This window comes from Castor canadensis, chromosome 13 (genome assembly GCF_047511655.1).
Source record: "Castor canadensis chromosome 13, mCasCan1.hap1v2, whole genome shotgun sequence".
In the NCBI taxonomy this organism is placed as follows: domain Eukaryota; kingdom Metazoa; phylum Chordata; class Mammalia; order Rodentia; family Castoridae; genus Castor; species Castor canadensis.
The window spans coordinates 7,661,105-7,898,369 of NC_133398.1; the positions used below are offsets into that span (position 1 = coordinate 7,661,105).

Here is a 237,265-nt window from a genome sequence, read left to right on the forward strand (position 1 = left end):
CCAGCTACTTATACCCACCCAGTCCATGGGATTTCTCTTCCCATCCTCAGTCTACAAAGAGTACATAAAGGCCCAAAAGGGGAAGCACCAGCAGGAAGTGATGGTGGGTGCCTGACTCCTCCACCTGCTGTCCCTCCAGCTGCTCATCCCTAGATCAGGAAGGCGTCCCACCAAGGCCAAGTGACACGCAAATAGGTTCAGGCATGAGTGAAAAGCATACAGTGCAAATGTAGAGGGCTTTTATTGAAGGCCTACTGTGTGCTGGGCACCAGGTCTGCAGGGGGCACTTCCATGCCCCTGGACTTCCCACTGCCCAGAGAAGAGGGAGGGACAGATGTCCAGCCAAGGAGAGGCCTGAGGTGGAGGTAGACGGGGGCAGAGGGACCCAGTGCTGAGTCCTCAAAGAGGGTGGGCAGGCTCCAGGGATCTGTCCAGCTTGAAACTGGAGGGTGAGAGTCACCCCTTCACTCCACTCAGGCTTTTTTTTTTTTTTTGGCAGTGTTAGGGTTTGAACTTACGGCCTTGGGTGCTCCACCACTCGAGCTTGTCCCCCAGCCCCTACCTGGGCTCTTAATAAGGCTCAAAGTGTCAGAAGCCTTTGAGTCCTGCTTTTTCCATGTGACCTTTCATGGGCTCCATCTCAAATGGTTTTCCCAAAGTGGGACGATTCCAGAGGACAGAGTGGCAAACAGGTGTCTGCTAGCTCCGTGGCTTCTAGTGGTTCCTGCTAGCAGTCTCCAGCTCTGCTCTTGGCTCTCCCACTTGGACCTGGTAGACAAGGCCAGGGAGAGGGCAGGGAGAGAGAAACAGAAAAAATTATAGTCACAACACCAACAGATATGGAGAGACAAAGCCAGACACAGGCAGAGAAAAGATAGAAAGACACAAAGCCAAAGCCAGAGTCAGAGAGAAGCCGGCTGAGAAGGTGGGAACATAGCCAGACACAGTCTCACCCTAGTAGGGGAGAGGAAGCCTAGACCACAGGGCTATGGCCTCTTCCTGGCCCTGGCCTTACCTACAGCTCATCCCGGTGGTGGGGATGGAGGCCGTGCCCACTGCTGCCAGCCAGATCCAGGCTGGGGCCACGCAGGGTCTTTTGAGAGCCAGTCCAGCTGATGAGGCGGCCACTGTCATCGTCCCAGGAGGACGATGTCTCTGTGTCACTAAGCCACTCAGCATCCCCTGCATAGTGGGTGGGAGCAGCAAGCAAGGGCCGGACAGAAAAGGCCTGAAGGTCCCTTGGCCAGAAATGAGCCTTGTACTGCTCGCTGTGAAACAGGGTAACAGCTCAGGTGGGTGGCTGTGGCCCCTCTTCCCAGAACCCACATCAGTCTTTCTCTGTCCTCCTCACGAGTCCTCACAGTGACCTGAGAAGTGGGACTTCTAGTATCCCCATTTTCCAGATGAGGAAACCGAGGCTCGGAATAGGGAGGTCACTTGGTTAAAACCTACATGGGCAGCACAGCTTTCACACCTAGCTGGATCTGACCCCTGGGCTGCTCTTGAGTGATCTAGAACAAGTGACTGGGCCTCGCTAGTCTCCATCTCCCTAACTCCCCAGAAAGGGGACTTACTGAGGGTACCCCTGTCTGGCTGACCCTACCCCGCCCCTCCCAAGTCTCACTTGGGGTGCTGGTCAAACATGATAGGCAGGAACTCGTCCACAGGCAGCATGCGATGAAGAGGCTGGGAGGCCAGTAGCTTTTGGGCACCTGCCAGGCTCAAGGCATATGCCAGCGTCCAGTAGGAGTATCCAGCCACCACAAGGCCTGGTAGCCCCTCCACGGTCACCTCTTCCTCAGGGTTCACCTGCTTCCGGCCAAGGTAGCTACAAGTGACGCCAAGGGCCCCAGGACTCACTGTAAGTCCTGGGGTGACCCAGCCCCCTCTAACAGAACCAGGTTCTTCAGGGAGGACGGGCCAGGACCCAAGCAGGAGAAAGCAGACTCCAGCAGCCCACCCTCTCCCTTATCCCGGGGCACAGGCTGCATACATCAGGTCCCACGGAAGGTTTTGTGCTACCACATCCTTCATCATCCTCTCCAGACGCCCCCGGAAGTTGCTTTCAAAGCGCACATCGTCCTCAAACACCAAGACCTGGGACAGGCCCTTGGCGACAACCTGGGAGACATGGGGGTAGAAGAGGGCTCTGCAATTTGAGCTATCTCTTCCTATCTGCCTAAAGCTGACAGACTGTGCCTGGCCTCAGCTATATTACACATGGTCAGCCCTGGCTACGTCACGCAGCTACTCTGGAGTGCTGTTTGCTGGAGCTCCCACTGCCTGGGAACTGATCTCTCTCACTCTGGAATTCACCAACCACTACCATATCCCAGGGGCCAATGCACCTTATCTCCAGGAAGGCCCAGGAAGGAAGGAGATGGATACTTGAGAGGGGTAAACGCTTATGGGGACACCAACAGGAAGTGGCAGACCCAGGATTTCAACCTGCAACTTTTGGGCTATAGGGGCCAGCTTGTCACTTCAGCCTCCTGAGTTTCCTGAAGGAAGCTGATCTGAGTGGGGTAGGAGAGACCACAGCCCCCAACATCACAAAGAAAACCTTTTTCTAACTTTGAAAAATGTGAAAAGCCCATGAAATTAGCTCAGAAGGTGTCAAACTTAAGCATGATCACTGAATTTGTTCAGGGATGGTTAAAAAAAAAAGCCAATCTAGGCCAGGCGCCAGTGGCTCACACCTGTAATCCTAGCTACTCAGGAGGCAGAGATCAGGAGGATCAAAGTTGAAAGCCAGCCCAGGCAAATAGTTCAAGAGACCCTATCTTGAAAAACCCTTCATACACAAAAAAACAGGGCTAGTGGAGTGGCTCAAGGTGTAGGCCCTTAGTTCAAGCCCAGAACCGCAAAAAAAAAAAAAAAAAAAAACCAAGAAACTAAACATAAGCTCACATTTACATATATACACTTTGGCCATGGTTGAAAATAAAAAAACAAAACAAGGAGAGCTGGGTGTGGTGACCACACCTGTAATCAGGAGGCAGAGGCAAAAGGACCATGAGTTCAAGGTCAACATAGACTACAAAGTGAGACCCTGTTGAAAAAAAAAAGGAAAAGTAAAAAAGGAAAGGGACAGTTTCAGTGCAGTCTCCTGGAGGGAGTGCCCTTTAGGGAATTTCCCAGCACTAGTGCTCAGCCCCTGGCTGAGGCTCCCCTGGCAAGTGCTGAGTATGTGCCAAAGCCAAGGCCTCCCAGCTCTCTCCTCCTGCACACACCTTCCTGCTTTGTCCAGTTTTCCTCTGCTTGGAAGGCTCTTCTCCTGGCCCTGACCCCTGGGCAGCATTGTCAGAACTGCCTGCACCTCTCCCTTCCATTGCAGGCTTGGTTCTCTCTTGATTTCTGTGTCCCCTCTTGGTCCCTGAGACCCCAGGAGGATTCCCCCTTGCAGGAGAGACACAATTTTCTTGTCCCCATGTCCTCAGAGCAGAACATGTTCTAACTCACAGCTGGTGCTCAGTACAGACTGCAGAATGGATAAGGGCACTGCTCAATGGTGCCCAGGACAGTGTTGGACCCAGAGAAGGTGCAAAGCTGCTGACCGGGTCTCTGGGAAAGTATTCATTCACTCACTTGTTCACCTGCGTGTATCTGAGCGCTGGGCACACAGCCAACCCCTGCTGTCCCTGGAGGGTATGGCCCAGCCGGCAGGCATCCTCACCTCTTTCCAGATGGAGTAGTGGCTGAGGAAACAGCCCACCTCGCCCTTGGTCAGTGTGCGGCCTGAGTAGGGGTCCTGGTAACCAGGAAGCAGGTCTACACCGAGGTTCCTGAGAACACTGCTGTTCAGCAGCCTGCAGGATACAGGCACAAGTGGGCGACAGGTGCTGGTACAGGCCACTTCAGAGGGGTCTCACCTGTTCATGTTTGAAATGGTCACCCTGGAGTCTGGTTTGAAGAAGGTTTCAGCCTTGTAAATCCATGTGGCACCACCTTGGGGAAGCCTTGCCTTACAGGAGTGGGGGCTTCCTGAGGAGGAAGCACCTGGGATGAACAAGCACCTTGGGCTGAAGCCCAAGCCCAGGATGGACATCCTGCAGTCAAAGAGCCAGGGGCTTGAAGCAAAGGGCAGGAGGCATATGAGCTAAGTGTCCCTGGTGGCTGCTGGAGCCTAGCCCCTGGATCCTCGGGGGAACACTGATGGACTGTGCCCACCCCACCCATGAAGGACCTAAGTCCAGCAGGCAGAAGAATCCTGAGGATGCCTAACCCTTTGGAGTGCTTGCCTGGCTAATCCTCACTGAGCTCTTAGGGAAGCCCAAGATGGCACAATTATTTGCCACTTATCCAATAAGGCTGACAAATGGAGGTGACATGCGAGAGGTCACACAGCTTAGGTAAGTGAAGTGCTGGAATTCAGTCCTGGAATTAGGCCCTGCACTGCCCTGACTCATCAGGCTGAGGGATGGCACCTTATCCTAGAACTCCCTGAGATAGTAGGATTCTGGTCCCATTGGATATCTCCTGGAACAAGAAACTCTTTCGAGCCAGGCACCGGAGGCTCACCCCTGTAATCCTAGCTAGTCAGGAGGCAGAGATCAGGAGGATTGTGGTTCGAAGCCAGCCCAGGCAAATTGTTCTCAAGGTCCTATCTCAAAAATACTCAACACAAAAAGGGCTGCAGAGTGGAGGAATGCCTGCCTAGCAAGCATGAAGCCTTGGGTTCAAACCTCAGTTCTACTGAAAAAAAAAAAAAAGCAGCTCATTGAACTCATCAGCTGTGCACACTCAGAGCTCAGAGAGGGACTCCATTATTCCCCCAGGCACCATTCCCAGAAGCCTCACCGGCCGTCCACAGCGTCTACCACCCGCCCAGAGATCTCCATCTCCCAGAGCGAGCTCAGCATGCGAGCTCGACGGTGGGGCCTGCGGGCCAGGCTGATGACAAAGACCTGCAGGAGGCAGACGGGTGATTGCAGGGGAGGCAGAGGAGTGGCCGTCCACCCCTCCACCCCATCCCACCCCATCCCACAGGCTAGAGTACTGACCTCATCAAACCCCATCTTGCTGGGCCTCTTTGGGGGCCGAGATACATGATCTGAGGCCTGCATGGGGGGCCCGTCCACTGCAAAGGGAAGCAGTTCCTGTTGACCACCCTGGACTCCTAGCCCCCCTCCTATTCCCAGCCCCTCAGCTAAACACCTGACAGGAAGGGCCAGCTAGGATCCCAGAATCTACCTGTCCCCATTGTACAGGTGGGGAGACTGAGGCTCTGCACGGAAAGGGGACTGCTCAGATCAAGGCACAAATTAGAGGAACAGCCAGCACCCCAAGCACACTTAAGTCTGGCCTAGGAAAGGAGCATGGAGGGGAGGCTGGGAACCATCCAGCAAGGGGCAGGACAGGCTCCCAGCCCTTACCTAGTGCTTCCAAGATCAGGTGAATGAAATTGACCTTCTCATCCTCCAGCCCCTGGTGGGACTTTACTGCCACGTTCATATACCCATAACGGTGTTCATTGCACACATAGACTGAGACCCCTGCAGAGAGAGACTGAGTGGATGCTGGAGTTGGGACAGGGCTCTCAAACCTGCCACAAAAGCCCAGGCCCAGCACCGCCAGTGATCTAAAGTGTGAGTCCTTTTGGACTCTGTTTTCCCTACATGTGGGAGTGGTTGCCCCAGAATCAAGGGAGTCTGTCTTCTGAGATGGTTCGTTTACTCAACAGACCTATCTAGGGGACTGCTGGATGCAGGGCTGTGTACCAAAACAGACTGGAGTCCCTGCCCTCGGGGGATCAAGGTGAAGAAGGAGCAGGCAAACTTCCGGCTGCCAGGAGCCCTGTGGCCCCGTCCCCGAGACCGCACCTGTCTGCCCATGCCTGCTGCACCACTCAGATGCCATCCTCATCACCACCACCTTTTGCTCAGACTCCTACTTTCCTCCCACACCCTCTAAGGCTCCCTCCACACCGTCTTCACCTGACAACCAGAGTGGCTTGTTCCCTCTCAGATACAATTATCCTCAGGAGCAGGCACGGAGTCTATTTAACAGCTAACCCCATGCCTAGCACAGAATGCATAGCCTTGCCCAGAGCAGGGGAGCAAAAGCTGGGTGCTAGAGCCTGAATGATGGAGATAAAACCACCCTTCCCTGAATTTCTTCCAAGTGCCTTCAAACCACCCCCCAAGGAACAATGGCTGCTACTGGAAGCCATGGTAGCAATGACCCCTGAGCTACATCTCTAGTCCTTGATAAGACTATTTTTTCAGGTCGGGTGCCAGTGGCTCACCCCTATAATCCTAACTACTCAGTAGACTGAGATCAGGAGGACTGTGGTTGGAAGCTAGCCCAGGCAAATAGTTTGTGAGACCCTATCTCAAAAAAAATCCATCACAAAAAAAGGGCTGGTGGAGTGGCTCAAGGTGTATGCCCTGAGTTTAAGCCCCAGTACCACAAAAAAAAAGACTATTTTTTTTTTTATCCTGGGCACAAAACAAAGGATTCTCCTCTCTGGCCTGGATGAACAAACTGCTTGCTCAGGTGCAAAACTTCTGGATTCAACTAACACCTTGAACTTACCCTAAACACCCGATAGTCTTCATGTCCTTGTCCTGCCCATGTCCTGTTTATATCCTCTGCAGACTTCCCCAACCCTGTAGTCTCTGATCTTGGGCTCTTCCTCAGAACTGGAATTTTCTCACCAACATCTACTTTGTAATAACTTTCATCTTCGTTTTTTTGAAACAGGACTGCAGATCAGGCTGGCCTCCAACTCATGATTCTGCCTCAATCTCCCAAGTGCTGAGATTACAGACATGCACCACGATGCCAAAATAACTTTCATCTTAAAATAAGCACCAGGCATCAGTGGCTCATGCCTGTAATCCTAGCTACTTGGGAGGCTAAAATCAGGAGGATCGAAGTTTGAGGCCAGCCTGGGCAAATGGTTTGCCCCATCTCCAAAATGACCAGAGTAAAATGGACTGGAGGTGTGGCTCAAGTGGTAGAGCACCTGCTTCACAAACATGAAGCCCTGAGTTCAAACCCCAGTCACACCAGAAGAAAAAGTAGTTCTCCTTTCTGTCACAGTTGTGATTGGTCATTGATTTGTGATGTACTTTGGTTGATGGGATTGGAGGCTCTAGTTGGGCAGAGATTGCCTGTTTTAATCACCAGTCTCCCCAGTGCTTATCACATGACAGGTGCTCCATAAATATTTGCATAATGAAGCAATAAGTGAATGTGTCACAATGGGGACAGCCAGAAGCACATCTAACCCACTAGGGCAGTGGATTTAAGAAAAGCATGACCCAATGGACAAACAGGAGTTGACAACAGGAAATGCAGAGCAGGGACGGACATGCTGAGCAAAGGGATCAGCAGGTGCAAAGGCTCAGTGGTCTCCAAAAATTCTCAAGAAGGGCTGGTCCTCACCAGCAGCCTCACAGGCATAGGCGAAGACAATGATGTCATCAAAGGGCCAGGTGTAGTTGGGATGAGGTGGGTAGAAGGCAAGCTGGGCTGTCCCCTCAGCCCATAGGGACACCAAGAAGGTGGAATGGACCATGGGGACACGGAAGCAGCCCCGGCGCTGGCGGTTCTTGGTGGGGAAGTACTCGGCTGTGCGGCGGTAGTAGCCCTGGGGAGGAGGATGCTCTGGACCAAGAGGTCACCACTGCTCTGGCCCACAGGCCCCAGAGCCTCAGGCTCTCTGCCTGCCAGCCCCTCCTCCCAGGACCTCAAGCCTTGCGAGGCTCCCCAACCCCAGCCTCACCTGGGGGGTGATCCCACACCAGAAGTTGGAGTAGTAGGTCTGGGAATCCAGCATTGGAGCCACCACGGGCAGCCCCTGCTCAATCAGAAGCCGCAGCGTCTGGTTGTTGGTCAGAATGTTGTCTGTGTCTGCAAACTTTGGTGAAGGGGGCGTGTCACAGGCTCCAGCCCTGTCTGGGCTGCAGCCCTCCAGAGTTCACTGTGTGGGAATTCCTACAAAATAGCTTCAGGCATCCAACAAGGGGTCCCTTGGAAAACCAGGTGCCGATGGCTCATGCCTGTAATCCTAGCTACTTCAGGAGGCAGAGATCAGGAGGATTGTGGTTTGTAGCCAGCCTGGGCAAATAGTTCACAAGACCCTATCTTGAAAAAAACCCACCACAAAAAAAGGGCTGGTGGAGCAGCTCGAGGGGTAGTTCAAACCGCAGTACCACAAAAGAAAAGGAAAGAAAGAAAAAGAAAAAGAAGAGTTCTCTTGGAGAAATCTATCTGATACACCTAGTAAATCTGTGTCTTCTAAGGACTCAGTCTGGGACACTGGCTCAGGTATTAGATCCAGAGGTTAGACCTGAATCTAAGAGATTAGGCTTAGAGCGTGGATGCAAAGATGTACTCTGAGCTCTGGTCTGGGGATCTAAGCTCAGTTTATACTCTAGGTACTAGCCTAGGAACTTAGGCTCAGTATATACCTTAAGATCTGTCTCAGGTATCCAGGATTAGTACCTAGTCTGAGCCCAAACATAGGGATCCAAGTTCAACAACTGATCTGAGCTCTGAAAGATCCAGCTTTCATGTGGTTCAGTCACACCAACACTGTCACAGGCAGTGACATCACCTCTCAGAAGCTCAATACTAAACTAGGTTTCCTTACCAGGATATAGTCAGCCCCCCAGTCCCTGGCAAAGGTCAGGGCTTCCTGCTTCAACTCCATTATAAACTGGTGCCTTTCTTTGGTCCAGTGCTTGGGACCCTCTTCATCTGGGTAGGACCTGAAGGGGTAAAGAGATGAGATGATCCCATGAGGTGGGTGCCTCTCCCTCTCTGCAGCCCTGGAGGCTGTGGCTCTGAGTTGCTCTTCAACTTCTAGCACTCATGTCTTCATATTACTACCTGGCTTCCCCCTCGGGCCTCCAGACCACAGCTGCATAGTCATCGCCTACAGCTGCCAGCCACTCCTGCAGCATCTCCGTGGTGTTGTCCACATTGTGGTCTGTGGCACACCTGGGGGCACAAGAGGAAAAAGGGTGAGGGGCTCAGTCAAATAAGGACTAAACTCCAAGATGGCCTTGACCCCAAAGCACCAACATTCTCAAAGCTGGCCTCTCCTGGGAGCAGTGGAGGGGAGGCAGGCTACAGTAGAGGGGCTGGAGGCAAGACAGCAAGGTCTCCATCATCATCCTGTCACTTGTATGTGATCTCAGACATGTCCCATCCTTTTCTGGGCTTCACTTTCTCCCTCTGTAACTTTAAGCTGCCCTGCCTACATCAGGCCAAGATGAAAGATGAGTGCATTGTGAAAGATGAACAGTGTCTTGCCTTCACGGGCCACACCACACCTGCCACATTCCCTGATTAACTTCCTTCCTTGCTGTGGGACCACAAGCCAGGCCCTGCCCTCTCTGAATCAGAACTAGACAAAAGAGTTGCTGCTTTTCTCTGTCCCAAGTCATAATTAGGATTGTGCCATGTTCTAAGCATCCTTGGAAATGCTGACCGGTCCTAGCTTTGTTACCATGGAACATAGTCTCCTCTTTCCTGGGGAAGGGGCTCCCTAATGGAGGTGAGGGGCTTAGCCCAGAGCATAGGTTTAGGTGATGCTGCCCCTTTAAGTCAATTCCCCAGAAATGAAGACTAACTACGTGTCAAGTCTTACAGGGGTGGGAACTAACTCCCAAACTGTGGTGATTGTGGGCGGCCTCCCCAGGCCACAGCCCCACCCCAACCCAGCTTTGGTGTTGTGAGGGGTAGTGTGTCCCCAGCCTCAGCCTGGGACTCCTCCCTGTTCTGTTTTTTATAGACAGGGGGTTGTGGCCTTGGTTCAGTGCCCTATAGGGATACCAAAGGGAAGATCCATGGAAGGGGCACTGCCCTTGGCTGACAGGACCAGCCAGCCCCTCTATCCAGAGTCATTGGCACCAGCCCAGTGAGAGGAGAATCAGTCAGACTCCCTGCACAGCATGGAGCAGGGCTGAGGACACCCCCACCTGCTCCCTAGGAACCTTCAGTCTGGCGGATCCCTGCCACGTTGGCCCCCAGGGGACTGCAGACATTCCTATCTGCTCCACTCCAAGTATAGCGGAGGACCAGAGGTTCCACTGGGGTGCAACTTGAGCTTTGAGGGTTGGGGAAAAAACAGCTGGGCCTTCTCACACCCAGAGGAGGCCCCAAGAAGAGGAATAGGGAAGGAGGGGTGGGGGAGGTCCCCGGTGGACCAATGGCCTCAGAGGTCTGTCCTTGCCCCGCTAAGAGTAGGTGCCCTGCCTGGGCTTGGTTGAGGAAGGCCTTCTGTGAGGGAGAAGCCAGTCCGGGTGGTGTCTGGGCGGGAGAGATGGGGCCGCCTGGGCGAGGGCCATCCTCGGGCTGGGGACTTGATGCCCAGAGGGTGTCCACGTCCGGCTATCTCACCAGAGGGCCAGCCTAGCCCGGGGGTAGTCCAGCCGCTCCAGCGCGCCCAGGTAGTGAGGCAAAGAGTGCTCGGCATTGCGGGCCAGGATTGCAAGGACCACGGCGGGCAGCGGCGTCTCCGCGAGGTCCACAGCCTGGAGCCCCGGCCCCAGCAGGAGCAGCAGCTGGAGCAGCGGGGCGGCGGGGATGGCGCGCATGGCAGGCGCTCAGCGGTGGCGGCCCCCCGGGTTCCCGGCGGCGGCGGGGAGGGGCGGGGCTGCCGGGGCTGGGCAGGGCCTGGAGCCGGGCGGGGCGGTGACGGGCCCGAGAGGAGGGGGCGTGCCTCTGCAGAGTGGGCCCCCTCACCCAACTAGGATGCCTGAATGCTCACGTGTCCTTTCCTCTGTCCCGACCCTGGAGGGCCGCTCCAGACACCACTCCGGAACAGTCTCTCTGGGCTGGAACCCGGAGGGACAATGGGAGGTGGGGGGAAGAGGGAGGGTCGGGGTGACGGCATCGGAGCCATCCAGGGGTGGGGGATCACTCGATCCCTCGCACCCTGAGCGTCCAGGTTCTGGAATCGCATCCCCTGATTCCTGACTTCCTGACCATAGCAGACGCGCGGACCTCAGTGGTACACCCGGATTGGCCTGCAGCCGCCTTCCCGGGGAACCCCGGCTCCCGCCCGCTCCTCCGCCCCGGGCGCCCTCTAGGGGACCCAGACCGGAACTTCGCAGACCAGCCAGGCGACGCGTGGGCCGGGGAGAAAGTCCCGGGTTGGGGGGCGGAGACCAGGTCTCCCTGACCTGGACGCACCATCCCGCGGCGGTCCGCGCCTAGTGTCTCCGCGCGTCACAGCCCTCGCCTCTGGCGCTGGCACCAGCACTGATTCAGTCCTTTAAGAGAGCAAAAAAAAAAAAAGAAAGTAAACCTCACTCAGAATCAGTGTAGGACTTGGGGAGCACCACGGGGCTGAGTTGGTGACCCAGCACCCCCTTAAAAAGCAGGAGACACAGTCTCCCCGAGAGCAGACCCGGGTCTTAGGACCCTGCTGGGATGCAAGGGAACCTCCAGCCTCTTTTAGGAAACGGACAGAAAAGGGAGGGCCCTGGAGGCGCCAGAAGTGGTTCTAGCTGGGTATCTGTCACTGGACCTCAGTTCATGTTCCCTGAGTCTCAGCATCCTCAAGGGGAAAATTTGGGCTGATGACACTGCCTACAAGGGAGAGTTTGCAAAGATTCCTGGAGAATGAACACATGGACACTAGTCCAGTTTCAAAGAAAGGCCCTGTTGGTTTGCCATCCCTCTACCTAGAAGGCCTACTTTTCTCCAGCACCTTAGCTTCTCCCTTAGCCTCTTCCTTAGGGTCAGAGAGGGGAACCATAATGATGTATACTGTCTCCACTGGGACAGTGGAGCCCAACAAAGAAGGGGGCTTACCTGGCAATGAGGCAGCACATGGGTTACTGAACCCTGGACCTAATCTCCAGTCTAGGTCCAAAGCCTCCACCAGGCTCCATCAGGTCACAGCTTCCAGTTGGGTTAGTTCCAAGCCAGTGGCCCTGAAATGAAAAAGTTCCATGGGGGGTTTGGAGGGATACAGTAGTCCCCTCCCTTGCTTGGTAGCCTCTGGCAAGAAGGTACTTCCAGTCCCAGAATGGGGATTCCTTTCTAAAGCCAAGCAATGTTCCCTACCTGCCCCTTCAAAGAGCCTCTACCTATCCTATTGGTGATGGGGTGCTGTGGTCTGAATGTTTGTGACTCTCAACTTCATATGTTGAAACCTAGTCACCAATGTTATGATAAGAGATGGGGCCTGCCGGGTTGGTGGTTCACGCCTGTAATTCCTAGCTACTCAGGAGGCAGAGATCAGGAGGATCCCAGTTTGAAGCCATCCTGGGCAAATAGTTTGAGAGACCCTACCTTGAAAATATCCAACACTTTATAAACGGGCTGATGGAGTGGTTCAAGTGGTAGAGCGCCTGCCTAGCAAGTGTGAGGCCCTGAGTTCAAACTTCAGTACCGAAAAAAAAAAAAAAAAAAAGAAGGAAAGAAAAAAAAAAAAAAGAAAGCCTGAGGGAGGTTTGTCCTTCCTTCCACCACATGAGGACATGGCTAAAAGGCACCATCTATGAGGAACAGTCCTTCGTCAGACACCAAATATGCTGGCAGCTTGATCTTGGATTTACTGGACTCCAGAACTGTAAGCAATAAGTTCCTGTTGTTTATAAATTACCCTATCTAAGGAAATTTGTTAGAGCAGCACAAACAGACTAAGACAGGGAGCTCCAGAGTCTTCTGCCTAGGGTTCTCATCTCTCCCAGTGCACTGACCCTTCTACTCCCTCCCTTCCTTTTCTCCTTCCCCAGTGGCCCAGTCATCCAGTCCATCACTGATTCCCATGTCCCAGGGTTTTTCCATCATCCCTCCCTGGAAAAACCCTATAGCCATCTTGCCTTGGGGCAGGTTGGAGCCTAGGCAAACTCCTGATTGTCACCCTCAGTTGGACTCTAACCTAGCCTAGCAATCTTGTTTCCTGAACTACTGTCCCCTCTCTCCAGTGTCATTTCAGATCCCCCCAGGCTTCCCAAGCCTCTACTCCACCATTCCACCTCCCTCCCACCCCAAGGATCTCCCTGCTACTTTTTAAAGAAAAGACAAGCCATCACTAGTAATTCTCAATTCTAGCCCAAAAAATTTTCACACATATACTTCTGCCCCCAACACAAGCCAGCTTCTGCTCTTCTAGCCTGCTACAAGAAACATCCTCTCCTCACAAAAGAACTGCTCCAGCCTCCATACCGTGGTCTCTTTCCTGTGTCCTCAACCATCTTCTCTTCTGGATCCCTCCTTCTAAGGTCCAAAGGACTTGAATCTTCCCAATTTAAAATAGGAAAACAGCAACGTAAGATTTCTGCAAGGCCCCGGCTGCAGCCGTCTCTCTCCCTTCGAACTTCTTAAATGGAAAATCAATACCCTGCTCCTTGTGTCACTTCCCTTCACTGCTTGACCCCACGCTAAGTCTGCCCCCCGTCCAGTGTCCTCTAGCCACTCCCCCCCAGTGGATACTTACTTCCTCCTCACATGTCATCCAAGAGGGCTCAGCCTCTTTTAGCAGCTGACTGCATGCACCACTCCCTCTTTCCAGAAACCTGACCTGTCCAACTGCCTACTTGGATCCAAACTCCACCTGCCCAAAATAAAACCCCAGTCTTTCCTCCAGTCACTCTAGAGATCAGCATCTCTGCTCACCCAGTCCCTGTGGTGAAGGCCTGGCTGTCTCTTTCCCTCACCAAGTCTCACCTGGGCCTGGCTGGACAGCCCCTCCACAACTCCTGCATATTTCCTTCTGCGCTGTCTCTTGCCTAGCCCAGGGCTTCAGCGTCACACATCTGGACACTACCCTTCCTTGCACCACCGCCACCAGGCTTTCCCCAGGAAACCACTCTGCAAAAATGCCTGACATGGTACTGCCCACCACCCTCAGCTCAGTGCTCCAATCCCTCTGCGGATTCCCCAACCCTTCTGCTCTCCACTCACCCCTCATTTTCTTCCCCAGCCGAATTGGACAATTTATAATTACCAGAACACTCCAACATGCTTTTGAACTTTTTTTTTTTTTCAGAAGTGGGGCGTGAACTCAGGGCCTATACCTTGAGCCACTCCACCAGCCCTTTTTGTGAAGGGTTTTTTCAGGATAGGGTCTTGTGAACTATTTGCCTGGGCTGGCTTTGAACCGCAGTCCTTCTGATCTCTGCCTCCTGAGTAGCTAGGATTACAGGCATGAGCCACCAGTGCCTGACCCATTTTTTTTTTAAACACAGGGAGACAGGGTCTCTCTGTGTAGCCCAGGGTGGCCTGGAACTCACTACATCCTTTTGGTAGTGGTGTTGTTTTGGTACCCCTGCATTGGTCTTCCCCTTCCTAGACAACTTGTACATTACATAGGCCTTGAAGTCTCAGCTTGACTTCCTTCCTCTGGAAAGCCATCCCTGATGTCACATCTGGCACTCATTCCATTATATGGCATCCTACATGACCCATTCACTCAGCAGATACTGAGCACATGCAATGTGCAGGTGGAACTCTAGGTCCTGAGGATACAAATGTGCACAAGCACCTTAGGATGCTGAAGAAGACAGGTAGACAGGAAACTAGTTCACCCAAAAATCGCAGATAATTTCAAGGAATGGTAAATGCTATGAACAAGTTAAACAAGTGAACAAGAATTGAGAGCAGCTGGGTGCCAGTGGCTCACACCTGTAATTCTAGCTACTTGGGAAGCTGAGATTGGGAAGATCAGGGTTCAAAGCTAGCCCAGGGAAATAGATCTTGAGACTACATCTCCAAAATAATCAGGGCAAAATGGACTGGAGTTCTTGCTCAAGCGGTAGCATGAAGTCCTGATTTCAAACTCCAGTCTCATGAAAAAAAAAAAAGTGGACTGGACTGAAGGTGTGGCTCAAACAATAGGGTGCCTACTTTGTAAACATAAAGTCCTGAGTTCAAATCCCAGTGCTACCAAAAAGAAAAGGTTAAAAAAAAAAAAAGAAGAACAAAGTAGCTGGGAGTGAGACAATGCTTAGATAGAGAGGTCAACAAAGACATTTTGGAACATAAGGAGGTGTGATTCAAGGGAAGAGCTGAAGAAAAAGTGTTCCAGATGGAGGAACAGGAAGTGCAAAGGGCTTGAGGTAGAACAGGCAAAGGAGCCAAGTGTGACTGGAGCAAAGGGAGCAGAGCAATGTGGGAAAAGAGGAAGTCAGATAGGTGAGCATGGCCAGTCACCCAGGGCCTGGAAACCAGGGCAAGATTTGAGATTTTGGTTCTTTTTGGTGCTGGTGATCAAACCCAAGGTCTCACACAGGCAGAGCACATGTTCTACCACTGAGTTACACCCCTAACACCGCTGTGCTTTTTTTGTTTTTGTGATACTAGGGTTAAACTCAGGGCCTCCCAGTTGCTAAGTAGGTACTCTACCACTTGAGCCATGCCCCCAGCTCTTTTTGCTCTAGTTATTTTTTGGATAGGTTCTTGTGTTTTTGCCCAGGTTGGCCTCCAAATGTGATCCTCCTATCTATTCCTCCCACATAGCTGGAATTATGAAAATGTACCATAATACCAAGCTTACTTTGTTGAGATGGGGTCTTGCTAATTTTTTGCTTGGGCTGGCCTTGAACGTTGATCCTTTCAATCTCTGCCTATCTGAGTGCACCAACAAGCCCCATCTCTCCTTGGTTTTTTTCTTTTTTTTTAAAGTGTAATGGATAGGAAAACATTGAGGGAGTCTGCAGAGGAATTATATGACTTGTGTTAAAAATTGCTCTGGTTGCAGTTCAGAGACAGATGTGGGGCCAAGGATGGAAGCCAGAAGACCCCAGCACAGGGAGAGATGATTCTGGTTGGCTGAGCTGAGATGGAGGCAGAGGCCACAGGCCTTGTGGGACTGGATGTGGGAGAAAAGAATGAAGAATTGGGATGGCTTTCTCAACTGGCTTGGGTGGGATTAACTAGTTATTGAACGAGGAAGACTTGAGACAAAGCAGGTGGAATGTGAAAACCAGGCCCTGTTTTGGACTTATTTTGAGTTGCCTTTTGGACCTCCAGGTGAAAAACCACATGTTAGACAAGACCCATCTGCTCTGAGTTCTGAGGCCAGGACCTTCATCCTTCCATCCTCAGCCCTAGGATGGGCTCTCCATAGAAAAAAAATGCGGTCATTGATGGAGTGGTGTACTCTCACACTTTTTCATTTTTCACCCCCTAAAATAATCATGAGACAGACATATTTTGCAAAGATAACATTGGCCAAAATCACAGAAATGCAAAGTCTTAGCCCCACCTCCACCCTATGCCTAGGGAATCAGAAACTCTCGGGGAGTGGAGATCAAGCAATCTGTTTGCTTTTATTTTATTTTGTTTTATTTATTTTGGGGCTGGGGTTCAAGCTTAGGGCTTCGCACTTGCAAAGCAGGCACTCTACCACTTGAGCCATGCCTCCAGTCCATTTTGCTCTGGTTATTTTGGAGATGGGGGTCTTGCAAACTATTTGTCTGGCCTGGCCTTGAACCACAATTTTCCCAATCTCAGTCTCTCAAGTAGCTAATTATTTTTACCATTTTTTTTTGAGATGGATATTTGTCATGTAGCCCAGGCTGGCCTTGAACTTGTGATTCTCCTGCCTTGGCCTCTTGAGTGCTGGGATTACAGGTGTGTATCGCCATGCCAAGCTCTTTAAAAACAAAACAAAACAAAAAAACAGCTAGGCGCCCATGGCTTACACCTGTAATCTTAGCTACTCAGGAGGCGGAGATCAGGAAGATTGTGGTTTGAAGCCAGCCTGGGCAAATAGTTTGTGAGACCCTATCTTGAAAAAAATCCATCACAAAAAAGGACTGGTGGAGTGGCTCAAGGGGTAGGCCCTGAGTTCAAGCTCCTATACCACAAAAGCAAGAAAACAAAAACAAAAAAAAAACAACAGTGTTGAGGATAAAACCCAGGGCCCCCACATGCTAACCAAGTGCTCTACCACTGAGGTACCTCTAGCCTTAAGCCATCTGTTTTAACAAACCTTACAGGTAGTTCAGATGCAGGCTAAAGTTTGAGACTGCTGTTCTTAAGGCCTCATTCTCCGGTTCATATAGGGTACACATCTGGAAAAACAATTATTGCTGGGGGCCTATCTGGCTGAGTAGGGTCCGGGTCGGATTCCACCAAGATTTACTTGCTTCCAGGGTTTCTGCACCTCAACATCCTCCAACCCACTCAACCACTGCAGTTCTGGACAAAGCCAGGTGGTGGCGCCAGCCCCCCAGGCTTCACTGCACAAGAACCCCTGCAAGAACTGCCCCCTTTCCAAGGCCCTCATCCACTGAAGCCTGAGTTCCAGCCACAGGCGGTACAGTATGTCCTTCACCGGGGAGAGGGATGCTGAAACTGGCACAAATAGGTCCTTTGGTCAGAGAGAAATTAAGGATGTCAGGCTTCTGGGATCTGGAGGTCAATAGCCTAGGTAGGCAACTCTGGCCCAGTGCAGTCTGGCCACAGCCCCATTAACCCTCTGCCTACCCTTCCCAGCCTCATTTGAGGTCCTAGGTGCCACTTCCCTGGCAAGGGGTAAGGGCAGCCTGCAGGTAGGTGCCCCAGAGCCCAGATTGGGCTCCAGTAGGGAGTCCTCATGGCCTGGCAGCCACATAGGCTGGAAACTGGGAACCAAGGCAGGAAGGATTATGGTATGGAGCTCTTACCAGCTGCCAGCTTCCAGACTCCTGGGTTGGGGGCTCTCGGGCCCCTTTCCTGCTTTGTGGCCAAAGAAGCCCAAGATCCTGGCCAGAGGATGAGATGTTGCCTTGCTCAGGCTCAGGGTGCAGCTCAGAGGATGGGAATTCAGGAGACCAGTCTGGTCACCCTCTCCACCCCTGGCTCCAGGGGACGCAGGGCTGAAGTGAGGTTCCCCCCTCCCCTATATGATCCCCTGTCCCTCATCTTTCCTACTGGAGGGAAGCCTGGAAGCCCTAGATCTCATCTTGATGCACCCCTGCATAGTCTGCTTAGACTTAGCATATCCTGGCCTCTGTGCTAGGAAAAGGCCCACGCCCCTCTCATCTCCAGGGGTCCACCCAACACCCACATGCTCTGAAGGACCACCCTTCCCTTCTTGGCCATGTCATCCTCTTCCAGGACCCCAGATGTGGAGCTGTCTCCCTCTGAGACTTTGCCTCTGCCCTCAGGAGACTGGGACCAGGCCAGCTGTTTTCCCTGGGTAGCCAGCTGTTTAGCCCATCAGGAAGCAGCCCTGGCTGCTCTGTTAAAATCGTTGCTCTGCTGCAGCGTGGCAGCCCTGCTGGGCCAGGGCCCGGAAGCTGTTAACTCCTCATGTCCTGGCGGTCCTTCTGCCTCCCTGCCCTCTCCTTCTGCCTTCCCCAGACCCCCTGGAGTAGCCTGTCTCAAGACTTCTAGAGACCCCAAGAAGACCAAGTATTACTGTCTCCACCCCCTCAATGACCTCTTACCACTCCCTCCAGAGCCTGGTCCTCAGGTGAACACAGGTGAAGTCCAGGTTCAAAGGGATGTCACCCCCATTCAGAACAATTATAATAATAATAGCTGTCCTTAACTGTTTGTTGTGTGCTATGCATTGTGCTCTTTTAAATATGTCATCTAACTTCATTTTCACAACCCATGACCTAGGAAATACTTTTATTGTACAAAAGAGGAAAGCAGGCAACCAAGACAGGGAGAGTCTAAGTCACATGCCTGAGCTCACTTGGTTGGGTTTGTAATCTGGTCAGCCCACCTTTCTGGTCAGCGCTGGTGGCTCTGGAATTACCCTCAGTGTTACTGTTTTAATTTCTTGGAGTCCCGTGACCCAGGCCCTCTTTCCTGAGTCTGGGCCTCAGGAGCCCTGTCTATGAAACAGGGCAACCGATGGATGGAGTTAATGCTACCAGCCCTGGGTGTTGAGTTGGGTGCTAGGCCAGGCTAAGAGCACAACAATTTCCAGGCAATTTCCAGGCTGGTGGCTGTGGTTGGCCTGGGCTAGGATCCCAACTTTGCCGTCCTGCCTTGCTGCCTGGCTTGGGGTAAGTGACTACCTATCACCCTTTCAGCTCCAGAGGTAGAAGGTGCAAATGAGAAGGATGGCTCCTAAGTCCTTGTTTTTGTATGGAAAGGATGGGACAACACAGGTATAGTGGTAGCCCAGGGCCTAACACCAAGGATGAGGTGGAAATGCCACCTCTTACTAGTAAGACTGTTAACCACAATGTGGAAGTAGCTGAATGGTCCATGTCCACCAAGAGCTGTTGCTCATGTGTTACTTGTGAACGAATGGGCCCCAGGCCAGGGGTCCCCACATGGGGAAAGCAAACTGGGAGAGTGCCACGGTGTGCCCAAGATCATGGTTAGTAATTGTCTAGGTGGAGCTGAGGGGCACCTGTCCATGAATCTCCTGAGGCTCCCTGCTCTAACTATGCACCCCTGTGCCTTCTCCTGAGGCCAGAACCTGGTTTAGGGAAAAGACAGGGGAACAGAGACAATCCCAGGGCTAAGGCAGCCCAGAAGGTGACTTGACTGTGGCTGGGTGGGATCTCAGGGTCTGGGAACGACCCCTCAGGATGCAGTGACCCGTGCGTTCCCCCTTTGTCCCCTCCCCCCTGCCCACCATGGGTCAGTTCCCTGGTCCCAGCCTAGACATCTGGAACTGGGGCAGACAAAGGACTGCGGAAAGGGACAATAACCTTCTGTCCATTTTCAGATGCCGGGCCGGGCTTGGCCAGGGCTGGGGGCCGGAGCCCCGGCGAGGCGGTGCCAGGCCCCCCGCGGGCAGCGGACAATGTTGGCAGTGATGGAGAGGAGGCATTTCAAAGCGTTTTGTTCCCGTTGACCCCCTCCCCCCAACATCTCGCCCCAGCTCGGGGTGAGGCCCCAGCCCCACCCCCAGCCACCCAGACCCTGCTCTGGGCGGCTTGGGGACCGGCCACATTCTTGACCTCAGGGGAAAAGTTTAGACTCTTTGCGCCCTGGGCAACAATAACAGTGTCACAGACCTGATTTAGGAGCAGCACTTACCATTACAAAGCAGCAGACAAAAGAGCCGGGGCTGAGAACACGCCAGCCTCTGCTTCTATTCCACCAACATTGCTCACTTCTCTCCTGGGTTCCAACCCAATAGATTGGGTGCCAGGCCCGGACTCTGGGCACACTGGAGGAGGAGTTGAGGTGGGCAAGGGGCAAAAAAGACAGGGGTCCACTTGAGAGTCAGGGGTCTGAGAGATACTTCCTACCCTACCACCAATTTGCTATGTGATCCTGAGCAAGTCCTTTCCCACTCTGGGCCTCAGTTTCCCTATCTTAAGAAGGAGGCTAAACTACAAGGCTAAAAGAAGGAGGCTCTCATTTTGTGGATGGGTTGGGGATGCACCCCTAGAGTCCCAATGACTAAGGAGGCTGAGAGAGAAGGATCCCTTGAGCCTGTAAGTTTGAGACCAGCCTGAGCAACATAGTGAGACCCCAAACTTAAAAAAAAAATAAAGGGCTGGGTGCAGGTGGCTAGCCTACAATCCTGGCTACTCCAGAAGCGATGATCAGAAGGATTGTAATTAGACGCCAGACTGGGCAAATAGTCCGAGAGCCCCTAACTTGAAAATACCCAACACCAAAAAGGGCTGGCAGAGTAGCTCAAATGGTACAGCACCTGCCTAGCAAGCATGGGGCCCTGAGTTCAAACCCCAGTACCAACAACAGCAAAAAAGTGATGATGGGGAGAGGAAGTATTTATCATAGAGTTCTGGATGCTTCATAGGTGCTTACTTAGCCCTTTCTGGCCTTCACCCTTATCAATCTCACAAAGCAGGTGTCTAACTGACCCCACTTTACAGCTGATAAACTCAGGCTCAAAGTAGTTGAGTTACTTGTGCAGGGCCACACAGTCCTCCTGAGGTTGGAGAATCAAGACTCTGAGGCTAGGCACTTCACATTTGACTGTACTCCAGTAGGAAAAAGAGTGAAGCCAGGAGGCAGCTGCCCAGTGGTAGACTCTGGGTGGGAGGGCCTCCCCTCCCAGCCAGAAGGCTATGAATAAATAAATGTCTGATTATCCCCAGGGGGAATTCCACCCTTGGAGCAGGTGCTTTAAAAAACTAGATTGATTCTTGTCTGTGAGCAGAGGTTGGCCTGCGTGGATACCCAGATGCAGGAGACTGGACACAATGACCTCTAGTGGAGAGGCTGCTTCAGAATTAGAAGTAATACAGAACAGTTTAAAGGACTGAGGCTCTGGAGCCAGGCTGTGGGTTTGAATCCCAGCCCTGACTGTTCCTGGCTGTGCATCCACTGGCAAGTTACTTTAACTCTCTGTATCTCCATTTGCCCATCTGTAAAACTGAAGCCACCCTGTAGGAGCATGGTGACCAGTCAGTGAGGTACAAGGAAGGCCTCGGAACAGAGCTTAATGCAGTAAGGACAGCCTGTTTCTACTTGGCACAGTGCTCCTAGCCAGGACACCTAACAGTAGAGACCACTTTGGGATGCTGTGGCATGCCTTTGACTGCCCAGCATGAGAGACTATGATTAGACACCAAGAGGAAGGGGGTTCCTACTCTCCAGAATTTGTAAGGCAAAAGCCTTTTCAAGGAAAAGCCTTTTCAAGGAAAGTCAGAGGATACGTGGCGACATGGCTACCGGCAGGGGTTGCTCCTGCTTCTAGGCTGGGGCCTGGGTGTGGTGCCTGCAGCAGGGACAGAAAGGGAGAGGTCTGAAGTACTGTCCAGACTTCGCTCTCCCTGTCTATCCACCGGCTTCTTCTTTTTTTGGCGGGACTGAGGTTTTAACTCGGGGCTTCACGCTGATAAAGCAGACACTTTACAGCTTGAGCCACTCCTCCAGTCCATTTTGCTCTGGTTATTTCGGAGATGGGGATCTGGCAAACTATTTGCCCAGGCTGGCCTTAAACCATGATCCTCCAGATCTCAGTCTCCCAAAATGCTAGAATTACAGGTGTGAGCCTCTAGCACCCAGATCCAATGGCTTCTTAAATCCAAAGGGACTGAGCTATATGTGGAGAAAGAAGGAAAGAGGTGACTGAGCTGGTAACCTCAGCACAAATGGAACCGTCCTTAGCATGCTAACCCCAGCTCCACTTATTTGCTGTTCATTCAGGATGAGTTGCTGCTTCTCTCTGAGCTCATTCCACAAGTCTTTAGAACCCAATGTGTTAAAGAAGTCTCTGTGATTCCACCAGTCTCATCCAAAAGCAGCTTTGGTGGGGCACAGTACTGCGCTCCTGCACTCCCAGCTTCTCGGGAAGCTGAGGAGGGAGGATCGCTTGAGCTCACAAATTTGAGGCTAGACCCTTCTCAAAAAAAAAATAAAGTTGGCTTGGCATCCAGAGGTCCTACACCCCAGACTCCAGCCCTTCTTGTCTTTTCTCATTCCCAGACCTCACCTGCAGCTCCAGTATGTCCCTTCATACTCACCAGGGCAGAACATCTTTGGGTCCCCCTCAGCCCAGGAGATAGATGGCACTGGTGTGGTGTCTCAGGCACCAAGTGACTGCCCACCCAGCACCTGCTGCCAAGAAGGACTGGCCAGGGAACCCTCAGGTGCCAGACCGCCCATCCAAGGCCCAGATTTTCCTGGCATCTCTGGGCAGCAAGGGCATTGGCTGGGGGGTGGTTAGAGGGGCAGGGAAGAGAGGAGCAAAAGAATCTCCCAGAGGGCTTATACCCACCCAACAATATTGACCCACTCCCTCTGGACACGGCAGGCCAAAGGTCCAAGAAGCAGGGGCTTCGGAGCTGGGAGAAGCTGATGGGTGGCTGAACCCACCCAGTTCCCCCAGTCCCAAGGCCAGCAGGGCCCACACCAAGGTGTTTGCTTTTCCTGTCTCCACACTGGCTCCATTCAGAGTGGCCCATCCCACCCTAGGCCAGCAGCCAAGGAGCCAAGGCACCAGGGGGAGAGATCACCGCCCAGACTCCCTCCTTCACTCTCTTCCTGTCATCCTCACTACTAGAACAGGCAGCCACAAGGGCCTCCTAGTTTCATGGGGACTGGAGTGGGGGGCCCACTCCAGAGAAGACGAGAAAAAGGGAAGCTGAAAGGAAAGGCTGGAGTAAAGAGAGAAATGAGGTTGGGAGACAGAAGAGGGATGTGGAAGGAATGGTGGGAGAGCTGGGCCCCCAGTGGAGGAGGTCCCTGGCTTACAGGACTGGAGGGACAGAATGTGGAGCTAGTGGGGCAGAAGACTGGGTCAGGAGGCAAGGAGGGCCTCTACAGCTGGCCCAGGGCCTCACTCCCTAGCCAGGACAAGGATGCTGGGAGTTCCTGATGCCCACCTGAAAACCAGCCTCCTCCTCATCCCTGGGACAGGGGCCCAGCTGGGGGGTTGCGACCTGGTCTGGGGCCAGGGGAAGGAGGAGGGTGAAAAGTTTCCCCAAGTCAGAAGGCCATGGGGGAGGCATCTCAGGGAGTCCCGCTCTTTGCTCTCTCTGACTGTCATGTTGGTACATAAAGAGGGTAGAAAGGTCAGATGTGGCCTTTCAGGCCCGTGGGAAAAACTCTGCCCATTTCCCTAATCCATATTTATTGGTGTGAGACACTGGGGTGGGAGGAAGCCCCTGCCCCCACTTGGCGCCCCAGCCAGGCCAGGTTAGCACTAAGAACAGGCTCCATGTCACCCAAATCCTACTCTTTTGTCTCCAGATTGGCTCCAGAGTCCTCCCCCTCCCTCCTCCTCTTTGCTGCCCCACACCCAGATCCCCTTGGGGTTGCCAAGCAACCGTGGAAGGGTAGCTGAGATATTTTCTTTATTACAACCAAAAGCAAGACAGCATCATGGCCCCAGGAGCGGAGCAGTGGGATTGGGGGAGAGGGAGCTGGTGCTCTGGGAGGATTATGCTACCCCCATCTCCTATGGGCATTAGCAGTGGGGATACAGAGCCCAACTGAAGGTGGAAGACAGAACAGAATGGTGGTGGTGAAGGTGTGGGAGGAGTGCACAGACATTGATCCAGTCTAGGCAATGCCAGAAGTCAAAGTACTGCTGAGACCCAGGTCCAAGTCCCTCACCTGTCACCACCCGCTGTGCCATCTGCACCAAGTCACTTCTCTTCTTTGGGCCTGTATTCTCCTTGATCAAATGGGAATACTAACATGTACTATCTCATTTAATCACCACAAAAACTCATGAAACACTGCTTTTTCCCATTTTACTGATGAGGAAACTGGCTCAGAGATGTGGCCTCATGTGCCTTAGAAGATAAGTGGCAGAGGTAAGATTACTAAGCCCCGACCTTTTTTTTTTTTTAATAACAGCTTTATTGAGATATAATTTACAATTTGCTCATTGAAAGTCTACAATTCCATGGTTTGTAATGGTTTCAGAATTGTGCCACCTAAAACCACAATTTTACATTTGCATCACTCTGAAAATGGTATCCATTAGACACTCCCCATGACTTCCCAACTTCCCTTCCTCCCAATCCTATATGACCACTAATCTGCTTTTTGTCTCTACAGATTTGTCTATTCTGGATGCCATACAATAAGTCATATAATATGTCTGAATCTCAATCTATAACTTCTGGCTCCTACTTCATTGGGTGCCACGGTAATGAGTATGAAGTGGGGGGTGTACTAGTTAAGAACTTGAACTTTGCAGTTAGACTTGGGTCTACAACCTAGCTCTGCTCCTCAGTCCTCTACCTGGGAGTGGTTGCTTCTTCTCTCTGGGTCTCAGCTTCCTTGTCTGTTAAATGGAGAGAGTGACAGCATTTCTCTCACAGTGCTGTAGTAGCAATGACTGATGAGTGTCTAGCCCAATGCCCAGCGCTCAGTAATTCATAGTAGTTAACTGGATTACAATGATCCATGAGGCCTATTTACCCCTTGATCTAGGCATTTAATGAAACTTGGTATCTTCTAAGGGTAGGCCTTGTTCTAGGTGCTGGGGATAGAGTAAAGAACAGGACATGACCCCTGTACACACAGGGCTTCGTACTCTAGCGAGACGCCTGGTAACTATGCTTCCAGACAACGACATGTGAAGACAGCACTATAGCATGAAGCATGCCAGCTGTGGCAGTGGTTTCTTTATTTTTATTTTGCAGGGCTGGGAATTAAACCCAGGGCCTTGCACATGCTAGGCAAGCGCTCTACCTCTGAGCTACATAACCAGCCCTTGAGACAGGGTCTTGCTAAGTTGAGTCAAACTCATGATCCTCCTCCCTCTGCTTCCTGAATAGCTGGGATTACAGATGTGTACTGCCATGTTGACTATCACAACAGCTACATTAGACTGGAAGGCTTCCCTGCCCTACTAACACTCACCTTATGGAGAGGAACATCTTTTGTAAACAAGCAATGCTGGGGTGGTGGTAGGGGATTCCCTGAGCAGGAACAGGTGGCTTGGCTTTGATATCTTCTGAGACTGGACATATCAGTTTGTCAATTCATTTTCACCTGGCCACTCACTCTGAGAGAGCTCTCTACATACAAATGAGGCAACTTGAGCCAGGAGTGGGCAAGGGACGGCTTGAGGAGGCACAATGGGTAGCTTTGAGGCTCTTTCCTCTACTCCAAACTACCAGGCCAGGTCACAGTGAAATCTGCATTGACAACACAGTGTCACAGCTGCTCCCTGGGCACCTGTGCCTTGCTCAAGGTCCTGGATCTGCATTTGAAGCTCAGAATGGAGGTTCCTGCATGATGGAAGTCCTCTTCAGCCCCGTTCTGTGTGCCCCACCCACAGCAATGCCTCCAGTTCCATACCTAGAATCTCAGCTGATTGGTACCCACTGCCCACTTTTTTTTTTTTTGGTGGGGGTTTGAACTCAGGGCTTTGCACTTGCTAAATAAGTACTCTACCACTTGAACCATGTCCCCAGTCTCACTGTCCACATTTTTTGTCTTTTTTTTTATGGTGCTGGGGTTTGAACCCAGGGCCTTATGAATACTAGGCAAGTGCTTTATTACTGAGCTACATCCCCTGTCCTTGGTTTTTTGAGAAGGGTCCCTCTATGTGGTCCAGGCTAACCTTGCCATCCTCCTGCTTCTGCTTCCTGAGTGCTGGGATGACGGGTATGCCACACCATGCCAAGCTTTTGTTGCATTCTTTATTCATTTTTCATTCATTTGTTCCAAAGTCTGTTTTTTCATCTTATCTACCTGTCTGCCCATTCATCCACTCATTTAATTATTATATCAACAAAGCATTCATTCATCATTCATTCATAGATGTTTATCGAGCACGTCCTTTGTGCTGGGCACAGTGTTTGGTTAAAACCTTGGTAAAATGCCAGTTCTGGTGGGAAGGGCATGTTGACAGGGAGTGTGAGCAACTCTGCCATCATCTGAGAGCAGGTTTTCATAAGGAGGAAAGGAGGGTTGGTTTCATAAAGGCTAAATGAGTTCAGTGCACACAGAAGCCCAACTATCGTGTACCCATGTGTGTGGGATGTGTGTGTGTGTGTGTGGTGTGTGGTGTGTATGTATGGAATGTGTGTGGTGTATGTGTGTTGTGTGTATGTATGGAATGTGTGTGTGTGGTGTGGTGTGTGGTGTGGTACGTGGGGTGTGTGTGTGTCACATATGTGTAGTGTGTGTGTGTGTGTTGTGTGCTGTGTGTGTAGTGTATGCGTGGTATGTGATGTGTGGTGTGGTGTGTATGTATGGAATGTGTGTGTGTGGTGTGGTGTGTGGTGTGGTACGTGGGGTGTGTGTGTGTCACGTATGTGTAATGTGTGTGTGTGGTGTGTGCTGTGTGTGTAGTGTATGCGTGGTTTGTGATGTGTGGTGTGGTGTGGTGTGTGGTGTCTGGTGTGTGTGTGGGGTGTTTATGTGTGTAGGAGGATAATGATAAATGCCTTTCTTATTCCAAGCAAATGCTAAGTGTGTTTGGATCCTCCCAACATCACCACCATCTCTAGGGAGGTAGGACAGGCACAGGGGATAGATATAAAGAGCTCACTTCACAGAGGCCACAACTAAGTTTCAGCCTATTTGGAGTTCTCTTGCCCAGGAAGCCCAATGCAATGCTGTCTCTTCCAGAAGTTTCCTTACATCCTATCTGCTGGAATGAATCTCTACCTTCTATTACCCCTGAGACCTTTGCCAATACTTTAGTAAAAGTGTTTCCCCATGGCTCTGCTCCTTTCCTTGGGGTTGCCAAGTATATGTGTCTGTCTGTCCATCAATCCACTGGTTGGGTATTTCTGGAGGGACACTATCACTCTGTTCATCTTTCTCCTCCCCCAGCAACCAGCGTGCATATCAGTTGCTAAATTTGCTCCACACAGGTCACCCAGATGGTTAAGAACCCAGAGCCTTTTCTGCTTTGGGCAAACTCTCACCTGTGAGCCAGCAGTAGCTTAACTGGTCTCAGTTCATCCAAATTCCCCCTTCTCCACCTCCCCCCCACAACCTCCACACTTCAGCCCCAGAAAACCTTTAAAGATGTAAATCTGCACTTGTCCGACCTTTCAGGAACCCCATGGTGTTTAGGATAAAATCACAAATCCTCCCAATATCCTACAGGGCCTGGCTGGGTCAACCTCAGCTTTATCTAAACTTCCTCTTCCTCTCAGCGATTCAGCCACACCAAATTCTGTCTTTAGAATTTGCCATGATCTTTTTTTGCTTGCTGGCTTTGGAGCAGGCTGTTCCTTCAGCCTGGGACAGTGGCCACCTTTGCCTAACTCTCCACTTCCCCCTCCTGGGAGCATCCCATTCCCTGTGGTCTGCCTCAATGGTATACTGTGTATCTCCTTTAGGGACACCTATCCTTGGCTGAGCCAGACTAGCACAGTAGGCATTCCATAAATGCTCAATGACAGACGTGGGATCCTTCTTGGCTCATTTCCTGATGGTGAGGGCAATCAACTGTTCTCTGACAGAACTGATGGACTTTAGCACTGACACTGGGGCTTGGGGTATAGCGCAGTGGTACAGTGATTGCCCAGCATGTACAAAGCCCTGGGTTTGATCCCCGCACCACAAACAGAACAATGACACAACAAACAAACAAAAAATAGTGCTGACATCCTGGTGGCAGGCAGAAAAGTTCTCCTCCTAGATCACAGCTAGGATGGGGCCTAGGAGTTCTCCACTCCAGCAGAGAGGCACTTGCATGGGAGCTCTCCACTCCTGGAGAGAGGCTCTTGCCTGCTCCATCTGGGGTAGGATTGGGGATGGATTATAATTTATACAGACATACAGACTCTCCTGAGAACTGTGGTTTTGAATTTTGAGTGCATTTACATCTGTTCCCCCTGTGACTGCCTGGAAACTCAGTGTGCAGTGAGCTAGACAGCCCTGGGTTCCAACTCTGCCTCATCATCTGCCAGCAACCTCAGTTTCTCCAACTGTAAAATGGAACTGATAATAGTATCTACTTCCCAGAGTTGTGAAGTGTCAACAATCTTTATTTTTTAAGATGGGGTCTTGCTCATGTGGTCTGGCCTCAAACTCTTAGGCTCAAGAGATACTACTGCCTCAACTGTCCAAGTAGTAGCTGGGATTACAGAACTGCACCACTGCATCCAGCAAGTTACAACCTTTAAAGCATTGGGTGTTTGGGCACATGAGATCCTTATTGTTGTCATCATGGAGTGGAGCATTCCCAGGAGTTGAGATCTGGCTAGCAGGGCTCCTGCTCTATAAAGCCATTAAGCCATATTTTTTTCAACTTTGTAAGGAAACATCAAGAACTCTATGTAGTTCACTTTAGAATCTGTCCTGTGTCTGTCTGGGATATGCATGCAAACACCCATAGTCATTTAATGATTGGTTGGGGGAGGGCATTGTATTAGGCCCCTGGAGGCATAAAGATCAGTAGAACTCACTTCCTATCCTAGGGGGAGAATTGGACAAACCAATACCGATTCACATTTCAGCTGGGTACGTGGCAGGGCTGCCCAGAGGTTGTGCAGAAAGGACAGAATTGCAGGGCAGGGTGACAGGCTGTACAAGGCAGAGGAAGGGGTGCTGGGAACCCCAGGAGTAAATTAAGAGTGGCCACACACTGCTCCCCTTGGTGTATCACTCATTGGGAAGACTGGCTGAACTCTGGGGCTGAGAATTATGGCACACTGTCACCCAGTACACTGAGAACTCTGTGCCAGACTTGGTTAGGGTTTAGGGCTGCATCAGACCTTCCATAGAAGCCCTGTTCATTTGGTAGGATGGAACAGACCATGAGGAGACAAGCATTAATAGACTGCATGCTCCTCTAACATCCACCTGCTCTTCCCACCTCTGCTGCTAGGGCTGAAGTATCCAGGAGCCTGGAGGAACCTGGGAATCAAGCCCTTGTCCTTGGTGGGGGAAGGGACAGCCCTTGGATCTCTCTTAGGGGTGTGGTCTGGAGATGGCATTCTCAGTCTGGGGGTTGGGACTGCACCCCTCCTCCCTTATTCCTCAGCTTAGTGGTCTAAGGCATGACCCTCTGACCTCCAGACTGTTCCCCTTCATGGTCCCAAGAAGCCTCTGGGCAGGAGTTAAAGGAAGGAAGGCTCCTGAGGCCACAAGATTTAGATGGGGTAGGAAGCAAGGATTGGGTCTTAAAAGGGGTCTCCCGGGTACTCTTGGGGAGCTCAGGCAAGGCCAGGAGCCTGAATCAGGTCCATAGAGTACAGGGCCGAGATGTGGGTGCCTGGCCCAGGGGGGAGGGGGGTGATGGGCAAAGGGGTCAGCCGAGGGAGCAGGCGGGGCATCAGAATGGAGGGCGCCGAGTGGGGGTGGGAGGGCGAGGGGTCCGGACAGTGCAGGGGGGGTGGCCCCCAGGGAGGGGCACGCTATGTCTTTAAGAGCTGCCTGAGCGCAGGTTGCAGCTGCCTGGCCAGCCCGAGAGACAGCGGAGATTCATTACCCGCCGACACAATGACCATTGATGGCCCCGTGGCGTTATTCAAATCCAGTACCAATTGCAGCCGAGCCCCTTTCTCCGCGCCAGGCCCGTATTGTTGGAGCGGCCCACTAAAAGCCCGCCCCGGCCCCGAGCCGCCAGAGGCGTCCGCTCGGGTTCAGCCCTGCGCCTCGCCAGCACGCCGGCTCCCAGTCCGGCTCCCAGGGCGCTGCAGGTGACCCGGCGGCACATTCCAGCGCTCCCAGCCGCCGGGGCCACCGCCGCCGCCACCGCCGGGGCACCGGTCACCACTCAGACACAGAGAAGTGGAGAGCGCCCTAGCCGGTGCGTGCGCGGGGCTGGGCGGGGACGGGAGACCCGCGAGTTCGGCAGCCCAGACCCTGGGCTCGGAAGCGCGACCCGGCCTCGGGCCCCAGCTTTCTGGATTCCCTGCTAGCCCTGGCTAGGGGCGGGGAGAGGGGAGTTGGGGTTCTCCAGGTATGACCAAGGAGATTCCCCCAACCTGAGGCGGCACAGAGACCCAAAGTGGGCTACTTTAGGGACCCCGGGCCGCGATCGAAGGAAACACGCCAAAGGCGATGGGGATCCCCGGGCAGGGCCGGGATCCGCGTGCCTGCTGTTCACCTTACCAAGGGATGGGCCGTGACTGCTGAGCGTCTGCGAGATATTCCGACGCGCAGCTCCGGAGATCTCCTGGTCCGGTGCTTTGAATGAGCGAAGCTGTACGCCGCAGGACACCGGCATCCTGAACTCAGGGGCTTCGCCACTGATTGTCCAAACGCAATTCTTGTACGAGTCTGCGGCCAACCGAGAATTGTGGCTGGACATCTGTGGCTGAGCTCCGGACGCAACAGGGGTGGAGGGCTGCAGGGACGGAGCTCAGCGCCGGTGAGAACCCTGGGGCGGTGGCTGGTTAGTCCCACCGCGAGGATCGCGGCATCAAGCCGGTGTGCAAAGGAGGGACGCAGGTCCCTGCCACCAGCGCCGCCATCCTCATCTTAATTCCTTCTTCCCCTCCTGGGTGGCTGAACGGTCCCGACTGATGGGGGTCCTCCAGTCGACTGCGTTATTTTCCCCCTTTTCAAATTTCGGCCGGAATGAAGCTGGCACGCAACGGCCGGACCCGAATGTGGTCCTTGGAGCCCGCCCTCGGCCAGAGCCACAGGAAGTCCGGGGTGAAAGCAGATGCCGGTGGAATGCGCTAACCCGATTCGAATTTGCTTTAACCTATTCCCCAATCAGTAACACCCCCCCCACCAAAAAAAATTCCTAAATCACCTCCTAAATCCCAAACCAACCAACCCCTCCCACAAGCTCCTCTGGACAGACCGATGGGCTGAGCCTCCTCCATCCGCTTCCAAAAACAGAGAAGCTTGGGAATGATGCGCTCCAGCAGGGCAAGTGCCTTGGCTTTGGAAATACAACTTGGGCAAATAAATCCTTTTCATTAAAGAAAAATCTTCGGAGATAGCAGGGTTTACTTATTCGTTTATTTTGTTAAAAGCAGGGGTCAGGAGTTGCGCGGGAGGTGGGTTGTTGGGTGTTGCTGGGACTGAGTTGGGTCACCTGTCCCTGAGGGCTTTCAGCTAGGGGCTAAAAATGACCTGGAGCGCCTTGGCTCTGGCCAATTTCACTGGCATCCTGCTGTGGGGAGACCCGATTGTCCCAGCCCATTCTCTACTGCTCAGCATTCTCACTATACTGGAGTGCTGCGGTGGCAGGGATGACCTGCAGCTACACTCCCCCAATCCCTTGTAGGTGCAGAAGGAATCCCACCTACCATTTTCAGAATCTGGAACCCCAGGGTGGGACAATGGACCATTCCTGAAGCTCAGGAGCCAGAGGGAGGGAGGGAGGGACCTCCAGGTTACAAGAACTGGGACAGGCTGACCCTCTAAAACTAAGGCTGTTGGGGCTATTACAATTCCTTCGCTGGCCTCAGCACCTAGTGAAGGCAGTCATACAGCTGATCTAGACAATACTCAGACCCAACACTGGCCTTAACTTGCACCCAGACAGGTCCCTACCAGTAACCCTAACATGGCTGCTCCCACCCACACATGCCCAAAGGGCCTTCACTGCAGCAGTACTTGAGAGAAACTCATGGCCAAGGGGTCATTTGTCCTCTTAAATAATGAATGCACACTTGTCCCCAACACTGCCTGGACAACATTTGGCACTTTCATCTCCACAGGGTGAGAAATGCCACCTTAAATTATTGACATTTAATGAAAAGCAGTATTTAGGGCAGGGTGATGATAGTGCCCTAAATATTATTATTTTTTTTTGAGGTCTCTCCAGTAGACAAAGCTCTTTTCTCTAGGTCATGAAAGAAAAGGGAGGCTCAACAGGTTTATCTATGCCACTCCCCATTCTGGGTTCTGAGGCAGGCTGCTGCAGCTTGTTTGATAAGGTCTGGCCATAGATAGACGGTATGTGTTTTGGGATCCAGACTGGTTAGCACGGGTCTGCATCCCTTTCTCCAGATGGCCTCACTGGATCACCCTGTCTAGTAGAGGTAATCTATGTTTCAGCCTTTCAGGTAAGGGCAGCTCTGAGAACCCCAGGGTCTGAGGGACAGAAAGGTACCAGAGCCCATGGCTGGGGGTTATGGGGTTCTACCCGCCTGTAAGAAAGAAGCTCCAAGCAAGGAGTAAACGCCTAATCTTTTATTTGCCCAAGGCCAGCTGTTACCAGGCACTGAGATCCCCAGATTTCCAGAAGGGACAGAGTGCTGCCTGCTCCCACTATTTCCTGCAGGAAATGGGGCAATAAAGTCTACATTTAATGCTGTTGAGTGTCTTCCCCCAGGTTTCATGTACTATATGCAGTTGTTGTAGAAGAGGAAACTGAGGCATACTGGCCTCCCCAGGCCTCTCTGTTGGTCAGTCCAAGGTTGGGCTACTTTTCCCCCCACCTCTGCTTTCCCAGCAGAATGAGTCGTACACAGCATGGAGAGGGTCTCAAGAGCCCATATGGTGGCTTGTGTATGGGGGGAGGCCAGCCAGGGTCAAGGGCTTGGGTGGGGGGAGCAGGAGGAGGGGTGTGGCTGGGAGAGCAGCTGCTAGGTGGGAGGGAGGGGTGTCAGCATGAATAGGGGACCCCAGCTGGGGTTCCATAATGATATCAGTAGGGGACAGGAAGAGCCCTCTGCTATCCAGATGAGGAAACTGAGATGGAGAGTCCTCCAATCTTTGGGAAGGGGCCTCCCATCAGTTATTTCAGTCCATCTTCCCCATGAAGATGCCCCAGGAGCAGGAGCGCCTTGTTGGCGGTCACTCAGTGCTTAGATTAAGACATAAGACTAGAAGGCAGCTGGGTTACCTGGGCACAGAGCCCCCCTCCACTCCAACACACTAGAGGACACCCTCCCCCATCTCAGCTGCTGGGAGAAGGAGTACTCAGCTCAGGCGCCTGCCTGCCCTCCCCTGCTCACGTGCCCTGCTGAGAAAGGATCATTTTTTAGCACCTGGCCTCTTTTTCCTGCCTGGAGGGCGCTCAGAGGGAAAGAGCAAGGAAGGAGGCTGCCAGGGGGGGATGGGAAACCTGGAAGCAGGGCCCAAGGGGATGTCTGGCTGTTCCTTTCTCCTCTCACAAGGGTATGTGGGCTCAGAGAGGGACCCTCAGCCTCCATGCAGCGTGGAAATGAAGAGTACGCTGTCCTGGTCCTGCAGCTGGTAGTCCAGCTCACCCTGGGGCAGGAGAGAAGAGCAGGGACCATCAGGGCACAGACCCAGTTTCTCCCCAGGTGTTGGAATGGGGGAAGGGGAGAGCTGGCTGCTCTGGGAGATAAAGATAGACTTCACCAGGAAAACAGGGATCCTACACCACTTTCAAATCTCCATGAGGAGAATGTCCTGCAGACAATCCCTCCTCACTTGGGGTGAGAGACTTGAGTAGCCTGATTGGGGACTGAAGTGGGACAGAGATTATCCAGCACCATATCTGAGCCTGACGAGAGGGCCCAGGCTTTCCCCACTCAGGCAGGGAGGGTAGGGGCTGGGAGGGTGTCCCCCGAGGTACTAACCAGCAGTTCCCAGTCGGCATCATTAATCAGCACCAGAATTCCTGGCCGCCTGTGGGAAAGATGGTGGTGAGAACAGGGTGGGGAAGGCAGGAGGCTTCCAGTTTGGGTGCTGCTGGAATGTTGAAGGAGTCCTGCCTCCTGAGATTCTGGTCAAAGATCTCTGAGGAAGTGGAAGCCACAGGCAGCAGGTACAGGAAACCAGGTCAGTCATAAGCTTTGGGGCCAGAAAAATGGGTGCAAAGGCCAGCCCTATCACCCAGATACCAGGCAAGTCATTTTACTTCTCTGAGCATCAGTTTCTTTATATGAAAGTGAGGCCAACTGCTTTGCAAGTGTGAAGTCCTGAGTTCAAACCTTAGTCCTACCAAAACCAAAATCGAACAAAAAAGTTTGAAAATGAGGCCAATTATAGTGTGTCTTCACAAGCTCTGCTTGAGGATGTAATGAGATCCAGTGAATGCAGGCTTGAGACCACCCTGTCTGTCTGCAGCCAGCAGGAGAAGCCCTACTTCCCCAGGGTCTTACCTTACTCTCCTAGTCCCTGAAAATGAAGAACTTTGGCTTTTGGGCTGCCCACATGCCCATCTCAGGGAGGAGGCTATCTTGGCTTTTCTGGACCAGGGATGGCTGCCAGTGGCACAGAGCACCTGAATGTTCAAGAGCCGTCTTGTCTGCAGAAGGCAGCTTAGCCTGGCTCCTGCTGGCAGTGGCCCAGGGAGCACTGCTATCCTTCCAGGTACCTCCAGGATTGCTGTACCATGGTCTGAGGCAGAGGCTGCATGGCAGCCCTTGTTTCTGGGGCCTCAGGCGATTTAGGCTTTGAGACAGATGAAGGGACCTCAGTGAGCTGTCCTCTTTTACACAGGAGACTGGCCCTGTGTAGAAGGACAGTGACTTCTTGGCACATGGAACCTAGTCCTATGCTAGGAGACTGAGCTACGGCAGGCAAGGAAGTTTTGTGCTTCTATAGGGTAAGTGAGTGTAAGTGAGCCTAAGCGCATACGTATGTACATGCAGTCAACAACCCCTGGAACTCTAGGTCTAGGCTGTTCCACGCAGTATCTACTTTCTATTTGTCTCAATGTGGCTATTTAAAATTATGGTGAAATATAATGGAGTGTTGAGCTCCTAAGTCACACTGCAAGGACTCAACAGCTTCATATGGCAGTAGCACTATACTGGACAGCACAGATACCTGTCCTACATAGTCATGGGATCAGGAAGACCTTGGAGTTGAGCAGCACCTCTTTTTTTTTGTTTTTTTGCAGTACTGGGGTTTGAACTCAGGGCCTATACTTTGAGCCACTCCACCAGCCCTTTTTGGTGAAGGGTTTTTTGAGATAAGGTCACTTGAACTATTTGTCCAGCTGGCTTCAAGCTGCAATCCTCTCGATCTCTGCCTCCTGAATAGCTAGGATTACATGTGTCAGCCACTGGCACTCGACAATTTTTAGTTTTGATTTTATTGGGGTTTGAACTCTTGCTAGGCAGATGCTCTTACTGCTTGAGTCACTCTGCCAGCCAGTACCTCTTTATAGTATTTTCTGTATAGACAGAAAAACTGAGGCCCAGAGAAGCAGATAAGTTGCCTAAGCATCCACAGCAAGTCTGTGGAGAAACTCACCAGACTCTTTTCATCTGGGCTTTTAATAAACCCCAATAGGGCAGTGTAGCAACAAGAAAACAAAAGACAGATCTCAGACAGAGCTGGCCAGATGCTCTCCTCAGAGGGGTCAGAGGGAACGGGAGAAGAGGACATCCAGGAGGCAGAACCCAAGGCCGGGGCTCAGACATCCTGTGCTCCCTCTGCCTTCCTCAGGGAAGGGGGAACAGGGACTCACACGCTGTCTCCCTGGAGGAATAGCTCTGGCCGCTCTTTCAACAAATTCTTCTTGATCCAGACAAGGAGGTTCCGGATATCCCCTAGAGAGGAAGGCACAGAACAAACTAATGTCAAACCAACATAATTTCTGGCCTCCAAAACCTTGCCCGATCCAGAAGTAAGTGAACATAGGGCTCACTCACATAATCTCTTTTAGACCAGGCTGTGATGCCCTATGAACCTATAGGTTCTCAAGATGATGAAATGAGTTAGGAGAGGCCAGTGACTTGCTAGAAAGATCTTCAGAGAAAGTGGTCCCTGGCACTTTTGAAGACCAAGAAACACTGGCCAGAAATTATAAACAAAAGGGCCAGGGGCATGACTCAAGTGATAGAGCACATGCCTACTATGTGTGAGTCCCTGGGTTCAATCTCCAGTACTATAAATAAATAAATAAATAATAAATAAGCAAGCAAACCGGGTGCAGGGGCTCACACCTATAATCCTAGCTACTTTGGAGGCAGAGATCAGAAGGATCTCAGTGTAGTTCATGAGACCCTATCTTGAAAAAAACCCAACACAAAAAAGGGCTGGTGGAGTGGCTCAAGGTATAGTTCTGAGTTCAAACTCTAGTACCTCAAAAAAAAAAATTAAAAAATAAGTAACTAAATAAATACTAAAGGGCTGGGGGATTGAGCTGGTCTGAGGCTGCTGAAGCTGCTTCTATCTTTCTCTCTCTTGCCGGTCCTGCTGGGGAGGCCTCAGCTACTCTAGGAGGGGTCTGCATATATATTTCCCTTTGTGAAGGGAGAAAAACAATTGCCAGGCTGATAACCTGATAACATCAGTTAATTTCCTGCAGCAGAGGGAGAGAAGGACCCTTCACTAGCCAGGGATGCTAACAAATCATTGCTCCAATACCTCCCCCGGCCCCCTTCCAGAGCCCTGAGGACTGGGGATGATCACCTTTAAGAAAGGACCTATCTTGCTTAGCTGAACACTGAGAGCTGCTCCTTGTGGAGTTGGGACCCTGGGACAGCCAATAGTCTCTCTGTATACCATGTGGAGGCTCAGAGGCATCTGTTCCCAGGGTCACCTCCCCTTTCCCAGGAGTAGGGGTGCCAGGCTACTACACACTAGCACTCAGCTCTATATACTCCTTGATACCCAGGGGTCCTCATAATCTACTCTCCAAAAGGACTGTTCTTCTGAGGCTGCAGGGCGTCCTGCTCTCGGAGACAACTTGAGGATGAGGGCCCTAGAGAATCAGTAAGAAGCTTGTCCCAAGTCTCAAAGGGGTCTGGGATAAAACAGGGACTAAGCTGGAGCAGGCCCAGGTGGGACCTGGATTGTCCTGCCTAGAGTCCAGAGTCCTGCAATAAAGGTAAGGGATGGGCTGCTTGGGCATTGGAAGGTTGCATTCTGCTTCAAGTGTGGGCTCTATCAAGCACACACATAGGCCCAGCCTTAAGCAGGGCTTGAAGGCACTCTCCCTGGCCTGCATGCCTGGATGGACTAGTCTAATCCTTTTTGCTTGGCGCCAATATCTCTGGACCCTACACCAACAGAGCACAGGATTGCCTTCCAATTTTAATTCCTCCCTTTAAACAAAGCAGACTGGAGTCCTCACTTGTTACCCCTTGGAGCAGGCAGGGGAGAGTGCTGCCTCCATTAGTTGCTGTCCACTGGACTTTGGAAGGTTCCTCCCTGATGCCCAGGTTCCAGAGGCTTTCCCTAGGTCCTGAATCCCCTTAGCCTCCATCTTGGCACTGTCTGGTGGGCCGCCAGCCCATACATCTTGTGGCCGCTCGATAGAGCTGCTGGGGTCTGACACATCCATTAGCCAGCTTTGGCAGGCAGAGATGTGCCTGTTTGTGTGGAGGCAGTGGAGGGACTGGGCAGAGACTAGCCCAGGGACCAAGACTGCACCTCCACAGCCTTGGTTGGTCAGTCAGTATAGAATGAGAATCCAGCTGGGGAAGTCCTGGCTCCCCACCAAAAAGAAGGTGCTTCTATTCCACTAAGGATAGGCTTGGGGGTGGGGGAAGGGCTAGTGGTCACGTTGGGGTCATCCACATGATGGTACTGTCACGGAGTCCCAGAGGAGTGGGCTGGGGGATGAGTTTGCTGCCCGGTGCTGGCTCATTTATCATGATGCTCCTATTTGCTGAGGTCACTCCCTCCCTTCTCTGCCTACCCCCTACTTGAGGCCTGCTCACATTTTTGATAGCTTGTTACCATGGTGAGGCTACTGCATCACCACCCGCATTGTTCCCCCATGCTTGGATTTGGGGGTGGGGAGAGGTGGAACTCATGGCTCCCTTGTAGGCTGAAGGGCCACTCGGCCTGGCCTGAAACACACCCCCAGGGACATCTTGCTCAGCTCGTTGAGGCCCAGACAATATGCAAATAGGCTCTAAGCCAGATGGTCGGCTTCCAAAGGCGCCCAGGGGAGGAGGAAGGGTTAAGCAGTCAGGGACTGGTGGATTGGGGATGACTCTGGGATAGATGGGGGCTGGGAAATCTCACTTTCACCTTCCCTCTCTGTGTCCTCCTTATCTTCCCACTCCTACTGAGGGTGGTCTTCCTCCTGGGATTCCATGCACCCATTCACAAGACATATTTATTGAACATCTACTCTGTGCCAGGTGCTAGGGAAATGGTGGTGAGCAAGATGGACAAAGCCTACCCTCATAGAACTGAGAGGGTAGCAGGGGAGACAGACATCACTTACTTAACTAGTTGTGATAAATGCTAAACTTTGGGATTCAGGAAAGGCCTTTCTGAGGGTGTTAAAGTCTAAGCTCAGGCCTGAAGGATGAGTTGAATATGAGTGGAGAAGCATTCTGGACAAAGAGCAAAATGGGAAGTCCTGAGGCAGGATGGAATTGGCAGGCTCAAGGGAGCAGAACAGAGAAGGCAAGAAGCTCATTGTGAGAGGGGTCCTCATCCCTACTCTCGACATGGCCTAGTGAACTTCAGTAGTACTGAAAGAGTATGTGGTCTCTGGGTCACAGGATCCAGGTTCCCCTATTTTCCTGCCTTGAATTGTGAAACAACACCCAGTTCAAATGTATGGCATTCCCATCCTCATTCCCAGAGTGGGATCTGAGGGCTCAGGGCTGCTGCCCTCACAACCCCAAGATGCCTGCTGAACACATGGACAACTGCAGAATGGAGAAGGAGAGGAATCAGGTTAAGGAACTCCGTCACTTCTAGGTTATATGACCTTGGGAAAGGAAATCTCAGATCCTCAGCTTTATTTATTTATTTTTAAAAATGTGGTGCTTAAGACTACATCACTGTAAAATAGGCACAGTGTGTGCGAGGGAGGAGGGTGAAGGAGATTAAGGTGATAGCATATGGTTGATGGACTTCATATACCTATATGAAACAGAACTAAAAAACCTCTTGGAATTAATTGGGGTGTGGAGGGGGCTGAGGAGGAAGAGACGATGGGAGTAATGTAAATAATGTACAATCTAATTGGAAATGTCACTACGAATCCCCCCACCACATAATGAATCTATCCTAACAAAAATTTATAATAATAATAATAGTAAAAGGAAAAAAGAATACGTCATAGAGCCAGGTGTTGGTGGCACCTTAGTTACTCAGGAGGCAGAGAGCAGAAGGATCACGGTTCACAAGAACCTGTGGGTTCTCAAGATGATGAGTGAGGAGAGGCCAGTGACTTGCTAGAGAAAGTGGTCCCTAGCACTGCTGAAGACCAAGAAGCATTGGCCAGAAATTATAAACAAAAGGGCCAGGGGCATGGCTCAAGTGACAGAGCACTTGCCTACCTTATTGTGTGAGTACTAACATGTACTGAGTTCAATCTCCAGTATTACAAATAGATAATAGGTAGACAGATAAATAAGCAAGCAAGCAAGCTGGGCACAGTGGCTCACACCTGTATCCTAGCTACTTAGGAGGCAGAGATCAGAAGGATCTCAGTGTAGTTCACAAGACCCTATCTCAAAAAACCCAACACAAAAAGGCCTGGTGGAGGTACTGAGTTCAAACCCCTGTATCACAAAACAAACAAACAAACAAACATGCCATAGAAGGGTTTGGGGCATGTCTCAGGTGGTAAATTGTCTGCCAAGCACAGAGTTCAAATTCCAATTCCGCCCCTCCCCCCGCCAATAATAATTCATAAAAGAGTATTTCATAAGAGTTGTAGGGCTAGAATAAGATGATCCACACACAGCTCTTGGCACTATGCCTGGTGTATCGATGTTGTAATTATTCCAGGATCTGAGGAGAGAACGTGTCTTCTCTGTACTCACCAATGTCCTGGGCTTCCACACACTCTGCCCACTGGCCTGGCACCCTAGCTTTGGACAGTGGGATATATCACTAATCAGGGAGTCCTGGGGATGGCTGGGGTTTTCTGCAGGATCTAGTACCTCCCCATCAGAAGCCAGAAGGAAATGGCAGGAATAAGAGCAATGAGGGAGCTGGGAGCCGGTGGCTCATGCCTGTAATCCTAGCTATTCAGGAAGCAGAGAACAGGAGGATCGAGGTTTGAGGCCAACCCAGGCAAAAAGTCCCTTGAGACCCTATCTCAAAAACTCCTTCACAAAAATAGGGCTGGTGGAGTGGCTCAAGGTGAAGGCCCTGAGTTCAAGCACCAGTACTGGAAAAAAAAAAAAAAAAAAGTAATGAGGGCCACATGCTGGTGGCTCACATCTGTAATCCTGGCTACTCAGGAGTCAGAGATCAGGAGGATCACGGTTTGAAGCCAACCCAGGCAAATAGTTCAAGAGACCCTATCTTGAAAAAACCCTTCACAGAAAGAGGCTGGTGGAGTGACTCAAGGTATAGGCCTTGAGTTTAAACCCCAGTACCACCAAAAAAAAAAAAAGGCTGGTAGAATGGCTCAAGTGGCAGCATGCCTGCCTAGCAAACATGAGGCTCTCAGTTCAAACCCCAATACCATACATACACACACACACACACACACACACACACGAACTATTTGCCTGGACTGGTCTCTAATTGTGATCCTCCTAATCTCAGTCTCCCAAGTAGCTAGGATTATAGGTGTAAGCCACTGGCACCCTGCTTGCTCTGGTGATTTTGGAGATGGGATCTATTTGCCCTGGATGGCCTGGAATTACGATCCTCCCAATTTCAGTCTCCAAAGGACTATAGATATGAGCCATGGGCACCCAGCCTTTCCTCTCATTTCAGATGTTCAGACCCAGTGGTTGGTCAACCCAGGGGCAATCCAGGTGGGAGAACCACATTAGTGCTGGTGGCTATGTCCACAGTACCAAGGGTTAGGAGATGGGCACTCTGCAAAGTTTCCAGAGCAGGAGGTCTTCAGATTTGGCCTGCCAGTCTGAGAACAAGTGATGGGAGCTGCTGCTCTGTGGTGGAGGGTTTAGTTCTGACTTAGGAGCCAGAAGAACCTGTGCTATGGGCCTTGGGCAGGAAGTTACCTGCAGTGTCAAACACACAGGACAGGCTCAACTGATGGGTGCTCTGAGCTGGGTGTTCAAATGATTTCATTCCTTGTTCTTTGGGCTGTCAGAGCCCTGTCCTAAAGGTAGCTGCCTAACAGGGCCCCGGTGGCTTATGCCTGTAATCTTAGCTACTCAGGAGCCAGAGATCTGGAGGATCTCAGTTAAAGCCAGCTTGGGGCAAATAGTTTGTGAGACCTTATCTCAAAAACATCCAGTACAAAAAAGGGCTGGTGGAGTAGCTCAAGTGGTAGGGTGCCTACCCAGCTAGCAACATTGGGACCATGAATTCAGTACCGGGAAAAAAAAAAAAAAAAAAACAGATAAAAAATAAAGGCAGCTGCCACAGGGGCACCACTGGCATACCCATCTTAAGAGTGCCTCTATGAAAACTCTCACCAGAACCCCTTGCCCCAGTGGACTTGTCTGGGAGACATAGATAGCCCTCTGTGGCAGGGCCATCATGGATGTTAATCCCAGCTTCTCAGAGATGAGGGTACAACCTCAAGGTTCCATCTGACACTAAATCCTAGTTGCAACAGATCCTCATGTAGCCTCTTTGAATGCCTCCAGAACAGAAGGTTCTGCCTCCAGAACAGAAGGTTCTCCACTACGCTGTGGAGCAGCTGTGCCCAGAGCTCTGTCCACCCAGGAAGAAGTCTGTCTCCTTGTCACTCTCACCTACTAGGGTTGCTGGTCCACAGAGCCCATGCCAATGAATGTGAACTCTTGTCTCCACAATGACCCAAATGCTCCCCTAAATCTTTTTTCTCTTCTGTAGGATAACTGTCCTGCCCCTACCAAGTCTACCAGGCTCTAAGACAGGGCTCTTCTGGGATTCCTCTCTAGGTCTGAGTTGAAAAAGAGAAGAAAGAGCTGGCATGGGGGAGTGAAAAAGAGGGGTGGAGGGAACCTCAGAGGCTCCATTTACAAATGAATGGGGGTTAGAATGGAGCAGTTTGTGTGCTAAACTGGCCTCAGAAGGAGGTTTACAGATGTGAGAGGGGACGCTCCTCATTGTTTAATTAAGCAGAAAGTGGATCTTTTCAAAAGCAATTTTGCACAGGGACTGGGAGGGGTGGGAGGAGAGAAGGGAGGTGGGGAGGAGATCAACAAACAGGCCCTGAAAGCAGAGAAAGGAACAGCTGGCCCCAGAGAGGCTGTGAAATGCATGCTAAGCAGTTTAAAGTGCCCAGGAACTCTGCTCAGCTCCTGCCCTCCCTCACCAGATTCCCTTTAATGTCACTAAGCAAGAGGCAGAGGGCAGAACAAGGTGAGGCAGGCAGTCTCCTCCAGAGGCCAAAATGGCCATAAGTGATTGATGCCTACTCTACAAATCTCTGTCAATCAAAGCATTCCTCCCCCAAACACAAACATGCAACCTCTCTCTAGATCACCACACTCTATTTCACAGAAATGTATATTCCTAGGTCTAGAAGCAAATTTTTTTTTTCTGTCCCGAACTAGAGGTGTCAAATAGATGACACCCACCCCACATTCTACAGATGGGGAAAAGGAGACCTGCGGAAATCACTGATCTCAACTGCCTACTGCTGGTACTCCCCTTTTGCAGTCTCTCCCCCTTTGGCTTTACCTTTTCTCTTCTCTCACCTTGGCTGGGTTGGAAACTCTTGTTTGTGAGCCTTACCATTATAATCCATAATTTTTTGTTTGTTTGTTTGTGACAGGGTTTCACAATGTAGCAAGGCTGGCCTTGAACTTAGGATCCTTCAGCTCTAGCTAGCCTCCAGGTGTTGGGATTACTGACTTGTGCCACCACACGCAGCTACAATCCATAATCTATGGCTGCTGCTATTTCAGCTGGACCCTCCAAGTGGCAACTCCTGGACTGGGATGGCTGCCAAATGAAAGATCTGGGCATGTGTTTGAGGAGACTGTAAGACTTTCCCCAGCAGGGCCAGTTCCTGTTCTCCTGTTGGGCTTATATATGACAGGGTAAAGCCTGACAGGTGCCAACTAACTCTGAGGCTCCAACTCAGAGGCAGAACCTATGCCTCTGAGCACAGCAGGGCATAAATGGGAACCAGGAGTAGACAGACCCACAGCCAAGGGTCAAAAGACTAAGCAACAGGGACACTGCTTTCTCTCCCAGGGGGACAGGTCAATTCTTCCTCTCTATGAAGTGGTTACAGGATGAAGGATCACAAACTCAAGTCCTAGTCCAGTTTCCCTACTTGGGTAACTCTGGGCAGGTCTCAGCCCCTCCCAGGTTTGGGAGCCTTGGTGAGCGCATCTATTGGGGTCATAATGAAAATGAAACTAGCTGTGGAATGAGTGAACACAAGTGCAAAAACTGGAAAATGGTCAATAGGTATACAATATCAGGGTGATTAACAGAGCCTCTGGACTCTGGAGACCCTGAAATCTGGGTATGATTCCCAGTGCTACATGACTTAAGGTGAGACTTCTGACATCTCTGCATTTTGGATGGGTTTATTTCATGGTGCTGGGGATGGAACCCAGCCTTGTACATGCTGGGCAAGCCTGACTTCCACCTTTTAAAATGGAAGTAATGGTAGCTTCCTCCTAGGAATTTGTGACAAGATTTGCATAATCAACTAGAGCTTTGCCTTCCACTTCAAATCCAGCCTTTCTCCCTTATGATCCTGGTTTTCCTTTACTTCTTTGTCCACCTCAAGGCCTTTTATCCCTTGGGGCCATCTCAGTGCTATCCTCTTTGCTCTCCCTCTGTAGTTTATTAGGCTGGCTTCCTCATCAGGCCCTCTCTTCAATGTCTTCTCCTTAAAGAGGTCTTTCCTGGCCACTGTTAGTCCCATTCAAAACATCCCTTTATTCTCCTCATACTAACTCCTTGTTTGTAATTATACAGTTATACATTTATTTGTTTCCTTGTTTATTACCTGGATCCACTTCTGTCACACAGTTAACACCAAGAGACCAAGAACCACACATCTGTTTTGTTCACTGAGCACCCAGCAATGAGTATAGTGACTGATACAAAGGAGGCACACAAAAAATATTGCCAACTTCATGAATAAAAAAGTACTTACTACAGTATCTGGCTCTAGCTGACTACTCAACAAATGAATGACATGGGGCTGGATTTATGAAAATTTGTGGAGTTTTGTGTCAAGCAAACTAAAGGTGAAATAAATCACAATTGGTGGTATTTTAATAAACTTCTACGCAAGGTCTTTGAGAGGCTTCATCTGAGAATCCCTTGTTCCTTCCCAAGGCTGCCAAGGTTGCAATGGCTTTCTGCCAAACTATAGTCACCTTTGTTATCTTGATGTTTAACCTCAACCACCTATCCATTCCCAGTTCAAGGTGAGCAGTGCTCTGTTCCTCAGAAAGTATCCCCCAAGTCTCTAAGAATGTCAGACAGACTTCTACACCATCACACCCTGATCCAAGGGATAGCCAGTATGGTTGTGGCAGCCAGCGAATTTGGATAATTGTTCGATTCCTGACAGAAATGATAGGATTCCAGAAGAATCCTATCAATTCACTTGACCATTTCCTCCTATGCACCTTTAGGAATCTCATTCCCCTGTCTCTTCACATGATTGATGCCCTCTTCTCCCCAGAAGTATCTCAGCCATACATGGAGACTGGGCTTCTATCCTGAACATTCTGCTCTTACTAGGACCCGCTGCCAGTGCTGCAAAAGACCTAGGCTATGCTGATAGTCATTCAACCAGACCTGAGAGTTAACTCTGTTTTTTTGAGTGGTCCTGGGGTTTGAACTCAAGACCTCATGTTTTCTAGGCAGGCGCTTTACCACTTGAACACTCTGCCAGCCCTGTTTTGTGTGTGTGTGTGTGTATGTTAGATATGTTCAAGATAGGGTCTTTGAGCTGCAATCCCACTCATCTCTGCCTCCTGAGTAGCTAGGATTATAGATGGCAGCCACTGGCGCCCAGCTGAGAGTTAACTCTTTAAAATTAGAGAAATCCTACCCACTCCCACTTCAGCAAGGCTAAGTAATCCCACAGACCCACACATGTCCATTGACCCCACAGAGAGCTTAAAAAGCCAATACTCACAGGGTTCTTCCTGCCCAGGCAAGGTGACTTGATGCTTTTTTACTCCGTCAAACAGTAGCTCCGCACCGCCTCTGCAAAGGAAAGCCAAAGAAAGTAAGACAGGTGAGCTCCTGCAAATAGGAGGTAGCTGAACCTGAGAACTGAGAACAGGATTGGTGGTAAAAGCCCAAGAGAGCCGGGCACTGGTGGCTCATGCTTGTAATCCTAGCTACTTAGAAGGCAGAGATCAGGAGGATCATGGTTCAAAGCCAGCCAGGGCAAAGAGTTCTCAAGATCCTATCTTGAAAAAACATCACAAAAAAGGGCTGGCAGAGTAGTTCAAGGTGTAGGCCCTGAGTTCAAAAACGCCTCCAGAAAAAAAGAAAAAGGAAAAAAAAAAAAAGCCCAAGAGATGCCAAGAGCCAGGTGGCTCAAGCCTGTAATCCTAGCTACTGAGGAGTCAGAAATCAGGAGAATCGAGATTTGAAGCCAGCCTGGGCAAATAGTTCAAGAGACCCTATCTCGGAAAAAAAAAAAAAAAAAAAAAACCACATCAAAAAAAAGCCAGCAAGGGCAAATAGTTCAAGAAAACCCTATCTCAGAAAAAACCATCACAAAAAAAGGGCTGGTGGAGTGGCTCAAGGGTGGGCCCTGAGTTCAAGCCCCAGTACCCCAAAAAATAAAAAAATAAATAAGATGCCAAGAGATACTAAGTTTCAGGATCACCTTGGGTACAAGTGACTGTTTCTCAATGTGACTTCCAATGTTGTAAAGTAGTATGTAAATAAGTTTTACTAATAAGCAAGCATGCAAATTTGTAGCCTCTCATTTTAACTCCTCTGCTTTCTTGAAAGGCAGCTTAACATACAGCCGCAGAACACGGACTTTGGAGTTGCCAGTCCCAAGGTGGGGACCAGGTTCCACCTCTGTCTACCAGCCAGACCCTGGCCATGTGAATTGATATTTCTTGAGCTTTACTCCTTCCCTCTAGAAAAATGCTGAGAAGCCTTAATAAGGCCCTCTGGAGACCCTATGCACTTTGAGGTTTCCTTCAGCCAGATGAGGACTGGAAACACCCTTGTCCCTACTGCCTGGTGGGCATACTACAGCACTATAGGCCAAGAGAGTCTACTGGGCTAGTGTTAACTAAGAACAACTGTTCGTAATACCTTGCCATTTCTAACATGCTCTTCATCTCACCCTTAGGCCATTCCAGCAGGAAGGGAGTGAAGTAGACATTATTAACTCCATTTGATGGAGAAGCAGACTGCAGCCTAGAGAGGTTAAGTGACTTGTCCAAGGTAGGACAAGTCAATCTAACTAGTTCATGATTAGTCTTGTCCCCCCACCAAAAAAAAAAAAAAAGGTTCCTCAAAGGTCAGAAAGCCCCTTGAAGGCAAAGAGGTTCATTTCTGTGTCTTAGCACCTGGTCAACTGAAGGCACAGCAGAGCTCTTTCAGTGCCCCACACTGCCTTCCATTGGGTCTCCTAATTCCCATCTCAGATGTCATGTGGATTGAACGAAGAAGGCCTTAACAGACTTTTGATGGATGTGATACCTCCCACCCAACCACCCTCTCCCAATTTTAGGGAACAGAGATGTCCTGAGGCAGCCCACTGGGAGGCAAAGGCAAGACAAACATTGTCATGGGGGAAACATGGGGCGACTGTCATCCAAACAAGGTCACACTTTGTTGATGCAGAAATGTGGAGGGGGAGCAGAGGCCCATCTGTGGCTGTGCACAGGGCCATTTCAGCTGCAAGCCTGGACAGAGCCTCCATTTATCCCCTTCCAAGAGTCTCATTTTCTTCTGGGTAGGGGTTGGCACATGCAGCAGCTGGGATGGGGGAGGGTGATAGGCAAGGGGCTCAGGACTTGGGGGTCAGAGACAAGGGATGAGAACTGAAGGCACTGGGACCTAGGCAAACAACCAAGCGTGGCCAAACCTGGTGGTGCCAGGCTCTGAAACCAAGCCTATTTTTCCCTTTACCAGAGAACGAAAGGAGAACCAGTCTGGCTCAGAGAGTGGTCTGTCACTGCTGAGTTCACTGGGCCCTAAGGGAGGGGCTGGCATTTCTACCAGCACATCTGGAGTGGGGGAAGGTGCATGCCCTGCCTATGGAATGATTTGGGGAAGCAAACAAGGGGCCTGTTCTGGTTCCAGAGGTCCAAGACCATTACCCTCTTTTGTCTCACAGGATTTGGCATTCAAACCCAACTAAGATACCTTCATCTTCTCCTTACCCCTCAATTCCTGGTGAGTATGTTTGCTGATACCAGGGACAGGTATAGACATTCCCCAAACTGTCCTCACATTTCCTAATTTATTTGTACCTTTAAAAAGTTATCCATCCATGCATTTGTATTTGTCTATTTTTCTTCCACATACTGGAATACAAACTAAAACAGGGCCTGGCACACAGAAGGTACTTAACAAACATTTGTCGAATGAAAGTGCCCATTTCTCCCACTTCTCTTACCTTAATGGTTTGCCCACTCTTTGCCAATTATGTCCCCCAACCCCACCAACTTGGGAAGGAGGAAAAGGGAGGGGACGAAGGAAATCTTCTATATAGGTCTTTTCAGCCTGGACAGAAGGAACCCAAAGCATAGCTATATTACACATTTAGAATTCTGTGTCCTGAGAAAATACTCTGCCAAGATCAGGGAGCAAGCCAAAAGATGGCAAAACTGGTTCTTGATAAGACAGAAAGATGGGAGAGGTTGGTCTTCTAGAGGACTCATGACAGAGCTGGTAGGGCCAAGAGGACTACATCTGCTCAGAGATTAGAGATAAATCTCCAGACTCTTCCAGGATCAGTAGGGGTGGAGCTACTCAGGGAAACAAGGGAGAGAATGAAGAGCAGGCAAATCTGCTCAGGTTCAGAGTGAAGAGTTCAGCATGTATGCTAACAGATGTAGGAAATGAAAGGTAAAAACAAGCAACAACAGAGAAGGGACCTAGATTTGACATGCATCTTACTTCCTAAGCTGCAATTCTGATGGTACACTGTGATGTGGACAGAAGAGAAAGGAGGATTCCTTGCTTGCTTGGGCTCACTAATGCTCTTGGAAGTAATGGAGTTTCAAGCTAGAAAAGAGGCAATTATGTTGGCCACTGAACTATGTAAGGCAAGGGTCTTATTTACCTCATAACTCCCCCACTGCTGCCAGCACAGTATCTGGCAAACAGAAGACATCTCTGGTGAATAAATAGCATGTCCGACTCAGTGAGAAAATGAAAGGCAAGTTGGCTGTGGATAAACCTTAACACTGGCAGTCTGTAGCTTTTCCCTTTTCACTTCTGCCCGTCAAGGCAGCAGGAATCCTCCTATTATCCCCAGGCTGGGTGAGAGGTACAGCTGGGCCAAGGGTCAGAGAGACAAAATAGTCAGGAGGCTGGACCAATGCAGTTCTAATTGGATCCAAGTGACCAGACAATATCATCAATTAAAATGCACTTAACATTCATGAGACTACCCGCTTCAAAGGGACAGAAATGCTGGACACTGTAGAGAACGGACAGAATGCTATTTATCTTTGTAACCTCAATGTCTGGCTCACTGCCTGGCACATGGTAGACACTCAGTAAATGACTGGAGAACAAACTACCCAAATGAAGGGAAAACATTAAAAAAACTGGGCAATCCAAAGGGAGGAAAGGTATTTGGACAGAGGTTTAAGACTTTTCCTTTCACACAGACCTGGCTTATCTACAGACACATGCAAACACGTGCATGCACGCGCACGCGCGCACGCGCACACACACACACGAGTGCACACTTACTCCTAGCTTTTCCATTGACTCTGGAAATAACCACCCATCTTTTAGAGCCCCAGTTTCTTTGCCTTCTCTCTAAACTCTGAAGTTTTTCTATTGCGGTTTTTGAAATCATGACAAACATGTTTGTTGGAGAGACAAGATTTCCAATTTACTCTGTTTCTTCAGCTATTGGTGTGTGTCCCGATTCCTGTACTTTTCATCTTCTGTAAGCCATATGCCAATGTTAGTCTCCCCTAGTGTGGTATCTTATTTATTCCCATATCTTTACCTCACTCCTATCTGCGGAAAACATTCAGCAAGTTTAATATTCTGAAAGAGGCTCAAGTCTTTTTAAAACCCCCAAGTCTTGGTTAGGAGAAAGAAATAAGTCCCGTCTCGGCCACACATCCCAGGAGAAACAAGGCCTTAAGAATAGTCTAAGCGGGAACTGCTGCCTGAAGAATCAAGGGTTGAAGAATGTTCCTTCTGACTCAGAAGATGCCAGCCAGATAGGGCCGATCCAGAAAGAGACTAATAAAAACCCCAGGGTAGGCGCCTGTTAACTGTTAGGCCTCTTGAGCCCTACACGATACAGGACATGGCAAAGTACCCAATGCGCACCTTCCCGCGCGTCTGTGCGCCTCTATTCCCAGACATACGGCGTCGTCGCCTAGGAACTCCGAGCCTCTTAAACTTGAGGCAGGCGGCAGGGCTCATGGCGGGCGCCAGAAACCTCGGCAACTCGGCCATGTCAGGCTCCAAGGCAGGAGGGGAGTTTCGGACTCGACGACTTCAAACTATCCCCACGACGCCCCAGCTCTGTGACTCACCCGAACTCCACCTCCACTGACAAGGGCGCTGCCATGTTGAGGAAGCCGGACTAGCAGGAAACGCCCCTCAACTTCCGGTGCGCCCGCCCACTTCCGGTTTCCGGCCAGCGACCGGACGGAAGAGGTAGTGCCTAAGGATCCATTCTCCTCTGTTATTGGAAGAAGGCACGGAGGGTGGAAGGGAGGGAAGGAGTCCGGCGTTGTTGGACGTTGAGAGTTGAGAGTTGATTTCCCTTCGGCTTTTGGAGACGGGGCTCAGAGCTCTGTGGAGGGGAGCTGTGTTTGTATCAGACCACGACTAGGCTGACGAGAGCTCTCCATGTATCTTTGCGACATGACTGTGAGCCACATTACAGTTTATTTTGCATTAATTATAAATCTGCCTTCCGCCAGTACACTGCTTGGGCAAGCACATTCTCTGACTTGAATTATTAACGACTCCAAATCTTTACTTGCGACCCACAAATCTCTCTCCTAAGACAGCAACTGAGCCCCTTTCGATGTTGACTTGGATGTCATCCACTCAGAAGCTACTTATTGCGCGTTTATTTACCAAGCATCTCGTTTGGTAGTAAAAGGCATAGGAAAGGTTCCTTCCTTTAGATCACGCGCAGTGTAGCGGGGAGACATGCTGTGACCAAGTAAACATACTAATAATATTAATAAGTATACGGTCTCAAGAACTATTTGTCTGGGCTGGCCTTGAACCGCGATAATCCCGATCGCAAACCTTCCAAGTACCTAGGATTACAGGTGTGAGCCACCAGTGCCCAGCTTTATCTCCTTTGAAACCTGATTTTGCAACCCCAAATTCCTCCATACCCCTCAGTTCAGAACCCTACCCTCTCACCTGCTTCCTCTGGCCTGCCTGCCTCCCTACTCCCTCTCTTTGCCTTAGCTTCTTTGTACAACTCAAAGGACACCTCTAAGTCCCTTCATTATGCCAGGCACTGTTCTAGGACACTGATAAAACAAGAGCAAATAAGACTGAACCCTGGTTCTCTAAAAGCTCAAATGAATCATATGGTCCATGAGAAGACTCCCCCCCCCCATATTCACTATGCTATGTGGGTAGATCCTTCCCCTCTCTGAAACTTAGGTCCCTCAATCTTTAAAGAGTTTGGGACCAAATGATCTCTTAGGGTCCTGTCATCAAAAATATTCTAAAGTTCTTCCACTGGACTTTTAGTTTCTTCAGAGCAGAAACCTTTTCTGATTCATCTTAGATGCTTACATAAGGAGGAACTCTGTACTCTGGTAGGGGTTTGCTGAACCAGAGAATAAAGGAATGAATGATACTTGCCAATAAGGGCCCACTTAGAAGGTATTCAGGGTTACTTAGAGTCTGATCCCAGCCAACCTCAATTGGACATCCTAAAAACCTGAGAATTGCTGTCTCCCATAGCTGAAACACAGTGCTTGAGAACACTTGAAATGCTTCAATCATTACACAAACCTTCATTGAGCACCCTTTAGGTGTGCCAGGCTTAGTGCTGGTGCTGGGAACACAATGGTGAACAGCCCCTCCTGGGGCTGATGTTTAGAAGACATTTACTGCAAAATAGGCCACTTGGTAAGATCTGTGTCATGGAGGAGGACCCAGGGGATGTTGAAGGCCTCTAACCCTGGGATCTGGGAAGGCTTCTCAGAAATCATAGCAAAGCCAAGTTCACAGAGACTTGGAGGTGGAAGTGAGGAGGGAGAGAGCACAGGCTGGCTAGAGACATTTCCTCCCTCTGGGAATCAACAAACAAGTAGTCCTCCAGCTTGTCCTGGGAGCTCATCTCTGGGTTAAGTCAGACCATTATGTGGGTGATAGCTGTCACTCATAAAGTCCTTCTTCCTACTCCACACCTGCTCTACTCAACCCCCCCAGTTAGCAACAATACTAGTTTAACATTTTATTCGTCCAAAGAGTATTTATTGAACACTCTGCACCTGCCAGATGCTTTACATGCATTACCTAATTTATTCCTAACAGGGACTCCCATTTTTCAGATGAGAAAACTGGGACTCAGAACATTTGGCTTGCACAAGGACCTTTAAGTGTCAGTCCTCAAACCAGGTTTTCAAGCCTTCAGGATTCCATTCCCTCCTGCTTGGCCCTCATTCACTGCTTCCCCAGGCACTTGTCTCAACTAACCGCCTTTCCCTTGGATCCCTGCGAATAGGCAGGGGCTTGGGCCCCATTCCTTCCTCTCTAGCAGGCCAGCCAGCCAGGGCGTAGACCTCCATCCTCTCTGAAGCTCCTTGGGAGACAATGGCGGGGTCGGTAAGGGAGGCGAGGGAGGGCGCGAGTACCCCCCCTGCCCACTGCCCTTTGTCTTCCCGCCTGCTCCCCTCGTGCGCCCCGGGAGGCTGGGAGGCGCCTCTCGCAGGCTTCCTCCTCCCATTCTTGTGCTAATTGGGTGTCAAGCTGAGATCAGTGAGAAAGAAATCCGCCCTGGCTCGGGTTAAACTGCCGCCAAAGATGAGGGCTAAGCCCAGAATATCATTAGGCAGGGAGGAAGCTGGGGCCCCTTCTCCGGGTAGGGGTTGGCCGTGCATTCAGGCCCCTTTCAGAGTCACTCCGTCGCCCACTTGCTTGCCCCTGCCGCCTCAATGGGCCCCTCGGAGGTATTTAACCTTCTTCCCAGGAATTGAAAGTGATAGCCACGCACTGGCCTGGGCAGCCACTTGCCTGTTCTGAGGGCGGCTGGACCTCCGGGGATGCTGGAGGCTGGCCCTTAACAGCCTCTCTGCGTGCAGCAGGAAGGCAAACAGGAACACTGAGGCTCAGGGAAGGGGAATTTTTTTCCCAGCTCTGCCATTCCCAGGCTCTGTGGACTTTGGGGAGCCTCTACATCTCTGAGCCTAAGGTCCCTCATTAGAGGAATGGAGATTAAAATACTTTTGAATTTAATGAGAACATGCACAGAAAGCCCTTTGCACAGGGCCTGGCACGTACTTGGTGGCCATTAGTAAGGAAGTATACAGAACAGCCAAAAGGAGCTCCCAGTTTCTGGAGGCAACAAAGAAGTGCCGGTAATTCACTTTTCACATCATGTGCCAACTCTAACCCCCTCTTCACTGTCCAAAGTTACTTGTTTTTAAGCCACTCCGAGAGCATCCTTCCCTTTAGTCTCCACAAGGAAGAGAATGATCATGGATAACAAATGGCAGTTGCAGAGAAGCAACATCCATTCACCTTTAGGGAGCAACATCCATTCACCTTTAGGGAGAACCCTGCCTTGTGGTTTCTGGTGCTCTGCACGTTCAGGGAAAACAAAAGCAAAACAAAAAAAAACTTTCCAGTGACAAAGTAGAAATGATCACTGAAGCCAGAGGTGGTGCTACAAGCCTGTAATTCCAGCACTTCAGAAGCTGATGCAGGCCAGCCTGGGCTGTGTAGCCCAGACCATCTCAAAGAAAAAGGAGGGGGAGGGAGGCTGGCAGAATGGCTCAAGGGGCAGAACACCTGTCTAGCAAGTGTGAGGCCAATTTCACACCCTGAGAAAATAGATAAGGAACCTGAAGGCCTTGACCTTTGCCTTGACCACTTCCATAGAAGCCCTCTCCATACCCCCAGGGTACTGGGTTAGTGCCACTGAGCACACAGCTTTGGCTTCACTGGTAAGCCCTCACCCCCAGGCTGCAGACACTGAGCTCCCTGAGCAGATCCCAGGGGCTCAACAGAACTGACACTGCCCTGGTAAACTGTGAAGCACTAGATAAATGTCAAGAGCTGCCCAATCAGCAATAGCTATTGTTAATAACTTCACAAGCATGTATTGCGCAACTACTGCATACATGGAAATGACTCACATGGCCATGGTTTGGGGATGACCAGATGCTGATCTGAGAGCTGCAAGGTCCACATGCCCACCAGTGTCTCCATAATGGAGGGATTGAGGGGTGGTTCTGGTGTGGAAGTAGAAAACAGCCTAGTCTGGTGTTTTAATATCTGAACATGTGTCCTTTTTTCTCCAAACTACTGTGCATTGAAAACTGGGCGTGGAAGGAAACACCTATAATCCCAGCACTAGGAAGCCTAAAGCAGGAGTCTGAGGATAACCTGGGAATATATAGTAAGACACTGTCTCAAAAAAAAAAAAAATACATGAATGACTGTGCACTGAGCAGATACCAACCTCAGGCTCCATGCTAACAGATTTGCATGCACAATCTCAGTATATAGTATATATATATATTTAATTTTTTTTTGTGGTACTGGGGCTTGAACTCAGGGCCTTCACCTTGGGCCACTCCACCATCCCTATTTTTTGAAGGGTTTTTCATTATAGGGTATCCCAGAACTATCGGCCTGGGTTGACTTTGAACCGTGATCCTACTGATCTCTGCCTCCTGCTTAGCTAGGATTACAGGCATGAGCCACCGGCACCTGGCACAATCTCAGTAATACTTTTGATAACTATCCCCTAAAGGTAGGGATTCCTTGACCTCCATTTACATGAAAGTGAACAGAGGCTTAGCTTGGCAAATGGTGGGGATGGGATTTGACAGCAGAAGCCCCAGCTCTGAACTACCATACTACCTTTTGGTGACTGTATTCAACCTAGAAGAAGGAATGGCCCCCTCTAGGGCTCCTCCCCATTGTGGAAGTCACTACTGAGCATTAAAAACACAAAGCTGGGCTGGCAGAGTAGCTCATGTGATAAGAGTGCCTGCCTAGCAAGTGTGAGGCCCTGAGTTCAAACCCCAGTGCTACCAAAACCAAACCAAACCCCACAAAGCTGCTCTGCCAGTCTTGGAAATTTGAAGGTCCTGAAAGCCTGGCCACAGGATCCTGAGTCTGGTACCTGCTTAGGGGTAAGGTCTAAGGAGGCATTCCTCTCCTTCCAGCTTTCCTTGGCTGAGGGCTAAGGGCCAGGAGTGTTATCCAGGCTCCATACACCCTCTGCCGGTCACATTTGCCACGGCAGCTAAGCCTTTTACTCTCAAACCCCCTCTGCATCTGAGTAAAGGCCCCCATTCAAGCTCTGCTCCTGTCTTTCTCCCAGAGGTACCAAATTCATCTATCTTTCAAAGGCCCCTCCCCTAGGATGCACCTTAAGATTTCTTAGTCTGGCCACTTACTGCCTGAACTGTCAGCTGCTGGCTTAGGGCGTGGCCTCACAGGCATGCAAGGAATAACAGATTCTGGCTTCCTGCTGCTTTCTGCACCATGTGGCAGGGTGGTGCAGCAGTATGGGCATGAGGCTCAGTCCGCATTCCAGCCCCCACTACTTGTGTGACCTTGGCCAAGTGACTCAATATCCAAACTCTGGGTCTTTTCTTGGATAGTCCATTTATAAAAATGGCCTCACAGATTCAGAGTGAGGGTTGGAAGGTGGAGGTAAAGCCCCAGGGCACTTGCTACCCACTGCCCTGGGCTGTGCTGGGACACTGCACTGATTCCAACCAGGACATACCACTGGGTCCAGGAGACAGGAGCTGACTACTCCAGAGCTGGGGCAGCCTCACTCTGGCTTTCTGGCAGTCACCCTGGTAAATCTTTCCAACCCTAAACTATTGGGAAAATGCCCTGTAGATGGGGAGCAGCAGAGCAAGAGCCTGGAGATAACCCTGATGCTGGCCACCCCACCAGGGTTTCCCCTCAGACTGAGCATACCCCTTCTTCATATGGTTCCCTGTAGCTCTTGATTCTTCATAACTGATCATTCCCATTAAACATAGACTAGGTCACTTGCCCAAAGCCACTTGCTTCTGGGTAAGTTGGTTTGGACTCTGATGCTACAGGTAAACAGTTAACTCAGTGGGAACTGCCCCCATCCTAGCTAGTACATGGAGGGGTAGGGGGGAAGGGGGTGTTTACCTGCCCTATTTCAAGTCCAAGTTAGTGAGCCAATGGGCCAGAGAGGCAGGAGACAGGGGCCTAAGCAGGCTGGGGGTGGACTGGGGGCTCTAGGTGGAATGGATCTTAGGCCGAATGAACACGGGCTAAGAGGAGTCAAGGCAGAATTTATTGGCCCCTAAGTCCACCCCCCATCTTTCCTCTCACAACCTGGCCAGGACTGAGATGGAGAAGGTGACACAGAAAGGCCCCCTCTGAGAAACAGCCAGGCAGCTACCAGGGAGACGAGTATGTGGGAGTCTGGAGAGACAGGGGGCACTGTCCTGATTTCCTGGGGCATGGATGGCCAAGCAGGGTCCTCTTCCTTTCCTCTCAGCAGATGCCACTTGGGGAGCTCTGGGGCCAGGATCCTCCCTGGCCACCTGACCGATGGCCACTACTGTCTCTGTCCATTCTGTTAGCTTCCTGAGTTTGGGGGCTTCTGCCTTGGTCCTGTTTGCAAGGTCCTGCTCTTTGGAGGGAGCTTGGTGACCCCTTTGCCTCTCCCTGCTCTACATGACCAAAGACATCATCCAAAAGTATCCATTAGTCCCAGCCTGGGCCCAAGTCTCTGCTGGGCCCAGAAGGCAAAACATGGACACGAGGCTTTCACAGAAAGCCTGTGGAGGAATGAGGAGGCGGCAGTGAGTCATTTGGCAGTTTTGGAGGAAGGGGGTCAACACCTTGGGGCAAAGGTGCGGGCCCTGCTTGCTTTGGTCTGGCATTGCCCAGGACCCCTCGGGGGTGGAAGCTGGAGCTCTGGATCCAGCTTCCGCTGGCCCTCACAGGGACATGGGGAGCAAATCACAGCTTTTCCTCGCCTGCCTGGATGCGAGTATAGGCTTCTTGGTCCAGTGGGACATAGCGACCTTTCCGGGTATCCAGGTAAAACAGATGGTCTTTCACCACTGCTGGATTAAAGCCCTCCTTCCGCAGCTCTGTCTTCTGGAACTTGTAGGTCCCTGGGGAGTGGAGAAGAAGATTCAGAAAGTGTAGAGCAGGGGCCTGAGCTCTCAGGGTCCTGACCCCTGGTGTTGAAGAAGGGTAGAGGAGGGCTGGACAGAAAAAGAGAAGGGTGGGAGGGTGGCCAGTCCTTCAGAGTTTGCAAAGCATGGTCCATCCATTACATTATGAACTCCTTCTCAAGAGCAGCATTGACAAAGCACAGCTAGGGGCAGACACAGGGACAGCTATGCTACTCTCCCAATTTCCAGATGGGAAAACTGAGACCTAAAGAAGGGAAGCTATTTGCCCAGAGTTACCACTGAGTAACAGCACAGTAGAAACTAGAACCCATGTCTTTTGTGATGGTTCCCTTTACTTGAGTACCTACTAGAAGTAGGTATGCCTCAATCTCTTGAGGCAGGTACTCAACCGTAGTCCATGGATTCTAAAGTACATGTGTTTTTCAGATTTTAACATCTTTAAAATAATTTGATCAGCTGCTGTTTTTTTTTTTTGGGTGGGACTGGTGTTTGAACTCAGGGCTTAGTGCTTGTAAAGCAGGCATTCTACTGCTTAAGCCATGACTCCAGGCATTTTTGCTCTGGTTATTTTGGAGATGGGGTCTTACAAACTATTTTCCCAGGCTGGCCTCGAGCTATGATCCTCCGATCTCAGCCTACCAAACAGCTAGGATTACAGGCCTGAGCCACTGGTGCCTGGCTAGCCACTTTCTTTTCTTTTCCTTCTTTCTTTTTTTTTTTTGGCGGTGCTAGGGTTTGAACTGAGAGCCTTCACCTTGGGCCGCCCACCAGCCCTTTTTTGTGAAGGGTTTTTGAGACGGGATCTCATGAACTCTATGCTCAGGTTGGCTTCGAACCACGATCCCCTTGATCTTTGCTTCCTGAGTAGCTATGATTACAGATGTGAGCCACAATACCAGGCTGACTAGCCGCTTTCTTATAAAGACAAATACCATGTTTCAATTAATGAATAAAGAAGACTGATACTCAAAGAGGCACAGCTAGTGTCACACAGCTAGTAAGTGATAGAGCAGAGATTTAAACCTGGATTTGAAAGATTGCCAGAAATGGCTATAGAATCCTCCTTGTACCCACTTGCCTCTTCTTCCAGCAGGAACACTCTTGAATCTAGACTGGCCTTATGACTTGCTTTGACCAACAGAATGTGGCAGAGCCCATGTTCTGGGAATTCTGAATGAGTCTTGGCCTCAAGGGGCCTTGTTACTTCCACCTACCCTCTGAGACCAATGCAGCCTTGGGAAGAACAGAGATAAACCAAGCCACATGAGGCCCCTAGAATGGTGCTGTCCATATATGTGGCTATTTAAATTTAAAGTTAAACAAAATTTAGATTTCAGTTCCTCAATCACACTAACCACATCCCAAGTTCTCCAAACTATGCAGGATTAGGAGCTACCCCACTGGCTAGGAGAGAGATGGAACATTTCCATCATCACAGAAAGTTCTTTTGGACGGGGCTACAGCCAAGAGCTGCATAGGACTAAGGCCACTGCAGACCCTCCTTCCCAACAAGTTCACTAAATGATGGCAGCTCTTTGAGCTGAACTTAACCCCCAAATTGCTGACCCACAGAATTGTGAGCAATAAAGTGATGTTTTAACCCCTTTGCAGATCATATGTTCTGCAATAAGGTCATCTGGAATCCCAGGCCTGAGCCTAACCTGCCTCTTCTGGACAGAAGTCATAGATGTCAAACCCTTAAGGAGTTCACAGTACCCCTAAGCCACTTGCAGTCCTTTCCCACTTTACTCAGCAATTGGAGATCTCTGTCGGAAATGAACCTGACTAGGTTACTACACTGCTCAAATACTTTTGTCACTCTCTACTGTCCTGGGTTAGTCTAAACCCATCCTGGTGTATAAGGTCCTGGACTTCTGCCCTGCTGGCCTTTCTCCCACCTCACCCCACTGCTTGACCCACCTGAAGCCTCTCGCTTTGGGGGCCTCTTTTCTTTTTTGTTTTCAATTTGATAGCATAGTATTTGTATATAACCTTCACCCACTTCCATACTTACTTACTTACTTATTTCTTGTTTGTGGTGCTGAGGATGGAACCCATGCTAGTCATGCTAGGCAAAGGCTCTACCATTGATCCAACACCTAGTGGAGGCCTCTTTCATTCTTCCAGTGCTGACACTCCTTTCTATCTCAGGGGTTTCACACTTGCTGTTCTCACAGCCTGGAATGTTTCCCCTGACTCCATGAATTCCTCATTAGGTCTGAATTCAGCTAAACTGTCACCTCCTCAAGGGATCCTTCCAGTCATCCCAAATGCCCCTTCATTTGCTTTCTTGCAGCTTGACCTGCAGTGCATTCCATAGCTTGTGAATTCCTTGTCCCATAGCTCCCTCCCTCTGACTCTAATTCTAAAAGCTCTAAGAAGGCAAGGTCAGATCAGGCCTGTGTCTTCAAGGCCTAAGGCAGTAGCAGTCACCAGACAATGATTCCGGTAGTGGACAGTGACCCTCCTCCTCTAAAGATGTACTTCCACACAGGGGGCAGTTCCCCCGACTACCTGGCAAGCCCTAGTCTCTCCAAGAGGAATGGGGAAGACTCAGGACTAGAACCTAGGAGCCAGAGCAGGGGAGGGACAGACCTGTTTTGTGTAGCTCAGGCAGAACGCGCAGGAAGATGGGGCGGGCATACAGGGGCAGCTCCTTCTCCAAGGCCTGTACAAATTGTTCCAGGTCACAGTTGCCGGTGGGGCTGGCCACAGCTGCCATTCCTGCCCGGCCCTCAGCTCCTGAGGAAAGGGTGGACAGTGAGGGGCGTGTGGTACCCCCATGGCGCCTCCTGAAATGCACTTCCCTTCCCCATACATACCTGGCACCTCAACACCATACACTGCAACATCAGCCATGTCCAGCAAGCGGCTGAGCGTGCCCTCTACCTCAGTGGTAGACACGTTCTCGCCTTTCCACCGGAACGTATCCCCTGTGCGGTCTCGAAAGTATAGGTAACCCAGCTCATCCATCACCAGCACGTCACCTAGGAAGTGGTTGGTAAGGCTGGACCTGAGCTGGCCTGACTCTTGGTCCAAGGACTTGAGCTGGGGAAGTCCTGGGCATGTGTTTGCTAAAGGTGGCAGAAGTTCCCCTTATCTCCCCCACCCCCTCTGGTGGTAAAGGTATGGGGACCCACCAGTGAGGTAGGCTTGGTCTCCCTTCTTAAAGACATCCTTAGCGATCTTCTTGTTATTGGCACCCGAGTTGAGGTAGCCGTCAAAGCGGCGCAAAGGATCTTGCTGAATGATGCGGCCCACCAGCTGGCCTGGCTGGCCTGGGGGCAGAGAGGCCAGAGTCAAAATTGTCCTGAGTGGTCTCTTCAACCTGTCTTCCCCAGCAACGCACCCTGTATCCTAATCTGACTTGATTCATACTGCCTGCTACGGAAACATCCCATTTCTAGGGCTGGGGGTGTAGCTTGGTGATAAGCGTGTGCTTAGCATTCACTAGATCCTGGGTTCAATCCCCAGAACCACAAAAAAGGGGGAAAAAAATGTCCCACTTCACCTCCAACCTGGGAGCTCACTGAGGGCAGGGAGCTTATCTTGGTAGGTCTGACACATTGGCCCCTCAGTGATGTGTGCCCACTGAACTAATGGGAGAAGAACAGGGTGCCAGCTCTACTGATAGTGAACAGGCCAGCACCGCTGAGCCCCTGTTCCAGTCCTGGTTCCACACAGAGAATTCTGTGTTCTTCACCGCATGTGATCTTTAGGTCAATCTAATGATGTGGTATGTGCCTACAAGTGAAGGATGTCGTCACCAAGAGGACGACTCGGCCACAGTGCACGCTTAAGAGGCAGAGCCAGAACCAACCACAGGTGGCCAGGACTCAGGCCCTTCTTGGGCCAATATGAAAAGGAATAGATGGACAAAGAAATGAGCAACTTGTGGTCCTAGGAGCAGAGCTGACTGATGGCCACTGATCAGAACAGACTCCCCATGAGCCCACACTGGCTGACCTCTCTACCAGGCCAATACCTACCCCTCCGACCCCAAATTCCCATGGGGGCAGACCTGGCTGGCAGGGAATGCAGACTCCATTAGGTCCCCGGATAAGCTCCATGGTGTCCTCGTTGACACGTACGAGCCGGATAGGGTACACAAAGGACAGGATGCGGCTGTTGAAGCCACAGGCCCCCACCTGTAAAGGCCAAGACTTGGGCCAGAGCTCCATGGGCTCCAAACTGGACAATGGGGTGAGGGAGGACCCTGGGACCCACAACTCTCATGCTGCCCATCCCTCTGGTGTCCCGAGCTTTCCATGGTTTTTCCTGTGGCAGCCTCATTATCCCCAATCTAGGCTGTACCTGGCTGTCAAAGTTGCCCAGGCTGCAGTTGCACTCGGTAGCCCCATAGAACTCGGCCACCTGGGGAATGTGGAAGCGGCTGGAGAAGTCGGTCCAGATGGACTGCCGAAGACCGTTGCCCAGTGCCATGCGTACTTGGTGCCGGGACTCTGCCTCCCGGGGAGGCTGGTTCAGGAGGTACCGGCACAGCTCACCAATGTACTGCACAATCTGAGATGGGCATGGTGTGGGTCCAGGTTCCTGGGGTGCACCACTTCACTGCTTTCTCATCCCTATAGTCCCTCCCCACTGCACGGGCTGGCTGTGCAGTCAGTCTCTTCCCTCTCTGGGCCTCAGTCTCCCCATATGAACAATGGGAATGTTGCCCAAGGAACCCTTCCAAATCATCTCAGCTGTACGACAGATACGCCAAAGTGTATGGGTATGTGTGTAGGGGCTGGCCAGGGGACAGGGACTGCTCATCCTCTCCCCTTCTCACTCACAGTGCAGTTATACTTGATACAGTCGTCCCAGAACCGGGAGGCTGAGAACTTCTTCCGGATCACCACGGTCATGCCATGGATCAGGCACTGGCCAACCCCCACAATATTTCCTGAGGGCAGAGGGGCCTGGAGGTCAAGGACACATGGACCAGACCCCCAGGGCCTTCTCCTGCCCAGGGCTACCTCTTTACAGGCCCTTACCACGGTCTTCTTCTCCTCTCAGTCCCACCTATACTAACTGATCACATCTCTCCACTACAGACACCATCCAGTGCTCAATCATTTTTTTTTTGGTGGTAGTGGGGTTTGAACTCAGGGCTCATGCTCGCTAGGCAGGTATTCTACCACTTAAACCACTCCACCAGCCCTTTTTTGTGTTGCATATTTTCATTATAGGGTCTCTTGAACTATTTGCCCAGGCTGGCCTTAAACTGAAATCCTCCTGACCTCTGCCTCCTGATAGGTAGGATTACAGGCCTAAGCCACTGGTGCCTCACCAGTGTATACTCTTTAGATTGCCCCCAGGGGACTCTGAAACTGATATTCAGCTGGCAGAACTGAGCTATCCTGCCTGGCTTTGACACCTCCACCTGCACTCTTCAGGATGTTTTCCCAGGCTTCCGCCACTGGCTCTTCCTGTACGCCACACTCATGCTGCCTGCCCCTCCTTCACGCTCATCACACCATCTGTCAGGTAGAAGAGGTGTGTTGTCCACCCCACCTCAAACACACACACCATCTTCAAGCACCTCAAGGGTAGGAACTATACTTACTCAAGCTCAGTCTTCCCTTTAGCCCCTATAACCAAGCAGCAATGCTGCACACACCTATAGAAACCAACCACAAGACAGACCAGTCCAGAGGCTTCTTGACACATTGCCTCACACCTTGAGACTGGTGTGGTCACCCGCAACGGACAAGAAAACAGAAATGGAGTCAATGGCCTTGCCTGGATTTGACTCCAGATTTGAGCTCTTGTGTTTTTACTGCAACATGCTGCCCTGCAAGAAGGGTGGGGTTCCTAAGGACCTGGGGGTCTGGAAGCTGAGAAGCAGATTCAGTTACCTGCTGAGTGGTAGAGGGGAAGGCAGTCATAGACAATGTCATCCGGCCGCATCCGGAATCCATAGTACACCAGGGCAGCCATGCGGTAATACCTGGGAAGGCACAGAGTAAAAGGTTTCGTGAGCCCCTGGAATGGCAGGAGGAGGCTGCTAGGCTGGATGCAGGCCCACCTCCACCCTGGGGCACCTGCCCCTTACCTGCTGTTTACCACAATGGCAGCTTTGGGTAGCCCTGTGGTGCCTGACGTGTAGATGTAGAAGAGCTTATCTAAAGAAAACAGACACATGGGCAACTGTGACAGGGCACAGCACAGAGCCAACAAGAATGAGATGGATGGTGCCTGTACATGGGCATCCAATATCCACCACCACCACCTCTTCCAGGAAGCCTACTCTGATGGCCTCTGACCCCACTCTGCTCTCATACCTTCTTCTACAAATACTTCCTGGGCCTCATTCTGTGCCAGACCCAGTGAGGGAGAGATATCAGTGGCTGAGATGGCATGCACCTAGCCTTCTTGGAGGTCCCAGCTGAGTGAGACAGTCAGATGATGACATGGGCACTTCTGACACTGAGCACCAAAGGTGGGAGCACAGGACCTAATGAAGCCCAGCAGCACCACTTCTTCCAGGCCTTAAGAGGGGAGGAGGTGCCAAGTGGTTTTCAGAAAAGAAGGGATGCCTGTCCCAGGTTTTAGTTGTAAGAAGTTGGGTGCTGAGGTAGCTTCTGCACGCTGACCATCTACTTACAACAGCCTGCAGCTGTGAATAGAGACTATCACATTAGAGCTCCTATCCGAGGTTCAGCCCTACCAGGGAAGGAGGCTGGCTAGTCAGGATGACTCTGCCCACTTAGAACAACCACCTCAAGTGCTCCGGTGCCTGCTGTGTGCCAACCCTGGGCATTAAGAGGGCATCAGGATGAGCCAGCCACAGGCCCTATCCTCAAGTAGCTTATAAAAGTACCCAGGAGACAAGATGGCAGAGATTAAACAATGATGATGACAAGGACAATAAGCACTTACTGAGCCCTTCCTGCCATGCCCTAGCCTCAGGACTTGACACACTGTATTTTTCAACACTTAAAGGCCACTCATAAAGTAGATTCTGTTACTATCCCCAAGTTTATGATCATGGGACCCCAGGCTCAGTAGGCAGGTCGGGTATCTGTGATCACAGGGAAGTAGCAGAGCCAGGCTTGATGGCCCAAACACTGAGCCACCAGGCAATGCAGCAGGCCAGGTGGCTTCACAAGGAAGGGGAAAAGAAGACCCAAACAGCTGAAGGATTGGACAGGCTGGAGTACAGGAGGAGAAAGGCCAGAGGTCTAGGAGGCTGCCTGGAGGACGATTTATAGGTAGCCCAGGGCAGGGTGGGTTACAACTGGGGACCTGGTAGATCCTGCACTGGAGAGGGGTTTAATGAACATGTGAAGGGTCTTTCCCCACACCCACCTTCTCACCTCAATCTGGACCAAGATTCAGTCAAAGCAGGTTCTTGGGGTACATGTGATACTGCAGGTTAGGCTCTAATAAGGACTACCTCAAATTAGACCTGGATTTTATATGCTTAGTTTGCACCTTGAACTTTTAAATAATTAACGTTCATTTCACCTTACCCCAGAGTGTCCCAGGGTTTCTGTCCCCCATTTTCCAGATGGAAAAAGGGAGGTGACATGACCTGTTCAAGGCACACAGCAAATTTGTAGAGGATCCCAGGCCTTCTGGCCCTGAGGCCAGTGCTCTGTCTATGGCCCATCTTTGAGCCTTCCACAGGGAAAGGGGCATACCTGTGAAGCCTTTGTCAGGGAGACTGGGTAGGTGTTTGGGGGCATCTTCCAGCAGAGGGTCCAGGTGCTCTGTGTTGGCCGGCACTGCACTGGGCTCCCAGGAACCAGAGCAGAAGAGGCTGAGTGAGGGGTCCAGGCTGGCACGAATCTCACAGACAGCTGCAACGGAGACAAAGCAAGTCAGCAGGCAGGCCAGAAATCCCTGCATTCCCAGGACCTTTGCTCATACCAGGTTAGCCATGTTGTCAGGGGAGACCAGTTGGTGTAGGGAGGAGATGGGTGAAGCACCTTCACTGTTGCTAGGAGCAACAGCTCACATGAGCTCCTAGTTAACTACCCAGTGGGCTTCTCCTGCTCTCACAGCCCTAGGAAGTAAGGTACCCAACAACAGCCCATTTTGCAGATGAGGAAACAGGTGCTGAAGATGGGAGGGATTGCTTTATCTCACATTGAGGTCTGAGCTCTTACCTCTGCACTACACCACTCTGTGAGGGACCAGTTAGAGCCCTTCAAAGTGGGAACCTTCTCTCAGGCTGCCAGGGCAGGCAGATGTCCAGAGATTCACCTACCCTGGGCATGGGGGGTAGTCCTACCCCACCAATCCCACTTCTTCTGTCCCCGCTTCCTCCACGGTGCTGGAGATTGAACCCAGAGCCTCCTACATGCTAGGCAAGTGCTCTACCACTGAGTCACACTCCTAGCCTCTCTGGTTTCCTTTTTCTGGTAGGACTGGGACTGGGGTTTTGGGGTTTTTCTTTTAGCGGTACTGGGGTTTGAACTCAGGGTTTCATGCTTGCTAGGCAGGCGCTCTACCTCCTGAGTCATTCCACCAGCCCTGGGACTGGGGTTTGAACTCAGGGCTTTGCATTTGCAAAGCAGGTGCTCAACCACTTGAGCCCCACCTCCTCTGGTTTCCTCTTGGTTCATCTAGCCCTCCCCTCTCTCCCTGCTGTATCCTTTTTTCTCCCTTTGCAGCATCTTAATAACTTCCCTACCTAATATCTTATGGCCACAGAAGTGTGAAAGAACAGGGACACTGTAGTCAAGCCCAAGATCAAATCCTAGTCCTGCCACTTGTGTGACCCTGGGTGAACTCCTCACACCCCTCTAAACTTGTCTCATCATCCATAAAACCAAGATGACAATCTCTCCATCCTAGTCTTTGTGAAGATCAGAGCTGCTCTTATAAAGCACCACATGAGCACTTTTAGCACCTGATGCAGCAGCAAATAAAACACAAGCTCTGTGAGGAGAACAAGTGCAAATTGTTGTTCTGCTTGTACAGATGAGGCCAATAAGGCCTAACTAGTCAGAGGGATGGCTGCCATTATGTCTGAGGGCCAGCCAGAATTGGCCTCTTTGCTGGTGATTTGGGGCAAGCACCTTCTTGACATCAGTGAGGAAACTAAAGCTGAGAGAATCTGTCCCTCACTCAGAATCTCCAGTTTCCCTAGCAGGGCTCAAAACTTCTGATGCCAGGGCCTGGGCTCTTAGCTATGGATTCACACAGCCACCCACAAGGCTGGAAGGGAGATGTCAACTGTGCAAGGTCTCAGGAGCCCCCCACCTGTTCCTGCTCCCTGTGAGCTCACCTGGGGCCATCTCACTGCCAAAGATAAGGGCCCGTGCCTGCGAGGTGTCCAAACAGTGGCGCAGGGCATCACGTCGGAGGTTGGTGTTGATGAGGGCTGCCTCCACGCCAAGCTTGGCCATGCCCAGCCACAGGCCCACGAACTCATTGCGGTTCTCCATGAAGAGAGCAGCCACATCACCTGAGACCAGGCCCCGGGCCTGCAGGAAGTTGGCCACGCTGCTCGAGTAGTCGTCCAGTTGGCGGTAGGTCCAGTGGGTATCTGTGCCCTCGAAAATCAGAGCTGTCTTGTCAGGGTGGCGGCGTACCGTGGAAGCAAACAGCACAGGCACTGTCTTTCGCTCCTTCAGGTACCGTCGGACCTTTGCCTTCACCTTCAGGAGCACAAAGCCACCGCTGCATGGGATCAAGCAAGGGAGCCATGACGACTAGGGCTGGCTCATGAACTAGCTCTCTTAGGATGATACTATATCCTATTTGACTGCTGCTCCTGGGTGCTTGGCACTGTCACCAGCACCCTCTCATGGAGGCCTCCTGATGAAGCTAAAAGATTGTCTGATTACTCTCCCCTGACTGAGGAGGAAACCAAGGCTCTTGTGGTGCCATGGCTTGCCCAAGGGCTTACAGGTGGAATGTGGCTCAACTGAGATTTGAACCTCAGGCCTTTCTGGCTCCAGAGTTCAACTCCTATTTCCGCTTAAGCCTGCTGCAATGCCAGAAGACTTCCAGGGTCCAGGGCCCCAGCCCATAGTTCAGATTCCTCATTCAGAGACTTCCACAGCCCATCAGCACTCCCTGGTGCCTACTGCCCCAGGGTATCAGGAATCAGTCTTTCTCCCATGAGTCCAGGTATAGCAGGCCTCTGTCTCACTCACCACCTTACTCCCCAGGTCTGTTCCATGCCAGACACCAGGGACATGTTTGCTGTTGTGGAACCATCTGGCAATTCCCCCTTCCTGTCCCAACCCTGCCACTTTCTAACCCTTTGAATTCTGCAAGCCCTTCAGCCTCTGTGCCTTTGCCAGTACTGTAACCTCTGCTATACTCTCCTCCTTCCACCACATTCATACCCCTTCCTTCCAGGAGAATTCTCAGATTCCTAGCCTGAGCCCCTGGCCTGAGGTCATCTCTCCCTGCTCCCATATGCAACCATCCTTCCTCTGGGGCCTCTTGATATCTCCTTTTATAATCAGCCCAGATTGACAAATGCTGAACCAGCTGTTCTGGGTGTGGCTCACTGTGTTGGAAACTGGAACACAGGAATGAGCAAGCCTGCTGAGGCCTCTGCCCGCATGGCACTGCCAGTTTAAGGAGTTACCTTGACCGCCCCCCTTTTGCCAGGGGTGGGGGGCAATACTGGGGTTTGAACTCAGGGCCTCATGCTTGCTAGGCAGGTGCTCTACCACTTGAGCCACTCCACCAGCCCTTTTTTTATGTTGAATATTTTTGAGATAGCATCTTGCCAACTATTTTCCCAGGCTGACTTTGAACCTCGATCCTCCTGAGTAGCTAGGATAACAGGTGTAAGCCACTGGAGCCTGGCTACCTTTGTCCCCTTTTTATTACTCAGCTAGTCTGAGTTTGGCAGACTGGGTCTGCATTGCTCCTCTCTAGGTATCAGAACCAATTTGGTGTAGAACAGCTAGGCACAGATTCTCCTAGACATCTAACTCATGGGTCTAATCTAGAAGTCAGTTCCCCTTCTACCCTCTCAGGCTGCTGCCAACCTGAGGACAGGTCTTCTCACTGGGCTACTCTTCACCTTGTCATAAGCTACAGTGTCCTCAGGATTCCTTGTGGAAGTCCCCCCAACACACCTGGTATTTGGTGTGTATCCCAGGCCAAAGAGCCTCAAGTTAGGGAGATCCCTAAGAGAAGACTTTATGGAGATGAAGGTACTAGGTACTGCTGCCAGGAGAAAAGTATGGGGAAGAAGCTACTCCTTTGGGACCCAGGTGTCCCATGTTGGTGAAGACAATGGGGTCTGATCTGGGGATCAGAAGCCCAGTATAGTTGAGAGACCCAAGGAAGGACTGGGTCAGGTACTCACAAGATATCACGCCTGATGGTCTTGACAAAGATTCGGATGAAACGCCAGCCGCCAGACCCCAAGTAGAGGAGCAGCAGGGAGAACCCTACCTGGGTCCAGGGCAGCTTCAGCACCAGCTTGGAGAACAGCAGCGCTCCCACCAGAGATGCCCCGAGCAGCATTGTGGCCTATGGGCACAAGATAGTCAGGGGACTCAAACGTCTGTGTCCGTGCACATCTCTACCCCCCAGCTCTGGCAGCCACTCTAATGTGATCCCAAAGGGTCAACTTGTTGTTAGACTTAGCCACCTGAGTGGGATGGCTAAGAACAGGGTTCCCTTTCCAGGCATACGTCCCACTGTCAGCTAGAAGTGGCTTAAGTAAAGGGTTCCAAGAGTGAGAAGTAGGAGGCAAATCTAGTCTTTAGGCCTCTCTCTCTTGACTACCACTCTCCAAGTGACTTTGGGCAAGTCCCTTTCCCACTCCAGGCCTCACTCTTTGCAATGGATTAATGAGACTTGTTCCCAAGAGCCTTTCCAGACCAAAAGGGCAGTCCACTTCCCAACATCCAAGGTCTCTATCGAAGTCCAAGATGGTTTGGGGTGGGTACTGACTTAAGTGCCTCTGGTTTGACTCCCCATCCAGAGACCCAGGGAGGTTGTGGGGATGGCTACGCCAGTCCACAACATTCAGTGGGGCAGGTTCCTGGGAAAGGAGCCCTGCTCAGTCCCTAATCAAGGGTTCAGACAGCTTTGTGCCTCTAGAGGGCGACCCAACAAAAGGGAGGTGCCTGAAAGGTGACAGCCTAGAGGAGGAGGGTGAAGATGACTGAGGGAGAAGAGGGTCTTTTTCCTTTTTTTTTTTTTTTGAGATGGGGTTGCACTGTGTATCCCAGGCTATCCTTGAACTCATGATCCTCCTGCTTTTCTGCCTGCGGAGTGCTGGAGGAAGAGGGTTTTGAAAGCAACCCCCTCACACACACACATTCAGCAAACTACTCAAATGAATCTTGGGGTCTAGGGCTTTTGGAGCCGGCACTGTGCCCAAGGGCTGGGCTGAATTAGGACTCAGGCTCTCTATTCCTGTCTGCAGCTAATGGAACTCGGTTTTTCTTAGGATTTTCCTATTTGGGGGAGAAACGGAAGGTCAGGGCTGTAAAGTATCCTGAGCGCCTACAAGCTAGGATGAGAAAACGGCTTGGACCACAGGGAGCCCTTAGAGATCTCCTCCTCCTGGAGAAAAGCACAAACCCGGAGGAACGGGGGTCGCTAAACCAGAGCCCCCAAACCCAATGCCAATATCTCCAAGGTCCTCAGACCTCTGGCCTCCCAGAATCCGCTAAAACGTAGGGTAGGAACCCATCCAAGAAGACTGGGAGAGAGCGTGAGGAGAGGAAGGAGTGCTCAGTTCCTTCAGGGCCCGGTCGGGATACTGCAGACCGACCTTGCCCGTAAGTAACCAGGATAGAAGAGCGCACGGCAAGGTGACAGGGTGGCAGGGCGCGCCCCTCACCCCAAGCTGGCACCGCTGTCTCTCCCTACTTGGCCTGGCACGTTTCCCCGCCCGGGATCCCACCGGTCTCGCCTTTCCTTACCGGGTGTCGGCCCCGCAGCGCGGCGCCCGGTCCAGATGCGGCCCGGTTGTGGCAGCGGAGTGGGGAGCGCGGGGGGCATCAGTCGCCCCTGGGCGCACAGAGCCGAGACTCAGCAGTGCTTTGCCGACTCTGCGCCCTGCAGAGCCCACCCCCTCCCGCACCCAAAAGGGCTGCGCTGGCCTGTGGCACAGCCTCCCGCGCCGTCACGGCGGCAGGCGAGCCTCTGAGCTTGTGAGCCCGCCGCGACAGCGCAGCCCAGCCCCAGCACGCCAGACGCCGCCGGGCCCAGCCAGCCCTGCGCCCGCCACGCCTCGGGCCGCACCACCTTGCAATACGCTGGGAGTTGTAGTCCGCAGTGCGCCGAACAGCACGCTGGGAATTGTGGTCCGCGCCGCGCAGACCCGCCTCTCCTCGTACAGGCTGTCCCCTTGCCCTTTCTTCCCAGGCTTCCAGACCTGAGGAAAGCGCCCGCTTCCTCAACGTCATCCGAGAATTTGAAGCTAGTGCCCAGGCCCCAGCAGAATTTAAAAAGACCTAGCGACACACACAGAGCAATGACCACTGGGCGGTTTCAGACAGAGGTGAACTTTAGACAGGCCTTAGTAATCGGCTCTGTGGCGCAATGGATAGCGCATTGGACTTCTAGCTGAGCCTTGGAGTGGTCATTCAAAGGTTGTGGGTTCGAGTCCCACCAGAGTCGAATTTTGGTGGCTCTTTCCTCCCTTCTACTCCAAGTTAGAGCCTTTGTAAGGTTCAAGAAGAGCAGCAGGGATGGATTTGGAAGGCCCTTAGTTAGCGTTAGCCTCTGATTGCACTGGACCCAGAAGAAAATCAGTTCTCCTATAAACCTAGGATCTTATTTGTCATGCTTTCTGCCTAGCCCTAAGTGATAGTCCAGATTCCCAACCTGTGGGGCTCAGGTCCTCTAAAAACCAAGTTAGTGAATGTACAAACATGTTGGTCATCCACAGCTGCCACTGCTCCTTAAACAGATCCCTTAATCCCTTAGTCCAATGAAAGTCTTTAAGAGAGGGGAGAGAGGGGTGGTTTTCAGGGCCTACTTAAAGGGATTGAAGATGAGATTTTGGTCTGCTAAGGATTTAGACCTATTTCTTCTGGACTATAGGGTGTATCCTTTTGGAGGACCTAGGTAAATTCAAACATCACCTCCTCCAGGGCTATTACATTCAGGATGCAGTGTAATCCAGTGGCTATGGACATTACTCCAACGGACTGGCTTCAAATTCTCAGTACAAAGTTCAAAATTTGGGGCTGGGTACATAAAGTATCACCATATCTCAAAATTAACAAATTCAGAAAGGGCTGGTGGAGTGGCTTAAATGGTAGAGTGCCTGACTAGCAAGTAGAAGACCCTGAGTTCAAACCCCAGTAATGAAATTTTTAAAAAGGTACAAAATTCCAGTTTCTCCTTATATATTAAACTAAACATAGAGGAAGCTGGGTATGGTGGTATATATCTATAATCCCAGCATTCAGGAAACTGAGGCAGGAAGATGGAGAGTTCAAAAGCAGCCTGGCTACATAGTAAGATCCTGTGTTAAAAGGAGGGTGGGGGCTGTGCTGGCAGAGCACCTGCCTAGCCAGCATGAGGCCCTGAGTTCAAACCCGAGTACCACCAAACAACAAGGGGGGAAGGGTGGTTTGGTGGCGGGGGAAGGGTGGTTTGAGTGTGTGCCTAGCACAACGGGAATTTTTGGGTTCCATTCCCAGTATCAAGAAAAATTAAAAATAAGGAAATAATAAAAATGGGAGCATGCTAATAATGATTACCCCAAAGGTTTGGTGTGGAGATTCATAAGGAGCATTTGAAGTAGTGTTTTTGTGTGTGTGTGTGTGTGTTTTTTCTGGGGGATAGTTACTGGGGTTTGAACTCAAGGCCTCATATTTGCTAGGCAGGCGCTCTATCACTTGAGCCACTCCGCCAATCCTGTTTTTGTGTTGGGTATTTTTGAGATAGGGTCTCTCAAGAGGTTTGTCCAGGCTAGCTTTGAAACTTGATCCTCCTCATCTCTGCCTCCCAAGTAGCTAGGATTACAGGCATGAGCCACTTGTCACCTGGCTTGAAGTAGTGTTTGATGTATTTATTGTAGCTTATAGGTTCATTGACTACAAAGAACACACAAATCAAAATTCAGATGCAAATTATATCTGTTTATATTTACAAGGCTTAGGAAGTACCAAGATGCTCAGAAAATGTTTTCTGAATGACTTAAAGGGAGAATGAATAAGAGACTATGACTTATCCACACCAGGATCCATGGGTAAAAATGTGATTATTTCTAAATCAAATGTTGAGGTCATTTGCAAAGGGGACAAGTGAGAGTTTGGAGGAGGGCAAGTGATGACCAGTCACTTGCTGTCTTCCAATCACTTGTGACACATTTAAAACTAAGGTGATAACCCACTAGACATGGCCAGGCCTTAGTTGGGGAAGCAGAAGACATGGAGTTGCTTAGTCTGGTTGGACACAACCAGTCTCAAATAGGTGATCCCTCGTTCCAGTGCTTGCTGTACTTGTGGCGTAACACTCCACATTACTGTGATTATCTGCTTTGCATTCCAGTGATACATAGCTGGGGTACACTCCCAACCTCAGCAGTGAGACTTTGGGCAAACCACTCTCCCCACAGTGCCCCTGTTGAATGGCAATACTGTCCTTACAGCCCTGACTCCTGTGGCATGACACATATATGCACATCAGTCTCTTAGCTTGAGGCCGGCACATGGAAGGCCCTTAGGTGGCCTCACTACCTAGCTCCAAGGCCAGGAGCACTGCTGGCCCCATTACTGCAGAACTCCAGCATCCGCATTCAGCACATGGCCTGAAGATGTCTATGAAGTGACTGGAGACTGGAGGGCTTACACATCAGGACACACTGTGTGTGGGGGGATGACAACTGCGGTGAGAAGAGTAACTGGCTAGGCCTGTGTGTACCAGCCCAGGACCTAATCCCAGGGGCAATAAAGAGCCCAAGAACTCAAGATCTGTGCAATCAGGACAAGTTAGGTTCCCTTAGCCCCCAGCCCACGTGTGATCCCAGTAAGTCTCCAGGGTCTTCACCTTGAGATAAGACTACCATCAGCCACTACTTGTAGGTTTATTGTGAGGACTGAATGAGGTAGCACCCAAACATCAATTTGTTTAACAATGAGGTACCAAGCCCCTTCTCTGTGCTGCCTCAGATGGAGTGGTCAGGAAAAGCCTCTCTGAGGTGACATTTGAGCAGACATGTGAATGACAAGGCACTCACCATGTAATAACCTGGGGACAAAGTGCTATTCCCAAGGGCAGGAAGTAGCTGGGCTTGATCGTGTGCACCCATAGTTTCAGCTACTCCCAAGGCTGAGTCAGGAAAATCTAGACTTTGAGGCCAGCCTGGGCTACACAGGGAGACTGTCTCAAAAATCCAAAAACCAAAACATACAAACACACAAAAGGACCCTTGGTCCTTTCTCTGCAGCTCTTTTGTACTTTACTTCAGGAAACCCCCAAACCCTAGGAGGCAGGCCTTGTCACTATTACTGACATGATAAAAGCGGGGCTCAAATGCAGAGGGAGGGGAATTGCCCTGGGTCCTCAGTTAGTTAGGGATTTCAATCTGAAAATGCCTTACTTCAGACCTGAGGAGAGGGACAAGCAGCTGAAGTTCAGGTTGGGAGGGAGCTTCACCCTCAGCGCTGGGAAGGCCCAAGGCAACACTGGGGCAAGGAGGACAAGCAGACACTAGTCTGATGGGAGCCTTTATTCAAATAGCCGACTCTCCTCCCTCCTGGCCCCCTCTTGCCAGCTTTTGGCACTTGATGTAGCTCTCACTCCTGTGAAGACACCTCACCTGACCCAGAGAAAACCCTGGCTGGCAGGGAGGAGTCCTAAATAGGGGCTTTGGATGTAAGCATTCTAGCATAATCCTAAGACAGCTGATTCTTGTGCACAGATACCTCTCCTAGCTCCCCTGGGAGCCCCACTGACCTGCCTGCTCCCTCCTATGCAGGCCCTTAAAACCACACAACAGTGGTTATGACAATTATGATAAATGACATCCAGAAGTCAATGTTCAGAGAAGGAACAGAGGCAGTGGCAATAGCCCCTGTGCCCTGAGGAAGGCAGGTCAAGCCCTCCTAGTACAAGTGGCTCAGGCTAGGCTAGGCCAGGCCAGGCCCTGCATCTGCAGAGGTGGCGCCGTGATGCCCAGCTCCTCCCGCAGGGCCTTCAGGGGCTGCTCCCAGCGCCGCTCATAGTACAGGTTGAGGACACATGGGGCCCTGCGTCCATTCTGAACTGCCCATGGGATCAGCTCCGAGACCAGCACTTGCAGGCTCCTGTGGGGTAGTGGAAGGAAAAGAAGACATAAAGTCACAGGGCTCAGCATTTAGTGTGCATCTGTGCAGTTAATCCTCCTTCAGACCTAAGCAGGAAGGAGGCGCGGTGAAATCTTGTGCCCTAAACCACACATCTTGAACACACCAAAGCTTGGATTTAAATATAGGGCTATTGAAATGGAGGTGTGGTTCACATGGTAGAGTGCTTGCCTTGTAAGTGCAAAGCCCTGAATCCAAACTTCAGTACTGCCATAAACAAACAAAGAGGCGTATTCAATTTCAAAAACCAGTGCTACCTGCCTTCCACAGGCTCATGTCATTCTGACCCTGGGGTCTAGGTTTTGTTCACTGTCCCAGGCCAGTTCCCTTTTCTACGTCATTCTTCCACCTTTGTTTCCTGGACAGCCTTTCTGGGTATTTGTGTGTGTGTGTGGGGGGGTGTTGCTCAGGGCCTGCACACCCTTCCCTGTTTCTTGGAGCCCTGGCCATTCTGAGTTCTTACCCCCCACACACACACTTTAAAACTTACTGAGCACTGAGACGGATTGGTCCAAAGAGTGCACCCAGGATGCACATGGGCAGGCCAGTCTGCACAGCCTCAAACCACTTCACCACGATCTCTCCTGGGGGTCAGGGATGAGAAGTGAGCAGGTGCCTAGAAGGGGGCCTTGCCCTTCCTCCATATCCACCGGGCCATCTGATAGGTGAGTGGTAGAGACAGATAAGCCCAGGTCCCATCCCACAAACAGCTGGCTGCAGTGTCCTGCCATCAGCTACTCTCAGGCAGAAGACTTGGTATACTTACCCAAGATGTTGGTGGGCATCCCCAGCAGGGTGTGGAGCATGTCGTGCACCTCCCGGTACCTCTGGATCACATATGCTAGCTCCTCATCGTCCACGAAGCGGGTGGGTGCTCGGGTGTCTGGAGAGACCCTCTGACAAACATGATCCTCCCCTAGACCCATTCCTGACAGTTCCCAGGGCCTGACTGGCCAGCCCCTCCTTGACTCTCAACCACTTCCACCAAACTCCTACCCCATCTGAAAACCCTGCTGACTATTTCTGCCCAAATCTGCCCACAAGGGAGGCCTCAGGCAGGGAATGAGATGATTAGCAGCACCCGGGGGGCTACAAATGTGTAGCTTGTTAAGACTCTAAAGCCCCTAGTGGGAAGGGAAATAGGGAGTTATTTTTTGAGACAGGGTCTCACTATGTAGCTTAGGCTGGCCTAGAACTCAGAATCCTTCTGCCTCTGCCTCTCAAATTCTGGGATTACAGTTGTGAACCACCATGCTCAACTTGGGGAGTTGTTTAGTGGTTACAGAGCTTCTGTTTTGCAAGAGGAAAAAGTTCTGAAAATCAGAAGGGAAGTAAAGAAGGGAATATACTTAATATTACTTCACGCATACCTTTTTTTTTTTTTGCTAAACTGGGGTTTGAACTCAGGTCTTCATGTTTGCTAGGCGGGCACTCCACCACTTGAGCCACACCTCCAGTGCATTTTGCACTTATACTTAATATTACTAAACTACATATTTAAAATGTTAAGATGGTAAATATTATGTCATATGCCTTTTTATTAAAACCACAATAAAAAATAAAAAACAGGGACCAGGCAAGGTGGCTTACACCTTTAATCCCAGGTACTTTGAAGGTGGAGATTGGGAGGAGAATGGAGGTTCAAGGCAAGGGGGTGAAGGGTGGGGATGGAAGGTGAGTTATCAAGATACAACTACAACCAATAGCTGGGCATAGTATCCCATGCCTGTAAATGATTACAAGAGAGGATGAAGGAGGCATAAATAAAAGGATTAAAGCCAGACGCAGGTGGCTCACACCTGTGATCCTAGCTACTCAGGAGGCAGAGCTGGCCATTTTCCTCACTGTTGTAACTCTGGTGCCTTGTCCAGGGCTGGATGAATAAGTATCTCTTGAATGCTTGAGGAAAGGGCCAGCTCTGAACACTTCCCTGACCCCAGGTAGGGATAGACTATGCTCCCTTACCTGACCGTGTCTTTCTGAGTTCGTAGCAGAACCCACATACAGTGGGAGCAGGCTGGTCTGAGGCATGGCCTTAGACTATCTGAGAAACCAAGGAATTTGAGGTCTTCATTGCTTTGGGGCTTGCTGGCTCAGTGTCATGTTTGGTCTGATTCCTTGTTGGGCCCCAGAACCTAATTTCCTCTGTAGTTTACTTGCTGTGTAAAGTGGGATTGATTATAGTAATAGCAACTACTTTGATTAAGTACCTACTAGGTGCCAGTCCTGTACAATGTCCTTTACGTGTACTGTCAATTTCATAATAATCTAGGAAGTAGATACTATTATTAGGCTCAGACATAGGTAAGATAAACAAGGTGCTGGGCTGGCAGAGTGGCTCAAGTGGAAGAACGCCTGCCTAGCAAGTGTGAGGCCTTGAGCTAAAACCCCAGTACTGCCAAAAAAAAAAAAAAAAGAAAAAGTAAAATAAGGCTTAGAAAGATAAAATAACTTGCCCAAGATCACATAGCTAATAAAGTCACTGAGTCAGAATTTGAAACAAAGACTGTTGGATTCTACAGTCAGTAACTTTGACATCCTTGTAAGTCAGCCATGTAACCTTTGATGGCAAAGGTTAGGGGTTAGGTCTCCTAACTTCAAATGGGGGTTGCCTAGGGCTATAAAGCTGGGAAGAGACAGGGTTTTAACTCAGGCTCTGCTTAACTCCATCTTGATACTATGAGATCATCACACTCTTACCAATGTCAAGACTCAGGTAAGATGGCCTCGCCTTGAACCTTTAGCTAAATCTCATTTGGGATAAAGGTGTCCCTTCCCATTCTGTGGGCTGCTGGTTTCCTTGCTGAAGTGTCACAATGACATCATGTTACCATACTAGTGCAGTTGCTGGGTAAGGTGCCCTGGGTGGCTCTGGTAAGACTCCTGCCTCCTCTCCATTCCATAGCAACAAGACTAAGGCTGCCCCTCCCTGGGCGGTACTTGGGGCAGGTCACCCTGGCAGGTTTTGCGTGGTGAAACAGCTTGCATTCTAGTGAAAGATGCCGCAGATGGTAGAAAATAGGGTGGGTGATTGCTCTGCCAAGCTATTGTATTAGGAGAGGGTGAGGGTCAGATCACTATCTTGGGAACAATGCCCCTCTAGAGCAGTGGTTCTCAGTTGCTCAGCAGGGGACATCTGCAATATCTAGAAACATTTCGGGTTGTTACCACTTGGGGGATTCTACTGGCATCTTGCAGGTCAAGGCCAGGGATGCTGCTAGACATCCTGTAAGACGCAGGACAGTCCCACAACAAAGTCATCTAGCCCAAAGCACTGGTAGCACAAAGGTGAGGAACCCTGTTTTAGGGTAACCTTTGGTCCCCCTTCTCCAGCCTGGTCCTGAGCCAGGTTGTAGAGCTACTGGAGAGGCACCCAGAGCATGTGCAAGTGATGTGAGGGTGAGGTAAGATGGCCCAGATGTATCCTAAGATCTTTTATAAAATCAGGTCATCTTACTATCCTGCTCAAAGTTGACAGCTCCTATTACAAAATACTGATTCCTTCCCAAAGCCTTCAGGGCCTGGGAGGCCCAGCTGACCTTCCAGCCTACTCTTTGCCTTTCCCCACTCGCTCCTCTGGTACTGTGTGTGTGTGTGTGTGTGTGTGTACGGGGTATGGAATCCAGGGCATCGTGTGTGTGGGGGAGCAGGAGTTATGGGGTATGGAATCCAGGGCCTTGTGTGTGGGGGGGGTATGGAACTCAGGGCCTCGTGTGTGTGTATGTGTGTCACTGGGATGGAACCCAGGGTCTCATGCATGCTACATATTCATCCCACGCTGAACTTACTAATTTTCTTTGAAATACACAGAGTCTTTGTACCTGCTGTTCTGTCTGCTCAGAGTGTTCTTTCCAGTTTCCAGAGACCAACTCCTAATTTTCCAAGTCCCTTCCCCTGGCCACCTATCAGAAGTGGCCACATTCTCCCTTAGTCCAAAGTTGTCCTGTATCACATTTACTTGTTTTCTTCGGAGCACCTATCTGCTAGCATGTGAGCTCCACAAAAGCAGGTTTTTTGCTGCTTTTGTTCACTGCACCCCAACAGATGACAGCAGTACCTCATACATACTAAGTATTCAATGAATATTTTCTTTTCATTTTTTTTCTTTTATTCATATGTGCATACAATGTTTGGGTCATTTCTCCCCCCTTCCCCCCACTCAATAAATATTTTCACCTGAATTTTTTTTTTTTAGAGGTATTAGGGTTTGAACTCATAACCTCATGCTTGCTAGGCAGGTGCTCCACTATTTGAGCCAGTGTGCCAGTCCTTTTTTGTGTTGGGTTTTTTCAAGATAGGGTCTTACCAACTATTTGCCCAGGCTAGCTTTAAACCTCGAGCCTCCTGAACTCTGCCTTCTGAGTAGCTAGAATTACAGGCGTGAGCTACCAGTGCCCAGCTTTATCTGAATTTTTACCTTATTATTATTATTATTTGTGGTACTGGGGTTTGAACTCAGGGCCTCACACTTGCTAGGCAAGTGCTCTATCACCTGAGCCACTCTACCAGCCCTTACATGATTTTTTAAAGCCATTTTATTATCTACCTCTCCAACTAGACTACAAGACCCACAGGACAGGGACAGCAGATGCTTCGGAATGCATGAGTGAGTTCTTCAGTATTTGGGGACTTCCTACTTCCACCTACCATCCTCCCTATCTGGGGCTGAAGCATGCCACACTTGTCACACTCTAGGGAAAGTAATGTCCCTGGACCAGGGGGATACAGTACAGCAGTTCAGAGCATGACCTGGGGTTAAACACTGCCTCCAGTAAAACTGGCTATGTGAAATTAGCAAGTTGCTTAACTACTGAGCCTATTTCCCCATCTACCGAAAGAGGTAATCACAGAACATACTTTGAAGGGTTGTTGGGAGGACCCACCAAGTTTGTGAATGACCCTGGCATTTGACACACAGTGTGAGGTTAATAAACACTAGCCAGTACTGTCATTTGGAATGATGTTCCCAGCACATTTGCCCATCCAATAAAAATGACAAATAGGCATGAGACTGAAAAGCACTCTTGCCCATGGTGGCAGATCAGGGATCCTCATGCCTCAGATCACTTCCATGCCATTCCTCTGCCCTTGGTGACTACCAGATTCCCAGAAGCTGGAAACTTACATTCACATCCAGGAACCGGAGATACTCGCAGCCAAGGGAGCCTTCAGGCAGGCTCTGGAGCTTGCCCAGATCAAGGGTGGACAGTGAGATCCGGGGACGTTCCCTGAAAGGTGGAAGGCAGGACGTGGATATAGAAGGGTATCAGCAAAGGCAGTGAAAGGTCCAGCTGGAGAAAGTGAGGGATGGGGGTGGGGACACAAGGCAGCAATTCGGCCATGGCCCTGATGGAGCACCTGCTACTGTGCCAACGACTGAGGAAACTCCCACAAAACAAGGACGTGGTTGCTGCTTGCATGATGTGGGCAGGAAAGGAGCCCTTGAATATGACCATGGTATTCACAAAAGGTACTGTAGGAGAGGGGTACAGCCAGCATGTTATGGGAGTTTAACAAAGGCACAGACCCCCATGGCTGGCACTAAGTTGAGTCACCACATTGCATAATCCAGAGATTATCTTGCATACACATGTATGTGCTTCTGGAGTTGAACAGTGCCCAGCCTGTGCAACCATCCATGGTCAGCCTATTAAGAAAAACTCTCTAGAGAAAGAGGACTGACACAATGTGACTCTATAAAGGTCAGGATCCCTAGAGAATGCCCCCAAGCCGCTAGGCAGAACTGGGACCTACTGTAGGATCTGAGCTCCCTCTGGATCCCTCCTCATCTGGTCCCTGAGGACCTTCAGGGTGCGGCATCCTGTGGTCTCGCCCAGAACGGCTACCATGTCTGAAACAACAGAAATGGGCACAGATGGGAGATGTGATCTAAGCAACCTGACCTGGTCTGAGCCTTAGTTTTCTACATAATAAAACAGGGATGATACCTACATCTTAGTGATAAGTATCATGTTAAATGCTTAGCAAATCACCTCGCACAGCGGCAAAGCCTCGATATATTTATAGCTATTAATCTTTGTGTGTGTCTGTGACTGGGTTTTGAAGTCAGGGCTTGCAAAGCAGGCACTCTACCGCTTGAGCCACACCTCCAGTCCATTTGCTCTGGTTATTCTGGAGATGGGAGGTCTCGCGAACTACTGGCCTCGAACCGCAATCCTCCCGATTTCAGCCTCCCAAGTAGCTAGGATGCCACTGGCACCCGGCTGGAGGCTCAACTTTGACAGAGGTTGTGACATATTCAGGCTTCCAAGGCAAGGACTCCTCGATCTCTTGAAGCCTCCGCCTGAGCACGGAGCACTTCCTTACCGTGGCGGTATGGGTTGTAGAGCGCCATTCCCGCGGAGCCTGCGGCCAGCAGCGCCTTCTGCAGCGGAGTGGTGGGTATGTGGTCCGGGTATAGCAGGCCGGCGCCATGGCTCCCGGCCCGGAAGGGCACATCTGCAGGGAAGGAAAAAAGCTGAGGTTAGAGGAATCCGGCTCACACAGGCTCTTCCCGCCTCCGCCTGGGTCCCGTCTCCACTTACCTGTAGCAGGCCGGGGACCGCCGAGGAGCAGGCGGAGGGGGCGCAGGGCCTGGCGTAGCAGCGTCGCCATGGCAGCGGACTTCCGCTAGCGGATGGGCGGGGCAAAGCGGACTTGCGACATTCCTCTGGCGACGCAGCGCCCAAGCACTCAAGAGACCTTCCGACGACGCTGTCTGTGGCTTTTTGAGGGGAAACGCAGTATGGACAAGAAGGAGAACTATGCCTAAGTATGAGAAGGAACATACTCAACCTGTCTACTGCCTCTACCGACTTAAGAGTCTCCCCATTTCCCTCAGCGCTGAAAGGGTCTCCAAACGCGTCGTAACTATTCTAGCTTGGCGGCTCGACTCTAGGCCCTATTTTCTCCTCCACGTCACGTTTTCCCCGAGGACAATAAGATGAGAACCTCTTCCGGCCGCGGAACATGGCGGCGCCTACCGTAAGGACCACATTTGGGGTAGGACCGCACGGCACTTCCGCTCAGAGCCCAGCTTTTCGGCGGGCGGGGACCGTGGACCTAAGGTATGGGGTCTGCTGGCCTGGCGCGCCTCCACGGGCTCTTCGCGGTCTATAAGCCCCCGGGATTAAAATGGCTGCACCTGCGGGATACTGTGGAGCTGCAGCTTCTGAAGGGTGAGTGTTTCGAACCAGACCCACGATCCTGCTCCGGTTCTTCTGAGAGTCCATCTCTGCTTCTGATCCTTCCTATTCGCATGTGCGGAGCGCTTTCCTAACCATCTGTTCAATACACTTCATTACTCCTCACTTTCCGTTATTTTCAGCTAGGGAAACTGAGTTAGTATCGCCCATTGTCACACGGTATTTGAACCCAAGACTTAACTACTGGTATTCTGTGCTCTACATGGTTCGCTTCTGTCTTCTACATCTTCACTCTTCCCGGTCCCTTTTTCCCCAGGTGTTCAGACAGAATTGACAATATATTCTTACCTGTTTGCATTCAGGTCTGAACGCTGGGAAGCCTCCCGCTCCTGAACATCGCGTTCGCTTCTTGCTGGCCCCTATGGAAGGCAGCGAAGAGAAGGAACTGACTCTCACAGCCGCTAGTGTGCCCACTCTCACCAACCACAGGCTGGGTAAAGCAGATTCAAGCAGGATCCTGGGTGTCACTTCCCAGGAAATCCTTGGCCAGATCAGTACTGAGATTCCTGTCCCAGACTCTTGAAGGGCCATGGTGGGGATGATGTGAAGTTTGACCAGGGATTGTCAATCTTTCTTGGAAAGGCACTGACTCTAAATATTTTAGACCTTGCATGCAGGCCACGTGGTTTCTGTTAACAATTGCTCAGTTGTGCCATTGTAGTGCAAAACAGCTGTAGACAGTGTGGAAAGGAATGAACCTGTGTTCTAATAAAACTTTTATGATTGTAATGTAAAACACTACAGACAGCAGGGTATGTGCCTGTGGTCCCAGTTAACTAGGGGAACTGAGGCAGAAGGATCTCTTGATCCTGGGAGTTCTGAGCCATCCTGAGCAACACAGAGATCCTGTCTTTTAAAACCAAACAAAACATAGTTTTGTAGTTTGCTGACTCCTCCTATTCTAGGGCTTCAGATAGGAATTGAGACCTTAGGTAAAATTCTTTTTTTTTTTTTCCTTTTTTTTTTTTTTTTTTGATGGGACTGTGGCTTTGCACTTGCAAAGCTAGAACAAAATGAACTGGAGGTGTGGCTCAAGGGGTAGAGCACCTGTTTTGTAAGCATGAAGCCCTGAGTTAAAACCCCAGTCCCACCAAAAAAAAACAAAAGAGCAAGAGAGAGAGGCATATCTTGGGGTGACATAATCTGTTTTCTTTTTTGTTTAATTGTCGTGCTGGGTGGTGGGAGTATTCTCTTTTCTCTTAGCACTTACATAAAAAGCTGAGAGACTGACTAGGACATCCATCAGCAGGAGCTAAGCAGGGAACCCCACAAACTTGATCTGTAGTGTTATGACCAGTCCTCTTGAAGCTCTCACAGGAGAGTGATGATAGGCAGAGTAAGAGGCCTCTTGGGTTGCCTTTTCCTGGGTCCCAGGAACTGAAGAAACCACTCTGGGCCCCATATTCCAGCCTGAGAGACTAGCCTGATCCTAATTTGGGCTCCATGTAGCTCCATTCCTAAGAGTGAGGTCATCACACAACCCATCCTTGAGGCTTGATTAGGTGAGGAAATGGACCTTGTTGTTTCTTTCCAGTACACGGACCAGCATTCACCAGCCTGAAGATTGGTGTGGGACACCGGCTGGATGCCCAAGCTTCTGGGGTGCTTGGTAGGTGATGTGGACAGCCTGGGGGTGCAGTGCTAACAGCTTGGGGAAGGATCAGGGGGCTACCAAGAGCCCAGCCTACTTCTCACCTGACAACCACTTTTTTTTTTTTTTTTTTGGCAGTACTGTAGCTTGAACTCAGGGCCCTACACCTTTAGCCGCTCCACCAGCCCTTTTTTTGTGAAGGGTTTTTTGGTTTTTTTTTTAACATAGAGTCTCTTGAACTATTTGTCCGGGCTGGTTTTGAACCACAATCCTCCTTATCTCTGCCTCCTGAGTACTAGGATTATAGGCATGAGCCATCAGTGCCTGGCTGTTTTTTTTTTGTTTGTTTGTTTGTTTGGGTTTTTTTTGGCAGTTACTGGGGTTTGAACTCAGGGCTTTGTGCTTGCTAGGCAGGCACTCTTCCACCCGTGTTTTGTTTTGGGTATTTTTGAGATAGGGTCTCTCAAACTATTTGCCCAGGCTGGCTTTGGACTGAGATCCTCCTGATGTCAGCCTTCCAAGTAGCTAGAATTATAGGCATGAGCTGCTAGTGCCCTGCAAGTCTCAGTATCTTTTACCAGGGCTAGAACTTGAAGTCTTTCTGCTCTGCCTTCTAAATAGCTGAGATTATAGGCATGCACCACCATGCCTGGCTTTCAACACAGCAACCTTCTCAGGTACATACTGTGTGATTTTTCTGGATGAAGAAAGTCAGGCCTCAGCTTAGGTGATTTGGCCTGCCCTGTAGGGCTAGGGAATGCCCCTGGTCCCAGGGGGACACCATCATTACATTATAGGCCAGCCATGTATGTGACTATCTCTTCTGGCTAGGGTCTGGATGTTGCCGGAGCTAGGTACACAAAGCCCTGAGTCATGAGCTAGGGTCAGGTGGTAGCCACATTTTCCATCCTCAGCAGTCTTGGTCCCCTTGTCTTGCTTTCTGGGACACAGGCAGGCAGATGTGATATACTCCCTCCATGTTCACCCTCTCCAAGAGTGAATGAAGGATTGTTCCTTTAGCCAGAGAGACAAACAGATCAGGAGAGAGGCAGGAAGTGGCCACAGTGGCCATTGCTTGTTTGTTGGGCCTTGCTTTGTGTATTGCTTCCTTCTGTTTGCACAACACTGACAGGCATTAGACAGTGTTCGTTGTTTTTGTTTTTATGGTACTTGGGTTTGAGCTCAGGGCCTTATACTTGCCAGGCAGGTGGTCTGTCACTTGAGCCACTCCATCATCCAGCCAGTGTTTTTACCCGTTTTACTAATGTAGAGCTCAAGGCCCAAAGAAGTTAAAGGTTACACATAGAGATACCCCAGAATTTTTTTTTGGTAGTGCTGGGGTTTGAACTCAGGGTGTCATGCGTGCAAGGCAGGTGCTCTACCACTTGAGCCATTCCACCAGCCCTATTTTTTGTGTGGGGTATATTCAAGATAGGGTCTCTCGAACTATTTGCACAGGCTGGGTTTGAACCTCAATCCTCCTAATCTCTGCCCCCTAAGTAGCTGGTATTATAGACATGAGCCAGCAGTGCCTGGCTGACACCCACATTTTGTTGGTGGTGGTTATTTTTGGTTTTTGGTTTTGTTTTGCTTTGTTTTTGGTGGTATTGAGTTTTTGTTTTGTTTTTTTCTCTTTTTGGCAGTTCTGTGGTTTGAACTCAGGATCTCACACTTGCTAGGCAGGCACTCTACCATTTGAGCAACTCTACCAGCCTTTCTTTTGTGTTGAGTATTTTCAAGATACTGTCTTGAGAACTGTTTGCCTGGGCTAGGTTCAAACTGTGATCCTCCTGATCTCTTTCTGCCTCCCAAGTAGCTAGGATTACACATATGAGCTACCAGTGCTCATTTATTTTTGGTTTTTTGAGAAAGGGTTTCTCTGTGTAGCCCAGGTTGGCCTAGAACGTGTGATCTTCCTGCGTGCTGAGTAGCCAGTATTACAGGCAAGTGCCACCATGCCTGTCTCTTTTGAGTGTATCAGAATCCTGTGGGCAGCTTGCTAAGGATCCCAGGCCCTTCCCCACAGGAGTCAGATACAGTATGTATGGCTGAGGCCTAGAAAGCTGCATTTTGACATATTCTCAGAGAAACACTCTCAGTCCCTGCACAAATTCTCCTTGTCCCCTTGCTGGCTTTGGCAGCATCAGATGAGGGAGTATTCTGATTGTGGGGAGTGCAGATTCCCAAGGGAATGGGAAAGGGATACAAGATGAGGTTGGTTGCCTGCCTTTCAGTGCTCGGCGTGGGACATGGATGCAGACTCCTTACCAACATGTATCACGCTCACCTCACAAAGGTACGTGGTTCTGAGGACGGTCGTTTCTCTCTTGGTCCTGTCCTGGGGGAATCACTAGCAGGATTCTGGTGCTTGGGATTCCATAGGAATGCCCAGGCCATCAGCGACGTCTTTTTTTATAGTCACGTCCTAGGGAGACTAATAATATGAGACTAACTGCCCGCATTATCATATGCTGATGACTCTGCTGAACACTGTATGTAGATTCCCTTGTGCAAACCTCACTACTTCCCCTATTGTTAATCTCATTATACAGATGAGCTTACTGAGGCTCAGAGCGGGAATGAAATCTTTAAGACTTTAACAGCTGAAATTTGGGCTGGCAGAGTGACTTAAGCAGTAGAGTCTAGTAAGCATGGGACCCTGAGTTCAAACCCTAGTACTGCCAGGAGAAAAAAAAACAAAAACAAAATAGAGCTGAAATTTGTGCCAGCAGAGTGATTCAAGCATTAGAGCATCTGCCTAGCAAGTGCGAAGCCCTGATTTCAAACCCCAATCCTACCAAAAAAAAAAAAAAAAAAAAAAAAGCTGGGCCTGGTGGAGTACACCTGTCATCCCAGCTACATAGGAAGCATAAACAGGAGATAAAGGTCCAGGCCCATCTGGACATAAATGAGATCCTATTTGAAAAATAAATAAAGCAAAAAGAGCTAGGGGTTTGGTTCATGTGGGACAGTGACTGCCTAGCAAGTGCAAGGCCCTGAGTTTAAACCCCAGTACTGCCTAAAACAATTAATTACTTAATTAAAATAAAATCGGACTAAGGATAGTTTCTTCCCTTTACAATTACTTTGAAGATTAAATTGATAGTTATATGTAAAGTCTTAGCACAATCCTGGGCACATAGTACATTTATTGTCACTGTTGTTGCCATCTCTGTCCTCACCACTGTTAACACTCTCACTTATGGAAGAAGCAGTCGTCAGCTGTGCAGTTAGAAGAAGGAGAATTCCTAGGAGCAGGCATCAAGGCTTGAAACCTAGCCCTATTCAGAGAGAGAAGAGAGGCTCACAGGGCATTCTCGGCATACTCTAGTCACATTAGGCTGGGGTGGCTGCAGCACTGGAAGGTGAAATAGCACTTTCAGATTGGCCCTGGCACTGTCCCTAAGTCAGGGGGAGAACTGGGTACAAAGAGAGCAAGTGAGCTGCCCAAGACCCCACAACAGAGCCCCAACTTCCCAGGACAAGGGAGCAGCTGGACAGGAGCTTCCTGAGGGGAGACTGGAGGCCTCCACCCCCAACCTCAACCTTGCACCTCCTCAGCAGCAGGCTTGTGGGGACACTGACTGGATCTTCCTGTCCCTGCCCTTGCAGGATTACACAGTGCGAGGCCTCCTGGGCAAAGCCACTGATGACTTCTGTGAGGATGGGCGGCTGGTGGAAAAGACGACATATGGTAAGAGTCCGGGACTGCCACTGCCTTCCTCTGCATTTGTTTCCCCTTGATTCTTCTCCCTACCCAGGCCACAATAGTGCCTGCTCAGTTATTTTTAGCACACCAAGCTCAGGCTGGGAGGTGCTTACTAAATTTGCATGGATAGATGATGGATGACGGGGGTGGATAGAGGGTGGATGCATAAATGGATGGATAGGTGATGAACATTAGATAGATGAGAGTGGATGAATGGATGATGGATGATGGGTAGATTGATGGATGGAGGGTAGGTATGGGTGGATGGATGACTGGTGGCTCACTTTTCATTTCTCACTGTGCCTGTGTTCTGAGTCATTCCATGGGATCTGTTGAATGTGTTCATTTGACAGATGGTTTTGAACACCAACCAGTATCAGACACTGGGGGGACATACGATCAATCAGATGGGGTCCCCAATTTTGGTAAACTTGGCCTCCCACATACTCCTACACTTAGAAGGTAGAAAATGTGTTAAAGTGATCGTGGTGCCGGTGGCTCACGCCTGTAAGCCAAGCTTCTCAGGAGGCAGAGATCAGGAGGATCATGATTTGAAGCCAGTCTGGGCAAATAGTTCATGAGCCCCTATCTCAAAAAAATCCACCACAAAAAGGGGCTGGTGGAGTGGCTCAAGGTGTAGGCCCTGAGTTAAAGCCCCAGTATTGCACACTACCTCTGGCCTGACTCTATATATTTGCACACTTAGATATATGTCAACATTCAAAAACACCTAGAAAAAATTGTCAAGTTTATACTTCTGGTAAGGAAGAAGCCCAAATTTGGGAGATGGGTAGAGGTGTTTATTGTTATTAATCTAATTTATTGATTGTTGTTTTGGTATGATGGGGTTTGAAGTCAGGGCTTTGAACTTGAGCCATGCCTCTGGTCTACTTTGCTCTGGTTATTTTGGAGGTGAGGTCTCATGAAGTAATTGCCTGGCATTGGACTGTGATCCTCCCAATCTTAACCTCCCAAGTAGCTAGGATTATAGGTGAGAGCCTCTAGCACCCAGTGTTATTTGTGGGGTTTTTTTTTTTTTCCATTTATTCATATGTGCATACAATGTTTGGGTCATTTCTCCCTCCTCCCTTTCCCCCCTTATGTGTGGTTTTTATTTGCTTTGTGGTTCTGGGGTTTGAACTCAGGGCTTGCACTTGGTAGGCAGGTGCTTTATCATTTGAGCCACAACCCCAGAGCTAATCTAAATTTTTTTTAAAGAAGATTCATTTATCAGTTATATAACTATCAAATACAGTAAACGTCAAAAAACACCGGGTGCTAGGAAAGACAAAGGTATAGTCCCCATGCTGCTTGCAGAGCTTGTGGGCCCCAAGATCCTGCCTCCTGCAGTTTGGAAGTCCCCAGGTTTGGCTCTTAAAGTCCCTGAAGGACCAGGGCCAGAGCGCTCCTATTTCTTGTTGCCTGGTTCTGCATTTGGGAGGATGGCACCTTTCCTCCCAGGGCCCCTGACATGGGCCAGGGCTTAAGAGACCTGGCTTAGAATATTGGGCAAGTCACATTAGATCTTTGGTCATCATTTCCAGATGTTCTTTTTTTTTTTTTGTGAGATTGGTTGGGTTTGAACTTTGAATTCAGAGCCTCATGCTTTCTAGGTAGGCACTCTACCACTTGAGCCATTCCACCAGCCCCTTCCAGATGTTCTTAACCTGGAATCTGATAGCTTCAAAGGATCTGTGATCGCTCGAAAATGTCCTCACAATGCTAAGTTTCCATGTTTCTTGCTGAGAAGAGGGTCCAGAGTTTTCATCAAGACTTTTCTCAAAGACCATGGCACCCCCCCCAAAACACGCCCAACCCCCAAGGAACCCCTCCAAGGATGGGGCTGGTTTAGACAGAGTTTTCCAGTTTGCTATGGCCCAGCCTCAGGGGGCACCTGTATACAGACGCCCCTACCATCCCCTACCCTTCCACCCCATGCCTTTTCCAGACCATGTGACCAGAGAGAAGCTGGACAGGATCCTAGCGGTGATCCAAGGCTCCCATCAGAAGGCCCTGGTGACGTAAGTGGGATCTTGGCAAAGATGCTAGGACAACAAGAAATGCCTTAGGAGCTCCCTAGTCTCCACCCACCCTGGGGCAGATTTCTAGGATCTTGTTTACAGAATTCAAAACCAGGTGGAGCTACCCATTCCTCCCAGGGCATGCAGAAGTGTCTCTGGGTGCCAGGCCTCGGGATGGCTTCTGTGGAAACCCAGGAGGACCAGAGACTCCAGGGCCCTCTTAGGGAGCATGAGAACTCATGAGAGGAAACCAAGGATTCACATCATCCAGGCACAGGGCTAGGAGCTTAGGCCCTGGCAGCAGCCCACTTGGGACTCCTGACTCCCAGATATCACTGCCCTTGTCTGTAGATGGGACAGAAATTTCCCCTGCCTTATGAACACATGCTGAGGACTTGAGAGCATCAGGCAGATAGCTGAGACCAGTGCCTTTAAGGTATAGAGGGCACAGCAGAACAGCCACCTGAGGTGGGAAAGCTGCTGTTATCTGAGAAACAGTCCAGGGAGCGTTGTTTAAAAGATGAGCAGGAGCCAGGCCCAGTGGCAAGTGCCTGTGGTGGGAGTGCTTGGACATGAAACAGCCAGATGTGTTCAGAAGCTGGCAAGGAGCCAAGCACAAAGGACAGGAAGTGCTGGGGAAAGGGGCCAAGGGAAGTGGAGACCATGGATGGGTCTGAAGCATCTAGTGATCTATGGTCCTGTTCCTGGGGACTCTGTGGAGGAACAGCCAGGGAAGTAAAGTTGGAGGCAGGGAGTAGACTACAAGGATGGTGCCCGATGACTACCTGGCAGGCCTGAATGCAGCAGGGACAGCAGTGCAGCAGGTTGATGTAGGCACGAGGAGAGAGGAGACTGGAAGGATAACTGGACCACGTGGGTGTTGGGACCTGTGGGGGGCATGATGTTGAGGTCACTTGGGTTGGTTTGTGAATGAGGTGCCTGCAGGATGCCTGGCTGAGATGCTGGAGAATGGACTACAAGGAGAGCTTAGGAGCCATCAGCTGGATTATAGGTGAAGCCAGAGGGTATGGGTAGAGGCTGCCTTCAGTGTCTGGAGGGGCTGAGAGGCTGCTCCGAAGGTGGCTGGAGGAGCAGGGGACAGCAGGGAATGTGGTGAGTGAGTGAGAACAAGCACCTTTTGTGGTGGGGTGGGAGACCCCACAGCATCCACCCATTCTTGCCCCTCCTGCTCTCCAGGTACTCCAACCTGGACCTGCAGTCCCAGGAGGCCTATGAGATGGCAGTGAGAGGTGTGATCCGGCCCATGAACAAGTCCCCGATGCTCATCACTGGCATCCGGTGCCTGCGCTTCACACCTCCAGAATTCTTGTTAGGTGGGTTGCCCAGGAAACTGGAGTGGTGAGAGTCGCCCTGGAATGCTGTTCTCTGGCTTGGCCAAGGCCGGCATATACCAACCCTGATCTTCACTGGTCAAGGCTTTGGGGGCCAACTTCCTTCCTGTGCTGACCTGAGCTTGACCAAACCCAAAGCATACAGCAAATGCTGTTCTGTCTCCTGCCAAATCACCCTTTGAAGCCAAACTTTAATAAGCAAAGGTTATGTCTAGCAGTTCATATCCAGAGCTGTTTAACATTGTTATGGGCCCCTCAGACACCACCATCACCTCTCCAGTCTCTTCCAATCAGTCCCTCAGGATCTTTGTTCCTTCTTTGTCTCCATTGGTTCTATTAATAAGGACTCATTTTCTTGAGCACTGATGGGTACTCCCGATGCTAAGCACCGTGTATAAATGATCCCTTCATTCCTCATAGCAGCCATTTTATAGATAAGCAGTGTTCATCTAAGACCAGGGCTTCTCAAACTCAAACTTGTGCATATATCACCTGTGGGTCTTCTTAAAAGGCAGGTCCAACTCAGCAAGTGCTAGTTAGGCCTGAGCTCTGCATGTCTGACACACACCTAGGTCCCACAGGGCTGGCCCTTAGGCTGTACTCTGCATGGCAAAGCCTAGAGTGCTTAGCTGACTTGTCAAGTTGTTATGCAGTCAGAAGGTGTCCAAGAGGTTGTGGGTCCAGATCAGCCAGTCCCCCGGTGCTGTTTTGACTTCCGTGTCCATGATTGTGTGTCTCTGGCAGAGGTGCAGTGTATGCATGAGACACAGCAGCAGCTGCGAAAGCTGGTACATGAAATTGGCCTGGAGCTAAAGACCACTGCTGTTTGCACCCAAGTACGGCGCACACGTGATGGTTTCTTCACGCTGGATGATGCCCTCCTGAGGACCCAGTGGAACTTAAACAGCATCCAGGATGCCATTGGTGCTGCAGCCCCTCGGGTGGCTGCAGAGCTGGAGAACTTGAGGCCAAGGTTAGATACGCAAGAGCACCCCAGTCCTGGCCAGCCCTGGGACTCTAAGGGCCCAAGATCCACCTTGGGGCTTGAGAGCTGTGCAGGGCATTGAAAGGTCAGGCAGCTGGTAGAACAGTGGGCAGATAAGAAAGGCTCCGTGTTCATGAGCCAGAACTGATGTCTGTGCAGAAAATGAGAGTAAGGGGAGTTTTTCTGTGTAAGACATAAAACTCTGAAGCTGATAGTACACGCCTGTGATCCCAGCTACTTGGGAGAGAGGCTGAGGCAGGAGGATCATGAATTCAAGGCCTCCTGGGCTACATAGCAACTTCCACACCAGACTGAGCTACGTGGTGGGACCTTGTCTCAAAAATAAATGAAAACAAACAAAAGAAATGACAGAATATTTTTAAAAGTGAAAATTAAAAGAAAAAAGAAAATCCGTAATACACAAAGAGCTCTCTGAATTACGAATAAGAAGACAAGAAAACTGGGCAGATGATGTGTATCAAAAGAAATCCAGCTGGACACATGGCTCAAGTGCTAGAGCACCTGCTAGCAAGCACAAGGCCTTGAGTTCAAATCCTAGCACTACAATAGCAATAACAAAATGAGACTGCACTTTGAACTCAGGGCTTGCAAGTGCTGTACCGTGTAAGGCACACCTCCAGTCCATTTTGCTCTGGTTACTTTCGAGATGGAGTCTCATGAACTCTATTCCAGCTGGCCTTGAACTGCAATCCTGATCTCAGCCTCCCAAGTAGCTAGGATTACAGGCGTGAGCCACTGTGCCCAGCCTCCACTTACCTGTTAATGAAAGACCACAGATGAAAATGAGATGCCTTGCCTTTCTGGCATGAGAAAATTAATTAATTTAAAAAATATTATGTAGTATTGGTGATGAAGCAAGAACATGGGCAGTCTATAGAGTTGGTAGGAATATGAAACTGCGCCCTTTAGGAGTATTTCATTAGTGTATCAGAATTTAATACTCCTGCCCTGTGACCCAGCAGTTTCACTTTTCCAGCCTGGTTTGACAGTTACTGCCCTATAGCTCTTTATGGCTGCCTTGTAGCAGCAGAAAGTGCAGGAAATGTGATTGCTGTTCCTCAAGAAGGGACTGGTTGATAAATACAACACGTGTGGCACTTTATTCTTAGCCATTTTTCCTGCCAATAATTTTATTTCTCCAGGCTTGACCCACCTTGGCCTCATGTGTTTTGTATTAGTTTATTTATTCCTCCCACTGCCCGCCCCCCCTTGAGGTAGAAGGAGATAATTGGTCTCCATTTTCTTTTCTCTCTCTAAGAGAGGAAAGCACTGAAATACTTTTTTTTTTTTTTTTTTCCCCTTTCAGTACTGGGGATTGAACCCAGGGTCTGTGCCCTAGCAATTTAGCTAGGCCCACAGCCCTGGAAGATCTCTTGTCCATGTTGTTACCCTTGGAAACAGGCCCAGGCCACCCTCTCAGGGTGGCCTCCACAACAGCCTGCAGCTTGGAGGCATGCTGAGGAGCTCTGGCTCAGCACAGTTCTGGTTGTGAGGTCTTGGACACTCCGCCTCCTCCTCCATGAAATGGAGATGCCAATTTTGTCTATCGTTGGCGTGGTTGTGGCAACAAATGAAAACAGGTGACAGGTGCGTTTCCTACATCTGCACATCTAAGGTTCTGTCTGCCTGTGAGCTGTTGGCCTGAGGCACTTTCCCTCTTCCAAGCACTGAGTTCACAGCTAAGATTGTTCAAGGTAGAGTCAGGCCTTCCCCCTCCTGTTCCTGTGGCAGAGAGGTTTCCCAGCTAGGTACCTGACAAATAGGAGCTCAGCCAGTGGAGCCAGTGAATAACAGTAGTTGTAAGTTATGCTGATAGTGACGAAACTGGCCATTCGTGTCTGCAATCTTTCTTCTGATGCCTCATAACTCATTCTTCTCATGAGCAAAACAAAAACAGATGTCAGTATGGAAGCGCCTAACAAAGTACCTGAACAAGGTCAAAAGCAAGGGAAGGCTGACAGATAGCCACCAAGAGGAGCCTAGGGTGACTGAATGTCGTGTCTTCTGGGTGAGGTCCAGGAATGGAAAAGGACAGTAGGGCAAAACACATCTAATAATAAATGTAAATAAACTGTGCACTTTGGTTAGTAACAGGATGTACAGATACTGGCTCTTTAACATATATTACACTGCTGTGAGACATTAATACCATAATACAGGAAACTGGGTGCTGAGTCTGTGGGAATTCTTTGTACTGTCCTCAGTTTTTTCTGGAAATTACTGTTCTTAAAAAAAAAAGTTGCTGGAGTGGCTCCCTTGGTGGCGTACTCTCCTAGCATGTGTGAAGCCAGCAATTTGGTGTCCAGCCCTGAAAACAACAAAAATAGTTGCCTGCCTGGTGGGGTATACCTGTAATCCCAGCATTCTGGAGGCTGAAGAGGACAAGTTGTTGGACAGCAAGGGCTACATAGCAGGACCTTATCTCCAACCCACGCACTGGAGGCTCATGCCACCAGCTGCTTAGGAGGCAGAGATCAGAAGATCATGGTCTAAAGCCAGCCAGGGAAAATAGTTCATGAGACCCTGTCTTGAAAACCATCACAAAAAAGGGCTGGTGGAGTGGCTCAAGGTCTAGACCCCAAGTTCAAACCCCAGTACCACAAAAAAACAAAACAAAACAATGGGCACTGGTGGCTCACTCCTGTAATCCTAGCTACTCAAGAGGCAGAGATCAGGAGGATCGAGTTTGAAGCCAGCCCAGACAAAGCAGGCCTGCCTGGCAGAGTGGCTCAAGTAGCTAGAGAACCTGCCTAAGAAGGATGAGGACCTGAGGTCAAACCCCAGTACGGCAAAAAAAAGAAAAAAGAAACACTCAGTAGAGACCAACTAGGGACTGTCTTTTCCCCCTTGTGTTCAGAATAACAAAGTACCACAAACCAAGTGGCTTAAACAATAGTTTATTGTCTCCATCTTGGAGGCTGGGAGTCCAAGGTCAAGAAGCAGTAGAACTGGTTCCTGAAACTGGGGGGTCATCGGTTTCCCCAGCTTCTGGTAGTTTCCTGTTGACCTTTGGCGTACCATGGCTTATAGGAACACCCCCATCTCTTCCTTCAGATTTAAGTGGCGGTGGCCATGTCTATCTGTCTCCCCATTTCCCTCTTTTATAAGGGCACCAGTCAAATTAGAGGCTCATCCTGCTCTAGTAGGCCTTTGGCCTAATTACATCCACAGCCACCTAGATTCCAAATATGGTCACTTCTGAGGTACTGGGAGTTGGTACTTCATTCAAATTTGGGGAGACACAACAGGTGGTTTAGACATTTACCTGTGCTGGCCTGGTGCTTCTCAGAGCACTGTTGCCTTTTGACCAGGAAATTCCCCAGAGGTCAGGGCAGGCTCCTTTCTCCCCTCCACTACCACCCTGCTCCACAGCAGCAGCACTTCTACCCCTACTGCAGTTGCCCTGCAAGTGATACTGTGGTTATTAGACACTCCTCTTTAAGAATTGGGAGGATACAGATGGGTGCTGGTGGCTCACACCTGCAATCCTAGCTGCTTGGGAGACTAAGATCAGGAGGATCTCTGAGGTCAGCCTGGGCAAATAATTGTGATTCCCGTCTCTAAAATAACCAGAGCAAAATGGGCTGGAGGTGTGGCTGAAGCTGTAGAGCACCTGCTTTGCAAGTGTGAAACCTTTAGTTCAAACCCCAGTCCCACCAAAAAAAAAAAAGGGGGTAGGGTGGGGGAAGACTGGCTTAAGTGGTAGAGTGCCTGCTTTGCAAGCACAGAGTCTTGATTTTAAAATCTCAGTCCCACAAAAAAAAGAAAAAGAATTTGCAGGATACCTAGGGGCTACTGCTGCTACCAGTACTCCATGGTGCCAGCTGGAATGGCACCCAGCAGTGCCCAGGGAACCTAGCTATCCCTCTCCACAGCCTTCTTCAAGCAGCTCTTTTTCACCTGGGTTTCCTCGCCTTTCAGATGGGACAATAATGCCAGTCCCATACAGGTGACAAGATGAGCCTAATGCTACAAGGCCAATACAGAAGAACTTGCCTTGTATCAGGAAACAGCATTTAACATACCTGATCTCATTTAATCTTCAAACAGACCCAGGGATTAGTCTCTATGGGTATCTTTGTTTTATAAATGAGAAATGAGCAAGAAGAGTGCAAAGGACACCCAATACTGTGGTAGGAATTATCTCCCAAAAATTCCTCTGCAGAAATCCTTACCCTCGGTGTGGCTCAAGAGGTCAAGCACTTGCTTTGCAAGGGTGAAGTCCTGAGTTCAAATCCCAGCCCCACCAAAAAACAAAGAAAAACAAAAACCGGAAAATCCTTACCCTCAAAGACATGGCATGAAAGTGACTAAGTCACAAGGATGGAGCCTTCGTGAACGGCATTAGTGCCCTTATAGAAGAGACTCGAGGGCTGGGGCTGGGGCTTAGGAGTAGAGTGTTTGCCCAGTATGACCAAGGCCATGGGTCCCATCCCCAGCACCAGGGGACCGTGGGGTGTGAGATGCCCAAGAGAGCTCACCTGTCCCTTCCCCCATGTGAGGACCCAGTGAGAAATGGGTCCTCACCAGACACAATCTGCCAGCCTTGATCTGGGACTATTACCTCCAGAAGCATGAGAAGTAAATCACATGTTTATAAGCCACCAACCTCATGGTATCTTGTTACAAACAGCCCCAAAAAACTGTAAGACACCCAGCCAGTAGCACAGAGCCAGGGACCCAGTTGGCGCTGTCTGGCCCCAGAGTGTGGTGGTTTAAACCACCCTTTGTCCTGCTTCTTTTGAACTCAGTCCTCCTCCTGAGGTGGTTGTCACAATAGTCTCCATATGCATGAGCTCTGCATCCTTGAATTCAGCCAATCATAGATCAAAACTACTCAGGAAAAAAAATTGTGTCTATACTAAACAATAAAGTGTAACAGCTGTCTACAAACATTTTGTTCCATAGAAGTCATCAAGAGGGGACTTCAAGTATGCAGAGTATGTGAAGGTTATGTACAAATACTAGGGTGCTTTATGCAAGGGACTTGAGCCCCTCTCGGTTTTGGTTTCTGCAGAGGGTCCTATGACCTGTCCCCGTGGATACTGATCAACTTTAATAATAATATTATGCTCCCTCCAAAACAATCTTCTTTTGTGGCCTTCTGCTTGCCAGGCAAGCACTATACCAATTAAACCATGCCCACGGTCACTCATCTTTTAATGAGTGCATATGTAACCTCCCAGAGATTTCTGTATGCGTGTTTATAGATGGGAAGTTCCACAAGGGTGACACATAGTCTTGTTCACCACTAAATCCTAGCCTCAAGAACATAGTAAACTTAGTAAAAATATTTTAAGAAGTGAATATCTGAGCCTGAGCTGGTGCCGGTGTCTCACGCCTGTAATCCTAGCTACTCAGGAGGCTACTCAGGTCCAGTAGACCCTATTTTGAGAGCGTTTGGAGGTTTTAATGGGAGCACAGCTACTCGTATACCCTTGACCAAAGAACAGTCCTCCTCTATTGGGAATGGTTGTCCTCTTGGACCGGGCACACAGCTTTGGGAGGGACACACATGGAGCCGTGAAGGAGGGAGGGGACACCCACCTAGCCATCCAGATCAGCTGAGTCAACCCTGGTGATCAATAGGGTGACATATGTCGCAGCCAGATGGCTGTCACATCCCAGGAAGCACTATCTTGAAAATACCCAACACACACCCAAAAAAGGGCTGGTGCAGTGGCTCAGGTGGTAGAGTGCCTGCCTACCAAGTGTGAGGTCCTACGTTCAAGTCCCAGTACCGCCAAAAAAAAAAAAAAAGGAAATGAATATATGATCTGGAGGTGAAGCTCAAGCCACAGAGTGCATGTCTAGCAAGCACAAGGACCTAAGTTCAAACCCAAGACCTGCCAAAATTAATTAATTAATTAATATCTGGGGCTGGGCATAGCTCAGTGTTAGAGTGCTACCTTAGCAAGTCCAGGATCCTGGCTTCAATTCTCAGCACCACAAGAAAACAAAACAACAGCAAAAGAAATGAATGCTGGGCACTGGGCTCAGGTCTGTGATAAGGGGGATCACAGTTCGCAGCCAGCCCAGGCAAATAGTTCCTATCTTGGGGAAAAAAAAAATACGTCACAAAAAAGAGCTGGTGGAATGGCTCAAGGTGTAGGCACTGAGTTCAAACCCCAGTACTGGAAAACAAAAAGAACACCTGGCCCTGTATAATAGTACATAGCTATAATCCCAGCCTCTAGAAGGCAGAGGCAGGAAGGTGGCCAATTTAAGGCCAGCCTGGGCAAGATCCTATCCCAAAAATCAAAACAACAAAGAAATTCCTATATATCAGTGTTTGGTAGATGTTTATTGAATGAATAACACTTTTTTGGCAGTATGGGGTTTTGAACTCAAGACCTCATGCTTAGTGCTCTACCACTTGAGCCACTCCTTCAACCCTTGGGTATTTTCAAGATAGGATCTTGTGAACTATTTGCTCCAACTGGCCTTGAACTGTCCTCTCCTTCTGATCTCTCCCTCCTGTGTAGTATGAGCCACCAGCCCCCAGCTTTTGTGTGTGTGTGCTGGGATCAAACCCAGGGTCATGCTTAGCCACTGAGCTGTCTGCCAGTCCCAGTGGTTAACTTTTTAACAAAGTGAAAATATAAACAATATGTTGCCACTTGCTTCTTCCACTTAACAATAAGGCATGGTCTTTTTCTCATGTTGCCCACTGGGCCTCGGAACCCTTTCCTCCAGACTTCATGGAGGTAAGCCTAGAGACACAGGGGCTGTACATGAGAGAGGGCCTGGCTCTACATAGGCCCTGACCTCTCCCTCCCCATTGAGGAGGAAGTGACTTTCCCAAAGGCCTGGGTTCCAGCCAGTTGACTCAACATTACTGAACAAATATTTGTCTGGTACTTGCTATTGTCATAGGCACCAGGAGGACATCATCAAATAAAACCACTCAAACCCAAAGTCGGGGAGAGGGAGTGCAGAAAAAGGGTTCCTTGAGTGAGGCCTGAGCCAGGATACGCAGGACAAAGGGCAACTGATTGTGAGAGGAGAGTCCTTTCCCAGGCGGAGCCTCCTTGTCGGCTGATGGGCTTGATTACCTGGGAATGACCATCACCTCGAGGATCTTTAGACCCAATGGGCAAGTGTTGAGTGTTCTCAGAGTGGGGCCCAGGACCCCTTGATCAGGCCTAGGGCAACTGCTCTCAGCTTGACTCAAGCCACTAACCCTGCCAACCTGGTTTGTCATCTACACACCTGACTGAACGTCAACCCAGGGCTCAGAGCCAGCTTGACCAGTCCTTCAGAGGACCTGTCCCTTTGGACTTCTGTGCCACGGACCCAGGTGCTCTACCACTTGAACCACTCCACCAGCCCTTCTACAGAAGGTAGAAATCAGCGGCCCACCCTGTTTTCCTGAAAGGCTGGGCTGATGCTGACTTTGTCCCTTGTCCCCAAGCAGGCAGGGCCTAGGTTGATTTGGAAGTCAGCAGACCAACTCACCTGAAGAGAGGGTGAGGACGCTATTATTAATAGCAGAGCCATCATTAACCCAGGGCTTCTAATGTGTGCTTAAGAGCTTTTCATTCATCCATCCGGCTACTCTCACCAGCACTGGGAGCTGGAGGTGTGGTTAACCTCTGTGTAGCCAGCTGTATCTGTTCCTCAGAGAAGAGCACAGCCCAACACCAGGGCCCACCTGAGCAAGGAGCAAATGTGCCCCTTCCTTGCACTCCATCTCTCCTTCATTGTGGCCTCCTTATCTTGACCCTTATCCAGCCCAGCACCACCCTGGGTGTGTCCTCAGCCAGACTTTGCTGCAGAGGCCTTGGAGCCAGGGGAGATGTGCACTGTCCAATCCAACTACATAGTGATGCTGAGAGACTGGAAGTATACAGAATATATGTTGTTGAACATAGAAAACCAAAGTAAAATCAAGCAAAGCCTAGCATGGTGGTATACGGCTGTATTCCCTGAAACCAGGGAGGCAAAGATAGGAGGATCTCCTTTTGAGATCAGCCCCTGCAAAACCCTATCTGACAAAAGCAAAAAGAACTCAGGGGTGAGGCTGAGTTGTACCACCCCCTTTGGAATCCTTATTGACACTAAGATGATGAGAGAGGCCTCAGGAGGGGGCTTCCCTCAGTCATGGCCAAAATATTTGGTCCATATGCAGCCTATCTTCTGGGAAAGCCTCCCAAATCATGTGGAATGGTACATGTTTTCCTTATAAGGTGTCTTTCAACCTGAAAGGCTAGAATTTAGCAATGATTCTCAAAAAAAGTAGCAAATGTATAAATAACATGAGATTTGAAAACTGAGCTTTCAAAAGTTACTGAGTTCAGTATTTCAATTATCTGTCTCACATTAGCCTCCAGTGGCTCTCACCTGTAATCCTGGCTACTCAGGAGGTAGAGATCAGGAGGACTGCAGTTTGAAGCCAGCCCAGGCAAATAGTTTGCAAGACCCTATCTTGAAAAAAAAACTGTCACAGAAAAGAGCTGGTGGAGTGGCTCAAGGTGTAGGCCCTGAGTTCAAACCCTAGTATCACAAAAAGAAAAATCTCTGTTCTTTTCTTTAATACCGTTTTTGGTGAACAGTTCTAGACAAGCATGTGCAGTTAGCACAATCCAGGTCTCTCATGCTGCTCCTTTGCTGTCAACTCTACCCACACCCCTAGTCCCTGGTAACTGTTCTTTCTGTTCCTCCAATTGTGCCTTTTCCAGAATGTATATGTGGAAACATACAGTAGGTAAATTTTTAAAACTGGCCTCTTTCAGTATCCATATGTCTGAGATTCTCCACATTCCTTTTCATTTCTGTGTAGTATTCCACTGCCTGTATGTACTATTTGTTGACTCATTCATTACTTGAAGGGTTTCTCAGCACTTCTGTTGGTGGTGGGTTTTTTTTTTTTTTTTTTTTGCAGTATTGTGGCTTGAACTCAGGGCCTACACCTGAGCCATTCCACCAGCCCTTTTTTGTGATGGGTTTTTTTCAAGGTAAGAGTCTCAAGAACTATTTGGCTGGGCTGGCTTCGAACCATGATCCTCCTGATCACTGCCTCCTGAGTAGCTAGGATTACAGGCATGAGCCACTGGCACCCTGCACAATCAATGGTTGTGAAGAAAGCTGGAGAGATCTTTTTTTATTAGCTATTTATTATTATTTCTTAGAGAAAACAGAGAGAGAGGACTTGGACAAGCCTCTCTCTCACCCTCCCACATCCCTCATCTCATCCTCTCATTTCTCCCTACCTCCTACATCCAAGTTCGTAAAACCTGCTTTTCTTGATGAGCTCAGGACATGTTCTGTGGGTGCTCCCAAGGCCCACCTTCTTGTGTGCCACACCCCATATCCTCTTTCATTCACAGTCAATTCTCCCCTTCTTGCCTCAATTTTTCCCTTTCCCTTGGTCATTTTTTTTTTTTTTGGCAGCACTGGGGTTTGAACTCAGGGCCTCACACTTGCTAGATAGGCACTCATAACTGCTTGAGCCACTCCACCAGCCCTTTCTTTGTAGTGAGTATTTTTTTTAAGATAGGCTGTCAGGAACTATTTGCCTGGGCTGGCTTCAAACTGCAATCCTCCTGATCTCTACCTCCTGAGTAGCTAGGGTTACAGGTGTGAGCCACTGGCGCCTGGCTAAGATTTATTTTTTAATTTGCTTTATTGTTTGTCTTGGTTCCTTAGAATGTTAATTTCACAAGGGCAGGGATGTTGGTCTGTTTGGGGATTTTTTTGGTGTGGGGGGGTGGAGCGTTACTTGGGTTTAAACTCGGCTTCACACTTGCTAGACAGGCACTCTACTGCTTGAGTCACACCTCCAGCCACATTGGTCTATTTTGCTCAGTATTTCATCCCTTATTGAGGCTAGGGGTGTGGCTCAAGTGGTAGAGACTTGCCTAGCAAATGCCAGGTTCTGAGTTCAAACTCCAGTACCAAAATCAAATCACTTGAATGAATGAATGAATGAACGAACGAATGAATGAGTCTGAGTGCCCACATGACTGTGGCTTCATATTCTCCCTATCCCACTGTCCACATCCTCTTTCTTTCTCATTCCTTCCCAGCCAGCTCCTCTCCCACTAAGGCACTGCCAGCCCCCATCCCTCCCCGGGTGCTGGCTCATTGAGGTTCCGCTTTAATTACCCTGCGGGCCGGAATATGCTTAGAACACATGAAGTGTCGCCACCCTGCCACGGAGTTGACAGTTTAGCAGCATGTGTGTAATCGTGAAGTCAGCTTGCATGAAGATGACCCCTTGTGAAGTGAGCACTTCAGGCACTCTGTCCTCCTTTATAGATGAAGCAACTGAAGTTTGGTGAGGTGAAGCCACCAGCCCAGCCTTCTGTGTCTAATTATGTCATGGCCCACTGAACCTTCTCTGTTTGGTATCAGATTTAAAAACAAACAAAAAAGGGCTGGCGGAATGGGTCAAGTGGAAGAGTGCCCACCCAGCAGTTGTGAGGTCCTGAGTTCAAACCCCAGTACTGCCAAAAACAAAACAAAAAAGCCAGATGTGGCAAATACCTGATATTTCAGCACTAGGAAGGCTGAGGCAGGAAGATTGTGAGTTTGAGATCAGCCTGGGTGACACAGTGAGACCCTGACTCAAAAACAAAAAGCAGCCAGGCTTGTGGTTCGTGCCTATAATCCTAGCTAATCAAGAAGCAGAGTGGTTCAAAGCCAGCCTGGGCAAATAGTTCATGAGACCCTATCTTGAAAAAAAAAAAAATCACAAAAAAGGGCTGGTGGAGTGGCTTAAGGTATAGGCCCTGAGCTCAACCCGTGTCCTCCCTGCCAAAAAAACAGCCAGGCACCCTGCCTCACACATGTAATCCTAGCTATTCAGAAGGCAGAGATCAGGAGTATTGAAGTTCAAGGCCAACCCCTGGCAAAAAGTGAGAAGCTACCCAACACTAAAAAGTACTGGTGGAGTGGCTCAAGTGGTCATAGAGCACCCCAGGTTGGAGGTATGGCTCAAGTGGGAGGCCCTGAATTCAAACCTCAGTAACACACACACACACACACACACCATACCCACCATCATGTTATCAGCTCATGGATTTCTTCTGCAGTCTCTGCTCAGTCCCTGACTCACCCCATCCTTTGAGCCTTCTCCCAGAGATGAGCAGGAGGGGTCAATATTAGTCACACCAAAGGAGTTCCTACCTGGCTGAGACTGCAGACAAGGATGTGGGGGTGGTGGGTGCTGACTAAGAGAGACAAGCATCTTGGGTGGGTGGCCAGGGTGTCATTAGTGGGGTGGGACTGTCCTGGGCCCTCCAGCCACCATGGAGTCCACAAAGCAGACTGAGGTCAAAGTGACCTCCTGTCTCCTCCCACTCCCACTCCTCATCAATGCTTCTCCACTCAGTCCCCACCTCCACCTCCTACATGTATCTTTTGAGCTGATAAATCAGAATGGAGAAGAGGCCAAAGATGGCAAAACAGGCCCAGCTCCTCTCTGGCAAACCAGCTGGGCAGGTTTATTGGTGCCAGGGAGGAGGTTGGAGGAACAAGTTCAACTCCAGGGAACAAGTGGAGCCAATACACTCAGGGCCTCGATTTGATCTAGAGTTGGCCACACTGGCATTTAGGGTCAGAGAACTTCCTGGGTGAACATGTTTGAGGGCAGGCTGGTTTGAGGCAGGATTTGACAGAACTTTTTCTTTTTTTTGGTGGAACTGAAATTTGGACTCAGGGCTCTGCAAAGCAGGTGCTCTACTGCTTGAACCACACTTCCAGTCCATTTTGCTCTGGTTATTTTGGAGAGTGGATCCCATGAATTATTTGCCTGGGCTGTCCTCAAACAGATCTTCCCAACTCCTCCTGATCTCAGCCTCCCAAGAAACTAGGGTTATAGATAGGTTTGAGCCACTGGAACCTGGTTTTAACAGGACATTCTTTTTTTTTTTTTTGGCACTAGTGTTTGATCTCAGGTCCTACACTTTGAGCCACTCCCTCTGTCCTTTTTGTGATGGGTATTTTCAAGGTAGGGTCTCTCAAACTTTTTGCCAGGGCTGACTTCAAACCTCAATCCTACTGATTTCTACCTCCTGAGTAGGTAGGATTACAGGCATGAGCCACTGGCACCCAGATTGACAGGACATTCTTATTACAGGTACTTAGAAACTGCTTTCCCTAAAAAGCACTGACTCCTTACTTGGGCCCAAAAGTTAACAAGAAGGAGGATAAAAGCTTGGCACCCCCACTTCCAATTTGCATCTGTCTCTTTTGCTCTGAGTCTCCCCTGCAGTCACCTTGTAACCACCTTGGATTCCAGGAAGGACAGGATTGATATGACGAGAGTAAAACATCCCAGGGTCAAGGACTTTCTTATCCTGACAAGGCCCCACCTGAGATAATCAGCAATCCTGAGATGATCAGCAATCAGAGATCACAAAGATCAAAGATCACACCTTTGACTACTGGACCACACTTTGCCCAGGACTGTTTAATAATTATTCATACCTCTTGTTCCTCTGCCCCAGTTCTGCCTTTATTTAAACCTAAAGCTCAGCCGGGCATCCATCACAAAAAAGGACTGGTGGAGTGGCTCAAGGTGTAGACCCTTAGTTCAAACCTCAGTACTGCAAAACGAAACAAAACAACAACAAAACCCTAAAGCTTAATGTCTGTCTCCTAAAGATGGGCTGAAAAGCCTCTTCCCATGTTGCCCCTAGGATGTGTAATAAATCCCCTTTCTGTCCTTCACTGAGACCTGGCTCTCTATTTGGTGAATTGGGGTAGGTGACTGGCCCTGACATGTAGAATTCCTGGAGTTGGGCCTCTGGCCTAGAACTCTGGTGACATTATTACTGGTGTTAGAAGCAATTTCATCAGCCATCAAGAAACATGCACCAGCTGGGCACCAGGGGCTCATACCTGTAATTGTAGCTACTCTGGATGCAGAGATCAGGAGGATTGAGGTTCGAGGCCAGCCCAGGCAAGCAGTTCATGAGACCCTATCTCGAAAATACCCAACATAAAAAAGGCCTGGTGGAGTGCCTCAAGTGGTAGAGGACCACCTGCCTAGCAAGCGTGAGGCCCTGAGTTGAAATCCCGGTAACACCAAAAAAAAAAAAAAAAAGATATCAAGAACAGGCGTGGTGACTCACGCTTGTAAACCCAACCACTCAGGAGGCAGAGACTGGGAAGATCAAGGTTCAAAGCCAGTCTAAGCAAAAAGTTAGACCTCAGTCATCCCATCATGGTGGCATAGGCCTGAGGCTGTAGATGAGAGGATCAAGGTCTGATGCCAGCTTTGAGCAAAAACTTGAGAACCTACCTGAAAAGTAACTGAAGTGAAGTGGCTCAAGTGGTAGAGTGCCTGCCTAGCAAGTACTGCCAAAAAAAAAAAAAAGAAAAAGAAAACTGGGGGAAGGTGTTAAAAAAAAAAGTTCACTTCTGGAGCTGGGAATATAGCTCAGTGCTCAGTGTAATGTCCTCGGTTTTACCCCCCAGTACTGCAAAAAGATTAAAAAAAATGGGGCTTGCAAAGTTAGAATCTCTAAAGGCTAGGGACCTTAACCTTTGTTGTTATATAATTATATTTATTTATTATTATTACTATTTTGTAGTGCTGATGATAGAAACTAGAACCTTGCACTTGCTAGGCAAGTGCTCTACCAATGGGTTAATCCCCTTTTTTTTTTTTTTTTTTTTTGGTGGGACTATGGTTTGAACTCAAGGCATATCACTTGCAAAGCAGGTGCTCTATTGTTTGAGTCATATCTCTAGTCCATTTTGCTCTGGTTATTTTGGAGATGGGGTTTTGAGAACTAGGTTTCAAACCTGGATCCTCCCGATCTCAGCCTCTGAGAAGCTAAGATTACAAATGTGAGCCAGTGCCTATTTTTAGTTTTTTGAGGAACCTCTATACTGATTTGTGTATGGCCACAATAATTTACATTTCCACCAACACTGCAAAAGGGTCCCCTTCCCTCCTCCCAACCTGCATTTGTTCTCCCCCCATGCCTCCTTGATGGTACTGGGGTTTGAACTGAGGGCTTTGCACTTGCTGGCAGGTGCTCTATCATTTGAGCCACTCCACCAGCCAACAGATACAGCTTTTAAGAAGCATAGTAGTGAGTTGTGGCTAATACCTTGGGTTTAATGGCTTAGAGAGTTTTGAGTTCAAGTAGTAGCCCAGGCTGCCTCAGTCTCCTAAGTGCTGGGACTATATAGGTGTGTACCACCATACCCATTCTTCTCCCTTTCTTTTCTTTTTATTCTCCTCCCTTTCTTAACACATGTCCTTGAGTGAGAGAGGCTGACTTCATCTGGGAACACAGGACTGTACACCTGGTTACCTAGCCAGCTCTGAAGTCAGACAGCTTGACTACTCTTTGGACCTGTGCCCTGAGCAAGTGCTGCACCCTCTGAGCCGGTTTGCTCAGTTTGGAAATGGGGTGCTCCACCTAACCACTCTGTTGTAGGGGGGTCAGTGGGATGTTGCAGGTGAGGTGCTCAGAGCCGGCTGACCCACAGGATTTCGAAAGGGCTGATTACTGCAGTCATCACTTCCTTGTCTGGTGATGCCTTTGGCTATATGGTTGTCACCTCTCACCTCATTCTTAGTCCCTGTCCACCTGATACGGAACCTGGAGATTTCCTCACAATTCCTCCAGGGATCAGCATTGGGGGTCTCACCAGCCCCTTCCCATCACAGGGGCACTGGGCTCCTGGGCTTAGTCTCCTCCCTCTCACTAAAGTGTACCCCTCTTCTAGAAAAAGCTGAATAGGGTGAGATTTGGTGGCACTGTCTCTGTGTCACCCAGAAATGAGCCCTTTTGCCAGGTGAAGTGGCTTACCTCTGTAATCCCAGCACTCAGGAGGCTGAGGCAGGAAGATCAAGAGTTAGAGGTCAACCTGAGCTATACAGTACTGAGCCAAACAAAATCACACACATACAAACAAAAAAATAGAAGCAAAAGAAATGACTTCTTTAGGTCCCCTGGGATAAAATTACAGGTTTTATTGTGATTGTGCTGTATGATAAAAATTTTTAAATTTTGTTTTTTATTACTACTATTGGTGGGACTGGGGTTTGAACTCAGGACTTGGCACTTGGAAAGCTGGCACTTTACTGTTTGAGCCACAATTCCAGTCTTCTTTTGCTCTGGTTTCTTTGGAGATAAGGTCTCAAGAACTATTGCCCAGGCTGGCCCTGAACCACAGTCCTCCTGATCTCAGCCTCCTAAGTAGCTAGAATTACAGGCATGAGCCACCCAACATTTTTTTTTTTTTAATTTCTAAATTCTGGGTTTTTCTCTTGGTCCTTCCTATTATTGCTTATACTCTCTCTTCAACAAAATTACAGGTAAGGGCAAAATAGTTTCTGCCTGGAAGCGAGGGGGTGGGGGGGTGAGGGAAGGGATGGGGTGGTTGAGGGGGTGGGGGAAGGGGGGAGAAATGACCCAAACATTGTATGTACATATAAATAAAATAAAAACATAAATTCTGGGTTTTTTGTTTGTTTGTTTTTGATGGGACTGGGGTTTGAACTCAGGGTTTCATGTTTGCAAAGCAGGCACTATCCTAATTTTTAAATTTTGAAATGGGGTTTCATTAAGTTGTTCTTGAATGCCTGGGTTCTAGCGATTCTCCCACCTTAGCCTCCTAAGTGCTGGGACTATAGGTGTGTTCCACCACACCCAGTTTGGATAAATATTTTTGAGTAGGATTTACACTGGACATCTGAAACAAACTCCATATGTATCAGCTAGTCTCTGAAGCCTTCTTTCCATCCAGCACCACTGGGGCACACCCTGAGAAATTCACATCACAAGGTGGCTCCTTACAGCCCCTCATTGCTGGCTTCAGACTCATGGGAGCAAAGCTGCTAGAACGAACTCCCTGTTCTATGTGGGGTACTCTGAGGACCCTGCATCAGACACCAGTGGCCTGGCAGCACCCTCCCAACAAGACCCTCCTAAAGGGTTGCTGCCTGGGCCCTTGGGAACATCTCTGAGCAGACACTGCCCTCCCGAGGCCTATGACTGCCATGACACCAGGGAGAGCCCTTCTAGTGCTGGAGAAATGGACCCCAGCCATGCTTTCTTTCCCAGCACCCTTCTTGGGTACTTAAAACTGTCCCAAAATATAGTTGGTTTATGATTGTGCTTTGGTGAGGGTCTGGTCTCACAGGAAGGATCCAAGTGGATAGGGCCTGTCAATGACCATCTCTAGCCACTCTTCAACCAGACTACATTCCTCTGTGTCCTGGGCCCCTAAAGTTCTCTGTCTGGGCCTTCGCACATGCTGTTTATCCATCTGAGCTGCCCTCCCACATTCTCAGACTCCTACCACACAAGCAGCCATGTTTCTCACCCTGCCCCTCTCAGAGGTCTCTCGAGTCTCAAATTGGTTAGGTACTGCTCAAACATGCCCCAATAACCCTGACAGTCTTTCATCAACCTGTATTACATTGTTTCTTATGTTCCTGACTTCCTGTGGGCAGACATGCACTGTGTGGTAGAGACCAAGAGATCATGGCTCCCCAACACCTGTCCCTCCGAGATTTTCATGCAGGCAGAAGCTGGCAAGCCTGCTGGTCACATGGAAGAAAGGGGGGCGAGGTGGGGGAGCCTGAAGGAAGGAATCGTTTTTCCTGGGACTCCCCCCACCTGAGTCCTGCATACCACCCCTCCTCCGTGGTAAAAGGATATGGTCCAGGAAGTTGAGAGGGATGTGGATCAAGGCACCGATGCTTCAGGTGAGGTGAGAGTTGTGTGGTGTCCAAAAAGCCTGAGTCTAAGAAGCCCATCCCAGTCCTTATTCCATCTCCAGTTAGGTCAGCAGCAATCACCCCAAACTGAAGAGGGCAGGGCAGGGCCACATGGAATCAGGCAAACACTGAGCACATGTGAAGTGGAGGTGGATGTGTCATTTGACATGATCCTGACCCTGATCAAGTCTTGTTCTCAGAAGGCACCCAGGCTGGTAGGAGAGGCCACCTCGTGGTGTGATACATGGGTGAGGAACTGGGATCAGAAGCCAGACAGACCTGGGTTCTGGCTCAGCCACCACTCTACTGTGTGACTGACAGGTTGTTTACCCTCTCTGAGTTTGAGTTTCCTCATTTGCAAAACAAGAACAATGGATGCAACCTCATAAGGTGTTTGTGAAAATACCTGGTGGCATTATGTCAATGTATAAAGTGTGAAAAAAAAAACCAGAAGTGAGATGCCCACTGCCTGAGAGCCAGCATCACCTGGGCTTCTGTGGTGAGCCTAGAGGATAGGAAGATGCACAGTGTCTGAAGTTGGAATGGAATGCACCACAGGCCGGGGGCACTGAGGTGCCACCTAGTGCATCTCTAGGTGTCAGGGGCTGGGTCACATGCAGTACCTTACCAAGTATTCAAAGCACCCTTTGGAGATGGGTCCTTATAGCTAAGACCGCTGGCCCTCTTCAAATATCCAGGTGCCTTCCCTCATTCCCCAGAGTCCCACAGTTGACTGAGGTGACACAGTGAAGCCTGCCAAGTTGGGGCTGAGTCTGCCTGGAGTTCAGACATTTTTCTCTGTCTCTGTCTTCCACCACCATGGGGACTCTGGTGGCCACATGTCCCAGCAAATGGAGGAGGGCTACCAGATCCTCATCAGAGCATGGGAGACAAACAGACCTTTATTATGTCCAACCATGGAGATTTTGGGGCTTTTCTTGAGGCAGCTAGTGGTAATTATCCTGGAGAATACAGTACTACTATTCTTTCCACTTCAGAGAGGCAAGGCCATTGCCCATAGTTGCACAGTTCTTGAATGAGCAGAGTAGGACCCAAACCCAGGCCTGATACTAATGGTTGAATTTTAATCTTTTTTTTTTTTTTTTTTGGTAGCACTGGGGTTTGAACTCAGGGCCTCATGCTTACTAAGCAGGCACTCTTGCCACTTGAGGTACTCTGCCAGCTCTTTTTTTTGCGATGGGTATTTTCAAGATAGGGTCTCACCAACTACTTGTCTGGGGTGGCTCCAAACCATGATCATCCTGATCTCTGCTGCCTAAGTAGCTAGGATTACAGATGCCCAGCCACTAGCTGAGTTTACTTCCTTTACCCCATGACAGCTGTCTCTGGCACTGCCACCCCCCTGAAATCTGTAAGAAAGTCTAAGAGAGACATCTAGATGGGCAGCTGGAGTATTCAGAGCATGCCTAAGTCAGCTGTGAAATCCTACCAATCTACAGTTCACAGAGAAGTCACAGCGCCCTACTTTCTCTTCTGCCAAACATGAAAACATGCAATGCAGAAAATGATAGCAACAGGCATCCTCACCTAGGAGGGTTACCACTGGGGACTGGAATTCTCATTCTGCACATTGACTTACAAGCGGTAGATTTTTCTGTGAAAGCTGTCTTGACAAAAGGGAGCTGGGCACTGGTAGTCACACTTGTAATCCTAGCTACTTGGGTGGCTGAGATTGGGAGGATCAAGGCTGAGGCCAGCCTGGGAAAATAGTTCATGAGACCCTATCTCCAAAATAACCAGAGCAAAATGGACTGGAGGTGTGGTTCAAGTGGTAGAGTGCCTGTTTTGCAAGCAGGAAGGCCTGAGTTCAAACCCCAGTCCCACCAAAAAAATAAAAAAGATTAATGTTAGGGGATAAGAAAGAGTAAAAAAAGGTGGTAAATTTGACCAAAGTACATTATATGCATGTATGGAAATATCATAATGAAACCTCTTCTTACAAGTAATATACACTAATAAAATCTTTTAGAAAGCTTTTTAAAAAGACTAATGTTGACTTTAAATAAGAAACACTGAGCCCAGTGGTTCACTCCTGTAATCCTAGAGAGAGAGATCAGGAGGATGGTTCGAAGCCAGTCCATGCAAATAGTTCTGAAGATCCTATCTCGAAAAAACCCTTCATCAAAAAAAAAAAAAAAAAAAAGAAAGAAACATAAGACTGGTGGAATGGCTCTAGTGGTACAGTGCCTGCCTAGTGAAGCCCTAAGTTCAAACCCCTGTACTGCAAAAAAATATATATAAATAAGCAAATAAACAAGAAACAGTTGGGGAGAAAGAAGAATGAAGGGATGAACCAAATCTGGGTACATTGTGCACATATATGGAAATGTCACAATGAAACCCCCTGTATGACTAATACATACTAATAAAAACATTTAAGAAAGGAAAGAAAAAAAGAAAAACAGAGCCCAGGGCTAATGGCTCACGTCTGTAAATCCTAGCTATTTGGGAGGCTGAGATTGGGAGGATCCTGGTTCAAGGCCAGCTTAGGCAAATAGTTTGTAAGACCCCATCTCCAAAACAACCAGAGTAAAATGGACTGGAGGTGTGGCTCAAGTGGTAGAGTGCCTGCTTTGCAAGTGCAAAGCCCTGAGTTTAAACCTGTCACACCAAAAAGAAAAAAGGTTTCTTTATCTCAGCTACTCAGAAAGCTGAGACAAGATCACTACTTGAGCTGGGCGCTGGTGGCTCACAACTGTAATCCTAGCTACTCAGGAGGCAGAGGATCACGGTTTGAAGCCAGCCTGGGCAAACAGTTCCGCGAGACCCTATCTTGAAAAAAACCTATCACAAAAGGCCTGGTGTAGGCCCTGAGTTCAAACCCCTGTACCACAAAAAAAAAAAAAAAAAAAAAAAAATCACTACTTGAGCCCAGGAGTTCAAGACTGGCCTGGGTAACACAGCAACATATTGGTGACAATATGCCTAAAAACAACAACAACAACAACAAAAAAAACAAAGAAACTCTTACAGGATATTTATTTGGGAATAAGAGGAGGCCCTGTAATGTTGAGAACATATGCCATGGGAACTATGGGAATATTCCAAGGGAACAGGGTAAAAAAACTGTTTAAGTCAAAATGAGAAGGGTTACATAAATTACTCCTGAAACAGTAATCCTCAGTTCCAAACATTAGTAACAAGGGTAGCGCCAGCCCAAGGCGGAAGACACAGTTGTGGGGCTTTTTTTTTTTTTTTGGTACTGTGGACTAAACCTAGACCCCCAGCCCCTAGCAATAGTCTTTGTGTGATTTGTATGAGGTTGTGGTTTTGAATATCTTTTGTGATAGTTACTATTAGGCATGTGTGATGACACCTTTTTCCAAAATCTTTATTTTAGTTAGGGATTGACATAAGCTATTCCATTTTGGTTGTGACAACTTTTTTTTTTTTCTTTTTTGGTGGTACTGGAGTTTGAACTCAGGGCTCCATACTTGCTAGGCAGGCACTCTTGTGATGAGTCTTTTTGAGATAGGGTCTTGCCTGTGTATTTGCCTGGTCTGAATTCGAACTACAATCTGCCAGATCTCTGCCTCCTCAGAGGCACCCTGCTGGTTCTGACAACTTTCATATCCTGTGTAGCCCAAGCTGGCCTCAAACTCATAGCCCCCTGAGTGCCAGAATTACAGATGTGCACCACCATGCTCAGCTTAGCAGTTCTTTTTTTTGGGGGGGGGGTGGGTACTGAGGTTTGAACTCAATCTCAAGCTTGCTAGGCAAGTGCTGTACCACTGGAGCCATGTGCCTGGTCCAGAGTAGCTCTTATTCTTGTTGGAGGGTTTTAAAACAGACCTTAGAAGAAAGTAATTTGGGATTTCATGTAGTCTATATGTAGATTAGGAGAACCTGAAAACAACAGAGCTGTAATCTAATTAACAGATACAGTTTTTCCTTAGAAACATAATTTTTCTCTCTGCAGTCATCCTGAATTTGATCAGATAAAGAAAAGCCGGTTTGTTTGCAAACTAGTTTTATGAAATTTGGGTTGATGATTGACATGAGTATAGCATAGCAAGAGAAGTGATTGAACATATAGCAAAAGTGTTTTTATATAAGAATTTTTTTTTTTTTTGTGGTACTGGGGCTTGAACTCATAGCCTACACCTTGAGCCACTCAACCAGTTCCCCCTTTTGTGAATTTTTTTTTTGAGACAGGGTCTCGTGAACTATTTGTCCAGGCTGGCTTTGAACCGTGATCCTCCTGATCTCTGCCTCCTGAGTAGCTAGGATTACAGACATGAGCCACTGATGCCTGGCAAGAATTTTATTTATTTTATTTTATATGATTGATTGATTGTGGTACCCAAGCTTGAACTCAGTGCCTTCACCTTGAGCCACTCCACCAGCCCTATTTTTGTGAAGGGTGTTTTGAGATAGGGTCTCTCAGAACTATTTGCTCAGGCTGGCTTCAAACTGCAATCCTCCTGAAGAATTTTATTTTGTAAAACAAATTTTTTGTCCTAAATTAGATCAGCTGGATTTTTTCCAGTATGTGAAGAAAGCAATAAAGGACAAAACTGAAGTTTTAAGTGTCAGAGAATGTTTGAGCAAGTTGTGCAGGTCTGAGGAACCTGCAAAAGGTTTATGAAAGATTAATGTCATGAAAGGAATTGTGAATGCAATCAAGATGACTAAAACTTAAAAACAGTTGGTGAGACCCCATCTTAACTAATATGCTGGGTGTGGTGGTACATGCCTGTCATCCTGGCTATTTGGGAAGCTGTAGGTAGGAGGATCACTATCTGAGGCCCACCCAGGGGAAAAAATAACTATCCAAAAAATAACAAAAGCAGAGAGAGAATGACCCAAGCCTTGTATGCACATATGAATAATAAAACAATGAAAAAAAAAAAAAAAGAGCGAGCAAGAATGAGGAACAGAAAGAGGAAGAGAGAGAGAGAGAGAATGAATTACTTACAAAGTTTTTCCAGAAATTGAACATTAACACACTGACACAAAACCAGAACTTGGCAATGCTGTTGTTCCTCACTCAACTCTTACCTGATTCTCCCAAACTCAGAAAGTCACAACTGCAAAGTAGTCTGCTATGCCACTAACTGGCTTGGTGACCCTGGGCAAGTCACTTTGCCTTTCTGAGTCTCAATTTCCTTATCTGTAACATGGGGCAGTAATAGTAGTTTCTCATAGAGATGGCAGCTTTCAGGCACCTGGCACGGTACTGGCATGTGGAAGGCTGTTGTAATCTGAAGCAGGCTGCCTCTTTCAGGTACAATCAGGCTATCAGAGGAGAGGGAGTCAGTGTAGACATTCAAACCAAGATTGCACAGGTTTATTAACAAATGGGATACACATATCCAGACACAAGCATCACTGCAACATTTCAGGCAGTATCCCTTTCTCCCTGCTCCCTCCTGACTTAGTTTGGGCTCTTTAGAAAAGGGCTTCTTAGATACCTTAAAAGCAACTGAGGCCAATAGGAAAAGGGGACCAGGAACTAGAGAAAAGGTTAGATCAAAAAGAATTAACCTAGAAGTTAACACACACGCACAGGAAATTAATGTGAGTCCTTATCTCAACTAGCAAAAACCCTTGTTCCTTCCTATTATTGCTTATACTCTCTCTTCAACAAAATTAGAGATAAGGGCAAAATAGTTTCTGCTGGGTATTGAGGGGGTGGGGAGGAGAGGGAGGGGGCGGAGTGGGTGGTAAGGGAGGGGGTGGGGGCAGGGGGGAGAAATGACCCAAGCGTTGTATGCACATATGAGTAATAAAACAATAAAAAAAAAAAAAAGAAAAGAAAAGGGCCCCTTGCACTTTCTCTGTGGAAACTCTATATGTGCACTGGCTGGGCTCACTGCTTCTCATGTCTGTATCTGCTGTCCCTGTGGGCTGTGGACAAGAAGCTGGGAGCCACTGTTCAGTCATTCAAGTCCAGATCAAATTCTGGATACAACTCTTTGGTGGTGACACCTCGGATCACAGCTGAAAGGAAGGATGGAAGGATGACTGTCCAGTGGGAAGAAGTGGAAGGGAGCAGGGCCAAAACCCTGGAGCAGCAGCAGTGCCCTGACCCACTCAGGGTCTGACTTCCAGCCAGTGTCCACACTTACACCTGCTCCTCCTTCCAGGCCTCTTCCCTGTGGGCCCGGTGTGGCCACCCGATACTAACAGCCTGAGTGACTCCATGTGACATGTACCATGTTCAGCACTTGGCCTGGCACACGTGACTGTCCCCGAACCCTCATCCCATTGTGCAGAAGGAAATGAAGCTCCCCTAGAGTCCTTCCTCACATACAGCAGCAAGTCATCCGCTTAAAATGTACACTATCTTTCACACCTGATGAGAGCCAGGAGCCATCCCTGGCCCATCTGCAGCCTGTGTGACACTGTCTTGCAGCTCTCCCTCAAAGACTCATCCTTTCCTTTGCTGGGAAGGCGCCACCTTCTTCAAGCTCAGTATCCTCGTCTCTGCCCTTCGTTTCCTTCATAGCATGCAGCATGCTATATAATTAATCTGCTCCTTCACCTACTACTGATTGACCATTCCACCCACCCCAGCACTAAAACCTAAGCCACAGGAGAACAGACATCAAGTGTCAGCTTTGCCAAATGTCCTCACACTCCAGAGTGCCTGACACAGAGCAGGTACCCAATAGCTACTCACTGGAGCCACTGGCTCCAGGTCATATGACCTAGAGGTGGGACAGGTCTCCAGCTGGGATCTAGTAAGACCCATTCTCTAGTGAGACACAGAGAAACACTGGATTCCTCTGTGCTGTAGAATTCTAAATGCTGATGGGGATTTCTGTAACAAGTACTAACTCATATCACAACAGGACAGAGAACCCAGATCTGAACACTATCCCACTGGCTGCCAAACATAGGGTGCCTACCGATCTAGGCCACATGAAGGACCTGGAGGGTTTGTTTGAGGGATCTACATATTTCCTTACCTCCAAGACTACCTTACCTCCAAGGTGGGCTGACTTAGCCAGCCAAGATAAGGTATTTGCCTTGGCTAAGGCCCTCTGGATAGTAAAATTTAGTTCAAGGAAGAACAAAATATCCCTTTAAGCTGCAAAAGTGGTCCTCTTTGGCACTTGTTGCCTGTTTAGCAAGTTGGTCACTTGAGGCACAGAGGGCATCACAATCACTCTGCAGGTCCCGGAAGAACAGAGACCTTCAGTGCCCTGTCTTGTAGGTGTGCAAGTACTGCTCAAACCTGCTCCAAAGTAGTTGAGGAGAAAACCCTGGGGCTCAGGTAGGAACTGCACAGCTGCTATGCTGGGTGGCCAGGGGGAACAGAGGCTGGTAAGAGGGGCTGGAGCATTCCAGGAGTGGGGCAGCTGAGAAGAGTGGGAGGGGTGGTAAATGGAAGGCCTAGGAGCAAAACCCAACTTCCTTAGGGAGGGGTCACCTGCTCACCTAGTTTGCCCAGCAGCATCTGCCCTACATCCTTGATGTCATTGTACTCATGGAGCTGAGAGATGTGGTCATCCAGTTCATCCACACTGTAGCCCCTGGGGTGAGAGAGGGAGAGACAACGTTGTTGGGAAAGTTGATGAGGATATCAGACTTGGACAGCAGTTGGGCGTCTGTTTAGCAAATGTTCACTACAGGCCTAGAAGGTGCTAGGCATTGGGGATATAGGGTGGCAGGACAGTCCCTGCCTCCTGAGGCTTACAGTTGGGTAGGGGATCTGCGCAGCCTTCCACACTCCTAGCAAATGTGCCCTGTACACTATGGATGGGTCCTCAGCCACACTGGCACTGTACTATTCTGACCACAGCTGGGGAACTCAGAGATGGACATGTTGCCCAGGCAACCTGGCAGATCTCCTCAAGTGTGAGATGCACATTTGAGGGCTATTCAACCTCTGTCCTGTGGCTGGAGCCAGGGCTGTGGAGAACTCAAGAAACTGCGGAAGAGCCAGCTTCTCAGATGCACTGAAAACCCCACCTTCAGAGAGAGAAGCAGTCTACATACAGATGGAAGCAGAGGCTAGCACGTAGCTCCAGAAAGAGCACAGCCTCCATTCCCAAGCTTTCTGTTAGGTAGCAGTTAGCCATGAGTGATGGAGACATGCAAAGGAAACTTAAAATGGAAGGCTCTTCAAGGTCTCTGAGAGAAAAACACTTAACAGCCCCTGTTAGGATCAAAGTAGTCTACCAAGGTCATGGGCTGTCACAAGATGTTTTTGAGTCACCCACCCTAAGGTGGGTTGACATCAGTTCTAAAACCATAGATCTTTACTTACTTAACAAAACAGAGACCCAGACTGTAAACCATACCTTAGGGGTTGGGTGGACCCAGTGATATTTTGTACTTTGTAAATCTGTAGACCTACCCTAGCCTACTTTAACCATGACTTCATCAACATGGGCTGGTCCTAAGGAAGGATTTAACACTTCAAGCCCCTTCCACCTCAATTAAAACTTGTGCCAGGGTAAAAACAATTGTTATTCTTGTTCTCTCTCTAGAAATGACCCGCTTTCAGTCTACTGAAAATAAATTCCTTTCCTAATAAACTTTATTATCACTTCACATTTTGCCTGAATTCTTCTCTCACCAGACATAAGGATTGAGCTAGATAGCTGCACTGACTGTTTGGTAACACTTTTCTTTTTTTTGCAGTACTGGGGCTTGAACTCAGGGCCTACACCTTGCGCTACTCCACCAGCCCTCATTTGTGAAGGGTTTTTTCAAGATAGGGTCTCATGCCTGGGCTGGCTTTGAACTGCAATCCTGCTCTGTCTCCTGAGTAGCTAGGATTATAGGTGTAAGCCACCAGCGCCTGGCTTGGTAACACTTTCTAGTTTCTGGTTCCAGACTATCTCCAGCCTGATCACCACCCCATCAGAGAGGCTGCTGAAAGATACCCTGAATCCAGTGCCCAGACCTTTTAGTGCAACTGGGTTTGTTACTGGGTACTAGCTAAGTTATTTACTTATTTATTTATTGGCAGCACTGGGCTTTGAACTCAGGGCCTCACACTTGGTAGGCAGGTGCTTTTACCACTTTAGCCACTCCTGCAGCCCTTTTTTGTGACTTTTTTTTTGAGATAGGGTCTTGAGAACTACTTGCCTGGGTTGGCTTTGCCTCCTGAGTAGCTAGGATTACAGGCGTGAGCCCCCAGCACCCAGCCTTTTTTTTTTTTTAATTTTTGGGGTGTACTGGAGATTGAACCTGGAGCCCCACATATGCTAGGCGAGTACTCTACCACTGAGCTACACTCTGAGTCCTCTTTTTTTTTTTGTAATGCTGGGGATTGAACTCAGGGCCTCAAGCACACTATGCAAGCTTTCTACCACTGGGCTATAACCCCAGTCCAAAAGTTATCTTCACCACACGAAGGGGCCCAAAAGGACTTACTCAGATATTAGTTGAGCGATCTCCTTCTCCAGCATGTCCCTCTTATCCTTCAGCTTCTGAATGTCAAGATGCAGGAGCTCCTCACTGGTCCCATCAGCCTGGCCAGACTTGGGAGAAGGGCGCTGAATGCCAGAAAAAGTCCTCAGCTGAACTGACCAGTCCCACACTCAGAGCCTGTGTCATGTCCCCCGATTCCCAATTCTTGCTAACAGACCCCTGACCCCCAGAATACTACATTTCTCAGCTTCCCATGGAATTGGGTGACTAAGCTGTGGCCAGTGGAACTTCAGAAATGACTTTAGGCTGGTGGAGTGGTTTAAGCAGCAGAGTGCCTGCCTAGCAAGCCTGAGGCCCCGAGTTCAAACCCCAGCTTCTCCAAACATGCAGACAAAATAAACAAACAAGTGGCATATGCAATGTCTAGAAGCTGTCCTTTCAAGGGGAGGGCATGCCTTTCTCTGGCCTCTCACTGTCCAGATACAGATTAGTATTAGAGCTGACCAGTGCTCTTGGGTTATGAGGCCGAAGTCTTGTGAAGGCCTGGATTCCTGATGGCTGTTTAAGTCACTATGTGGGTTGTCTTCCACTCCCAGCCAAAACTAATCCTAACTAACAGGCCCATTCTGGCCTTCAATCTAAACCCAGAGAATCTGCCCCAGGCCTCTTTCTTGGGTTCTCCTTTCCAGTCTACAAGGTCAGGGCTGGTGGACTGGCTCAACAGTAGAAAACCTGACTAGCAAGCGTGAGGCCCAATGCTGCCAAAAAGTCTGCAAGGTCATTGTGGTTACAATGTCATGCCTAACTAAACCCTTCCCTGGGGCTATAGTTCATCTTTACCCTTTCTACCTCTAAAAGTTTCTGAAGGACAGCGACTAGTACACAGCTAATCTACAGGAAGTATATGCTGGATATAGGGAGCCATAGTTTGTGTTCTCAGGTCAGTGTCTTCTGACCAATCACTTGGCAGTAGTGAGTGAGGAGTGTGTTAGTGGAGCAAAGGCTCCAAGACAAGACATCCATCCAGCCGGACCCTTCCATTCAGGGAACAGATGGTCAAAGCCCAAAGAGAAAATGCCTAGCAATTAGGTCCTTCCTCCAGATAGCTCTAGTCAGAGCCTATTCACAGGTCACCTCATCAGAAAGGTCTTCCCTGACTCCCTGCCTAAAGTGGTGATGTGTCAATCAGCCACTGTCACTGTTCCTTTGTCTTTGTGTGTGTGTGTGTGTGTGTGTGGTACTTGGACTTGAACTCAGGACCTACACCTTGAGCCCTTTTTTTTGGTGGAGGGTTTTTTTTTGAGATAGGGTCTTGCGAACATTTTGCCAGGGCTGGCTTCAAACCTTGATCCTCCTGATTTCTGCCTCCTGAGTAGGTGTGATTACAGGCGTGAGCCACCGGTGCCTAGCTTGGCCTAGAATTCTTGAAACTTCTCACTCAGCTTCTCTAGTGTTGGAACTACATGCTTTAACCCGGTATTTTAATCTACTTTCTCACCATTATTATTTTCACACATTGTTATTCTGTAAACCCCACTGGAGCAGGGACCTTGTTTTCTTCACACTGCTGACAGCACAGTGTCTATCTGGTACATAGTAGATACTAAAACATTTGTCAAATGAAAGAGTGAGTGATAAATAACAAATAATCAACTAATTATAAGTCTGAAAAATCCTTTGAAGTACAGTGTGCTAAGGAAATGTCTAACAGGGAAACTGGACTGAGCCAGAAGTAGGGGCTAAGACTTCCCATGGAAGCTGAATTTTAAAGAATGACTAGGCATTAGTCTGGCAAAAAGCTAGAAGAAAGGGCTGGATACATAACTCAAGCGAAGGAGTACCTGCCTAGTAAGCACAGGGCCTTGCCTTCAAACCTGAGTCACTCAAAAAACTATTAGAAAGTATTGCAGACAGAGGGGCTGGTATACTTGAATGCGCTAACACAGGAGAGAATACATGTGTTCGAGGGAAGGAGTGGTTTCCATGTGCGTGGCATGGGTGAGTGAAGTGACAATGGTGTAAACAAGACCACTTGAGGGGCTCTTAGAAAGGAGGTGAGGAGAAGCTCACTGCTTGAGCCTGGGTACCACTGGCAGATGTGAAGACAGTGGGAGGAGTTGCTCAGTGGTCCTGGTTAGGGTATAATTATAGTTTCAGGCTCAGCAAGAGGGAAGGCAAAGATACTCTGCAGGCAGGTCTAAGTATCCAGTGTCAGGGCTGGTAAGACACCAGAATTGTGGGCATTGGAGTAAGGTGAAGGTTTAAGACACAGACCTTTGAGGCTGTGTAGAAAAAAAACTGGAGAGAGGAGGGCAGAACCACTCAGAAATGCCCATTTTACATACAGAGCAGCAGGAGGCAGAGGGGCAAAGAAAAACAGGCAGATCAGGATGACCTCCTGCAAAGAGGGCCAAGAGGACAAAGTCAAAGACCTGGTTAAGAGCTCAGGCTCCACAATGAGAATGCTCCAGTTCAGACCCCCATCTCTGGTGCTTCCTAAGTGTGAGACTGAATTTCTCTGGTGCTGAGAGACTTTGGCTATAAAATGGAAATGATAAAGTTATTGGAAGGATTTAGGAGAGGCTGATATATTAAAGTAAGCTGACTGGGATGAAATAAGTGCTCAATAAAGCCTTGCCTTAGCTGGGTATGGTACCACACATCTGTAGTCTTAGCACTTGGGAAGGTGAGGCAGGAGGATTGCTTGAGCTCTAAGTTTGAGGTCAGTCTCACCAACGTAGTGAAACTTCTATCTCTAAATAAATAGTGTTTTTTTTTTTAAAGGAAAGAAATTAATTAGCATGAAAGAGTAAGGCATGATCTGTGGAATCCCAGATCCCAAGATACAGACCATGACACTGAGTTTCCTTGAGAGAAAGCGCCACCACTTTGACATCCCAGCTTCCACTTACTCATCCTTGTCTCTGACCTGACCACTTCTGGCGAACCCTCCTTGCATCCCTAAGTCTGGGCTCACCATCTTTGAACCATGCTCAAATTGTCTGATTTATCCTTCTCAGTCTTTGGCTCCTGTAGGGTAGGAGCCAGCTGGCTGGCACAGACCTGCATCCCAGTGGGTTAATCAAGGAAGGGCAGGAAGAAGGGAAAGGGAGGGGAGGTATTAAGAAATGACCTGAGGGGGAAAAAAAAAAGAAATAAAAGAAATGACCTGGAGTTTCTCAGAACAGGACTGCTAAGGAAAGGCTTTGAAGAGGGCAGAGGTGGGTATGCTGCTGTTGATGGAGGAGGGCAGCGGGGTAGGGGGAGGGCTGGAGGCTGGGAGGAAGGGAAGGGAGAGGACAGACATACTCACAGGGGACCGGAAGGCCCTATGGCAACTTCGGTTCAGTCCTGGTTCAGTCCTGCAGAGGAATGGGAGAAAGGCTGATTGGACCGAGAGCTGCTTTGAGAGGAACGGGGTACCATGGGGATGCCGGGAGGAGCAGCAGCTGGGAAGTAGGAGACCAGGATTAGATCCAGCTGTGTGGGGGGTCAGATACACTATCAGGATCAGGGACCTTCGAAGAAGGGGTATGTGTGTGTGTAAAGGGGGGTGCTGTCTGGAGGAATGAATGGGAGACTACTCTGGAACTGATTTCTAACACGTGAAAGTAGGGTCAGAGTTGTGAGGAGTTGGGAAAGGGGCTATATCAGTGACGCGCTGTCCCCTTTTGCCTGTCCCTCGCCCACCTCCTGAGCCCTGGGGTCCGAGGCCCCCGGGTAGGGGGACTGTGCAGCGCAGGAGGGTCCAGGGCAACAGCGGGAGAGCAGCTTCTTAGGTCCGCCAGGTAACTAGAGTTTCGTGATGGACGCCACAAATCGTCGCGTGTAAAGCTACGCGTGTACCCAGAGAAAGCTGGATCCGCCTGGGCGGGGGTTAGGCCAGGCTGCGCGCGCAGCTCTCTCTGCGCCTCCACCCGTTGCTCCTGGCTCGCGGCGAACTCTCCACGCCCCTCTCCACCAGTTCGTCTTTCTCACTAGCCAATAGGATGATATGCTTTAGGCCACGCCCAAATCCCATGGTGCCTAGTACCGCCCTAGATCCGCCTCTTCTGGCTTACACCGCTGCGAGTGGTTGTTGGAGGTAGTTCGCGGTGGTTGCTGGGAGCACGGTGATTGCTGGGATTGTGGTGATGTGGCCCCCCCACCTTCCCCGTCCCCGCCCCGGGATGTCGGAAGAAACCAGACAGAGCAAATTGGCTGCGGCCAAGAAAAAGGTAAAACGCTCCGGGTCGCGACCCTTTGACTTTGCCCGAGCTTCTAGGACGGCCGGACAGTGGCAGAGTCTGAGCCACTCTTGAGGCACACAGGGGCTCCCCTTGGCGCCCCTTGGTTCCCCCCACCAAAGTCTTTTCAGCTTGCCCCGCCCCCTCAGCAGCCCAGCTTCCTCCCTCGCCAGTCGCCCGTGGGTGACTTTGGCCGGTGACTCCCGGTGCTCCTCTCTCCAGGCTCGCCCCTCTCCTGCCGCCCCATACCGGATCTCTTTGGTCTCCCTGGGTTCCCGTCACCAAGGACCTCGGTCCTGGCCCCGCAGCCCCCACCCCCACCCCGCCACCGCGACTCCGGCGTCGGTAGGGAGGTGTGGAATGTAGTTACGTCAGTCCCACTCGGAACTGTCATTACTACCTTCAGCCCAGCCTTTAATCTTCCAGCTCTGTCCCTTAAGTGTCTTCACCCCCTTTCTGATTTTTCTGGTTGTGGTACAAATTGTCACCTGGAACGGGTCTTGGCTGTGGGACTTAGAGCAGAGCGTTTTCAGGCACCCTTGCTCCCTTAACTCAGACACTGACAACGTGAAAAGCCTTCACCAGGGAACTCAGAACGTTGGCAGTATCGTGGGTGACCACAGGAGAACATGTGTGAATTGATTTGGCTTTCTCTCAGGTGTCTATGCTCCAGAGAGTCTCGAAAAATTTTTTCTGAATTCTCTACCTTACATTCGAATTCTTTGTGATTCTGGGACCAGAGCCCCCTTTCAGTGGAGCTCACTGGAGCAAGAACTGCATGACTTTGTGGAAGAGTTCTTGGGAACCAGAACTTCCCTGCTTGACTCTTCCCCAAATCATCTTCTCCACCTGGAGTGCTGAGTGCTACAGAATGAATATGAGGCATCTTTCAGAAGCATCAGTTTTGCTTGATTCCCTTGAGACACACTAAACATATTATGTACTTAGGGATGGCATTTGCATAAATTTGTAAGATTGTAAAAGACCACTTTATGAAATGTTTGGGTTGTGCTCTTTCTGTTAGTTCCCAGATTCACTAAGGCTGTGCCTCTGCCCTTGTGATATGTTGATGTAAAAGTTTCGGAAGAACCAGTGTATATTTGTAATAGAAATGTTAAGAAAGGACCCCAATGTCTGGGTTTTTTTTTTTTTTTTTGTGGGGGGAGTCAGGGTCTGGCTAGGCAGCCCAGGCTGGCTTGTACTTACTGTGTAGCCGAAACTGGCCTTGAACACACCATTTTCCTGCCTCAGCCTCTCAACTAGGCGCCACTGCGCCTAGTTCCCAGTGTCTGGCTTCTAAACAACCCAGTATACAGTTTTTGCCTACTTATTAGTGTTTATTTTTTCACCTCTACCTCTGGTTTTGCCCCCTGGGAGCTGCTGATTCATGGCAAACTCCAGAGCTTGGAGTCATAATACTGAATTTAAGTTCCATTATTTAAAAAAAAAAAAAAGCCCATCAATAGTTTATTTCTTCAGTCATTAAGAGCATTACACCACCTTGTAGGGTGGTTGGTGGCATTATATGAGATGGCATATGTGAGAGTGTTTTATAAAGTGAATCTGAATACAAGGACTTATCCTTTTTATGAGTACCACTGCTTTTCCTTTCTACAGCTAAGAGAATATCAGCAGAGGAACAGCCCTGGTGTTCCAGCAGGAGCGAAGAAAAAGAAAAAAATAAAAAATGACAATAATCCTGAGACAACCACTGCTGGTGATTGTAACTCACCTGAGGATGTGAGTCTTGGCTGGCCAGGCCTCCAGGGACAGAGGGCTCAAAGGGTAGCAGAGGATAATGGTTAAGAAGGAGAAGCGTACTGGTTAAGAATTTTGGGTTTGAAGGCTGGGGGTGTAGCTCAGTGGTAGAGCACTTGTGAGAGGCCCATGTGAGAGGCCCAGGGTTTGATTCCAGCAGCACAAAAAAAAAAAAGGAAGAAGGAATTACACTTTCTCTGCTACAAATAGGGCAAATTGTTTAAGCTCTTGGCCGCTCTCTACAACTATAAATTATAATGTTGTTTTACCTGTATTTATGATGTTTACAAGTTTACATGAGATTTGTTGTTTTTATGTTAATTCTTTAGTACAGGATCTGGTGTGGAGTAAACATTCAGTAAATAATAGTTGCTATTTGATTTTCCTCAGAACAGCAGCAGCCACTTGCCACCAGGCTGTCCTTTCAGGAAACACTGGAAAAGCCCCAGGGTATGGTGACGGTTACTGTAGGCACCATGATTAGGAGAAGATCTGAGTTTTGAGTCCGTTTTTGCCGTTAGCTTGCTGGTGACCTCAGAAAAGTCACTTTCTCCCCTTGGCCTCAGTTTCCTTAACTGTAAAATGTCATTACTGGATTAGAATCAATGTCTTTCAAACTTAATTTTTAGCTGTAGCCCCTTATGTTCAAGGAGTACCCTTACTTGGGAACATGGTTTTTTAAATGGAGATGGGGGTCTAGAGCTTTTCCAGATTGCTCCTGCATCCTGAGCCTGAGGAAAGAGTCTAGTGTATGTTAGGAGCTGTATTGGTTTGGTGACTTGACTGCGTCACTCAGAACATTTCCGTCTGTTTCTGATGTTTTGGCAAGGCAGCAGGTGGCTGTTTGGAAGGATGGAACAGGCTCTGATATTGATCTGCTCTTCTTCAGTGATCTGTTTCTCTGAACCCTCCTCTTCTTTCTTCCCTGACTTTCTTGTCTCTCTAAGCTACTTCTCTCTTTCTCCCCCTGCCCTTGTTTTTCCCTTTTCGCTCCTGTAGATTCAGGACATTCTGAAGGTGCTGGTGTCCGACCTTAACCATTCCAATGGGGTAGCGCTCCCCCCATTGGACAAGTGGAAGGTGAGGCAGTGCCGAGACCCCCACTCTGGCTTGGTCTCTCCCAGCTTGCATGTCCCTGAGGTGGCTTCTCTGTTTGGGGGGGATCCTTTGCTTCTGGTTTATTTTATGTTGCTGCCGTTAATACTCATCTTGCTTATGTCTGCCTCTTCACCTGCTTGTTTGATTGGGCTTTTTTTCCTCCCCTCACATCTTTTATCATCTTGAGAAAGATGAGACACACCTTGAAGGTTAAAACTGATTTGGGCCAGATGCTGGTGGCTCATGCCTATAATCCTAGCTATTTGGGAGGCAGAGATCATTGGGAGGATATTGGTTAAAGGCAGCCCCAGGCAAACAGTTCTTGATATCCTATCTCAAAAATACCCAATGCAAAAAAGGGCTGGAGGGGTGGCTCAAGTGGTAGAGGCCTGCTTAGCAAGTGTGAGGCCCTGAGTTCAAACCCTAGTACTGCCACACACACACACACACACACACACACACACACAAACAAACAAAAAAACACCAAACAAAAACAGAACTAATTTGGGAATAACTTTCAGAGCAGGTGTGTGAGACTTGGGCTTTTAAGTGCCCGGTGTGGTGTCAGACTGGGAGAGATTAAGAAAAAAACATTTTTAGGTCTTGCCCTCTGGGTATTTGTCCCCAAAAAAATCCACAGACCATAGAAGTTTGTTTGTGAATTTTGAGTTGATTAATTTATTTTGGTTGGAAATTTGGGAACATAAGGTTAAGAGAAAATGAGTTTGCATTATGTTCCAAGGAACTAACTGAAGGATGTGAGGTTAACCAAACAGATAATCTGAGTGACTAGCACACTCTGCCCCTTATCTCTTTTAAACATCAGAGGATTCTTGGCCATATTCACTGGGCCCTTGATAGCAAAAACACTTTACTAAACAGTGGCAAAAACAGACCAACAAGCCGAGCGTAAAGATACACGCCTGTAATCCTAGCACTCGGGAGCCTGGGAGGATCATGAGTTTGAAGCCAACCTGGGCTACAGAATGAGACTCTGTGACAAACAAAACAAAATGGACAAACAAGATAGATGCACACTGAGGGAGACAGTGGCCTCTGAAAGAAACAAGGGACAATATGGCTACATTCCAAATGTTCAACTGAAGGAAGGTGGATTCTAAATGTACTGGAGACTGAAGGTTTGACTCAAGTACTAGAGTACCTGCTTTGCAATCTGGAAGCCCTGAGTTCAAGTCCCAGTCCCACAAAAAAAATAGCTGGCTTTGTTGGCAACATTTAAGGGCTAGTGGAATGGCACAAGTGGTAAGAGTGCCTGCTTAGCAAGCATGAGGCCCTGAGTTCAAACCCCAGTGCCAAAAGGAAGGAAAAAAAAGAAAAGAAACAAAATGGACTCGAGGTTGGAGAAGGTGGCATTTGAGGCTATTTTGAAGATTAAAGTTGGGTAACATCCACACACAGTGGGGGAGCAGTAAGGTCAAGGCTGGCATTATAAGCTTATAGGTACCTTTCAAGGATACAAGGAGTCCTGGTGGACGGGTAGGAGATGGCCTCCTCTGGATATGATGTTGGCATTTCCTTCTTAACTTGACCAGGGGATTTCTGCCAAAGTAGAGAAAGAAATAAGGGCCAGATTCTGTTGGAGTTGGGCATGGGAGAGGAATGGACTGGACACTCTTAGTTGGTGTTCAAGAGTTTTCCTGTCATCACAGCTGATCCTGCCCAGACAATCAGGTCTGCTCAGGTGCTGTGACTCACGTTGTCAGCTCAGTGGATACACCCGGTGACACATGTCGTATGTGGGGTCAGTCTTAGAAGTCTCCTGTAGCCACATATTTGGCTTTTGCCCTGCTAAGGGGCTAGCTGCAAAGGGTGTCTGTAGGGTGTCTAGGACCTCAGTTTCTTCATTAGAAAAATACTAGTCAGCTCTAAGATTCTGTGTCCAGCCCAGGACCCTCTGTTCTAGAAATGAAGACTTTTGTGTGTTCTTAAATTGTCTGCTTCAACTGTTTTCCTATGTAAGTTATCTACTCCAGGAATATGACTGGTCTCCTGAGTAAAGCTAACATTTCCAGAAATAGGGAATAATGGAGAGATAAAATTTCTAATGGGTTGGGACATTTTGAGGGGACTGGACATTTTTTAAAACTCTATACTTAACCATAAGACTTAAAAATTATGGAATAACTTGTTTGCTCACAAAATAACTATGTCATATATTTAAAAATATGCAGAAAAGTTCTTTTTTGCCTGTATGAGTGTTCCTGTGTCTAATCCTAGAGCTCTGGCAATTTAAGATGTCAGAAGGAACTAGAGCCTTCCAGGGTACCCTGCAGTATCCTGCCTGGCCAGCTGCTGCAGTTCTGCTTGTACCTGTTAGATTCAGCTATAGATGTGAAGGCAACACATGAGATTCCAGGGCTAATAGTCATACTATGAACACTAGGTTCCAGGGCCATGGTCACAGTAAACCTGTAAATAACGAAGCTTATCTTTAGTTCCCCTGGTCTCCATAGCACTGGTTGTATGGGTAGACATTGATGGTGGTTTTCAGAGGCCAAGACTGAAGCATCCAAAAACAAAGGCAGCCCTTTCCCTGGAAAGAGGTGTGGCCACTTCTTAGGCTCTCTGGGCAGGCTTCAGCTCCCTAGGGCTCTTCCCTTGTTGGGTATCAGCTGGTCAACTATTATTCCTATTCTCTGCCCATTTGGCCAGTTGGAAGTTAGAGTTAGGTCTGAGCCTGGGGAGTGACTGGGTGTGGCTGGGAAACCAAGTAGGTCCAGTTGGGGAAGCAAGAAAGATTTCTACATGGCCTCAAGTCCTAAATCCTTATATTGTTTCCTGGCTGCTGTTCCTAGGAAAGAGGTCCCACTACCTCCAGGATGCCAAGAGCCAAAGGGCAGATTGCCTTTTGGTTTCTCAGGTTGTTTCTGAATTAGACAAACACACAGGGAGGAAGTGAGACCAAGAGAGGAGACAAGCGTATAGATACCTTGTCCATGACAACTAGTCCATCACCACCAGTCTTTGACCAGCAAGGGCCCAGGGGTCAGGGTCAGTGTGCAGCAGGCTGGCTCTCAGGAAATTGTCTTTCTGCTCCCTGATGTGGGCACACCTTCCTTCCACCTGCTGTGACTGCCACAGGTCAGAGCTCCAGGGAAGGTGAGGTTCTTGGGTATTCAGGAAGGGAACCCTGTAGACCCTGCTTTGAGCTTTGGCTATCCAAAATGCTACTAGGTGACCTGAGGCATGGACTAGTCCCGTCCACAGTGGCCCCTAGCATGTGTGACCATCCTCCAGTTGCAACAGCACTATCCTACCTGCCCTGTACCCTCATGACAATGGCAGAGAGGCATCTTCTCTCCTGCCTGGCCCCTAACCCCCTGCTGTGTTCTATGACAGGCATCCAAAGACCGTGCTGCTCCCGCGCCATCATCTGCTGGTGACACTGTGTTATCTGCCAGTGTCCCTTCCCCTGATGCTGGTATCACTGGCATGGCATCACCTCAGGTTCGTGCCTTTCCCCTTTTGCCTGCTGCCCTTCTGTGTGCCCTTCTTGTCCTCCTTCCCAAAGAACAGTATCTCCTCTGGATTCCCTTCTCCCTTCAGGTAGTAAGGTCTCTAGAGCCAGGTGTTCTTCCTAGGTTCTGGCATGAAGAGGACAAGACAGGGATTTTCTTTGAGGTTTGGGGAGATTGAAGGAGCTTGACTCACCCTGCCTCTGGGTGACTTTTTTTTTGAGTCAGGGACTTGCTATGTAGCCCAGGGCTCAAACTCACTCTGTAACCTAGTCTGGCCTTGAACTCAAGCTCTTCCTACATCAGCTTCCTAAGTGCTGACATTACAGGCATGTGCTATCACACCCCGCTTCTGAGTGATTCTTACCAGAAGTTGAATGACCACCTTGTGTGTTTCTTCCCAAACAGCTCCATGATGCTGACAGTGGCCCTAATCTCATGGATGAAACCAAGTGAGTGTCTCTTCCTGGGGCAGCAGTCCCTAGGCTGAGGGAGTCAGGGCAGGCCACTGCCTATTAACCTCTTTCCCATCAAACCATCTGCACCCCTGACTCTGTGTCTCTATCCCTAGGACTTTTTCATCGACTGAGAGCCTGCGGCAACTTTCTCAACAGCTCAATGGTCTTGTGTCTGAGGTACCCCAGAATTGGGGCCCAGAAGGGGGCAAAAAGGGAAGGACAGTATGCTAGGAACTGGAGTAGGGATTCACAAGAGACAGAAGAGCTTAGGATTAGCTGACATGCTTGGGCAAGTCCCCCCTTCTCTGAGTCTCATCCCTTGAGGCTGAACAGATAACAGACTTGGACCACATGATTGGCGACATAATTTTGTCCTGGTGCAGAAAGCATAGAATGAGAGCTGCTTGGGAGGGAAGAGACAATGGTGTGATATTCTTTGACAAAGAAGTTTGTTCAAAGGTCTAATGGGAGGAGGGTTCCAAGTTAGGCAGGAAAGAACATTTTGCCAGTTGAGGGAGAAGAAAGGAAGTGGAGGGCTTAGAGATTGAGGCAGACAGAGCTTCTCCATGTGAGCTCTCATCTCTTCTAGTCTACACCCTACATCAACGGGGAGGGCCTCACATCTTCCTCTAATATGAAGGATCTGGAGGTGAGTGGCCCTGGACCATGACCCAGTGACCCTGCAGGCCAGCTCCCTACCTCATCTCCTTCCACATGGGGCTTGGGTGCCCCACTGCCAGCTGAGACAGCCCACACACACCCCCAACCCTAATGATGCTCTCTCTACCTCTCCCCTCATACTCCTCCAACTCCTCCTCTCTGCATGCGCCTCAGAGCCGGTACCAAGAGCTAGCAGTAGCCCTGGACTCCAGCTATCTAACAAACAAACAACTCAGTAGCAAGATAGAGGAATTGGTAAGAGTCTAGTGGGGTCCCCTGATTCCATGCTATCATTCTTGGGCTCCAATTTCCCCTTGGGGCTCTGAAGAAAAGGGCTGGGGCCCCTGGTATCAAGGGGGAATAGGGTGTTGGAGGGCCCAGGTCTCAGCTGGAGGGACCCTAGAGCCCAGAGCATGCAGCATGGCTGTTCCTCTTGCTGCCCCCTTATCTTCTCTCTGTCCTCTAGACACTCTGCTTGAGTTCTTGTCCCACTTGCCCTGGGGCTGTGGCCTCCAGTGGATGCGCAGGCCTAGCTGGTTGTCAGGAACTCCATATTCTGCCCTGGTTCAGGCCCTAATTTGCTCTCTTTGATTTTGGAGTCATGTCTCTTCGCTGGGCTTGAGTTTCCTGTGGAGGTAGAATTAGGGAGCACCCAAGGTCTCTTTCAGCTCTAAGAACAAAGATTGAAAGGCTCTCTGGAATGGAAGCATCAGGGAGAAGGGATCTTCTCTGTCCTTCTCATTCCTGTGCCCCTGCTGTGCCTGCAGGATGTGCTCAGTTGTTGAATGAATACACCTTTCTAAGTCCCAAGCTGGCAGAGGGTAGTCTATTTTTTTCAACTCCACTTCTAAAGGTTCATGTTATTGTCCTTTAAAAAGGACCCACATTTGGATCTTTAGTTGTATAGCTGTCAGCTGAAGTCAGCCAAGACCTAGATTGTCTTTCTCTGGGAGTTTGAGGCATTTGTGTCCCCATGGGATCTGAGAACTTTTTTCAAACCTGTCCCTAGCCCTTGCCTGCCTGTCTTGGTCTAGGGAGTAGTAAAGGAGGACAACCCTAGTCACCTTCCTTTGACTCTTTCTCCCTACAGAAACAGCAGAATCAAGACACACTGGATCAACTGGAAAAGGTACCAGGATTTCCGTGTTTGCTCATTACATGGCTGCTGGGTATGGGGGAGGGCTCAAGAGGAACAGGCTCGGTCTTGTTTTATCCTGTCCCAGCCTCAAGGAGGCTTACCCCTACCCCAGGCCTGTCCCCTGCAGGGTCCCTGATAATTTGGTCTCATTGGTGGGTCTGTCCTGGGCCACTGCTGGTATTCTGTGGTATCCTTTGCCATCTCACCTCTGCCACCCTAAGTGAGAGTTGCTGCTTCCTTCTTCCCACAGGAGAAGAAGGAATGCCAGCAGAAGCTGGCCAAGGAGCAGGGAGCTCTGAGGGAACAGTTGCAGGTGAGCAGACAATGTGGTGTCCCCATGTGCTTGGGTAGTGCTTCTTTCCTCTTGCTCAGCACTCAGCACAGTTTGACTTTTCCCCCTAAGGTTCACATTCAGACCATAGGAATCCTGGTGTCTGAGAAGTCAGAGTTACAGACAGCCTTGGCCCACACACAGCAGGCAGCCAGGCAGAAAGCAGGTGGGAATCTGGGTGCCTCTTTATCCTTTACCCTAACACCTTGGCATGCTTGAGTTGGGAGAGTCTTTGGGTCTCTATCTCAACCTTTCTCATTCCAGGAGAGTCTGAGGATCTTGCTAGCCGCCTGCAGTCTTCCCGACAGCGCGTGGGAGAGCTGGAGCGGACTCTGTCTGCAGTCTCCACGCAGCAGAAACAAGCAGACAAGGTGAGTCCAGTTGCCTCTCCAGTCACTACGAGCCTAGCTTCCCTGCTAGGCCAGTGAACCTAAATGGGTCTTCCACAGGAAGGAGTGTTTTGGTGCTCAGAATGCACACAGGTCGTTTCTTGCTGCTTTTGTTGCCTTTGATGAGTCGGCTACCATGGGCAAGTTGGGGGTTGCTGTGCAGAGTGAACCCTGGATACAGAGGCCAGAGTCCAGTGCCCACCCATGCCCTTAACTGGCTGTGGCCTTGGCCAAGTGCTAGAAGGGATATGGTGCTTGGGCTGTTAAGATACAGAAGGGTTTAGTATGTTACCATTTGTGGAGAGAGAGGAGATGTGTGCATAATATGCATAACACATACAAGAATTCATAAACTTAGGGGAGAGAAACGGCTGCAAGACATTTCACTTCTGTACTTCCTGAGTTCTGGACTGTGAATGGACCAACCATTCAAAAGGTGAATAAAAGATTAAAGTACAAACTTAATTTCTTCCTCCTGTTCGCTCCTCCATACCCAGGGAGAAAATGGGTCTAGAGAATTAGACCAAGACATTCAAAGTCAGGCTCTACTTAAGTGATTTTAGGCCAGCACTTAGCCTCTTACATGAGGTGTTTCATCTACCAAATGGAGGTGAATGGAGGTGACAGTAGCTCTCATATGGTGGTTGTGAAGATGAGATGGAATGGTAGCATGGTGCCTGATTAACCACTCAGTGAAGGTAATTACAGTGGTAATAATATCAACGGTATCTGATAGTTCTGGGCCTCTGATAGCCAGTGGTAATTTTTTTTTTTTTTTTTTTTTTTTTTTTTGAGACAAGGTTTCTCTACATAGCAGCTCCAGGCTGGCCTTGGGACTCATAGTCCTTCTACTGAGTACTGGGATTACAGGCATTTACCACCACACCTGGTCATTCAATCCTGTTTCTGCCTCTTCCACCCTTACAGAGTTATTAAAAACAGATGAGACTACGAGGAGATGGAGATTAGTAGGATTGAGGTTTGAGGCCAGCTTGGGCAAAAAGTTAATGAGACACCTCTCTTCCCCTTCAACCAAACAAGCTAGGAATGGTAGTGTACAGCCATAATCCCAGGTACCTTGGGAGGTGTAGGTAGGAGAATCACAGTCCAAGGCAAGGCCCTGGCAAAAACAGGTGACCCTGTTTGAAAAACAAAGCAAAATAAGGGCTGGGAGGCATGGCTCAACTGATAGTCCCTGCCTAGCAAGCATGAGGCCCTGCGTTGAAACCCCTTACCATCAAATAATAAAAATTAAAAGCAGATGAGAAGGCTAGAGATGTAGCTCAGGGCGAGAGTGCTTGCCTAACATATGGGAGGCCCTGAGTTTAATGCCCAGTATGGGGAAGAAAAAACAAACAAAAACAACAAATAGAAGACAAAAAACCCAAAGGCTGGGCATGGTGGTACACACTTGTAGTCGCAGATGTTTGGGAGGCTGAGGCAGAAGGATGACTTGAGCTCAGGAATTCAAGGCCAGCCAGGAATCCCCTGTCAAACAAAACGCAACAAGCCAGGTGCTGTCACTCAAGCCTGTAATTGTAGCTACTTGGGAAGCTGCAATTTAATGAACAGTTTAAGGCCAGCCCAGACACAACCGATGGCTGGGCGAAGTGACACGTGCCTGTCCTCCCAGCTACATCAGAAGTGTCAAATGGAAGGATCATGGTATAGTCTGGAGAAGAGTGAGACACTCTGAAAAATAACGAAAGCAAAAAGGGCTCATACAGTAGATTGCCTGCCTAGTGAGTGCATGTCCCTGAGTTCAAGTTCCAGTGTAGCCAAAAACAAACCAAAAAACAAACACACTAAAACACAAATGAGATCATCGGCTCGGAAATGTGTTGGAAAAATGTCAAGTGTGATCGAAGGTGAGGAATTGTCACTGTAGAACAGTTACGAGGGCTGGTGGTGTGCCAGCTACCTCTTTGCCTGCCAGGTCCTGACTTAACTTTCTGTATTTGCAGTACAATAAGGAACTAACCAAAGAGCGAGATTCCCTGAAGCTGGAGCTGTATAAAAACAGGTAGGAAGGGAGAAGCAGGATGGGCATTCTGGGGGGCCCTTAGTGCAGGTAATGGTGGGAGGTTGGGGGTGCAGGTTTGTGCATGTGCAAAACTGAACTCTAGTCCCAAGCTGTACCCCTGACTCATGGGGTGGCCTCAGGCAACTCATGTCCTTTCTGTGGCCTGCCACTTCCACTCTTTTTTTTTTTTTTTTTTAATTATTTTGTTTTTTTTCCCTCCCACCATGACTCTTGATTCCTCATGTCCTTTTGGATGTCATGTCTTGTGGTTGTGTAGGGTAGTGGGTGGATCACCAAAGTGGACCCTTCTGTTCTTGGTTAATTTCTGTTTGCACTGTATCTGGTCACAGCAAAAACAATGAGGACCTGAAGGAGCTGAATTCAGAACTGGAGGAGAGGCTTCGAGTTCTACTGACTGAGAAAGCAGCCATGCAACTCGGAATGGAGGAGCTGCAGAAGAAGCTGGAGATGTCTGAGCTGCTGCTGCTACAGGTGAGAGACTGAAGTTGGTCAGCCAAGCAAGCCCCAACCAGCCAGCCAAATCTCTAGGTTCAGTGGGTGGCCTCCAAGCCAAGAGCTGGGAAGGTTGAATCCTTGTTCTGGTTGCAGCATAGAATTGTCCAGAGATGGCTAAAAAATCTACAAATTGGGACCCTGGCTACACCTGTGGAATCAGACTCTCAGTGATAAGGCTTTTAGATATTTTATTTTATGTATTTATTTTGGTTGGGGTTTGAACTCAGGACTTCGCACTTACTAGACAGGTGCTCTACCAATTGAGCCATTCTGCCAGCCTTTTTTGTTGTTGGGTATTTTTGAGATAGGGGCGCTTACAAACTATTTGTCCCAGTAACCTCTGAACTGAGATCTTTCTGATCTCCGCCTCCTGAGTAGCTAGGATTACAGGCGTGAACCATCAGCATTAGGCTTATTTTACTTTTTAGAGTATACTGCTTGAGGACTGGTAGAGTGGTTCAAGTGGTAGAGCTCCCACTTAGTAAGTGTGAGGTCCTGAATTCAGGCCCCCCTACCACCAAAAAATAATAAAAAGAATGAAAGAATGAATCCTGGTTGAAAAACATCATTTTACAGATTTTATATAATCATCCAGGAGTCTGTTTTCCTCTTCCTGGGGGCCAAGCCAGCACTTTAATTGGTACATGGTAATGACCCTGAGTTGTACATGGATCCTAGCTGACACACTTGTGGGAGGGCATTTCATGAGACAAACTGGACTCCTCACATCTAAATTTCTCATTTTCCTCATGCAGTTTTCTAATCAGTCTGAACCCCCTGATAGTAATCAACAGTTACAGCAGGCCATGGAGGAGCGGACACAACTGGAGAGACGAGTGGGGCAGGTGAGGCTTGGCAGAGGGAGGACTGTGAAGGGGAATGGGATGACTTTAGGCAGCCCTTCCTAACTTGTGTGCCAATTCTTGCAGCTGACAGAGTTGCTGAAAAAATTGCAGATGGAGAGAGATCAATATGCAGAGAACCTGAAAGAAGAGAGTGCGGAGTGGAAGCAGAAGATGCAGCAAGTGTTGGAGCAGGTGAGGCCTGGTCCTGGGGAGCTCACACTCTCTTTCTGAGCATCTGGACCATAGATATGGTATCTCTTGCTGTGGAGGGCAGCCAGAGAGGGGTTATGTGCTTTGGTTTTGTGGAGGTGGGAGTCAAGAGGAAGGTGGTGCCTGGGATCTTTGCACTCCTCCCTCCACGGCTCTTCCCCACCATGCCTTGGGCAGATGCGCACCTTGAGAGAGGAGAAGGAGCACAGTGTGAATCAGGTGCTGGAGCTGGAGAACAACTTGGCGGAACTGAGGAGCCAGCTGGGTGAGCAGGGATGAGGGTGACTTGACAGCAGGAACTGGTCTAAGGGCTGTGGGACAGGGAGATGGGTGGATGTAGGGGCATTGTGGCAGAGGGAAGGGGGTCTGCACCAGGAGATAGCAAGATTTTTTTTGTTTTTTGTGAGACTGGGGTTTGAACTGGGCAGTTTGCCTTAGCTGGTCTTGAACTATGATCCTCCATATCTCAATCTCCCAAGTAGCTAAGATTATAGCTGTGAGCCAGTGGCACCTGGCTGATTGCAAATCTTGTCATCTCTCAAGCCTCAGTGTCCCCATCTGTAAAGAGGGGTGTTGTACCCACTGCCACCCCCCCATAGTTGATTTGAGCACAATGATGTAGACTGTTGGGGAGTAGCTTGAAAGATTGACCATTCTTTGGGTATGAATATTGTTAACCAGGAAGCCAAGGTTTGGGGCAAGGAGCCTGGTTCAGGAGTTGAGGAACGAGAGGAGGGTTTTGAGAAGCCAGAGGCCCAAGGCCCTTATTTTGTATTTCTTTCTCAGTCGAGTCACCACCCCCAGCACCCCCAACAGGGCCATCTGAGGCAGAACAGCTGCTGCAGGTGGAGGCCCAGCAGCTGCAGAAGGAGCTAGAGAACCTGGCAGGACAGCTGCAAGCTCAGGTGCAGGACAATGAGAGTCTGAGTCGTCTGAACCAGGAACAGGAGGAGCGCCTATTGGCTCTGGAGCGTGCGGCTGAGGTCTGGAACCAGCAGGCGGAGGATCGCAAGAAGATCCTGGAGACTATGGATAATGACCGCACTACCATCAGCCGTGCACTCCTGCAGAATCGCGAGCTCAAGGAGCAGCTGGCTGAGCTGCAGGATGGCTTTGTCAGGCTGGTGCGTGGCCTGCTGGCCCTCTTCCCTTGCAGGACAACACACCCCTCTCTGCATTGTTTTTCCGCATAAAATGGGGTATAGACCTCAGATGACCTGGTAGTTGTGAAGACTCTGTGTGAGCCACAGTCTTGCTCAGGTGTCTGGGGGGAAGATGGCGTCTTCTCCAACTGTCCCTACTTTATGGGAGGTGGACACCCAGGTCTGAGGGCTCCAGCCACATTGGATGGCTCTGATTGCTGCTCTCTATCCAGACCAATGAGAACATGGAGCTCACGAGTGCACTGCAATCAGAACAGCATGTCAAGAAGGAGCTGGCGAAGAAGCTGGGCCAGCTGCAGGAGAAGCTGGGAGATCTGAAGGAGACGGTAACCCCTGCCCCATGTGTCATGTGACAGGAGTCAGGCACCATTGTTTGAGGAAGGGGATGTGCTGGGACCAGCACAGATGAGTACATGAGATTATTTCTTGCTCTTTGCCTCTGACTGCTAGAGGTGGGTAGCCCTAAGTTTCTGGACATCGTCGTCCCTGCTAGAGGCCTGGAGCTCCCTTATTGTAGGCAAAGAGATAGGGTTATCATGCAAGGCTCCTTGGGTTCATGCTGGATTCTAATCTCAGCTCCAGGGGCCACTTTCAGATGCTTCACATCACTAAGCTGCAGTTTCCAGAACTTCAAAAGGAGATTAGCAGTTGTCTAGTAGAGATGTTGAGAGTTACATGAGATAATGTATGATGGTATTGGGCACTAGTAGCATACCCATAACAGATGTGGATTGGCTCCTTCTGCTTTTCTACATCTGGTGCCTAAATTTCAAGTGTGAGGCTAGGTGCAGGACTCTGTGTCCCTTCCCTCCCCCACTTCTGGGCTCAGAATCTGGAAGCAAGCTACCACTTGCCTTCATGCCTAGGGTCTTCCCGCAGGTGGAGCTGAAGAGCCAGGAGGCCCAGGGTCTGCAGGAACAGCGAGACCAGTGCTTGGCCCACCTGCAGCAGTATGTAGCCGCCTATCAACAGTATGTGGCCGCCTATCAGCAGCTGACCTCTGAGAAGGAGGCACTGCACCAGCAGTTTTTGATACAGACCCAGCTCCTGGATCAGCTGAAGCACGAGGAGGTGCAGGGCAAGATGGCAGCGGAGATGGCTCACCAAGAGTTGAAGGAGACCCAGGAGCAGTTAGAAGCCACCAACCAGCAGAACCAGCAGCTGCAGGCCCAGCTGAGCCTCCTGGCTCACCCTGGGGAAGGTGAATAAGATGGCTTAGAAGGAGAGGAGAGAGCTTGAGGGAGGTACTCTACAGAATAGAATTTGCAAGTCATTCTCTGGGCAGTGGTTGGTCCAGAGGTACACAGTAAAGGGGGGCACAGGTGGGCCCTGAGCTTTCCTCCTGGGCCCACTCTGCCTCCCTTGTCAGTTGTCTGAGAAGACAGAAAACCTATTGTCTGCCCCCAGTAGGAGATGAAGCAGATGAAGAAGAAAATGATGAGGAGGCTCCTCGGCCCAGTCTGACTATCCCAGAGGACCTAGACAGCCGAGAAGCCATGGTGAGCCAGACTCTACTCTGCCTCTTCTTTCCTGCTTCCCTACCCGTGGAAACTGTGATACCTTGGTTCCCTCCTGTGATTCTCTTGTGATTTCTGGGAGCTGGTGGTCAGACATCATTCCACCTAGAAACAACAAGTGCACCTGCCCCTCTGCTTTCTTGCCTCCATTTGCCCTAAGCATTCCTCTGACAAAAACCCACCCCTCTTGCCTGCAGGTGGCATTTCTCAATGAGGCTCTAGCCAGTGCAGAGGAAGAGCAGGCACGTCTGCGTGGGCAGTTGAGGGAGCAGAAGGCACGTTGCTGGCGCCTGACTCATCTGGCAGCTCCGTCCCAGAGTAAGCCTGAACAGGAGGCCCTGGTCCCCAGGAGTGAGAGTGACAGCATCTCTGTGGAAAGCCACCAGGCCATACAGGTACCCATGGAGAAGCTGCAGGTGAGTAAGTGTTTCCTGATGAGCCAGGAAGAATGGGGCTAGGGCAGGTCACCATTGAGACCTGACCCCACAATTTTGGCTCCAGAGCCGCTTCCTGCAGGTCATGCAGGAAAAAGTGGAGCTCAAGGAGCGTGTAGAAGAACTGGAACATCGGTGCATCCAACTCTCTGGAGAGACAGATACTATAGGTGAGCCAGGGCCCAAAGGAGTGAGACTGCACAGGCGTGGAGGGAGGGAGTGGTTGGAGACACGTGTGAGCCTTGTCTGCCTTCCCACCCACAGGAGAGTACATCGCCCTCTACCAAAACCAGAGGGCATTACTGAAGGAGCGACACCGGGAGAAAGAGGAGTACATCAGCCGGCTGGCCCAGGACAAGGAGGACATGAAGGTAAGCCCTGGATATTTTTGTGGTCCAGGCTGGGACCAGGCATGGCTGGGGAGCTGAGCATCTCTCCCTCCAGGTGAAGCTGCTGGAGCTGCAGGAGTTGGTGTTACGGCTTGTGAGTGAGCGTAATGAGTGGCAGGGAAAGTTCCTGGCAGCTGCCCAGAGCCCTGCTGCTGAGTCCACTTCAAGCCCCTTGGGCCCCCAGGAACTTGCAGCTGCCAGTGAGCAAGATGGTGAGTGAAGCCATGGGTATGGCTGGCAAGAGTAGGGGAGGCTTGCACAATACTCATTCCTGCCCCTTTCTCTCTCCAAAGACCTTCGAGAGGTGAGCCTTGCTGACAACGTTGAGGCTATGCAAGGAGAGGCTGGGATGGTTTTGTCCCCCAAGAACCACACTGCACAGCAGATCATGCAACTGTTGCGTGAAATCCAGAACCCCCAGGAGTATGCAGGCCTGGGCAACAACCCCTGCATCCCCTTCTTCTACCGGGCTGATGAGAATGATGAAGTGAAGATCATGGTTATCTAAAAGACTGATAGCCAAAGTCTGGAGAAGTGAGGCTGGTGTTCTGCCGCACTCCTGTCCCTGCCACTCCTTCCCCATCACCCTTTTATCAGAGTAGCAAGATCAGACCCCCTGTCTTAATAGGGGGACACAAACAGGTGCAGACCCTTTGCCATCTTGCAAGGGCTGTCTTAATATCTGGGCTCAAAGAGCCATAGTCTCCTAGTTATTGAGCAGGCTGCCTCTCTAGAGACTTCTGTTCCTCAGAGGCACTCTGAGGCAAGACAGTTGTGCAGCATTTTCATGGTCCTTAGGACAGACGAGGCTCGGTCAGCCAGGTAAGGGCCATAGTCTTGCACCAGCATAGTCTGGTGCATTCAGCAGAGCTCCCGTTCTTTGTGTGTGTGTGCGCGCGTGTGCCTGTGCGCGTGCGTGGTGGTGGTGGTGCTGGGGATGAAACTCAGGGCCAGGCACTTCCCCAGACCAGCTCTCCTCTTCTTAGAGGCAAGATTAAGCCAGGCAGCATTCGGGCCTGCAGGCAAATGGGAGCTAACTGTACGCTGCACGAGGGCATAGGCAGTCTACCTGGGGATGGGTGGGGGACCTATCCTCTTTCAGGCACTTTGAGGCAAGTCAACTGCGTGATTCTCTCAGGCCTCAACGACAGTTGGGGGGCTGACTGTGGGTCAGGCAGGATCAGAGGCTGCTGGGAGGTGGGCTTCCCTCCCCCAGTGTACATATTGTACCTGTGTAACATTTTGTATATTCTGGGCTAGGTATGCCCCCTGTATCATAGTGGAGATTGGGGCTGGCAAGTGTGGGGAGAGTCTAATTATTTGGGGCCGGGAAACTTATTTATTGGTAGCATAGGACAGAGGAAGGAGGCGGGGATGGGGTTGTGGCACCCTGGTGATGCGACTCCTGTTTATTTTGCTTTTTATTTCGGAATAAATGGATTTAGCCATACTGCTTGACTTTTTGTATACTCCTCTATTTGTCACTGGGTGCTGAAGTCAGCACCCAGTGGGGAGTGGGTCCTGCCAGCAGAGGGCAGGCATCTAGCCTGTGTGAAGCTGGAGTCTGGGGTGTCCAGCAGGGTTATTTGGCATCTTCCAGGTCTGTCACCTATACGCTGCCTGGTGAAACATGGGGATTACATGGTGTGCCACAAGGCTACAGGTGCAGTTCTGCCCTAATGGGCAACAGACTCAAGCCTGATCTATGATGTGAAGGAATCACAGGATGCAGCACCTATGCTGCCTTCCAGTCCAGGCCTTCATCCTATCTCCCTGCTCCTCTGACCTGTCCACACATGGGGACTGCTCTTCCTGTCTTTTCCTCCAGAGTACAGGGCCCCACAGCCTTCTTCCAGGCTGAGTTTGTGGCCCTGCCCCCTAGTGGCCAGAGTGAGGTTTGTAGGATGAGGACACAAACTTCCAAGAAGCTTTCAAGTAAGTAATCACCCACCTTACAGCACTTAGTCATAGCCCTTCCTTACCCTGCACCCCAGTGTTCACATCTTCCCCCTCCTCCAAATCTCCACAGAGAACATGAGCCAGGACAGGACACATGGTTTCCCATCGTCCAGAAATGGGTTTTATTCTCAGCCAAAAGACAGCAAGACTGGTGGTGGTCAGAGAACCACACAACCACCAGCGCAGCACCCCCATGCTGTGGAGGTGGTGGGGAGGATGGCCAAGGGGACTGGCTGTCCACAGGCCGAGCAGGACAGGGAGGCGCACTGGAGTGGCACACTGTAGAAGGGAGTGTCAGGGTGATGGTGTTCCCTTGTAGTTGGGCCACAAGACTCCACAAGGACAGCATGGTGATCAATCCCCAATGCTAGAGGCGAGCTGTGTCGGCCATATATATGTATATATATATTTATATATATATGAGTATTTATAGATATTTATAGAAGAGGGCAGGAGCAATACCACAGAGGGGCACAAGTTTTCACCAATGTCACGCCTGGATGTCAGCTCACCACTACAAGAGACTAAGTCACAGATGGAGGGGACGCTTTGGGGCCGGGGGGAGCCACTGTCAAGTCACAGAGCAGCCGTCCAGGCAGGCTTGGGAAGGGAGGTTTCCCGGGAGTAGAAGGGATCTGGTTAGAGGTCGAAGGGGGGCCTGGGGCTCTCAGGACGGGACGGACTTGCCTGACCCGATCGGCTGGCAGTTGGAGAGAAAGCCAAGAGAAAAATGGGAGAGAGAAAAGGAAGGAGACCTGGTAAGGCAAGAGCAGCCACTCCAGTCAGCAGTGGGAAGGGATGATGCAGGTGGGGCATGGGAAAAGTTTCTGGAGAAGAGGAGACGGACAGATGGGAAAGGGAAGGAAGATGGAAGGGAAGAGTTGGCTGGGACATAGCTCCCAGGTAATCTGGGTGAAGGCGGGGCAGCCCTGTCCCGCCACACACACAGTCTCTCACACAATCACCTAGGCAGTGCACCCACAGTTCCAGACACATGCCCAGTTTCTTCTCTGGTTACCCTGTCTTCCATCCTACTGGCCCAGGGCTACCCCTAGCCTTGGGGAGCCCCATGCAACAGCCACCAGGCCGGAGGAAGAAGAGACTGCTTGAACCAGGAGGGTGAAGCTACAAGGGATGGCTGGAGGGGGCACTGGAGGCCCCTCAGGTGGTCAAAAAAAGCCCAGGAGTCCTCTGAGCAGACCCTGGGGAGGCTGGGAGGCAGGCAGCCGATGCCAGTGGCCATAGACTTATAAGTCTAAGAGGGGAGCCTCAGCTGGTCGGGGGGCTGCAGGTCGCGTAGGTGAGGCTGGGCCCTTCCTGCTGGGGAAAAGTAGAAGAGCACGAGTCAGTGGCCAGGGAAGAGAGGCAGGCAGGGTCGCCGGCTGGGCAGAAATTAATTTGCTCAACCAACAGACACTGTTCTGCCCTTGGCTAAAAAGCTAGGTCACCCTAGGAGCAATAAGCCAAAGTGCAGTAAGTAGCCCATGGGCCAGCTGTGGTGCTGCATCTGGGGCTGAAGACATGGTCTCTTCAGTCACATGTGATAATACGGAGGAGGTAGAGAAGGGGATGTGTCTCTGCCTCACCTGTGAGGTGCATCATAAGCTGATGGGTTATCTGGGGCTCTCAGACTTTCAGAAATCGTCAAACTACCACAGCCTGTGCTCAGTTGATGTCCTATCGTCACCCTTGCCCTGTGGTGGCCTCAGTTCCCAGAGCTCTAGGGCTGGGAGCTGGATGCCCTGCCTCAGCAGCACAGCTGATGGGGGAATGGGTGTAGCATGCCCAGGATGAAGTTCAAAGGCCTCTAGCCACCTCAAAGCCCAGCCATACATAAAAACCCCTTCCAAGCTCCCACCCTACACTGTAAACCATGACCTCTCTGGTCTCTCTGACAGCTCCAGAGAGCACTCACATCTGCTGGGGAGATGTGAGCGGGGAGCCTGTCCCAAGGGCCCTCAGCTCAGCCAGGGAGGCCCTGGGCAGCAGCACTGAGTCCCGAGGCTCACTGGGAAGGGAGGTGAGAGAGCCATCTGGCAGAGGACAGAAAGGAAAGAGTGAGTCTAGAGCTGCAGAAAGGAGAGGGAGGCCTGGCACTGAGGTCCCAGGTGTGCCCCCCCAGTATGGAGCTGGTGCAGCAAGAGGCAGACACACCATTCATGCAGCAGGCTGAGAGCATGTACCTACCGTGGCTGACACTCCTCAGGGGTCACTGATAGTGATTCTGAAAGACAGCACGAAATCAACAGGGCAGTTCACACGCACAGGTGGGCAGGCCTGGGGGCAGGGGACACACACACACACGCACACGCCCGGGCGTGCACACACATGCTATGAGGCCCCATGGCCCCGCATGCACACGCTAACACACATGCCCACAAACAACACGCATACACCTCCTTCCCTCCCTCACCTCCCAGTGCCCAGCACCCTCACTGGCCGGCACGTGCAGCACAGATCTGGGGCATGCAGCCACTCGGCACACTGAAGCACACGCGTAGGCTGTCACAACACAGAAGCTTGCCCCCACACAGAAGGCATTTGCACCAGCTCCCTGCACACTTGTGCCTGGCATATTCAGAAGGCCATCACACTGCTCCATAAGGGACAGGGCTTGCTTCTGTAATCTGGCTGTCATTTTTCTACCCAAGAGCCTGCCATGGCTTCCTCCTGCCTACAGCATTGAATCCCATCAAGTCAATCTCTTCTGTGGACTTTGATGGTTCTCCAATGTGCCAAACCCTACCCACATACCTCTTCTGCATTCTGTCTGCACTCTGCCCAACCAGCACCGCTCCTCAACACTACGCTTTTGTCCACACTCTTGCTTCCTACCCAAATGCCCTCATTCCTCACATCATGCCCCAGATCCCATAGAAGTCGTGCTGCCCTTAAGAAGGTCTTCCAAACTGTCTTCCACTGAGCAGCACTTTGACTTGCCAAATGACACTACCATGTGTTAGAAAGACTAGAGTTAAATCCAGTACAACTCTTACATTTCCTATATGTCATACCTCAGCATAGACTGGGGATATCAAATTCCACTAACACTCTGAACTCATGTAGGCAGTTAGCAAAGTGCTCCACTAGCCACATTTGCCATTAATGTGGCATCTCTGCAACCAGGGTCCCCCTTGAGCCCCACACAACCCCAGGAGAAAGGCAGAGGTTGACATTTGGTAGAAGGGAAACTGAGGCCCTAGGAGGGAAAATGACTTTCCTGAAGCGCCAGGGTGAATCAGCATCTCTGGACTCCCAGTCCAGTGCTCTTGCCCAATACTGTGCTGCCTTTACACAATCTGTTTAGGTCATCAGCTCCCCATAGAGCAGGTGCCATTTGCCTCATTTGGTTTATGGAGGCTAGACCCCCAGCCCTACCCTCCAGCCATCTAGAGACACAGATGCTATTGGTCTGATGATGCGTTCTTCCTTAGAAAACGTGGCCAGTGGAAACATGGCAGACTGAGTCAGATACAGGAGTGAACTTCCTTGAGAGAGGGGCACGGATCAAGAAGGCAAAACCAAAGGGTGAAGTAAAATCCTTTCCCCTGGAAAGTTCTGGGAATGGGGCCACCTTCACACACTCCTGCCCCTGCCCCACTTTCACCATGTTCAGACCACCAGATAGCCCAACGATACCCAGACTCCATCCCCAACTGCTTCCTGTCCTACCCCATGCCTGGGTGCCATTCTTACACTCACACCCGTGTGCACGCCCACACTCAAATCACACACCTTGATGGTCACACAGTCACAGTCTGGCCTCTGTTTCTATGGGTCAGGCTGAACACTACCTTGGGGCAACTCAAAAGTCAGGGCTGGGAAGTGGGGTCATACGGTAGCCCTGAATGTAACTGAAGGAAACCCACTCGGTCCAGAGAGGATCTGGGTTCAGACCCTAGACCTGCGGTAGGCTCACCAGGGACTGGGAGAGGAATTGAGGACAGAATGGAGGGCAGAGAGTGAGAAGGAAAAGAGGAATGCAATGTGTGGGAGGCCAGGAGTGAAAAGGAAAAGAGACGGAAGCGCCATGCAAGTGCTGGAAAGAAGGGCAGGTGGGATGAGCCCCACAGCCCCCTCCCCAGAAACGACCACCTCTGGGACTCAGCGCTCCCTGGGGGACAGGCTCCGCCAGTCCTCGGCCACACGGACGTGGCTCCCGAAACCACAGTTCGTGTGCCTAGGATGGAAAGGGCCCGCTCTGCCGCCAGGACAGAGGCTCTATAATCTGATTCCACCTCCCGGTCACGCCCGCCCGGCGGCCTCTCCCGCCGCTATCAGCCCCTACTCACCTGGGGACCCCGGGTGGGGCGCGGTTGGGGCGCGAGGGCACCTGGGGAGGAGGACCGAAGGGGTCAGGGGAAGCCCCCGGCCTGGAGGGCACGGGGGGCGCCCCCCCCAGGGCGGACCCAGCAGGCGGAGGCCCAGGAGCAGGGCCCCGCGACCCGGGCCGGGCTGGGGGCACGGCGGGGGCTCGGCGCTGCGGCGTGGGGCTGGACGTAGGCGATCTGCAAGGCAACAGGAGCAGAGAACAAGAAGCGGAGAGAGATGAGCGGCTCTGACCCAGGCTGAGGCCCCGCTCCCAGCCCAGTGCAGGCCCCGCCCATGCACGCAAGCCCCGCCCCACTGCGCCCTCGGTTAACACCGGAGCCTAAGCCCCGCCCCCAGCGGCGTCAACGTTCCAGCTCCACCCCGCCCCGCAGCCAGCGCTCCACGGCAAGCCCCGCCCCGCGTCAAGCCCCGCCCTTTTCTAAGCTCCACCCCTCGCTCCAGGTGGGAGCCCCGGGGACCCGGGCGCGCCACTGCCCGGTCCCGGCCCTCCTCCCGCGGGCCCCGGTCTGGGGGGCTTTGGAGCCGTGGGGGCCGGCCCTGGTACCTGCGTCCAGCCGGTACGCTCTGCACCTGCAGCCAAGAGTCGTCCACGGGCGGGGGCATGGGCGTGCTGACGGTGGTCGTGTTGATGTCGCCGATGATGCTGAGCGCCTCCTTCAGCGCGTGGTACATGCGCAGCATCTCGTCGCGCCGCTGCGCCTGTTCGGCTGACTCCTCCATCAGCGTGTTCTGGTCCCCACACGAGTACAGGTTGGCCAGCAGCTCTGAGAAGATGAACTCCTTGGTCTGCGGGCGGGAAGGTGGGTGAAGAGGGAAAGGAACTGGAACCTGACGCCTGTGCTGCCATGGCTGCCCGTCAAGCGCTGGACTGGGAGCCAGGGTTCGGCTTTCGGACATGATTTACAGCCTAAACTCGAAGAGTACCCCCAAGCCCACTCTGGTTTCCTTTCTCACATGGGAACACAGACCTGTACAAGGTCACAGATCTAGGAAGAGACTCAGAACCTAACTGATCTCTGGTTTTTGAGCCATTTCAAGATCTTCCAGGGGGGAGGGACGGAAGTGGGGGGAGGAGGTAGACAGGGTGGTGAGATGGTCCAAACAATGTATACGCATATGAATAAATGTATAAACAATTTTTTAGAAAGTTCTTCTATACTCCATTGGACCAAAAACAGAAAGGCAACAGTTTAAAATGTTCTGAGCCCTGGAGTAAAAGTAACAGCTGTTGGTGTGTACCTGGATCGAGTAAAATGTGTCCGTGTAGAGGCAGGTTAATTTTTTTTTTTTGCGGTACTGGGATTTGAACTCAGGCCCTACACTTTGGTTGGGTATTTTTTGAGATAGGGTCTCATGAAATATTTGCCCAGGGCTGGCTTTGAACCTCAGTCCTCCTGATCTCTGCCTCTTGAGTAGCCATAACTACAGGACTGAGCCACTGGCGCCAGGTGGGGCTCAGGTTAATGTTCTTAAAATCTCCAGTCCTTAACTCCTAGCAGACTAGACTCTGGGACTTTCATGGGGGAGGTGCTGAAATTTTTACAGCCTACACCCAATCGCATTTACTCATATTCCAATATACATCAGATACCCACCATGTGCCAGGCACTGTGTGGCTACACACTTTATATGTGTTTAGTCCTTAACTCTATTTTATCATTCATAGTTTACATATAAGGAAACACAAATGGCAATTCATTTGCTCAAAGTCAACCCATGGACTTTGTGGCAAAGCCAGGATTCAGACCCAATTCTACTTGTATCATGAAATCTAAATTTAGATTAAGTATTTCCAGAGGAAATTAAATTTCTGAACTGGATTTGCAGAACTTAGTATGAAAAGGTATGTAAAATATCTTCTTAATATTTTCTAGATTAAAGCCAGGCATGGTGTTGCACCCCTGAAATCTACCAGCACTCAGGAGGCCTCATGAGGCCAGAGCACCTCGAGTTCAAGGTCAGCTGAGATACATAGTGAGATCCTTTCTAAAAAAAAATAATTATAGATGGATTACGTGTTGAAGAATAATATTTTGGGGCCAGCCATAGTGGACCTGTAATTCCAGTTCCTCGGGAGGAGGAGATAAGAGTATTGAAGTCCAACATCAGCCTGAGAAAAATTAGTTCAAGACCCTATCTGAAAAATAAACTAGGACTGGGGCATGGCTCAAGTGGTAAGGCACTGGCCTAGCAAGTGAGAGGTCCTGAGTTCAATCCTTAGTAACACAGAGAGAAATATTTTGGCTATCTTGGGCTTAAAATATATATTCTTGAAATTAAATGGGTTTTTTGTGTATTTGTGTGTGTAGTGATAGGGACCAAACCCAGGGCTTTGAGCATGCTAAGCATGAAATCTAAATTTAAGTATTTCCAGTGGACAATCTTTTTACTTCTTTTAACATGGCTACTAGAAAATGTAGTTACAGACTAAGCCCACATTCTGTTTGTATTGGACAGCTCTGGTCTGTACCTCGTCTCCCTCCCTAGACCTGCATCCACGGACTGGCCTGTGTGTCCCGCAAGCCAGCCTGGCTGCCTGCCTCCCCACCACAGTGATGCACGCACGTTGTTGATCATGAGGTGCATGATGGTCTTGGGCATGAGGTCCCTCACGGTCTTGTTGACAATGGCCATGTATGAGTCCACCAGGTTCCGGATGGTCTCCACTTGCCGTTCCAGCTGTGGGTCCATGGAGTGCATGAAGTTGTCTGAACCATTCTCCTCGGTCTCACTGGCCTGGCATTGGGAACAGAAGGGCATCAGTGTGGGCAGGCCTGGGCAGTCAAGCTCCAGGCATCCCTAGGACCTCAGCCCCTCCAAGAGTACCTGAAACACAGAGGCACCAGGAGAAGCTCAGGCTCTGCCCACCCCATGCCCCAAATTCCCCTCATTCAGTCTTGTCTCGGCTCTGACTCCAGTGCCTAAATTCGCCCAGTTTCCCAATCCAGACATTAGAAAAGCACATTTCCAAGCTCCCTTGCTTGAAGACATAGCCAGAGCTGGTACCAGGCTAGAGGTGCCTGGCAGGAGACAAGGGAGGGGTACACTCACTTTCTCCTTGTCCTTGGAGGCCCACACCAGATCCACAGAGGCCACCACACCAGCATTGCCACCGCCACCAGGAAGCGCAGCCAAAGTAGACACACAGAAAGGAAAAGGGGAAGGACTCAGTGAGCTTGGGGCACCACACCCCAACCCTAAGGCACCTGTAGACACTGCCACAGTGAGAGGGAAGAAAAGAGAAGGCAGCTATTATACGAGGGGGTGCAGAGCTGCCATCTGTGGCAGGGAGGGGGACACATAAAACTGCCACTGGAGAAGGATGGGAAGACCAGAGGACATAACTCTGGTCGCATCTCAGGGCAAGGAGGGGGAATGCTTGCTCTTTGGGAGCCAAATAAGGACTCAGACACATGGCATGATTTGGCATTTCAGAGTCCAGTGCCCAAAGGCCCTTTGGTATAAGCAGCTTGCCCCTCCCCTCTCTGCCCTGCCACTCACCCCAACACGTTCAGGGTACACGCCAGCCCTCAGGAAGGAGGCCTTCCAGCTGTCCACTTCCTCCTGGGTCTCACAGGCCAGTTCCAGCTGCCGGTAGTCCTTGTAGACATTTCTGCAAGATGGGGCAGGTGGGGAGGAGAAATGGAGCAAAGCCCCACCCTCCTTTGGCATTAAGAGCATGTGTGGACTTCAGAGTCATCACGTCTGGGGTCCAGCCCTGGCTTTCTCGTTTCCCAACTGGGTGACTCCAGGAAAGTCCTCTCTCTCTCCAAGCCTCAGTTTTGTCATCCGGAAGATAGGTTAGTAACAATTCTTGTTTCCTACAGTTATCGTGAGACTTCAATGAAATGAGCACTGAAATGATTCAGACAGGGACTGAGCCCTCAATAGAAGGGCTCAGCCATGCTAGAATCCCAGCAATCGGGAGGCTGCAGCAGGAAGATCACAAGTTTGAGGCTACATAATAAGAATTTGTGTAAGACCCCATGGCTTGAGTCTCAGACTGCCATTAGCACCCTCCCTGGCTTTCTGAGAACTCCCCAGCTGTACTGAACCCTTGTGTCTGAGCAAGAGAGAGCCACTAGAGTCAGCCTGGTATGGAGGAAGGAGGCCTGGTCCTGTCACCAGCCCCATAGAAAACCGGGCAACACACGAAGGGGACCATGTCTGACCAGGGTTCTGCTTTGTCCCCAGTGCCTGGCAGAGCATCTCATACCCAGCAGATACTAAAGAGAGAAGCAGAAGAAGGAAAGAAAGAAGCAGGGAGGGAAGGAAGGAAGAGGGAGGGGAAAGGCAGGAGGGGAGGGGATCTAGACATGGTGTCTAGCACACAGCAGGAACTCAATAAACTTATCTGTCAACAGAATGGCTTTCATGAACCTTGGGACGGCTCCCTTTCCTCCCTGGGGCTGTGGACCCACTTTCTACCCAGTAGGGTCACTTGAGGCTTATAGAGTGTGTGGCCTCAGCAGCGCTGGCCGCGGGCAAGTAGGCACCTCTGCTCCGTGTTGAACAGGGCAAAAATATGCTTGCTTGACATGAAGCCCTTCTCCACGTCCCGCAGTTTCAGGTTGTCCACAGATAGCATGTATTTCTTCTCTTTCTCCTGTGGGCAGTGGGAGGAGTGTGGGGTGAGGCTCACACTGCCACGTCTCGATCCCTAAGCATGCGCCATGCCTGGTACCCGGAACTATGGACCTCTAGAGCAGCCTGGGCTCTGGGGCACCCAGGCCTCCCACCATACAGGTGCTGCCAAGCCCCATGGCCTTCAAAACAATCCCAGCAGCCCTGCACATATGCTAATGTCCAGAGGTACCCTAAGCAAGTCCTGAAGGTGAGTCAGGCCAGCCCCAGGCAGGGACCATTCATATAAGCATCCCTGGCCCCAGTCCTGGCTGCCTCTCACTTCATTTCCTGACTCAGAGACAGAGAACGGGGGCGCTGGCCCCACAGGCTCCAAAGGGCCAGCTCAGCCCGCTCCCCCAGCCGCCCACATGTAAACAGTCAGAGTCGAGCACGACCTGGAAAGGGTGTGTGTGTGCACATGTGTGTGGTTAAGTGTTTGTGCAAGCACACATCCTATTGCCACTGTGTGTGCTCATGTGTCTACAGTACATAGGTTTGTGCACGTGTGTGTGTGTGTGTGTGTGTGTGTGTGTGTGTGTGTAGGCATCCAACAGGATCATGTGTCATTGTGATGTGTTTCTGTATCAGCATGGATGTGTGCACACTTTGTAGATGTGTGTGACACTTGTGAATGACACACGTCTGCACAAGTGTCTGTCAATAGGACCTGTACTGTGGGGGGGCATAGCATAAAATTTATACAAAGGGCTAGCCATGTTTGGTGTGTCTATAGCTGTGTGGAAGAAGTTATGTGTATCTGTGGACAGTCATGTGTCTGCTGGCTCTGTGGCCCAGGGGAGTGGCTCAGAGAACTTGGAAGCAGGCATCCCAGATGGGGGTGCTGGGAGTAGGTTGAGGTTTGTGCTGCCTGAACCCCACTGGTCCACCCAACACCACAGGACCCATGCAGAAGCAATGACATGGGTGAGATTAGCAGGGCTTGAGCATGGCCCTGGCCTAGGATCTCAGGTGCGGGGCTGAGTTTAGGGGACCTTTCTTCCCCCTCCTGGCATTCTCCCGACCCCCCCTCGGTCCCCACACCCGCCTGATCCATGAAGCCACATAAAGCCCTCTTTATGCCAGGCGGGTGGCTGGGAGCCCCAGAGGGCGGCTGGGGGAGGAGAGGAGGAAGTTAGTTGTACACACAGCCAGGGAACATCTGGAATCATTCGAGGGAGGCCCTGCCGCCACCCGCCCTGCTTCGGGGTTGGACACTAGGTAGGAGCAGCCTCCTCCCCCACCCCTCCCTTCCTGCGGCCGGCCCCCTCCCCAGGCCCCTCCTTCCCAGCCCAGCTCCCGCTCACCCCTGCCACGTCAAAGAGGCAGAAGGGGAGTCGGGAGCAGAGAGGGACCATGGCTGGCTGGCTGGGGTTGGGGGACATGAGGGTTGGGGTGGGGGGGTCTCGGATCTCCAGGGGATGGGGCTGAAGCTCCCACAGGACGGATAAACTCTGCTGCCTGCATGGACCAGAGGACACCTCCACTCCGTCTACCCAGTGTTTAGACTATCTGTTCAGGACTCCCAAATTGTACAGTAGTCTGCACATTGGTTAGGCTGGGCTGGGTTAGACCCTCGCCACCACGCCGCCGGAGAGCCGGACCGACCTCCACTGCCATCCCAGAACTGGAGCCTGGAGCTGGGGCAGGGAATCTGGGGGGCTTGGGGTGGGCTGGGAGGAGGCGCGGGGGGGCCACCCTGCTTTGGGACTAGTGGGGGTAATGGTGATGGGGGAGGGCAGCAGAGGAAGACGGAGAAGACAGGGGTCATTGGAGCTAGGGATGAGGGCATCCAGCCGCCTGTCTGTCCAGAGGACCTCCCTCAGCCCAAAGGCCAGAGGGCAGGCAGCTGGGCGAAGGAGGGGGCCAGACCCTCACGGGGTCCAGACCACCCCCAGGTGCCCAGCAGTCCCAGTGCAAAAATCGACTCACCGCATCCCCTGTGCCCTGGCCATGCACCTCGGCACTCACAGTCACCGCTCAGACGCACATATCTGCACACACAAACTAAAGCTTGCATCCGTGCCCCCGGCACTCCCACATAGTGCAAGCACCCCCGCAAGTGCACACACACACAAAGACAGCCTCACCATGGGAAGCTGGCCTCCCCATCCTCCACACCCTTCCTCCCCAAGCCCACCCCCACCTCAACACCCAAGCACAGGCATACACTGTCACACCTACATGCTTACACCCCAAACACACTCACCCACAAACACCCCACACAACATTCACAAGCCACGCACACACACACACACACACACACACACACACACACACATGCCCTGCTTCCCCACATAACACTACTCAGCCAATTTTCATACACAATTAAAATGTACACACACATCCCAGGTATGAAAATAGGGGACTGCTCTCAGTCATGCTCACTCCTTCCCAGTGTCACCAGGCATGGGCTCTCAGCCTCAGGTCATGCTGTCCCTCTGGCCCTGTGTAAGGAGCCCCAATAGAGGAGCACCAGACCCATGGGGGGTGTCTGGAGAGCCTGGCAGGGTGACAGAGCAGGAAGCCGCCCCCACCACCCGCGCCCAAAGCCACCTCACGCTCCATCCCTTCCAGGGGCCCCTGGGCTTGAGGAGAGGCCAGGGTAGGGGTAATGAGGTCCAGATGGCTTGGCGCACCCGCAAATGACGACACAGGACCCCACCCAAGGTGGGGAGGTGGGGCTCCTGCCCATGGCAGACTTGGAGAAGACAGGGACAAGGGAGGGGGCATGGAGACCAAATATCACAGACCCCCTACCCTGAGCCCTGCTCCCCTATTGAGAGCACCCTAGCCTGCAAAAGCCCCCTCAGGAAGAAGAGGGTCCCTTCCCCCACCCCTTGGCCAGCTGGAGTTCATTACCACAACCTCCCCCCGACACACACCCCCGTTCTCCCCGTTCTCTCTGGTCACCTCTGGAATCCAGATGTGGAAGCCAAATAGACTCATTCTTAAAGGAGACCAGCAAGAGGGGAGGTTGGTGGCAGGAGCTTATGGGTGCCCTAGTGGGTGGGGAGTTATTCTGTAGGTGCCCTTACAGAACACCATCACTCCCAACCCCTTGGCCTGGAGGCACTCTAGGCAACTCCCTTGGACAGCAGAAGCCAAGGGGTCTGGAGTGCAAGGGTTAACTGGGTATCTAGCAGCTAGACTTGTGTGTGTCATAGGCCTGTGGGGGCCACAGAGGAGGCGGCACACCCTGGAGCGAGAAAACAGGAAGGCCGCTGGGCTGGCTGATCAGGGAGGATCACCCTACACCCTGCCCACCCTCTGCAGGGTGCTCAGCACCAAGCTTCCCAGTCCTGCCAAGCCACCTTCTCCTTCCGGGGTGCAAGGGCACCTCTCCTGATCCCAGGGGCATCTTTTATGAGAGTGAGCTTTAAAACCCTGTGGCATGGTCCAGTTCACTCCAAGCCTGACTGGCCACCAGCCCAACCCTGTGAGAGCTAGTGGCCCTCACTCACCTCATCATCCTTGTACCAGGACAGATTCTCAGCAGTCAGCACAAACCAGTACTCCTTGGAGCCCCCCTTCATGATACCAATGTTATTGATGGTCAGCCAGCCCTTCCGGATGACCTGGAGGGTGAGGGGGCGGGAGGTCAGCAGGCAAGGGCCAGACTTCCCTGAGGAGGATGGGATGGGCAAAGAGGTATTCAAAAGCCCACTCCACCCCAATTCTCAGAGGCCCAATGAGTGAGGGAAGGTGGGGGCCAGACCTGCCCTGGTTTGGACCACAAGTGAACAGAATGGAAGACAGAGAAAGACAGAAGTCAGCTCAGGATAAACAGCCTCTGGCAGCCAGAGCTGCAAGTAAGGGACTGACAGCTTTGGAAGGCGATGAGAGTTCCATCGCTAAAAGTGTGCAAGCAGAGTTTTGTGACTTACTGGAAAAGACAACTTCAAGTGTCTTTTTTTTTTTTTTGTGGTACTGGGGCTTGAACTCAGGGCTTACACCTTGAGTCACTCCACCAGCCCTTTTTTGTGATGGGTTTTTTCAGATAGGGTTTCTCATGAACTATTTGCCTGGGCTGGCTTCGAATCTCTATCCTCCTGATCTCTGCCTCCTGAATAGCTAGGATTACAGGCGTGAGCTGCTGGTGCCTGGCAACATCAAGTGTCTTTCGAGCTTTAAGTCTAATACATTCTAAGACTTGTTTCTGACCCCAGGGACTTTGTACATGCTGCAGTTGGGTCTGCCAAGCAAATCCTACTCACCCTCCTAGCATCAGCTCTGACTTTACAGTGTCAGGTGGGCCCTCTCCGCGCCCCCCCAGGGAAAAATCAGAAACACACTAATAATCTTTGATCACTCTCACATCTCACATCTTCTTCACAAACCAGGGCCTGTAATGTTACTCCAAGGTCAGGATCACTACCCGGGCCCTGGCAGGGTTAAAACTGAGGATGAGGGAGCTGCTTCTGCTCCCTCCCCTGATCCTGACTTCCTTGCCTGCTTCTTTGAGCATCCACAGAAGACCCAGGGAGGCCTGGGGCTGGCATCAAAGGCATCTAGGGCCCAGGATTGCTTCTGAGGCACTCAAAGTCCTCTTGGGGCCCTCCTGATCCCTTCAGGTTTCAGACAACTTTGCTGAGAACTCAGGCCACACAACCAGTTAGTGGCTGAGCTAGGGGCAGATCACGGGTTCCTTGGTCAGTCTATGAGGACATGTCTGTCCTGCCATCCCTCTTCCACCTCACTCCTCTCAGTATCTTTGGAATTCAACCCACTTTTTAAAAAAAATTTATTTTGGTGGCACTGGCGTTTGAACTCAGGGCCTAGTGCTTGCTATGCAGGCACTCATACAGTTTGAGTCACTCTACCAGCCTTTTTTTTGTGGTTCTGAGGTTTGAACTCAGGGCCTACACCTTGAACCACTCCACCAGCCATTTTTGGTGATGGGTTTTTTTCGAGATAGGTCTTGCAAACTATTTGACCGGGCTGGCTTTGAACCTTGTTCTTCCTGGTCTCTGAGTAGCTAGGATGACAGGCTTGCAGCCTTCTGTCACAGAATCTTATCAGCAGATCTCGCCACCTTGCTCCCTGCCTGGCTTGCAGCCTCCCTCAACCATTCCCAGGTCATGCAAATCCTGCCCAGGGTCCCATGGGGTAGGGGTGGGGGTGGCTCTGACTCCTGTCCACAAGCGAGTGGGCCAGCACAGTGCAGACACCAGGCAGCGCTGGCGGAACTGAATTGCCCTGAGACAACAAGTCACTCATCCCTCCATTCTACTGAGCACTACTACAGGCACTGGGTCTGGGGGAGAGGGTATAACGATAAACAGCACAGATGCAGCCCTTCCCTTACAGGGCCTGCGAGGAAAAGACAGTAAGTCAGTAACAGCCTCTGGAACCTATGGGGAAAAAATGCTGGTAGCACACGCCTGTGGTACTCAGAGGCAGGAGGATAACAAGTTCCAGGCCAGCCTGGGGAAAATCATGAGACTCTATCTGAAAAAATAGACTAAAAACACAAGGGCTGGGACGTTGCTCAAGTGCTAGAGCATTTGCCTAGCAAGCTTGAGGCCCTGAGTTCAAATCCCAGTACTTCCCCAACCAAAAGAAAAGGAAAAAAAAAAAAACACTGAGGACCCGAGAGCTCATGTGTACAACTGGTGTCAAGCAAGGACCACTGTTCAGTGCTGTTTCTGCAGACGTCTGAAGGACAGAGAGCAAGAAGCCAGGAGGCAAGGGGCTTGAACTTCATTGCTTTCCTCAGCCTCTAGTGGAGGTAGCTGTTGGTTTCTCAAGAATACCTCTCATATCACCCATCCATTCATCCTCCCGTTTATCACTCATTCATCCAACAGACATTTAAGGTCCATCATCTCCATATGTTCTAACTCTGCCTATAGCCGTGCTGGCTGCTCACTGCATGGTGTGACACGTTGATGTGACTATGCGTGTAGTTAGACCTTGCTCCGGCCTGTGAGCAGATGCAGAACACTCACGTGCTGATGTGTACAAGCAGCTCAAGCCAAGGGCACCCTCTAGCCCCCCAGCTGACCCCCACTGCCAGTGGACCCATTCCTCCCCCTCACTGCACAAGCCAAGAAGCCCCAGTCCTGGTACTCACCAGAATCTCATCCTGCAAAGAGGTAACCATAGCAACCACGAGAAGCATCGGGGAGAGAGGAGAGAGGGTTACTGAGGCAGAGTGGGAGGCTTGTGGCTGGCAGATGACAGGCTCCCTGGCCCTGTGGGACCCTTCCCCTCGGGGGAAGGGGATCTCAGAGCTTGGCGTCCATCCGGCACCCTCCATCCCTCGGGCTGGGGCACTGGGGCCACTCACCTGATTCCCTGAAGCCTTCTTCTTGTTCATCTGGTTACTCCTCTGCTGAGCACTAATGAGGGGAGAGGAAGGAGTCTCAGAACTTCCCTCGAGGTGCCCAGCCCCGCTGCTCAGGGGCACAGGACCCAGAGAGTTAACCTGGCAGGCCTGGGCTCTGCATACAGTACGCGCATGTACAAGTGGGCGCGCACACACTCACGGGGTCACCTCCCCTGCGCCAGGAACACTCACTTGGCAAAGCCTATGAAGTCCTCGTGGTTGGTGTTCATGTAAGCCAGCTCAATATCGATGAGAAGCATGACCTTCGGGGGCGTGCAGGTCAGCGAGCCGGGGGAGAGACGCCACAAAGTTTTAAAATGAGTGACAGCTGGGAGAAAAACCCTTGCAGCACATATAGAAGGTTAGAAGTCCCTACCATCAATAAGACATGGGACTGGACATGGCTCAAGTGGTAGGGCCCTTGCCTCGCAAGCTCGAGGCCCTGAGTTCAATTCCCAGTACCGTTAAAAAAAATTAGAGAAAGACAAAATAAACACAAATCAAAATAGTCAAAGAACATGAGTGGGTAATTTATAGAAGAAATGCAAATAACCAATAAGATTATGTTTTAAAAAGGCTAATTCTTATTATTAAAGTAATAAGATCTTTTTTAACCTACCAAGTAAGAATCAGTATTGACAATGCCCATAGTGGGTGCAAGCGTGTAGAGATGGACTGCCTCAGGCAATCTCGGAGGAAGTGTCATTTTTTTGTGTGTGTGGTGGTGGCGATGGAACCCAGGGCCTTTGCACATCCTAGGCAAGTGCTCTACCATGGAACCACACCCCAGTCCCTGTAGAGTGAGTGTAAATTAGTGTGGTGCTGGGGCTTGAACTCAGGACCTACACCTTGAGCAACTCCATCAGCCCTTTTTTGTGAAGGATTTTTTGGGGTAAGGTCTAACTGTTTGCCTGGGCTGGCTTTGAACTGCGATCCTTCTGATCTCTGCCTCCTGAGTAGCTGGGATTACAGACGTGAGCCACTGGCGCCAGGCTGTATCAGCTAATTTCACAAAATTAAACTGCACACACTCCCTTCTAGATGTATCTCACAGATAAGCTCATGAAATGAACACAGATATAGGCACCAGAATATCCAAGGTAGTATAATTTTGTTTTGTTTTGTTTTTTCTTTTTTTATTGTTATGCTGGGTGGGGGTACATTAGGGTATTTACAGAAGTTCTTACAATGTATCAAATATGTCATATTTGAATTCACCCCCTCCACTGCATTCCTTCATCCCCTCTTCCCCCTTGTTTTGTTTTTCATGATAAGGTCTCCATATGTTGCCATACTGGCCTTGACTCTTGGGTTCAATTGATCCTCTTGCCTCAGCCTCCCCAGTAGCTGGGACTACAGATGTGCTGGGCTATAGTGTAATTTGTAATGAAGAAAAATGAGGAACACTCCAGTGGCAGAAGGTCAAGTCGATTAGTGTACTCTCTAAACAATGAAGCACACTGCAGATATTCAGAAGCACATTTCTAGGTCATGGCACGGAAAGACCTGTCCCCAAGATGAAGCGTAAAGTGTGAAATGAGTCATGGCAATGATAGTGGCTTCCTGGATGTGGCCTGCAGGGCCCAGCCCTACAATGGGCCTATCCTCACTAAGCCTCACATTCTACAAGTGAAGTGCTGGGCACCAGTTTTCACACCTGCAATCCCAGCTACTCAGGAGGCAGAGACCAGGAGGATCACAGTTCGAAGCCAGCCTGGGCAATAGTTTGTGAGACCCTATCTTGAAAAAAAAACCATCACAAAAAAGGGCTGGTGGAGTGGCTCAAGGTGAAGGCCCTGAGTTCAAACTCCAGTACCGTAAATAAAAAGAAAGCCCGACAAGAGAAAGCAGTCACATACCTGCACAACAGATGTGAAGTATTACAATTATAGTTAAAGAAAAAAGGCAAGACACACAGCAGGATTATGGCTCTTTAAGATAAAGGTGAAATCTTGAATGTGTGTCTGAGAGAGAGAGAGAGAGAGAGAGAGAGAGAGAGAGAGACAGGCAATGATACACTAAGCTGAATGCTGGCTATTTTGTGGGAGGATGGGAAAAGTGAGTGGAAAGACATCTACTTGAAATCTGATCACTTCTATACAGATGGAATTTTTTTTTTTTTAAACAGGGTTTGTTAAAGGTGGGGAAGGCATTACAGAAATCAATGGTAGGCCTATCTGGCCAGGTGGGCCAAGTGGGTTGGAAATAGAAAACAAAGAAAGTTGGTTTTGTTTTTACTTGAGATGGGATGGCTATGATTCCTAACCTGCCCTCAAACTGGTGATCCTCCTGCCTCAGCCTCCTTGGAAGCTGGGATTATAGATGGGTACCATGGTGCTAGGCAGAAGGATTTTAAAACATGCCATCAACAGGAAAAAATGTGAGTGAACAGAAACACATCGTCATGGAGAAGGGATGTGTGAAGACAGGGATGGGAAGGTGAGTATGTGACAGAGACAGAGCAGCCTGGGCGGGGAGGGCAGTGCATGATGGGCCCTATGCATCTCTGCTCCTCCAAGCCCAGAGGCAGCATTAAGTAACTGTGATTGAATGAATATTTGGCAAATGGAAATGTAAATGAGCAGGGGTGGTCATGAGGGGTGGAAGGTTAGCCAGAGAAACAGCAAACAGAGAGAAGCCCAAAGAGAGATAGATAACCAGATGGCTGCCAGAAAGTTGAGAGTGCTGAACTGAAAAAAAAAAAAGAGCAAGCCAGGCTGAGGAGGAGGCTGAGGCAAGGAGAGCTCAAGTTTGAGGCTAACCTAGGATACTTGGGAGGAGGCTGTCTTGAAAAGTGAAAGAGGGCTGGTGGAGTGGCGCAAGTGGCAGAGGGCCTGCTGAGCAAGCACAGGGAGGTAAAATAGTCAAATTCACAAAACCAGAAGGGAGAATGGTGGCCCCCAAACACTGGGGAAAAGGGAATGTGCTGTTCGTATTTACGAGAAAGAATTGCAGTTCTGATCTTTTTTATTTTTTGAGAAAGGGTGTTGCTATGTATTTCAACCTGGCCTCAAACTCACGATCATCCTGCCTCAGCCTCCAGAGTGCTGGGATTACAGTCATGCATTACCATCCCCGGCAGAATGTCAGCTTTGAATGATGCAAAGTGTTTTGTGGATGGATGGTGGTGATGGTTGCCCCACAAAGTGGATAAAAGGGTCTGTTTAGTGCTGTGTGTTTTACAGAAGAAAAGCAAGGAGAGGGAGGAACGGGGCCGGTGGCTCACCTGCTCCTTGGTGCGGCCCTCGCGCTCCCGGATGTGGGTGGTCACGATGCGCTCCATCTCCTCGCGCAGCCGCGGGTACTGCTGGAGCTAGGGAGGGACGCGAGGGGACAGCGCCACGTACACACAGGGCACGAGCGGGGACACCAACTCACCCACCCGAGTCCTGGGACCCCAGGGCATGGGGTAGGGGACACAAGGAACGCCCGCAAGGTGGGGAGGAGAGCCTGGGTCCCCAGAAAGCTGATGGCACCAAGCCATCGCCACCCTCTTCCCCCAAGTGTGGCTTCCAAAGGGCAATGTAAGGATCTTCCTGGTCCCAGACCATCTTCACTGGCCTTAGCCCCACAACTTCGGAGGGGAAGGAGCCGCTTCCACCGGGAGAAACACCGCGTGGAGACTGACCTGGCACTGGAGGCCTTTGGGGGACCAAGGCGTTCTTTGACCCTCAGGCCTGCCCCTTGCCTTCCTAAAGGCTTGGAGGGACAGCCAGGTGGGCAATCAAGCAAGGACTGATTGCCAGATCCCTATCCAGGTGGTATTGGGGGAGGGCAGGGCCCAAGTTGCCAGGTGGCCTTCTGAGTCAGGCTAGGGACAGGCAATGCTCCTTGTCAGGGTTGGGGGAGGAGTTTCAGGGGGAACCCAGCCGTCACACCAAATGACATGCAGGATGCACAGGCATGCGGGGCAGAGGGACCATGCGGAGGTGGGGGTGCCAGCAGCATGAGCAGTACCCCGCGGGGGCCTGGCTGGGCCCTGGGCCCTCTCTTGGTAGAATCCACCCAGTTTTGCCTCCCTTTGCATGCCTTTGCCTGACACCACCATCCCCAGCCTCATCGGTCCAGCTTGGAGCTGGCCAGCCAGGCTGTTGCTCTCTTACTCCCTGGGGGCAAGAGCTCAGCAGTACCCACATACTCCCAGTGCTCCCCCTCTGCAAACCCTGCCCTCAGCTCAGCCAGGCTCTGGATAAAACCCAGGTGATTCTCTACTGCATGCTTCTGTTGGATGTTCCTCTTCCAGAAAGTCTGCCCAGACTGACCACTGAGAGCAGAGTTAGGGGCCACCCTGTTCCGCCCCCAGCCTCCTCATCCAACTGGGTAGTAATTGTCCCAAAGGTCCCCAACAGAGATTTGAAGAGGGCATGTTGAAGGAATGAGGGAATGAATGAAGGATGGATGTCTTTACCCCCATGCCAGGGTGAATAGGCACAGGGTCCTCAGCCCTCTGGCTTGTGACCAGCTCTTCCTTAGAGACAGGGACTCACCGAGCTTCTGAGGGTGGAGCCCACCCACGGGGATGTCTAGTTCTGCTGTCCACCCTCTCCAAGTAAGGCCCAGGTGGGAAAAGCTAGGACTGGCTCCTCGTTCCTCTTTCCTGTGCTGGGTTGGGCCCCTCAGGTGGACCCCCAGTGTGGGAAAAGAGCCAGGATTGTGGACTTGGGTCACAGTTGGTGATTCTGAGGGCAAGATGGAGGCCAAGGTGTGTGTGTCAGGCATCAGGAGCAGCAATAGAGCGGGGAAGAAAGCAGGTGCCCTGGACACCAGCCCAGGAAAGGCCAACGTGAGACAGGTCCATATCCCACCATCCTGAAGCTGTGCCAAGGTTGTGGCTGAGGCAGCTAAGCACATGGGACCTGAGGAAGGGCAGCCTGAGACCAGGGGCTTAGAAATCCTGGCTTGAGGGGCCCAGTGGACCCCGCTGTCCTTTGAGGGAATTCCACTCCTCACACTCCCCGAGTCTGGGCCTAGGTTCGGGACTGTCACAGCCCACAGGCCTTGAGGTGGTCTCAAGGCTGCTCCCAGGCCAGGGCTGGGGGTGGGTGGGGGCTTACAGGAAGGGAGGAGGGAGCAATTTGCCAGAGAGCATGACCAGTTTTCCCACCACCCGCCCGGATGTCACCTTTCTCAAGTTTTCCACATGTCACACATCATAGGGCAGCCTCAGCCCCAGAGAAGTTCTGTTCCCTTTGAGCAGCTTTTTCCATTCTGGCTGCCTCTGAGCATTTCCAGGACTTTTAGCCAGTTTTTAAAATGGAATTTTTCTCTCTCAGTCATCCTGGAGCCTACTGGTTTAGCAGTCAGGGATGCAGCTTCTGGAGCCACAAGACTCTGGGTTCAAAGCCAGCCTCTGTCTGCTGACTCTCCTTGGAAAAGCTTTGCAAAGCCAGGAATGGTGGAACACATCTGTAATCCCAGCACTTGGGAAGCTTAGGCAGAAGGATCATGAAGTTGAGACCTTGTCTCAAAAAGAAAGAAAACAAAACCCCAAAAAACCCACAAATAAACAAACAAAAAAAACTGAAAAAGCAAATAAAACTGGAGGTGTGGCTCAAATGGTAGAGCGCCTGCTTGCAAGCATGAAGCACTGAGTTCAAACCCAGTCCCACCAATAAATAAATAAATAAATAGCAAATAAACGAGCATCATCTGGGCTTCCCTGAGCCTGTTTCTCTGTGTGCGCAGCAGGACAATAATGGTGTGCTTTTTCTCTTAGGATTGCTAAGAGGATTGGCTAGCATACCCCATATCCCAAAGTAAATGCTACATTTCATCCAGAGATGACAAAAAAAGTCTCATCCCAGCAGGGCTAGGACAATTAGATTTAAACATTTATCAAACCTCTGGCAGGAGGAGTTCGCTAAACTTAGAAAACTTGGGGAGGAAAAAACAAAAAGATGTGTGAATTTTGCCATATAAAGAAAAACCAATTACTGGGCATTAAACAAAAGGCAAAAAAAAATTATCTTCTTTTTAAACCAAAGTTTTCCTGTTTAAAGTTTTTGTTGACCAGTTTTTCTGTTCACAGAAATCATACAGATAAACTGTACAAAACTTAATTATGACAAAAATTCATGACATAGAAATGAGAAGACTCTTATGTTACATGCCCTCTTCCAAAATAACAAGGAGCAATTTGGCGTGTATGACTTTGGAATTTTATCATTCCATATGTAATAATTTTTCCCCAAAATACTATACATTCTTTTCTGAAACCTGCTCTTCTCGCCACAATACATTGTGGAAGGACATGTGAGTAGGAACAAATTCATCTTGTCATTTTAACAGCTGCAGTTTCCCACTGTCTTTGTATGTTAATATACTTTATATGTTATTGATCCCCTCTTGATGGACACCTGGGTTGCTTCCAAAGTTTTACCATTTACAATAATTACTACTTTCCTTTTGGGATGCAATTCAGCAAAATGGTGTACAGTTTTTAAATGTTTATATATCGTGATCGGTCTTCTAGGAATGTATCCTAGGGAATTAGTCCTAGAGAAAGAAAAGTAATACATCTTTATATACAAAGATGTTCATTGCCAGGTTATTTATTTATAATACTGAAAAGCTGGGGACTGTGAAAGTGTTCGGCAAGAGGGAAATGGTTAAGTGAACCACAGCGAATCTACTTAATAGATTATTGTTTAACTGGTGTTTATACAGGCTACGTAGCAATTCCCCCAAAAAGGTGTGTTATTAAAAGAAAAAGCAATGTGTATGTGCAGTGTGATTTCCTAACAAAATAAACCAATGTGTAGAAAAAAAGATTTGGAGAAATGTGCTTTTGGAAGTCACGCCTGGTGGCAAACACAGGTATAATCTCAGCACACAGAAGGCTGAGGCAGGACAATCCAAAGTTTAAGGCCAGACTGGGCAACATAGCAAGACCCTGTCTCAAAAAAAAAAAGGTCTTGGAGAGAGTCATTTTGCAGAAGTTTTCAGAACTGTGACTGCTCATTATCGATCCAGCCAAAACCAAAGCCAGGCGCTGGTGGCTCTCGCCTGTAAATCTAGCTACTCAGGAGGCAGAGGTCAGTAGGATTGCAGTTTGAAGCCAGGCCGGGCAAATAGTTTCCGAGATCTTATCTCGAAAATATCCAACGCAAAACAGGGCTGGCAGAGTGGCTCAAGGGGTAGAGCTCTTGCCTAGCAAGTGTGAGGCCCTGAATTCAAACCCCAGTACCATCAAAAAAATTAAAAAGAAAAAGAGCGGGAGAACCCCAACCCTATGTCAATAGGATGCTGAGTTTGTAGGCCAGGCCACATTTCTACATTTCTGCCCTGCAATGCAGTCACTGGGCATGGGACCAATCTCTATGCCCCAACATACAAGGATTCCATACAAGGATTCCATAGGAAAGAGTCAGGTGAAACACGTTGGACGCTACTGTGCCCCTCCCTCCCCAGCACAGGGGACTTTTTCAGACTCAGGTGAGGCTGGTTCCACCTGCTGGTGGGGGCAGGGGCAGCAGGTGAATTCCGGTATTCACAGGCAGTGGATTTTCTTGCATACCCTTGGAAGAACTGCTTTGGATGGCCTGGCTAAAAAATCCTCCAAATGACCAAAAGCAGACAAATAGGAAAAAGGTATCTGAAAGGTCACAGACAACTCAAAAGAGACTGAACCCATCTAATGTCACGGATTATTGCAGAGTGAATAATCCAATACACTTTTAGGCAAATTGGTATTCAGGGAGTGGTTCAGCTCCCCCACCCCAGGAGGCCCTGACCCTGGACGCCTCCCTAAATCTGAATTCCACTTTTCCTTTCTGAGACTGTTTTGTTATCTGTAAAATGGGGATAATAATGACACCTACTTTTTAGAGTCATTGACAGGATTATTTAGAGAATTGATTAGCGCAGTGCTTTCTCATAGCAGCTGATCAATAAATGGTGTCAACTCCTGTCATCTCTGTTATTGTCATTGTCATTGAAAGAAAGAGGCCACTGAGGAAGACTGGGTGAGAGAAAAATTCTATGGCAGGGACAGGGGCCTGGAGGGACCTCGAGGGCAGGCAGACCCAGGGTTACAAGCTGGCAGGAAACATCAGGCCAGGCATCACTGGCCTGCATAGGTGCCTAGGTCCCTGCTTGGCAGATGGCTCTGCCCATGGGAGGCTGTGGCCATGTGGCCACTAGGAAGGGACGGCCAGGCCCAGCCCCACCCAGGTGGCCGTCATACCTTTTCGCTACACTTTCTGATGGTGGCTGTGAGCTCACTGACTACCATATCCACACACTTGATACTGGGCTCTTTGAGCTTCTGCACCTGTTTTTTCACTGTGGCTTCAAAAGCGAGGTCAGGTGTGAAGAGGCCCGTCCTGCACCCAGGGAGGGGGAGGAATCAGGAGGAGAAGCAGCCGGGTGGGCAGAGGGGAGGAGCAGGGGAGTGAAAGCCAAGCAATAGGGCTCACGGGTGGGGAGGATGGCACAGGCGTGGGGGAAGAGAGACACCAACACAGAAAGAGAGAAAACAGAAGACAACGTGAGCATGGGGCCAGCCCCCCACCGCCTCCCAGGGTCGCACCTCCCAGGTGCTTCGTGGCATCCCCCAGGGCTCTGTGACTATAACCAGGGGTGTCGGGGACCAGGTCTCTTTGCAGAGATCCTTAATGATCAGATCCTCAACCCTGGGCTGCCCCACCCCATTTGCCAGCTACTCTAAGCTTGCCTTCCCTCTTTTCCAATGCCATTTTGCCTACAGCCTTGGGTCCTCCTAAGGAGCTGGCCCAGGCCAGGACAAGGCCACCCATCCTGTTCAAGTCTAGGTTTTCCAGGCCCCTGCATTTGCTACATCGACAGCCCAGCACCATTCCCTACCTCACCAGGGTCGCTACATCTAGCTGCCCAGGCTGTGCACTGCCCAACTCCAGGGGCCTCTCCTTGCATAGACTGCAATGCAGCTGAGTCCTCCTAGAGCTGCAGTATAGTGGCCTGATCACCACTCTCCCGCTCCCTGTCCTACTCCTGTCCCTCCCTTTCTCCTTCAAGGCACCCCTTGCCTCTACTCCAAATGGATCTGAGGGAACTCAAAAGACAGAAAAAGAAAGAAGAGGAAAAACAGAAAGAGTAGAAGTAGTAATTTAGAGGGGCCAGGGCAGCAGTGGGGAAAGGACAGGAAGGGAGGCTGGGGGCGCAATTAGCGAGCACTGGACTTGGGAGTTCAAAGCCCCGGCTTCCAGTAACAGCTCTGCCTTCTCCTAGCTCATATGACTTTAGGGAAGTCGCTTGATTGAGCCTCAAGTTTTCCTGCTATGAATTGGAAACCATCCTCCCGCCTGACCCTCCTGGTGTGGTTCTGTGTGGAGTGACACCTGCAGCGATGGGAGACAGGTCCCTGGAAGGCTGGATGTGGATGGAAGGGGAGGGAGGACTGAGTAAGGATCCTGAGTGAAAGTGGGGCGAGGATGGGGAGGATGGAGAACAGTAGGGAATCATGGAACTTTCTAGTCCTGGGCCCTCTGCATTCCTCTGGCTGCCCAAGCAACCAGGACAGCCCCCCAAAAGGTCCCAAACCTCCCCTGTCTCCAGGCCAAAGTTTCCCCAAGACCCCTCCCTGGAACCTCCAAAGATGATCCCAGCTCTGAGGGCAGGGAGGGTGCTCAGGGCTCCCACAAATCCTATCCTCTCTGAGCTGGGGGAGCTCAGGTCAATGGTCAGTCATCACATTTGTCTTGCCAGTGCCCAATCCCTTGGTCCCCAGGGCTGGGGTCAGGGTGGATGAGGCCCCCACCCCAGAGGGTCTACCTCCCCTGATCTGTAGTTGCCTGCCTCCCCACCCCGCTGAGGCCTGGACATGCTACCGAAGAGGCGGTGGGGGACATGGGGAAGGGATGCCTGGCAGCAGTGCAGGGCAGGGGCAGAGGCGAGGGCTGGCCTGGGCCGCCGGTTACCTTCTTGGTGCACTGTCTAACGGTGCTGATTAGTTCCGAGATAACCATGTCCACACACTTGAGACACGGTTCTCGGATCTTCTTCACCTGCTTTTTCACAATGGTCTCAAAGGCCATGTCTGGGGTAAACAGCCCCGTTCTGAACGCCCGGAGCGGGAAAAGGGCACAGTGTCACAGGCCAGCATCTGCCAGGAGTGCCAGGCCAGGGCCCCTCCCCAAGCCCCTGAGCTGTGCCTGGGTCAGGGTCCTCCCACTACCCTCTGTGGGCCTCAGTGTCCGCGTATGTAAAATGGGCAGGGGATTCTGGGTATGACAAGGGCTGCTTGTGTCTGTTGTGTTCCTACAAAGAGTTATATGACCCAAAACTGTTTGGACATTGCCAAACTGGGCTGTCCCTTAAGAGCCTTTCTGGGAAAGAGCTTTTCGTTTTAAGAGTGGAAGAGAGGTTTTCCTGTCTCAGACAAGGCAGTTGTCAATGTGTAGATTTCATACCAATGCTGAGCGCTGAGCCCACACGAATGAAGGACAGTTAGGTTGTCTTCATTGCCTGGCACATAGTAGGTGCTTTAAAGTTTTCTGCTGAATGAGCACCATGCAGATCTGAGTTACTGAAGTGTGTGTGTGTGTGTGTGTGTGTGTGTGTGTGTGCTCCTAAGCTTTTAAGCAGCATGCACCTTGGGGTGACCTGGAAGGAGGGAGCTTGGAGCTGGCCGATGTTGGGCTAATGGGAATATGGGAGGGTCTGGCAGGTTGAGAAGCTCTGCCTCTCTTGGAGTGAAGAACCATACCTAGGTGCTCAGCCCCAGGCCCAGGTGTGTGCACCTTTGCTCAGCCACCTGGCTGGGACTGGGCAGAGCCGTTTCACCCTTGAGATGCGCAGGGTCCCAGCCCTATAGGGGCTTCCCTGGAAGCCTGTGCCCTGGGCTCTTGGGCTTGTGCCTCCAGACCCTGCTCCAAGGGACAGCAGGTTGCAGGGAGGGGGTGGCCCAGCATTTCATCTATCTTCCCTAGCTGGAGTCTGTTGAGCTAGGAGCCAGAAAGTTGGGAGTTGAGGGGACTGGGGATTGGGAACCTTAAGTCCTTCACTGGGCCTCAGTGCTAGACCTCCTGACCCCCAGAGTTCAGCCCCCCTCCCTGGTCCCAGTACATGCCTAATGCCGTGAATATTCTTGATGGCATAGCTGATCTCCCTTCGGAGCTCCTTCTCATCAAACTCCATCTGTGGAGGGGAAAGAGAGAAAGCTGGTCAGAGAGAATCCCTGCTTCTTTGGAGGTCACAGCGGGGGGGCCCACCCTACTGTTAAGGATGGGCACTAGGACCTATGGTGGGTCCTAGATGGGAGTCTTAGATGGGACAGAGGCATCCTCAGCCCTTCTGCCTTGGGGCTGCCAGTCCTACCTTGACCAGCTCAAAGGGGAACCGCTCATGGAAGATCCGGTTAATGCGGGCTCCCCCTGACAGTTCGTAGGTGTCGATCTGGTCTCCGGAGCCCTCAATGCGCTTCTCAAAGTCCACTGCAAACTGCTGGACCATCCTGCAGAAGAGTGGTATGGCCTGAGGGGTGAGACAGCTCAGTGCAGAGAGCCCTGGGTTGGGGAAGGGGGGTTCCAGAGGCCAGGGCAGGGGGCAGCTCAATGATGGGAGCTCAGCTGGGGGAGCCTCACTGCAGCAGGGCCTTGGTCTTGCGCGCTGGGTCATCAGGTCGGAAGTTCTTGTACTCCTCCACCTCCTTCTCAATGGACAGCAGCTGGCTCTGTAGTTTGTTCCGAAGCCCCGGCAGGGTGTCCCGAATGTGATTGGTCAGTTGCTGGGGGTGGCAGGGGTAGGGGATAAGGCAAGGGTTAAGGCCAGGTGCCCCCAGGCCCAGGCAGGGAGTGGGATGCCAGGGATCCATGTGGATATGGTGAGGTACAGAGCTGTGGAGGGCAGGCACAGTGCTGCCCGGGGTTGCTTATCACCAGAAGAAAAACTGCACAGGGCAGCAGGCACCCAGCTGGGACTCACAGAGGTGTACCACTTGAATTAATAAGTCCTAACTCAATTTTAAATAGAAGCCAGAAATCAGGACTTGGTATTTGAAAACACCTGTGTTTTGACTAATTTAATATTTTTAGATACCACAAGCCACATGTATTTTTTGGGGAGGAGGCAAGGGAAGTCCCCTTCCATCCTCTGGTTCCAGGCCTCCCTTACAGCAACTCTCACCCTTGCTAGAGCTCCCACACTGAGCTTTCTGAACCTCCATGCGACCCTATGAAACGGTCTGGTCACCATTATTCCCATTTTACAGATACAGAAATAGAGACTCAGATTGCTAGACAGTGTCTCAGTAGGAGAGTGACAAAGGTGAGATTGGAACCCAGGTCTGTGATGCTCCCACCGCCTCCCTCTCTCCCATCAATACACATACACACACGCACACACAAACGTCTGAGTTCTGAATGAAGACGCATCCTAGGGAAGCCCCTGGGAATGCTGAATCAGCCTCTCCACATCTCGAGGGGACCAAGGTCTTCAGCACAGTCCACCGTAATCCCGGCCTTGTGCCACCCTCCACACAAGGTTTGGTCTTCTCTAGGTCCTGGGAATTCTTGGGTCCCCTTGCAGGTCACAGATGGAAAGGTCAGCAAAACTCTTGTCTCTACCTCCCTGTGGGACTCGGGGCAGTTGCTTTGCTTTGCTGGGGATGCTTAGCTCTGCTGGCCACCCTCAGACTATTCTATCCTCAGGCTGCTGGTTTCCCTAGGCTCCATCCTGGCCTGCTACCCTACCTGGTTGAGGACCTTCTGCAGGTAAGGTGTGCCCATGCGGTCAGCCAAATGGCGGTAGGATGGGTGGGAGAGGAAGAACTTGCGTTCAGCAGCCAAGGCGGCTGTGATATCCTTCTTGCCGTCTATGTCCTTCTGACTCCGGTTCACAACCCCAATGTAGCCTGTGGATAGGGTCAAGGTCAGAGACAGTCACCCCTCCTGGGAGGAAAGTGAGGGCAAGGGCAGAAGAGTGGTCTGCTTACCTCTGCGCAGGGGCAGCAGCTTGTTCTCCAGCACATCACGTGCATCTGTGCCCTCGTCCATCAGGTCCAGCTTGGTGATGACCCCAATAGTGCGCTGACCTGGGCGGTGGGAGGGTTGTCCAGAGCTGCACCCACCCTCACATAGAAGACCCTGTGTGTTCCCGTGCCCACCCACCCTGCTCTCCTCACCCTCTGCCCATTCCCTTACCCACTTCTGGCCTCTCTCCCTCTTTCTTTTTCCAGCGTGGCCAAATGACCCTTACACGCATAAATCTGATCCCCACGCTATTCTACTTAGATTCTCCAGGGACTTCTCCTAAGCTAAGAGCAGACCTCCTCCGGGCCTTGCTCATTGGTTGCCAGGTGGGAACCTACCCTGGGGGTCCACTTCCTTGGCGATCTTGAGGGCATCGGAGTTGGCCAGGTCAGAGTTGGCGGGGGATACAGCCAGGATGAGGCAGTTCTCCTTAGTGACAAACTGCATAAGCATGTCCCGAATCTGGAACTCGATGTCGGGAGGTTGGTCCCCCACAGGGACCTTGGTCATTCCAGGCAGGTCCACCAGGGTCAGGTTGAGCACTGGACAGAGCGGCGAGAGGGCGGGTTCAAGGTGGGTCTGGCCGTGGGCAGACCGAGTTAAGGAACAGGACCAGGCTCTACTTAGATATACTTGGGAGTGGAATTGTAAGTGGGCGGGGTTAGGGAAAATAGCGTGGCTAAAGCCACAGTCGATTGGTGGAAAGGCCAGAAGTGGGCGAGGCCACGGCAGGGTGGAGTTTGGGGTAGGAGGCGCGGAGGAGGGGAATCACTGTGGGGGCGGAGCCTCCAGGAGGAGCGGGACTTCCGTATAAGGAGGAGCTGGAAGGGGGCGGGGGGCTCAGAAGGCGTGTCTATGCAAATAAGTCTAGCGCGGGGGCGGAGCCAGGTCTCCTCACCATGCGGCGAGTACACTCGCAGGTTGATGGGCACTGGCGAAATGCCCTTGTTGGTGCCGGTGACCCGGTCGGTCTCGGCCTCAATCTCCAAGCGCACCTCCTCGAAGTCGGTGAATTTCTTACCCTTGCAGTGCAGAAACTCGGCATATTCTGCCCCAGAAGCCGGTAGGGGAAGGGGAGTAGGCGTCACAGTCAGGAATCCTACCTGGGTCCCATCTTTCACCCAGAATAGACTCCCCTCCAAGTACAGCAATCCATGTCTCCATTATGCAGTTTCACCCGCACTGTACAGATGGGGAATCGAGGCTCAAAGAGGGTACAAAGTCCTTCGGAGTCACTCAGCAAGCAACTTCAGTGGACCTCACCTTGAGGAAGGGGTAGGGCAATGGAGAGAGCAAGACATACCTGTGGTGGCATTAACCAGTTGCAGGACCAGGGGACGTCGGGTGACAATGCCAGATCCTCGGGGCAAGAAGTCCCTGCAATGAGTTGGGGGTCACAGGAGGATCAAGGTCTGAGGGAGCTCCCTTCTACTCAAGAGTACCTGTCCTGCCACTGGGAAGTCAGTGCAGGCTCCACAGCACTTTCCAAAAAAACTTTAGGTCATTTACAGGAGATGGCAGCCAGGAAAGGCGGGAAAGACTCTGCTCCAAGTCCCCTGGGGTCACAGAATTTATGCATCTAAACTGCCAGGAGACTAAACCAGCAAGCAGCCACTGCCATTCCACCCAGGAGAAACTAAGACATGGGACGGCTCAAGTGGCCAGTGGTCACAGAGTGGACCAAAGAAAATGGCACTTCACCCCTCCCTTCCTTCCTTGTGGCAAGGGCAGCATCTCACTTCCCCTTTTCCAGGCCCATCTGGCTGGTGTTGAGGTCCAGGCAGATGCAGGGAGGAGGCAACAAAAAGAACTGGGGTTTCTGTGCCTACTGTGTGCCAGCTGCCTTGTGGGCAGTATCTCATGGGCAGTAGTCCTAGGAGATAGGTGCTGTTACCATTCCCATTTTACAGACAGGGAAAATGAGGCTCACGGATGTCTGGGTTGAACAGGTTGTATCTAGCAGTACAGACCCTGAACTCAGGTCTGTGAACATTTCCTGCCCTCATGGACCCAGCCTTCTTTGAAGAGCTGAACAGGGGGGTCCCAAGGTCATCCTGTTCCCAGACCTGAAAATCTACCCCAGATACCTGCTTGTGCTGATGTCATCTTCAACACAACTTTTGGACAGTCTTAAGGATGCCAGTCCTGTCTGTACTGTCAGTTCTTTATGCTCCCCCACCCATCACCCGCCTCCTCCCCAGCTGGCACAAGGGTGGAGGCCTCTTCAGAAATCAGGCTGCCAGAATCAGCAGTCATGGGACCCCCAGGACCCAGGAAATGGGGAAGCAGAACAGAACTTGACGGACTGGAGAGATCCAGCTAGCTGCCTCCTTCCTGGAGAGGCACATGGCACCCAGGAAGGGAACAAGTACTCAGGCTCACGCTGGGCAAAGATGAGCCAGAGGTCTCCTGACCCCAGCCAGGGCCTGACCCAGACTCACAAAGCTTCCAGCACTCCAGGCTCAGGGCAGAATGTCCACAGACAACAGATAGGCCCAGGGCTCCCAGGTTCAAAGCCTCTTCTCAGGGGCCTTACCTGCTCCACCTCTGGGAGAGAAAAGGCTGCTGGGGAGGAGCAGGCTGCAACAGTGGGGAAGGAGAGGCTAATAGCTCTGCATTCATTCATTCTTTCCAGATGCTAGGCAATTGCATTTCCTTCTGGCCAGACTGTGAGCTTCAAGAGGGCAGGGCTGGTATTTTGTTCTACCACTGCATCTCTGTGCCCAGTCCAGGGCTTAGCACCCCTGTAAGTTCTGAGGGAATCTTCAAATCCTCAAAGAGTAGTCTGCTCTGGAGATTTTCATGTTATAGATGAAGCAACTGAGACTCAGAGCCAAGTGACCCACTCAAGGTCACACAGAAGAGCTGGGATTCACCTGAAAAGGTTTTTTGTTTGTTTTTTGAGGCATGGGCTCACTATATAGCCCAGGTTGGCCTCAAACTCAGGCTCCTTCCACCTCAGTTTCCCAAGTGCTGGAATTATAGGTGTGGGCCACCATGGCCAGCAGTTTTTGTTTGTCTCTTTGTTTTTGCAATGCTGGGGCTTAAACCTAGGGCCTTGTGCGTGCTAGGCAAGAATTATAGCATTAAGCTACACAGACCCAAAGTTGAGTCCCAGGGTTGCTGGACCCCAGCAACTGGAAATTTCCCCATCCAACTGTGCTGCCCCCTTAAACCCAAGGATCCAGACTTGGCTTTTTATGTAATTTAATTAAATTCAGCCTGTGCCAGGCCCTGTGCTGGGCTGTGGGGACAGAAAGAGGATGAGTCAGACAGTTCCCCACCCGAGGCACTCACTGTGGTGGGAGAGACAGACAAGTAAACAGATAATGCAATGCAGTGTAGCATGTGTTAGTTCAGAGCTGGCCAGGCAGCACAGAGAGGGAGGGGACTTCCTGTCTCTATCTCTCCCAACCTTTACTCAGTGACTCCTTGGGGGGTGACCTCCCCAGTGTGAAGATGATATGTTCTTGCAGAGATTTCAATGGGCATGGGGGCCTGGGGTCCACCCTCTTCTTCACCAGCTCCTTACCAAACAGTACCATGGCAACAGTAGTTGTCATGGAAACTGCAGGAGGGGCTGAGAAGGATGGGCCTCTCCACAGAGAACCTCCCCATGCAGAGACATGGACCCTCCCTGGAGTTCTTCCCTGAGAGGTCTCCCTCTGAGCAGATGGACCCATCCTGTCCTGGTGAGCCTGAGGGTGAAGTCTCTGAGTGCCACAAAGAGGGTGTGGGGAGCCCAGAGCCCACCTGGGGAAGGTAATGGGTGGTCAGGGGCCAGGGGCAAGCACCTGGCTCAAGTGGTTGCCTCCCTGGGGCTGCTTCAAAGACAAAGACTTATGGGCACAGAGATGGGATGGCAGGGCCACGTCTAGGGGTAGAGTCTCCCCTTAGACCAAGCTTTCCTAGAGCCAGAGTGGCATGGAAATGCTGGGCAGAGAGGTGCCCACCGCTGCTTGGGCCCAGGTTCTCCCAGTGAGGCCTGCGTTAAAATTCCCAGGCATGTTTCTCAGATTGACTGGGTTAGAATCTGAAGGTGGGGGGAGCAGAATCTAGATTCAAACACGATCCCCTTGTGTGGTTTTTTTTTTTTGTTTTGTTTTGTTTTTTTTGGTGGCGCTGGGGTTTGAACACAGGGCCTCATGCTTGTTAGGCAAGTGCTCTGACCACTTGAGGCACTCCGTCAGCCCTTTTATTGTGATGGCTTTCTTTAAGATAGGGTCTCATGAACTATTTGCCCAGGGCTGGCTTCAAACCATGATCCTCCTGATCTCTGCCTCCTGAGTAGCTAGGATTACAGGTGTGAACCACCAGCGCCCGGGTGATGGCTCCCTGTGGTTTCCTGTTCCCTTTCATTAAGTCTTGCTGGCTTAGTGGTGAAGAGCCAGTGTTAGACAGAGGCCCTGGTTCAAATCCCACATCAGCTCGGCCCTGCCTGGTGCCCCTGGGCCTGTTCCTTCACTCTCGGGCTTCAAAGTCCTCAGTTGTAATGGAGCATTGTCTTAAGCTGGAGTCACACACAGTGCTGTATGTGGCTTCGGGACCATTCATGGAGACTTTCCATTGAAAGGGCTGGGACACAACAGCTTCTCAGCAGCTGGAGGGGAACGCTGAGGGGTATCCCTGATTCTTACTTCCTCTAGGGGGATCCCCAAATTTTACTGGGAATCCGAAGCCCCACAGAGCCCTCCGCCACACCTCTGTTGGGCACTGAATTGAATTGTAAGACTCTGACCATGAGATATGAAACATGAAGGGGAAAGAGGGGAAACTGAGGAACAGGGGCTTGGAGACCATCCACCACCACTAGCCAGAAGGTGGGACTACGGCCCAGAGAAGGCAGGGAGCTGGGAGGGCACAGTTAGGGTACAGTGATGGGAAAGGTGGCTGGGATGGGACCAGGACACAGGAGGCTGGCTTCCCAGACCCACACCTGGACACACAGCAGACAGGACCAGCAGGTCCCCACATGCAGATGCTGAACTTGGGACAGTGTTGGAAGGAATGAACACGGCCACGGCTCCATAGGGCTTTCCCTTCACCAGGATACACTGTTCCACTTCTGTGCCGTTACAGGTTAGCAGATCCCCAAGCGGGACTCGGTCCTGCACCAGCCTCTAGCCAGTGCCACCCCTGCACCTCCTGCCCAGCTCCTGCTTAGGCTGAGGGAGAACAGAGAAGGTGCCTAGGAAAGCATGCCAGGCCTGCCAGCCTTGGTGGCCCTGTGCCGCACCCCAGCATGGGGGGTGGATAGTGGCCTGCCTGCCAACTTTCCCCACTCATTTTCAGCAGATGGTGGTTCCCCAGGGAGGCCTTGCCTTGCCATCTGCAGAGCCACCTTCAAACCCGAGCACAGAGGGGACAAAATAAACACCTCCTAGGGCCTCCAATGCTCCCCACTTCCTGACTGAACTGGCACTACCACCCAACTGCTCTAAAGGGCTGAAGTGACCCCATCTCTACCCTAGGACCTAAGATTTGAGCTCTGCTGGATGCAAATGACATCAGGAAGTATCATGCCTGGTTTGGCATGTGCCCAGTGGTGGTCATTCTTATGTCTCCTGGGCTCTGATGTCAAGACAGTCCTGGCATTGAACGTCAGAACTCCCACTTCAGGGCTGTGTGACTGGGGACAAATAAGCATACTTCTCTGAGCCTTAGTTTTCACCATCAGTAAAATGGGTGGCTATGAGTTAATGCTTGAACGAGCGGTATCGGTTATGATGGTATGGGATTAAGCACAAAGAGAACACAGGCTGGTCATCTCCGGACCATGTGACAGGGACGGAGTTGGAAGGTGGGCCTCTGGGCAGCTGGCCAGAAGAGTAGGGGTGGACCAGGGTATTTCAGACCAAATGTAGCCCTTGGAAGTAGGAGGCAGGGCTGGGCAGGCTCTGAAGTAGCCACAAAAACAGCAAGCTGGGGTGAGGGTGTGGGAGTGGGTGGGCCAAGAAATACAGCAGGAGGAGGTGAGGCAACAAGTGCCTCTCTGTTCCTGCTGCCCCAGGAGGCCCCGGCAGGCCTGAGGCAGCCCATGTGGTAACTCGTGAATTCAAGCTGAAGTTTAAATATTTCAGGGCAGTTCTGGCCTGGCCTTCCATGATGTGTTGATGGTCCAGGGAACAGGGACTGGATTCGATCTGTTTACCACCACATCGGATCTCCCAGGTGGAGCTGGCATGAGGCAGGGACTCAGACATCCCTGCTGACCAAGAGGAGGATGGAGAGAAGAGCTCTGCCACTTCCTACCCGCAGTTCGTTGGACAGGAGTGGAAACTGAGGCACAAAAAGAGGAAGAGGCTTGCCCAAGGTCACAGTGCAAGTTGTGACACGGTAGAACTGGTATCGGGAACTCTGCACTCTAAGCCCAGTGTTCTCTCCACAGCCACCATTTTCCCTGCGACAGCGAACTGTCCCCTTCCTTCCTCCTGTTCCTCCTACTGCCTTCTTTCCCTCATCCTTCCTTCCCAGTGTTGATGACTTTACATTTTCAAAATGGAAATAGATTTCCCTTTTGCCCCTAACTTTAAATAATCAAATGTTCTCCATTTGAAAAAAAATTCACAAGATACATAAAGTACAACTGATAATAATTTTTAAAATGACCAGCATCCCAACACCTGGGGACAGCCATAGTAAACATTGTATTTATTTATTTATTTGTTTATTTTGGCAGGACTGGGATTTGAACTCTGGGTTTCATGCTTGCAAAGCAGGTGCTCTACTGCTCGAGCCACACCTCCAGTCCATTTTGCTCTGGTTATTTTTGGGGTCTAGTGAGTGATTTGCCCAAGCTGGCCTCAAACCTTGATCTTCCCAATCACAGCCTCCCAAGTAGGTAGGATTATAGGCGTGAGCCACTGGCTAACATTTTATTATTGATAATAGTAATCATGGCTCACGTTGATGAGTTGCTGGCTGCTGGCCAGCCTCTGCTGGAGCTTTGAACATCTGTGTCATTTCGAGCTTGCTTTCTGGGGTGATGGAAATGTTCTAAAATTAGTTTCTGATGATGGGTGCAGAATTCTGTACATTACTAAAAACCACTGAATTGTGTACTTCAAATGAATGAATTTTATGGCACATAAATTACACTAAAATGAAATTTTATATCCTCTGTATTGATCCTTGAATGTCTGTACAAAGTTGGGGTGATCAGTTTCTCCATCTCACAGGAGAAGAAAGTGGGGCTCAGAGACAGGAAACCATGTACCTCTCACGTGGACTCCTACCCATACTTCAGGACCTTCTCCACACACCGGTGGCACGCCAGGGACATTTCTAAGCCATTCAGGGTGGAACTACATCTGAATCCTTATTTCTTATCACAGCAGCTTGATGAGGGGGTCTAGCTCCACCAGGAAGGTATGTCCCTGCTCCAAGCCTCAGTTTCCCTATCAGTGGAATGGGACACAATGCAGCAACTCCATCATAGGGGCTGCCCTGAGATGGGGGACACCTAATGTCTGGGCACTTCCATGATCTGATGGCTTTGTGTCTGTAAGAGTGCTGTACTCCCTTGAGTTGAGGACTCAGGCAGGAGGAGGTAAGCATGCGTTCACCTCCTGCGGTTTCCCTCTCCATCCTGGCTAGTGGCCTCTTTCCCTCTGCTAAAACCAGATGCATCTGAGCTAGTGATAAAAGAATCATACAGCAATAAATAGATCTGATGTGAATAATGACATGGTTGGAGCTGCTGTTTGCCAGCTCTCAGTCCAAGGCCACAGGCATCTTTCTCCTCATCCTGGGAGCAAATGGACCGGGTGATCAGGGAAGGTGTCCCGGAGGAGGTGTTGGCTGATGGGAGACTTTGACGAGGGCAGGGGGCATGGGGACAAAAGAAAATGCAGTAGCCCCCCCAGGGTGCTGAGAGAGGCCTGAGTCCATTTCTTCAGTGAAATGCAAACTATTCAGCCAGACCAGGGGATAGCAGCTGGAGGGGAAGCAGGGCTGGGTGAGCAGGACTCGGGGGCCCAACTCAGTACCTAGGGTTCAGTTTTTGAGGGCCAGGAGTCCAAGAAGAGCTTCAGGCAGACAAGGTTAGATTGGGGGAGCTATAGAAAGCTCCCTGCTGTTGGGCAGAGAGTGGATGGGGGGAGGAGTAAGAGAGGTGGCTGCCCAGTGACCAGATCCACAGGGCTTGAGGACTGAGTTGTGTGGGAAAGTGAGGAGAGGTCAGTCCCGGAACCTCTGGCCAGAGCACTGGGCTGTTGAGGGACTGTCCTGAACACCTTCCAAACTTAATATCCCCTTTTCCCCATTTCCTGTGGCAGTTCCAAGTTGCCAGAACTGACTTCTCCAAGTGACGCTTGGCCCTGAGCCAGTCTCTGGTCCAGGGAAGGCTAAGAGTGCCAGAGACACCAGAAGAAGGAGAGAACTGGGATGTGTGTGTGTGTGTGTGTGTGTGTGTGTGTGTGTGTGTGTGTGTAGGATGTGGGGGGCGGGGCTGTGCATTTGGGCAGGGGATGTAAAGCATGAACAGACACATGGAAAAGTCTGGCCTAGAGGCAGGAGACCTGTGTGGTTCCTATCCTGCTTCTTATTCAGTTGCTGTGTGACTTCAGGCAGGTCCCCTACCCTCTCAGTGCCATTTCTGGAATGATAGTCCTGCTAGAGGGTTGTTGATTCCAAGGAGACAACAGTAGTGCTGTCCTTAGTCACCAGGGATCTCCTGGCCTCACACTTTATGGGGCCCTGACCTCTCTGTGGAGCAAGGGGTCCTCAAGGGCTAAAGGAAGGTAGCCATTGGGGGCCTATGCACCCCTCCTAGGCTACATTAGGATGCCCAGGATTCCCTATTAAGCAGCTGACTTCCTGGGTCTCCGTGTACTTCGGGGCAGCCCTGACCCAAGGGAGGTACTTTCTGGGGTTGTGGACGGAGCTGGTAAGCCAGGGTGTCCTCATGTGAGTGAGGGAGGCCCCTGTGGCACAAGATGGAGTGAGAAGGGACAGGGCAGCCCGGGGAGAGGGCCCACCAGTCCCCACACAGAGGAATCTGAAATTCTGAATCCTAACCCAGCTTACTGGGTTGTTGGGAAGGTGTGTTTGTCGAGGTGGGAGGGCAGAATGTATTGTATGCAACAACTCCTCGGCTTGATTTTATAGCTGGGAAATTTAGACATATGGCACGTGGGCTTCCGTTTCTGCTCCTGCCCACGCTTGGCAACACCATGCTTGTGACTGGCTTCCTCTACCCCAGTCCTGCCCAGCCTTCTGTGCCCACCCGCCTGTCCCCCTCCGCCAGAGGGTTCCCACTCTCTGACCCCAGCCACAGCCTGGGAAATTCGATTCTCCTGGCGCCAGGATCAGATGCTGTCTGCCAGGGTCACCTTTCATCTCCAGATCCTCTGGGCCACCAGGTGGGCAGAGCAGGGTGAGGACGTCCTCTGGTTGGGGACGGACACATTACCACGAGTCCAGCCCCAGGTGTGTATCCACTCGTGATCCACAGGCAGTAGGTGCTCAGCAGGTGGTAGGTGTGTGCTCTGCCCAGGAAGGTTCACAGGGGACTGGGGTGACTGTCAAGAGGCCTCTCAAGGGTCCATCAAGCCCTCCCTCCCCAACCTTCCTGGTCTCACCTGTGGCCTTCACTCCTTACCATGCTGCCCTCTGTCCTCCCTGGGTCTCTCAAACCCACAGCCTTCTCCCCACCACAGCCATGCCTAGCACCTGGAGTGGGTCACACCTTGGCTTGCCCAAGCCCTGGTGTTGCTCAGGTCCTTCATGCCACCCTCAGGGGCCTTCTCTGACCTCCCAGACAATGCCCTCTCTTCAACATCAGGCTCCTGCACCTCTTTTCCAAGCACACAACAACCTTGTGTACTTGACATCTGTCTGCCCCGTCAACTGTGGGCCCCAGAAGCAGGGGCTGTCACATAGCAAGTTGCAAGGATATGTCAGTTTCCTCTGCACTTCTAGGTCAGTGACCCTCCTCCCTAGGATGGCTCTGTTACCCCCTAATCCTCCAAAATAAGGAATGGGACCACTAGAATGTATCCCAAAGTGTTTAGGGGAAGACACCGCTTAATAGTGAGGAGCGGGCTGTGTCGCATGGGAAGGTCCAGGCCTGACACAGAGAAGAGCTCTCAGAGGCCAAGGCCAAGGCCAATTCCAAGCTCACTCAGGGGTGAGCATGTGCTGGGAGATGAACAGGGTCTGATGTCAGGCAAAGAGCCTGACAAGGATATGGGTAGCACTCACCTAAAACCTGCCCCCCAGGCTGCCCCCTGGGCTCTGGGCAGAGGCTCACGCCCTGGCCCTCTACCCCACTCTGGATGGAGAAAACCTCCCAGCCCCCAAGGCTGCACCATCCCAAAGGCTTGGCTGTCCGTGTCCAGGAAGAAGGAGGACTGCACGCTCTTCAGGTGAGCTCCCCAAGGGCTTCCCAGGCTTTGTCTCAACCCTCACCGCAGCCTCCCCAGGAAGGTGAGGCTGCTGCTGGCCCCATTTTACAGATGAGGAAGTAGCAGTTGGCCGAGGCTGAAGAAACACACTCAAGGCTGCGGCGCTTGCCAGTGGCAGAGCTGGGCTTCCCCTCTGCAGAGCCACCTCGCACCCCTCTCTCTGTATTCCCACACTCTTGCCCTCCCCAAGGCCGGGGACCAGAGGTGGGGGGCTCACCTGCCAGCCTGCCTGTTGCAAGACACCCTGCTCTTGGCTTTGGAGGAGAGTTAGGGGTATGCAGCAGGGGGCAGGCAGAGGGGACAGAGGGACAGCAGAGAGGCCTCTTTGGCCTAGGGCACCAGGCATCTGGCTGGAATGTTGTGAGGTCCACGAACACTCCTCCGTCTACACTAACCCCAAGATGATCTCATCCCTCACGGCCTTAAATCCCATATCTGTCTACACCAACGGCTTCCAAATTTATATTTCCAGCCTTCTCTGCGCCCAGCTCCTATACACCTCCAGGAGATGTGTAATGGGTACCTCAGGCTCAAATACTCATCTCCCCTGTCCCACAGATCTGTTCCTCCCACATTTCCCCACTCCACTAATGCCGCCAGCCGCCCACGCTGGAGCATGGGTCAGACCCTGAAGTTGCTCCTGACTCCTCTCTGCCTCCTCCATGTCTGTCCATTCACCAGTGGATGCCTCCAAGACAGACACTGACCTGTCATTCTCCTCACTACAGCTTTACCTCTGTGACCCTTTGCTGGCTGCAGTTGCCTCCCCAGCACCCTCCTGTCTTCTCTCTTTCCCCACTCCAGGTCACACACTTGCCAGAAATGGTTTGTCACTCCTCAATTTAAAAGCATCTAAAAATAATAAAATGAAACCCAAACGCCTCACCTCAATGAAAGACTTTTGTAGATCTAGTCTCTGCCTACCTGTCATACCATCTCTCCTGGATGGGCAAACACCAGCCACAGTGGTGCCTTTCTGTGCTTTAAACTGCACCAAATTCTCTCCTGCCCCAGGGCCTTTGCATTTGATATTTCCTGGCCTGGAATTTACCTCCTCCAGCTACTGACAAGGCTTGTCATTTGCTCAGTTCTCCCCCAAGTGCCACCTCCTTCTAGAGACCTTTTCTGCCCTCCCTGTAGAAAGCGGGCCTTCTCTCCCCTGACACTGGCCACATGCTCCAATGTTTTAGCTTCTCCCTCTGGAATGCAGAGATTTGTGTTTTCCTACCACAGAATCACCAAGTGAATCACCGCGGCCCTCCATCAATGTTTGCTAGATGGCTGAATGAACCAGCCTCAGTTTTCCCTTCTGTACAGGGAAAAAACAGCATAGACTGTCCTAGCAGGATCCTGAGCAGCTGCTGGCCGCCTAGATGCAGAGCTGAGGCAGGTCCTCCTGGGTGCTTGGAAGCCCAGGTTGGCCTGGATTAGCATTTCCACTTCCTCTCCATGGGGGGGGTTGGTTCCTGGGAAGTCCCAAGAGGCACAGGTGCTGTTACCATGCTCACAGGTCTGGGGACCCAACCCTAGGTGGAGAGGTCGGAAGCCCATAAGGGAGCAGGCAGGACTGGCTGCTCCCCGTTTCTCCTGAGCCTCAGTTTTCCTGCCTGTGGTCCAGCCCTGCATACCTCACTAGCTTTGAGAGGATCAATATGGCCTCCCACCCGCTCCTCCACGTTGGGAGGAGTCTCCTCCTTTGCCCTGGGCTTCCATCTGGACACCCTCCACATCCTCCTGTGGGGACCATGGTCAAGGGAGTTGGGGTGCAGAGAGCAGCAGGAGGGCTCCGACTTCCTGAGGCAGAGTCCACAGCTTGTCTGCAAACAGCTGTGGAAATCTGCTGCGGCCCAGGGTGGCCTGCTCCACTGTGAGCTCCAAGAGGGCAGGAGCTGGCACGTGCAGACTCCCAGCCTAAGGACTATCTATGCCTCTCCTCGGCCCCCCAACGTGTTTACCAATGGGTTTTTACATCCTCTCGGGAAGGGAAGGCAGGGCAGCAGCTGTTAGCGTTCCCATCCTGCAGATGGAGAAAATGGGGGTCTACACACCGGCACAACCCCACCTGGCTCTCAGAGGCTGTGCAGGGTTGACATCATGAACAGGAGCTTTGGGGTCTGACAAGTACTGCCCTTCCTGAATGTGTGACCTTGGGCAAGGCATCTATGTGAACCCTAGAGTCTCAGTTTCCCATCTGTAGTGTGGGCATCACTGTGTCTGCCTTGAGGGGCTGCTGTGAGCCTGTGAGGGACTCAGCAGGCTGAGTGGGGCCTGTGGCAGAGGCTCTGTGGACAGAAGCAGAAGTCCCCAGTCTCTGCACCCCCTGATCAGAGCACACAACCTGGCTCAGAGCAGTTCAGCCAACGTTCAGTGCATGTAGAGGGAGGAATGTGATTTATACACTGTAAAGTGCTGTGCATCCTTGGAGCCACTGTCTCCAGGGTCCCCCTCCACCCCCTAGAGCTGAATGCTGCACCCTGGGGAAGGGGTCCATCTGTGTGTCTCTGCAGCTCTGTAGTCACATGATCCAGAGGGGTGCTCTGCGGGAGCCAGGAGGCCTTCCTCTCTGCTGACCAGATGGGCACAGCCACCCCCACATCTCACAGACACATCACTCCACTCAGATCTGCCACCCCCAGGGTGATTGGCAGTGAGCTTCCTAGGGTTTCTGGGGGGCAGGAACAGCGGTCCAGTCCAACTGTCATATTAGACACGGGGAAACTAAGATTCAGCAAAGACAAGTGATCTGCCTGGGGTTTCCCAGCTGAACCTGGCTTGGACCCTGGATCATGCCACAGAACTGCCATCCCTCTGGGAGGAGGGGCTCCTGCCTCCTTCTCTCTCATGCCAGTCGTTTCTTTAGCCTTGAAGGTCATGGCAAGGAAGTAAGGGTGTCTGGAGAGGTGAAGGAGGGAGATGATGTAGGGGGACTCTCCAGCCTCCTTCCTCAGCTCCCCACCCTCCTCCAGCACCCACAGATCCTCTCTGCCCCTTCTCAGCACCAGAAAAACCATCCCTTTTTTAGAGGGAGTCTGGAGGTCACGACCCTGCCTGCTCCCCAAAGCCCAGCACCCTTTGTTTTTGCCGCTGTTCCCCACTCTGCCACCTGGCCCTCCCGGCGCCTTGTGGGATCAGAGGCGGGAGGGGGATTAGGTTCTGCGAATGGCTCCCCCCTCCCCGCCATCCTGCCTCCCTGTCTTAGTCATCTTTCCTTCCGCCGCCTTCTCTCTCCACCACACAATCCCTGGGCCAGGCCAAGAGCAGGACGACACTGACAGGCGCCCCCCACCCAGGGGAGGCGGCGAGGCCAGGGGCCGGCTGCTCAGAAAAGGATCAGAAGCGGTTTCTCCTCCCCCCTTCCTTGCCTCATCCCGCAGCCCGCGCCTCCCCCTGCGCGGCGCTGCGCACGGATGGCGGCGGGAGCCGCAGAGGTGTGTGTGCGTGTGTCAGGGGGGAGCTGTGCCTGGTCCCCGATGCCCACGGAGCTGTGTCCTCTTCCAGGGGCGGGGAGGGGGGCTGCTCCCGGTCATGGCCCACAGAGGCAAGGTGGGAAGGGGACACTGCCCCGAGGGTGCTGCTACCCTCTCCAAGGGACACCCAGAGCCGAAGGGAGGCGCTGAGTAATGCGGATCCCCTAGGTACCCTTATTGGGAACGGGGCGGGGGAAGACTTTTGCCAGGGTCTCCATGAAGGATGGGAAGCAGGAGGAGGCACGATTCCGTGGCCGGCGGCTGGACGATGACGGAAAGACTATTTGGGGGCGCTGGTGGAGGAGGAGGGCCGCCTCGCTCCCGCAGGGGTGGGGGGCGCGCCGTCCGCGGACGCAGCGCGGGGGACTGGGAGGTCGCAGCGCCGTCGGAGCCCAGGGCACCCGGGGGTCCGCGCTCGGGGGGCGCCGTTCCTACCTGCCTACGAAATTCTCGAGCACAGAGCTCTTGCCGGCGCTCTGGCCGCCCACCACGGCGATCTGCGGCAGGTCGAGGTCTGCGTTCTGGCCGATGGCGGAGAAGGCGTCCTGCAGCCGGTTGACCAGCGGGATGAGATCCTCCATGCCGCGGTTGCCCATGGTTGCGGCGGGCCCGGAGGGCTGCGATCCGCCCGCCGCTCCTGCTCCGGCTCCCGGCTCCCGCTCAGCCGCTGCAGCCTTGCGCCCCGACTGCGTGCGCCGCGGATCCCCCCGCCCCTCCGGACCCGGAGCGGAGCGCCTCTCTCAGTCAACGCCAGAGGGCGCGCGCGGCCCCGCGGGCTTGCGGCCGTGCGCAGGTGCTGCCCGGGGCGCTCTGGGTATTGTAGTTTTCTCCTTCTGCGCTTTCTTGGGCGTTTTTACCAGCGTCTGGGGGGTGTGTGGGGGACTGGGGAGGCGCGGATGATGCACAGAAGGTATCATTTATGGTAACAGGTCTAGCTCTGGGCTCTTGGTCGGTGGTCATAGCTTCCTCACTCCTCTTACATGTGGGGAAACTGAGGCCTGGAGAAGCGATCCAGCACTTCCAAGGTCACAGTCTCCTGACCCAGAGTTCTCTCGACCTCATTGCCTTCCACTCTAGGTTCTGACACTAATCTCCAGCATGTCCCTTCCTGTCTTTGGGCCTCAGTTTCCTTGTTTCTAGAAGGAGAAAGATAGAACATTAATTTAACAAATATTTGAGCACCCACTGTAAGCCAAGCCCCATGCCAGAGATGGAGATACAGCACTGAAAAAGATAGCCAAGGTCTCCATCTTCATAGGTCTTACATACAGGAGATGGGATAGGTGGTAAATGAATCAGCAGATAAATGAAATAGTAAATGCAGAATTTGTTTCTAGTGGGAGCAATGGGGGAAGTTAAAAGGAAGTGTGCAGAGATATCTGTGGGTGTGGAAAGTCCACTTCAGCCTGGGAGGACTCTGGGTTCTCTGAAGAAAGGACCTTTGAGACGTGACGTCATGGATGAACAGGAGCCACAGGCAGACCAGGGAGAGAATGCAGATAGAATGCAGGCGAGAGCAGAGGCCCTTCTTGAGAGTGCTGGGAGTTCTTTGCCCTAACCCTTCAGCATGGAGGTAAAATAGAGGGATTCGAATCCAGGGTCCCTACAACCCCACTCTGCTTACTTCACACAGGGAGGATATGGAGTCCCACGCTACTGTTTTGTTTTGTTTTGTTTTTTAATTCATCTTAGACGATTTCTCTTCTCCCACACTACTGTTTAAGGAACCAAATTAAGACTCCCCAAGAGGAGGCAGTGGCCGGTGAGTTAGAGACGACTTTTTCTTTTTCTTTCTTTCTTTCCTTTTTCTTTTTGGCAAAACTGGGATTTGAACTCAGGGCCTCATATTTGTTAGGCAGGTGCTCTACCACTCTGCCAGCCCTATTTTGTGCTGTGTATTTTTCGAGATAGAGTCTCGTGAACTGTTTGCCTGGGCTGGCTTCGAACCGCGATCCTCCTGATCCCCACGTAGTTAGGATTACAAGTAGGGGCCACTGGCACCTGGCTGAGACTTCATTTTTCATTCGTTGAATGCATGTTTAGTGAGCCAGGCACTGTGCTAGACCCCAGAGATAAAGCAGTAAGAAAGATGGACGAAGTTCTTGCCTATGTGTGGTGTGTAGTCTCATAGAAAAAAGAGGGACAGCATGCCACTAAGGCAATACACACAGTCCCATGAGCTAGTGATGAGCAAGTGGGGGGGTGTGCAGCAGTAGTGTGACTACTGTGCAGAGGGTGGCTGGAGAACTGTCTGAAAAGGCGACGCTAGAGCTGACTTGAAGCAAGTGAGGGGAGGAGTGCTCGCTTCGGCAGCACATATACTAAAATTGGAACGATACAGAGAAGATTAGCATGGCCCCTGTGCAAGGATGACGTGCAAATTCGTGAAGTGTTCCATATAAAAAAAAAAGTGAGGGGAGGAAACCAGCAGACCCTATGCCTGCTAGCACGAGGGTGTGGAGTTGGGCCATATGGTCAACGTCCTCCCTCTCTGCGCCTCAGTTATCTAATCTGGATAATGGGCTTACTGAACTATCAGAATACCTTGTAGGACATGGCCCAGGCCTGGGGCTCCAAGGCCTTCATTAAGCCTCACTTGTAAGGATGTCAGTGATGACAGCTCTCCACACAGCAGGGGCGTGGACTCTACATGCCTCCATCCTGAGCAACTGCTCAAGGTCAGTCCCTTATGCTCTGAGGATCAGAGAGGGCAGGGATGGCTCTCAGACAAGAGCACCATCAATCTGGGGAAGGGGCGCAGTTTACAGATGTCTGCCTGGGGAGACACCATCACTATTGGGCTTTGTTGCTATTTTTGTTTTGTGGTCCTGGGGTTTGAACTCAGGGCCTACACCTTAAGCCATTCCACTAGCCCTTTTTTGTGATGGGTATTTTCGAGATAGGGTCTTGTGGAACTATTTCCCTGGGATGGCTTCAAACTCCTGATCTCTGCTTCCCGAGTAGCTAGGATTACAGGTGTGAGTCACCAACGCCCTCTGTTTTTATTGTTTTCCATCTTTTTTTTCCCTGTAATGAAACTTTTTGTAAAAAAATTCAAACTGTATACAAGTATTTGAAAGCCTTGGGTTTTTCTCCTACCTAGAAATCACCATTTTTTACAGCTCAGAGCTTATTCTGTGGTTTTGCTCCTCCCCGGCATGTATTTGTTTTGTTCTATTTTTTATACAAATTCAATTATGCTGAACAGGATGGAGATGCAGAATTTTGGGCCTCACCCACGACCTTCTGTATCACAACCTGACCTCCAGGAGTTTCCTGTGCACAGCAGACTTGGAGAAGCTCTGGTATATATTATCTGTAACTAGCTCTTTAGTTACAGCCTATCTCAGACATCTTCCAATGCAAAAGAACAGCGAGATCAGCTGCATTCCTTACTCGTGGCTGCATAGTTTTCCACGATTCAGTGGTGACCTGGTTTTTCTCCCTGGTCTGCTAAAAATGGCTGTGTTAGATGTGAAGAATGGATGGATAGAATGCTCCTGGGGAGGGGGGGATGTGAAGGAGGGATAATGTGGGCAGAGGAACCTGCATAAAGGTATGAAGTCTGAAAGGGAACAAACCCTGAAGTCGGCCCTGGCCTCATTTTCCCTGCTGGGCGTGGTAAGGGCTGCTATAGAGGCTCTTCAGGGCTCAGAAGCTTGGTGCCCTGAGGGCCAATTGAATTAAATGAGGGTCTTAGAAATGGCTCTCACCTCTGCTTTGAGCACAGAGGGAGCAAATTTTGGGAGCTTGCACCAATGATCAAATTATTTACAGGAACATTCACATTCATGGCACTTGCTCCTGGCCAGGAGATTCCACCTGCAGTGTCTCCTGACCCTCGGAAAGGAGAGGTTTTATTAGCTCACTTTGACAGATGAAGAAACTGAGGCAGACAGAGGTTAATGAAGAATGTGTCCAAGATCACAAAGCAAGAAATGATGGAGTCAAGATGTGGATGGAGATTGTGACTCAGAGCTTCTCCATTTTAACTTGTATGATGTCACCTCTACAAATCTACGAAATTTGGAGGAGAGTACTAGGGTTTGAACTCAGGGCCTCTACTACTTGAGCTGTGTCCCCAGCTTTTTTTGCTTTAGTTTGGTTTTCAGGTAGGGCCTCATGCTTTGGCTCACGCAAGTCTCAGACCTCAATCCTCCTATTTCCACCTCCTGAGTAGCTGGGATTACAGGTGTGTACAACCACACCAGGTCAAATCTATGTATTTTTTTTGGCAGTACAAGGGCCTCACACTTGCCAAGTTGATGCTCTACCACTTGAACCATACCCCCAATTCTTTTTGCTTTAGTTATTTTTCACATAGGGTCTCTCTCTCTTTCTTCTTTTTTTCTTTTTCCCACTCAGCCTTGGACCTTTTTCTACCTACAGCTCCTTTGTAGCTAAGACTGTAGATGTAAGCCAAATCCCTAGTTTTTTTGTTGAGATGAGGTCTTGCTAACCTTTTGCCTGGGGGTTGGCTTAGAACTTCGATCCTCCCCATCTCCACCTCCCAAATAGCTGAGATTACAGGTGTGAGCCTCCACATCCGGCCCTCAAATCTATGTATATTAAATGCACATAAAATTAAGCCTGGCGCTGGTGGCTCACACCTATAATCCTAACTACTCAGGAGGCAGCGATCAGGAGAATTGCAGTTCAAAGCCAGCCCCTGGTAAATAGTTTGGGAACCCTGTATCAAAAAAGCCCATCACAAAAAAGAATTGGTGGAGTGGCTCAAGCAATAAAAGTGTCTGCCCTGCAAGTGTGAGTTCAAACCCCAGTCAAAAAATTACATAAATTTACACACTGGTGCCTTCTGATAATGTTTCTGATGTGTACATAGCAGGTGCTCAAACAATGCCAGCTGATTGAAGCAGTGGCTTTGTAATACAGCTCCCGGGCAAGCCGTTCCGTTGGGTCTCTGCATCTTTAGATCCGTCCATTCCTCACATATTCTCCCACAGGTATGGGCCAGAAACTACTTCGTGCGGACCTCATGCAAGACACGAGGATGAAGAGTTGCTGAAATGCAGGGCTCGTCCTTCTAGAACCAGGACTCACAGGGAGCGGCAGACATGCTCAGCAGAACAGATGCACAGAACAAAGGTGCAGGCCTGGCCTGGGACAGGTCACTGATGGGGAAGCTGATAGCAGGCTGGGGCATGCCCAGTGCCCTTCTTTATGAGACTGGGGGCTGGGCACAAACCAAGTAGTCCTAGGGGTTTGGGGCTGGTGGTCTTGGAATGCCTAAGGTACTGACTATGCCATGTGCACGGTTTTTTTTTTTTTGAGTGGGAGTGGGATTTGAACTCAGGATTTTATGCTTGCAAAGCAGGTCCTCTTCTCCTTGAGCCATGCCTCCTGTCCATTTTGCTGTGGTTATTTTGGAAATGGGGTCTCACGAACTATTTGCTTGGGCTGGCCTTGAACCTCAATCCTCTTGATCTCGGACTCCCAAGTAGCTAGATTAGAGGCGTAAGCCACCTGCCCCTGACTCCTTGGTGAGCTTCAAAGCCAGACCACCTGGTGTTCACATCCCACCTCGTCCACCTTCAAACCTGATGACCTTGAGCAAGTCACATCCCCTCCCTGAGCCTCAGTTTCTTCATCTGTATAAGGGGGACAACAACAGAGCCTAACACAGCAGTTGTTTAGGTGAAGCAATGAGACAGCGGAATCGAGATAGCTCCACTAACTGTGGCTATGATCGGCATCAGCACTGTACCAAGGAAAGAGACTTCTTCAGTCTCGTGCAGGTGGCACAGGTATGGCTGGGGGTGGTAATGAGCTAGGGGGCCTGTAATCCACAAGTCAATGCTGTCCAGCAGAGATGGTCAAAGGAGGGGACCTGCCCTGGATCATCCCAGAAGGAAAGGACAGCAATGAGGCTGTGCCATGCTGTTTGTCCCTAGTCCTGTCTTCTGTCTCTCTCACCCCATTTTTATTTATAGGAAGAGGCACAGGTGGGCGACAGTCACCAGGGAGCCACTGGGGAGACCACGTGATAAGCATATGGTCTCATAGTTTTCTCTGTCTCTTGCCTGATTTGGAGCTGTTGCTGAGCACAGCTTGTTCCTGGGAATTCTGAGCTGGGTGTGTGGTTGTGGAGCCCACCTCACTGTCTGTGTTGGTGGTATGTCTGGCTGGGGCCATGTCTGAACAGAGATGGATGCAGATGCGAGGAGGGAAGAGCCAGGAACACAAACCTGAGGGAGGACAGAGGATTTAATTGCATCCTGAAGTCATTCATGTATTCCTTTCATTGATCTTCATCAGGCAACTCTGTGATGTGCAGGGCTGAGCTGGATTCAAGGACATTGGGGTCACCCAGCAGCTGCTTTTTTGCCATCAAGGGGCACACAACATCATTAAGGACAGAAATAATTCAAGGTTACAAAGTAAAGATGCCGTAATCAACAGCTGCTTAGAATATGCACTCAGAGCAAGGCATGGCGATGCATGTCTGTAATCTCAGCACCCTGGAGGATGAGGCAGGAGGATTACAAATTCAAGGGCTACATACTGTGTCTCCAAAAGACAAGACAAATGAAAGATAGTGTATGGGAGAAATTGTGAAGTAGCCAGTGTAGAAACTGCAAACGCTGGTGGAGAAACCAGCAAAAAACAGGACACAATGTCAGGGTTCAGGAATTAGAGACACTGGAGTGGCTCAAGGAATTAGAGACACTAGAGTACCTGCCTAGCAAGGGTGAGGCTCTGAGTTCAAACTCCAGTAGCACCAAAAAAATTTTAAAAAACAAAAGGAATTAGAGACAGTGACCCCATCTTGAGTTGAAAATCTCAGGGTAAAGATGTCAGCTCCTCTCCAACTTAAACACCTTGAATATAGTATCTGTCAAAATTATGATGGGGGTCTTCCCAGCAAGTGCAAGACCTTGAGTTCAACTCAAAGTACTGCCAAAAAATTTGTGAATGTGGAAAAGACAATTAGGACAAAATACTACAGAAAGGCAACTTAAAAAAATTCTGATGGGATTTGGAGGCAAAAATTTGACAAAATTCTTTAATTCACCTGAAAAAAATAAATGACTGGGATTTGGCTCTGTGTGTGTGTGTATGTGTGTATGTTGCTGGGGATTAAATTCAGGGACTTCTGAATGCTAGGCAAGCATTGTACCACTGAGCTACACCCCCAGCCCAAGAATTAAAAAAAAAAAAGAGTACCAATGTCAGGGGTGTCTACCATCTGGCACTAAAAAATATTCCAGAACTATGATTGCCAATGGCATATGGTACTCTCCTGAGAAGAGACAGGTGGACCTCAGAACAGAATAGTTCTGGACACAGATCCACATGAGTTATAGGAAGTTTTTTTTTTTTTTTTTTTTTTGGTGGCAGTGGGGTTTGAACTCAGGGCCTCACGCTTGCTAGGCAGGCACTTTTACCACTTGAGCCACTCCACCAGCCCTTCTTTGTGATGTTTTGTTTTTGTTTTTAAGATAGGGTTTCAAGAATTATTTGCCTGAGCTAGCTTCGAATTGTGATCCTCCTGATCTCTGGCTCCTGAGTACCTACGATTACAGGCATGAGCCACCTGTTAGCAAATATAGAAATTTAAGAGGCATCTCAAGCCAAAAACAAGAAAAAGGCCTCAGAGTGTTTCTGCAGCCTCAGACTTTATCGGGAGTGCACAGAGGCAGAGCCTCTGTTCTTTCTCCGAAGATATTCTTTGGGAGTCTTTCCCTGAAAGAGGTCAATTAAAAGCAATTATCCCTGATTAATGTACCCATAGTGTTCTCATCCACTATCTCATCTGGTCTTCAAGCCTGCAGCATGATATCATACACATTAAAAAAACAAAAAAACAAAGCAGCTGGTGCCGGTGGCTCACGCCTGTAATCCTAGCTACTCAGGAGGCAGAGATCAGGAGGATGGCAGTTTGAATCCAGCCCAGGCAAATAGCTCTCAAGATCCTATCTCAAAACAACCCATCACAAAAATAGGGCTGGTGGAGTGGCTCAAGGTGAAGGCCCTGAGTTCAAGCCCCAGTACTGCAAAAAACAAACAAACAAAAACCAAAGCAGTCACTCTATCCCCATGATAAAATTATCCAAACTCACAGTTGCAAATGAGGAGAAGGGAAGTGGAATTCCCCATGAGCTCACTACACACGGATACTTACTTTTCCCCAAACTGAGATCATAATGTGTGTGCAGCTTTGTGACCTGCTGAGTTCACACCACATCATAGTGTTTAAATTCCCTTTGAAAACAATGTCTGATGCTGTGTGTTACACCATGATTTATTTAGCTATTCCCCTAAAGTGGGTTGTTTTCCCAGACAGCTATTATAAACGTTTCCTGGAGGAACTGGCTGGCTTTTAAGTCTCTTTTCTGATGGTTTTCTTGGGCTAGATTCCTACCAGGGGATTCCCAGGTCAAAGGACAGGCCGCGGTCTAGAGCCTTGAAAGATCTGCACATTGCTTTCCAGAAAGATGAGCAGAGACAGGAAGCTCACTGGCCCAGGCTCCCCTACCTTCTCAGGCACCAGCATTATTTTTAGTGTTTTCACTTTGGCAATTTGCGAAGCTGGCTGTGTGCCAGTGCCAATGCTAAGCGTTATGTAATGTCATCCTCATACCCCACTGGGAGGGGTCATCCATTTTGCAGACGGAGGAAACAGCTGAAAGGACTCTCCTGTCCCCCAGGGTCTCCAAGCTTGAAGGCAGGGGAGACCAGATTCGACCTTGGACTTCAACGCAGTCATCCTAACCAGGGTGCCCACGTGCTTCCACCTGGCTGGCAGCTGGGCGATCTTGACGTTCCCCTTCTCTCTGCCTTGTACCTGGGGTCTCGCCAGAGTGCGTTTTTCAATCCGCTGATTTGATGCTGTCGCTTGGGGTTTCTACCCACTTCCTAGAGCCCCCGTCCTTCAGGGATGAAGCCCATTATCTCCCTAGCCCAGCGTTCAAAGTCACCTTCCAGAGTGCATTTCCAACCATGGGCGCGGACGTCCCTCCAGCCCGGGTCCCCACCCCCCGCACTGAGCCGCTGTCGCGCCTTAGGTCCCAGCAGGACTGACCCAGGTCGTTAGACACCTCGGTGCCGCCGCGGGCTGCGGTAGAACCTGTCCATAGCCCGGGACAGCGCTTGTCACCTGACTGCTGTGATTCGTGACGCCGTCTGACTGCCACCTTCCGCCTCGGGTCTGCTGTCTCTAGCGCCACCATGCGCCCTACTGGTGCTGTGAGCGCAAAGCGAGCAGATCGCCCAGGGCGGCGACGACTTCAAGCCACAGGCAAGGGAAAAGGAACTGCTACTTAGTAACCAAGGATTGTTGGCGCGGCCGGGGTGGGGTCAAAGTGGTCATTAAGGGGGTTCTTGTGGGCAGGACCTTTTTAGGGGCAGGTAAGGGGGCAAGGCCGTTTTTATAACGCCTCACAGCCTCCCGGGCCAAGTCTGAAAAGCAGACACTTTCTATCTGGCTCCTTTCATCTCCTTCTAGGACAAACTCCAGCGGGTCTCTGCGACCTTGGCCGCCCTCTCGCAGGTCTAGGTCGTCGAATGTGCAGCGGCCGGCTGCACGACGCCCCCTCCCATTCCAGCCCCGCGCGGGCTCGGGATCGCGGGACAGTGGCGGCCTCAGCGAGGTCGGTTGGGGACTGTCCTCCCGTAAGTCCCTTTCCATGTCCCCGCCAGACGACAGACTCCTCTGGGCGACAGATGGCCCTGGGACTCAAAACCACCCTTTCCCAATGCCGAGGACTCGGGATGGAGGGTCTACCCTGTCCAGCGCCTTCTCTCACCCGGGGGTCGCGCCGGCAGCTGCCCCGCCACCAGGTGAGCGGCCGCCGCGGCCGCAGCGTGACCCGTGCGCGTGGCGGGTTCTAGGGGCGCGGGGGGCCGCACCGCGACCTCCAGTCCTCCAGAGGGCGCTGTCCGCGCCCGGCCCGCAGACGGGCCTTCCGAGTGTCCAGGCCCCAGCCGAGTCTCGGGGAGCCCCGGAGCCCGCGAGCCAGAGCCACTCGGCCCGCGCGTGGCAGGCGCACCGCCCGCCCTTCCCCTGCGGCGACGCGATTACTGAGGGGTGCGGGGGTGCGGGAGGGAGGCTGCGCGGTGCTCCGCCGCGAAAGCTACGCAGGGAGGCGAGGTGCGGGGATGGGGGCGGGGGAGGGTGGACTGCAGGGTCAGTAGCAACTTGCATGGGGGCTGCAGACTTCGCGGGGGGGGGTGGGCGGGGTCACGAGATCGGATGGGTCAGCTTGGCTGTTTCTGCGGAGGAAAAGGGGTGCGGGGGGGGTGAGGTTAGTGTGGGAAGAAGCTTTGCCCCCCCCAGGGTTCACGGAGGACAGTCTAGGGGCAGGTGCTGATGTTATTGACATGATACAGACACAAGGGAGGGGTTGGCAGGATCAAAAAGGGGCGTGAGTGGGGAGGGGCTGGTGTCAGGAAGTGATAGGCGCGGAGAAGGGCTTGAAGGTGTAGGGATGGGGAGGTGTACTTGGGATGCAAGGAAGACCCTGCCAGAGTTGTAGAGTTTGGGGATTTGAATGCGGGACGGTGGACAGGATTTGGGGAAAATGAGCAGGACAGGGGTTGAATCCTGCTCTTCGCAGAATTGGTGGCCATGGGGAAGACCAGGGTGCAAGTGTGTCCTGCTCTTGGCAGGGCTGGGAGTGTAGCTGTGCAGCTCAGCTGACAGTATTTGTGGCTGAGGGTTGGGGTGGGCGGTCTTGGAGGGGAAGCAAGCTGGACTGACCAGGTTTCGTTCCGCAGCCACCATGTTCAACCAGCAGCAGCAGCAGCAGCTCCAACAACAGCAGCTCCAGCAGCAGCAACTGCTTCAGCTCCAGCAGCTGCTCCAGCAGTCTCCACCCCAGGCCCCGCTGCCCATGGTTGTGAGCCGGTGAGTTCCCCACTTGGGGGGGGGGTGTGGCTCCAGACCGACGCTCGGGCCCATGTCTTGGAGCCCGCACCCCAGTCCTTTGGTCTAGGGGTGTCTTTGTTGGAGCCTTGAAGCTCATCACCTCCCACCCAGAGGGGACCCTCCATCTGGGTCGGAGGGAAGTGAGGGGTCTGGAGGATGAGGATTTGGCTTTCCCAATAACTGTCCAACGCTCCCTCACAACACACAGGGGCCTCCCCCAGCAGCCACCGCAGCAGCAGCCTCTGAATCTCCAAGGCACCCCCGCGGCCTCCCTCCTCAATGGCTCCATGCTACAAAGGGCTTTGCTTCTGCAGCAGTTACAAGGTACCATCACTTCAGGCGCAGGGTGGCCCATGTCCATGCCAGCTCCCAGCAGCCCCATGCCCTTGTCTCACCCAATCCACACAGTGGTCCTGAGAACACCCTGATGTACAGGACACTGGGGATCCAGGAGGTAAAACTCCTTCACAGGCTCGATTGAATGCACGTGTGCCCTTGGCCATGGCCTGCAGCACTCAGCACACCCACTCATGTATCATTAGATGTTTGACATGTGATGAAGCCCAGAAGGGAAGTAATTTGCTCTGGCATCAGCACTGGCCTGATTAAAGCAAAGCCTGGGCCTCCTCACTACCAGCGTGTCTGATGCATGTCTGGAGTGTTAAGCCTGTGTCCTTGCCTCAGTTTCCCCATGTGGAGAGTGGTCTCAGGTCTTCCTTCCGAAATGCTGTTCCTGAGTCTACTGAGAAGTCCTAAGGGAAGATGCATGTATAATTTATCCCATCTTCCAAATGAGAAAACTGAGACCCAGAGAGGGATCACAGATCCAAGGTCACTCAGCAGGTAGGAGTTGGTTAGATAACCATCACTCTTCAGCCCAGCCGGGACCACATGAGCTTGGAAAACTACAATGTAGATGTGTGTGTGTTTCTTTCCTATTTAAAAAAAAAAAAAAAAGCACAGGTTATTTTTGCTTTTTTTTGCTAGAATTTGAATCCAGATTATTTTTAATAGCTGTTTAATATCTCACTGGAGGGATGTACCCTTGCTTGCTGGTGGAAATCTCAGTTGTTTAGCTGGGCTTTATTCTTTTGTTTTCTTTTTTTTTTTTTGCTTTTTGCTACTTTAAATATAAATAACATTGGGGTGAATCTAATGTATGAGACTGTTTTCTTAAAATAGATTCCCAAAGGGGATTGGCTGAGTCAGAGGGGACTGGATGTTTTATGGCTTTTGATAAGTATTGCGAAATTGCTTTCCTAAAGGACTGGACCAGTTTGCAATGCCACCAGCCACGTATGACAGTGCCGGTCTCACCATGCCCACGGCAGCATTGGGTATTATGAGCTTTTTAAAAATATATATATATATGTAAATGTATTTGTGCATATAATTTACTAAGTTGGTTTACAAAAAAAAAGCTGTGTCATTAATGTTTTAATTTACATTTCCTGGAGTGCTCGTGAACATTTTCATATTTATCTGTGAAACATTTGTGTTTCTTTTTTGTAACTTGTCCATGTCCTTTGTCCATTTTTCTTTGGGGGGGTGTTCCATCTTTTGTCTTATTGTTTTAGGAGCAGGTTGGCTGTCTGCACTTATGTGTATGTTTTATTTGTTGTAAGTTAACGTTAACTGAGCACTTACTATGTACCAGGCACACAAAAATATCTCATTCAATCCTCATAAAATGTGAGGCAAGCACTATTGTTATTCTCATTTTTTCCCCCTTTGACGGTCCTGGGGTTTGAACTCAGAGCCTTGCACTTGCAAAGCAGGTGCTCTACCACTTGAGCCACACCTCCAGTCCATCCCCCCCAGTCCTTTTCGCTTTAGTTATTTTTTAGATAGGGTCTTGAATTCTTGCCTGGGCTGGCCTTGGAGTAAGATCTTATTACTGCTGTCTCTCAGGTAGCTGGGACCACTAAGCCAGAGCCACTGCACCCAACTTGTTAGCTACAGTTCATAGATGCAGAAACTGAGGCTCAGAAGGGGGAATTGATTTGCTCAAGGTCATAGAACTTGTACTGTAGAGGCTACATTTGAACTGAGCTCTCACAGCACACCTGACCCCTGCCTTTAACCTCTGTGTTTCCTGTCCTAGCATCGGGGCAAGAATTTCAACTCTTTCATGCTTCCTTGGTGTGCAGAGCTGAGTCAGAGGAGGTGTAGCAGAAAGTAGATAAGGAAATTATATGACTGGCTCTAGGACAGTGGTGACAAAGAGGTCTGGGAAGGCCTAGAGGAGAGACACCTATTATAGAGGTTGCAGGATGTGTGGAAGTTGGGACAGCATGAGCAAAGGCCCAGAGGCAGGATGTTTGAAGGACTACACAGGGACATGTGCCTGCCATGTAGTGTGTGGGGAGAATGGCAAGAAGTAGGGTGGGGGACTGGGCAGGGTCAGACCTCACACTGGGAGTCACAGGCTTTGTCCTGGGTTGTGGAAGTGTTTTCACAAGAGGAGTGCTGAGGTCAGAATGTGTTTTCAGAAAGATTCCTGTTTGCTGCCACCCTGTGCAAGAGCTGAGGTTAAAATTTGGGCAAGGGATGAGGTGGCTTTGAAGGGGTGGGGAAAGGAATGGAGAGAGGAAGCCAGGTTGGGAAGTGGTGTAGGAATAGAGTTAGTAGAATCTGGTGATGGCTTAGATGGGGGTCGGGTAAGGAGGCATCAGGAGGACTGGCTAGGGCCTGTGGGTAGACATTGGTGTCTCTCAGAGACTGTATCACCAGTAGAGGTAATAATGTCTGCCTTGATGTCTGGTGACTATCACTTTCCCATGCTCAACACAGCGCCTGGTGCAGAGTAGGCCTTTGATGGAGAGAAGCTGGCTGATTCTCTCCACGGGCCCTGTGCCCACTCTGTCACATACCTAAGGAGTATCCTGAGATGGGAAGGTCCCCTTGAAAGTTATCTTTGATGTCTCCATAATGCTTTGGGAGACCAATGCCCACCCCTAGCCTCTACTCCCATCCATGGTGTGACCCTTCTTCTCTCCTCTCCTTGCCTGCAGGAAGCCTCCGAGGCTACAACATGGCAGCCCCTAGCCTGGCAGCCCCCAGCCTTACACCACCCCAGCTGGGCCCTCCAAATCTGCAGCAGTTCTTCCCCCAGGCCACTCGCCAGTCCCTGCTGGGCCCTCCTCCTGTGGGGGTCCCTATGAACCCCTCCCAGCTCAACCTGTCTGGGCGGAACTCCCAGAAACAAACCCGGATCCCCTCTTCCACCACTCCTAATCGCAAGGTAAGTGGTGCCTGGGGTAAGCAGGTGGCGGTGGGAATGGGCAAGGGGACAGCTGAGTGTGAGCTCTGCCCTCTCAGGCTTCTCCTAGGCTTTGGGCAGGTCACACTCCCTCCTTCTGCCTCATTTGTAATGTGGGCATGGAGGGTGGACTTGTCTAGCATCCCCAAAACTTCAAATATTCTTGTGTTCCCAACATGGTCTTTGCCATGCTCAAATACCAGTGGAAATAAAATATGAGCCTTTGTATATGATTTGAAATCTTCTGGTAACCACATGAAAAAGAGAAAAAAACATGAAAAAAAAAAAAACCACAAAAACTATTGTGGAATAGTTCACAAGACCCCAGCTCCAAAATAACCACAGCAAAATGGGCTTGGAGGTGTGTCTCAAGTGGTAGAGCGCCTGCTTTGCAATTATGAAGTCCTGAGTTCAAACCCCAGCCCCACCAAAAAAAGAAAACTAGGTGAAACTAATTTTACTAGTATAGTTTATTTAATCCAGCATATCAAAGATTTGTTTCAGTCTGTGATCACTATAAAAAATGATTGAGGTATTTTACACCCTCTATTCATTTAGAGACCAAGTCTTGCTACATTGCCCAAACTGGCTTCTAACTCCTGGGCTCAAGTGATCTTCCTGCCTCAACCTCCCTAAGGAGCTAGGACTGCAGGCACATGACACTATGCCCTATTTAACAATTTTTTTTTTTTTTAATATGGTACTGGGGTTTGAACTCAGGGCCTACACCTTAAGCCACTCCACCAGCCCTCTTTTGTGAATGGTTATTTTGAGATAGAGTCTCCCAAACAATTTGCCCAGGTTGGCTTCGGATCACGATCCTCCTCATCTCTGCCTCCTGAGTAGCTAGGATTACAGGTGTGAGCCACTGTCGCCAGGCCCAGTGTGTATCTTATACTTACATCTCAGTTGAAACATTTCAGTGCTCCCCTGAGGAGGGCAGAGGGGGTGACTTAAGTGGTGGTACACTTGTGGAGGTGCTGGCCTCAATCCCCAGTACTACAAAACAAAAAAAAATGTCTTTATTTTTAAAGGAAACATTATAGCATTGCCCCCAGGTTTAAAAACTATCTGAATTAATTGCCACGCACAAAAGAAAAAGAAAAGAAGCCGGGTGAAACAAGTTGTCAAATCCTAAATCCTACACTGTTGCTATTTAAAGGCTTGAGCTGCAGGTCCGGCTCTTTATATGGGCAGGTGTTCACCCTTGCCTACCAATACCCAGAAAACTCAGAGACTCACAAAGGAAACTGCCTCCTCCCCAGGCTCGCCTGTCCCCGGGCATCCTGGCATCTCTGCTCACATGCTCCATTCCTGAGTTCATGCTGTGACACGTGCAACACCCCCTACCTACTTGTTTTAGGATAGCCTACTTCTGAGGCAGCGCATTTCTCTCCAGAGAGGGGTCCTGTCTCTGTTTTTCTTTTCTTTTTCCTTCCTCCATTTGTTTGTTTGGCAGTATTGGGGTTTGAACTCAGGGCCTTGAGCTTGTTAGGCAGGCCCTCTGCCACTTGAGCCACACCTCCAGTCCTTTTTGCTTTTAGATATTTTTCAAGTAGGGTCAGGATTTTTCAAAAAGTGTCTTGATTTTATGCCTAGGTGGCCTGGACCGCTATCCTATTTACACTTCCTGCATAGCTAGGATGGCAGGTGTGTGGCCCGCTTTTATTGGTGGAGATAGGGTCTCACAACCTTTTTTTTTTTTTTTTTAACTCAGCTGGTCTCAAACCTCAATCCTCTTGATCTCTGCCTCCCAAGTAGCTAGTATTAACAGGGTGAGCTACTGCATCTGGCCTGCCCCTATTTTACATCTTGGAAAACTGCAGCTCAGAGATGGGTGGGTGAGGCAAGTTCAGAGCCCCGGTCCCCTAACTCAAGTCATGCAGGGCACAAGCTAGGTAGCTTCTGAGGGTCCTAGAGTCCTTATGTGAGGTCCAGATTGCATTCCGCACTCAGTACTGATGTCTCAGAAGAGGGAGGCTCCAGATGGCTCCCGGGGCTTCCCAGGGTGTTCGGGAACTGGCTGAGACTTGCATTAATTGGGGAAACATCTGTCAGGCCCTGCTGATGTGGCAAATGGCCTGCCCCTCCTGTGGGTCTTGGAGGGGTATGTAAGAGATATTAAAGCAAGTAATGTTCCAATCAATTAATTAAGACTGGAAAATGTCACCAAAACTAAGCTGCAGTCCTCTGGGGGCCTAAACTAGGGGTCTGGACCTAGTCTGGTGTCAGGAGGGCTCCTGCAAGAAATGGCTTTGAGGCCATGTGAGGTGATGGCCTGGTGGCAGGAACAGGCTGGGGCTTGACCAGAGAGAGGGCCAGCATGAATGTGCCGAGAGGGTAAGGGAGAGCAGAGACGCTGGAGGGGTTCAGGAGGGGGCTGAGGGGGACAGAGGCCAGGTTGTGCCTGGTATGGTTGAGAGGGGAGGGCAGAAGACACAGGAGGGGTTAAGTCTGAAAGAGACAAGAGGGTGGTGAGGTTTGCATTTTAAAGACAACTTGTGAAGAAGTGGCTGGAGAAGACAGGAGGCAGCAGTGGGCCAGAAGGCAGCTTTGGCTTTGTGTCTTCCCAGCCTGGGTTTATTTAGCAGTCAGACAGCTAGATGGGACACACCTCCCTGCCCCACCAACTCCTGGGGTGTTTCAGATCATCCCTCACTTCTTTTTTTGCGATATGGGGCTTGAACTCAGGGCCTACACCTTGAGCCACTCCACCAGACCTTTTTTCGTTTTTTCGAGATAGGGCCTCGTGAACTATTTGCCCGGGCTGGCTTCGAACTGTGATACTCCTCTCTGCCTCCTGAGTAGCTAGGATTATAGGCGTGAGCCCTGGCTCCAAGCTGTCCCTCACTTCTGGGGCCAGGTGCACTAGAAATCCCCAGGGCTCCTTCAGCCCCTGGGGACAGTAACAGCAGTTCTTGGGCAAGGGGGTGTTTGTGAGGGTGGGCGGTAGATGTCAAAAATGGTTTCTGAAAGGAAGTAGGATTCTTCTTCCCAGACGGTGCCTGTAGAAGACAGGGCAGACCCCCCAGAGGGGTCTGAGGAAGCCGCAGAGCCCCAAACGGACACATCTGAAGGTGAGGGAGGGGGAGGCTGCTGCTCTTCAGAGGGGATGTGGCTTGGGGTCAGCAGGGCTCTCCGTGGGGGTGAGCTGGGTGGTCTCTGGGAGCTAGTCCTACCTAGTGTCCGTGCTCCTCATCCGCCCCCATTGCAGACGAGCCCTCACCTGTTTGCCCAGATGACAGCGTGAGCGAGAAACACACCCTGACACCTGAGCCTGAGCCATGTGAGGAGTCCGAGCCACCAGCCAAGAGGTCAAAAACGTAAGTGCAGCCCACAGGTCAAGCTTATCTCTGCACCAGCCTGGGGCGGCTCCAGGCAGACTCTGGTGGCTCAGCCATCTGGAGGCCAGGTTGGAGGTTCATTCCTGGGACCTCACAGGATGAGCAGAGGGCAGGCAGGTTTATAGGGCTAATTGGATGTATGTTGCAAGTTGCTTGGGGGAAATCAATGCTCCCCCAATTTATTTAGGTGAAACTGAGGCACAGAAAGGCACAGTGTTTGCCACATCCCCCAGCACAAGTGGTACAGCTAGGATTGCATACTGGAACTTGGCCTTTCTTGGGACTCCTGGGGCCTTTTGGGAGATATGACTTTGATCATCTTTGGACCCTTCATAGCTCAGAGGAGCCCACCGAGAAGGGGACTCCAGGGCAGCTACAGGCCAAGGTTCAGCCACAGGCCCGGATGACAGTACCGAAGCAGACACAGACCCCAGAGCTGCTACCTGAGCCCCTGGAAGCCCAAGTGCTGCCACGTTTCCAGCCACAGGTTCTGCAGATCCAGGCCCAGGCGCAGCCACAGTCTCAGCCACCAAGGCCTCCAGCGGAGACACAGGTGCAGCCAAAGCTGCAGAAGCAGGCACAAACCCAGACCTCTCCAGAGCACTCAGTGCCACAGGAGATGCAGGCGCAGCCCCAGGTACAAGCACAGCCCCCACGGCAGGTGCAGCTGCAGGAGGCAGAGACGCAGAAGCAGGTGCAGCTGAAGGCCCATTTACAGCCCTCAAGGCGGGAGCAGCCACCCCCACAGCTGCAGAAGCAGGCTCAGACTCAAACAGATCCACAGGTACACGCCCAAACACAACTACAGGAGCGGCCTTCAGGGCAGGTGCCACTGCCGCCACCAGAGCAAACCCAGAGCCAGCCTCAGAGCCAGCCGCAGGGGTCTGTCCCCACAGCAGAGCAAGCACTGGTTCCGGCTCATGCCACCGTACTGGAGATGCCACCTAGCATGGCAGCAGCTGGGGGAGGTGAGTGAGTGTTGGCTCCCTGCTGGTCATATAGTAGGACAGCTCTCTCCAGACCCTTTTTTGCTCCCCTGGCACTGCCCAACCTTAATCGGGTGCTTCCAGGGCTGAGGGCTGAGCCTGGAGCCCAGGTCTGGGGCTGTCTCCACTAGGGACTTCAGGGTCCTGGCTATAGGCAGAGAAGGCAGCTTCTGGGCCCAGGGGAACCAGATGCAGATGCAGGTGGCAGATGTAGTCTGGGAGAGGAGCACACCTGTCATTTCAGGAATGGAGGAGGCCTCACCGGAGTCAGTGTGCGCCCAGGTCAGTGAGGACGCAAACCAGAAGGAGTCAGCCAGTGGTCTGGACGTGGGAGAATGTGAAAAAAGGGTAAGAGAGATGCCAGCGGTGCATAGAAGCATGAAGGTAGCCACGTGACAGCCCCAGGGTTTCGGAGCAAGAGGCCTCTCTCCCTGCTCCAGGCCACCTTGGGGATCCCTGTGTTTCCCCACCTGCAAAAGGGGCAGCAGCTCTGTGCCTGGCCACGCGGATGGACCAGACAGTGATTCCCATGAGTCCTCACACTCTCATGTTGTTTTCACATGCCTTTGCTCTGAAGACCTGGATGCTTTTGGTGACAGGCGTCCCCTCCAGTCTCCCATCCCCAAACTAGAGCCCCTGGTCTCCTCCCACAGGTGAAGTCATCTGTGGGACTCAGTTTCCCAAAGAAATTAGGCAGATCTGGTGTTCAAATGCTGGCTACAGTACTTGTTAATCCTGTGAGCTTGAGCAATCGTCTAACAACTCAGAGCCTCAGTTTCCCTATTTGTCAGGAGGCTCTGATGAGACAGTGCTCACAGGTGTTTAGTGCTGGGGCTGGCCTACCATAAGCGCCCAGATGATGGAAGCTCTGCCTCTGTTCCTGCTGTAGATGTATGGTGCTGGGGGCTCCCTGAAGGTCACCATCCTACAGAGCAGCAACAGCCGGGCCTTTAACACCATACCCCTCACGACTGGGCCCCGTTCTGGCGACCCCGGCTCCACCACCCCTGTGGCCTCCAGCACATCCTCCAAGCAGCCCCTGCAGTTCTTCTGCTGTATCTGCAAAGCCAGCTGTAGCAGCCAGCAGGTATCCAGAGCAGCAAGAGGGGAGGGCACAATGGGCCTGCCCTTCCCATGCTGGTGTTGCCCAGTGGCTGCACAGGGCCCCTCAACCCTGCCCTGGGCAACTGTGCTTCTGCTCAGAAAGCATTTCCTGATCAGCCAGATGGGCAGGTTTTTGGAGTCAGGCAGACCTGGTTCAAGTTGACTCTGATCAGCTACACAAGCCTCAGAAAGTAAATTCCAGCTGGGCATGGTGGTGCATACTGTAATCCCAGGTACTCAGGGGGTGCAAACAGGAGGATCTCAAGTTGGAGACCATTCCAGCCTAAGTTAGCAAGACCCTGTAGGTCTTTAGAAACAAAATAAATCAAATGGCTGGAGTGTGGCTCAAGTAGCTATTGGGTTCAATCTCCAGTACCCCTCCCCCCAAAAAAAGTGATTTCCACTCGTACATTTGCTTTCTTTTGTGTCAGATGAAGAAATATTCATAGCCCACCTTGCTGGGTAGTCTGGAGGTTCAGCCACTTGACATTGAAGTCCTAAGCCCAGGCCTGGGCCAAGTGAATATAGCATTAATAACAGTACTGGGAGCAGTAGTGCACAGCTGTAGTCCCAGCTACTCAGGAGGCTGAGGCAGGAGGATCACTTGAGCCCAGGAGTTTGAGATCAGCCTGGGCAACATAGTGAGGCCCCCATCTCAAAAAAAAAAAAAAAAAAGTAGTCTTACACTCGTATTACTTTTATGGCCATGGTTACCTCTGATCCTCCATGTCCTGCCTGAGCAGAGCCATGTAGACATGTTTACCAGAGTGCTCCTTAGCTTTGAGGCGCTCACATAGTCCCTGAGAGGTGCAGAAGCTCCTGCTGGTGTATAGTCCCTCTCTGCCTCAGTTTACCATCCCTGCTCTGGCCCACACAAGGCCATGTGGCCTCACAGAGATGGCAGGGTAGCCATAAAGCCAAGGTTGAAGTTGTCCTCCCTGGAGCTGACACCTTATGGGCACCTCTGGCTCCCTCATGCTGCAGGAGTTCCAGGACCACATGTCAGAGGCTCAGCACGAGCAGCGACTCGGGGAGCTCCAGCACACAAGCCAAGCCTGCCTGCTGTCCCTGTTGCCTATGCCCCGGGATGTCCTGGAGAGAGACACAGAGTGAGTGGCCGTCTCACAGGCCAGGCCCTGAGTCTACCTCTGTAAGGCCTGCCTTGGCAGCAAGCCTTGCCCTCCCCTGAGGCCTCTTTACATCATTAACTCCACAACCTTAAACGTCAGTTTTCCCCTGGTGACAGGATAGTGACAGTCTCTTAAGGCTCCATCCAGGCAGGAACAGAGTGCATCCATCCCTGTGGAAATGAGGTGGGGTGTGGCACAGAGTCCTGCACCCCTAGCACGGGTGCTGACTCCAGCTGTGGGGCACAGTGGTGAGGACCTGAGGTGAGAGCTTCCCTGCATCCCCCTTCCGTGGTCATGGGGCCTGGTTGGTCAGAAGCATCCGCCCTCCTGGAGTCTGGGATTAGTGCTTGGAGTGAGAAGGCGTGGTGGAAACTGGAGGAGCTGTCAGGATCCCATGGGCCATCACAAACTGTGGGGGCTTAGAGGTGTGACAGGAGCAGAGCCACTCTAAGGAAAGAGCTGATGAGCCAGATGTAGTCATGTGACCATCTGAACCAATCCCCTGGCCAAGCTGAGGTGGGCAGGACCAGCTAGCTGTGCTCATAGAAGTGGGAAATGCTCCCAGGAATGGCACTGAAGTGCTGTGCGCACAGCTGGACCCAGCCCCCTAGTGGGGGTAACCTCCCCTCCTCTGTAGCCCACAGCTGGTCCTCTATGCTAAGCCCTTACCCACCTTGGCCATTTCTGAGAGGCCTTGGCATGGCTCTGGCCACATGCTGTTTACCTGTCTGGTGGCAGGGTCATCTCCTACTCCCTTTCTTCAGTTAGTGTGCTTTTTTATTACCAAGGTATTAAAATGCCTTGGGTTCAATCCCCAACACTGAAAAATATTCAAACTTTACAAAACTACTTATATTTAAAAGAAGAGGGCTGGGAGAGTGGCTCAAGTGGTAGAGCGCCTGCCTAGCAAGTGTGGGGTTCTGAGTTCAAGCTCCAGTACCACCAAAAAAGAAAAGAAAGAAAGAAAGAAAGAAATCCACAGGAATGCTGTTCTCCAGATTCTGTAGATCGCTTTGCACTTGTTCACAGCAATAGCAGGAATATTTTACTGAGGACAGTAAGTGTGCTAAAGCCCTAAAACCTGGTACTCTTGGGTTAGGGGTGTTGCTTAGTGGAAGAGCACTTGCCTAGCATGTGTGAGGCCCAGGGCTTGATCTTGTAACCACACACACACACACACACACACACACACACACACACACACACACACACACAAAACACTTGATCATAGCCAAAAGGCCGAGAAGTGATACACACACACACACAAAACAACAAACAAAAAACTGGTACTCTTACTACATGAGTGATGAATTTTTTTTTCCAATTGGAAAAAGAACTTTTAGCTAAGTTGTGGCACATCCCTGTAATTCCAGAGGCAGAGGCAGGAGGATATCAAGTTTAAGCAAAGTTAGGATCCCATGGGCCATCGCAAATTTAGTAAGACCCTGTCTCAAAAAGAAAATATAAAACCAAAGGATTGGGTAGAGTAGAAGTTCAAGTGTTAGAGCGCTTACCTAGCGTGCCTGAGGCACTGAGTTTAATCTGTTGTACAGCCAAGAAAAAAAAAATCTCTTTCTGATTGCAAAAATAATTTTGTTCAAACCCTAGTACTGCAAAAAAATTCATTATGTAACATTTTGAAAATACAAGAACATACCCACACAAGACGATAAAAATCACCATAATCCCATTGCACAGAGATAAACACTGTATATTTTCATGGCTTTTGTGTTTATTTAATCTTTTTTAAAGTAAAAGATTAGAATCATGCTACATGATATATAACTGTACTAAAGTATTCACAAGGGATATTGGGGGGGTTCTGAAGCCCCTAAAATTGATACAAGCTTGTGTGTGTGTGATTATGTAGTAGAGTCCTTATTTTCACTGACTTTGGAACACCTTTTTCCCTTGCAGTAGTACTACTGAGGATCAAACCTGGAGCCTTGAGCCTGCTATGCAAGTGCTCTACCACTAGGCTACATCCCTAGCCCCTGAATTTTTAATTTTCTTTGTGACATTTTTCAATATATGGAAGTTTTTCATTTTTTCCCTCCACTCACCCCAAATTTTAAATTTTTATGCGATCAGATTTATCCCTTTTTTCCTTTGTGGTTTCTGGCCATGGTATTTCAGATAGGAAGGACTTGCTCAACCCAGGATTATATAAATAGCCGTACCCCTTTTGAAAAGTATATGGTTTTAATTCTCACACCTGAATTTCTAGTAGTCTACCTAGACTACTAGACTTCTCCTAATTGGATAATAAATTGGCCTGACATCATTTATTACACAACCTGTGCTCTTCAATTTTATTAGAAGCTGAACTCTTTTCTTCTTTTGGTGGTACTGTGGTTTGAACAGGGCCTCGCTAGGCAGGTGCTCTGCCACCTGAGCCACTCCGCCAGCCTAGAAGCTGAATTCTTATCAATATCTGCACCTGTTTTTGGACTTTCTCCTCCTTCCCATTGATCCACTGTGTGAGAGTACATATTACGCACTTTTGACTGTTGTGCCTGGTGGTTTTAATTAATGGCTGGCATCCCAAATGCTTCTAAATCTCACCCTCCCCCCAAACTTTCCATAGTTATTCCTGCTTAAGTATTCACTCAGTTTCGTTAATTTTCCAACAAAGATCCTATTGAAATTGCATCCCGTTTTTCTTTTTCTTTTTTGGTGCTAGGAATGAAATCCAGGACTTGGCTCCTGCTAAGCCCGTGCTCTACCCTTGCCTACACCCCGACCTCTGAATCCCATTACATTTGTGGAGCAATCTGGAAGACTCGTTTCTTCCACCAAAACATAGTGTCACATTGTGCTTGTCTCTCAGAGATCCTCCACCGAGGCGCTGGTGCAACACCTGCCAAGTGTACTACATGGGGGACCTGATCCAACACCGCAGGACCCAGGACCACAAGGTAGGAGGGCCTGTGTGCTGTGGAGGCACCTGCAGGACCATCTCAAGCAGAGGATAGTGAGGAGGGGGCCCAGGATGGGTCCATCTTTGTTTCAATATGACTGTCACTCACAATGTAGCTTCTGATAAGTCAGTCACGTTCCTCTTTGGATGTCAGTTTCCCCATCTGTCCAGTGTGGCCAAGGCCCGAGCTCACTGTGCTCTTCAGCCATGGGGCTCCTGGGCATGCCTTTGGCAACTGCCTTTGTTCCTGTCTTGTCTCTGTCCTGTCTCTTGTTGCTATCTGACATACCATCTTAGCCAAACACAAAGGGAAGAGCATGTTTGTGCGGGATCAGAGAAAGACCAGCTTACTTCCGACATGGTGGGCCTGCAGGTGGGAGGTGAGGTTGCCCTGGGCATTCCCTGGCCACTAGTCAGGGAGCTTGTACCTGAAAATGCTGACTGCTACCCACGTGGCCTGTCTGCTTCCCCCAGATTGCCAAACAATCCCTGAGGCCCTTCTGCACTGTTTGCAACCGCTACTTCAAGACCCCACGCAAGTTTGTGGAGCATGTGAAGTCTCAGGGACACAAGGACAAGGCCAAGGAGGTAATCCTAGTTGCCTCAGAGGACGTGAGTCCAGAAAGGTATAAAGCCTACACCAAGGCCACACCGCAGGTTGAGGTTTATCCAAGCCTACCTCACAGCAGAGCATGGGACTCTCAGCTGCCTAGAGCTGACCTCAGCCCCTTGTCCACTCCCCGGGCAGCTAAAGATGCTTGAGAAGGACATAGCCAGCCAAGACGAGGATCACTTCATCACAGTGGACGCCGTGGGCTGCTTTGAGGGCGATGAGGAAGAGGAGGAGGAGGAGGAGGATGAAGAGATTGAGGTTGAGGAGGAATTCTTGAAGCAGGTACTTGGGGTGGGCTTGGGAGGCAGGCCGGAGTCAGGAGGACCCTCATGCTCCCTCCCAGGGCCCAGGCCTTGGGTTGCCATTTGTGAGCACGAATGCATGCTGCGACCTATTACTAATAAGGCCTGTATTATATATGACCATGTAAATGTGCCCTGGGGTGATTACTGAGTGGTAGGTGACATGTGCCAGGACCCCAAAGCCTGGCTGAGATTTTTTTTTTTGGTGGTGGTGGTGGTGATGGTACTGGGGTTTGAACTCAGGGCCTCACACTTGCTAGGCCAGTACTCTACCACATAAGCCATGCCCCCAGCTCTTTTGGCTTTAGTTACTTTTTGGGATAAGGTCTTGCTTTATACCTGGGCCGTCCTGAACTGTAATTCTGTTTGTGCTTCCCCTGTAGCTGGGATGATAAGTGCACCCTACCAAGACCAGTTTACTGGTTGAGAAGGAGGGTCCCACTAATCTTTTGCCTGGGCTGGCCTTGAACCGTGATCCTCCTGATCTAGGAGTGGTAGGATTGCAGGTGTGATCCCATGCCTGGCCCTTGGCTGAGGTTTTGACCTGTGTAGAGAAGAGAAAGGGTATGCTGGAAAAGGCATGGAGGTGGGAAATTAACACGCTGAGGAAAAATCCATGTAAGGTGATGGTGACGACGGTGGTGTTGGCAGCCAGCATTTTCCGAGCACTTCCTATATGTGAGGCACCTACCACGCACCATCCTGGCAGAATCTTATCACACTGGATGGCAGGAAGTGCCCACGCCTTCACCTCCCCAGCACTGCTGCCGGGAGCTAGCTTCCAGCTAGCTTGGCCTCCTTGTAGTTTAACCCATGTTAACCTGGACACATGTCCTGGGCCAGGCCCTGGTGCTGTCACAGGGACATGTGAGGACCCAGGCCTGGCCGTTGCCTCGCAGATATCACCCCAGTTAGAGCCCACAGTGGTCCTAGGAAGAGCTCAGCAGAGGGGTGGGCGTTACTCTTGGAAACCATGTGTTTGGTGAGCAGTGGGGAGCACTGCTAGGCATGGTGGGTCTGATGTGGCAGGAGTGAGATGGCCTTTCCAGAAAGGGGCTCACATCTGGCAGGTGACACTCAGGGTCCTTGATCTGAAACCCACCTTCAGGACCAAAGTCACTGCAGTATTGGTGGGAACTCAGGGAGCTGGCCCTTGGAGAAGAGTTTGAGCTCTGGCTTGGGCCCAGGCTCCACTCCTCCACAAGCCATCTGAATAACCCTGAGCAAGGGAGCTAATGTCTCTGGAGCTTCAGTTTCCTCTTTTGTCAGATGGGTATCACCATAGAGGCCTTGATGAGGATTCAGTGAGATGGACATGTGTTGGATGGGGGCACACCTGGCATGGATTGCGGCCATGGTGGAACAGGAGGGCAGGCTGGAGGAGGGGGCTACCTGGGCAGAGCCTGGAAAGGCTCTGAGAGGCTTGGTCAGAATGCCAAGGCTCAGAGAATGCCACCTACAATTGCCTGCAAAGCAAGGGGGTGGTGTGTTGGTGACCATGGGTGGGCTCCAAGCCCTAACCTGCATCTGATAAGGGTCTGGGGAGCCACATCTGAGTCCTATCCTGCACATCCCCAGGTGAGGTCCAGAGATATATCCATAGAGGAGTGGAAGGGTTCAGAGACCTACAGCCCCACCACTGCGTATGGTAAGACCCCGTCCCTGAGCCCACCCCGGCAGCCCCGCGCCCCAGTGAGGCAGCCTGTCCCCTGCTCCTTTCTCCTCTGCTCCTACCTAAAGGGTAGGGAGCAATGGGCTGGAGAGGGCAAGGCTTGTAAGGTGGGGCATCCACAGACCCTGCCATCTGTCTCCAAGGTGTGGACTTCCTGGTGCCTGTGATGGGCTATGTCTGCCGTATCTGCCACAAATTCTACCACAGCAACTCGGGGGTGCAGCTCTCCCACTGCAAGTCCTTGGCCCACTTTGAGAACCTGCAGGTAAGTGGACATCCTGACGACCATGTCCTGCCTGGGGACCCAGCCTCTATCCCAACCGATGAGCAGGGCCAGTGGCCACCTCCCTCAGGCTTAGCTGCAGTCCCCAGGTACACCCTTGCAACACAGAGGGCCTCAAAGCTGGGATGGCTGGACTCTGTTGTCCTAGGGGGTGTGGAGGGCCAGGTGGTTAGTTCTGGATCAGAGAGCTGAGAGCACCACACAGGGTCACACAGCACATTGATACTGTCTTGACTGGGGCTGGAAGCGGCTATAGGCTAGGAGTACCCCAGGTAGGTAGGAGGCGCTGACCTTACCTGTACTCTCCATACCCAGAAATACAAAGCGGCCAAGAACCCCAGCCCCACCTCCCGGCCCGTGAGCCGCAGGTGCGCAATCAACGCCCGGAACGCCTTGACTGCACTGTTCACCTCCAGCAGTGGCAGCGGCCGCCTGCCCACCCAGCCCAGCCCCCAGGACACAGCCAAAGCCCCCAGCAAGGTGAAGTCCCGGCCCCCCAACACTCCACCCCCACCTCGGCGCTCAACCCGCCTCAAAACCTAATAGAGGGAGCTTCCAGCGCCTGCCTGTTTGGGTCCTTCTGCTAACGCTTTCCAGGAGTGTGTGGGAATGGTGACATGGTTGCTGTTTTTACTCAAAATTCAATAAAAGGTCATTTAGCTGTGCAGTCCTCACCAGCACTCTGTCTGGGTGGACAGGGCAAGGGTGCAACCCAGTCAGCTCTCAGCCAGCACCCAGCCTCCTGGGCACAATGTAGCAACAGAACTGGGAGGTCAAAGCAGGCTCCTTCAGAACTAGAGACTCTGGCACCACAGGCACCACACCTCTGAGCCTTGGTTTCCCTCTTAATGTATCAGGCCAGGAAATGGCTTCAGGTAAGATCTTAATTTTAGCGGTACCACCGGGAGGCAATCTTGTTGCTCTCTCCAAATTACAGATGAAGAAACTGAGGCCTAAGGAGGATACGTGTCAAAAGTCAGAGCAGGAAAATGGCCAGAATTTGATCCCAGGTGTGAACTCCAGGTTCCTGTACTGGCCTCTCTGGAAACTCAGAGTTGAAATTCAAACAAAGAGTTACTGTTAGGTTGGGGGTCCTTGAGGCTCAGGTTCTGGGCTCTTAGTTCAGTAGTGGGGTGCAGCCCTCCTGGCAGGCAGCCCTAAGATGAATCAACAGCGGATGGGGCCCATGCTGAGTGGCTCTTTAGTTGTGCTGTTTTGTCATTTGGAGAGAAATGACTCTTAGAGACAGACAACCAGATTGGCCCTGTTATGGGGAGACTAAGACCAAAAATGGAGGGTATTACCAAGGTTGCACAGCATATCTAGGTGTTGGCTGTCTTGGTGAAAGGCCCTAGGACCCAGAGAGGCTAAGTGCATCCCACAAAGTCACACAGCATGTCTTTTGTCTCAGCCAGGCTGGGAAGTAGCTAATTAGGGATACTCCAGGTAGGGAGGAGGCCCTGGCCTCACCTACAGCCTCAGTACCCAGAGATACAAGGTGGCCAAGAACCCCAGCCCCACCACCTGGCTCACGGGCCACCATTGTGTGATCAACATGCAGATTCCTTGACTGCCCTGTTTACCTGGGGTCCTCATCGTGGCACACAGAGGAGAAAGACACAGTGGTGTGGGGGACCCGTTTAATGTAGATACTGAATCCTGGGTGAGGTGGGGAATGCCCAGGAACTGGGCAGGCAGGCAATTGAGTAGGCCACAGAGCCACACCTCGCCTCAGGAGGGCAGCTGGGCAGTGGGGGCTGGCACAGGCAGGCAGACCCACTAGGGGACTCAAAGGTATCTAAGCCAGGTAGTAGATGCCCAGGAAGGCAGGGTTTGGGCCTAGATGGGAACTCCCACAGCTTAGGGACTGGCATCACCAGGGGCCTCCCCAAGCTGCTGCTGGAACTCAAGGCGTGTCTGCCGGTTGGACTCCAGCAGCTCCTGGAGGCGGGCATGGAGGTGGTCGTTCTTCTCCTCCAGGTGGTCCAGACAGGAGTTGATCTGGTCCAACATGGAGTTAATGGCAGCGTACTCTGGGAGGAAGGGGAAAGACAGACTCAACATCCCATGTCTCCCCAGGGCTCACAGACACACTCATACCCCACACTCCTCAACCCTGCCTCTAAAAGGGGCTATAGGCAAGTCTCTACTCCTTCCTAAGCCTCAGTGTCACCAGCTGGAAAATGGGTGGATACCAAAAGAGGAAGAAATAATACCTTAGTGTTACCATCTTTCTTCTAGGGTTAGGGTAGTCACAGTGTCCTGCCTGAGAGTGTCCTGCCAGGTGCCAAGCCTCCTTTGCACTTCCTTCAGCAGCTACCTAGAGGCCAGAGCCCACCTTCTGGCATCTGGTAATCAAAGCTTCTGTCCCAGACAGGCTATAATCTCCAATCCTTCTGTGACCTCTTTCACCTTCAGGATAAAGTACCCAGCAGATTCTCCCAGGCCCTGGAACAGGGACCAGCCCCTGCTCCCCTCCCTAGTCCCATCTTCTGAGCCTCTTCCTCTCTTCCTACCTGCCTTTGCCTATCTCAGGCCCTTTGAATGTGCTGGGTCTTCTGTCTTCCCTCCTTTCCTCTCCTCTCCTCTTGGATAAATCCCACTTGTCTTTCAAGTCTCAGTATGGATGAGGTACCCTCCCAGTACCCCAGACCATATCAGGCCTCTATCTTGATCCCCCAGCCCGCCTTCCCCTCCACAGCCCTCCCTTCAGGAATGACTGCTATGATTACTTGAGTGCTGTTCTGTGCCCCCCACTCAACTATAAAGCTCTCTGAGGTGACTGGTCTTGTGTTTGCTGCTGTCTCCCCGGCACCGTCAATGACATAAAATAAGCATTTACTGAATGAGTGAGTGAGTGACTGACTGAACGAATGAAGCTGGCTTTCCAGCCTCTTGGCCTTTGATCAACTATCCCTGCAACCAGAATACCTCAAACACGGCCACCCTTCAGGTAGCAGCCCAAAATGCCTCCTCCAAGAAGTCTTCCTGACTCCTTCCTGTACCGTGCTCCTGACCTGCCTCTCTCAGTGACACAATGTTCCTTAGAACCTAAGAAGGTCTGGATCTGTGCCTGCTGCAGGACCCAGTTCTGAGCCAGCCCATGACTCAGATATACTTGGCCGCCAGCTTGGGACCAGAGGGGAAGTGGCTAGTAGTGGTGGTGGAAAAGACCAGAGCCTGAGGAGTGTCTGGGATGTGGGTATGAAAGTGCCTGCCTTCAGAAGGTCACCCATTGCCCAGAGAGGGTACCCCTCACAGAGGACAGAGTCCTGGGAAGTCTGCTGGATCTTAAAGTCTTTCGCTGTGGTACAGGTGGGGAAATTGAGACCTAAGAAGGAAGGAACCAGCCCAGGCTCCCACAACTAGCTGATGATAGAACCAAAACTCTGACTTGGGGATTGGAGGTCCCTGGGTTTGAGTTCTGATTCTGCCGTACCCCAGCAGGTTACCGCTGAACCTTTCCAGAAAAGGAGTTAAGAACAGAGGTTTCAAATCTATCATGAGCCTAGCCAGGGTCTGCCCACAGCAAGTACTTAGTAGTCATTAGGATCAGAATTTCCCATTCCATCCCGGGCACCAGCTGGGAGAAAGGGATGGGGGAACTGCATCTCCATACCACTCCGGGTCAGGCTTCATCTGTGTCTAGGGTAGTTCCCAGTTCCAAGTCTTGCTTTTGCTTGGGCCACCCGCCCCCCCAACTCTCCTATGAATCTGCCAACATCCACTCAATGCAGCTGGCTCCTGCTCACCAGCATTACCCACTGCAAACCTATTGGCCTACTGCTTGTCCCCAACGGGTGACTTTCTACCTTTATTAAAAGTCGACTCTGGGGGTCTGACTCAAGTGGTAAGAGCTGCCTAGCAAGCTGGAGTCCCTGGGTTCAAACCCCAGTACTCAAGGTGATGAAATGTCCTAAAACTATTGCAATGGATGCACAACTCCTCGAGTGTCCTGCCTTCTAAGTTAATGCACCAGTCCTCACTAAAGAGAATAATTCCCTTACTCACCTGCTGGAACCTAAGCATTTTCTGTTCAGTTTTTCCTATAATCCTGACGCGTCTCAATGCAAGACCCACGAATCGTTACTCCTATACTACAGATGGGAAAACTGAGGACCAAGGTGAAGAGGGAGCCCATGGTTGATAGTTCTCCCGCCCTCCCGCAGTGCTGTGCACGCAAGAAGCTGCGTGTCACACCAGCAAACTAGGTGGCTGGGGTGCTGACTCAGCAGAGCGGGCCGCCCACCCGCTCAGCCCCGTCTGCTGAGTAAAGCCGGCCAAGCTCGGTCCCGCCCCCACCCCTTAAACGAAGGAAGGGCATGCAGCGAGCCCTAAGCGGACGAGCAGCCCTGAAGCTGCCTAGTTTCTCCCGTAAAACGGGGTTGGCACCCATAGTTCTCCAATGCTGCGATTCCCAGGGACTCGCACTCCGGTGCTCTCCCTGCACCTCGGAGACCGCTCCGGGGCAACTTTGGACCCACCCAGGAGCGGGTTGGGACAGCTCTTCGGTCCCTTTCAAGCCTCCAACCCAGCCCTGATTCCCCTTCCCAGGAGTGCACCCGTGGAAAAGCAAAGGTTGCTTCAGTAGCACCCAGGATCACCTGCTTCCCCGAAGCCATCGTCCTCGCCTTCCGCGCCAGCCTCCACCGGCATGCCCAAGTCCCCGTTGGGGCCCGACATTTCGGGCTCCGGCGGCGCAGGGGCCGCGCGACGTTGGAAATCGGCGTCCGTCGTGCGGAAAGCCGGCGCTGGGCGGAAGGTGGAAGCAGCTGATAGATCGTGGGGCCGGAAGAATGGAACGCGGCAGCGCACGGTGGCCGGGCGGCCGGGGCCCCGCCCCTGAAGCGCGAAGCTCACGGCCCGAGCTCCGCCTCCGCCCCGCCCCCGCCGCGCCGTCAGACTCCGCCCCCATGCCCTGGCTCCGCCTACGGCCCGCCCGCCGCGAGCGCATCCCTCTGCCCGCGGCTGGGCGGGGCGCTCCCTGGGCTGCCAGTCCGCCGAGAAGCCCAAGCGATGGAGGCTCGAGTCCGCGGCGAAGGTGAGCGAGCCCGAGCGAGCCCGGCAGAATGGCGGGGCAGCCTGAGACCACTACTCTGTCCCATTGTGGGCGAAATCAGACAAGCGGTTTTCGAGGCCTCCTGTAGCTTCGGGAAGGTCATGTTCACAGTACTCCTCCCACAGTCACGGTGCGGGGGGAGTCTACCTCCTGCTCTCCTCCCCCTACCCCAGCGGAGACGACCCACCACGCCTACCCGGTCCCGAGGGCCTCCCTGCTCTTCAGCGCTTCGCTTGGGGCTCTCAATGGGTACACCTGTGCGTGGGAATCAGACCTGACTCCAGCCCTAGACAACAGAAATTTTACCCAGAGCCCTATAAATGGAGAAAGGGAGAGGTGCGAGGCTTCCCCTAATCGGGGCTCTTCTGAAGCGCCCCCAGGACTCTGTTTCCAATACAGAACAGGTCACTCTCCTGTGGGTGCTGCAGGGGATTGTGAGTCTGTGTGCCAGGCTAGAGCTGCGTGTGACCATTCACAGAAACCTTCATGATAAGGTCGCCTAACTGCCATCATCCCCTGTCCCATGTACTGGTTAGGAAAAGGAGACCTGTACAAAGTTACCCAGTCAGCAACTGTGGCTCCTGGATTAGACCCAAAGGTGCGACTCTGGCCAAGGGTCTAGCTGAGAATCAAGCCCATGTCCTGGAGAGAGAAGCTCACTTACAGAGACTCCTGTAACTGTAGTGGCTAGGAGGCACCATGGGTGAAGCAGCCTGGTCCTGGTCTCACACTGGATGTTCCAGACTGCAGCATCCTCATCCTCATCCTCAGCGTAGAGGTCAGACCTAGGTGGGTGTCTCAGATGCAGATATTGGGAATCCTGTCCAGTCCCCAAAGCCACCCCCAGTTTCACCTGAGGGAGGTGGAAGGTGAGGTGGGTCCCGCATCCTGCTATAGGAGCCACCCACCTACTTGCCCTAGACAGTCCTGTCTTCCCCTTGAACCAGATTAAATGGCGGTGGGGGCCACTGCATTTCAGAGAAAGAAAGGTCTCGAGATCAGCTGACCTTCTTTACCTCAAAGTGAGGACCTCAGCAGAGACAGGGATTTGTTGATGCTACACTGCCTCTCTGAAGGAGGAAAGGGCCACAAGCCATGGAATGCAAGGAAGGCAGTTCTGGAAGCTGGAAAAAGAAGGAAGTGAATACTTCCTCAGAGCCAGGGAGAGAGCACAGCTTTGCTGACACTGTTGCTTCTGCCTAGTGAAACTGATTGCAGACTTTGACCTCCAGAACTAGAAGAGAGTACATATGTGCTGGACTTTGTTTTTTTTCCCTTTAGTTTTTTTTAAGACAGGATCTCAATATGTAGCCCAGGCTGGCCTTGAACAAGCATGTGCCACTGTGCTTTAAGTGGAAATTTGTGGCAACTTGTTACAGTGGCAATAGGAAACACATATCTCCTCTGACCCAGGAACAAAGCCCCATTTGTGCCCTGAGAGTTTGACCCTGAAAGGCTCAACAGGAGCAGAGTACTATGGGAGGCTGCCTTGCTTGGGCCTAGGTAAGAAACTAGATCTGCTGCCCAAGTGGATCCCAAGGACCAGGTGTGTTGGGTGTCTGCCCTTGTTGGCCAGCAAGTGGTACTTTGTCCAGCAACCCCCAGTGCCCCTCAGCCTGGAGCCTTTCTGGGTTTGGACACAGCCCCCATCCCTCACTAGAAGCCCAGCCTGAGCTAACCTGGTCTCCTCCTGGAGTCGGGTCTAGACTTCCAACACCATTTGGTAAGCCAAATCTGATGCCTGTCCTGATGCCTGGGGGGCTGAGGCTGGGGCTGATCACCACTCAGGTATCTCCCCCTCCTCCAGCCAGAGTGAAGAGAGGAGTGTGTGCATCTGTGGAGTAAAAAGTCAGGGTTCCCTCAGGACCCCACCCACTCTGGCTGTTGAACTTGGAGGGAGAGGAGAGGTAAGAGAGAGTTTCTATGCATGATTCAGACCTGGAGAGCCTGTGGCCTGGCCAGTGGAGGGACAGAGGCTTATCAGGCCTTACATATGGCCAGTCGAGTGACAGGTACTGGCCTGGGACCTCAAGTCCTCTCCTAGGAGGCTGGATTCCTGGGAGCATTACCCTCACTTTCCCTCACTCTGCTCCAGCTTCAGAATGAACCCTCAAGTGGTCTGGAAGTCATCCTTGAGGGGTAGGAGGAGGAGGAGGGACAGGGCTCTTAAGTGGGTCAATGTGAACTCTGTCCCCACGGCCGCCAACTAGGTGGGCAGAGGGGCAGGAGCCCAGTCCTGCCTTCCCTCTGCCTGGAACAATCTTAAAGCCAAGCTGGGCAGGCCTCTACCTCTCCCCACCACTGTGCCCCCTCCTGCCCTGGCCATGGTCTCCCAGCATCCACAGGGTCCTAGTGAGTTGGAGGTGGCTGCACTTTACACCCCCTCCAGCCCCCTCCAGATTCCCAGCCCTGGTGAGGCTGCTGCTTTGGGACCTGTTGCAGGTGGCCAAGTGTGAGCATGGGGTATAGCCTCATCAGTGCTTCCACTGGATCAGGCATCTCTCATAAGCCCAGGCTTGTGGAGGCTGCATCCCAGGTGAGCTCAGGGTTGGGACTCCAGTGCCCAGTCAAAACAGGAGTGGGTATAGTGTCTGTCTGCCTGGGAGGAACTTGGGGCAGTTGGTGGCCACAGTGGTGGGGCAGGAGGAAGCTGGAGTCCTGGAGTCTTCTCCATGTGCCTCCTCTCTGTACTCTGCCAACAGGCTGGTTTGGGGGACTAAAGCCTGTGTGGGATGCACATGCGAGCCCACCCTTTACCTTTTCCCTCCCCATGGCCCTGGGGTCAAGAATCACAGACTCAGGGCTGGAGTAGTGGCTCAAGTGGTAGAGTGCCTGCCTAGCAAGTGCAACGCCTTGAGTTCAAAACCCAGTCCCGCCAGAAAAAAAAAAAAAAAAGAATCACAGACTCAGGGACCTGGAACATGTATTTATTTAGTAGAAAAGGGGGGATCCATCAGCAGGCAGGTTTCCAGGCAACTGGGTGGGCAGTGCACCATAAGGAGGATCTCCCTGGCATTATCACTAGAAATGGGCAGCTGGGGGCAACATGGGCGGAGGCATCAGGAAGGATGGGATGGAGAGACAGAAGGCACCTGAGAGGAGACAGAAAAACAAAGACCCTGCAGTTTGGGGGAGGGGGAAGAGCAAAGGCAAACCTGAGATCCCCAGGCCCCTACAACTTGGCTTCTTCCCATCAGCACCCTGCCCAGCCATACTTACTGCCTTTTTAGTTATCAATGCAGAAATGATCTGTGGAGGAGAAAGTCCATCAGTTCAGGTAGATCAGGACAGGTGTGTGTGTGTGTGATCCCTGGGCTTCCCCTGGGCTGCCTCAGGCCCAGCCTGTCCAGTTGCAGAAGATCTGGGGGTCCCTTAGGGCTGGGCAGCAGAGGGGCCCACGTGGGGCAGACGATGTAAAGATGGGCTACCCTGAGGGATGGGGCCTCATAGCTGCTCAGGCACCAGGCTTCCTGCCTGTTTACCCATGGAGCTCTCAGCAGGAGTGGTCTGGCTGGAACCCCCTGCTTAGGCCAAGCCAGGCCACTTGAAAGCAAGGACATCTTCCAAGTCAGAGATGAGCAAGTCCCAGAGGGAGGCCCAGGACAGCAAGGCCCAGGGTGTGGGGAGGAGGTGGTCCAGGTCAAGAGACCTAGAAAAACTTGGACATGGGCTTGAAATTCTCATCTGGGCGGACTCTGGCTAACCTGTCAGGGAAGAGCACTTGGGGCTGGGATCCCTAGGGGCCCACAGACCCTAGGGTGTGGCACAGTCGTCCTGAACCCAAAGTAGCTCTCAGAGGGAGCTATTGCCCCTCCAGTGTCTGGAACAGAGCACTGTGTCTCTCCTGTCCCTTCTCCCTGGTGGGGCAGCATCAGGCCTGGACAGTCCCCATAACCCCTTCTCCTCTCCCCAGCTGACCATTACCTGTGGGGACGGGGTAGAGGACGTGGTCATTAGTGAGGCCCAGCATATTGGCGAACTGGATGAAGCGCTCCTTCAGTTTAACGGGCAGATCCTTGGTTCTCCCTGCGATCAGGATGGCCGGTGAGTGGCCAACAGAAAGCATTCCGTGAATATTGTTGGGCAAGTGAAGGAGACCTCAGACCCATTTCCCATGGAGTGTCTGTAGAAAGACCTCCCTGAGTGGAGCTCAGGCTCCACTCCAGCTGGAGCTGGAGAAGACCTTGGGTCTTAGGGTGATGAGGTTCCCCGCCCCCGAAAGTGCGAGCTGGGCCCCCAGGGATGGGGTCAGGACCCACCATAGAGGCTAGTCTTGAAGTAGTCTGTCTCTTTATTCTGCATTTTGGCAGTCTTCTTGAAGAACATGATTGCAAAATGGTTGTAATCGGTGGCTGTCACTCGCATGAGGTAGTTCTTGATATGTGGGAAATCTGGGTGTGAAGGGTGAGGGTCAGCCCTGCCCTGGATGGGAGGAAGGGGGGGGCTGTCCCCTTTCCCCTCAGCCTGTCAACCTGGGCTTCTCCCCACAGAGCAGCGTTTGTGTGAAGGGGCAGCCTGTGCTCCTTTACAAAGGACCCTGCCCCTGGCATCTGGACCGCATGGCCCCGCATCCAGTAGGACTCACTTTCAATATTGCCCATGGTGAACTCAGCAGGTTGGGAAACTGGAACAAATGCTCTTGTCCAGTAGGAGCAGGTCTGGTTGTCCCTATGAGAATGAGAGATGGGGTGAGCAGGCAGGTGGCTCAGGCATGGAGCCCCTGGAATTGACCAGGTGGGGTCAGGGCTGTGGCAGGAGGCCCAGTCCCACCCATCTTAGATGAGTCTGAGCTTTCCCCTCTGAGCCTGTCCTTGGCTGCTCCTGCCTGCTTTGATGAAGAAGCCTTCTTGACCTTCACAGACCCTCCCTCCAGCACCCGTTGTTCTTCCAGCTTCCTCCCCTAGATGGCCTTCTGCACGTGCAGCCTCCAGTCACTTATCCCTACTCTCACCTGGCTGCTCCCCCTTTACAGCCTCTCCTGGCCATCTGTACTTCCAACCTGCTCCATGTCAAGCATTCCCCAAGAATAGCTGGGATTGCAGATGTGAACCACCACACCCAGCTTGTTTTTTGATACAGGGTCTCCTTAACATTTTTTTTGTTTGCCCAGGTTGGTCTCAAGCTAGGAACTTTCCATCTCTGCCTACTGAGTAGCTAAGGCCTAGGCCTCTCCACCCTAGCCAGCCTCTCCATCAATTGTGTGTCCGTCCCCACTGCTGTCTCTGTGTGTCTCTGCTGAGTGACACCTTGAGGGAAGAAAGGAAGAGAGGGTGGAGGGAAGAAAAGATAGATTCAGTGGAGTCCTGAGATGAATGACAGCGTCCCTTAGCTTCAAGCACTCCTTAACCATGGTACTGGTCTGCCTCTCAGACCCTGGGGAGGTGGCAGCTTCACCTGATCAGGGTGTTGGTGACGTTGTAGCTGTGGCCTTCTGTCAGATGATAGGTGGTGGTGAACATATTAATGGAGCCTAGTTTTTTCTGAACTGCATTTCCTGCCAGGGCTATGATGTACCACTTTCCCTGAAACTGCAAGGAGCTGATGAGAGACAGATCCCAGGAATGGTCCCAGGAGCCACTCCCCCCCACCCCTCCACTCACTTTCCCACTCTGTTCCTGTGGACACCTCTGGGCAGCTTGACTGGGAACGAGGCGCCTCTTTAACTAGTAGCAGGGCCCAAGGCTAGCCCTGCCCTGAGGAGCCAGCAGGAACTGGGGGAGGGAGCCCTTGACAAGGAATTAGCCCTGATTTGGCAGGGATGGGGTGGCCCTGGGCAAGTGACTGGTGGTCCTCCCAAAGCCTCAGTTTCATCTCTGTGCAGAAGAACTGAAGATGTTCCCCCACCTTGCATGGACAATGGGAGTACAGGCATGGTGACCTTGAGATGAGGAAGGGATGATGGGGGATGGCTTCTGTCAGGTAACCCAGGTTCAGAATGAGCTGAAGCCTGAGCCCTGGACTCCCTGAGTCCAGCTCATCCTTCCCAAAGCTTCCCCTGAGATCCCCAGGACCTCCCTGTACCTGCCCCTCCAGGTCTCTTACCAGGTCTTCACGGAACTCAGCCTGCACAGGGACCAGATCTAGAGGTGGGAGTGGGATCAGGTCTGAACCTGAGCCATGAACCTGGGTCTGCAGGACTCCCAGTAGGGTGAGCCCCAGCCACAGGAGACACTGAGACATGATGTCAAGACAGCTGCTGGACCTGGCAGCAGTTGAAGGAGGAAGAGAAGGGAGTGAGGAGATCAGCTTGGAGGAACTATTTATGGGCTACCTGACTGCTGAGCCCCCCTTAGGGCGGGGTGATCCATTCTTTGCCAAATCCAGGAAGGGTGGAGGCAATTGTTAGCCACTCCTCCTGCTGAAACCCTTGACAAGATTTCTGCCCCTTTCTCTCTCCCCTCCACCCCCTCAGGATTGTGCAAGGTGGAGGGACAGGAAGGCCGGCAGGGAGGGAGGGGGAGAGAAGGGACATTCCCAGGCTCTGCAATTTGGTAGGGACAAGGGCTTCCTCTGTGCATTCTCTGTGTCACATTCCCTTCATCTGATTAGCCAGCCCCGTCTGTGACTCAGCAGCTCAGATCTGGTCAAGGTGTCCCCTCAGACCCGCAGGAGCCCCTGCTCATCACAAGCACAGGGTGGGGTATGTGTGGCAAGACCTCCCACACCTGCTGAAAACAAAGACTGTTCCAATTGACCCTGTGCTGTGTCCTTGTCAGGGAAGGCAGGGTGGCTGAATGGATGTTCTACACAGGAAGGATGGAGTATCTGTTCTGAGCCCATTGAGCCCAGAGCCTGGCCCTTGCAGGAGCCCCAGGCCAGGCCCTGAGACCAGGTCAGATGCCTACAAGTGCTGTACGCCTTGAGCCCTTCCTTTCCCCCAGGCCCTTACCCCTTCAGCAGCAACCCTTGGGAACTCAGCATCTTCTTTGAGTTCCGTGTGCACACAGGCACGTGGGCCCCAGGTGTGGCTGCCTTCAGAGCCAAGGGCTGAGGCTGCAGTCTGCTCACCATGGAGCCCTGGTAAGGGGACCATATGTGGTGAGATGTGAAGACAGACTCCACTCTGCTGTTCTGTATTCCAGTCACTTTGGGTCACAGGGAATGCAAGGGATTGGCTTTGGTCTTGAGAAGTCATTAAGACCATCCCTCTGTCTTTGGCCACAGCCTTGGATAGTAGAGCCCAATGGCCCAAAACTCCCTCAGATGCTGATCCCAACCTTGTTTCAGAGGAAAGCTGTTTTCCCACTGGGGGTCTGGACAGCATCCTTGGGAGGCAGTGATGGACCCTAGAACCCCCAAAATAGCTCACCTATTTATTGTCATAGGTGAGCCTCAGCTGTCCTGGCTTCCTGACCTGAGGCTACACTGAGGTTCCCCTGTCCTTACGCAGGTCTAAAAGGGCCCTCATTGGTTCTAGCCACACGTCACCTGGGCTCTGGGGCTCTGGGTCTCGAGGGAAAGAGCTTTGAAAGGGTTCTGACTGGAAGGTAGGGTGCAGCCTCACCCCTGTCATGCCACAGAAGACCCCACTGGACCCTGCCCCCTGCCCTGCCCTGCCCACCAGTGCAGATGATGAAAGGGCAGGATGGGAAGCTGGACAAAGCTGTGGGGACAATGTGACCACTGAGCCTGCCCCTCTGGAAGTGCCAGTGGCTTCCCTCCTAGCCTCCCCCTTCTCCCTCTGCTCACACCCTCTCTCAACCCTCGAGAATCCACCCCTGTGACTCTCTGTGACCTTAAAAGGTATCCTCCAGCCATCATCACGACCCTTGGATATGGGGAGACTGGTTGATGGAGCCCCAAAGAATTTTAAGTAGGGATCACAGAGGAGCCACTGGACAGAACATTCCAGAGACTCAAAGTCAGGAAGCTGAGTGACCAGTGCTCCCCAGGTGGGTCTCTGAGTAGGAACTGGGGCAGGTTGCTTGCTGGGTCTACAACATGAGAAGACCAGGACAGGGAGGCAAGTGGCCCAGCTCAGGACCCTGACCCAGCTTTGAAGATTGGCTCCTCCAGGTGGTGGCACATTTCTGTCTACTTCCCAGGCCCTCAGGGTCTTCTCTGCAGAGTTGCTCTGCAGACTATATGAGGCTGTGCAGCTACCAGACCTGAAGTGTCCCTATACTAGTTGCCTATGAGCCACTATCTTTTTGTTTGTTTGCTTTTTTCTAGGGACAGGGTCTCACTATGTAGTCCAGGCTGAGCTGGAACTCTCAATCTTCCTGCCCCACCTCCCAAGTGTTAGGATTGCAAGAGTGCCCCACCAAACCTGGTCTGCCTCTGGCCAAATCCTTGCAGGATTCTTCTCTGTGCACTGGCTCCAGGCCACTGGTTTCGACTCTCCCTCTTTATCCTTATCTCTTTGTTGGTCTTTGTCTCTGTTGACACCTGTCATACCCTCACCTTGCCTTGCCTGGCTTCCTCCTACCTTCCTTCTTGGCCAGCCCGGGGCAGTGAGAATCCAGTGAAGAGGATGAGGCTGTAGAGAGATTTGAGCCTTAGATGTGCTATGTCCCAGGCCAGGCCTCATTGAGGTTTGGGGGAAGGCCAGACAGTCATGGTCATAGCTGGGACAGAGGCCAGGCCAAGCTGTGGCCTGTCCCCGAGGCTGGTGTGGGGCTGGCTGGAGTTGGAGGGGTAGAGGACCAGCTGGGGGTGGTGGCAGCCTCCTGCCTTAGGAGGGGAGAACTCTCGCAGGCTGGGCTGGGCTCTTGTCAGCCTATAATTGCAGGCTGACAATTTCAAAATGCTCTGTCCACCCCTTTCAGAGTCCAGCATGGCTGAGGATGGGGATCACTCAACACATATACCCTCCTCACACCAGATGGGAGACCCAGTACTGGTGAAGTTGGGTGAGGACCAGTCTCTGTAGAGACTTGGGCCAACTCCAAGGTGCCAGGGTGGACAGGACCAGGACACTGGAGGCTCTACTCCCCACCCAGTCCACTCCCTTTCCACTGGACCTGGGCCCCTGGTCAAGAAGGAGACTCTAGGGTTCACACTGTTCAGAGCTGGGGTAGTCCCTGGGCCCTATGGCATTTTGAAAGGTCAACATCATGTGTGGCACCCTGTACATGGCAGATCAGGCACTCACCTGTCTCACATAGGCCCTACCTATGGTTTCTACTGTGGCCCTTGAGCCAGTCCTGCAGGGCCACCCCGCCAACTGCCCACACTTTCTCTCTAGGAGTTGCACGCAGCCATAGTGAGCCCTCAATAAGTCATAGAGATACTTTGGCCATGCCTCTCCTGGGAGAAGCCTAGGCTGGACTGCCCAAGTCCTGTTCTGAGTCCACATCTGTGTTTTCTGTGGCCAGAGGCCAGGATTCTGGCTGCCAGCATCATTCTGCTCTAATCAGAGAATTCCTAGTGGTTCTTTTATATTTTTTTTATCATATTGTTGTACATTGTGAGGGTACATTGCAACAATTACAAAAGTGCTTACAATATATCTTCGTTAAACTCACCCCCTTCCCTGATGGTTCTTGCATTTCAGGAATCTAGTCTGACCCCCTGATCTGGTTTCCAGGAGCTGGTGAGCTGTGTTTAGCCTGGCATGAGTACTTGGGACCAACACAGCTTCCCAGGGTTGCCCTAGGAGGAGCCTTCAGGCAAGAGACCAAAAGAATGGGAGGCCAGGTCACAGCCCCAGAAGTTACCAGGGTGCACAGATGGGCCCTCGTCAGTAGTTGCAGGCTCTGGCTCCATTCAGGAGAAGGAAGGACTATTCAGACTGAGGTGCTTGCTCCCTGCAGGGGTTGAGTTCCCTGGATCTAGAAGCCGCTTTCCAGCCTTGTGTCCATCTCTCATACAGGCTCACCAGGGGTCCTCGAGGGTCTCCTGGCTCCTGCCTCTTCCACCTGATGGGAACCCTACCTGTGAGAAAACTCTGAAAGCCAGCCCCTCCCACACCTGCTAATGCACCTGCTGGATTCCCCTCTCTGGGAAGGAAGGTGTTAGGGTCTGCCAGACATGAGGCAACAGGCCCTGCTGCTTGAGTTTTGCACCTGGGCCGTCCCCTAGCTCTGGTCTTCAGGTGCCTAGCCCAGGCTGCCTCTTAGAGGGGGGCTCTTGTCTTTTGTTCCAGAGCCTAGGCACCCACAAAGGTAAGAGGTCCACAGTAACCGCAGGGACAAGGGACTGAGGCCACAGCTCTGAACAGGGTCTGTAGCTGACACCAGGCATCCAGGGGGTGGTGGCGGTGGCTGGGCCTCTGCTGGCTACCATTAAAGGGGGCTTGTATGAGAGGACAGGTCTGTCTCTCCCAAAAGGCTGGTTTCCCTTGTGCTCTGAGAGCCGGGACATGTCAGGAGAATGCTTAGCCCAGGGGCAGGGCGGTGGGTGTCAGAGTGTAAAAGGAGACCAAGTGTCTGTGATTATGTCCCTGGCTGCAGAAGCCTGGAGCAGGAACCTGAGGTCCCCTGGGTGCTCTGAGGGGACTGCAGACAGTTGGAAGGTCCAGTGCTCCTTGGCCCCAAGTGTGTATTTCAGATGGGCAGTGTGAGTGTGTGTGTTGGGGGGGGGATGTCAGCACATGAGCCAGTAAGGACCAGGCAGACTCTAAAGGGACAGCATGTGTAGCATATGTACCTTCCAAGAAGGAGCCAACCGGAATCAGCAGAGATGGGGTGAGGGGCAGGGAGGGTGGTGCGATGAGCAGAGCAGAATACAATGCTGAGAACAGACACCTGACTGCTATCCTTCAGGAGGCCAGACCAGGGGTCTGGAGGGAAGTGTGAGTTTCTGGGGACAGAGTTTAGTGGCCTAGACCTTGGGCTGGAGGGACTACCACCCCTGCCCCCTTCCCAAGGCTCTCAGAATCCCTCTCAGGAGTGGGACCCTGTGCATTGGTGTGATACGTGGACAGGCCAGAGGTCAGGGTGCAGCTGGGAGCCTTCTTCCAGGCCCAGAGCCTCTCAGGCATTAACCTCTCCCAGGGTCACTGTAGCCTCAAGTGTGTCCTCCTTAGTAGCTCAGCCTGGGTCTGCCAGGACTGGAGTGGCTCATGGCTCCCTGGTCTCTATCTACATCTCTGGCTCCCCTCTCCACACCCGACCCTACACTGCCGGGTCTTCCTGTTCCAGGCTACCTCTCATACTACTGGGTTCCCTAGATTCAGGCCACTTCCTCCTCACTTCCTGTGGCCCCCTGTCTTGGCCCTCCTCTTCCCCACATCCACAGGCCCCCTGCCCAACCACGCCCTTGGCCTTCTCTCAAGAACACACTTTCATAACAGTGAATTTCCTGCCAACATCTGCAGCCTGGATAGGATGAGAATTTCCCAAGAAATTTGGACCAGAAGTCCGAAATCAGAAATTCACTGTGTGGGGGACTCAAGCTTGCTCCAGCCTGGGCTGTGAGCCCCATTACTCCCTTCTCTGCCTCAGTCTTTGTGTGACCTTCTCCTCTGGGCGTAATCTCCCTCGGTCTGTCTGAAAGGATACTTGAGATGACATTTAGGGCCAGCTGGATAATCCAGGGTAATCTCATCTCAAAATCCTGAATATATCTGAAAGGTAGAATGAGAGGAAGGAAAGATGCAAGGGAGAAGGAAAAAGGGGGAAAGGCCAATTAGTAGCTGAGAAATCTGTCTTCTATTAATGTATTGGCAACCTGTGAAAATAATTTTATTCAATTAGAAATTTGAAAACAATGCACTCTGCATAGTTTCTACAAGTCAGTAATGAGAATGCTGTCACTCACTTGGGGAAAAAGAAAATGGCCTGTAGCAAGAGAAAAAAATTAGCTTATTTTGTTTGCTCTTGAAGAGAGTAACACACATGTTTAATTTATCTACCTTAGAAAACCAGGCATTAGGGGCCAGGTGTGGTGGTTCATGCCTATAATCCCAACTATTCAGGAAGTGGAGATCAAGAGGATGGAGACTTGAGGCGAGCCCCTGAAAAAAATTAACAAGACTCCCCCTATCTCAAACATTGAGCTAGGTGGTGATATGAGCCTGTCATCCCAGTTATTTGAGAGGATTGTGGTCCAGGTTGGCCCTGATCAAAAACACAAGACCCTCTCAGAAAAATAAAGCAAAAAGGATTGGGGAAACAGCTCAAGTGGCAGAGTACCTACCTAGCAAGTATGAAGCCCTGCCTGAGTTCAAACCCCAGTAATGCCAAAAGAAGAAAAACCTAGGCATTAGAATATTAACCATTGTGAAATTTAAAAAATAAGATCTTTAACTTTATCTGCAAAAACTGTTTTTTTCCCCAAAATAAGTTCACATTTATTATTTATTTCATTTTGCAGAACTGGGGATTGAACCCAGGGCCTCACACTTATTAGGAAAGTACTCTATCCCTTGAGCTGTGCCTCCAGCCCCCAAATAAATCACATTTACACGTTCCAGAGCTGGGGGGTGTAGCTCAGTGGTGAGGCCCTTAGTTCAACCCCCAGCACTGCAAAAAAAAAAAAAAAAAGACTAGTTCCAGGAATTTGGATATGGATATCATTTTGAGGTCATTTTTCAGCTTTCCATAGTGCTCTTGACCCACATTGACCTGGTCATCCCACACTCCAGGTCTTCTCTAAACAGCCACCTGCTCTCCAGGCCTTCCCATAAAGGAATTTAGGTTCCTTCCTAGGTGGCCAGGTCAGAGAGCCCCTAGTGTGCCTGGGCAGAAGAGCTTCAGTATCCAGCTGGGTCCCAGACAGGGTTCATAGGTGTCCCGGTTTGGCATCTCCCATCCTGAAGGGTGGGAACCTTGACCCTTTCCCACTATCTCCTACTCTTCCTGCCTCCTCTGCCCTCTTCCTGCACAGCTCGGGTATGCACAGCTCCCAAGTATACCAAGTCCCCTGTTCTGTAGTGTGTTGTGAGCATCATGAACCACAGAAAGGGCCTTGTCTCTTATTTTTCATTTTACTGGTACTGAGAATTGAACTCAGCCACACCCCTATTCCTTTTACTTTTTAAAGATATGGTCTCATGGTAACTTTGCCCAAGCTGGCTTTGAATCGTGATCCTCCTACCTCTGCCTCCTGAGTAGCTGGGATTATATAGAGGTACACCACTACATCCAGCACCTTGCCTGCTATTTCATGACTTCCCTGACCTAAGCCACTGTCTTGTCTACCCTATCTCCTGTCTCCCACTAGGAGCTGTGGTAGTATGGGGCACCTTCCCCACATCCAGCCCAGCCAGGGTCATTTTAGAGAACCATGGAGAAGGTTGTTAGACTGAAAGACCACGGAGAGTAGACAAGGGGATGGCTCAAGGTCAGCACAGGTTTTATTTGGGAGAAGGAACCTGTGGAGAAAGTCTCTGGCAGATGCTAGAGCCCACTGTCACTTATAGACTAGGGGTAGTTATAGGAGGTTAGTGGAAAACTGATTAGGCTGGGAAAAATATTTGTGTTTGTATTATTGCTAGGGGAGATAAGTGGTGGTTATGTCAGTGGTTGTTCAACTGACCCTTGAACTCCCCCCCCCCACCCGGTGACAATGGCATAAGGTGAATTTTTATCATTCTTTGGGGCCAGATGTGATTTTTCCAGTAAGTGGTGGTGTGTTTCCAGTAAGCTGCCTTCGAGGGGAGAGGGTATGGTCCTAACATGGTGGCCCTTATGTTTGCCCTAACACAGGTGGCTGACTTGTGACCCTGGAGCTGGTGGACTGGAATGGGATTTTTTTTGTGTGTGTCATACTGGAATTTGAACTCAGGGCTTCATGCTTTGCAAACCGGGTGCAATACTGTTTGAGTCACACCTCCAGTTCCATTTTTTTGCTGTGGTTATTTTGGAGATGGGGTCTTGTGAAATATTTGTCCGGGCTGACCTTAAACCACGATCCTCCTGATCTCAGTCTCCCAAGTAGCTAGGATTACAGGCATGAGCCACCAGCACCTAGCTGGAATGGGACTACTGCCAGGAAAAGTCCAAAGGCAGGAAAGGACCAGATGGACCCATGCTGGACAGTGAAGAGGAGGCCACCTGGGAAGGGCCAGGGGTGCCTGTCCAAAGCAGTCTTGGCTGAACAGCAGTCTACCCTTTGAAGAGGAAGAAACAGACTCTCCACATCCTGCAGGGCTGACAATCAATAGGAACTCAGCAGTTTTAAACTTTGTTTAGAGTGAGGGCCTGAGTTCAAACCCCAGTGCCACAAAAAAGAAGAAAGAAAAAGAAAGCCTGCAAATAAATGAGCAAAGAGTCCAAGTAAGAATTTAGAAAAGGCGCTGTCTCAAGAACAGAGACACGGGACACCAAAACTTTTCAGGAAGCAATATTCATTAGCATGCCGGCGGTGGCTCAGCAGATTCACATCCAAAGGCTGAGCCCTGAGAACAAGGAAGTCTCACCTTACCCTTGCAAGCAGGTTACAGAAGCAAAAAGCAAGGTTTAACCCATATATGGCTGCATGCAACTCTGTTGGCTAGTTTACCCCTCCCCTCCACATGACCTTCTTCACATTTAGATTCTTTAAGTTTTATCTCCCTGCTATGCCATCCCCTCCCCTCTGCTACTTTATCAGAACACAGACTTGCTTGCTTCTTTTCTGGCCCTCCTCTCTGCTACGTCTTTGACCCACCTAGGGTCAAAGAGCATCACCTTGATTTAGGGGTTTGTATTTTTATAGCATCATTACATGGGTGCTGTTTTCTTCTCTTTTGTGGCCTCTGTAATGGTCTTGATGGACCACAATACCAAGGGAACCAGACACGGTCACATCAAACATATTCCCAAGACAAGACCCATTGCCTGCTTTCCATGACAAATGTAGCCTGCGTTGTTTTTCTTACTCTGGGACTTCCAGTATTGCTTACTGGCAACCTCAAAAACCTGGGCTCATGTAATATCCAACCTGTTGGTGGGTGCATGATATAAAGTATGGTTGTGCAGAAGTCCCAACAATATCTCTCTTACACTCAAAACATGGGGGAAATTTTGCAACCCAAAAGGTAAGGGTTCAAGTGTGTAGAGGAGAGCAGGGGTGAGTCCATGTTTGAGCTTCCACCATGCATAGACTAGTCAGCTTCCAGAGTGACTAGAGCAGGCTGTCGTTCTGTTCTTTGAGGTCCCCTGTTGTTTCCTGTGAAGTGGGGTCCTGCCAAGGAAGGGCCCAGGCATTCTGGAAGGTGATCTTGCACGGTGAGGCTGGGTCAGGGATGCACTCCCACTCAGGAGAGGCTGACTTTACTCGGCTGTGGTGGATCCAGGGAGCAATTTCTGCTACTTTAACTGCAGTGGGGATAGACAAGATAACAACAAAAGAGCCCCTCCAATGTGGTTTTAATGGTTGGATATTTTATTCTTTTACCCAGACAGTATTTATTTATTTTTTTACTGAGTAGAATTACCATGGCAACAATATATTATCAGTATATATGTCCAACAAAACACATTGTTTAAAAAAAAAGTTAAAAACACCATCTTTAAGTATCAAAGACATGTTGAGAGCCAAAATAGTCATTTTGTCTCTATTTAAGTAGAATACCCTGCCTAAAAATATGAGTTTGTGTCTGGAAGGGCTTTACCGCCAGATAGCCACACATGCATAAGAATCATTTCCTGGCATGAGTGACTCCAGTTGAACTTTGGTGGCATTCCCCCCTTGTCTTCAAACTGCTTGTGTCTGAGCAGTCTCCTCTGAAGATCTTTTTCCCATCCAAGTACTAACCAGGCCCTACCCTAGACAGGATTGGGCACCTTCAGGGAGGTATGGCTGTAGCCTGAAAATCTTTCTCAATTGGTCTTTTTTTTTTTTTTTCCTCATCGTGAGGATTTGCTATTTCCTGGATTTTTGTTTGTTTAGTTGGTTTTGGTCCCACATTGCGGGGGAAGTAACAAGCAGATCAGGTGGGAGTCAGTGCCAACTAGACCCTTTTGGCCAAATTTAAGCAACAAAGAGGCTTAGAAGGAGTGGCCCTTAGGCAGTGGGCTTTTAGACAAGGACAATACAAAACAAAATCCAACAAAAGCAGACATATAAAAAGCTAACCAAACCAAACCAAAACAAAAAGTTAACCTGGTTGACACATAAGTACTCATTAGAGTCATTTTCCATGGATTTGATTGTAAATGCCCCAGAAGGATCAGAACTGTAATGACAAAAGCTTAAAAGACCCATGGTTAAAATTTTGATGGACAATTTAGCAACTAACAGAACAGTGTATCAGTACTAGGAACTTTTTGTTACCGTGTTTATCTAAATTTTGTATTTTAGAAGGCTTGATATACTTGAAAAACATAAATATGTTTAATAAATAGGAACCAACAACAGCATCAGAGCTCTATAGAGGTTATAGATACATATTAGTTTAGTTGTTGCTCTTGAAGTAAAACCTTAGAGTTTCTCATCAGTTGTTGGGGGGGAGGGTGTGTGAGAACAGTGTCAGTGATCCCGAGTAGCCCAGTCACAGACACATATAGGGTACTGACTGCATTAGAGTCACCCAAGACATCAGTTGTTTAACCACAAGGTCATCTAGAAAATTTTACATAAACCAGCTCTTAAATGAACTTTTATTTAGTTATGACTCAGCTACCTTAGTAGTCAAAACCCTGACAAAAATCACCAGAGAACACAGGTAAATATTTATGGGGACTAGGTGTGGAATTAGGAAACCTAATGACCAAGAATCATGGCTGAGATGTCGATAAGGGATCACCTCCCAGATTGTTGACATTAACACATGGCTCATGACACACAGCAGGATACCTCCAACCGGTAGTCAATGGAGCCCCCCTAAAATAACAGGCCCAATCTGGCCATCCCAGGGCAAAAATTCCCTCTGCCTGACACGTGGAAGGAGTAGAACAACATCTCCACTCTGTTGACTCCAATAAAAACTGGAGGTCTTGACCTCCTCTCTGGATGGTGCCCTTTGGCTTTGGCTTTTATTTTTTTTTACTTTGCTTTACATAAGTAAATCTGTCTCAACCTGCATATCAGTGCAGCAGCACTCCCTGTGCTCAGCTGCCTCTGTGCTCGCTTCTCTTGATAAACTTGTGGATTAACCTTGTAGCACCAAAGATTTCTGACAGTTACCTTGACAAAACAAAAAACATTTTTGAGACAGTTTTTTGTAAATGTTATTAAGAACAATGTAATATTTTTTAAAAATAGCCTTGTTGTTATAGCTTAGAGAATTTAGTTTAACATCAGTACATTAAACTTTGACCTTATAAAACCTTTAATGTAACTGGATTTTAGTCAACTTAATCACTTACATAAGCATTTATAAGCTCCATCTTTTTATGACAACTTACTCTGTATCTTTATGATAATTTATTCTGTATCCCTGGGTCCCTGGGGGAGCTTGTCTTTATCCTTTTTTTTTTTAAGTATTTTTTAACCTTTTATTTAAAAAAAAATCCTTAATACCTTATATATGTAGTTTTTTTTACTTGTTGAAAATAATTTGTGAAACCTTTTAACTTAGAGCCAGATTAAAAAAACAGAAAGAAAGCAACCTTACAATTATTTTTTTGTACAAAAACAATTTATAGAAAGCCCATTTGTTAATAGACCCATGTATTATAAGAGAATTAAATCCCAGATTTTATTTATGACAGAACAAAACAGGCTAAGGTCAATTTTAACTACTCAAAATTTAACATTCCTGTTGTAGGCTGTGCCTCCCTTTTTTTTCTTTTTTCTTTTTTTCTCCCCTGGTCTGAGCCAGAGTGTTAACCCCTGAATGCCTGCATCCTAGTGAGACCTGATTGAAATAAGTTTGATTTTCTTAAAAGTAGCAGTAGAACAGAGTAACTTTTTTTTACATTGACCCTATAATAAGAACCATCCTCAAGATGTTTACAGATTCATATGTAAAAAAGCTTAAACAGTTTATAACAGAGATTTTTAAAACAAACACCCTGTTTTTTTTGCTACCTTGGATGTCACATTAACCTTATAACAGCAATTTAAGAACCATTTTGAAGATGTTTACACACATACACACACACACACACACACACACAAATACACACACACAAGTTCTATAAATTAAACATGCCAGAAAAAAAAGTCAACTTAAGCATGCATAAGATGAACTGGAATTCCAGGGGCAAATTCAATTTTGCCCAATGCTGTAAACAAATTGTCACACATACAAAAAAGTTAGAGTGCACTCTCAAAAAAAATGTATAAACAATAAAAAAAAAGAGCTTATAACCATAAATAATAATAATAATAATAATAACCTTTTAAATTATACCCAGAGGGCTATCCAGTGGAATGGTGGATGATGTGTCTGTTCTCTTGGGAGTCTCCTGCTTTGGAACTGAATTTTTGTTACCCATCCCTTAACCTTGGTTGTGGCTATTTCCTGGAAAATCTCAACCCCCTCAGTACTGGAGGTTTCTTGCATTTTACCCAAAGTGCTTTCTTTTTATTTGTGTTGTTCCCCATCCTGGTCTATCTTGCTGTTGAGAAAACCCAGTAGGTGTTTAACCTCCCTAATTCCTGGAGGTGTCTCACACACTTTTGCCCCATTCCCTAAACCTGAGAGACGGTTTCACCCCGGATGGGGTTACTAGGGTGTCTGCTGGGAGTTGATCAGGCTCCCCTTCTGCCTCCTAAAGGAAGGCCTACTATTCCAACCTGTTTCTTACCAGTCTGAGGGGTGGGGCTCCCAATCGGTTCCTGAGCCTTCTCCAGGTTCTTTTGTGCAACCAAGACTTGCTCTCCAGTGCGCCAGGAGAGGCAAGTCCCTATGTTTGATCAACAGGTCTGCTAGTGCTTGGTGGGATGCTGAATCTCGGCAACAAGGAGGTGAAGACACTGCCTTTGAATCCCAGATGAGCCCTCAGTAATTTTACAGGAATTTTGAACAGAGACATGGGACACCAAGACTTTTCAGGAAGCAATATTTATTAGCATGCCGGCAGCGGCTCAGCAGATTCACATCCAAAGGCTGAGCCCCAAGAACAAGGAGTCTCACCTTACATATCCTTGCAAGCAGATTATAGAAGCAAAAGGCAAGGTTTAACCTATATATGGTTGCATGAAACTCTATTGACTACTTCATACCCAGTGCCATGTGACCTTCTTCACGTTTTATCTCCCTGCTGTGCCATCCCTTCCCCCCTTGCTATTTTATCAGAACACAGACTTGCTTGTTTCTTTGTTTGATCCTCTTCCCTGCTACAGAGCCTGGCATGGGGTGTAGCTCAGTGTTAGAGCACTTGTTCCATGGCAGGGAGAAGGGTTAGAAAAGAATAAGCCCAAAGAAAATAAAGTAAGAAATGAAGCTAAGAAAAGAAATTTATAAAATAAAAAGATAAGATAGGAATATCAAAGCCAAAAATAGTCTCTTGGAAAAGACTAACATAAAATGTTGGAAAAATGATTCAGGGCAAAAAGACATAAGGCACAAATAAATAGTAGTGGAAATAAATGGATACTAAAAGGATAATGAGAAAGCGGGCTAGGTGGTTCACACCTGTAATTCCAGCTATTTGGAAGATGGAGATTGAGAGGATCAAGGGGATAAAATTAGGAAGCCCCCCAACACAACCAACAAAAAAACCTGGGTGTGGTGGCACACGCCTGTCATTCCAGTATCCCATCTACACTGGAGGTGAAAATAGGAGGATTGAGGTCCAAGCTGGACAGGGCAGAAACGTGAGACCTTATTAAAAAAATAACTAAAGCAGCCAGGTGCCAGTGGCTCACATCTGCAATCCTAGCTACATGGGAGGCTTCAGTTTGAAGCCAGTTCTGGCTAACAGTTGGAGAGACAATCTGCTCCCCCTTCTCCAAAATAACTAGAGCAAAATGGACTGGAGGTGTGACATAAGCAGCAGAGTGCCTGCTTTGCAAGTGTGAAACCCTGAGTTCCAACCCCAGTCCAAAAAATTAAAGAAGTAAATAAAACTAAAGCAAAAAGGGATAGGGAGGGGCATGGCTCAAGTGGTAGAGCACCTGCCTAGCAAGCTCAAGGCCAGGTGTTCAAACTCAAAAAAAAAAAAAGCAACAAAACCCTTAGTTCATTCAGATTTCCTTAGTTTTTATTTACTGCCTTTGTCCTGTTCCAATGTCGCATCCAGGTTGCTGCATTAAATTTAATAAATTGTATTAGCCTGTTTTTCATTACTACAATCAAATTCCCGAAGCAGAATACTTTATGAAGAAAGGAGACTTATCTTGGTTCATGATTCTGGAGGTGCTAGGTTGAGGGGCCACATCTGGTAGTGGCTTTCTTGATGGCAGAGTCCCATGGTGTTGCAGGGTATCATATGGCAAGAGACAGGGAGCACATTGTACATCCCCTCTTCTTGAGAGCTCATAGCTACTCAGATATCCATGATGGGAGTACTCTGACTGTGTGAGCATCTTCAGGAGGGACACACATAGAGTGGTGAGGGAGGAAGGGGACACCTGCTTAGCAGGCCAGATCAGCTGAACCAACTCTGGCAATCAGTGGGTGACAAATGTCCCAGCCAGATCGCCCTCACACCCTCCCGCTTCTTATAAATCCACTAGTATTTAATTTTTTTTTTTTTTTGTGGTACTGGGGTTTGAGCTCAGGGCCTCATGTTTGCTAGGCAAGTGCTACACCAGCCCTGTTCTGTGTTGGCTATTTTCGAGGTAGAATCTCACAAACTATTTGCCCCATCCTGGCTTCAAGATGGGATCCTGATCTCTGCCTTCTGAGTAGCTAGGATTACAGGCGTGAGTCACTTGTGCCCGGCTAGCAGGATTCAATTCTGAGGGTACCACCCTGATGACTTTATCTTATCTAATCCTAATTGAATTCTAATTGCATCCCAAAGGCCCCACCTCAAAACACCATAGTTAAATTGTTTTCACTCAAGGATTCATGCTCGCTAGGCAGCCTCTTACTGCCTGAGCCACTCTTGATATTTTTTGAGATAGGGTCTCCCAAACTATTTGCCCAGGGCTGGCTCTGAATGGCAATCTTCCTGACCTCTGCTGAGTAGTTAGGATTATAGGTGTGCGCCACCAGCACCTAGCAGTTTCTATCCTTTAATATCTCACAAAAACACTTGAAATTTTCACGAAAGCCATATCCAAATCATAGCAGTTACCATGTTGCCTTATGCTCTTGACTGAGTTTCTCGGACTTTCCTTATGTTCAATGACCTTGAAAGTAAGGAGTTTGTCTTGGCAGCCTAGTGTTTTTCTCACGATTAGATTGGGAAAAAATCACAGAAAAATTAAATCAAATTGAAAAAATTAGACTGGGGTCATGGATTTTAGGGAGGAAGATCAGAGGAATGGAAGGCCATTTTTGTTTCATACGGTATCAAGGGTAGATACTATACTAGTAACATGACTCACCACTGCTGATGACCTTAGTCATTTGACTGAGGTGCTTGTCATGCTTCTCTGTTGTAAAACTATTTATTTTTTTGTGGTTTTGGGATGGAACCCAAGGTCTCGTGCGTGCTAGGCACACAGCTCCATCTCCAGCCCCATCAAGTTTTTTTCCCCTTTCCACACTGGAGTCTTTGGAAGGAGTCACAGAGGATTTCACTCCATCCTCTTGGAGGCAAAGTACTCACATAAATTATTTGGCTTTTTTTTTTTTTTTTTTTTTTTTTGCAGTATTGGGGTTTGAACTCAGGGCCTACACTTTGAGCTAATTTTGTGATGATTTTTTTCGAGATAGAATCTTACATACTATTTGCTTGGGCTGGCTTTGAACTGCTATCCTCCTGATCTCTGCTTCCTGAATAGCTAGGATTACAGGCGTGAGCCACCAGCCTGGAATTCTATGTGGGAAAATTGCGTCTCCTCTTTCACCTCTTTATCTCCTCAATCGTTTATTTATCCCAGTATGGACTCATGGATATTTAGTTTATACTTTGGGTTATACTCCAATTTTACTTTATTTTAAAATTTATTTTCTTGCTCAAATCATTCCCAACTTTGGCCATTTGGAGCTCCTGGTCATTTTGATATACCCCCTTCATTGTGGTTGTTAAGCAATGTGGTGAGATATGACATATATAAGTGCCACAAAGCCATCACCAAAGCAAGACACTCCCAAAAGAATCTCTCCCCTCCCCGCCCCCCCACCCCCCCGTCCCCTCAGGCCATCCCACCCCCAGGTGACCAAGGATCTGCTTCCCCTCACACAGGTTAGTATGCAACGTGAGTAATACGCCCTTACATGACCTCTTTCATTCAGCGAATTCTTTTGTCAAACATCCCTTCAGTAGGTTTTGGTTCTAGATGAGATATAGTTGTGGGACACAGGTGGAGAAACCCTGCGGTGTTAGGCAGGGGTGAGTGGCAGGGTCAGCAGACATAGCAGAGTAGGCTGGGCACTGTGGAGTGGACTGAAGCTGGCAGGACTCCTGCTTCTCCTTGGCCACAGAAGCAGGAACAGAAGATGAGAAAGTAGTCAGGACGGCAGGTTGGGTGACTGAACCTGCTTTGAGGTTGGACAGCCTTGACTGTTCCAAAGGCAGATGTAAACCCAGGCCTGGAATCAGGGTAACCTGAAATCACAGGCTGGGACCTTCAGGACCCAGATGATGACAGAAACCAAGGGAGAGAAGGGGTGGCCAAGAGATGTGCACAAGGCCCAGAGGGGCCAGGACTGATGCTCAAGAAATCTTTTTTTTTTTTTTTTTTTTGGTGTTGTTGGTACTGGGGCTTGAACTCAAGGCCTCACATTAGCTAGGCAGGCACTCTACCACTTGAGCCACTCTACCAGCAAGAAACTCATGTCTTAAGAGGCAGGCTTAAGGCTGGGCACTGGAGGTTTACGCCTATAATCCTAGCTACTCAGGAGGCAGAGATCAGGAGGATCATGGTTTGAAGCCAGTTCAGGCAAATAGTTCACAAGACCCTATCTCAAAAAACCCATCACTAAAATAAGGGCTGATTGAGTGGCTCAAGGTGTAGGCCCTGAGTTCAAACCCAAGTACTGTAAAAAAAAAAAAAAGAGGCAGGCTTCAGAAGAGGAAAGGCTGAAGGAGATTAGGGAAGTACATCCTAAGAAGAGGCCAAAGGAAACCTGGGAGGGGAGGGGTCACAAAACCACAGAGGTACATGCATCCACAACGAGGCCACCCGGCCAGACATCCAGGAAAGTAGCTATAGAAATTCAGCCTTGAATGGGGCTTTTGAGCCGGCAGGATCAGGGTTCTCCCCGAACAGTGACTCCATTCTCTCCTGTGTGTGAGAACCTGGGGTCCTGGTTACCTGTCCCCAGCAGTTCCCATGGCAACAGAGAGTACATCTGTCTTGCTGCTATTAAAAAAAAATGCCACAGAGAAAGTCATTTAAAAATGATATTTATTTCTCAGGCTGGAGGTGGTTCAAGTAGTAGAGTGCCTGCCTAGCAAGCACAAAGCCCTGAGCTCAAACCCTAGTACCCCAAGAGAGAGCGAGAGAAAGAGAACAGAGAGATATACAGAGAGATAGAGAGAGACAGACAAGGAGACTGATTTATGTCCCATAGCTCTGGAGACTGAGAAGTTCAAAATGAAGGCACCAGCAGGTTCATCGTCTGTCCTGTTCTTACAGTTGGCACCATCTCGGTGTCTTAACAAAGCAAGAGATGGAAGGGCAAAAACAGTCCAGTTAGTTCCCTCAAGCCTTTTCATGAGAGCCCATCCCATTCTTGAGGGCTGACTTCATTACTTCCTAAAGGCCCCACTTTCACACTGGGTCTTAGGGTTCCACCTATGGATTTGGGGGGGGCATATACATTGAAACCACAGCAACAGCTATACCTGAGATAGGTCATTGTGGCCCTGCACCTGGTAATAGGGGAAGGATGTGGTAGCCACTTGCTCAGCCCTCAGATGAGGGCTGGACTAGGCTCAAGGCAAGGTGGAAGCCAGAGAGGAGGCAGAAAGTGTTGGGTAGGAGCAATCCGGCATAGAGAATGGGGCTGGGTACTATCAGAGACTGTCTGGGGCTGAGACACAGGCAGGAAGTGGAGCCTCTAAGATTTGTTCAAACGTGGGCTTACGTCTCCATCCAGTTCAGCCACAGCTGGTTCCTCAGCACCAAGATTACCCGGCCATTAAGCAGGACTGTGCCCTGTGCTGGCCACAGCTTGAAGGTCTCTGGTTAGAGTGAATTAAGGAAGATGCAGCACAGAGATCAAGTGCAATGAGGTGGAATAAGCGCTGGACTGCCAGGCATGAGCCCTGTTGGCCAGGAGGATAAAGAAGGACTGTGCCAAGAATTTTGGCAGAGGGGCTGGTCATTTTGTTCCCTTCCTAGATTTAGCAAAGGATGAGTCATCCTAAGCTAGGCGGGAGCAGCTGCCAGATGGGTAAAAAGTAGGGGTCTCACAGGCATCAGCTTCACTAGCTTTTCAGACTCTCCCCATTCCTTTTCTTGTTTCATTCTAATATATTCCAGTGCAGGAGATACCAATCATTAATCCTAATATTACAGATAGGAAAACCGAGGTTCAGGAAGGTGAAAGGGGAGCCGGTGGTCGATGGTTTTTCAGGCA

The 237,265-nt window shown here is 50.6% G+C and overlaps 11 protein-coding genes and 2 non-coding genes across 49 annotated transcripts; 5 read left to right on the plus strand and 8 right to left on the minus strand.

The window, feature by feature from the left end:
- Positions 1-217: 217 nt before the first annotated feature.
- Positions 218-22,728, minus strand: Cercam (cerebral endothelial cell adhesion molecule). 12 transcript variants are annotated; one of them, XM_074053099.1, is made up of 18 exons: positions 22,311-22,728; positions 19,906-20,038; positions 17,583-17,660; positions 16,907-16,988; positions 11,776-11,897; positions 11,142-11,231; positions 8,842-8,952; positions 8,603-8,720; positions 7,733-7,867; positions 7,393-7,597; positions 5,376-5,495; positions 5,004-5,080; positions 4,801-4,907; positions 3,677-3,809; positions 1,994-2,121; positions 1,625-1,828; positions 1,016-1,268; positions 218-768 (listed from the first exon to the last, which is right to left on the minus strand). In XM_074053099.1, exons 5-17 carry the CDS (start codon positions 11,793-11,795, stop codon positions 1,016-1,018), a joined length of 1,701 nt encoding a protein of 566 aa, XP_073909200.1. In that variant the 5' UTR covers positions 11,796-11,897; positions 16,907-16,988; positions 17,583-17,660; positions 19,906-20,038; positions 22,311-22,728; the 3' UTR covers positions 218-768. The 12 variants fall into 12 exon arrangements, with proteins under 12 accessions (XP_073909200.1, XP_073909202.1, XP_073909198.1 ...); XM_074053101.1 differs by lacking the exons at positions 16,907-16,988; positions 17,583-17,660 and having other exon boundaries at positions 22,311-22,404; positions 22,565-22,728; XM_074053097.1 differs by lacking the exons at positions 16,907-16,988; positions 17,583-17,660 and adding an exon at positions 13,138-13,210.
- Positions 22,729-31,174: 8,446 nt separating this feature from the next.
- On the minus strand, positions 31,175-49,752 carry Urm1 (ubiquitin related modifier 1). The gene is made up of 5 exons (XM_020164314.2): positions 49,620-49,752; positions 45,047-45,117; positions 35,567-35,648; positions 33,726-33,774; positions 31,175-33,390 (listed from the first exon to the last, which is right to left on the minus strand). The coding sequence occupies exons 1-5, from the start codon at positions 49,652-49,654 to the stop codon at positions 33,322-33,324; spliced, it is 306 nt and encodes a 101-aa protein (XP_020019903.1). The 5' UTR covers positions 49,655-49,752; the 3' UTR covers positions 31,175-33,321.
- A 5,808-nt stretch (positions 49,753-55,560) lies between these two features.
- Slc27a4 (solute carrier family 27 member 4) lies at positions 55,561-69,570 on the minus strand. 4 transcript variants are annotated; one of them, XM_074053105.1, is made up of 13 exons: positions 69,302-69,570; positions 67,818-67,895; positions 65,680-66,052; positions 64,088-64,246; positions 62,497-62,566; positions 62,300-62,391; positions 61,235-61,344; positions 60,753-60,962; positions 60,460-60,586; positions 59,579-59,716; positions 59,261-59,425; positions 59,034-59,180; positions 55,561-56,414 (listed from the first exon to the last, which is right to left on the minus strand). In XM_074053105.1, the coding sequence occupies exons 2-13, from the start codon at positions 67,887-67,889 to the stop codon at positions 56,257-56,259; spliced, it is 1,821 nt and encodes a 606-aa protein (XP_073909206.1). In that variant the 5' UTR covers positions 67,890-67,895; positions 69,302-69,570; the 3' UTR covers positions 55,561-56,256. The 4 variants fall into 4 exon arrangements, with proteins under 4 accessions (XP_073909206.1, XP_020019845.1, XP_073909207.1 ...); XM_020164256.2 differs by having other exon boundaries at positions 65,680-66,074; positions 67,729-67,895; positions 69,302-69,569; XM_074053106.1 differs by having other exon boundaries at positions 65,680-66,074; positions 69,302-69,566.
- A 339-nt stretch (positions 69,571-69,909) lies between these two features.
- Trnar-ucu (transfer RNA arginine (anticodon UCU)) lies at positions 69,910-70,001 on the plus strand. The gene is given in 2 exon segments: positions 69,910-69,946; positions 69,966-70,001. It is a non-coding gene; the product is annotated as a tRNA-Arg (tRNA).
- A 3,049-nt stretch (positions 70,002-73,050) lies between these two features.
- Coq4 (coenzyme Q4) lies at positions 73,051-80,365 on the minus strand. The gene is made up of 7 exons (XM_020164307.2): positions 80,227-80,365; positions 80,009-80,140; positions 79,436-79,532; positions 78,807-78,909; positions 74,448-74,577; positions 74,172-74,265; positions 73,051-73,642 (listed from the first exon to the last, which is right to left on the minus strand). Exons 1-7 carry the CDS (start codon positions 80,294-80,296, stop codon positions 73,456-73,458), a joined length of 813 nt encoding a protein of 270 aa, XP_020019896.1. The 5' UTR covers positions 80,297-80,365; the 3' UTR covers positions 73,051-73,455.
- Trub2 (TruB pseudouridine synthase family member 2) lies at positions 80,362-96,330 on the plus strand. Its single transcript, XM_020164304.2, has 8 exons — positions 80,362-80,859; positions 81,189-81,320; positions 82,421-82,495; positions 84,712-84,773; positions 86,090-86,171; positions 88,135-88,207; positions 89,405-89,541; positions 90,304-96,330. Exons 1-8 carry the CDS (start codon positions 80,751-80,753, stop codon positions 90,624-90,626), a joined length of 993 nt encoding a protein of 330 aa, XP_020019893.1. The 5' UTR covers positions 80,362-80,750; the 3' UTR covers positions 90,627-96,330.
- Positions 96,331-112,540: 16,210 nt separating this feature from the next.
- On the minus strand, positions 112,541-120,627 carry Swi5 (SWI5 homologous recombination repair protein). The gene is made up of 6 exons (XM_074052670.1): positions 120,615-120,627; positions 120,297-120,579; positions 119,920-119,968; positions 116,610-116,731; positions 114,663-114,757; positions 112,541-113,219 (listed from the first exon to the last, which is right to left on the minus strand). Exons 1-6 carry the CDS (start codon positions 120,625-120,627, stop codon positions 113,155-113,157), a joined length of 627 nt encoding a protein of 208 aa, XP_073908771.1. The 3' UTR covers positions 112,541-113,154.
- A 46-nt stretch (positions 120,628-120,673) lies between these two features.
- Golga2 (golgin A2) lies at positions 120,674-138,695 on the plus strand. 6 transcript variants are annotated; one of them, XM_020164300.2, is made up of 26 exons: positions 120,674-120,823; positions 122,450-122,572; positions 123,590-123,670; positions 127,049-127,156; positions 127,573-127,616; positions 127,736-127,799; positions 128,212-128,271; positions 128,457-128,537; positions 129,373-129,411; positions 129,671-129,733; positions 129,824-129,917; positions 130,016-130,122; positions 132,105-132,163; positions 132,514-132,655; positions 133,435-133,524; positions 133,609-133,716; positions 133,912-133,999; positions 134,521-134,858; positions 135,110-135,223; positions 135,777-136,098; positions 136,305-136,396; positions 136,612-136,830; positions 136,916-137,018; positions 137,113-137,219; positions 137,293-137,449; positions 137,531-138,695. In XM_020164300.2, the coding sequence occupies exons 1-26, from the start codon at positions 120,740-120,742 to the stop codon at positions 137,743-137,745; spliced, it is 3,102 nt and encodes a 1,033-aa protein (XP_020019889.2). In that variant the 5' UTR covers positions 120,674-120,739; the 3' UTR covers positions 137,746-138,695. The 6 variants fall into 6 exon arrangements, with proteins under 6 accessions (XP_020019889.2, XP_020019890.2, XP_020019892.2 ...); XM_020164301.2 differs by having other exon boundaries at positions 136,308-136,396; XM_020164303.2 differs by lacking the exon at positions 128,457-128,537.
- Positions 138,696-139,289: 594 nt separating this feature from the next.
- Positions 139,290-182,004, minus strand: Dnm1 (dynamin 1). 6 transcript variants are annotated; one of them, XM_074053118.1, is made up of 22 exons: positions 181,738-182,004; positions 168,733-168,806; positions 168,328-168,477; positions 167,768-167,971; positions 167,393-167,491; positions 167,151-167,311; positions 166,044-166,186; positions 165,778-165,913; positions 165,530-165,597; positions 162,668-162,806; positions 157,709-157,795; positions 154,675-154,745; positions 154,444-154,495; positions 154,228-154,239; positions 151,616-151,729; positions 148,025-148,134; positions 147,030-147,141; positions 146,580-146,591; positions 146,094-146,264; positions 144,073-144,314; positions 143,489-143,704; positions 139,290-140,513 (listed from the first exon to the last, which is right to left on the minus strand). In XM_074053118.1, exons 1-22 carry the CDS (start codon positions 181,896-181,898, stop codon positions 140,444-140,446), a joined length of 2,604 nt encoding a protein of 867 aa, XP_073909219.1. In that variant the 5' UTR covers positions 181,899-182,004; the 3' UTR covers positions 139,290-140,443. The 6 variants fall into 6 exon arrangements, with proteins under 6 accessions (XP_073909219.1, XP_020019886.1, XP_073909220.1 ...); XM_020164297.2 differs by lacking the exons at positions 154,228-154,239; positions 162,668-162,806 and adding exons at positions 142,854-142,855; positions 164,379-164,517; XM_074053119.1 differs by lacking the exon at positions 162,668-162,806 and adding an exon at positions 164,379-164,517.
- On the plus strand, positions 181,118-210,588 carry Ciz1 (CDKN1A interacting zinc finger protein 1). 13 transcript variants are annotated; one of them, XM_074053114.1, is made up of 19 exons: positions 182,296-182,875; positions 182,995-183,064; positions 186,267-186,408; positions 192,040-192,169; positions 192,399-192,514; positions 193,456-193,527; positions 195,205-195,434; positions 198,436-198,529; positions 198,667-198,775; positions 199,133-199,764; positions 200,027-200,130; positions 200,672-200,869; positions 201,871-201,995; positions 204,847-204,934; positions 205,411-205,524; positions 205,685-205,831; positions 207,430-207,499; positions 207,667-207,788; positions 208,122-208,473. In XM_074053114.1, the coding sequence occupies exons 3-19, from the start codon at positions 186,378-186,380 to the stop codon at positions 208,347-208,349; spliced, it is 2,610 nt and encodes an 869-aa protein (XP_073909215.1). In that variant the 5' UTR covers positions 182,296-182,875; positions 182,995-183,064; positions 186,267-186,377; the 3' UTR covers positions 208,350-208,473. The 13 variants fall into 13 exon arrangements, with proteins under 13 accessions (XP_073909216.1, XP_073909215.1, XP_073909217.1 ...); XM_074053115.1 differs by lacking the exons at positions 182,296-182,875; positions 182,995-183,064 and adding an exon at positions 181,118-181,263; XM_020164292.2 differs by lacking the exons at positions 182,296-182,875; positions 182,995-183,064; positions 186,267-186,408 and adding exons at positions 190,779-191,103; positions 210,048-210,588 and having other exon boundaries at positions 208,122-208,286.
- Positions 183,600-183,706, plus strand: LOC141415886 (U6 spliceosomal RNA). The gene has a single exon (XR_012440837.1). It is a non-coding gene; the product is annotated as a U6 spliceosomal RNA (small nuclear RNA).
- Positions 209,433-212,649, minus strand: Bbln (bublin coiled coil protein). Its single transcript, XM_020164295.2, has 2 exons — positions 212,411-212,649; positions 209,433-209,839 (listed from the first exon to the last, which is right to left on the minus strand). The coding sequence occupies exons 1-2, from the start codon at positions 212,487-212,489 to the stop codon at positions 209,667-209,669; spliced, it is 252 nt and encodes an 83-aa protein (XP_020019884.1). The 5' UTR covers positions 212,490-212,649; the 3' UTR covers positions 209,433-209,666.
- A 3,127-nt stretch (positions 212,650-215,776) lies between these two features.
- Lcn2 (lipocalin 2) lies at positions 215,777-219,115 on the minus strand. The gene is made up of 7 exons (XM_074052624.1): positions 218,908-219,115; positions 218,260-218,393; positions 217,451-217,533; positions 217,125-217,256; positions 216,790-216,891; positions 216,085-216,114; positions 215,777-215,957 (listed from the first exon to the last, which is right to left on the minus strand). The coding sequence occupies exons 1-6, from the start codon at positions 219,043-219,045 to the stop codon at positions 216,092-216,094; spliced, it is 612 nt and encodes a 203-aa protein (XP_073908725.1). The 5' UTR covers positions 219,046-219,115; the 3' UTR covers positions 215,777-215,957; positions 216,085-216,091.
- Positions 219,116-237,265: the final 18,150 nt, after the last annotated feature.

What these genes read in the sequence shown, in the direction of transcription:
- Cercam (XM_020164309.2), bottom strand. Translation starts at nt 10,553, where the DNA reads ATGCGCGCCATCCCCGCCGCCCCGCTGCTCCAGCTGCTGCTCCTGCTG. An exon ending in CCTGATCTTGGAAGCACTAG is followed by an intron (nt 5,081 to 5,375) that starts GTAAGGGCTGGG and finishes TTCCCTTTGCAG; the next exon opens with TGGACGGGCCCCCCATGCAG. An exon ending in GTAGACGCTGTGGACGGCCG is followed by an intron (nt 3,810 to 4,800) that starts GTGAGGCTTCTG and finishes TGTATCCTGCAG; the next exon opens with GCTGCTGAACAGCAGTGTTC.
- Urm1 (XM_020164314.2), bottom strand. Translation starts at nt 49,654, where the DNA reads ATGGCAGCGCCCTTGTCAGTGGAGGTGGAGTTCGG. An exon ending in TTCCTCCAGGGAGACAGCGT is followed by an intron (nt 33,775 to 35,566) that starts GTGAGTCCCTGT and finishes TCTTTCCCACAG; the next exon opens with GCGGCCAGGAATTCTGGTGC. An exon ending in ATGCCGACTGGGAACTGCTG is followed by an intron (nt 33,391 to 33,725) that starts GTTAGTACCTCG and finishes CTCCTGCCCCAG; the next exon opens with GGTGAGCTGGACTACCAGCT.
- Slc27a4 (XM_020164256.2), bottom strand. Translation starts at nt 67,889, where the DNA reads ATGCTGCTCGGGGCATCTCTGGTGGGAGCGCTGCTGTTCTCCAAGCTG. An exon ending in ACCATCAGGCGTGATATCTT is followed by an intron (nt 66,075 to 67,728) that starts GTGAGTACCTGA and finishes GATCCCATGCAG; the next exon opens with CGGTGGCTTTGTGCTCCTGA. An exon ending in TCCCCTCTACCACTCAGCAG is followed by an intron (nt 61,345 to 62,299) that starts GTAACTGAATCT and finishes CTCTGCCCTCAG; the next exon opens with GAAATATTGTGGGGGTTGGC.
- Coq4 (XM_020164307.2), bottom strand. Translation starts at nt 80,296, where the DNA reads ATGGCGACGCTGCTACGCCAGGCCCTGCGCCCCCTCCGCCTGCTCCTC. An exon ending in TCCGGTTCCTGGATGTGAAT is followed by an intron (nt 74,578 to 78,806) that starts GTAAGTTTCCAG and finishes CATGTTTGTCAG; the next exon opens with AGGGTCTCTCCAGACACCCG. An exon ending in GATGCCCACCAACATCTTGG is followed by an intron (nt 74,266 to 74,447) that starts GTAAGTATACCA and finishes CCTGACCCCCAG; the next exon opens with GAGAGATCGTGGTGAAGTGG.
- Trub2 (XM_020164304.2), top strand. Translation starts at nt 80,751, where the DNA reads ATGGGGTCTGCTGGCCTGGCGCGCCTCCACGGGCTCTTCGCGGTCTAT. An exon ending in GGAGCTGCAGCTTCTGAAGG is followed by an intron (nt 80,860 to 81,188) that starts GTGAGTGTTTCG and finishes GTTTGCATTCAG; the next exon opens with GTCTGAACGCTGGGAAGCCT. An exon ending in CATCAGAAGGCCCTGGTGAC is followed by an intron (nt 88,208 to 89,404) that starts GTAAGTGGGATC and finishes CCTGCTCTCCAG; the next exon opens with GTACTCCAACCTGGACCTGC.
- Swi5 (XM_074052670.1), bottom strand. An exon ending in ATAGGGCCTTCCGGTCCCCT is followed by an intron (nt 116,732 to 119,919) that starts GTGAGTATGTCT and finishes TCTGGCATTCAG; the next exon opens with CGCCCTTCTCCCAAGTCTGG. An exon ending in GATGCTGCTGGGCAAACTAG is followed by an intron (nt 113,220 to 114,662) that starts GTGAGCAGGTGA and finishes CCTTCCTTTCAG; the next exon opens with CTGTGATCCGAGGTGTCACC.
- Golga2 (XM_020164300.2), top strand. Translation starts at nt 120,740, where the DNA reads ATGTGGCCCCCCCACCTTCCCCGTCCCCGCCCCGGGATGTCGGAAGAA. An exon ending in CTCTGAGGGAACAGTTGCAG is followed by an intron (nt 129,734 to 129,823) that starts GTGAGCAGACAA and finishes TTTCCCCCTAAG; the next exon opens with GTTCACATTCAGACCATAGG. An exon ending in TGGGAGATCTGAAGGAGACG is followed by an intron (nt 135,224 to 135,776) that starts GTAACCCCTGCC and finishes GTCTTCCCGCAG; the next exon opens with GTGGAGCTGAAGAGCCAGGA.
- Dnm1 (XM_074053118.1), bottom strand. Translation starts at nt 181,898, where the DNA reads ATGGGCAACCGCGGCATGGAGGATCTCATCCCGCTGGTCAACCGGCTG. An exon ending in GCGAGTGTACTCGCCGCATG is followed by an intron (nt 167,972 to 168,327) that starts GTGAGGAGACCT and finishes CGCTCTGTCCAG; the next exon opens with TGCTCAACCTGACCCTGGTG. An exon ending in TGCACCTCATGATCAACAAC is followed by an intron (nt 144,315 to 146,093) that starts GTGCGTGCATCA and finishes TCCCGCCCGCAG; the next exon opens with ACCAAGGAGTTCATCTTCTC.
- Ciz1 (XM_020164290.2), top strand. Translation starts at nt 190,950, where the DNA reads ATGTCCCCGCCAGACGACAGACTCCTCTGGGCGACAGATGGCCCTGGG. An exon ending in CCACCACTCCTAATCGCAAG is followed by an intron (nt 195,435 to 198,435) that starts GTAAGTGGTGCC and finishes GAAAGGAAGTAG; the next exon opens with GATTCTTCTTCCCAGACGGT. An exon ending in TGGGAGAATGTGAAAAAAGG is followed by an intron (nt 200,131 to 200,671) that starts GTAAGAGAGATG and finishes TTCCTGCTGTAG; the next exon opens with ATGTATGGTGCTGGGGGCTC.
- Bbln (XM_020164295.2), bottom strand. Translation starts at nt 212,489, where the DNA reads ATGTCGGGCCCCAACGGGGACTTGGGCATGCCGGTGGAGGCTGGCGCG. An exon ending in CGATGGCTTCGGGGAAGCAG is followed by an intron (nt 209,840 to 212,410) that starts GTGATCCTGGGT and finishes CCTTCCTCCCAG; the next exon opens with AGTACGCTGCCATTAACTCC.
- Lcn2 (XM_074052624.1), bottom strand. Translation starts at nt 219,045, where the DNA reads ATGTCTCAGTGTCTCCTGTGGCTGGGGCTCACCCTACTGGGAGTCCTG. An exon ending in GTCACCAACACCCTGATCAG is followed by an intron (nt 217,534 to 218,259) that starts GTGAAGCTGCCA and finishes TCATTCTCATAG; the next exon opens with GGACAACCAGACCTGCTCCT. An exon ending in CACCATGGGCAATATTGAAA is followed by an intron (nt 217,257 to 217,450) that starts GTGAGTCCTACT and finishes CTTCACACCCAG; the next exon opens with ATTTCCCACATATCAAGAAC.